The sequence below is a fragment of the Myodes glareolus genome, chromosome 10 (assembly GCF_982192425.1).
Source record: "Myodes glareolus chromosome 10, mMyoGla1.1, whole genome shotgun sequence".
Taxonomy (NCBI): domain Eukaryota; kingdom Metazoa; phylum Chordata; class Mammalia; order Rodentia; family Cricetidae; genus Myodes; species Myodes glareolus.
The window spans coordinates 12,371,556-12,659,913 of record NC_142035.1 but is presented as its reverse complement, the minus strand read 5'-3'; the positions used below and the strand labels follow the sequence as shown (position 1 = coordinate 12,659,913).

Below are 288,358 nucleotides of genomic sequence, written 5' to 3'. Positions count from 1 at the left end.
AGAAAACCTGTCTCAAAAAACAAACAAACAAAAAACCATTAACAAAACCTTATAATTCTTAATAAATGCCTGCCAGGCTCTCAGAGATCAAGGTCAAGTTATTCGGACCAGCAACCTAAATGCCTTTGTGGGACCCATGTTGTCTGGTAGTTTGTGCACACAACGCCCCATCCATTTGAAAAAGGGTTTGGTGCTGCCTTAAAGATACACACAGCACTGCTGGCGATGTGGATCAGCTGGTAAAGGCACTTATTGGCAAACCTGGCACTCACGTGGTGGGAGGGGAGAGCCAACTCGTTCAAGTTATTCTCTGACCTCTACATACACATATGAGAAAAGCATAAATACAAATGCTGTGAATAAAACGTATAACATGCACACACGTTAGCATGCACACACACACACACACACACACACACACACACCACATATATACATGGCTTCTACCATGGTGGTCCAGCTGCTGTTAGGACACTGAAGACAGTATCACTTGTCTCCTGGGATTGACACCAGCCTCCACCCTGGGCCCTCTCCCAGTCTAAACAAATGATCCGAGTGTCCCTTTTGAGATAAATTAGGTCTTGTCATTCCCTCTGCCTCCCACACAGAAAGCTCAGAGCAGCTGCGCAGTCCAGCCTTGCCACCTCTCCGTCCTTCTCTCTCCCCTCCTTCTCTCTCCCCTCCTTCTCTCTCCCCTCCTTCTCTCTCCCCTCCTCTTTACGATGCTCTTCCACCGGTGGCCAAACCAAGACCTACCTCAGGGCCTTTACACTGCTGTTCCCCGTCTGGAGCATTTCCCACAGAGTCTCCCACTTTCCCATCCTGCAGGGTTTACCCCAGTCTCTCCTGTAGCCCCTCGTGCCCCAAACCGACCCTTCACTTTCTCATCCAGCATCTGCCACTTTCTGAGTCACATGAGTCCTGTCCTGTCTGATGAGTGTCTCTGGCCGGAACTCAAGCCTAGGAAAACGCCTGCACATAGTGGGCACTCAGTACCTTCTAGAAGGAATCACTGAGGGCTTCATTGTGACACCAAACACAGCCGCTCTCCTTGGAGTCCTAAAGGGCAAAGGAAATACAAACAATAAAATTTACATGTTCAAATACAGGAATGCACACAGTTTTTAAAGTGTGCTTTCGGCACCTCCCAGTTGCCATGTATTTTGAACAAAGCAATTAAGCTTGGAGCTCCAGCCACCGTGGCTGCTGTTTTCAGTTCCTGTGTTTTCAGTTCAGACCTTGCCTGTCCAGCCATGCATCTCCCAGGTGCCCATCTTGTCCCTGAGTCATTTGTATTTTGGAGAAGACAGGACTTGACATGAGAAGCCACTGCCCCTGTCAGTCAAGGCTGAGACCCACAGCACCAAGTGTCAGTAGACATGGGACCCCGTCCTGGGAGCTGCAGGACATTTTGCATAATTGGAAGGCGAAGTTAAAAGCAATAAAGAAGATTGACTTGGTTGTCCAACGGTTTATGAAGCAGATCCTGAAAAATAAATAGAACAGAGGTGACCAGTGAGCTCAGACTGTCACTTTTATAAAAGTGACAGAGGAACCTGCCTGGGGAGGGTGCATGTGTGGTTAAACCAAGGGCTGTGGGTCAGGGCCAGGACGAGACTCTCCATGTCCCCTTCCAGCTGTGCCCCCTGGACAAAGTAAGAAGCATTGCTCTTAGGAGAGTCCACGGCACAGGCGCAGAGGGGACCTGGGACCGCTGGACACACAGGTGGGGAGCTTTGACACCTTAGCGCTCTGTGGAAGTGTCTTGTGGAAGCCGCTCAACAGCCCCAGGGCTGAAGAAGAAGATTGTCACTCTCCTACTTCCTGTGTGTCACATCAGGGCAGAAGAGTAAGAGTCACCTGTGCTCCTGTGGGACTAGGAAGAAAAATCACCTTAACCTGTGCCCCTGAGTGGGAGTGAGCGGGGAAGGGAGGAGATAGGGAGGGGATAGCGAGAGACCCTCTTCCTGGGGAAGCCCCTGTTTGTTCCCGCAGCCTGTTCTTTTCTGATTTGCTTTTTGTTGTGACCAGCTTTGCCAGGGCTCAGAGAGAAGGTGAGTAAGAGATGCCCTTCCTGGAGATGCTGTGATGCATGGTGTTAGGGGCAATATAGCAGTTTTTCCTGTCCCAGTGACTACCAGTGTCCCAGTGGGGTAAACAGTACACTGCTTAACATCTCCGCTACTCCTTCATGTGGGCAGCACTGGTCAAAGGCAGGTTCTTAGTATTTTGTGTAGTTCTTAGAATTTTGTGTAGTCCACAAAATTCATGTTTCTTTTTTAAGTGTTACGAAAGCTTTCTGCTCAGTGAGATTGCCCTGGAAACATCTGGGGTGTCTGAGCTCCGCTGCCATGGCTTTAATCCGCCATCTCTCCTTTGCTGTAAATCTCCAGGCTAATTTCCACCTGCCATGTTTAGTGTAACCCGTTCTTCCAGTTCCTGTATTTATCACATGGTATCCAGAGAGCGGCTCTGTTTTGGGAGATTTTGGAGCCCTTCTGAGGTGGGGGTATAGTTAGAGGAAGTGGGTCACTTGTGTGGGGGCCTCTATTAACTCCACCCCTGTTATAGTAGGCTTGGCTGTTTCCCGAGTCTCTATGACAGCGGCTCTCAGCCGTCCTAACATTGCAACCCTTTAATGTCTTTCCTCATTGCAACCCTTTAATGTTGTTCCTCATGTTATGGTGACCCCCAACCATAAAATTATTTTTGTTGCTGCTTCGTAACTGTGATTTTGCTAGTTATGAATCACAATGTAAATATCTGATATGCAGGAAATATGATATGTGACCCCTGTGAAGGGGTCCTTCAATCCCCAAATGAGCAGTTACTCAAAGATTGAGAACTGCTGAACTAGATATTCATGGTCTGTGACTGGCCTGGGGGTCTAAAGTTTGGGGTTCTTTGGCCTGAAAGAGACAGAGACATTGTAGCTGAGAAGAGGGTAATTTAGCCTTACCTCTGCTTCTCATCCATATTTACTTGTCCTGAGCCTAAATGTGTGCCCACTGCTGCCCTGACTCTCAGAACCTCTCCGTCACTTTATCTTTACCACAAGAGAGGAGGTTCAGGAAAGTCACAGCCTCCAGAGGCAGCACATAGCCCTTGGCCTTCCCAGGTTTTCCCAGGGTCTGCCAGACACTCTCTACTTACATTCTTAAGGTTCCCTTCTTTTTCTGATGATATTGTTCCTCACCGGGAACCCTGAGAAGGAGCGGCCTTGTGCTGGAGGAACCCTGAGTAGAAGCAGCCTCATGCTGGAGAATTCTGACAGCTGCCTTTCCTTTCAGGAATGAGCCTGTCTATCTGTGGGCCACAGAGGTGCGCTGAGCCCCATCTGCACTTCAGTTAATCACTAACAAATGAGGGTGAGTTTTCACCCAGCACAGACCACAGGCTGCATCACGGACACTCTGCCAAGCCATTTTGGAGCTGTAAGCATCTGGCCTGGTTCCAAGCTGAGTCTGTTCTGGCACACAGTGACCATCCATGGGCCTTCGCAAGGCTCCGACTCCGAAGTTGAGAATGAGTTCATGGGGATCCTAAGCCATGAGGAGATGGTCTCCGGTTAGCACGTCAGGAATGGACTAGGGCTCCGGATGAAGAACACGAGCTGTCGCTCTCTTCACAAGGACCTCTGCACCTCCAGAGGCGGGAAGTAGGGTTTTCAAAATGCCTACTTTGTTTGCTGGGCATTTTGCTTGGCCAGAATGACAGTGGTCATTTTGTCTGCCTTCGTTTCCAAGTGGGTAGTCATAGGCACGGCAGGGTAGGAGGCAACAACCAAAGAAGACAAGCAACAGCTCACTTCCAAGTCCTTTCATGGTTCGCTGACAAGGGGGTGTGAAGATGGCAAAGCAACCCATGCCCAGCAGTGGCAGGAGCAGCCTGTGCCTAGCAGTGGCAAGAGCAGCGGCAGGAGCTCACCTGCAGACACTGACATGAATTGATGTGACAGCATCATGTCGGCACCTTCTGGTTCCCACACTCAGGTAAGTGTTAGTCCCTGTGGTGAGAATAAGACCACTACAATTGGAGCCAAATTTGAAGCAAGCTTGACTTTTTTTTAATTGGGGTGCAACCAAGAGCTGACCAGCAACTTTCCTGTTAAAGAGAGCAGCCCCGAATCCATCACTTGGGCCCCTTTTAAGGGGTAAAATCATGAGGAGCTGCAAAGCAGGTTTACAGAAGAGAGACAATGGGGCAACAAGGTGATACAGAAAAAAAAATCTCAAAAAAAATCATGTGGTCACCATGTGACCAAGGAAGGTCAGGGAGGGTTAAAAAGGTGAAGGGTCTTCTAAAAAAACAAGTCAAGGTCATGGGTTGGGGAAGGTCAGATTCCAAGAAACAGAGAGCAAAATCAGCTCTTGAAGGAAATAGAAACTTATTTTTAACAACACAACATAATGGCATAATGGCTCCTGCCTGCAAAATGGAGTCAGGCAGGCTCCTCATAAGCACTCACTCACCTTCCCCCACTATTTGTGAAGGATGAGTCACGTGCCAGGGTAAGGGTAGAACATGTGATCACTCTAGCCAATCACCTGGGAAAGCCCCCTGACCTGGAAGTAGATTAGATGTTGGTTCAAGCAGGTGACTCCAAAACTGGAGCAGGGAGGATTTGATCTGGACCTCCCTTGGCTGAGGGACAGATTCCCTGCTTCCTGTCCTTTACAGTGAGCTGTAGCACAAATAATAAAATCCCAGCGACAGACATTGGGGTTCATTCTGAAGATCAGAAAAGAAAGGCAGTCAACCACTAGAGAGACCTTTTACCTCTACCAAATCTTCAGACTGAAGGGGTGAGATCCTGACTCCATAAATCCTCAGGCTCCATTCTCCACTGAGTTCCTGTCTCCTCCCAGCCATATCACTCCTGTCTCCACTTCCTAGCGCTGGGATTAAAGGCATGGGATCCCAAGTGTTGGGATCACTTTTGTGTGAGCTCTGTTTCTCTTATAGACAGATTCAATCTTGTGTAGCCCAGGGTGGCCTTGAACTCACAGGGTTCTGCTTCGGTCTCCGGAGTCCTGGGATTAAAGGTATGTGCCACCACTCCCTGGCCTATGTGGCTGCTTTGCCCTCTGATCTTCAGGCAAGCTTTATTTATGAAAACACTATAGTGAGCTCATTCCAGTCAGGAGATCCAGAGGAGCATCTGCTGAAGCATGAGGAAATCTGGGACGATAGGAAGTGTGCCTGGCCAGTTGCCTTTCCTGGTTGCTTTCATGTGCCCTGTGTTCCCTGTATGTTGTCATGTGTTCTGTGTTCCCAGGATGATGTCATGTGCCCTGTGTTCCCTGTATGTTGTCATGTGTTCTGTGTTCCCAGGATGCTGTCATGTGCCCTATGCTCCCTGTATGCTGTCATGATCATAGGAGGCAGTCATTTTTCATAAGCAAGAAGCCTCCTCAGAGTGTGACCTTTAAGTTACTAAATCACTCTCCGAGCCAACTATCCTCACACTCCTGTGTGGAGAAAAAATACAGTTTCATGATCACTCTACTTTTTGACAAGATTTGTTAGTTACATGCAGCCTTGTAGAGTCACTGGGAACCTTGCTGCCACCCCAGAGTGATACCCTCATAAAGATGAACAGAGCCCAGACAGTGCCCTGGTGGCTTTGTGAACACCCTAAATGCGCCTGCCCATGACACCTTGTCTCTGGCCTGTTCAGCCCCACGATTAGGTAGGAGGTTAGCATGGGACAGACTGACCAGTGGACCCCCAAAAACAGGACATAAAGAACCAGAGGTGGTGGCGGGCTCTCTAACAGGACCAACTCAGAGACCCACAAACCAGGATATAAAGAGTAATAGGAGGCAGTGGTCAACTCCAGCTGCGTCCAGCTTTAGGGACTTTCCTCCCCGGGGGTGCATTCGCTGTTACCTTTCCTAGTAAACTGTGCAAATTTGGGGACACTTGGTTCCTACATATTCTTGCACCTGATACATTTATTTACAACAAACTGGATTCTGGACTAAATGGAACTTCATGGAAGTATGCCTCTGTCCTGGAAGTGCCTCCCCCACCCAGGGAGGGACAGGAGAGGACAGAAGGAACAGGGGAAACTGTCCAGTGCCTGACAGGTTCAGGGTCACTGCTGCTGGCCCTGGCCACTCTTTAAAAATGTCTAAGTTGTTCCTGCTTCCCAGCTCGCTCTAATTGATTTTTTGACTGCTCGCTCTACTCCTGCATCCCATCTGATTCTCTTTGGAAAGCAGAAGAATGGAGCCAGCTGTTGGGGTCAAGACCAGAGGAACCTGGAGACCTCCCCACAGCACCGCAGTCTGGGACACTGCCTCCCACTGGTTCTTTGGGGGTTAGCTTTCTTTCTTACATCAAAACTTCTAAATTCTGCCTGACAAAGGACACTACCCACGAGGAGAAGGTAGGACTGACTGGATAGTTCCAGCCTAACAAAGAAACCATTTTAGCATCTATCAATCCATAGAAAGCTGGATAAGGAAGATGAATGGGTAGTCTACAAATAAGAAATGCAAACAACCAATAAGCATCAGAAAAGATGAAAATGTGGTTTTTAATTAGACAAGTGAAAACAGCTATTAGATTCGCTTATCAGATTGGCAAGGCGAAGCGAGCCAGGCTGAGAGTAAACAGGCGTTCCCGGGGGTCCTAGCTAAACAGGTACAGACGTTCCTACAGGCACTTGGCAGTAGCTACCAAACTATAACGAGAATGCCCTGGCTTTCGTGTAAATCAGCATCCAGGCAGGAACATGAAAACTGTTCTACTATGACAAAGACACAGCCAAACTCAAGTCCACCCTGACACTGACAGAAAGACCGGGGCCAGGAGCAGGTGCGGAGGTGAAGGGGGGGGGAGGTGGCAGAGGGATGACGCCAGTGACTCTGGTGACCGGGAGACAACAACACAGAGTGAGAAAGAGGTAGGAGTTCTGGGCCCTGGGTGGCTCTGCCTTCCCTGGGTAACCCCAGCGGTCAAGGAAAAGGACAAAGACAGTGTTCTGATGTCACATCCAGAAAGAGGAAACAGACACACATTCTGTGCCCTTGCTATAAACACAGGGTGGTAGATAATGTTGGTTGTGAGGGATTATCTAGAGTAGATTAACTGAGAGTAGATCAGGGAAGCTGATCGACGTCGGCTGTGGGTGGCACCATCCCATGATCTGGGCCTCTGACTGAATGGGGGGAGAAAATGAGCCAAGCACCGGCATGCTTCTCTCTGCTTCCTGACGGCAGAAGCGGTGTGCGCAGCCGATGTGGGATGCTGTTCTGTACGCTGCGAATATGTGTTGCTTTTATTGGTTGATGAATAAAACTGCTTGGACCTATGGCAGGGCAGAATATAGCAAGGTGGGAAATCCAAGCAGAGATACAGGTGAAGAAGGGTGGGGCCAAGAGAGAAGCCAGTAAGCTGCTGGAGCAGCAGGATGGACCTGAGACCAGGTAACACCACTGTCCACTGAAATGCCTGCTCTTCGCGCTATGCGCTACGGTACAATATGGTACAATATGGTTCGCAGTTGGCCAAGGGCCTGGAGTTTGAAACAGAGGGGACTCCCACATCACACTGACAGACAGCCAAGAATGTCCCAAGAATGTTCTCCTTATTGTGTTCCGGGGCAGCTTATCTTGACTAATGGCCACACCCTAACTCTCAGCTGCATGCCCACCAGAAACCACTCCTCTGCCATCAGGAACTCCTGAGGGTCTCGTGCTCAGTAGCTGCAAAACAAGTTGTTTCCTCAGAGCAGCTGCAAGCACAGGAAAACAAATGGTTTACTCCGGTGTTGGCAGAGGTTTCTGTCCCACCAGGTCCCACAGCCATTTAGTCCCAAATAAACACACAGAGGTCTACATTAATTATAAACTGATTGGTCTAGTAGCTCAGGCTTCTTATTAATTAATCCTTACATCTTAAATTGGCCCATTATTCTTGTCTATGTCAAGCCACGTAGCTTGGTACCTTTTTCGGTGAGGCAGTCACACCTTGCTTCCTCTGTGGCTGGGTCATGACTGCAGACTGAGCTTTCCTCTCCCAGAATTCTCCTGTTCTCATTGCACCGCCTCTACTTCCTGCCTGGCTACTGGCCGATCAGCATTTTATTAAACAAGTACAAGAAACAAATCTTTACAGGGTAAAACGATTGTGTAATAGCAGTCCAGCAGTCAGGGGTGTCACAGGAAGTTCAGGGTCTGGAGGTCCACAGTCCCCAACATGCCACAAGGCCACATAGCAATGTACAGATTATTAGATATGTAAGGGCAAGCCAGTAATAGCCTTAACCATCAGTCAAGCAATTATAATTAATATTAAACTTCTGAATGATTATTTTATAAGTGACTGTGGGGGCCTGCAGGCAGGAGAGAAACCTGTCTAGTGGAACCGGGCAGGACACAGAAAAGCATCGGGCTGCAATCAGCTGCCTCACACTCCAGCCACCGTGACTCCGCCACCAGGACAGATGGTGCTCTCAAACCACAAGCCAAACAAACCTTTCTTTCTTCCTTCCTTTCTTTCTTCCTGTCTTTCTTTTTTTCTTCCTTCCTTCCTTTTTCTTTTCATTTCATTTTTCTTTCCTTCTTGTTTGGTTGGTTGGTTTTTGACTGGTTTTGTTTTGTTTTTTTGAGACAGGGTTTCACTGTGTAGCCTTGGTCATTCTGGAACTTGTTCTATAGACCAGGCGGGCCTCAAACTCAAGTATTGGAATTTAAGGCACGCACCACCATGCCTGGCTAAAGCTATTTCTTAAGTTACTTTAGTCAGGGTGTTACAGCAACAAGAAAATAAAGTAATACAATCTAATGAAAATGAGGCCTTGTGTTTGGGGGGTGAGGAACAAGACTGAGAAAGTGAGAAGACGGCAGACTAGCAGGGTCTCAGGTAGGAGCCCATACCCAAGCAAGGCCTAAAACTACTGGATAATGCCACGTGCTTATGGTCAACACACAGAAGGTCACAGTCCTGTGTAGCTACTCCAACAGAGCCCAAGGGAGGAATCTGTACTTTTCTCTCTACCTTGTGGCAACAGAGCACCCAAGAAGCCACCAGGATGATGGCAGGGAGGCCAGGTGGAGAGCCAGATAGGCATCCTGGCTGCATATCAGCTAAGGCCAGGAACAGAGTCCTAAGGAGGCACACCTGACCCTCCAGACATAGCTAACCACAGAGACACAGGAGAAACTGAGTCCCCAGCTCTGCTCCACAGCCCTCAGGGACTCCTGGCCCTCAGTGGAGCCAGAGGGGAAACCAGGGACTCATCCTGGCAATGACTGGGCCTTGTCACCCTTCCCCACAGCATGCCACTGAAGGAGGGACAACCCTAGAGGTCGTAAATCCCAGACCCCACCCCCCAGCAAAACGTCTAACACATAAAAGACTGCATTGAAAATTGGTCACCTTTCCAAGAGCCAAGGAAATGGTAACATGAACTGGAAACAGCCACCCAAAGAAGCCAACACAAGTGACACAGGTGTCACCTGTTCTCACTAGTCCTTCAGTGAGCAGCTGCCACCCTGGAATCAAATGACAGAGGAGGCTCATCAAGGAAATGGGAAGTTCACCAAGAAATAGAAAACACAGTGCTAGGGAGATAGCTGGGTCGATAAAGTACCTGTACACAAGCCCCAGGACCTGAGTTGGGGTCCCACCACCCATGTAAAGCTGAATGTGTGGTGATGGGCACCTGTAATCCCAACATTAGGGGAGACAGAACCATATAGATCCTTGAAGCTTGCCAGTCAGCCGGTCTGGCTGAACGGATGGGCCTGGGGTTCAGTGAGAGACCTGTATGGTGGTTTGAGTGGAAGTGGCCTCCATAGGCCCACAGGCAGTGGCATCATGGGAGGTGGGGCCTTGTTGGAGGAAGTGTGTCATTGGGAGCAGGCTCTGAGATTTCAGAAACTCAAGCCAGACCCAGCATCTCTCCCTCTTCCTGCTGCCTGTGGATACAGATGCAGAACTCTTGGCTCCTTCTTCAGCACCGTGTCTGCCTGTGTGCCTCCATATCTCCCACCATGAAGACAATGAACTAAACCTCTGAACCTGTAAGCCAGCTTCAAGTAAATGCTTTCTTTTCTAAGAGTTGCTGTCATGACTTCCGTCTTAGTTAGGGCTTCTATTGCTGTGAAGAGAGACCATGACCACAGCGACTCTTATAAAGAAAACATTTAATTAGGGTGACTCACTTACAGTTTCAGGGGTTATCATCATAACGGAGAGCACAGAAGCATGCAGGCAGAATAAGAGCTGAGAATCCTACCTCTTGCAGGCAATAGGAAACCAACTGAGACACCGGGTGGTATCCCAAGCATAGGAAATCTCAAAGCCCTCCCCCACCGCACAGTGACACATTTCCTCCAACAAAGCCACACCTCCTAAAAGTGCCCTCCCTATAAGATTATGGGGGCCAATGACATTCAAGCCACCGCAGCATCTCTTCATAGCAATGGAACACTGACTAAGACACCCTGTCTCAAAATATAAGGTGCTAAGTGATAGAGGAAGACCCTTTATGTTGACCTCTGACCTCCACAGGCACATTCAGTCACCCATGCAATTGCACACATGAACATTCACATACACCACACACACACACACACACACACACACACACACACATAGAAAACACACAGAAGGAACCAACTAGAAATTTTAGAACCAAACAAAAATGCAGTCACTAAACTTGGACAAATATTGGGTAGTTGAGCTCAAGGGTAGAACGGAAGAAACAGAAAAACATCAACTACACCACTGCCTTGTGACAAGACCGTAGACATGACCTGCTCCAAACAAGAGGGCAGAGATTATGCTCACGGAAACGGCAGAGCCCAGCACCCACCATTCCTACCACTTCCTTCCTACCTCGAGGCTGCCTTCCCCTCGAGACTGTTGCTCTGTCTCTATAGATGGAAACAGTGTGCATCTTATCACTTCTGTAGTTCTGTTAAACTTTCCCTGTCACCTGACTTGTGTGTCATGGTGGCAATCAACTTCCTGAGTAGCAGTGTCCACCTGCCACCTACTTTTCACACTGTTAGAACCACATAGACTCCAGGCTAGGCTCCTGTAACCGGGTGCTTCCAAGTGGCCCGGGCAGTGTAGACAACATTACCCCACTTCTGCAGCCTTCACAGTCCCCTAGAAACACAGATATCCCCTCTGCTTAGTTTCCGCCATTCCCATCACCAAGTTCTCACCCTGCCTGTAACCCACCTCTCAACACCCCCACTCGGCAAGAGGATGGTTTCCTGTCTCCCTTGGCAACACCCTGGGGATGGCTGCTCCCCTCTATGCCTCAGAGCGGCACCTGGAGATTTCCCACAGGCTCTGTGTCTGTCCTGGGCTCTGTGCCAAGTCTGGGGTCCCACAGTGTCCCCTTCTCTGTCTCATTTAAGACAACTTCTCCTCCCAGGGCTTTCTGAGAAAGGCCTCTGCCACCCTTCAGGTCTACAGTGACCTTGCCCTGATTTCACCCTTGACCTCTAGCAGGCTCTGCAGTCACTAGGAAGCTGAGCCCTGCTTACTTCCGGCTTCGGGCCTGTCCTGTCAGCCCTGATGCTGGTTTGAGCTCAGTTCCTTCCCTCTGGAGCTACCAGCATCTTCCGATTCCCCCAGATCCTTATGAGATTGGGGTGACATTCCCAGAGCTGCGGCTTTCAATTTTAATTATTTTAAGGATTGTGGAGGCCTGGAAAGTATATCCCCTATTAATGATATCATAACAATTTGTTGCAAAATTCCAAAAAAAAAAAAAAATTGGCAGGAAGAGAAAGCGACTCATGTCATTCCATTGTTTGTTCTTTCTGTCAGGTGAAGTAGCGTTGACCCAGCAGGTTCACCGTCACCAGCAGAGACTCCTCAAAGCTTCTCCAGCCCCAGTAGGTTCCCAGGAGACTCACAGAACCCTGACCCTGTCACCTGCACAGTGTGAGGCAGGCCAGGCCAGCACGACCCAGGCTCTGAAGTTTCTGCCTGGGGTGACCTCACTGGAGCAGCCCTGGGGACCTGGAATCAGAACCAGCTCCTCAGTTGTCACAGAAGGACCTTGCAGCCACCACATGCCTTTGTATGCCTTTTGCCTTGAAACATTCATGTTTTCCCTTCACCACAGAGGGCAGGGAGCCCTCCAGCAACCTGGAGCCAGGACCAACCCACAGCTGCCATCTCTGAAACCACAGCCTCCTGGGACACACAGTCATATACCTTCTGTGTCCAGTAAGACTTGACCTTGGCACAAGCAGGGATTCGGGAGCCAGGTATCCTAGGCAATCTGGAGTCCCCAGATCCACAGGCTGTGTCGGCTCCTTCTTCTGCTGCCTCAGCCCTGTCTTGAACTTTCTTTGCTTGAGCCGCAGAACCAAATAAACACATAATGTGTGGATGGATCCCTGACTCCAGCTGGTCTGAGCCCTGTTTGCCAAGATCTACAGAGTTAAGATGCAGGACAGCCAGGACCTCTCTCAGGATGACTGGAGAAAACATAGGTCGCTCACTGAAGGCATTTACTTCACAATTTCTTACACTGTATTAACCACCTACTTGCTGAGCTCTGGGCTCCATAGGATCATTTTCACCTTCTGGTTCACTCCCTTTGCACTCTCTCAAAGGCAGGTCTGGAGCTTCCCAAAGATGCAGATTTCCAGGACTGGGGAGATGGCTCAGTTGGTTGAGTACCTGCTATGCATGCACCAGGACATGACTTTGAGCCCCAGCACACACGTAAAAGCCAGGTGGAGCGGTGCATGCCATGACCCCACTGAGACGGTGGAAGCAAGAAGACCCAGGGCCTCTCCGTTCAGGCAGTCTAGTCGATCCGTGAGCTCTGGTTTCAGCGAGAGACCCTGTCTCAAAAATAAGGAAGAAAGAGATGGGAGAATATGCTTGATGTCGATCTCTGACCTATGCATACACATCTGAAAAAAAACGTGATTACCACTTTCACAATCAAAGGGTTTTTTAAATCCTTAAAATTATTTAGCCTGGTTATTATATTATTTGTGCCAAATAATTTAACTCTCTTCTGTAATAGAACTATGGCCAAAGCTAATTCTTTTTGCTGATTCATGCATTCATGTTTAAATTTCCCATGTGCACATGACACATATATGCACAAGCACATACACCAAACATGCAAACACATACATACGCCACACACACCATACATATACACACAGAATGCATATACACCAAACACACAGAGAGAACACATACCTGCACACCAGTACATACACACATACATACTCAGACACACACCCTTTCTAGTCACATGTCACGTGTCATCTCATTGACAGCCATTTTTCCTCCTGCCAAAAACTCCATTTACTGCTTATTTACGCAAATCTGCTGGCTACGAACATTCTAGTTTTGCTTATATGAAAGCATTTATTTCTCATTCGCCCTCCGATGAGATTGGAGGAGAGTTGGGGGGGGGCTGTGCTTATAGAGCCGGAAGGTCAGCCACAGGTGTCGTTCCTCAAAGTGTCTCAGGCTGTCTGGGATCTCGGTCAGCAAGTCCTGGCAGCCTAAGTCACCCTCCACTGCTTTCAAATGGGGTCCTCTCTCCCCCACCCCGGCGTAGTTGTAATTATTCTGTCAGTCTTCCTTGGAGATGTGACTCTTTTTAAAAGCTGCCATCATGCCTAGTTAACAAACACTAAATCCCTCATTATTAGAATCTTCTGGAAGTGCACAATGGGACCTCCCACGAAGCAATCCTTAGTATGATGGTTCTCAACCTTCCTAACGTTGCAACCCTTTAATGCAGTTTCTCATGTTGTGGAAATCACATCCCCCAACATAAAATTGTTTTCATTGCTACTTCATAACTATAATTCAGCCACTGTTATAAATCATAATGTAAATATCTGTGTTTTCTAATGGTCTTAGGTGACCCCTATGAAAGGGACTTTGGCCTCCCCACCCCCGAAAGGTTGAGAACCACTGCCCTAGATCTTTGTTGAGCCTCCAGGTTTTTAGCATGCAAGCTATATATTTGCAGAGTGTCTTAAACTCAGGCACCTCATTATTGTTGAAATGATGCTTGAAAAGTACAGAAGAATGCTAGTGTGTCGCTCAGGTGGTAGAATGCTCACCTAATGCGCAGGTCCTGGGTTCCACCAAAAAGGAAAATCAGCTCACGGTCATATTAGGTCATAAAGTAAGTTTGAGGTCAGTCTATGCTAGAGACCTGTCTCAAAAAGAAAGGGAGAGAGGGAGGGAGGAAGAAAGAGTGGATAGAGGGAGGGAGGAGTAGTGGGAGGAAGGAAAGGAGAGAGAAAAAAAAGAAAGCAGAATTATTAAGAAATATTCCATAGATGTTAAAGCATACATTCTAAATCAGACATGCTGAATCCAAATCCTACCACTGCTCCCAACCAGCAGGCAACCCTTTGTAGGCTATCTAGCAAGCCTTGGTCAGAGTTTCCTCATTTGTAAAGTGGGAATGATGAGGCAGGTATGTACACATGAGACACAGACTCTGTTCTCACATTTGGAAAAGCATTTGTTAAACACAACCAGCTTGCAACACAACATCCTCCTTTAACCCGATTCAGTCCACAGTCACTGTGTCCAAATGTTCATCTGGTCAACCTGCCTTATGCTACTTGTGAGGTGCAGAAGTGGGTGGGACCTGCTCAGACACACAGGCAACCTGGTGGATGTGAGGTGGGTGGAGGACTGGACTCCTCTTGCGTCCTGCAGCCAGGCAGCTCCTCTCCACTGCAGGCAGAAGGTGGAAGCTCCCTCGGACCACAGAGGATGCTGGAATTGGCTCCCAGCCCCGACTCCCTTGTAGTCATTAGCAAAGCCCCTCATGCTCTGCCCACGATGGGGGAGGACATCCTGACACACCATCCCTCATCTAAATGTTTAATAATGCCCCATCCTCAGCTCACAAGGTAACCCAAGCCAGCGGATCCCCAAAGCCACAGACTAACGAGGCCATGAAAGGGAAGATGTTTCTGTAATGAAAATTTCATCAATGCAGATTTCACACTGAATATCAGGGTCTCAGCGTGAAGACGGCACCAGAGTGGACGCTGCTGTGACATTGACCTTCCTCCCTGGAGACAAGAGCAGAGCCGGCAGCTTCGATCTTTGTGACAACATAGTCACAAGGAAGGAGGCTCTGGGATGGGGGAGTCAGCGAGGCCCCACCCCATTCCTTCTGAAGGGTGTCTCTGCTGGTGCGACTTGGCACCTCCCTTTGCCATGCCCACTCCTCCTGGGTGCCCCCACCCTCCATGAAGAGACCTGGCTTCTTGCAGCTGATCAAATGCCTGACATCCTCCCTGCTTCGTTCATGTTCTTCCTCCTACCTGAATTAATAATAATTAATAATTAATAAAATTAATAATTTTTCTCATTGCCATGACAAAGTACCTGAGGAGAAGCTGTTAAGGATGGAGAAGGTTTTGTTTTGGCGGCTGGAAGGGTGCGGTGGGGAAGGCATGGCAGAAGTGTGAAGCTGCTGGTCCCGTTGTGTCGCTCAGTCCCTATCTTAGGGCATTTCCCCCTGTCTGGGAAAGGGGGCAGTTCTCTCTGTTCTCACACTCAAGGCTCCCACGGCTTTCCCAGTGAAGAGTGTAATGCGTGCAGTCTGTCTCTTTCCTGTGATCTGCTCCCTCAAGGGCCTGTTTGTTCCTCCAAGGAGAAAAGGTGTTTGCAAACTGGTGACAGGCCTGTTGTTTATATATTCCAAGGTCACTGGGAGAAGGAGAGACGAGCGATTTTTCTCTTGAAGCATACTTTTAGTTCCTGGCAGCCAGTCGTGAGGCATTATAACTGTGGAGCAGAAGGGAAATCACCCCCTTTTATGAAAGTATGTAAACAATAGGGAACACAGAGAGTGTGTTTATGGATTCTGCATCCCACCGACTGGAAACGACGCTAGAGGAGCATTTTCAAGTGGCACTGAGCCCGTGAGGCGTCTTGTTCAGCTACTCTAGATGACAGACCCCTGGAGTTAAAACCAGTCCTTCAAAAAGACAAAAAAAGCTGAACTAGACTTAACTTTGGATCTCATAGTAAAGGAGAAAGGGTTTAGGGGCTGCTCACTCCCTTGTTTGTTGGTTAAGACTGAGTCTGGCTGGCCGTGGTGGTGCACATGTATCTGCCATCCCAGTCCAGAAGAGCCTGAAGCAGCAGGATTGGGAGTTCAATGCCAGACTCTGCTGCGCATGGAGTCTTTGTCTCAAAAAACCCCAAACCATGGAGTCTAGACAAAACAATATCCATGTCGAAGTTTCAAACAATGAAGATTTTCATCTGTGTCTTTTGCCAACTAGTAATAACTAAACACATAATATTTATTATATACATATTATATTAATAACCATGTGCGCAGCATCTATTTTTGTCTTCTAGGGCAAGATGAATGAGGATGAGACTAATAACTTCCAGGTGTGGCCCAGCTTCTGGGGTCTCCATAGTCACAGTGGGGCATTGGTAGAGACATCTGCAAAGTCAGATGACTGTCTAGCTCCCCGTCACCCCACCACAGTCCACCAAGACAAGGCACTCTCAGTCCCAGTTAGACGGTGTTCTGTTCTGACCGGAGCAGGTGTTCTCTGTGGGGACCTTCTTGCCGGACTCTCTCCCCAGGAAGTTAGCGTCAGGGGACCATCTCAGACCTTTAATGAAGTGACCATTGTGTGAACCACTCTGTCCTGAATGTAATCGGCAGACAAAATAGAAATTGCTATGAAGAAAGGATGATGGGAAGAGCTGGTATCTTGTGTGGTTAAGAAGTTCAAAGGTAAGGCACAGAAGGACTCAGGCATTCAAATCCAGAGTCAGGAAGCAAACTTTCCCCATTTCCCTCCTCCTCCCACCCCACCCCTATCCACCACCCCCACCCCCACCCCACCCCTGCCAGCTCTGCCCTCAGTGGTCCCCCCCACATGTCAGTTCTTCTGTTCTTGTACCTGTTTGCATTTTCAGGAGTCCTGGGAGAAAGGCATTTTTTGTTTTGTTTTGTTTTGTTTTCTACTCCATAGTTTAAACCTGAGTTCCAAATATGAGTCTTACATGTTTGTCCCTAACCCAGCCTCTGAAACCAAGGGCACGGTTATCTACCAAGGTCTCTAGCTGTCTGCTCTTGTCGAGAGAAAACCCAAATCCAAACTCCTCCAACACACAGTCTACAAGGAGGAAGGAGGAGCAACAGCTAGCCAGGTTCTATGTGCCCTCTGATGGCCTAGCCTTGGCAGTGACGTGGGCCACACAAATTTACAGAAAGAAGGCACACGCCCCTTCCATGGGAGACATATCTAAAGCCATTCCCTAAAGTCCCAGTCCGTGGCAATCAACTCAAAGCACACCCTGTTCAGTCCTTCTGTTTGCTCCCTTTCACGCTGGATTTGTTTCGGTTCGTGATCTCTGCAGTTCAACCTGGAAGGGAGGGCATGATGGAACCGTCCTTCTGTAGTGGGACCCTCCAGCCTCCGCACACACAGCTGGTTTAGATGGAGGCGACTTCTAGGCTGAGCCAGCTTCTGCTTTGTGATTTGGGAAGCAAAGGAAACCCGCATGGGCCAAGCTCCGGCAACCACGTGCCCTCTGCTTTCCTTCCCACCCATTGTACCTCACTCTCAATCATTAGGGGCTGCAGCCTCCTCGGGACCCTGTGCCATTTGGAAGAGCTTTTTAATTACTTTTAACTCTCTCTCTCAATTTTCTGATCCAACGGCACGTGTGAAAGGAAAACGAAAATGGCTCCCGCTTTTAACTTGGCTCCATAATCCTCTCATTCCCACCCGGCTGGCTCTGGTTTCACTCAAATCCTCCAGCATCTGAGCAGGCCCCATTAAAAGAAAGTCCCCTGGGTACTGGATTGGCTGTCTGGGCTGTGAGTCACTCTATCTCTACCCACCTCAATCATGTGACATCTGCCCCAGAGGTCAAACTGCACACTGGTTTCTTTCAAAGTACTGGCAGGTGACAGGGGTCATTCCGGGGCCCTGGTTTTTCTCTCTTTTCCGAAAGATTCAGTCAGTGACGGTTTCACCCTTAGGGACTTTGAGCTCACTTGAAATCTAGTGCCTTAGAAATGACTTTTAAAAAACACCCTCTGGTGGATCTAGCATGTTTTATTCAGAAGAAATGCTTTTTGATAAGTTAATGATATCACCACCCCACCCACCCCACCCGCCCCACCCCCATCACAAAGACCCCCGAGAACTCCCAAATGGACTGCTAAGGCACAAACATATGGTCACCATGCTGGCTAGACTATCACACAGCCTCTGAGTGGCCTCTGGGTTGAGAGGGTTCAGTAGTCTTTATGTCAACAAGATGAAGTGTGAGCCATGTGAAGGAAAAGGAAGTTCTGAGTCCAGAGACCCTCTGAGTGAGCGTGGTATCTTCACCCATTTAACGCTCCTCATCCTCATTTCCTCCAAAGCAGGCCCTGTTCTTATCTGCCACAAGCACCAACAGGGAATCTGAGTCCCAGAAATCTTGTGTCACTGACTAGAGTGTAACCTCACCTTGAGCGCCAGCCAGCTGTGCAGCTCAGAACAGTACTGGACGGAATGAAATGGACACCAGCCCCCCCCCCTGCTTTCTTGACTACAGATGGAAGGGGACCAGCCACCTCACACCGCTGCCACCATGCCCTTCCCACAGTAACGGCCGCATCTCAAGCCCTTCCTCCCTTAAGTTGTTTCTTGTTGAGTGTCTTGTCATAGCGATGAGAAAATTAGCCAGTCCCACATGTATCTGACATGGCCACCCTGAAACCAAGCAAGACCAAGGACAGAAGAACCCGCTTGGAACACATGACCACTGCTGGGAGGAAAACGGTGGCCATAACCCTGTGAGGAAGGTTCTGGACACTCACTCCATGCCACATTTTCCTAGAGTTCAGGAAGGAGATTCAAAAACAGCCTCAAAACTTTTGCCTTATGCATGCTTTTTGTGTGCTAATTTACTTAAATTTTTTTCTTTGGGTTTTTTTTTAATATAAAAAAAGGTCTTCAAACAGAAAACTCGACTCCCATCTGTGCAAGTTAAAACTAATATGTCACAGTGGACGGGCAATGCGCTTCAGAGAATGTTTATTAAAAAAAGATGTTAGGTAAAGCAATCCATGCTAACGGTTATAAAATATGCTTTCTACATTTTAATATCATCTGGCTGTAATTTTAACTTCTGAGTTATTTTTAAGTACTCACTTCAAGTCTTGGTGCTGGAGGTGGCATCCAGGGGACGGTACCAGGAGAAGGCACCCAGCGGGTGGCACCCAGGATCTTAGATACTGCTAGGCAAGATCACCTAAGCTACACCCCTACCCTTAGGGATTTTTGAAACAGAGACTTACTATGTGGCCCAGGCAGCCCCAAATTCATGGTCCTGTGCCTCTGTCTCCCCAATGCTGGTAGTACAATCATGTACTTTTGATATGGGATTCCCCTCTGTATGCTGTGAAATATTGTGGGACAATGGTCTTGCACTTTGTAAAGATTTGTCACTTGTATTTTAATAAATTGCTGACTGGCCAGTAGCCAGGCAGGAAGTATAGATGGGGCGACCAGGCAGGAAGTAGAGGCAGGGCAACGAGAACAGGAGAATTCTGGGAAGAGGAAAGTCTGAAGTCTGCAGTCATCACCCAGAACAGAGGAAGCAAGAAGAGAAGGCCTCGCTGATAAAGGTATCAAGCCACATGGCTAACACAGACAAGAATTATGGGCTAATTTAAGATGTAAGAATTAGTTAATAAGAAGCCTGAGATAATAGGTTCATCAGTTTATTATTAAAGTAGACCTCTGTGTGCTTCTTTGGGACTGACGACTGCGGGACTGGGCAGGACAGAAACCTCAGTCAACAGACCCTCATGCTCATCTACCTAAAACTTTAAGAGACTTAACCAGCTGGAAACACCCAAATACAGACAAACCAATATGGTGCTTGCATCTCTGTTGGATTCTCATTGACAGGTGCCTTAGGCATGGTGCCACAGAGTGTCTAGGACAGCATGCTGTTTTCTGAGATGTCACTACAGACGTAACTCTTTTATGATTATATTTGGTAGAATCACTTCCTGGTTGAAGACATGGGCGTGGGGGCCTGTGATCCACCAGATCATTGGTACCAATCTTGCATTCTATGATATATTTGTAGGCTGGCCCCCTTCTGCCTATAACCTTCTGCCCCCCCCCCAGGGCAAATGGACATCTGACCCCCTCACTTTGAGGTTGCTTTGACCAATGAGAAGACTCAGGACCACAGAGCTGAGGGTCGATACCGTAGCCCTTGTGATCAGGCCTGCACATACTACATCCTGGCCCTTGCCACTCTTCCAGGCAGGACCTCAGCATAGCTGACACGGAGAGCCCACCCCACTGCTGGAGCTGACCCCAGCTGCCCTCCGCCCCAAGCCACAGATTGGCAGACCACGCCAGTCAGGATCTGCTGGCCTACCGTGAGCGCTAAAGTCCCTTGAGTGTGACAGTAAGTGCTTGTTGTTCAAGTCTTTTCGGGCTGGCCTCTGAGACATCACTATAGAGATAAAACCAAACGAAAGCTCCCTACTCGGAATCCCACCCTGTTCTTGTCTGTCTTAATGGAAGACTGGCTCCCAGGAGCCCCCAGTCAGGCCACGAACAGAAAAATGCTGAGTCAGGGGTATGCTGCAAAGATTTCCTCTGGCTATTAAAAGAGAAATCAGTGCCGGAGAGATGGCTCACGGGTTAAGGGCTTGTGGGCAAGCCTGGTGACCCAAGTCCAATCCCCAGAACATGCACAGGGGGAAGGGACTGGCTCCCAAAAGTTGTCCTCTAAGCTTTGGGTTATGGCTTTGGCACACACATGCACACACATGCAGGTACGAAATAAAATTTTCTGTCTTTCTTTTTCCCACTTTGGATTTTTAAGACAGGCTTTCTCTGTGTAACATTGTCTGTGTAACAGCCCTGCTGTTCTGGAACTATCCCGTTCCAGACTGTCCTCGAGTTCACAGACTGCCTCTGCCTCCCTGGGATTAAAGGCGTGTGCCCCCACCACCTGGTGGAGGGTGGAAAAAAGAAATACTAAGAAACAAAAACACAAAAAAGAGAAAGCACGGGTGTGTCCGTTATGCTTGCTGCTGTGGCCGGACAAGCAGCCCCTTCAGGATAGAAACATTATTTTCATTCACAGTCTGAGCCTGAGCCGGTGCCATCTACAATGGAGGGGAAGACCTGATGGTGGGATCGCAAGGCAGCCGCTGAGTTGCTTATACAGTTAGGAAACAGGAAGTGAGGCCAAGGGATAATCTTCAGGCCCGCCCTAACACAACCCACTTCCTCCAGCTAGGCTCTGAATCCTGAGTATTCCTCCCTGGCCCCAAACAGTGCCTCCAACTGAAGACCAAATGTTCAGACATCCAAGCTATTCATATTGCAGCAACAAGTCTTTCTGGTTTTCTTATTTATTTGGGTCTACATCAAAGCCAGCCACTCCAGTTCCCAGACCGCATCCCTGGAGGCAGACAGTGTCCAGCAGCCTGCCCCTAGGTGGACAACCCACATCAGAGAAGATGGAGGAAGGGCAGGGTCCCCCACTCACTCCTTCCTCCCATCTCCCTGCTCTTAGATTTCGGAATAAATAACTCATGAACACTTTCATCTGGGTTGCCTGAGACAAGGCGGAGAGGAGGGTGGAAGAGGAAAATATCGACCAGGCACTGTAAGTCCGCGCTGTTTCTCTTCTGCGGGAGGCCGCGAGGAGGGCTGTGACCGTGAACTCAGTGGAATACTAAATACAATTGCATCCGCTGGCATCAGAATGATTTCCCAAATAACCCCCAAGGAAATGGTTCTTTGATGACACATTTTCTGATTGGCAGCTCCTACCTCTAGTTTCTAGCTAATTTCCATTTTAGAATTCTCTCTCTCTCTCTCTCTCTCTCTCTCTCTCTCTTTCTCTCTCTCTCTTTCTTCCCTGTGGCAAGGTGTGCTTGCTGCTCGCCTTCCCCCATGCTGAGCTGTCTCTTTTGCATTCGGCAGTTAATTTTAAAGCCAGAATCGATGAGTTCTTCAGTGCTGAGTCACTGCAATGGGACCAGCTATATTTTCAGCTTAACGGGGACAGAGATTGGTGGCTGTAGCTAGGAGAAAGGCGCTCAGCACACCCCCGTGAGGCTGACAGCCCCCAGACTAGTGACTCAGTGGTCTCAGGGCAACTTTCCTGTGCAGCTTTTTCTGCGAGCAGAGGCTGAGCGTCTCTGGCCACCTTTCAAAATCTAGAGGAGCCAAAAACCACTTAACACGTGTCCCAGGAACATTTCAGGGCTTCAGGAAGAAACACAAGGAAAGAGCTCTCTCCTCGGGGCGTTTGTGTGATTTAGACACAGACAAGATTTTGAAACCAGTGAAAGATGTGGTATCCTGGGCCAGGCAAACACAACAAAGTTTCAGATTCCTCTGTAAGCGCTCCAATCGTAAATTATGCATAAATATCCTACCTGAGGCCATGAATCCATCTCATCCATGGTAGTCTCAGCAGCATCTGCTGACGGGGGATAAGAGCCCTGGAGAACTTCTAACTGACAACTTCATGACTCTAGGAAGCCAGGGAAGGAAGATGGAGAGTTAGAGAGAAGGAAACCTAGGCTGGAGAGATGGCTCAGGGTTACACAGCACTTGTCGCTAATGCGGAGGACCTGGGTTCAGTTTCCAGTATCTGTCTGTGACTCCAGTCCCCAGATAACCTAAAGCCATCTTCTGACTTCCTCGGGCCCCAGGTACACACGCGGTGCTCACATACACATGCAGGCAAAATACTCGTACACATAAAACAATGAAGATAAATCTAAAAAGAGAGAGAAGAAAGGAAAACCATCACTCTGTGGAAATCGCCATGTTCTGTTCACAGCACCACACTGAACAACATCAAGAAGGCTGGTGGCACCGCGTGAAAGAGTTTCCTAAAGTCACCAACAGAGGAAGGGAGAATGTATTGAGACACACAGCAAGGAGCAGCAGGTGAGTCCCAGAGAGGGGAGCGTGCATCTAGAGAACTGGCCCTCTAACATTCTTCAAAGGGAAGAGTGCTTGGTCCTAGAGGCTCATTCAAGGAGAATGTCAGTTTCCCCTCCCTCCGTAAGAATGTTAAGGAAGCATCTCCTTTTTACACCAGCCTCCAGAGGGACATCCTTACACGCCCATCGACATAAAACTTGTTCGTGAAACTGAACAAGGCCATGGAAGCGTAGGCCCAAATGTATGTTCTTTCTTTTAAGGCTCCTCACACGAGGACCATGTTTCCTCAGACAGTCATGTTCTCTGTGAGCCAACGAGTGAAATGTGACAAATATCTGGTGTCGATGACGTGAATACAAACTTGAACTCAGCTTCCAGTCTGCTCCTGGCCACCAGGAGCTGCCTGGAGCTGCCCAGTTCCTAATCGTCTGACGTGATATGTGATCCCACAGAAGGAAGCCGGTGGGGATATGCCGGTGCTGATCTGCGGATTCTCCACACTGAATGAATCAGAGCAGAGATCCCTATCACAATGTGGAAATCAATAAATAAATTCTCCACAGTTGGCTGGGCAGCACACAAGCACCCCAGGCATTTGGTACAAACAGAACCAAGAATCAAAGCTGATTTCCTAAAAATCTAGATCTAAGCCAGGGGTGGTGGTGCATGCCTTTAATCTCAGCATTTAGGAGGCAGAAGCAAGTGGATCTCTGTGAGTTTTGAGGCCAGCTTAAGTTCTGGTCTACAAAGAGAGTTCCAGGACAGCCACAGCTGTTAAACCAAGAAACCCTGTCTCAAAAAACAAACAAGCAAACAAAAAATGAACAAAAAAAATCAGATTTAAAAAATAAGATTATTAAAAAGAATAGGCCATGTTCACACTTCATGGTACCAGTCCAGTATCTCCAAGTCACGCGCCCCTTCCCATCCCCACTCACAGCCCCCCAGACACGACATTTGCCCCCTACCTACTCCTCCAGGCATTTTCTCCCCATACTCCTAAAGCTTGGGCCAGGCAGGGAGGAAAAGCTGTTTCTAGGCACAGGGTGAGGAAGAAGGCGCAGGGCATTCTTCACTAAGGTTCCTTCTCTCCTGGTCTCTACCCAGGACGTGGCCCCATGCCCTGAGAACAGACTCCTGGCCTCCAGCAGGCTTCAGTCCTGGAGAGGGACAGGGGAGGAAGAGAGACCGCAGTGCCTCAGCCCCCTCCCTCTGCCTGTGGTCCTACAGCCTACATTCTGAAGGAACTGCTGGGCTCTCTAAAGGCTCCCTCCCACCTAACCACTCAGCCCTGAAGCTACAGCACCTCCCTGCTCTTGCTGGCCCCCTGATGCTGCCATCTTTTTTGTTCCTTTTATGTTCAAAGTCCACACGGACCTTGCTTCAGCCTCCTGCTAGGGCTGCCATCTGATAGACTAGGCTCAATTCTGAGGGCCGGAAACTATTTACCGTGATTACGAACAGCAAAAGCCAGCAGATTTCTAAACTCACAATTTTGCAAGCAAAAGAACAAAGTTGAAAATTATAGCCAGGGAGGGTGTGATTGCTAAAGAGATTAGCATCCCTTAAGAAGTCAAGAGCCTTGCACGGGGACAATGGGAAAGAAGACTTGAAGGCACTTCAGGAATTGGCCAATTCATGCAACTCTTCCCAGGCTCAAAGGCATAAGAGTGTAAATCCCTTTCAAAGAGTGATTTGGAAAGAGGCTCAGGATGCCCTGCTGGCTCGGGGCTCATTTCCCTGGCGTTTATTTGACTGTGTTCAAACGTCCAGACACTCAGAGGTCATGGTAGCCATTGTTCAAACACCTCTGGCTACTGCCGCAACTGATGGGAACCCTGGGGTCACTCCCCTACTGACTGTCTTTGCAGGGAAAGGATGCTCAGAGTCCTGGAGTCATGGAGGCTTCCACCAAGGTTTCCAAGGAGGTCAGGCAGTTTGTGATAGGGCCAAGCAAGTGCCCTTTGGGCAGCCCCTGAGACAGCGATGGGTGAAGCTGTAAGGGTGAGGTCTAAGATGAAACAGAGACCCTGGAATGCTGGAGGTGCCAGGAAAGCCAGAGTGGCAAGGAGACCCAGTCTAAGGGAGACACCGTGTGGCCTGCAGCCATCAGGGCACCCGAACACAGAGCCACAAAACTCAGATGTCAGACATGGAGCTGTAAAACTTAAAATCCACCTGTTGGGTTTTGGTTTTACTCTGTAAGCTCTTATGCCTCCGTATTTGAATGGAAACATCTGCCCCATGTCTGTCTATCCATGGAGGATGGAAGTGTGTAATTGGTTCTTTATTTGAGTTGCCTTGACTCCCCACGGAGATTTAGACTTGAACTTTCACATTGTAGGAACTGTTAAGGGAGGGATCTTGGTGATGGGCTAAGTACATTTCCATGATGAGATACGCCCTGGGACATGGAGGTTAAAGGCAGGATATTATGACCTGGATATAAGCTGTTTCCCCAAAGACTTGTGTGCTGAAGCTTTGTTCCCCAAGGTAGACTGTGCAGAGGTAAGGCTTTGAAAGTCTGGATCTTAGGGGTGCTAATTTCATCAAAGAATTAATCCATTAATGAGTTCATAGCTAAATAGATTATTGGAAAATACACACATGCACGCATGCATGCATGTTGGCACCCACGCTCACACACACACATGCTGAGTTTCCCATGCGTTTGTCATTTTATTGAGCTGAGAAAACTCTTACAAGAAGTGAGTGTAGGTTAATCCTATAGAAGGATTTCCCCCTCAAGATGCAGGTAACCCCTCATGTGCCCTCTTTGACCCCACTAGGGAGAAGGAGGATGTTGCTTAGAACAGGCAGGGTTGCCAGCAGCAACACAAAAGTCAGGCTGAACTCAACAGTAAAGGGAGTGTATTAGTTTTGGGATCTGGGTAGACGGACTCTGGGCGTGTATTCAATCAACAGTGTATTTTATACTCCTTTGTCACCTTTTTGTCCCTGACACTGGACCTTTCATTTCTGTTGACTTTCCTCGTGGTCTCATGGTCTCAGTTGCCCCACAATGTTGTCTGTACCCTCCACTCTCTTAAAGAAAGAAAGTATTTCCATTCCCCAACTGAATCCAGGGTCAGGGCCCTCTAGAGTAACAGAACTTATAGAATGAAGATATATAGACAGACAGACAGACAGATAGATTATAGATAGATAGATAGATAGATAGATAGATAGATAGATAGATAGATAGATAGATAGAGATTATAATGGTTGTTCTGTCTCTTTAAGAGACAAGCCACACTCACTCCCTCCCCCATCCGCTGAGGCAGGCTGATCTTCAGCTTCCAGCCTGAGCTCTCTCTCTTTTCTGTCTTCCTCTCAGAGAGGCAGCTTCACTTCTGCCTCTCTCCCCACTTCTCTGCTTCCTCCCTTCTCTGTCTCTCCCCCCCCACCTCTCTCTCTCTCTCTGTGCCTCACCTTCTCCCATCCTCCTTCATAACCCCCTGAATAAATATTCAACCTCACTCTGCATGTCATGTCTATTCATGTCTCTGTCTCCTTCCCACCCTGCCTGGGACCAGCCACTGCTTGGGGACTGGCAGCCATCTCTGCCTGGGACTGGCTGCTCCCAGAGCCCGCTGCCTGCTGCCACATGGCCCGCCACCACTGCTCAGGCCACCGCTCTGGGACTGGCAGCCGTCTTTGCCTGGGACTGGCTGCTCCCAGGGCCCGCTGCCTGCCGCCACATGGCCCACTACCACCATTTGGGACCTACAGCATTTCTGCTGCCTACTACCGCCAGGGATCTTGCAGCATTTAAAAAAAAATCATAAAAGAGATGATAGATAGATAAAAGGGGGTTATTAGAAAGACTTACAGACTGCTGTCTAGACAATCCAACAATGACTGGCTATGAACAGAAAGCCCAAGAATCCAGTAGTTTCTCGGGCAACAAGGCTGTGTATCTCAGCTGGTCTTCAGTATATGCTGTGATGCCAAATAAGTAGGCTCTAATGTGAAGAAATAGACTTGCTAGCAAGGCAAGAACAAGCAGGCAAAAGAGAGACTGTCTTCCATGTCACTATATATAGGCTTCCAGCAACAGGTGTGGCCCAGGTTAGAGGTGGGCTTTCGTAGCTCAAAAGATCTGGATTAAAAGTGTGTCTTCCCACTGGGCAGTGGTGGCACAGGCCTTTTATCCCAGCACTCAGGAGGCAGAGACAGGCAGATCTCAGTGAGTTTCAGTATAGCCATGACTATTGCACAAAGAAACCCTGTCTCAAAAAAAAATTAAAATTAAAAATTAAAAAAAAGATTCTTCCCAATACAATATCCATATTAAAGGCACACCTACCTACCTCAAAGATCTGGATTAGAAATAATCCAGTGATTATTTCTAATAATCTATAATATTATTATAATTAATAATATTATAATAATATTAATACATTATATATAATATATTATAATAATATAATAATTATTATATTATAATTAATATAATAATCTATAATAAAGTGACTTCCCACTTCAAATTAAGCAAAAACCCCTCATAGGTGCATCCTCCATTTTTGGGTTTTAGTTAATTCCAGTTGTGGTCAATAACAGCCATCCCACGTGCCAACTGTCTTCTGTGACCAGCATCTCAGGTGTGACAGAGGGTGAGCACGTAAGATACAATCCTCTTCAGTGACACAAATCCCTGGCCCCTCTTCCTGGGACCCAAGAAGGCCACCAGACTCTGAAAGACGCACTGAGACACAAGTCTCCCCTCCACATGGGCGACTGAGTCAAGCTGGAGAGATCCAGAGCTCTGGGCAGCTGTAAAAGGCAGGCAGGCCTGAGCATCCAGCAACTTATGCGCCACCTGGAGAGGTAGTGTCCTGTGGGAATGGGCTAGGCATTGCCCTTGACTACAGTCCCTCAAGACAAAACCAGGTCTGCCTCTTACTTTCTGTGAATGAGCACAGTCTATGTCTCAGTTCCTGAGCTGTATAGATAACCCTGACACCTGATGTTAGACCGTCTTAGCTGTCTCTTTGTCTCTCTCCCAGAGATCAAGTCCCACGCCCCACTGCAGTCTCTCCCCCTTAGAGATGGTAAGAAAGCCTGCCAAGCTGTTGCCTTGCGGCTCTCCTCCTCCCCCTTGCAGCTTCAGGATAAGTTTGTGGGCCTGCCTAACACCTGTTAACCATGATCCCTGGCAAACAGGTTAGGTCACACTAGGTCACGTGCTGTGGAAACCGCCACCTGAAAGCCCGTAAGCCCAGGAAGTCACGTGGTCCTACTGAACCGAAGGCTTGCTCGCTCCGCTCCAAACCTCATGGCCTCTGCTATGATGTCATTTCTCTTCTAAGCCACTGCCCCCTTTGAGCCACAGTCATGGCTGCCCTTGCTTGTAAGGCTCATCTAAAGGGTAGTTTTGTCTTTTTTCCTTTATAAATGATAATGTCTATTATGGGGGTTAGATGGTATGGATGAAGGGCTCCTGAGATGGCCGTTAAGGACTCAGAGGGTGCCAAGGGAGACGGCTGTCACAGAGTTCCTGGGATATAGGAGTTAAGGACTCAGAGGGTGCCAGGAGAGACAGGTGTCACAGAAAGCTCTGCTCCCTGTAGCTTCTGCTGAGATTCTCTTGAACCCAGCAGCCACCAAGCACATGAGTGTCTCCAAAGAACTAAGCTCGCAACTGGCTGATCTGAGGAGCAAACATCCCTGCAGCAGGCCTCCCTGGGACAGAGGGAACGCTCTGAACATGCCACCAGGCCATGCAAGCACAGCCCACGCCAGAGCTGTAACCTGCAGAGTGTGGACAGAGGTAGAGACACCGCCCGATGCCTGATTGGTTGTACCTGGGCCCTGCTTCTTTTAGGCATTGTGTACTGAGGTGACTGCCTGAGATTGGCTGAGAGTCAGCTCTGTGTTACAAAAACCACACTCCTGAGCTAGGTTTCGGTTTATTTACTACATTAGGCCGTGGGTTGTTGCTTAGCAACCACTCGGCAAGAGGTTCAATCTCATCCTGCTCTGGGGATGTGGGCTCCACATGCAGACACCACCCAAGTGTGAGGTGCGTGGCTTCTATGAAGGACTCTCCATGTGGAGCGGAGCCAATGTAGCCGCTCTCCCAGCGGGCTCCTGTTAGTCCGTGAAAGGAGTTCGTGCTGAAAGAAGCAGGAATGAAAAGTCAAATGTTACAATGCAGTTCCATTGCTATGGTGATAGACCACGGTGATCGCGGCACAAAAGAGGAGTGACCTCAACCTGAGGCAAGTTTCCTAGCCAGGGGACGCTGGCTATTATCTATGGACATTCTGGTTGTCACAGCTGGAGGTGAGTGTCCCCAGTATTAACTAGGTAAAACCTAAAAGTGCTGTGACTATCCAGCAAAGCACCGCTGCCCCACTAGGTAGGGGCCATTCTCTGAACCAGCTCCCATAACAGAGGTGGAGGTGACAGACCGTGACACCGGTGCTCATAGAGAGGTGGGTGAAAGTTGTTTGCATTCTGAAGAAGCAGAATGGAGTCTTTGGGGAAGCAGTCACCTCATGTAAAGAGTAATGAGGGAGAGGAGGCTACATGCCAGCAGCCATGTGATAATTATTCTGGTGGCCTTGCGCCTTCCTCTGCTTCTCAGAGACTCAGACTCACAGACAGGCTCCACTCTATCCTGTGGTCATCCCAGGACTTGCAGCCGAACTTTGGCCCCTGCCCCCAGCCCAGAGTTTACACACCAGCAGCACAGGCAGATCCCAACCCAAATCACAGATAGCAACACAAGGGCCCAGAGGCAGAAGTGTCAGTTCTGTTCCGGCTGCCCTACGCTTCTAACCCCCGGAAGCAGCGCTAGACCCCAGTGAGACTCTCCTGAATGAATGCTCTTTCATTGTTAGTTGTGGTCTTAATTGCAGAACACATAGCCAATCTAGGAACACGAAGAGCAGACAAAACCCTGGCTTCCAGCCCCATGATCCACCAGCAGCAACCAGAATATAGCAGGAAAGTGACCTCCAAGGCCATAAACACTTAAGATTCCCTGAGCTCGCAAGCCTTCAGGTCACTCAACATCTAGGAGGCAGCTGAGGACTTCCAGAGAGTAGCCAGGAGCAAGGACTGAGGAGATGTCTGTGAAGGGCCACAACACACTATTCTCTGGAAGTTCTAGAAGCATCTTCAAGTCCATATCTTCTGCCTCTTGCTGACTAATGCAGGCTCCTTGACTTCTAATACATTGGAAAGATTTCTGTTCTCCTAACGACATAAATGCTCATGATAATGGTGAATATGATAATGATAAAACGTTGATGGTGATGATGACAGTGATGTTAATTGTGATGATGAGGGTGACAATGCTGCAGCTGATGGTGATGACAATGTTGGTGGTGATGATGATGGTGACAGTGTTGGTGGTAGTGATAATAGTGATAATATTGATGGTGATAATAATGATGGTGATGATGATAATGATGTTAATGATGGTGATGGTTATGATTATGGTGATAATGTTGATGGTGATGGTGGTTAATTAGTGATAAGCCCCACAGCAAAGTCATTGGCAGGGGACACATCTGGGTGGTCTCCAGAAAAGATGCTGTAAATAGGATCAGCTTGCTCTTTTTTGTCTTAATTTGGCAAATGAACAACTAAGAAATGGAGGGCAAGCCAACATGCCAACATCCAATGGGCTTTCTCTATAGCAGAGACCACAGTGGGCGCTTCACTGTCTGACAGAAACACAAAACAAAAACACATAGAAACTCTACCCATGCACCACAGGTTGGCCCCTGAGCCCAGACCGGAGGCTTTTGGCCTAAACCCATGGGAACCCGTGCCCAAGGGAACCGTTGCCAGGGTGAGCGAGCAAAGTGTGGGAACAGAGTCCTGGTGAGCTGAACCATAGTTCTCAGGGAGAGAAAAGAGGAAATAGTCCCTGGCCTTGGTTAACTAACTTGGAGGCTTTTGTGTGTTCTTTTTTGCCTGACTCCACCAAGCAAAGCCACGCTGACTTTGGTGCTGAAATCCCACCCATGTAGCCAATACCTCGACCTCTCTGGTCAGTGTTCCCCAGTGCTGAGGGGAGCTGGCTGTGCAGTCTGCCCCGTAACAGACGACATCTTGTGCCAGGGCGCTGGAAATAACCTCTAACGTCAGTTGCAGACTCTGTTGTGACTTCGGTCACATCTTGGCCAATCAGTTGTCACCACAGCATCTATGGACACTATTTCAGAACATGATAATCTCCAATGCTGGTGCTGAACGGGAAATGGTGGAGGAGCAGAGAACCTGCTCAGTCCTGGGAGCCAGAATCTCAATTCTTGCCGCATTTCTGCAGGCCTGTTGGAGAATCCCTGCTGTAAATCTGTGTTTACAGACACAAGAGGAAGCAGGAGTGTGATGTCCCCAGCAGAGGTGGCCCAGGAAGGACAGAAAGTGCCCATGTGCTCCCAGTTCTTTGTTCCCCCCAGGACTCCAATCTATTGGGTGATGCTGCCAATACTCAGGACAGACTCTTCCCCCTCTGTCACTGCCCCACATGTCAGTTTGCTCTGGAAACCCCTCCACAGATACACTCTAAACGTCTCTCAGTCCATTGGGTCGATAGGCAAGCCCACTTTCACAGGCCCCCAAGGTGCTGACCTTGGCTTTGACTGAGGTCTGACATTCCCATAACCTTCAGGTTGTCACAGGCTAAAATCAACTTTATGTCTACTTGCTCATGTGACCTCAGAACTTCCCAGGCTTGACTTCTTCGTCTGGAAAGTGGGAACACTGACCTAAAGGGTCTCTTGAGTCCATCAGAGTCACATGAGGCATCCCAGGGAGACCTATCGAGCACAGGGGAGCCCCAGCCAGAGCCCCAATGATACCACTGCAGCCACTCCAGGGAGGAAGCCCTACTAACTCTAGACAAGAGGGAATCATGAGGGTCCATCTGTGCAGAGGGAGATAAGACAAGCCCGTGGGCAGACAGAGTCTCCCGGGCTGAGTCCCAGGACACACAGACCGTCACCACCAAAACAGCCACGTTGCATGAAGCAGGGTCTACAGAAGTCCGGGGACACTGACTGCTAAAGCAGAGAGACCGAACCACTCAACAGGCAGAATACCCAGAACTTTTGATAACGTATCAGGCAGATGCCAGAGTCCTGAGTTTTTAAAACTAGTTTCTAAGGTGTAGCCTCCTGCTAGATGTCCCTCCCTGTCCTCTCCTGTCCCATTCTTCAGCAAATGTAAATGCTCCAAGTCATCTCCCAATACACACACAGGCACACATACACACACACACACCCCTGGAAGCCCTGAACAGGTCTCTGCTTATCCCCAGTGTGTCATGGATGGGCTACAACAGAAACGCAGATGGACACACACCTTTCCATGATGTCCAAGTTAGGTTGAATATTAGTAAATTCTGAGCTGTGGCCATTTGTTGTCTGCAGTTCACCAAGCCTCCCCCTCCCCTTGGTGGACCTGGCCTGGCCAGCTTCAGTGACTATATGAACTCTGAGCTCACATACAGGCTTTTCACACGGGCATCTACATGGCTTACCCATGCGGGAAGGTTAGGGAGGCTGCAGAGTTCAGAACGCTGTCCTACAATCAGAGACAGGGAGCTGAAACAGAAGAAAGTGTCTTCAGGACACCTGGTAAAGTCTTACCGTGGGCACAGAGTTCTCAGGCTCACTGTTGTCAATAGCGGGAAGAAGCGTCATTCTGAGTGTTCCTTTAAGTGTCATTAGCATGGAAAACTGTACTTGAGCTAAAGCCTGGGGCAGATGTGGAAGTCCCTTCCCAAGACAATTTTCCCAGACTAAAAGTGACCAAGTGATGGCTTAGTGATGGCTTAGCCATGGCCTAGTAGGCCTACCTTGTCTCAGTGTTGGGGCGTTCCCAGTGAGCGTTTACATTTGGTATGACTAAACACACAGACTCAGTGTTTGTGATGTGGTTCCAATATGCCCAAAAGTCTGAGTGCTCCTGATTTAACTTGGTGATCTCAGAGGTGGTAAAATTTTATCTGTGTAAATAAATTATATGCCATTCAGTACTTCATGTTTTGTGCTGAGCAGATGGCAGCTACTGGTCTTCAGTTTTTATATTACATTTTTATTTATTGATTGATTCAGTGTGTGTGTGTGTGTGTGTGTGTGTGTGTGTGTGTGTGTGTATGTGTTGGGGTAGAGAATGTGGAAGTCAGAGAACAATTTAAGGGAGATCAGGAGTCAGTACTTTCCTTCCAACCCCGGAGATCAAACTCTGTCATCAGGATTGGCAGCAAGCGCCCTTAACCGATGAGCCTTCTTGCTGGCCCTGATGGTGGTTGTTGACTTGTTATTCTGTCTCAGAATTTACACTCAGAATGAAGCAAGCTACTTTACAAAATGGAGTCACTTAAGGCAGGGCCCAAACTGATCTCCACCAAGGGCAATGCCTGTCCGCTGTGCTCCTATTGGCTAGTGATGGTGCCACCATCGTAATGCTTCTCATGGGACACACCCAGAAGACATGGGTTAGGTTCCTGACCCACTCAAATAATATTCTAGAAGTCCTGGCCCCAGTTCTGAAGCCCACATCCACCTCAGTGCTCAGTCCTCATCTCAGAAACTGGTGGCTAGGGTGGTTGAAGGAGTCTGGGGGAAGTGTAGGACCCCAGAACTGCAGTGGTTCTATGCTCCAGGGGCCTGAGACTTGCCTGTGGTGGCCCAGTGAGATTCTAGCACATTAAACCAGCAGCCTCGGTGACATTAAAGAAGCTTCTGGTAGGGCTATGATGTTTGGTAAAGGGATCATTAGCTGCTGGCAAACACCATGTGCTGAGGAAGGGCCTCAGGCTCTGACAAATGATAAATGAGAAAATTAGAGGCTGGGAGAAAATGTAAATATCATCCTTTGTAAGTCTGTCCCTTGGCAGGGAGAGAGAAGATGTTTCCTCAGAGCGCTGAGCCGGATCTTCTATTCTTTCCTCCAGCGGGAAGAAACGTGGCTGTTTAACCATCTTACACACTGAGATCTGTCTTCCCCATCCCAGCAAAGCCTTCTCACTACACGGAGAAACGGGACATCATTTCAACCAATTTCCCTTTCACTTAGTGTTTCTCAGCCTTTATTTAAAGATTACCCCCAGGGGTTTCACCAGTCTACACCCAGCCTAGTTTAAGCCAGCCTGGGGTGCATGTTTCAGCTAAGGTCAAGCTGGTCAAATCTTCTAAAGTAGTCTAAAAGCCTTGCGTGTCACTCTTGCTGTACAGATGGGACCTGTCCAGGCAGAGAGTGATTTCAGCTGAAAGGCCATCTTTGCCGAAGCCCCGGACGCCAGTCCTGGTGTATTTACTACCTGGGACATGTGGCCTCTTTCTTACTCTGGTTTCAGGAACCAGTGCCCAGGCTTCAACTCTCTGTGTAAGCGTCTTCACCACTCTGCCCAGATGCCCCTCCCCACTGTAGCAACTCGGCCTTCATCGTAGCATAGCGCCTCACGGCACAGGGTAGAGAGCAAGTGAGATGCAGAGCACATTTGCCCTGCTAGCCCTGCCAGCCCTGCCCCCGCCCCCACCCCGTGCCGTGTGAGGAGGATACATCCCTTCTCCACCAGCTCAAGCCTCACCGCTGGAGCCTAGGGGCCCTCTCAGGGTCAACTTGGCCTAGCCCATTCCTGACAAAATTTGGAACTGATGGGATGCTTGTTAGTTTCCTTCCATTGATGAACACTCCAGAGAGAGCAATCGAAAGTCAAATGTCCCTTTCTGGAGAGAATTTGTCAGAATCCAGAGAGGTTTCAAAGGGCCCATCCCACATCCTCCACCCTTGTCTACAATGAGGGACAGCCCTCTGGCAATTTGGAATATCAGGGGTTGGAATCTACCCAGATCTCCTGAGACAAGAAGGAGCAGGAACCAGAAAGCATTCTCCTGAAGAATACAAGCCTGGGGGAGGAGGCAGTTCTGTGTGCACAGACATGTACAGGGTATGGCCAAGTGCACACACGGACGGTGTAAGGCCCACACTAGAGGCCATGCTGCCAGTCTTAGACATAGTCCATACACCTGTACACACACAAGTGCCCAGTGTCTCTCCAATCTGCTTGGACCCAGCAGGTACTGACATGCCAGCTCTTCTCTGACCCTCAGTATTCCTGTGTGTCCCACACACCCACTGTCAATACATGCTGTGAGTTGGGGACTTGAAATCATCCTTTGGGTACTTGTTTTGCTTCAGAGGGATATACTTGTATAATGGAAAAATAATTTTAATTAAAAATTCAATTTCGTGCAATACTGGTTTCACAATATTAAAAGGGAGTAGTTTGGCTTGTTTAATTGAGATACTGGGCACCAGGTGCTCCGTCATCCTGAAAGAACCAACTTCACATTAATAACTTTTGGGGGGTTGAACCATGACAGCAATTATCACACTGTCCCTCTACCTACAGCCATCAGCTTTGTGGATCTCAGAACACTGAACCCTCTGCCTCCTCTGACCCTCAGGACAACACAGCAGAACTGTGGGAAGCGGCATGATATCACTTCCCATTTGGTCAAGTGTGGTCCCCCACTGTGGGCACCTGACCCTTCTCCACTTCCCACCCAGCAATCCCTGGGGCTGACCCCACCTCCAGCCTAAGAAGCAGGCTGTGATTGGCCTGATCCAGTGAGCAAACCCCATTCCCCGCTGTTATTGGTTCCTAGTGTTGAGACCGGACCGTGTGGGCTTCACATTCTCACAGTAAACTTCCAGATGAGCAGGTTTTCCTCACCACTCTGTGAGGAGAATCCCTTTTCCTAGCAGCAGGGCCAGATCACAAACCCAGCTCAAGTTCTGGGCACCTGGAGTTACGGCTTTTCTCCACTGAAGGAGAGGGCTTTGGGGAAATTCTATTTATTTGGTCCCACTGCCTTCAAAGAGAGTGGTCACACACGCCCTTCTTGACAGGATCAGGCATGGAGCTGAGCTCATCAACACACATCTGACCGTCCTCACTGTCCTATCCCCCAGAGTCCTGCTCTGGGTTTCTCTGTGGTCCTCTCTCCCACCTCTAACACAAGGAGATGTGGGCACTGATGTCATCGTCCTGGCCCAAAAGTCTGACCTTGAGAGATGCAGCCACAGTGGAATTTCGCAGTGTGTTGCCAGTTCAAGGCTGAGCTGGCCTGGCTCGGGGTCTGCATACAAGGGGACATTCCATCTTCAGTGGCACCTGGTAGCCTCCCTTCTCAGGTGACAGCAAACACTTCAGGCCTGTGACACTCTCAGGCAAAGGCAATGCTGGAACCAAGAAAATAACTGCAGTTTGAGGCCGTGTAAAGTGCTTTCTGGTTTCCGCTGGGCTATTAGCGGTAAGAGCTCGCATGATGGACGCTCGGCATCCACTCTTTCAATAGCCGTGGTTGCAGCGACAGTGTCTCACACCTGCTCACTCAGGACAGGCTAACACAAGCTGGAGTCCTTGCAGAAGAATTCATCCAAACCTGGTTTCTCTTAATGAGACAGTGATGAAAAACGGCCCCCAAGGAAAACCGTGAGAACGACCACCAGGCCGCTGCAGGCAAAGTCGAGGAGCTTTCAAATCCCTAAGATCTGCATTTAAATTTGGTTCTGCCTTGTGCCTTTCATGAGGCCCTGCAGAAGGCACTCTGTAAAAAGTTTTCTCTCCTGACCACCTGTTCCCAAATACCTGGCAGCTGCTTCCCAAATAATTGACTTGGAGGCTTAATATTACATATAAATGATCGGTCGATAGCTCAGGCTTGTTACTAGCTAACTCTTACACTTAAATTAACCCATAATTCTTATTTATGTTTAGCTATGTGGCTTGAAACTTTTTCTCAGTATGTCATTTTCATCTTGCCTCTCTGCATTTGCTGGTGACTCTGACTCCACACCCTTCTCCTTCCCATCATCCTTAGTTTGGTCTATTAAACCAATTCGAGAAACAAATCCTCTTGTACAAAAGAATTATTCCTCAGCAACACTCAGCTGAGGACATCTCAAACCTGACAATGTCACACACCTGAAAGCCACATAGTTAGAGGTCATTCACCCCACCCCACCCAGGGGATTCTCTTATCTGAAGGGTCCCTTGGGAAGAGCAAATCATTTCAGGGACCTCACCACTCCCAGAGGGAGAACCTGGAGCCAAACCCTTCTAGAGTCATCTGCCTGAGGCACCTGCAGGATTATTCTCATCTTACAGGAGTCCACCCTTAGGAGCTCCCAGGAGTCCCAGCTTCTGTCTCAGAGGAGCAACTGGAAGCCAGCTGAGAGGCCAGGATGACTGACAGCCCTCCCCCTGGACTACCAGTGCTCCATTTCCTCTCGGGACATTCTCTCCCTCCTGAGACAAGCTGCTTAGAGATGGAAAGATCTGGAACTCCTCGAGGCTCAGTAAAGAAAGGCAATGGGGAGTTGGCTCAGAGGTGGAGCAGGAAGACCAGGCCATTTTGATCAGGCTAAGAGGCATCCACGGAAGGACAGAAGAAGCCTGAGCCTGGATCTGTTCCATCTCTGAAAGGCATCGTCAGCAAATCTACCGTCTCGAGCCCTGGTGTCCCCAGCTGTGAAGGAGGGACTCACGTGACACACTAGGGGGCTCTGAGATTTTAATAAGAGACAGCGCATTATGGAGCTCAACATTCGGGCCACTATCCTTCTGGAATCAGACCAGTGGCTCACCTTCACAGCTCATGCCCAGGGGTCAGCAAGGCCACAATGCCCACCCCTTACATCAGCTTATAGGGCCTGTGTGGTCACAACTCCTCCCTTTCCTCTTCCTGCCACCTGAACTGGGGGTTTCTTCACACAGTGACTATGGCAGGGAATGGGAACTGCCCAGGACAGGCCAGTGAGCTGACTGAAGAGACACAACCTGCAATAGCAGTTAGCACTGAGGGGTGGGCAGTGCTCCCAGCAGTGACCCAGGACACCTCACGACGTGCCCTGTCACCTGCCAAAGCCAATTTAAAAGAGCTGGTCTTTGAGTGTCAACATGCCCATCTACTTTAATTGAAACTGTCACCTCTTTCCTGGGTCGCTCAATGTCACCTGTCCTATTGAGTGGGAGCAATTAAAAGGTGACAGACACCATGACACGGCAGAGGAATGATTCCAGATGTGGCTTTCCCATACAGACTTAAGGTGGAGCAGCCCTTGCCAAACTTCAGGCAGGGCAGCCAGTGAAAGGCATTTGGCAGCTGTCGGGAGCTCTCTGAGCATCAGAGGCCACCAGGATCTTGCAGAGGTCTCAGAAGACAATGCTAGATCACTGGGATCCACTTTCAAACAAGTCCTCAGGGACTAGAGAGAGAGCAGCGGGCCGATCCTGGTGGCCGCTGAATCCAGATCGTGACTGCGTGTGGGTCACATGTTCTTCTACAGTGGTTCCCAGGCTCTGTTGCTGTCGGTTTGTCCTCAGCTTATTTTCTGAGACTGCATTTTACTTGAGGAAGTGTCTCTGGACACTGTAACACAGCATGGACTGCACACCCCGCCTACCTAACTGTCTGCATCATAACCAGCAGGTCAGGCCCTTTCAGGAGGTCGCAACTGTCAATGAGACCACACCTTGTGTGTCCAAGACTCTCCTGACTCTCGGGCCTAGGCTTCATGGAGGTCGGGGATTTTATGTGCACCCGTCCAAAGCTGCAACTCGCTCATTACGACAGTCACCAGTTGATATGCGTGGCTGAGCGAAGGCAGCGGAGCCTGTCACCAGCCTCACATCAAGAACCCAGGGCTGTTTTTAAGCGGAGATAATGGCCACTGTGTTTCCTATAAGTTGGTGATTTATTTCTTCCTGGGGTGGCCTCCAAACCGCTGGAGATGGTGGTGAACTCCACAGCCAACATAGGGCTTGTGGCACCTCAGCAAGTCTGCATATGGTGGCTGCTGAGCCTACACAGGGTGAGGTTCTTGGAGTTGGGGTGATGGCGATGTACCCCAAATGAGCTAACTCGGGTGTTCTTAGGAGGCTGTGTACAGAGGGTGGAGATTCGGGGGATTTCAGAGGGAGATGCTGGCTGCTTGGCGTAACCCAAGCCCAGATGAAATCAGGATGGGAGCTTGTGATGAAGTGACCTCTGTCACTCAGAAGCACAGCTGTCTGGGGAGATGGACACCATGGTCCTCTGCTAACTACTATACACAGGCTTGTCAGCCAGATCATTAGACTGTGGCAGATACTGCCATGCTCTGATCCATGTGCCCTTGTTCCTTATCAACAGGACCATGATGGCCACGGCTCTGTGTGTAATGTCCAGGCTCCTGGCTCTGCTGAGTCATGTGTCACAGTTCTAGCCAATGGTGGAAGCGTATGGCTGCTTCTGGAAAGATAGACTTCCCTCCTCAGCCTCTTCCTCTTCTCTTGCCTCCCCCTTTCTTCTTGATGGAGGCTGACAAGAGGCCAAGGGCCTCAGAGGTGGAGATTACAGGCAACACCAAGAAGCAGCAGCTTGGGATGGGGTAGAATGTGAGAAGGCCCTGGGCCTGACTGGCGTCACAGGTCTCCCCCGTCGCTGCCATTCCTGTCTCGGTCTCCAGCTTCCTTCACCCTGTCTGCCTGCACTTGGCCTGTCCAGACTCCTACTTCTCATCCTGTCGCCCGTGTGGAATGAGCCCAGGTCTCAATTTAACTAGAACACCCATGGCGGCCTTAGTGTGCTTGGAAGTCAGAGATATCCCAAGACCACAGAAGCAGTCTGAGCTTCCGGTTCAGCCTCTCACACTTGCAGATGACCCCTTCCTAGACCAAGGTCGTGGAACTCAGGATGGCAAAGCTAGGAGAGTGGCTTCAACTGCTTCACTGACTCCCAGGCCACAAGTTGCATGCTGATCCCTCTCCAGGGATGGTGGATAGTTCAGAGGGCAGGTGAATCAGGGAGTTTGGGGTTTTCAAGCATAGATGGACAAAATAACTCAGGTCTTGTGGGCAAAGAAGACAGAGACCAAGCCTACAATTATTCGCTGTGTGCCCCATTCACCCATAGCAAAACTGCAGCTCCAAGAGTCTGAGGACAGGCCTTGCCTGAGGCTCCACCCTCCTGGAATGCTGATCTCACCCAGGTGGCACAAGGTGGGCTCCCTGGCAGAGTCACACTCCACCAGCAGGAAGATGACAGGCAGAGGAAGACTCTCTTGTTGGAGGGCACAACCTGGAAATCAGACTAACCCTTTCCTTCCTACTGATGTGAATGCAGTTGTATGCATAGGGCATAGTGATCAGTTATAAGTCTGTCTGTCTCTGTCTCTCTCTGAATCTCTGTCTCTATCTCTCTCTGAATATCTCTCTCTCTCTCTCTCTCTCTCTCTCTCTCTCTCTCTCTCTCTCGTGTGTGTGTGTGTGTGTGTGTGTGTGTGTGTGTGTGTACCCACATGTGCATGCAAGTGCGCATGCCTGCCTGCCTGCATGTCTATCTGTCTGTCTGTCTACGTGTCTCCAGTCTCATTCCCCGGGTTACAACAGGATAGCACAGGTTCTCTGGCCCCCTGGTGTGTGTCTAGACAATGTTTGACTTTGCATCACAAAAGGCGCCCTGTGATGTCAGAGGCGCCATGAATAACAATGACAGCTCCCCCAGTATCCAAGAGACCTCCCCTGGCTGCTAAGTCACCATCCCCAATCCCCCTGTGAGAACCAGTCACTGTATTGAACATCAGCTGAAGGGCCTGGATTCCACAAGGAATGACCCACTTTGTGTCCCGCTAAGGACCAGTCAGCCTCTGGCTAATTTCCTGCCTCCCTGTGCCCTGGGAACCTGTGCTGTTTGCTCCTGTCTGGAGCCTCTGTGGCTATGCTGAGCACTGGCTGCTCTGGCCAGGGTTTCCATAGCTGCCTCCAGGCTCTGGGACCAGGCTGCTGTAGATCGCGAATGCGGTCTCTCCTCTGTCCTCTGTGCTCCTGCTATCGGCACGACTAAGCTCCCCTGCCCTGCCCTTTCATGTTGCTGTTGCTCTGTCTCCTATGGAGGGACAAATTTGCCCACTGACGGGGGCCTAAATTTGACAGCAGCCTCAGCAGCATCTGTAACAAAGTGGAGCCAGGTCACCACACTTGATGGGGACAATTCCAGGGGTGTTCCGACAACCTGAGGACGTAAGGATAAAAATAACACCAGCCTCCAGCAGTGGCCGTAAGAGGAGTCTTGGCAGAGGAGGAATTGCCAGATAAGAAGAAATTCAAGCAGCTCGTCTATGAAAACCTGACTCGATTCAGCAAAAGCCCTCGAAAAGCTCCTTCTAATGGGGTCTCGGCTCCCTGGGGACAGAGCTGCCGCTCCGACGACTGCATCTTAGGGAGGCATTCTCTGCCAACAACCCCCGGGCCGCGTTTTAGAAACAATTTCAAAAATTCATTTTTCACTTTAGTCGAAATTTAAAATGAAAGTCATAGATAGAATAATCTATATACTTAAGATTTATTATTCTGTGTGTGTCTGCCTGCCAGCAGGGGACATCAGATCTTCTGGAGATGTAGTTCCAGACCTTTGTGAGCCACCCAATATGGGTGCTGGGATCCGATTCCAGTCCTCTAATTCATCTGGCCCCATACTTGATTTGTTTGGTTTTGTTTTTTAATTTGATAATATATAGTCCAAACTATAATATAAAAATAGGAAAAATGATAAAGGCCTAGGAATTTGCAGCATGGCAGCGCCTCTACGCATGTGGAAATGCTCAGGCACAGGTGCCCGTGAAGAGCAAATCAACTTCCTACCCACGACTGGCGACCAATGTGTTGAATGGGTATCCCAAATGCCACAGGATGTCACCACTAGCAAAGTTTTGAGCAAACCAAATAGGAATCCCCCTTGACCGGTGCCATTGGGGATCCCCGAAAGGCAGCTGTCCCTGCAGAGACCGAACGGCTGATTAGCCATGGGAAGACATGGAGAGGGTGGAACACGACAGATTCAGGAGCTATTATCTTTTCTTGGGCTAGGCCTCCCCCTCTGTAACAGCCATTCCTTGCCCACCTCTGTGTGTGAACTGACAGCCGATGACTAACAGATAAAAACTTCGGGAATCTATTATTTAGTGGACTACTAGCTTCCACCAACCCAAAAGCGAAGACGGGCCATCAGACAGCATCTGAGGCCGACAGGAAAGCGTCCCTCATGTCTCCGCAGCCACAGCCACCACCGCTGTCTGCTTCTTGGTCCCCTGTCACGTGAGTGGCCCCCATACCACACCACGGCTGCCTTACTCAGGGCTGCTCTCCCAGCCACCACCCCACCCGGCGCCTTAGCGCTGCAAGGGACTGAAATTCTCCGAGATCATAAGGCAGAGATTCTTTCCTCTCCCAAGTTTCTCCACCAGGCTTCTTGGGTGCAGGGATTCTGAAGTCACCAACACACCAGGAGAAGGAGGAACTGTCTAATGGGCCGTCACTGGTTCCACGTAGAGTGGAGCTTCCCCTGGGGCTGAGGATATAATACAGCATTCTGCTTTGAAGAAATAAGGAGATCGTTTGTTTTAAGCTACAGAGGAGCAGCCCTGAGCTAGAACACTGATCCAACTGAACCTGATTGCTATGGCAGCTTTATAGCCATAGGTAAGAGAAAGTTATGGAGAAGTCAAGGTGTTTGTCAGTACATTGGAGAGGAGCAGCATAACAAGGCGGGAGAAACCCCTCCCTCTGGAATCCTGTTGACGCCTTCACCAGCAGCAAAGCGGGCATTCCAGCACCACAGTGACCAACGACTTCGGGGCCTTCTCCCTTCCCACCACGCACCTGCAAACTTCCAGGGGTCTCTAGAAACCCCATTTGCAGAGTGAGAAGAGGTGAGACATAGTGCTCCGAGCAACTTTTGAGATGTAACTTGAGAACCTCTCTCTTTTGAAAAAGCCCATCCCCACCTGGGGCAGCTCTTATTTCCCCTTCTCCTCTTGGGGAGCCCATTCCCCTTCTTGTGTATGTCTTCCTCTCTTCTGAACACCTCCTTCTTCTCCTAACCCCCACACGTAAGGCCATGTTAAATGCCTCTGATAAAATCTCCATCTCTATTTCCTTCACTACACTGGTGAGTTCCTAATTCTCTTCTGCGCAGAAGCTGCGAAGCCTCATCCGGCCTGGACTGAGGTCCCTAGAAGTCTAAGGGAATACCTCAGGCAGCCGACAGTGACAATGCGGAGCTGTGTCTCTGTCCTCTTGCTGCCAACCACGGGACAGCAGGCAGACAGCTACTGTGATGGAGGAAGCCATCTTTTACAGGATTGAGAGGTTGTCTTTTCTCACCATAGCCTTAGGGCTGCCGGAAGCTGGAGATGCCTCGGGCTCAAAGGCACATCCCAGGGTCTTCATTTTTAGTCACAAGGAGACCAGGTTGGATGCAGAGGCTGGCAGCAGTGGCTGCTGGGAACATTCCCCCACAGGCTCATGTGTCGAGTTGGTAGAGCTAATTGGGAAGATTCCAGAAATGCGAGGAGGTGGGGTCTAGCTGGTGAAGAAGCTCCCTGTGGGTGGATCCTCGGGATCATCTGCTCCTTGGTCCCCTCCACCCTGTGCTTCCTGTGAGTGAAGACGCCCTCTACTGCACATGCCCAGTACCGTTGTTCCCCCAGGCCTGCAGAGCCAAGTGACCCCTGACTGAATTCTCTGAAGCCATGAGCCAAAATAGTAACGTTTTAATGATGAAATACTTAATGGAGGAATGATTTGTTTTAGCTTGTGGCTTAAGACAGTTCAAGATAACTTTAGCTCTCGGTCAGCAAATTCCATCTCTCCACAATCTGATGTTTTATTTAGCCAAGGTCAAACGGTCTGCAAAATCTTCAGTATAGTCGTGGCTTCTTCAGAGAACTTCAATTCATTGCAAGTGAGGTTTGCTGACTGCCAGAAGCAGTTGGTGGGCCACCCCAAACTAGAGCCGAACGCAAGACTGCCTGTTGTAGACGGTCCCATGCCCTGTCTGTCACCCAGCAACACCAGCTCTCTCCCACTGACTGCAGACAGCACCCCTATCCATCACTGCACCTCTCAAGAGGCAACGCCTCGCTACTCCCTCTGCCCACACATGGCTGTGTAGTTCCAGCAGTGGAGGCCTTCTGATGTCTGCCTGCTCACCTGGGCTCCTCTTGCCCTTGCCTTTCCCTGGCTAGTTCTCCACCCTGCCCAGGATGAAGTGAGAAACCTGGGAAACAAAGGCTTCCTGGGGCTTTCTACTCCTTGCTCGGGTGAAGAGGGACAGGATCTTCATCCCGAGTGAGCCAGCCTCTCCGTATCTGAAGGCTACACATATGTGTGCACACACACACCACCTTCACACATGCACACCACACTCATATACCGTACTCTTGCACACATTCACACTGTACACACACAGATGCACATCACATACTACACACATATGCGTGAACACACATACAAGTACACCACACACATATACATGCATACCACACTGAACACACTTGCATGGACAAACACACACATGCACACACATGCATGAACCCACACATGCACTCATGTTCATGCTGGGTGATTCCTGATTCTATTCCCCTTTTCCAGAAACCCCCTCAGAGCTGATGGAAGTCAGTCTCCAGGGTCTTGAGGTTCTCCACTTCCTCAATATTTAACTATATGTCTTAGTGTGTTGATCTGTGTACATGTTCATGTTCACATGCATGTAGATGGCTCATGTGTTATCTGTTACTAAAATACATCATGACAACAATATCACTCAAGATAAACAGAATTGGCAGCCCAACCTCATCTCACCGACCCAGAGCATTCTTATGTCATTCAATGGTGTGCACATGCGCCAGGGTGGTCCCTAAAGATGGCATTGCCTAGTGGCACAGCAGCATAAATACACTCTGAACTAATGACATTGCCGATGCTGGTGCAGAGCTCCGAAATATTTTCAGGTTCTATGATCAACTATAATCAACCATGATCAGCATCGGAATAAATACCTTTGAATATTTATTTTCCGTGGCATATGTATGCATATATATGCGCATATATATGAGCCTTGGTTTCTATGGGACACTTTCCTAAAATAGGACTACTTTGGTGGAAGAATATGCATAGGTTTAAGTTAGAGGTTGATGGCTTCTGCCTGGGGCGAGACAAGACAGGGTTCTAGGTGAAGGAGCCATCTTTGAAAGAATGAGAAGAGCCCGCAGGCTGAGGCAGGGCCCCAGGAGTTATCTGCCGAGGGGACAGGTTAGAAGGAAAAGTTGCAAAGGTCCAGCAGGATCAGGGGACCATACTGGCCATAACTTTCCATAATGAATCTAATCGTATAATAGCAACAAGAATAACAGCAGCTGGGACTGCGGAATTAGCGCAACTGGTAAAGTGCTTGCCTTGAGAGTATGAGGACCTGAGTTCAATTCCCAAAGCCCATGAAAAGAAAAGAACAAAAACAAAAAAAAAGTGGGTGGTCCACACTTGTAACCCAGAGTTGGGGTGACAGGTGGCAGCATGCAGAGCAGAAACAAGAGGAAATGTGGGGTGGGGTTGGAGGCTTGCTTCATTTTGAGGTATGCAGTAGCCCAGCCTATCTGGTGAGCTCCAGGCTACTGAGACCCTGTCTCAAAATAGCCAAGGGGACAGCCTTTCTGAGGACAACATCTGAGTTTGTCTCTGGTCTCTGTGTGTACATGTGTGCACATATGAGCTTGCACACACACAAATGCATGTGCACTGACATACAGTCAAACGTGTACACACGCCAACAAACAGAGAGAGAGAGAGATCTGCTGATGCCCTGTGGCACTGACTTGGTCCTGGCAGGCTCCTAAACTCTAGAGCAAAGCCGATCTCAGCAGCCTCATGGGAAAAGTAGATGACCCCCCCTCCCCCGCCATTTCCAGAGGAGGAAGATGAGACATGGAAAGGGGGCACACAGACCAGATCGAGGTTACTCAGTCAGCCTGGTGTCAGGCCCCTCCCTCCTTCTGCCCTAGGTGAGGACCTCTGAGGCAAGGAGGTTCACCTCTAAGTCACCCCAGACCCCAACATGGAGCTGTGCCTGCAGGACACACAGATCAAGAATAGTACAGCAGGAATGTGTCCAGTGCCTAACAATATGTCCCTGCTCATGTGTGCTGGCATGTGTGCACACATACAAACATGCATGTGCATTGGTCACTTATGTGCAGGCACTCAGAGAGAAGGAGATTTGAATTTAAAACATGGGCTTAAGAATATGATGTTTTGGGAGAGAGGTTCTGTTTTCGTCTCCACGGAGGATGGGAGCCTAAGTATATGCTTGAGATCCACATGGTTTGAATCACCGAGACCTCCTAAAATGTTGTAATGTATACCCCTAAGAATGCAGCGGCCCAATAACAGCAGGAAGCAGCCAAAGAGACTAAACGACGCCCAAATTCCCTAAAAGATTAAATGAGGTCCTTGCAGAGCAGCAAGCCTGCTTCTCTGAATTCTGCTTTGCTCCATACACCGGTTTGGGCGCGGAATGGGTGCAGCTGGGGCTGGAGGGCGGCTGGAGCGGAGCTTTGCTCTATGACTATGGTGGGGAGCACATTGCGCCGGCTCAATTGGTGCGGCTCGGTTGGTGCCTGGCCTGGAGGATGTCACGGCGGTGCCACAGGCAGCCGGGCCAGAAGGCTTACAATGTACCAAAAACTGTGCTGGTCTCTGAGGCTAAAATGGCTCTGGTTCCATTTGGCTACGCTAAACGATGCTGACTTCAGGCAGGGCTGGTCGTATTTATCATAATAAAAGCACAATTAAGGTTTAAATGCAGTAAACAGGCAGTACCGTATTACATCTACATAATGCGACTTAAGTTTTTAAGAACTGCTTAGCATTTTAAAAACTCAAGTCCTCCTAAAAGATTGCTATGTGTACACTTGGCTTGTCTGGTGTTTCAGGATCCGCAGGGAGATGGATGCAAAGGGCCCTTGGATTTTGGGGTGATTGGGTCGTTGGCTGGATCTATGAGAGTTTACAGCCGCTTTTGCTATGACACAGGTGTTGAGAGTTTGCTAATAGGAAAGCGGCCCTGGTCGCCGCCTCTCCCATCGGCCCCTTGAGCCGCAGCGGCTCTGGCGCGGACCTTGAGATATTGCCGCCTGTGCCGCCTCGGTCTGAATGTCGGCTCCCGCCACACTCCGCCACCAACACAGCCGCGGGGAAGGCAGGGGCGCCTGGGGATGGAGCCACCACTTCCTGGCCTGGGACACGCGGAGCCGCGCAGGGAGCAGGCCCAGGGCCGCACACAACCCTTGGATGGCAGGCGGGCTCTGGAACCCAAGGCCACCGTACCGGCAAGGAATACGGGAGCCAATAAATCTTAAATCTAATATCAACAAACAGAGACCTATAGGTCTCTAAGTTCAAGACCAGCCTACTTCCAATACTGACTATGCTAAATTTTTACACTGAGTTTTTTAATACTCTTAAATGTTATTTTGGGAAAAGAGTTTGTTTATGTTTTTTTTTTTCTAGGAATGCTACTACTCATGCTGTAGATTCATCTGTCCAGAGGCCTGAGGACAAAGCCTCTGCTATGGAGCTGTCTGGCCTAATTGCTGCGGAGCTGGCAGGTTCCTGAGGGATGGTCCAGCTCCTGCCCTTGGTCTGTCAGTTATTGCTATGCTGTTGTTGCTGTACATTGCAATGTTATTGTTGCTATGCCATTGCTGTGCTGCTGGATTTCCCCTTGATTTGTCAGTTGTTACTTGCTATCAGTTTCCCTTATCCTGTCAATTATTTCTGCTAAACACTATGGGTATCTTCAAGACAGGTTACAAAATGCCATGGTTATTTAAATTAAAAATTGGATAAATATCTATTTAAATAAAAGGGGGGGAATAATAAAAAACTGCCCCCGATGCTCTGTTCATTATACATTTTTTAAATGGCAGCACGGCCTATACCATGAAAAACAGAGACCCTCAATCAGTTATCTACCACAGTGGCTACAGCCCTGGATCAGCAGGCTACCATAGATACATCTATTAGAGGTAAAATAAAAAACAGGTGGATATCTTATGACAGCTTGCCCAATTGGGCTATGAATGAAAAACTCCAGCCTTATATATGACCAATGTACCATATGAGAACTTTATAAAAATGGCTAACTTGTCCCGAGAATTGTCTTTGTATCTTGCAGGAGAATTTTGATGATTTGCTGTCCTCCTTGAGACGGTCCATCATGACAATCAACTCCACGCGAATGGACATAAGCCTGGCCAAAGGATTCCAGTCCTGGATTATGTCCTTCATCTCCTACTTCAAAGAATGGGTGGGGGTTGGAATGTTTGGAACAGTCCTATGCTATGGATTAATGTTTCTCCTCTGGATGGTCTGCTGACTCAAATCCCAAAGCCATAGGGATAAAATGGTTTTTGCTCAGCGCTGGCTGCCCTGGAACAGGGGGCCTCTACTGATGTATGGTTATCTATATTAAAGCAAAAAGGTTTAAGCCAACCAACTCCTGCACCCCTAGGACTATGGTCCATTACACAGGGTGGAATGCTTGGCTTAGCTAGCCCTAAAGGTTGTCGAGCTGAAGAGCATCGCACAGAGAATGGCCCTCTCTGAGAGATAAGTCGCTCTGCTTAAGGGTTTCCTGCCATATATTCCCTTTCCCAGAAAATTGGCAGAGGGCAGGCCGGATAGGTTCCAGATGTCATGAGCCTAGGGGCAGATTCCATGTAAGCCCATTTTAATGTTTTCATTTTGGGAAGTGCGACCTCTATCTTTACCTTCCTAGGGAGTTGCCTTTCTGCAAAGAAGTAAAATTAGGGGGAGATGTAGAAGGCCGCAACCACACTCTCCACCATAGATGGCGCTGCACCGCCAGGTGAGCTAGAAAGCTCACACATGTTGGTATTTTTCCACTACTCCCAAGGTATCACCTGGGACTGGGAGCAGTTGACCAATCAAAGAATGACACATCCAAAGCAGGGTCTGTTTCCTATATAAGGGATGGGTTCCATCTTATCTGGGTCTCCGCCATGTTGGCTGATGCCCGCTCTCCCAAGGGGCATTAAAACTTTACTACAGAAATATCCTATGTGTACCACATGGTTCTTGCTGGCGAGACGGTAGCACGGGACACCTAGGGTGTGCGGTGGGATATTTGTACACTGTGTGAGATGTGATTGGTGTAATAAAAAGCTGAACAGCCAATAGCTAGGCATGAGGTAAAGGCGGGACTTCCAGGGAGCGAAAGGAAGAGAAGGGGGAATCTAGGCACAAGAGAGAAACCCGGAGACACATAGAGAATACACAGGTGCAAGACGGAAGAGTGGTAATACCACATGACAATGTAAATTAATTTAAATGGATTAATCTAAGTTAAAAGAACTAGTTAAGAACAAGCCTAAGCTATAGGCTGAACTTTTGAAGTTAATAGGTTTCCATGTCATTATTTGGGAGCTGGCTGGTGGGACACAGAAAGGCTCCTTACCAAGGTGTGCTTTAGGAGCGAGCAAGGATTGTACAGCTGGGCTGTCGCCCAGCTTCCCAGGTGGAGCTGATGAACTCCACTAACCGAGTGTTCAGACGGCAGAGCTCAGGATCCCATGCCGCTCAGGAGCTACATTCAGTGCTGCCCACACCAACATTGTGACCCCTCTGCATGGCTGTGGAGGACACAGTGAGGTGGCACCCGTTAGGCACTGCGAGCCGTGCCAGGTACACAGTAAATGGTCAGTAAGCGCAGAATTAGTAAATTCCCATGGATTTTCTCCCAGCACCAGGCAGATCCTATGGACCTTCGTTCATTGCCCGCCACTGCCCCCTCATTTCCAAGTCGCATGGATCCAGGCATCCAATGAAAGGCTAGAAAACTGCCTGCCTTTGCCTTTGTTATTTCCCCGTGCAGGCTGATTCTATCGGAGGGCTTGTAATTATTTCCTTTGTCCCTCCTGTTCCTTTTCTGTGGGCATTGACACAGGATGGCAGCTGCACCTGGGCTTGTTTTTAATCACCTCAGAAGTGCACAGGAAATTGTATGGCTTTGGTGTCAGAGGGGCAAGGAGTTCATAAGGACAGGCCAAGAGGAAGGCCAAAGAGCAGGCGAGAGATACAAAGGGTGGGATCGTCCAAAAGACGTCCACAGTCGAAGTGAAGTTAAATGTGCTGAGGGTCTTTGCTCCTGTGGGATGTTGCCAGAAAGAGAGGCCGATGAGAGATGGAGACCATTGTGTCTCTAGACAGAATTAAGCCCGCCCACCGGGACCTTCCAGACACCGAGTCTCCAGTTCCACCTTCCCCTCGCACAGGACTGACTCCCTGCTCCCATGCCACCCCGGCCTGGCTGCTTCTAAAGCCCGTGAGGACATCTCCCTACAGCCACACACTGGCCGCACCCTGCCCTGCCCTGCCGTGGTCTCCTCGTCCTCTCTCTCCACACACTCCTCACTTCTGTGAGCCCAATCCAGGGGTCAGAGGGCTTTCTCCTGGGCCAATGTGTCAAGAGGGTCTGTGGTCATCCATTTTCTATGACTGACTCAGAAGTGACAGGCAGACACCCAGAGCTGCGCCTCCCAGAAGGTTTACCTGAGGAGGGAAACCCCTTCCTCTGCCTCCTGAATGTGACCGGTCATGCCACGTTCCTACTTCCATGCCTTTCCACGACGATAGACTGCACCTCTTCTTAACCCCTGGGATAAAATAAAGCTCTGTTTCCTTGAGTTGTTTGTCAGTGTTTTTCTGCCAGCGCCAGGAGAAGGAACTATTTGGTGCTGAGGCGTGGGATTGTGGGGTCATTGCTGTGGTAAACGAGCCATCTTGTTTATAGCCTTTTGATGTGGGAGTCCCCTCTGTGTGCTGTGATTACCGTTAATGAATAAAGAACTGCTTTGAGCCTAGAGCAGGGCGGGGCAGGACAGGGCAGAGCAGAGCCAGGTGGAGAGGACTGGACTGAATGCTGGGAGAAAGAAGGGCGGAGTCAGGGAGAAGCCATGGAGCCACTGCCAGAGACAGACGCTGGGAACTTTACCTGGTAAGCCACATCCACGTGGCGATACACAGATTAATGGAGATGGGTTAAATTAATATGTAAGAGTTAGTCAATAAGAGCTAGAGCTAAGCTAGAGTGATTTAATTAATATGGTTTCTGTGTGCTTATTTTGGGGCTAAGCAGCCGGGAACTAACTAGCGGCCTCCTTTCTACAGCCTCTGGGGCTGGTTTATGGAGGAACGTGAGGTGGAGAAACCCAGAGATGCGAGAACCTAAATTCAGAATGTGGCAGACCAGGGTTCTGACTGGCTCACAAGGCTTCATAGGGGAACAAGGACGCCATCAAGAACTGGGCTAGAAGCCATGCATGGCTTCCTGAAAGTGTGAGTGAGGCTGAGCTCAAAAGCAGTAAACTAACTTCACGGAGGAAATTTCAGGGCGGCACAGTGCCCAGATCGCAGCGTGGCCACTGTGGCGTGGTGACCGCTCACTGCTCTCAGTCAGAGCAAGAGTGGCTGACAGCAGCACGCTGAGCAGAAACATGAGAGGATGTGCATTGAGGTGGGGAAAGGACTGGGGTGGCCTGGTCAGCCGACCGTTTCATTCTGAGGGCTACAGATGCAAAGTGTGTTGTTTATAAATGGCATTTTAGAACAGTCATCAAAGCCTGGGACTGAGTGCTAGGGTTGAGACCATGTGCCCACAGAGCCCTCTCATGGGCTTTCACAATAAACCCAGCACCAAGCTTGTCGGCATCTAGCTTTGGGAGCAGAAGACACCTTACCTTTAACAGGTAGCCACGAATAAATGTGATGTTTGGTTTCCCCCAGCCGGATGCAAGGACGGGGCAGAATGCAGAATGCAGCAGAACAAGTATGGTTTGTTGTTATGGGATATTATTTTAAGATATGTTGCATTTGTTTATGCTGTGAGACATTTGCTTTAATGATGCAAAGATGTACTGCTTTTGTTTCTGTTGCATTTGTTTAACTCTGTGAAGCTGTGAGTCTTTGCCTGTCTAAGACACCTGATGGTCTAATAAAGAGCTAAGCGGCCGATAGTGAGGCAGGAGAAAGGATAGGTGGGCCTGGCAGGCAGAGAGAATAAATAGGAGGAGAAATCTGGGAAGAGAGGAAGAAGGAGCAAGATAGAACGAGGAGAGGAGGGCGTCAGGGGCCAGCCTCCCAGTTACACAGCAAGCCACAGAGAAAGAAGTAAAGAAAGGTCTACAGAAATAGAGAAAGAGAAAAGCCCATAGGAAAAAGATAGATGGGATAATTTAAGATAAGAAAAGCTGGCTAGAAACAAGCCAAGCTAAGGCCAGGCATTCATAAGAAAAAAATAAGACTCCACATGTGATTTATTTGGAAGCTGAGTGGCGATCCCCCCCAAACCCCAAAAGAGTAAAACAACCAGCAACAGTTTGTAATTGGAGTCATGGTGGAATTTACTTTAAAACAAAACAAAACAAACCTATTGCCCTTATTCCATTACGCCATTTGACTTCTTCTCTTCCTAGTTCCTGCTGGCTGGGGCCCAGGTGTCGGAGCTGAGGCTACTATTTTGTACCATGAGGAACCCAAAAGATAGAAGCCACCCATGTCAGGGGACCCATCATGAAAAAAATGTTTGAACACATCCCTCTTCTCAGCACGCGACTGCTCAGCCCAGCCAATCACTGGGCACAGGGTAAACTCACACACTCTACTCCAGCCCGTTTTCTGAGCCTGGGTCACTCATAGCAGGATACAGTCCCACTGATACTTGAACCTTAATCTGTTTTTCATAAATCATAGGAGGCGTCAAGCGTGGGAAGAGGCCCAAAATGAGAAAGCAGCCTGTGTCTACGGGGCTTTGCTGCCCTTCTTGGTCCTCAGTGAGGCTGGGACAGCTGATGGAGGAGGGGTATCTGTCTATTGTGTTATTTTCATTGGTTAATAAAGAGACTGCCTTGGCCCTTGATAGGACAGAAAATTAGGTAGGCAGAGTAAACAGAACAGAATGCTGGGAAGAGGGCAATGAGGCAGACGCCATGCAGCCAGCCACCAGGTCAGACATGCTGAATCTCTTCCGGTAAGCCACCACCTCGTGGTGCTACACAGATTATTAGAAATGGGTTAATCAAGATGTGAGAGTTAGCCAGTAACTAACTCTTTAGAGATAATGGGCTAGGCAGTGTTTAAATGAATACAGTTTTCGTGTTATTATTTCTGGGGCTAAGCTAGCTGTGCGGGAGCCGGGTGGGATGAAAAGTAGGCCTGCCCACAGCTTCCACTACAGACAGTCCCCTGCTCATCCCAACACGGGTCTCAGTTGCTTTTTGCCTTCTAAAAAAAAAAAAAAAAAAAACTTTTTAAATGTCACAATCTCTGATGTAGGAAGATGAAAGTGGAGTCACAAAGCCATGTTGGGTGGGGATGGCAGTCCAGGTGGGAGTCCTCTGTGACCTCTTTGACCCCATCCCAGCCTCTTTCCAGCTGCCTTGGTCTCCCAAGAGTCTTACCCTTTACTGCCCAAGGTTCCCTATTAGGAGGCCCATGTCGGCAACATCTCGGCGGACATTCTGTGTCTGTCAATCCCTCCATGCAGTTTTCTCACCCTTATTCAGAGAGGGTTTGGTGGGTTTTGATTTGTTTTCTTGTGTGGGGTGTGTGGGTGTGTGGGTGTGGGTGTGTGGGTGTGTGTTTTGGTTTGGTTTTACTTTGTTTTGCTTTCTTCCAAGCCAGGGATTGAATCCAGGGTATCATGCATGCTAGGCAAGTGCTCTACCAACTGAGCCACACTCCCTCACGGGTGCTTAGGAAGCTTCTATGATGCACGAGGGGACTCCAGATGCCTGCTGAGGCATGCTCATGAACCCCAAGGGAGCTTCCTCCTCCGAGGCCCCTCTGCCCTTCTGGAAAGTATGTTACGTGGGTCAGTGAAACCAGCAGGTTTATTACTCCTAAGAGGGAAAGAAAACAGAGTATTGAGTCACTAATCATTTGGGGTAATCAGCATCAGGCACAGACTGGACCCAGAAACTGAAGTCACATCTTTAGGAATCCGTTGCTTGGCACCGTGTTTCTCTACTGGGTGGCTCAGTTTCACAGCTCCACTGTAGCAGGTCCTGCTTCTTTTCCTCTGGCTTGTTCTGCCCTGATTTGGGTCGCACGACTACCAGTGAATTACTGTGCTGTAGAGAAGGGGGACTAGGAGATACTGGTGGGTATCCGAGCCCATATCCAGGCTACAGTACCAGATAACACAAGCCCAAGTCTAGAACTGGAGGTTAGGGCGGCCAGTTCTTCCACGTGCAGAACAGGAAAGAACAAAAATGCCATCGGAACGGGGCTTCCCAAGAGCCACAGTTGACCACAACTTAAGCCTGGGTGAAGGAGTGAGGGAGGCAGGCAGGAAGCCCACATGGTGTCCCTTGCATCAAGGACAGCTCCGGGCAGAGTCAGGGAGGAGGATGCGTTTGTGAGAAAGCCAGGAGCGCTGGTATTTGTGGGCATTTTGTTGCTGTTATTTTGTCATGGAGAGAGCTAGAGAGAGGCATGACAGGCAAGTGCACTGGATGGAAGGAAAGGTTCTGGGAAGAGTGAGGTATTGCACAAACAAACAACTAGAAATCATACCGGAGGTGGCAGGCGGCCAGTCCTGGCTGCTAAGGATCCTGCTTCCTATAGCAAAAGCAGGTTTCATTTACCTGCTTCTAAATATTAAACTTGCAACTCAGTGACTTACCTCTTTTAAAAAGAAAGATTTATTTTTATTCTGTGTGTATGGTGGTTTTGCCTGCATTCATGTCTGTGTACCTTCTGTGAGCCTGGTGCCTGAGGAGGCCCGAAGGGGGTGCCGGATCACCAGAACTGGGATTACACAGTGGTGAGCTGCCACGTGAGTGCTGGGAACCGGATCCCAATCCTTTGGAAGAGCAGCCAGTGCTCTAAACCTCTGAGCTTTGATGGCTTGCCTCTTTAGCACGGAGAAGGAACATGTGTTTTGTGTAACACGCTTGATCAGCCGCATTTTATCTGATGCTAACACGCTCGTTAAACCTTCCCTCTGATTTGGGAGCTGGCTGCTAACGCCCCAACGTGTCTGTAACTGGCCACGGAGGCCAAGACTCGACAAGGGTGGAAAGTGGAGAGAATTAGGATTTCAAACTGATGCTCTTCCTTCTCCTGCCATGAATGTGGCTTGTGCTGCAAATCCCTTTCTCACTGTGAACCCAGACAAAATAAAAGCTTACAAACACAGAGTAATGGGCTACGGTTAAGGGGCCCCTGGACAATAACTGATGTTGTAAAAGCGTGAACATGAGCCAGGAACTGGAACAGATTGTTGCTATAATTTGTGGACTTGAAGCAGCCACACACCCCAGTACAGCTCAGTCTAACTGAGTGCCCCCAGGAACAGGACAAGATGGCGTTTTCTGATCACAGGGACAAGGACAGTGAGGACGGCAGAGCTGGACTCTCTGAGATCATGCCTGGGCTCCTGACTGCAGCCAGCCTCCAACCGCACAGGGTCCTGCCACTGTAGCTGCTGCCAGCAGTGAGCCTGACCAGCCGTCGCTGTCACCATCACCAGCCTGTGACATGGAGTCACCACCTACCTCTCCAAACATGTCTGCAATCCAGGCAGCACAGAGGCTAGGGGGTCCACTAGGCCACAGTGAGCAGCCAGCTGATGAAGGTCAGTGGTTGATAAATGTGTCTCGTGGTCAGCTATTATCCAGGATCTGTAGGAGGCTGGGGCAGGAGTCCAGGAAAAGAAGTTGCTTTAATCCTAGGAATGCAGAACCTAGAGCCTGCCACCTGGCTCTGGTTTCCACAGCCTGGTCACCCCATCACTGTTTCTCCTGGGTGACCACAGTGGCCCCTCACCTCTTCAAGGAAAGTCTGACATCTCTTTGCCAGGCAAAAGACTGGACTGATGCAGTTCCTTCTGCTAATTCATGTAGATCAGCTATATGTGCGCACGTGCACGTGTGTGTGTGTGTACAACAGTTTGTGTATGTGTGCGTGTATGAGTGTGTGAATGTGTGATTGTGAGCATATGAGCATTGTGTGCATAACTGTATGTGTGCACATTGTTGTGTGTGTATAAGTGACTGTGTTAGTGTGTGTGTGAGTATCTGAGAGTGTATTGAGTATGTGACTGTATGTGAGTGTGTGCTTCTCACTGTGTGTATGAATACATGTGTGTCTGTGTGTATATGTGCATGTGTGTATACTACATTCTCCTCTCCTACACATACACACAGCATGAAAAACATGAAAGATCATATTAACTCAGGACTTTTAAACCAACAAACAGGAGTCAGGTTTGTTGCCATGGAGAAGTGAGGGACCACTAGGGTTACTCAGACTCCTTCTTATGATAGGCAGGTCCCATGAGGCTTTGTGAGGAAGTTAACAGGCATTCTAACGGTGGCTGACATACCTGCCCTGAGGAAGGATGAGTGTGTGGTGGTGTGTGTATGTATAGGTAAGGGTCTATGTTGTAGAAAAGTGTGTGTGTGTGTGTGTGTGTTAATCTCGGTTGTCAAGTTGACCATCTGGGAGACCTGTTGCTGGGCATATCTTTGGGGATTATCTTGACTGCATATATTGAGGTGGGAAGACTGGGGAAAGGGAAGGAGATGGAGGTGGATGGCAGGTTAAGGGTAGATGTAGTGAGGGGCTGCAGGCAGGCCTGCTTTTCGCCTCACCCAGCTCCCGCACGGCTAGCTTAGTCCCAGAAATAATAACACACAAATTGTATTCATTTAAGCACTGCCTGGCCCATTATCTCTAGAGAGTTAGTTACTGACTAACTCTCATATCTTGATATTAACCCATTTCTAATAATCTGTGTAGCACCACGAGGTGGTGGCTTACCGGAAAAGATTCAGCATGTCTGACCTGGTGGCTGGCTCCATGGCTTCTGCCTCATTGCCCTCTTCCCAGCATTCTGTTCTGTTTACTCTGCCTACCTAATTTTCTGTCCTATCAGAGGGCCAAGGCAGTCTCTTCATTGACCAATGAAAATAACACAATAGACAGATAACCCTCCTCCATCAGGTAGAGGCACGGGAGAAGGGTAATGGGAAAACCAGAGAACACTGCCCTCTTCCCTTGGCTGCAGAACGGGGAGCAGGGAGTAAGGCTGCCAGAGAGAAGGAGCTTGGGCCAGGACCTGTGTTACACACATGTGATCGGTGCTTATGAAGAGCACTGCTGAGTTCCCACTGGGCTTTTAAAATAGCTGCATGTTGTCTGTAACAGGGTCTTATCAAAATGCATTTGAAAACAGTGACTTACTCTGCTGAAATAAAAGTTTTAAGGGAAATCTGATGATCTTGTTCTGCAAATGAAGAAAAAAAAATCAATATTACTTGCCATAAATAGAAGCCGCCAAAACAAAGAAGCCACGGAAGTTGCTTCACCAGCAGGAGCCATTGACAGCCCCAGCTGAGGCCGCACCCAATCTCTTCTGCCAAGGACTGAAAATCTGAGCGGGCAGATCAAGCCAGCCCTCAGCAGAGTCTCTCTGCCCAAAGTCAAAGACAGAGACTCATGAGGTTTCTGCTGGCTCAGGAGCACCCCAGAGTCATCTCACGCTCCTTAGAGGCACCCCGGCTACTCTCTCATCAATGAGTTTTGAGACACGTTGCTTTACATGTCAAGGTGCACAGAGGTCTCAGCACCAGGCAACGAATGCCCCATAGTTCTTGTTGCTTTGGAAGCTGGTTGGGTAGTATACATGGGTGTTTTCTAAACTGGGCTGAGTTTGGGTTTTCTGTTTATACACTTGCTCAACAAATGACTGTGTAGAAAAGGAGACGGACAGCCTGGCTGTCAGGGCCTCCGCACATGGGAGGCTGAGGCAGGGGGATCAAATGTTCTGAGACTAGCCTAGGTACAGATATGATAAGTTTAAGTCAGCCTGAGCTTTGATGCCCTGTCTCAAAGAAGAAGAAGAAGAAGAGGAAGAAGGAGAAGAAGAAGAGGGAGGAGGAGGAGAAGGAGGAAGAGGAAGGAGAAGAAGGAAGAGGGAGGAGGAGGAAGAGAAAGGAGAAGAAGGAAGAGGAGGAGAAGGAAGAGGAGAGGAGGAAGAGGAGGAGAAGAAGAAGAAGAATGAATGAATGAGTGAATGAATGAAAATAGAGTGTGCCTGGCCTCATGTCTCCTCCTGATCACTTGCCCATTATAATGTCTGTTGTGAATGCTGTTGCCCAAGGTCACTGTCGAGAGAGACGAGATGGGAGTGACATCTATCCTGTGGCCACAGTAATGGAGGAAACAGATGGCATAGAACTCAAAGGACCAGGCGGGCCACCAGTGTGATTTTCTAGGGGTACCCCTCTTGGCTGCTTGGGTCTCAGGACTTCATCTGCTTCTTTTTAGGACCCCATAAGACAGACATCAGAGGCACAGGTGTTGATCTGCTAAACAAAACTTTAGGATTATCTGTTTTCATCCTCCCAACAGGGAAACCAAGGCCCAGATAGGAAGTTATCAGCCCGTGACCTCAGGACAAGGCAAGTTCCCTGAATAGTCTCCTTGGTCAGTGTGGCCCAAACTGCTTTGTTCATCTTTCAAGACTCAGACCAGTTATTCATTCATACATCAATCCATTCATTCATACATGCATACATACATGTATCCATACATGTATCCATCCACCCAGCTACCTACCATTCATACAAGCATATATGCATCTATCCATCCATCCACCTACCCCCCTAGCCCTCAGCCCCTGTGAGACTGGCGTCCGTGTTTCCTCTTCACAGAGGAACTAGGAGGATGTTGAAGCTAAGGGGAGAAGACCCTCGGGGCCCAGGTACTAGGCTGAGGCATAGCTCTGGGCCCACAGCCTGCAGGGCCCCTGCTGGACAGCAGTCTCACCCTCCCTGGCTGAGGAGGTCCCTGGTGGGAGACTTGTTATGACTGGGATATAAAATGTCCCCCGCCGCTCATGTGTCAGGTGTGGTGCTGTTCTGAGGTGCTGTGGAAACTTCAGGAGTGGGGCACCACCGGAGGGAGTGGGCTGCTTGGGGCAGATCTCGAGGGTTACAGTCCCGGGTGGTTTGAATGAGAATAGTCCCCAGAGGTTCCTAAGTTTGAATGCCAGTTTGGTCCCCAGTTAGTGGAACTGTTTGGGAAGGATTAGGAGGTATGGCCTTGTTGGACGTGTCTCTGGGGGTGGGCTTTGAGGTTTCAAAAGTCCACCCTAGCCCTAGGCTCTTTTCTCAACCAACAGCTTGCAGACATGTGAACTCTCAGCTACTGCTCTGAGGCCAAGCCTGCCTGCCACCAAACTCCCTCCCCTTGCTCCCCACCATGATCACAGATCCTGAAACCATAAACAAGCCCCCCAAATTAAATGCTTTAAGTTGCCTTGGTTGTGGTGTCTCTTCAGAACAATGAGCAGTGGCTAAGACAGACCCTATCCTAGGTTGTTTTGTGCTTTTTAATTTTGTTCTGCTTTGTTTTGTTTTTCCTATGGCTGTGATAAGTACTCTAACAAAAGCAGCTTAACAGAAGACAGCTTCTTCTGGATCTAGGCTACTGGGCAGCGAAGGTGATGGCAGAAGCATCCACACTCAGCATCAGAAAGTGAGCATGCAGTTGGGTGGGACTGAAAAGCCTCAAGGCCCAGTCCCAGTGACCCACTTCCTGCTGAGAGGCTCCACCTTTGAAAGGTTCCACAACCTTCTCAAACATTACCAGCAGCTGGAGACCGTGTGCCTGAACACGTGAGCCTATGGAGGACACTTCGCATTCAAGCCACAATAAGCCCAGTCGGCTTCCTGATCTGAGATGTGAAGCCTTGAACCCCAGATCGCGCCCTCTCCACCGCCATGGACCACACCCTCTTATACTGTGAGCCAGAGTAAAGCCTGCTTCATCAAGACAAGAAAAACAAACTAAACAGGACCAAGACAACAGATTTCCTTGGAAGGCTCTGTCTTTACATAGACCAGGGAAACCTAGTGACACCCCCTTTCTTGAAGCCCCCCTGTGCCCTCCCTCTGAAGCTGCCGCACAACCAAGCAGCATGTTCTCACAGAGCATTTACTGAGAATTCAGTAAACATCCCATTGGCTCTGTCCTCTGGGGAGCATGGACTCTGGCACCACGTTTCTATCTCTCCATGGTATTCCCTGAGTAAAGGTGGCTCCAGAGGCCCTCACCTCTGACTGTAACCAGCTCTGTGAAAGACTCAGTTCTTTTCCACCTGCTGGCATTCCCTGTCGGAAAAGGCCATTTGACAGATTGAAGCTGCCACCCCATCCCCATTCCCATCCCCATCCCCGCCCAGCTCACACATCTGTCTTTCTCTGATGTGGATTTATGTTTATTTTAGGGTCCTGGGTAGGAGAGGGAATATATGGCAAAGCTGGTGTTTAGGCATAAAGAGCTGGTTTTCATTTGGGATGAGTGGTGTGCATGAGTGTGTGTGTGTGTGTGTGTGTGTGTGTGTGTGTGTGTGTGGTGTGAGAGTATGTGTGTGAATGTGTGTGAGTATGTGAATTGTGTGTGAGTGTATGTGTGTGAGTGTGTGAATGTGTGTGTGAGAGGGTGGTGTGTGAGTATGTATGTGAGTGTATGTATGTGTGAGTGTGTAGGTGTGAATGTGTGTGTGAGAGAGTGGTGTGTGAGTATGTGTGTGAATGTGTGAGTGTATGCGTGAGTGTGTGTGAATATGTGTATGAGAGAGAGTGGTATGTGAGTGTGTGTGTGTGTGTGTGTGTGAGAGAGAGAGAGAGAGAGAGAGAGAGAGAGAGAGAGAGAGAGATGTAGAGGTCAACAGGCAGCTTCACATCTTTTTCAGTTGCTTGTCTCTTTATTTTTTTGAGATATTGTCTCTCATTAAATCATAGTCTAGCTCATGGTCTGTGAGCTTCAGGATCAGGCTGTCTCTACCACCATCACCCCCAACCGAATTCTGTTCTTACCGACACGGGTCACTGTGCCCAGCTTTGGCATAGGTTTTGTGGATCCAAATGTTAGTATTCAGGCATCTGTACGGCCTGCCCTTAGAGTCCTGACAGGATGCGTTCTCAGCTGCAGCCACTAAGAGCAACCCCTGTGCACATTCGCTACGTTCCCTTTTTAAAAGCGGGCACTGCCCTTCTCCCCCGCCCCTTTCTCTTCCACCACTCTTGTCCCAGGGACCGGTTTCTACCTCCTTTTTGCCCCCCTCTCTGTCCCCTTCTCTGTCCCCTTTTCTGCCTCTTCTCTCCTCTTCCAATAACCTCCCATGTGATCTCTGTTGTACGGCGTTCCTCCTTCTGGGCGTTTTTAGTTTGTAACACCAAACTCTGGTCTTGATGCTTCACAGCATATCCCCAACTTCAACACGACCTTTGAGAGACGGAGAGAGGTTGGTTCCTGACAGAGCTGTGTGTAAGAGGGACCAGCAACAGATTCTGAAAGGGGACATTGGTCTGGCTATGGCTCCTGCTGGGACACGGCGGTCCATTTCCTCTGGCATCTGAATCCCCCTGGAGCACCTGAGTCCCTAGACTGATGATCCCAGGCAAGCCCTCCTGCTCCCACCGCCTCAAAGGCCTGGCTGCTGCCTCTATAACCAGGGAGACCCGGGGCTTCTGCTCCTGATCTCCGCTCACACTGCCTTGCTCTGCCTCAGGACTGAATGTGGATTCTGTCACTGGCCACAACGCAAGCAACACCCCTAGACTTGTGATTCACAACGTCTTGTGTCCTAGAAGGCTTCTTATAGGACATCATGGGGTAACAGCATGACTCCAGAAACTGTAGGACTTTGGGGCTACAGAAACATCAAGATTGTCATGAGAACCCCTCGGGGACAAGAAATGGAGAGTCACAGGGACATGGAGCAGGTGGGGGGCAGTCACTTGGACTCTGACCCTGGCATCTTGACTCGGGTTCTCAGCTGAGATTCCACCTCCCAACATCTCCCCACAACGGTCATGTCACCAGCTGCCCTCTCTTGCCCTGGGCCTCCTACCCACTGTGACCTGAGGGCTCATGGGTTCTGCCCTCCTGGAGCAGGGAGTATTGGCAGTTGGGCTGATTTGCATATCTGCCAGGAAGGCCTCTGGGGCTGACAAATGGGCTGCAGAGAACATCCCTCCCAACCCAGGTCACACAGACCCTTGGCTCTGTCCCTTCGGTAAAGCTGTCTCAGAGGAGGTTAGATTCCCCACACCTGCAGGGTCACAGGGACACTCAGGCCCCTGCCTTCATGAGCAATCACTAGGATCCCACTGTTGCCTAGGGGCGGGGATGAGGAGGAGATGAACGGGCTATGATCAGAATGCTAAATTGCAGTCAATACAGAACCCAGCCAATAAGCTTGGGACACTCCGGGAAACCATGGTGGGGCGGGGGGGGGGGGGGAGGCTGCAAAGCTGGTGATGAGCTAGAAACAAAGTAGGGGCCTCAAAGAGATAATGCTGTAAACATGTCTGGACCTGCAGCACCCTACACTCAGGAGGCTGTCAGGGTGAGTCTACAACAGCCAGGAGCCAGATCTCCTGCCAACTTGATCTCCATCCCAGAATTGCTGAGAACCAAAGACTAACTCCAGAGTCCCTGAGCATGGCCATCCTTGGGTTTGGCAGAGCAGTTGTGGCCACCATGTCTAGAATGCACTGCTGGTGCTGCCTGGCATGCCCTTTATTTTGGTGGCCTCAAGACAAGACTGGTCCCTATCTGGTCCTGAGGTGAGACAGGGGCTGCTCCCTTCAATAGACTCTGAAGCCGAGCTACAAAACATGTCACAATAGATTTGCTTAGATCTTTTCAGCAACATATACTGTCTGTGTCCTGAGGATTTGATGGCCGATATGCAGGATGCCCACCAGTGAGGTCACAAGACCCAGTGTCTCCAAAAGCCATTTGGAAAATGACATGGACACACTTGCTCCCTAAAGCACTGGCTGAGCACACAAGAACTGTCTCAGGGAAGCATCTATGAGCACAAAGGTGGCAGCATGCTCAACGAAGCATGAGGTGTGATCTGGACCAGCAGGTTGTCCTTGGGTGACAGGGTCCTAAGAGGCAAGGCCATGAGACGAGAATATAAAGAAGATAGGAAAGCTGGGGTCAGGAGACCATGCACAAGCTGATGGCTTATACCAAGCAAGCTTATTAAGAGATACAATATATTTTATGCTACCTGTGGGGGAAGTGGGACAGAATCAGAGGCAAGGTAATCAAGCAATGTGGAACAGAATGTCTCAAGAGTACCACAAAGCAAGCACATAGCAACCTTGGGACTGATAACCACAGACCCCTACAGTGGGAAGTGTAAGTGTCTCAGGGCCCAAAGTCGTAGTCCTCTCAAGGTCCTGGCTTCAGGCCATTACTCTGCCAAGCGTATTCCTGGCTTTAGAGACTGAGCTGTGTTACTTCTCCCTGCAGCAAGGCCTCAGGGGAAGCCTCGGGTCACTCTGCCGTCAACAAGTTGGCAACCAAAACACTGACACTCTGCAGGCTGCAGATAAACAGGACCAAAGCGCAAGACAGGGACGCTTCAGACAAAGGGATGTGGGAAGAAAGACTGACAGGAAATTGTCGACATCACAGAAAATGCTGGAATTATAAGACGTGGAAAACATAGCGAGAGACAGCAGCAGGGGTAATGCCCTCCCGTCGTAGACCGGAGAGAGCTGAGTGAACTGGAGCAGCATTCCAAGAGAGCTGAGCATCCTAGAGGACACTGTAATGTAATGACACGTGGAAGGCAGGATGACGAAAAGATCAAGGTGAGTCCAGACTCCACAGTGAGACTAAAACCCCGACAGCAATCACGCACAGCGGAGCCGTCACACATGGTCTTCATTTTCTTTCTTATAACTTTTGGCATGCCTCCCAACCATACAAATATGATGGACTCTTCCCAAATCAGGAGAAAAGAGTTGCTCAAAGTTACCAACAGCCACCTGTCATGGCTAGTCTTGGTTGTTGGCTTGACTACATCTGGAATGAACTAAAACCCACGCACCTGGGTACACCTGCGAGGGATTTTGCTCTTTGCTGCCCGTTCTCACTCTCCCTGGCAAGTCCATTCCCTCCCCAGCATTAGAGCCCACTTCTTTGAGAATCCGGTGTATACTGAAGACCAGCTGGGACATGTAGCCTCGAAGACTGGACAACTACCAGGTTCTTGGACCTTCCATTGGTAGACAGCCATTGCTGGACTAGCTGGACCATACAGCCTGTAAGCCATTCTGATAAATCCCCTCCATATACACACAGAGCAGGGTGGGTATTCATTCTATCTGTTCCTCTAGAGAACCCTGATTAATACGCCAGTCCCATAAAGAGCATGGTAGTTTCCAGCAATTTCTGCAAAATGGAGGAGACTTCATAAAAGAGACAGGCCTTTTCTTGAATAATGAATGTTTTATTTTCAATAAAAATTCTGACGTTGAGGCTTATAAGACAAGTTAAGGGAAGGAACACTTCAAGAATTTGTTGCTGTGTGAAAATCAGCTCTTTACTCTTAATTCAGTGTCTCTCTTACTTCGAGATGCTTGGGCAGGTTTTCTGCTTTCTGCCCACCTTAAAATTCATCAACTTCACAACTCTGAGAAGGAAGTTTATTGTTCTGAAAAGTTATCCTTTTAAAAAGCAGTGTTGAGTACTTGGCGATTTTAGAACAGGATGATTGGATTCTGTCCCTGAGTTCCCAACTGAGTCTACTCGGAGTCCCTAGGTCTCTGTTGACCTCCAGTTGTTGGTCCCCTCCCAGCAACCGACGATGCCCTCACCTCTCACCCACTGTGTTCTTGTCTTGTTGCTGTGATGTTCGGAGGTCATTGACCTGTGATGCTAGAAGGACCTCTGAGAGGATTAAAAGGAAACCATTTATCCAGCCTGGGTATGGTGGGCACATGCCTGTAATCTGGGCACTTGGGAGGTGGAGGCAGGAGAGTCAGGAGGATCCGAAGTTCAAAGGTCATTCTCAGTTACAAATTGAGTGCAAAACCAGCCTGGATTACATGAGAACATCAAAAATGAAAAAGAAAGAAAGGAAGAGGTGGAGGGGGAGTGAAGAAGGAGAAAACTAAAAGGAAGGGGAAGGAAGAAAAACATAAAAGAATATATATATTTCACCTCTCTGTATTCCTAACACTGGTGCCTGGGATGGAGCAACGGCACGGTCTTTTTCAGAGAGGCTGATCACTTCAGGCTAAACTTCTGCCCTTTGAAAGGGATGTCAGTCCTAACCACTGAGGAACGCGTGCACTCAGACTGTGGACCTCCAGTGGGTATCCCGTGCTGTCCAACATGCCAACCCGGCCCATCCTCCGTACAGTGGTCACAGCACTTTCCTATGAAGACTCTGAGACACTGCTGAGCAAATCAACCACAGTCGGAGCAGCAAATGGCAGGGCTGGGAACAGAGCCGGCATGGTCTGACTCAGGAGCCAGTGTGTTCACCTCTGCAGCCTTAGTCACCCTCCCTTGTATGCTCATGGACCACTGTGTGTTTTTCCCACCAGCCCAGGGGCTACACCTGAATCTATGACTGCTTTATCCATTAATTGTGGCTCCCTGGTAACCGGCCCACTTCTCAGGCAGCAGCCTGGCAGAACTTCTACATTCCACCAGATCTGCCTCCTGCTGCTGCCACCCAATGCAGTTTTTAACAAAATCTCTATTATTCTATTTATCAGTAAGACTTGGGAGTCAGAGACTGGGGGTGAAACCCTGCTAGCTCAGAGAGACTGAGGAGCAACGAGCTGATGTTCTCTCTTCACAGGTGTCTCCAAAGAGAGTGTACTTCCACTCTGCCCAACCAAAAATGACCACCACATTCAAAGTCCCTCCCTACTACTTCCTGTGCACCTCTCAATACCTCTTCCAGACTCCCTCTGACTCTGTGATTGCTTTCTGCCAACTAGTTGCTGGCTCTGCTTCCTGGCCCAAGGTTTATTTTATTTAACAACATAAATGCAAACTCGGGATTCACAGTGTGATAGAATATCCCACAATACCACAGCTGCGTGGGGTCAGCCCACCCCCTCACCCTAAAATGTTCTTTGTTTTTTTTTTATTTTTTTAAAGATTTATTTATTTATTATGTATAGAGTATTCTGCCTGAATATATGCCTGCAGGCCAGAAGAGAACACCAGATCTCATTATAGATGATTGTGAGTCACCATGTGGGTGCTGGGAATTGAACTCAGGACCTCTGGAAGAGCAGCCAGTGCTCTTAACCTCTGAGCCATCTCTCCATCCCCTCTTTGTTTTTTTTTAAAGAGGCTAGGGGAGAATGACTTCCATCATACTTTTAAAAGTCTCTCTTCCCCTCCCAGGAATGGTAAGAAAGAAAAGTCTGGGTCAAGGAAGGAGGGAGCTGCTGTGGGAGCTCCTTCAGCTCCTTCAGCCAATAGTCTCTAAGACACCATGCCCAAGTGGGCTGTATCTTAAAGGCTATTGGCTGAGTTGGGGGAGATGCCCAGGTCCCCAGTCTTAAACCCTGGAGAAGGGTTTTCCAGAATCAACTTCCCAGCCACTGCATTGAGTCCTCCAGAACAGAGGGGACGCCAGAGAAAGAAAGCCAGCCTGAAAGCAGGCCAATGGTGTAAAGGAAGAGCCTGGTGAGAGACAGACACACCCACTCTGTCCCAGTGATGGTATCTGAGCCCCTGGATTCCAGTTTCCTTTGAACTCTTCAGTTAGGTGAAGCCTTTGTAGTAGTCTTCCTTGCTTGTTTTGTGTTTTCTCTCAAGCCAGTTGTAATTGAGGTTCTTCCTGTCATCACGAGAACTCTGGCTAAGACAGGCTGAGAAACTCATGAATTTAATCATGCAATTTCTTTTTTAAGTCATGAAAATCTGCTCGGAGTGTAAGAACTCTACAGTTCACTGGCAGATGATGCTCTGGAGGGTGAGGAACAAAAGACAAGTGAAGCCACCAGCAAATGGCCTCCCCCAACTTGCCCTCTGTGAATCTACCTGAGACACCATGTCCCCGAGTGCCCAGCCAGGTCCTTGTGAGACAATCCAGCCTCAACCCTTCCCACCTTTCCTTTCTCTGTGACCCCTGGGTGGTACCTTCACAGAAGCATCCTGTACCCTCAGCCTCTGCTGAGGTTTGGGGGAAAGACACTCTGTCTTCCTCACACAGTAACACAGGTGGCTATAAGGAGACCCTGGGCACCACACCCAGGCAGGTCCAGGGCTGATCATCCCAGTGTGTGCTCCTGGTCGAACCTTCTTTCTCTTTTCCATTCTGTAGGATGCCTTTGTTGCTTTACCACTCTATGTCACCCCCTCTCCGAACCATGAAGACAATGAAATATATTAATAGTTCCTCCCACCCAACCCCCTCTCTCTGAAATAGGATCTACCTATGTAGCCCTGATTGGCCTGGAACTTGCAGAGATCCACCTGCCTCTGAGTTCCTAGTGCTAGAATTAAAAGTATATGCTATCTCCCACCCGTCTTTAAATGAGGACCAAAAACACCCATCAAGAATTTCTCATACTGTATCTCATCGACTCAATCTAACTTGCTTGCCCACAAATTAGTCACTCCAGTGGCAGGTGAGAAAGTTGGGTTTGGCATGAACCGGTTACTCCCCATTTGCTGGTGTGGGACAGCTGGGTTCTTCCAAAATCTGAGCAAAGCTGGGATCAGTTAGGGAGGAAGGAAAGAAGGAAGGAAGGAAGGAAGGGAGGAAGGAAGGAAGGAAGGAAGGAAGGAAAGAAGGAAGGAAGGAAGGCTGAAATCTGCACCAGCCTTTAAACCCATGACCCATGGGGCCCCACTCAAGTCTCAACATAAAAGAGAATCTATGGGATCATGACCTATTGCAGCAATGGAATACCCAGATTAACATTCTTGCAATCTCAGAAATGGAACATAAACCAACTCGTGTTCCTGGGAAGGATATTATAAGCTACTATTAAAAAAAAAAAAACAGTCACCAACCACTCAAACTGTACAAAAACACAGAACAACTAGCAAACTCTCAGAGGTACCAACAGCCCTACCTTAAAATGGTTAACTAAGAAACCTATGCAGGTTGAACAATGGCCTTTAACAATAGAGAAACTGCAGGCTTTAGAACAGCTGGTACAAGAGCAGCTAGATGCTCAGCATATTGAAGAATCACCCAGCCCTTGGAATTCTTCTGTATTTGTTGTTAAAAAGAAATCTGGAAAATGGAGAATGGTAACAGATCTAAGAGCTGTTAATAAGGTGATTCAACCAATGGGCCCTCTACAATCTGGAATTCCTTTGCCTTCCCTATAGCCTAAAGGATGGCTTCTTACAGTTATTTGTAGTCAGAGGCCCAAAGTAGCTTCTTTATTAACCAATGGTAACAAAGCACATTCACAGTGTACAGAGGGAAGTCATCTTGCCTTTTTTGTCTAAATAAAAAGGAAGGTTTTAACTTTAACATAGTAAAATTACAAATAACAAAACAGGTATCATGCAAGAATTACAGTTACAATATTTATATCTACTTTATCTTTTATTACAATTAAGAAAAACTGTAATTATAACTATTCTTCAACTCCATCAAAGACTCCAGAATACATTACCTAAGTTAACAGGAAGTATACTGCAGGCAACTTCCAAAATGTTAGAATTAGCAGAGACATCTCACTGCCTGGACAGTCACCCAAAGTTCTTCTATAACATTGGAGCATCCATCTTCAGCCTACAGGCCATAGTATCTGGCAGACTTCTCCATGAAGCAGGAAATTTCAAAGACAGTTCTACCTATATTGAGAGTTTGTCAATCACTTTCTTCTGTGTCATGCAGAATGCCTGACAGACTCTTTCATGAAACAGGGACCCTGAAGGACTGTCTCACCTTCTTTAGGCAACTTCAGCAGCCATTTTTCTGTGGGTCCTGCATGTCCAGTTCATACAGCATAACATCAAACTGTCCAGGCAAATCAGTTTTTTGCCCAAATGGCTAACAAACTCCATAAGGAGCCTCTTTGATGTCCATCATTCTCTTGAAGTAGATTGGTGCTTCCAGGAGCAGATATGTCTCTTTGTTGAGAAAAGTTTAAGTTCTTAAAACATTTTAAATGCCATATTTTGAAAGGTTTGAAGAATACCTATCCATCTGAAATATATCTCTGTACATCTAGAAGACCTAACTAACATGACTACAAATTTGACTATTATAGATGACTATATATTAATCTGTATTTCTTAATTATACATTATATTTTTAAATGAGCTGCACAAACACAGTACCTTAATCAAGAGCAGAAATATATATATATATATATATATATATATATATATATATATATAATAAAATTGACCTTAAATTTGTATCAATAGACCAAGATCCATGCCAATATAAAGTATTCACCTCTATAGCATATACCTCTTTAAATGTAAACAAACATTTATAAACAATATTTGGGAATTTGGGCAGAGTTCTCTCCAAACTGTTTACTGTTTTTTGTTTGGTGATGTAATTTTAGGGGTTTACAGAGATCTTTCAGGGGATCTTGTTCCATTGAACCACATTAGTCTGGAAAAAGATCCACAGGTTCTCATCCTCTGTGGAAACAAAATCATATGTTTGATATTGTTCATGTTGGTTGTAATTCTAATTTTTATGTGTGTTTTTGCCTCTTCTTTTCCCTGGACAATACTTGGTATTTGTTCTTATTATATACAGTTTTGTATTAGGCTTAGAACTCTCTTATTTAAACAAAAGGGGGAGGTGTTGTGGAAACTCCTTCAGTCAATAGCCTTTAAGATACCATCCCACTTTGGGCATGGTCTCATGTATTATAAGTGCAGACTAAAAGTGTGTGTGGCCCCTTTTTATGCTGGATTCAGTTCCAGTTCCCAGGGCATGCAGAGGACTGTGATTTACTACCCTTTCGGTGAGTTTATCTACAGATAAATAAACCTCTGTTTTACTCCATTCCAGGCTATTGTGGAACTCTTTGATACAACTACATAAAAGAGAAATTGTCAGAGTCTGTGGAATATACAGCATACAGCAATTGATAATTCAGATGTCAACCCACTAAAGGAGTGACTCTTATGGAGATTAACTCTGTTCAGGAAAGGCCTGCAGAACCACTGACTCTGGAAACTGCTGCTCACTTTTGCTAAAGCACTTGATGTCTCCCCAATACCTGCATTGTAATGTGTAATCTCGTATGATGTGTATATGTAATCTCATCATTGTATATCACTCTCATGGGCACATACATCTGTGGATGGTCAGGAAGATGACTTTTCATTTAGCTATATAATTTTGTATATACTGGGACAAGCATCATAACTAGATTAATTTGTCCCATGAGGACTGCAGACACTTGAAACTCTGCTTTGTTCTTTTGCTCAGACTAACTGCACACAATCAGCTCACTTTCACCTCAGAGCAAGTTCAAACTAGACTAAAGTCCTTTTGTAAATGGATCATAATTTTAAAACCTTACCGCTGTGCACAAGGTCAGAGTTGTAAATGTCTAACTAGTTTGCTACACAAAGCACCCTAAGGAAAGCATGCCAACTCTTTCCTTGCCAGTCTGCTGATAATAGACCTGTGTCTCCAAGTTTGTCACTGGGCACTGGGTCTCACCCCAGTCTGGTCACAGTCTTACTCCTGTAACCTTGGAACCTTGTGTTGCCATGGCAATGACTCAGCTCCCTATCGCTTACCCTAGGAATGTGCTTTTGACCAATGAGAGGTAACTCATATATATATGAGTTTCTAGGTTAGAGGAGAAGAAGCTAGGAGGAATTAAAGTTAGAACAGGAGAATTAGAATAGAAACAGAACAATAAGGAGACTGATCCAAAAAACAAGATGTGAGAGAGTTTGCTCTCCCTTAGATACCCAGGTCCTCTTCACTTGCTGTTGCATCCAATCTGAACCCTGAAGAAAGTCTTGGGCTGGACTCCAAAGGTTCTAGTTAAGCAATGAAACTGAGTGTGGTGCACACACCTTTAATTCCAGCATTTGGGAGGCAGAGGCAGGTGGATCTCTGAGTTTGAGGCCAGGCTGCTCTACAGAGCAAGTCAGGGTGACACAGAGAAACTCTGTCATGAAAAAACAAAACAAAATAAAATAAAATAAAATAAAATAAATGAGCAATGGGCTTGAAAATGACAAGGGAGAGCTCAGCATTTCTGAGCCCCTCACCTGGGGTTGATTGCTGCTAACCAAGAGACTTGGTTCTCTCCAGCATCCATCCCAGATACCCTGGAATAAGGGTCTCCTCCAGGGACACCGGGTTCACCCTCCATCTCTTTTGTCTTGTGCTGGTGGACACCAAGGACTGTCACCAGGACTACATATTTATCAATGAGTAAACATAGGCACAGAGAGAGTGGGGGTTAGTCCAGCACTTGGACATGTGGCAGATGAGGAGAGGTCTCTCAGTGATATGTTGGTCACCATTTTCACTAATGTCTACATGCCTGAAGTTCATTCCCTGGGACTAGAGTAGATTGTGGGGCAGAATCAGTAAGCTGTGTCTGAGTGATATTCATCTTATGGTAGAAGTCTCTGACTCAAATTCCCAGGCCCTCACCCAGCTCTCTTGATTAACTCTGGTCTCATGAGTCCCCGGGCAGGACTCACATTTGCAACACAGAATGCTGGTGTGGGAAGTCCTTCTGCATCTGTGTTGCTTTTATTGGTTAATGAATAGAGTTGTTTCGGGCAAGTGGCTTAGCAGACTAGAACAAGGTGGGAATTCCAAATAGACAGAGGAGGAGAGAGTAGGTGGAGTCAAGGAGAAGCCATGGAGCCGCCACAGGAGACAGACACCAGATGGAACCTTACCAGTAGGCCACAGCCACATGGCCATACACAGAAATGGTTTAATTTAAGATATAAGAGCTAGCTAGAAAGACACTTAAGCTATTGGCCAAACAGTATTGTAAGTAATACGGTTTCTGTGTGATTATTTCAGGTCTGGGCAGCTGGGAACGAACGAGCAGCCTCTGACAACAGACTGCCCCGTTGGGGAGCAGGGGCTGCACTTTTGACAGTATCCTACACCCTGCCTCTGTGGTGCTGATCTAATGACATGGGCTCTGCCATGTTACCACCACAAAGACTCCACAAAAGCCGAGTCAAAGTTAGAGGCAGGAGGAGGGCCAGGCCCCGCTTGCCTGATACTCTTAAGTGGCTTCTTATTCACAGGGACACAGATCAGGACCTGGCACCCGCAGACAGATTCATACATCACCTGTTCCTTCCCAAGTGGCACCAAGCTCTGATTTTCCTGGTGGGCAGTTGATGCGGGAGGAGGGGACGTCTGTGAACCTGAAACTGTGCTGTTTACCTGCCAGGGACCTTGACCTTGACAGCGTCCTTCCCCACAGCTTGGCAGGATGCAGTCAAGATACACACACGGGTGTAGAGAGAGTGAGCTGGGGAAGGAAGGCAGGGAGACCATGCCAAGCCGAGAGGGCTTCAGGGACAGGGAGAGAGAAGGTGTCATGGTGCAGCTCCAGAGGTGACAGGAAGGAAGGGCCACCTGGGGACAGAGGTCGTTAGCACGGGCAATGGGCAGGCTCCAGACTGCAGGAGGGAAGCTCGTCCTGCCAGGGCACAGCTTGTTTTCTTCTGTCTCAGGAGCCATAGTTTTCTCCTTCAAGGACGACGGATGACTTGAGGAGCCTCAGGTGACGGTTGTTCCTAGGGCAGAAGAGGGAAGGCGGGGACGATCCTGCTCTTCCGCACAGGACAGCATTGTTCAGAGACAACATCACCCAGTTTGTAAGAATGAAGGCCGGGGATAGCTGTGGCTCATCTTCACAAATAAAATTTAATTAAGGGAATCTTCAGCAGGTCTTGTCGTGCAGCCCAGGGAAGGTGACAGGCTGAGGAATGAGCCTCCTTGAAATGTGGCCACCATGCATTGCCCTTAATTATTCATGGGCATCCTTGATGTAGCTTCACTTTCAGCTAACTCATCAAAAAGGCAAAAAATGGATTCAGCTAATGTGTCCATTTATTTTATTTTTACATTTTTAATGTGTGTGTGTGTGTGTGTGTGTGTGTGTGTGTGTGTGTACACATACGAGCACATACTCACACGAACTCACACACATATACAGGTCAGAGGACAGCTTTCAGGAGTCAGGTCTCTCATTCCACCATATAGTCCCAGAATTCAAACTCAAGTCACCAGGGCTGATAGCAAGCACCCTGCCCACCGAGCAATCTTGCCAGCCCTGACTAGTCCGTTGCCTCCACCTGCTGCTTGTATTACTTAACGATGTAGTTAACAGTGTACTTCCATCATATGCAAAGACCTCTTAAGAGAAAGGGAACCGAAGCCAGGATAGAGAAGACCCTCAGAAGAGTGCACTCAAGCTCCCATGCTGGAGATCCATCCCCTGGACAGAGAGCACACAAGTTCAAAGACGCAGTGTGCAGTTGTTCCTACCAGAACAGACACGGTGTGCAGTTATTCCCACCAGAACAGACGCAGTGTGCAGCTGTTCCCACCAGAACAGACGCAGTGTGCAGCTGTTCCCACCAGAGCAGACGCAGTGTGCAGCTGTTCCCACCAGAACAGATGCAGTGTGCAGCTGTTCCCAACAGAGCAGATGCAGTGTGCAGCTGTTCCCACCAGAGCAGACGCAGTGTGCAGCTGTTCCCACCAGAACAGACGCAGTGTGCAGCTGTTCCTACCAGAGCAGATGCAGTGTGCAGCTGTTCCTACCAGAACAAGAAACAAAAGTTACTCTCGTTCTCTCTGCTCTTAAGACAGGGTCTCACGCAGCTCAGGCTGGCCTTGAATTCCCTTTATACATGCAAACGCACACATACGTGCACAGATGTGCACACATACCCATGTAGATGGATGCCTTAGATGAGTCATGGCAATCCTCCAGAAAGGATTCATGACACTCACCTGCACTGCTCTGAACACATGTACCAAGAATTTGTTAACAACCAAATTGAGCCAGGTGGTGGTGGTGCACACCCTTAATGGCAGTGGCAGGAGGATCTATGTGAGTTTGAGGCCAGTCTGGTCTACAGAGCGAGTTCCAGGACAGCCAGGGATACACAGTGAAACCCTGTCTCAAAATTGAAAACAGAGCTGAGCCATGCAGAAGAGACAGAACTGCCTTTTGCCTAACCTGAGAAAAGTCAGCCGGTTACTGCAGCTGGTGCTGACAGGCAGAACTGGTCTTCGGTTTCTTGTTTGTTTGTTTCAAAGCTCCAGAGATTAATATCTAGATAGAAGTGAAGAATGGTGGGGGAGGGAGGAGCTTGTTCTTAATCAAATGGGAAGATACGAGAAAAAGTAGGGAGGGGAGGCTATGAGTGGGGAAACAGAAATCCAAAGGAAGCTCACCACTGCTCCGAGGTGTGTGGAGAAGAAGGTTTATTTATTAAAGGAGAGAGCATAGTCCGAGGCAGGGACATCTGGGGGAGTCCAGAGTGAACCTGACCCTGGAAGGGAAAGGGGAAGGGAGAGAGGAGGACCAGGAGAGACTAGGGCAGACAAAGAAGAACAGGTAACCAAAATGGCTGGGTTACACAGGGAAGGGCAGCTGGGGGAAAGGCAACCCAATCCTGGAGCTGGAGAAGTTTTAGGGTAGAGGATGGGGTAGGCCAGCTAGAAGGTATGGACTGAGGGATGCTGGGAGAAACTGGCAACCAGGTTTGCTTTGATATGTTAAATAGGCACCTCAGGTAGCCCTGTGTCCCGGGCTTGAGACCTAACCCTAGTTCTTAATCCTTTAGCTGATGAAGGAATTGTTTTGTCTCAAGGTTTCAGAGGTTTTTTTTTTTTTGTACATTTTATTAAATTATAAAAGTTTCCATTTCCGCCCCCCCTCCCAACACCCTCCCACTCCCCCTACTCCCCCTCCTCCTCCCTCTTCGTCCCCCAGGGCAGTCAGGGTTTCCTGCCCTGTGGGAAGTTCCAGTTCCTTCCCCCTCCCTCCAGGTCCAGGAAGGTGAGTGTCCAAACAAACTGGATCCCCAAAATCCATTATATGTAGAGGAAACAGGTCCCAATGTCATAGTCAATGGCTTTTCAGAAAGACTTCGGGTCAGCCACAGTCAGAGAATCCGGCCAAATTCGGAGAGTCTGGTTAGATCACATCCTCGTTCAGTCCCGGTCCAACTGGCCTTGGTAAACTCTCATCAGATCCGTTCCCTTGTATCAGTGGGTGATAGCATCCCTCGCAGTACTGATTTCGTTTTTCATGTTCTTCCTCCATCTGCTCCTCATTTGGACCTCGGGGGGCTCAGTCCGGTGTTGCAATGTGGATCTCCGACTGTATCGCCGTCCTTCGTCAGATGAAGGATCCCCTCCACAGGATCAGAGCCCCTCGCTGTCCAGAAGTTTGAGTTCCTAGGTGGAAAGGGAAAGGGCACAAGAGAGAGAGAGAGAGAGAGAGAGAGAGAGAGAGAGAGAGAGAGAGAGAGAGAACGAGAAACAGAGAAAGAGAGAGAGAGAAGACAAGACAGCGACAGCTCAGGGTAGCCAGGGAGGACAGAGAGGGGTAAAGGGTAGGAGAGACCAGGAGAAGCAAAGGGGGAGGGGGAAGAAAAAAATAAGCCCGAGTTCTCAGACATCCTTTGGTTATTCCTTTCATTCCCACCAAGCCCCCCCCCCATAGATGTTGGTGGACACATTCAGAGTACATCATTCCCCTCCATTAACCGTCTCTGGAAAAACCCTCATAAATGTACCTTTCTAGTGTCCAGGCTTTTAAAAAAAGAAAACATAACTCTCTATAGAAATCAACAAAATAAAAGATAGTCAAGAAAAATGAGACTGTATTTGAGTGTTCGCTATGAAAATAATCATGAATTGAAAACATGTCTCTTGCACACCTGCCCCTTGGCCTCTGCAGAGCCTCGAAGCAGGACCTGGCTCCTGCTACCCCTGGGGCAGCCTCCTCGCCCCAGCTCCCCGCAGCCCGAACAGGGTTCCTGTGGCCCCTCCATTCACAGAGCCGTCCAGCTCACGTTTTCCAAATGACATCAGCCCTGCGGGAGCCAAGTCTCTATTTGAAGCTATTTTCTTTGGCTCTTTGTTTTCCTCTTCTTAGACCCAGGAAGCAAGGAAGCAATGTTTGTTTCCCACCATGTTAACACCGAGCAGCCCCTTTCTGAGCAGAGACGCACGCGCTGCCTTAATTACGCGGTTGCTATTGAAACACTGAGTGAGAGACAAAGCCCTTCATTTGGGAGGAAAATTAATTGTACACAAACAAGAACACATTTCATCGTGAATTAGATTCTTCAGCACTCCCCCGGCGGAGAACTTTCTGGCTGCTTCTTTTCTGTCTGACGTTCAGCTTTCTCCCCTTCTTCTCTGGGAGATTTTCTTGGCAAATGGACCAGCGTGGAGGTCCCTAAGGGCTGCGCTGGCCGCTTCCCTTCACAACCCTTACGCGGAGGCTGCCATTGCTCCAGCCCACCTGGAGCCTGACCCTGTCTGCAGACAGTCCCTTCTCCTCAGCCTCTGAGGAGTGACAGCCCCTCAGTCCCCAGGCCTCTGCCCCTCCCCAGCCCCCAGCTTCAGGGGTAAAGGAAAGATTAACCGTGATGAATCACAGGACGGGAGGTGGCACGGGAGAGAGCTCGCTTCCACCGCAACTGCGAGATTTATTGCTGAGTGCGGCAAGTAATGAAACCATCCATCTCCCACGGGCTGGAAAGGGAACGGGCGCAAGTCTGAAAAGGGCAGTGAGGAATTCGGCCTTGTCGGAACAGTTGGTGGCCAGGATACTCTGTGATCTCGCTGCCCTGGGGGGAAAGAGGGGGAACGTGTCCCGGAAGTGCCCTACAGAGTGGACTCCCCAGACCTCTTACTAAGGTCCGCTACAGAATCACTGATATCCTGACCTGCAGAGACTCCTGTACTCTGGCCTCCAACGCTTCACAGGGGCCAGGGTGGGGTGGGGGTGTCAGTCTCCTCCTCTCCAGGGACACACCTTCTTACCTGTTACTCATCCAGAAACAATACAATTGTCCTCACATCTTGAGGACAGCTCAGTAACTCTCTCTGGAACTCACAAATCAGGGATGAAAGCACACCTGAGGATCATCAGTATCTAAGACACCCTTCCAGAAGTTTCCATCGTTCTAATGATCTGCCCAGCTGTTAGCGGTAAAACTCAAAACTTGCATTGGTCAGAGTCACAGCAGCAGGAGGAGGAGCTCTCCTCACTGCTTCCTTTCAGAAGAACCTGGAAATTGCAGATTCCAGGTTTGGGCCTCTGTGGCCCCTGAACCAGCAGAAAGGAACAGCTGCTCCCGTGTCCACACATCATCACCCTACAGCTCTATGTAGGCCCAGTTCCACGGACACACTGCATACAGATCACAGCCCCTGGTGTATGTGTGCACTTCACTCAGCAGCAGCATCCCCAAAGGGGTACATCCTGGTTCCTGCACCCAAGTTCTGCATCCCAGCAAAGCCCTCCATTCTGAGTAAACTATCACCTGTATGATCCATCGCTGCAGTCTGTCGCCATAGACGGCAGAATGGTGACCTCATTTGCCCCTGCAGATGCAGGCCCTGCCCTCCTCAACCCTGCTATGGACCCTGGAAACTTGATCTCAGTAGTGGCCTCACAGGCTTCCTAGCCTCTGGCTTCCACTGGGAATCTGACTAAAGTTTGGAAAGACGCATTGCAGATGGGTGAGGCTGGAATGTCAACCTCCTGGCCTCCTGGCCTCCTGGCCTCCTGGCCTCCTGGCCTCCTGGCCTCCTCTCCGCAGCTTCCACAGCGGCTGCATCTCTCTGCTATCCTCAGCCTCCGCCAGGTGTCCCTCAGCTGAAGTTTCAATACTGTTGTATCCCAGTCCCTATAGTTCCAGTCTGCTGGGTCTTGTCCTGGGCACAGCTGACTCTTATGACCCTGTCCTTCCTGCATTAATTGTCGCTTCATTAACCTCCCTTCAACCCTCCTTCCTGGCTGAGTTGCATGTTTCCTGACATTTATCCCCTGTCTGGTATGCCTGACTGTGTCAACCCTCTCTTACCCACAGCTTCCCTTTCCAGTGTTCTGAAAACTACAGCATGGAAAATTCCAGAAAAAAAAAAAAGTAACTCCTAAGTTTTAAGTTTTGTCTCACTAGAAGTAGTGCTGCGGTGTATCTGCCCCACTGGAACCTGGTAGCCGTCTGGGATATCAGACCCATCAAATGCCACCAGAGCCATGACGGCTCATCTTGAGTACTAGTTTGACAGAATTTAAAACCACCACAAGAGCACACCCCCAGGAATGTCTGTGAGGACATTTTCAGAACTATTTCATTAAGAGTGAAGACCTACCCTAACTAAGGGCTGAAATTCCAGCCTGGATAGAAGGAGAAAGCAAGTCGATCACCCGCATCCATCTCTCCCTGCTTCCTGACTGGGCAATGTGACCAGGACCTTAACGCTATGTTCATGAGACCCTTCCTTTGTCTAATAACAAGCCCCACAGTGACACACTGTCAAATTATTCATTGTGGTTATGGTGTAGGAGTTCCTTCTGTTTCTGTGTTGTTTTCATTGGTTAATGAATAAAGAAACTGCCTTGGCCTTTTGATAGGGCAAAACTTAGGTTGGCAGGAAAACAGAACTGAATTCTGGGAGGAAGAAAGCAGAGTCAGGGAAAAGCCATGGATCCTCTGCCTGAGACTGAGACTGGACACTGTCAGTTAGAATCTTTCCTGATAAGCCACTGCCACATGGCGATATACAGATTAATAGAAGTGGGTTAAATTAAGATGTAAGAGTTAGCCAATAAGAAGTTAGAGCTAATGGACCAGGCAGTGTTTTAATCAATACAGTTTCTGTGTGATTATTTCGGGTGTAAGCTAGCCCGGGCAGCTGGGACGAACAAGCGGGTCCTCCTATAACAGTTGTTAGCCCCTCGCAGGCCTAATCTGTAAAACAGACCTTGCTGTAAACATGGGGAAAGACATAGCATATTTACAGGGTTTGGCTTTCGAAGCCATTGGTGATCCTGGGATAGAAGTCCCACGGATAAGGGAACTCATGCGCTTTCTCTTCTCTTGACGGCATTATTCCCCCCCAGAGAGATAAGAGAATTCCGTGAACACTAAGTGCCATTGGCTAGGACAAAGCCTTCTCAAATGAGTCTGGAACCTCCCTGCCTGCGATTGTAGATCTGAACGCGGAGCTGGTGAAAACTTTGTAATAAAAGGTTTTATGTGCAATAACCAAAAATGAATCCAAAATCAAGCATGTGTCAAGTCGCACCAGCTTCTGATGGCGCTAGCTAGTGTCGCCTCTCGTGCCATGTGTGTAGCCAGCAGGTTGGCCGCACGTGTGCATTTTGCATAAAGCTTGTGCCACCAGATGGAAGCCAACGCTGCCCCAAGCAACCCTGTTCAAATCTGAGGCCATTGTACATTAGCAATTGTAGTGCTTTTATTTAATGTACAAAGCTCTTTGCTCTTACTGAGACATACTCATTTAATTACCCAAAACAAGAACTTTGATATTTTCCCAGCAGCATTCCTCGGCATGTAAGTATCAAATTAGCACATCTTAGGATTGCACGGTGTTAAACAGGCAAGCATATCCGTCTCATTGGTATGGAAATTTCCCTGCGCCTTTAATAAATAATAAAACCACATGTACATCAAAGGATTGCCCTAAAATGAATTTCCACACTCTTTTATAAGAAGCAAAGGTATCATCTGTGTACCTATAAAAATAGACATAAAAAATTGTGTACACATAAAATTTTCTCAGGCAAAAAGGCGGTTCTATGTGTAATTTACTGAAGAAGCCCTGAGCCTCAAGACCAGCTTCTCACAAATTACTAAGAATCACACCGACAATGAACCCCAGCACATCACCATGGAGATGCATTCTGACTTCCGATATTAGAATATGAAAACAAATGTGGTTTGTTCTGAATTGCGTTCCTAAATCAACCGAACACGTTGTGACGGTGCTCTTTGTGCCCACCTCCCCCGCCAGCTCCCTACGCAGCCCTTCATCTATTCTTTGCTGTTGCTTCTCCAGGCTGGGGTCACGGCAAGAGCAAAGCCTCCATCAGCAGTCCTGTTTATTGGGGTGCATGCACCCCCTTCCAAGCATGTCCCACCCTCTCCCCAGCCTAAGACCTAGGCAGAATGGAAGGGGACTGACCAACGCACGACCTTTGTGTCTCTGCAGCCTCTGCCTGCTCCAGCCCAGTGTCCCATCTGGCTGATGTTCCTGCAGGTCCTAGGACTCAGGCAAGCAGATGGAAGTGGACATCAGAGTACACGGCTCAGGGAAGCAGGTCAGAGGGTGTGTGCCAGCCTAGCACACACGAAGCCCTGGATCAAGCCCCAGCATCTGTAAACCGAGCATTGCAGCACACACCTGTAATGTCAACACTCAAGAGGCGGGAGTAGGAGGTTCAGAAGATCAAGGTCATCTTTGGCTTCATCGTTTGAGACTAGCCTGGGCTACATGAGACCCTCTAAGACCGAGAAAGAAAAGGGGAAACACGATGACTGTGAACAGCGCCCTTTCCAAGACCCGCTGGTGTGCAAACGCCCAGCATCTTCCAGCTTGCTGCAAACGGATTTTAAGACCTTTCCTGGCGTCCTATTTGCCAAGAGGCTGAAGGCCCAGTGTAATCCCCGTCTTCCCGTCACACTTCATCGAGAGCCGGCACTCAAGAGATAACTTCCTCTCTTCCACATTCGCCTCTGTGAATTAAATGGCCGTCTCCGTTTCGCCAGCTGTGCAGGGGTCTCCAGTGCTGCTGGCTGCCTGGGCCCCATGGAAACCTCCAGCAATGGCGTCCGTAGAACACAGGGATCATTGTCTCTTTCCAGTATAAAATGCAATCCTGGGTGAAATAGGTTTTTCATTAGAACTGGGCGGGGGGGGGGGGGCGGGAAATGGGCAATGTCAACCAAGAGGGACAGACAGAAGAGGGGCCACAGCCAGGGGTGAGGACTGTGAGTAGAGGTGGGGATTGTGGGATTGAATTCAGAGTGTGGAGGAAGATAAGGAAGCCTAAAGCTGCCAGCAGAATGGAGACCGAGCCAGAGGCATGCCACACATTTTTTTAAAGGATGTAAAGAGCGAGATCATTAAACCAGTCACCAGGGCTTCCGAGAGATAGTGGCAGTCATTTAATAAGAGGCCCGTGTCGCACAAATCTAAATTAATTCTTTGCTTGGCTGTTCCCGGGGAAGGATGGGGAAGTGTTTGCCAAAGTAAAAGATAACCAAAATATATTTTTTAGCAGAAGCAAAGTGTGTGTGTGTGTATAAAGAAGAGAACTGGAGAGAGTAAGAGACATGGTGGGAGGTGGGAAAAAGACAAAGGCAGATGGGTGTGACCTCCTGTTTTTTGGGTTGGCATGGTTTGTTTGAGATAGGGTCTCATGTCGCTCAGACCGACCTCAAACTCCCTTTGGGCTCAAGAAAGATACTGAAATCCTGATTCTCCTGCCTCCACCTCTACAGTTCTGGAATCAGGGTGGTGTGCTACCTCACCCGGTTTACCCTGGATGGCAGGGCTTCTCCCACTCCGCCCACTGAGCAACCTTCCCAATGTCATTCACCGCGTGGCATCAGGTGGAGTTTCTCTGGCAAGGGCTTTAGGCTTTAGGCAGCCTCTGCAGCCAGCCCAGGGCCTCCAGGGTTCCTCTCGCTCTCTTTGGTCCCGAGTCCTACACTCAGACTGGCAGTATGAGACCCCCACTCTCTACTCCCAAGTTCAGGGCTCTCCCACACCCTTCGCTGCTCACGTTTTCCCATTTAAAGCTGAAAATCCCAGGGTTGAAATGGGACCTTGGGATGAACGCATGAGAAGGGCACTCGCTACACTCTCCAAGGATCCTTCCCTGGTTCTTCCAACATCTAAGAAAACATGTTAATTTGGTGCTAATATGTTTTTAGCAGTTTCTAAGCCTGGTTTATTTTATCATCATGGTGAGCAAAGACAGCAGGCTGGGTCAAAGGCAGGATGCAGCCCTGTGTGTCAACGGATTGTGCTTTCCTCAAGGCAATGTTTCTTGACCTGTGTGAGTCTCGACCCCCTTGGGGTTGAATGACCCTTTCACAGGGGTCACCCAAGACCATCAGAAAACACATATATTTACATTATAATTCATAACAGTGGGAAAATTATAGTTATGAAATAGCAATGAAATTAATTGTATGGTTGGGGGTCCCTGCAACATGAGCGTTAGGAAGGTTGAGCACCACTGCTCTATGTGACTTTCTTTCATGGCAGGAGACATCGCTGGCTCCTCCATTCTCACCCTCCAGCATCCCCCTTCACCTTCCCACCCTCCCATCTCCACCCTCCCCTACACCTCCACCCCTTCACCTTCCCACACTCCCATCTCCACCATCCCCTACACCCCACCCCCTTCACCTTCCCACCCTCTCATCTCCACCCTCCCCTACACCTCCACCCCTTCACCTTCCCACCCTCCCCTACACCCCCACCCCTTCACCTTCCCACACTCCCATCTCCACCATCCCCTACACCCCACCCCCTTCACCTTCCCACCCTCCCATCTCCACCCTCCCCTACACCTCCACCCCTTCACCTTCCCACCCTCCCCTACACCCCCACCCCTTCACCTTCCCACCCTCCCATCTCCACCATCCCCTACATCCCCATTCCATTGTGCTCTGAGGACAGTTTTCCTTTTGAATGAAAGTTGCTTAAGGTTTGTTTATTTAAGGAAAATTTAAGTCAGGGGTATTGCAGTCAGCTTCAGTTGTCTCATGCATTTATCTAAGTTATTTTAATATCAATAAAAACTCAGAAGTCAGACATAAGAGTAAAAACTTAATAGATTCAAAGAGCTGATCCTTACTCTCCACCCTTCCAGATCAAAAGGCCTTGAATCTTTCTAAGCCCCTCCCTATATCTCCCTGTGCCCCTCTATCTGGGTCCTCCTAAACCTCTATAGCTACGTCCAGTCAACCAATCACTGACTCCACCCTCTGATCACAGTAAACTTTATTATCAGTCTCAGGGTGTCAGTCCAAACAAATATCCTGCAACTTTTGTCACCTACACAAACCTAGAGTCATCTGGGAAGAGACAACTTCAACTGAAGAATTGCCCAGCTCAAATCAGCATGAAGCCACTTCCATAAGACATTTTCTTAATTGATAGTTGATGTAGGACGCGGCCCACTGTGGGCAGTGACACTCCTAGGCAGGTAGATCTAAGCTATCTAAGAAGGGTATCTGAGCAAGCCAGTAAGCAGTGTTCCTCCATGACCTCTGCTTCAGTTCCTGCCTCCCTGCTCCTGCCCTGCTTGAGTTCCTGCCCCAACTTCCCTCAGTGATGGTCTGTTACTGGGAAATATAAGATGAGACAAATCCTTCCCTCCCCATGTTTCTTTTAGCTATGGTGTTTATCATATAGAGAAGCAACATGCAAGGGGTCAGAGAACAAGCCAGCAAATGTGCCTGAGATGAGACCACCACCCTGTCTGTTCATGGCCTGAAACAGAGACCATGCACATCTACAAAAGCCTAGAAAATTTCCTCTTTAGGCTTTCCAGAAAGGTTTGCCTATACTGGGAGGAAAAGAGCATCTGGGAAGGGCAGACATGAGGAAGGAGGCCAAATTTAAATTGTCAGAGTGAGCGGTGGGGGGAAGTGTGAGGCCTAGCCACTTCACTGACAACCAAGTCTCATCTCCTGATGGAACTTCAGTGGCCTCGGCTGTAAAATGGGAAGGGAGACCCCTGGCGTGAGCCCCAGGAAGCACAAGACGGTGGAGTCTGGAAGGCTCAGCTCAGTCCCAGCGCAGAGCCCCCAGCCAGGAAGGTTACAATACAGATAGAAACCCCACCTTTACCACTGGATGCAGACTTCTCAGAGGACAGGAATGTTTCCAACCCAGAAAAAAATATGACCCCCAGAAGTCATTGGCCTTAAACAAGTGACCCAAAATTGAAAAAGGCTCAGGAAATCGTGACTGCCCTTAGGGCTGGGATGGGAAGGTGAGGTCTGGAAGGTGCAGGGAGAAGAGATGAGGTTGCTAAGCAACACATCCTTATACTGGAGTTGGCAGACATGGCCCAGGAACCAGGACATCTCTCACTCCTGAGCGCTCCAAGGTCACCTTCAAGGCAGGTCCATCACGGCCACCTTGGGGGAGCAATCTGGGAAAGCAGAAATAACAGAAGGAGCCTTGCCCAGTGGGTGAGATAGACTCTGAATGACTTCCCTACAGGCCAGCCCCTCACTTACTGGGGCCTGGGTCCTTTTACGCCAGAACTGTGTGTGACCTCAATGGTTGGACGGGGCAAACCCCAGACTCAACCAAGTGAGACTGGTCCGAAGCTATGGATAAACAGATAGGGGATGTTCCCTGCATCCTATGAGCTTTTGAGTTAGACTCTAATCATGACTACCACCCTTACCACCACCTGCGTGTCCCTGAACTTCACCGAAGTCAGACCTCCATCTGTCAACGTTTCCCACAAACAAAAAGTAGCACAAAGCAAGACACAATTGTGTGTAGTCTCGATATGGAGTAAATATTTACCTTGTGTAAGACAGTTCTGAGGTCTCAGAAAATGACCGCAGAACCCAGAGTATTGGCAAGACAAAAAGATTTACTTCCATAGAAGGATTTGTAGTCCGCTACAGCAAGCAAGCAAATATCCAAACACAAAAGGGTCCCATGCCTCACTCTGAGTAGTCCCAGCTCAGCTTACATTCCCATGCGATTGGCTAACAGAGCAGTGCAGTCTCTGGGAAGACTCAAAGAAGGGCTGACCATGCAGGAATTTGAATTTCTGCCCAGTGGCTTCTGGACATTTTTTAGGGAGTTTTGTCTTGTTTAGCCCTTCGATGAGAAAGGCAGCACAATTTGTTCACATTTCCCACACTTTAAAATAAGCTTTCCCCATGGCAGCTGGCTTCTCCCTGAGTCCTGTGCGGAACCAGCCCCTTGCGCGGACCAAAAAATCTCTTTTAGCCTTGGCCCCTAAAGTCGAGTTTTTCTGCAGTTTATCCAAGGAAAGAGTCAGCTGAAACAAACAGAGTTACCCTTCCAAAAGAATAAAAAAAAAGCTGAGACTCTCCCCAGGTTATCAATCTGCCTGACCTTTCCAGCCAATTAACACAGCAGAAGGTCAATGACCATGCCTCATTGGTCACATTTGGGCCACAAGGCATTCTGGGAAATGTAGTCTTTATTCCAGGCTACTAGGTCACTACTATGGGGGCAGAAGCAGACTCTGAAGAGCCCTCAACCTTGTGGCAGAGAATCAACAAGGGTGATGTCCTATATGTAATGGTCTGTCCTGTCCCTTTAAGAGACAAGCCCCACCCACTCCCTCCCCCATCTATTGAGGCAAGAAGATCTTCTTCCTTCTGCTTCCAGCTTCCAGCCTGAGTTCCTTCCTGAAGAGGCAGATTCTGCCTCTCTCCCTTCCCCCCAACCCTGCAATGCCTGCCTAATAGGTCTCTGTTTCTCTTCTACCTTGCGACTTTTTGCCTGGGACCAGCTGCCTTCGTGGCCCGCCGTGGTCTCATGCCTGCTGCCCACTGCTGCCACTCAGGGACCTGCGGCATTTTATTTTTACCGTAACATTTGGAGGCTCTCTCTACGTTTCCAGAACCCTGGGCTCGGGAACCAGGTTTTTTCACAACAGCTCTGCGTTTTATCTGCTTAAACACTAATCTCTACGCACATCAGCAGCTTCGGTAGTGAGTTTTCCCCTTCCGGTCAGCCAACCACAGCCTTCAGGCTACGGTTGAGTCCTTCGCTGACTTCATTTCATCTCTGGTTGCTTCCCATAGCTAAAAATGTGATTGGACAGCCCAGGGCTTGTCCACCCGCGCTAACACTGCACACTGTGTGGTGCATTCAATTTGGAGCCCAGGGTTCCTCAGATTGTTCTTTCTCCTTTCTTTTTCTTTTCTTTTCTTTTGGACCACTTGTAAGTGGTCCCTGCCGTGAGAGACCGCTTGGAGCGGCCTCTCGCCTCTTCGGCTTCTGAGTCGCCCGGACCAGAGCCAGTCAGGCTTTAATACCCTGCCTGCGAGAAAAGATGTCTTCCTGTAGGCTTTGTAGTGTCGCTGTTTCATCCACAACCCGCCTATAGAGAGAAGACGTCCTCCTATAGGCCCTGTGGTGTTTTTGCGTTGTCAGCTATGGTATAAACCCTCAAACTATCAGCCACCCACCTGTGAACGCTCCGCCAGTGTCCTGCCAGCTCCACTTTTCCTCACACTATCCCTACCACCACTACCACGGATTCCACAGAAACCAACAAGATTAGTCGAACCCGTGAGGCAGCTGTTTTCAATTCCAGCCTTCCTGCCATGGCCTGTGGTACAGCAGCTTGGCAATAGGGCAGATCACGCCTCTAGTTCTCTCTTGTTATTATGTTTAAAACTCCAATGGCTCAAAACAATGTGGTGTCTCCATACTACATGTGACCACTGCCATTTTAACTGAGGTCAGGTGACCTCACCGCCATCTTAACTGATGGCCAAGTCAGGTAACCAAGTCCTGCCATCTTTACTGAGGTATTCTCTGCCTGGTTCCCCAGTGCTGACTCTGTTGCATGTGTGTTTTGTGCAGTGGCATGCCTTTGGTAGGGCCCACGAAGCATCCACTTCACCCAGTTCCTGTTCACTCTGTGTGTATGTGCACATACATGTAACTTGAATGCACCTATGTTTACTGTTAAATGTTATAATTGCCTGTTCATTGTATCTAATTTCAGACTACAAAGCAATAAGTCTCAGTTTTTAAATTGGTATGTACTTTTAAGTCTCTTAATCCAACACTGCTTTACCTGTTGACAGCCAGTACAGCCACGCTCAGACTCAGCTCTCCAGGCAGACTCTATATTTTAGTTATAAGTCATCTATATCCAGTAAACAGCCCTCAGCTGCTCAGAGATCTGGGGAATATGGCATTTAAATATTTAATTATTTAAAAAAAACTTTTCATAACAGAAGGAGACAGGTTGGCTCCTAGCAGCAGCACTCTATTTCCTCCAAAGAAGACAGAAGACAAATGGGCACAAAACAATGGCCATCTGCAATTTGTTTCAACTGCCAAGCACCGACCACTGGTCAAAACTGCCTTTTTCTAAACTGAAGATCTCCAGACAGTGGAGAGAATTACCGGAATTGACAGCCTAGTTGCTCAGGTCAAGGTAGGCTTGTCTTCCTACAGATTTCTTAGCCCACAGAATCTTCTGGAGCCTGGCAGTCCCCGTGCTAAACAGCAAAAGGCAAATATGACCCTCGGGAACCATGGAGGACCCAAGAAGTAGCTCTAGGTGTCAACCAAGTAAGTTCTCTGTCGCTTTTTAATCAATAACTCAAGTAAAATTTTATTCTTCTTAAAGATCTCTGATTCAGTTTGACAGCTGAGAGGTTTTGTCAGTTTAAAAAGACAATCTCACCAATCAAATTTCAGCAAAACACAAATACAAGTTATTAAGGCATGTACCTGCAAGTTATAAAGGTGTGAGGACGGGTGCATGCTATCAGATTTTCCTCTCACGTTGCCTTCCATAGTCTTAAAGATACTTTTCATTATCAAAAACATCTGTCACAGTCATTCTGCTGCTGTTTAAAACTTATGTTTTCACAAACTCAAAAAATTCTTGTGAGTTCCAGGGAGCTGAATTAAAGGATCTACCTTAAACAGGTAAGATACACCCCTCTCAATTCCCTGCTCCTAAATTTTTTTTTCCTAAACTTAATTTTGTCGTCTGTTCTGCCAATACCTTAAACAGGTGTAAGAGACACCAGACATTTTCATACCCCAAACACTGGATAGGAGCAAAGAGACTAGTACCCCAAGATGTGACCAGCACCCAGCTTTCTCAGGTCCCCCCGCCACCAAGATGATGCCCACAATTAAGCAGGAAGCAGTCTTGAGAATTCACTATCCCAATTTCTTTAACCTGTTGTGCCTAACCTCCTGCCTTTTTATTATTTAAAAAAAGAGATGGAAATGTAATGGTCTGTCCTGTCCCTTTAAGAGACAAACCCCACCCACTTCCTCACCTGTCCAGTAGGCAAGCAGATCTTCCTTCTGCTTCCAGCCTGAGCTCCTTCTTTTCTGTCTCTTTCCTGAAGATGCAGCTTCTGCCTCTCTCCCTTCCCTTCTCCCCTTCCCCCCTTTCCATTTCCCCTCCATAAACCCACTAAATAAATACCCACTTTCTCTGCATGGAGTGCCTAATAGGTCTTTGTCTCTTACCCACCATGTGGCTCCCTGCCTGGGACTGGCTGCCTTCAGGACCTGCCATGGTCTCGTGGCCCGCTGCCCACTGCCACCACTCGGGGACCTGCAGCATTTTCCCATAATACTATGCTCCATGATTGATGAGTGGCCCATAGCGCTTGTAGTCACACATCTCTAAATTAACTATCTATGAGGGTGGGGAAGGAAAAACCTAGAAAAAAAATATTTACTGTAGTTCTGGAAATCATATTACTGTAGCTTCAGGGGTTGTCACAGTTCAGACGAAATGGGAGAGTTTTACAAAATGACATAGCCCTGACTAACAGCCAATAGGCCCCACACAACTGTGAATGAGCTGGCCATACAGCCTGACCAGGTCCTCCAGCTGGAGGCCAACAGCTGGCTCTGGTGGATTCAAGCACTCTGTAGATGGAAAAGTGAAGGGGTTGAGGCCCCTACAGCCATGGGGTCAACATCCTGGGACACCCAGGGAACTTGGGTCTTCTGCTATCATGCTGGGGCCTCCTACCCCAGGCATCTGCAATACTGCTGAGCTGAAGGGATCCTGGATCACCGCTCAGTGTAATGAGACTCCAACCTCTGCAGAAAGTGCTGACTGGAGCCGCGGGGTACCATCTGCCACCTGCTAAAAATACACCTCTCCTCCACCTGCAGGTGCAGCCATCAGGGGCCCGGGCTGTTTTTTAGCACTGGGTAAGCAGGAGACAACTGACTCCCAGATTATCAACCTATCTAGATGTATGGGAACTTGTCTCCAGGAGGGTCACACGTGGACCGCATATCATCCCCAAAACTCCTTCCTCAGTCTCCTGTCACAGGGCACAGTGACCTCCACTTTCTGGAATTCAGCCTCCCGTGATTGTTCAGGATGTAGCCATTGTTCACTAGAATATAACACATGGCCTCTACCGTCCTTGTCCTCCCTGAAGCTTCACAGGCACGGTCCTCACGGTCCTCACGGTCCTCACGGTACTCACGGTACTCACGGTACTCACGGTACTCAGGGTCCTCAGCACTTTCAGGTCCACGCTCTCACCAGAACGGCCCATTACGCTCTGCTTACGGCACCCTAACCGTTCTCTGGCCTGTGTCCCTCCTGAAAACCACTTCCAAAGGCCTACAAATGGCATGAGCATGTTTATCACATCAGTGGCCCCACTTCTTAGTATACTGTGTGTGTGTGTGTGTGTGTGTGTGTGTGTGTGTGTGTGTGTGTGTGTGTGTGTGTAGGTTAGAGAACGGACCTTTGGAGTCGGCTGTCTCCTTCCACCATGTGGATCCTGAGGATGAGACTCGGGTCATCAGGGTTGAGGGCAGGTTCTCCCACGTCATCTTGCTGGCCCAATAGTTTTGTTTACTATCTTGATCGACAAGGTCACAGTTTCAGGACTGCATATGTGTGAAATGACTTACCAGATTAGGGTCATTGGCGTGGCTCAGTGGGTGAAGGTGCTCTCTGCCAATGCTGACGGCTGAGTTTAACCAGTGACTCACACACGGTGGGAGAAGAGAACCAACTCTATCAGCTGCCCTCTGACTTCCTCAAGGTCACTGTGGTTTACATACACACAATAAACAAACAAGTAAGTAAATAAATATGCTTTTGAAAACTTATCAATCTACACGTTTTGCAAATGTGTGGTCTACCAATTTTAGTACCATGAAGTTAGAGCAGAAAGCCACCTGCCACACCTTAGAAACAACCTTTCCAAGTTTCACGCTGACTGCCGTGTAGGCGGCTCAGGCTAGGAAATGAAACAGTCTTTTCTTAGAGTAAGTTAAAAGTAAGAAAAGATTACCATATACGGGCAAAACTAGGATTTGAATCTTCACGATGTGTACCTTGCGTTAGTCAGGATGATGCTGAGGAAATGTCCTAACCGGAGCTAAGTATGGAGGCTCTGGGCTTTCTACCCAGCTATGCCCTCCTCTCTACTCTCCTTCTGAGTGAGCCTTTTACCAAGCCTGGAAGCCCCACCCATGAGATGGTGCCCCCCGCCTCAGCCACACACGATCAGGACGTGTCTTCCTTCTTCAGCTAAGCCTCTATAGAAATGTCCTCACAGATTTACCAGATGTGTGTCTCCTAAGTGATTCCAAAAACCAGTCAAGCTGATCATGAAGAATAACCATTACCATCTGCCCCTCATCAACACCACACCCAAGCTTTACCATGATATCCCACTCCTGGTCAGTAAAGGTTCATGGCCATCTCAACGCAAAGTTTACTCAGTTCATCTGTAAGAGGCCCCAGAATCTTAACAGTTCTAAAATTATTTAAAAGCCCAGAGTCCGTTCTTAACAGTGAGGCTCCGTAAACTCAGAAGGTAAGTTATGTTACCACAGGACAACGGCACTGAATAAATGTCCCCATTTCAGAAGGAAGAATGGAAGAACCTCTCCAGCATGCTGGGTCCCTCACCATGACTTAGGTGTCACCCTCACAGCCTTATGAAACATCCTCCCAGAATCTCTGTGTAGACGCCGCCATCAGGCCTCAAGCTGCCTGACCTCGGCAGCCTGCTCAAATCTCGTCACAACCCTCTATGACTCTGTAGATTTTCTCCATTCTTCTTGCCCACAAGCCCAGCAGCATGTAGACCACACTACCAAGCTTTAATGCTAGTTCAAGGCACAGTCTGACCACCTGCTACCACGCTGCCAGATTCCGTATCTTGGCAACCAACTCTGGAAAAACACCTCCTCAGGCGGTTGTTTCCCGGCACAGGACCCCTTCAGCAGCAATCTCAATTTCGCCCCTGTCTTTCCAAAACATTTGAATTTTCACAGACTGGAGCCTTCAGCAGGCTGCTTCTTCCCTATTGTCCCCTTTATTGCCCCTGATCCCCTTGATAACTAAAGATCCTTTGTGCCCCAACCTAGTGAGGATCCGTAAGTGTGAGTGCGCTCTGTTCCACACCAAAATAAACACTCTTTCCCACGTCTCTCTTGTTTTCTCACTGCGGAGCTGACCGAAAGCAGGGAGCAGTAACCATGCCACCACCTGGATGTTGTGTTGATCTAAAAGGCCCTCCCTTCAGAACTCAGCTTCCTTAGAATTTCCAGGAAAGAATGCAGCTCTTGTTCACCAGTACATAACATTCATGCCCCCCCCATCCCTCGAGTCCTTGCTGCCCTCGAAGTCTCCTGAGCATGCTCATTACTGCCCTCACTCTTCTCAACACTCCCGCAGAAAGGCTATGTTAACTATGTCCTGCTGACAGCTGGGAGATTCTCCAGTTCACGGCAATAATTCTTCCACCTCCCTCCCAAGAACCACTTCCAAAACCCCGCAATCCACATGACCATGTTTACCACAGCAACAACCCCACTCCTTGCCACACACTCCGTGTGGTGTTGAGGAGGGTGGCAGTGTATGCGTCCTACGTGCACATGGGCATAAGAAGTCTACAGAAGTGTACCCGTGTGGATGGCATGTGCCTTTTCTTCATGCCCTGCATACTCAGACCCTTCCTAGACCTCAGTTTCATGGCGGTGGTTCCTGGAGTCCCTTTCAGTCACAGCTTTGCCATGACTTCTTTGTGACGGCCACAGCTACATCTGCTTCAGTATCCAACCTTAACTCAGTGATTCTCAGCCAAGAGTGGATATGTCCCCCAGGGACATTTGGCAATGTCGAGGGAAACTTCTATCATTCTAGACTCATGGTGTTTCAGCAAAAGATGGCCCGATCCCCAATACATAGATGGCTGTAGCTGATCCTCTGAAGTGGGGCAGAGTAGCCAGATGTCACTTGTCTCCACTTCACAAGTGTGTCAGAGGAAGGCGTACATGAACGATCCTCCTCTTGGGGAAAAGACGACAGGTATGATGGTGTCCCTGCTCTGCTCACTCCTACGGGACATCTTCCCCCAGCTCTTGACCCCAGGACAGGGCTCAGCAACAGTAGCTCCCCTCAAAACAGCTGAATGCCACACCCTCAACCCATTCTTAAGGTGAAGAAGCTGAGGCTTCTGAGGCCCAGGAGGCCACGTTCTGATAGTCTGAAGTTAGAGCTCTTTCCAGGACCCCTCTGTAGGATCTTCCTCTTAGCATGTTCTCCCTGGGACATGATGCTCTGAAGAGACCCAAGGGAGCCCTAGAATCTGGGCTATTCACTCAGATTCTCCTTCATTTCACATATGTGATAGTCCAGAGTGTCTTTGATACCATCCCATTCTTAAGACAAGGAAGCTGAGCCCACCTTTATCCCAACACTCGGGACACAGAGGCAGGAGGCTCTCTGAGTACTGTGAGATGTCTTTCTGTATGTGGTGAATTTGTGTTGCTCTCATTGGTTGATAAATGAAGTGGCTTTGGCAAGATAGAATAGAGCCAGGCGGGAAATCCAAGAAGAGATACAGAGGGAAAGGGCAGAGTTTGAGAGAGGTGCCATCTAGACACTCAGAAAGCAAGACATGTAGAAAATGAGATAACAAGGGGCTGGAGAGATGGCTCGGCGGTTAAGAGCATTGCCTGCCCTTCCAAAATCCTGAGTTCAATTCCCAGCAACCACATGGTGGCTCACAACCATCTGTAATGAGGTCTGGTGCCCTCTTCTGGCCTGCAGGCATACACGCAGGAAGAATATTGTATACATAATAAATAAATAAATAAATAAGAAAATGAGATAACAAGTCACAAACCATGTGGCAAAGCATAGGTAAGAAATATGGGTTCATTTAAATGTAAGAACTATTAAGCCTTTGAGGGGTTACTCAGGAACTGGCAGGTGGGAGAGAAACCTCTGATTACTTCTGAGTTCCAGGCCAGCCTGGTCTACAGAGTATGTTCCAGGCTAGCCTGGTCTATAGAATGAATTTCAGGACAGTCAAGGCTACAACACTGAGACCCTGTCTCAGAAACAAATGAACAGACAAAAAGACGAGGAAACTACAGCCCAGAAGGGCAGCTAAAGAGGCTCTAGCTTCTGGAAGCAGAGCCCAGGGGACAACCTGGTACTGCCAGGGTGCTTCTGTATGCTCTTGTTTAATCACCGTAGCTCAACACATGCATATCTTTTGGATTTTTTTAATCAGTTGTTTACTTATTGAGGATAATCTCAAACTCTCTCTGTAGCCAAGGATGGCTTTGAAATTCTGACCCTCCTGCCTCCACCTCTCTAGTGCTGGAATTGCAGGCTTGCAGCACCATGCCCAGTTTCTGAGATGCTGGGGAACGCGAGCAGGGGCACACGCTCTTGGCAAGTACCCTGCCCCAGGTGTTCGTAATGAGCTTGCATTTGTGACTCAGTGGGCCCTGAGTCTCCCCCTTGCTCTCAGATCCACAGAGAACCACACACAGCATGTACCCACTCCTCACCACACTGTCCACATGCACGTCTGTGCTGGGCCTCCTCCCTCCCTCACGCCTGAGAAGGATGAGTGAATAGCCCTCTATTCTGAGGTGGAGGGGGCATCTTACTGTCTCTGCTCAGGATTCTAACAGCATCGGTCCCTGAGTTGACCACGATGCCTGTCTGTAGCTCCCCACCTCCCATCCTTATCCTTTATTCTCGAACATGCTTTTCTGGGCTCCGTGCACCAGTGTAAATCATTCTGTACAATTATTTGTAATTAAGGGAGAATATGTGTTCTGGGCTTCAAGATTAGCTATATTTTGCCGAAATAAATCCGCATCAGTACACTGGCCCAGGAGGCAGCACGGAACACAATTAACTTTCTTCTAACTTAACAGGGGTTTATGTAGCTGTTTTCATAATCGTAATATCTCAAGACGTATAAACATTTTTCCCCTAATGTAATTGTGTTCCACCAACAAGACAGCTTGGGTTTAAATGAAGGCTCAGGCAGTATTGGCTTTGGGGCTGTATTAAACAGAGGATCCTGGAATTCTGCTTTCAAGCCTGTGGATAGCCATCCTCACACAGGTGCTTCCCCTTCACCCTCGAGGGGGCCTTCAGAAACCCCAGCAAGCTGGGAGAGACACGTGTACCCCAACTTGGCCACCCCACCCCTGGGCCTCAGAGCATCCTGGCTTCTCCCAGACCTTCCTCATTATTTTCCTTGTTTTTTAACCCGTCTCCTTCCCACGGCGATTTGATAGAAACCCATCCAAAGCTTGAGTTTTACAGTCTCATGAAATCATGTCTGTTTTACGTTTCAGCTCAAATCCGGCCAGAAAGGGGCCATACCAAAACCACTCGGAGGAGAAAACGCAGGAAGACAGCTGAGTGAGCTTCTCCGCGGACGGCTACTGAGGAGGACGCAGAAGGAAGAACGCTGCTGTGTGTGCCAAAAGAGAGGTTCTTGTGTGTTCACACCCACCACGGGAGGGAGTTGGGGCTGCCTGCCGGGCATGACAGGCTGACTGCCCAGCTCGACGGTCATGGTAGGACATGTCACAAAGCATGCAGGATACAGGAGAAAAGATGTCCTATATGGAACCATTGGAAGCGGCAGGGACTGGAGATGAAGGTCCTGGGGACCAGACCGGAGTCAAGTGACCTCCCAAGCTGAGGACAGCTAAGCTGCAAGGACTCTCCTGTCTCCAGCAGGCACTGAGACTCCGAATGGGGCCGCCAGTCCCCAGTTGCCTGGTGTTCTGGTTTCATTTCTGTTCCTGTGATAAAACACTCTAATAAAAAACAAATTAGGGGGAGGGGGCTTATTTCTGTTTAAAATTCCAGGTTATAGCCATCACTGTGGCAAAGCCTAGTAAGGAACTCCAGTTAACCCTATCACATCTGCAGTCAAGAGCAGAGAGAAGGACCATGTATGTGATCGCTTGCCAGCCTGCTAGCCCCTTTGTGCTCAGCTCGAATTCTCCATTCATCTACAGATGAGGACCCCTGCCTAGGAAATGGCACCTCCCACAGTGGGCTGGGTCTTCACACATCATTAACTTAATTAAAATATTCCCCCATAGGCCAACCCAATACAGACAATGCCTCATTGAGAGTCTCTTCCTGGGTCATTCAAGTTGTTTGAAGTTGACAGTAAAGCTAACCCTATCCAGGAGCATGAGGCCCTTGGGGCTCGCTGGAAATAATGGTAAAACATAGCCAAAAGGTACTACAGATTCTCAGGTCCCTCGGGTCCCTGGGATAGGCCCTGCCTGCAGTGACTGCAGAGGCGCGCGCGCGCACGCACACACACACACACACACACACACACACACACACACGCACGCACGCACTGGCACTCCCAGGCTACACTTGCCCCTCTTTTTGAGGGAAAGATTGTACATACTCTGCCATCCCCACATCTGGTCTTCCAACAACAACAAACAAGAGGCAGCCAAATGACCAAACAACAGCATCCCAGCTCGGTTCCCCTTCCCTCATGAACACAGCTGACTCCCCCATGATTGGATTGTGCTTCCTTCATGGAGACAGAAGAATGGTCTAGAATCTTATTTTGCAGGCCTCACTTTGGGAAAGCAGGGCCTCCCACAGTTAAGGCCTGAAGGAGTATGGCATATGGTAACAGATTCATTTTTAAATCCTTTTTTGCCCTTAAACACACACATAGCAAATTCTCCTGGAATTAGAAAAAAATTGAATTTCAGATCAACAAAAAATAAAATTTTTATATAAATATGTACCGAACATTGCTTGGGACAGAGTTATACTAAAATAAATTAATTCGTTATTTATCTGAAATTCAAATTTAACTGAAAATTTTGAATTTAAATTTATCTATCAGTTCTACATACACACACACACATTTTTCTCTGGATGAAATTTTATCTAGGGGAATGGAAAGGACAGAAAACCACCCAACCTTTAGGACCCTGAGGCCCCTCCACAGACTCTGAAAGTGAAGTTAGAAAAAGAATCACTGGTGCCATGGACGGGGTGTTTTTGTCAGCCGGTCTGGTCTGTGACCTTGGATTCCACCTGTTCCAAACCCGGCTGTTGGTCAATTTTCTCATATGCTTGAGTCTGGGTTTCGGCTTGTGTCTGTCACACCCACTCTCCCCCCCACAGTGTGCCCTTTGAACCCCCTCCCCCCCACGGGCTGCTCTGGAGCTCAGTCCGATGGTGACAGGGCACCAGCAACACTGGCTTTTCATGGCCTCCACTGGAGTCATTTACCTTGTAACTCATGATGAAGGGATCCTCTCTGGGACTCCAGCTCCTTCCCCAGGGGGTGGGCATAAGCTATAGCAAAGCCTCTTCGAGACAATAGAAAGGGGCCAGGCACGTGCAGAGAGGTCCTAGCACTATGGCAGCACCATGGAGGAGAGAGAGCCAATCACGATAGCTGCCATGGCATGGAACTTAGAGCTGTGAGATGGTGGACTGGCCCGAGGACATGCTGGACACTTGCATATGACAAATGCTCCCTCCCCGCCTTCCCAGGCCAGCCTCGTATTTCCTAGGGCAGGGGATGCGGGCTTGAGGCTGATACTCAGATAGATCTGCTATTTTGTTTTATCCCTTTTGTTTTTTTCCACACTAACTTAAGACTTCTACAATGCTAATTACACATTCTGTTTCTAAACTTACCCATTGAGTGACGAGTTAGCTATAAAAATCCTGAGTGGGAGAGCAGCCCCGAGCCACAGTGTGAAGACAGAGGACTGGGTGTGCATAAGTGTGCCTGTGCCCACACTGTGACTCACAAACTGTGCTCTAGGTGGCCTGGTTAGTGTCCCTGCACACCACCAGGAGACCACCGCCATGTGTTACATTTCTTTCTTGTGCTTTGGATGGAGGAGCTCCATGCCCACCAAAGTCACAGAACTAGGTGCCAGGGTGACGCTGCCCATGGTCCATGGCAGTGGGAAGGTTGACTCATGGCAAGAACTGGGTATGGTTTTCTCTGTAGCTCCTCAAGCTGATGTTGGAGAAAACAAGTTTTGTTATTGAGTAACTTGGGGTTCTGTCTTTGAGGTTCTTAGTCTCATTGATAAAAGAATTAGAAATAGACTTGGCAGAAAATTCAAGGACAATTTGTTAGAGTTTAAAGGAAAAATTCCCAGCTGGCCTAGCTGTAAATCTTGGCAGTTTCCTCCGGGAGGGAGACAGAGAAGAGAGAGAGAAAGCCAACCACATGTCGGATGAGCAGCTTCCTTGTAGACAAGCAAGCACATGGCAGAGCTGAATGGCTTCAGAGAAAAGGAATGAGAAGGCCCAGAGTATCCAGAAAACTGTGCCCAGGCTTTGGCCAGCTTCCAAAAGACAAAGAGAGAAAAATAGAGGAGGGAAAGCCGAACTTTCTGGGAGGCTCTGCAGCACTACAGGGTGGATACTCTACCAGCCTCGCCAGAGGGAGGGGCTCCTGAGAAGGCAAGGTCAGGTCTCATTAAGGGGTTAATTAGTCCTCCCCTCTCCCTGTTGGAGAATTGACAGGCTCCACTGGGTTAACTCTTAAAGGGAAGAGACAGCCTTATGCCATGTTCAAGGCTTAGAATATCGGGTCTCCACCCCGGTTCAGACATAGAATTTAGGTTCTTTTAACTTGGAGGAGGTAGCTTTGCCTGAACTGAGCTCAACCACAAACTCCCAGGTGCTTCCATCTTCTCGTGAGGTAATTTTAATCCTGAGGAGTGGCCACGCTGGCAGTTGACTGTCTAGTGTTATCAGGGAAGTGGGATGTAGGATCCTAATAGACCTTCAAGATTGCTAGGGCTACTACACAGTTTGGTGGTTCAGCTCAGTTTGCTTTAACTATTTGAACCTGGCTTCTTCTGCACAGCCTTTATCTTTGAACTCACATAAGTCGGTCATCTGCTTGGGGAGGGGTTGCTGAGGCTCAGATCCTGTTCTATAGATGTGGCGAAGGAATCTCTTTAAGAGCTGTTTGAACAATGTGGGTGACTGTCCCTCAGGGAGCTTCCCATTTAGTGCTTCAATGCTGCTGGGTTTTTGGTGGTGATGGTGATGGTGGTGATGGTGGTGATGGTGGTGACAGGGGTGATGGTGGTGGCGGTGGTGATGGTGGTGATGGTGATGATGGTGGTCATGGTAGTGATGGTGGTGGTGGTGGTGGTGGTGGTGGTGGTGGTGGTGGTGATGGTGATGGTGGTGATGATGGTGGTGGTGGTGGTGATGATGATGGTGGTGACAGGGGTGATGGTGGTAGTGGTGGTGATGGTGGTGGTGGTGGTGATGGTGGTAGTGATGGTGGTGATGGTGATGATGATGATGGTGGTGGTGGCGGTGGTGGTGATGGTGGTGGTGATGGTGGTGATGGTGGTGGTGGTGGTGATGGTGGTGACAGGGGTGATGGTGGTGGTTGTGGTGGTGGTGATGGTGGTGACAGGGGTGATGGTGGTGCTGGTGGTGATGGTGGTGGTGGTGGTGATGATGATGGTGGTGATGATGATGGTGGTGATGATGGTGGTGATGGTGGTGATGGTGGTGGTGGTGGTGGTGATGGTGGTGATGGTGGCGCTGGCGGTGGTGGTGGCGGTAGTAGTGGTAGCTGGCTCCCCTTTTCTTTTTGCCCACCAGCCCCACCTAGCCCTCCTCTAACTAGCTATTGGCCATTCAGTTTTTTATTAGACTAATCAGGTGCCTTAGGCAAGCAAGGAAAAACTATGACTTTACATAGTTAAACAAATGTAGGGTAAAGAAATGTAACACATCTTTACATAGTTAAACAATTATTCTGCCACACACAAAAAATTGTAACACATCTTTATTTTTAGTTAAACAAATAGTCTATTCCACAACATATATCCCTACTAAGCATCTTCTTAGCAATAAGTAAGTCCTAAGTCCATGGGGGGGCAAAGAATCAAGGGGTCAAAATCTAGCCAATCAGAGTGCCTCATTTCTCTGACTCTGCTGATTGGGTCAGGGTTGTACCTGTGACTTGCTGGGGTGGTTTGAATAGGAATGACCTGCATAGACTCCTGAGTAAGAATGTCCACAAGGAGGGACACTAGCAAGGGGTGTCGCCTTGTTGGAGGAAGTGCATCACTGTGGAGGCAGGCTTTGAGGTCTCAAGAGAGGTCTTATGTGACAGTCTCTATCTGCTTCCTGTCAGATCAGATGTAAAACTCTCGGCTTCTTCTCCAGCACCATATCTGCCTGCACACTGCCATGATCCCTGCCATGACAATAATGGACTAATGGTCCGGAACTGTAAGACAGCCCCGGTGAGGTGTCTTCCTCTAGAAGAGTTGTGTGGTCATGCTGTCTCCTAACTTTAAATCCTAACTAAAAGAGCTGAGTCTAGTCACTCCAGACCTAGGACTCACAGCTTTTCATCTGTGTGGGGATGGAGGTGGCTGTCATCTGCAGGGGTGGCTGAGACAGGAGGCTCTTATTCCCAGGTGCTTAGGGTCCTTCCTACTGCTCCAGAGGGAGGTCGGTGTCCTGGTTAGTTTTCACTATCAACTTAACACAATCTAGAGTCACCTGGGAAGAGGGAACCTCAACTGAGGGATTATCAAGGTCAGCTTCACCATCAGCCACGTCTGAGAGGCATTGTCTTGGTTGCTAAGTGATGCAGGAGAGCCCGGCCCACTGTAGGCGTCACCATTCCCAGGCAGGTGATCTTGGGCTTCGAAAGAAAGTTCACTGAGCATAAGGGTATCGAGTGGTTCAATAAACAGCCCTCCTCCTCCTCCATGTTTGCTGCTTCGTTCCTGTTTCAGTATCTGCCCTGACTTCCTTCAGTGATGGACAGACTCTTATCTGGAAGTCTAAGCCAAATAAAGTCTTTCCTCCTCTAGGTTGTTTTGGGTCAGAGTGTTGCATCAGAGCGACAGAAAACAATCTAGAACAGTCAGCCTATGGGTAAAGTCACCTCAGAGACCCGAAGACAGTCAGGAGATAGCCACAGCTTCCAAGGAGCCCAAACATCTCTCCTGGATGAAGCTGGTCTACACTGCTTTCTGTAGTTTGCGAGACACCATGCAAGCACCCCATTTGACAGCTGAGAAAAACTGAGGCTCCAAGCAGAAAACAGAAAAACAGGCAGAACCCGTCTTCATCACCTCCATTGGTCATTCCTTCTACATCACTCAACCTGTCTGTCCCCTTTCGGGTGAACACACGTCTCTGGGAGAGTGGTACATGCTCCAGGCACTGGCAGGTGCATGCATGTTGGTGGGCAGATGTGCATGCCTATGTGGAAGGGAGTGTGTGTCCACAAAGTCATGGGGCTGCATGATCGTGGCTCATGCGTGTTCAGAACTACTCAATGCTCGGCCCTCTTCTGAGCCCTTCTCACGTAATTCTTAGACAGTTCTAGCTGAGACAGGACCTCGGTTTGGGATACCAAGGGTCAGATGAGTTGAGTCACACTGATCCTCATCTTGGCCACCCCATGCAGACCAACTGGCTGAATGAGGAGCAGCCAGGAAGTAGAGACAGCAACAATTTCATGGTTGGCACCTCTGCATCCAGCTGAGGCTAAAGCCCTTACAGCGGAGCTTGAGTTACGCAGACAAGGACACCTCCTCTCCACGTATCCATGAAAACTGATTTTCTACCACTTCAGGGCAAGCCGACCAACTAAGCTGAGCTCATCCCTGGTCTTCTGGGTGGCCAGTCAGGGGGAGCTATGGGAAGACATCTTCTTTGTGGGTGCTGTGTCCTCTGCACCATGAAGGACTTTGTCTCCCTGAGGCAAAAATCAGTCCTGTTTCTCTTGAGTTGCTTCTGCCAAGGGTTTTGTCATAGAAATTGAAATTGAAAAAAAAATTACCCTCTCAGGCTAGAACATAGCTATCAGAGCACACGGACCAGGCCACTGTCTGCTCTGCACCCAAGGAGCCTTTACTAGTATGATAGGTGGCCCATACTTTTCTCTCCCTTTCTCTCTGGACACTGTGCACTGATAATCCTTGGGAAGCCCCAACCTTCACATTTGGGTCATAAGGTATGGAATAGGAGACAGTGGACCAGTTGGGCTCCCCACTTGAGCTGAGTGAGCCCCATCCAGGGGCTTCATGAAAGCATGCAGTTCTATCTCTTGTTCTAAGGCCCCAGGGGGCTGTCCCTGGCCCTGAGAAAATCCCACCACCTTGACCCACTTCCCATTTGAGGACTATACATCAACAAGTGAGTTCAATCAGGTGAACCCTGATAACCACAGCGTAGCAATACCAGGGAGAGGCTGGGGTGGCAGCTCTGAAGGGGTCCCCTCTCCAACAAGGAAGGAGAAAGAGCAGCGTCCAGGATGAGAGAAGCTGGCTGGGTTCTGGGTGCTGCCTGATGGGTGGACAGCTCCACCACGGTAGGACTTGGCAGAGTGGGTGGTACACTCCCTTTGGTTTCAGACTGAAGACTGGCCTTCCAGTCCTTGTGACTTTAGGTCTGTCTGACTCAGGGGTCAAGGAACAGTGCCTATGCCTGACTGGGGGTCAGGGAGAGATGCCCACAGGGGCAGCCATGAGCTGGACTGAGCCCCACCAGATGGGCATAAACCCACGTTCACCAAAAGGGCTGTCAGGCTGCCCCCAGGAGTCTGGTTCCCTCACCAGGGAGCCTCTATAGCCTCCCCTAAGAGGCTCTACTGCTCACCCCCGCCTCCCCCTTCTCTCAATACTCCACTTCCACATTTCTCATCTTGAACGATGGCAAACTAAAGCACTTAATTTTTGTCTTCCAGCCCAATTAATATGAAAGTGTGCTGAGCTGACGCGACAGTGAGAGGCAGGTCATTTATATCAATTAGCAGCCAGCTCTGAGCAGACTCCAGGGATCAACAGCCCTGGGAAGGGGAACTGAGGAATTGAGGCCCTAGGGGCAAAGAAGCAGGAGCTGGGGTGCCACTAGGGGCCCCCTCTGCTTCTCATTGTGTCTGTCTCTTCCTCCCTCCCTTCCTTCCTTCTTTCCTCCCTTTCTTCCTCTTCCCTTCCTTCCCTTCTCTTCCCTCCCCCTCCATTTCCTCTCCTCTCTTATCTCTTTTCCTCCCTCCCTCCCTCCCATCTTTCCTCTCTCCCTTCCTTCCTCCTAACCCCCTTCTTCCTCATTAGGCTGTAAAACCATTGTGATTTTTCTCTGTTATTCACTGGCGTACCTGGAGACAGGGCTCGTGCAGCACACCATAAATATTCACCGAGTGGGAGGTGCCTGTGCCCTTCCGGTCCTGCTGGTCTGTAAAGCCATTGTCAGGGTCAATCTCAGAGGAGCCTGGTGCAAAGCTACAGAAATGCAGGTCACCCCACGGGTAGGGCTCACGTGTAAAGTGCAGTCCAATTCCCAAGCCCGAGAGAGCGGAATTCTAAAGCACTGTGTGAAGATGCCTTGTTGCTCTGGGCCTGGCATCTAATCAATGTGCTTTAATCTCCGAGCAGGCCCTCGTCATCTGAAGTATTGACGGACATGCAGCCCGGAGTCTCTGCCCGGGGACTGTGCAGAGCCTGGGGCCTTGAGGGCAAAGGTGGACAACTGTACAACCAGGCCACAGTGCAACCTGCTGAATTAATGACTCCTGAGCCAGCCAGTTACATTTGCAAGTCCATGGTGGTTTGAATGAGAATGGCCCCCAGAGACTCCTGCCTTTGAACGCTTGGTCCAGTTGGTAGAACTATTTGGGAAGAATTGAGAAGTGTGGCCTTGTTGGAAGAGGTGTGTCACTGAGGGTGGGCAGGTGGTTTCAAAAGTCCATTCCAAGCTGAGTGTGGTGGCACACGTCTTTAATTCCAGCACTCGGGAGGCAGAGGCAGGTGGATGTTTGTGAGTTCGAGGCCAGCCTGGTCTACAGAGTGGGTTTCAGCACAGCCAGGGCTACACAGAGAAATCCCACTCCATTCCAGTTAGTTTTCTCTCTGCCTCCTGCTTGTAGAGCAAGTATGAGCACTCAGCTACTGTTCCAGGGCCACACCTGCCTGCCTGCTGCCTGTACCCTCTGTGATGGTCATGGACTCTAAATCTCTGCAGCTGTAAGCTCCCAATAAACTCTTTCTTTTATAAGCTGTCTTGATCATGGTGTCCCGTCACAGCAGCAGAAAAGTGACAAGACAGGGTCCCTGGATTCCCACAGGGTCAAGTCCTAGTATTCCATTATGCAGATGAAGAACAGAGAGGTTTCCATTTTTTTCCAAGGCCACACAGCTCTGACACAGGACTGACTTTAACCCAGTATGTCTAGGACCGCCCCAGACTGCAAACCCCACTGTGGGAAACTACAGGATTGTTGGTCACATGGTCCATGATGTGCAACGGGAACAGTCCTGGGGACTTGTGACACTTTCAGGAGTCCAGAAAAATATTGCGATTGTTTTGAAAACCAGAGGGGAATGGTCTGGATATGTGGGAGACCCTGCAAACGCTATGGCCAGCAGAGAAACCCTCTCCACAGGGCAGGAAGGAAGGCCAGTTCAGCACGACCTTAGTTAGCAGGTGTTGGTTCAAACTCTAGAATCTGACATTCTACAGTTTATTTTAGACCTGTTTAAGCACAGCACAATTGTGGAAAATAGGTTCCTGGTAAGAATCATTTCTATCCCATGTGCACAGTAAAGTTTAAGGTACTACATCAGAACTCTTTTGCAAAGAACATGTGACCTACACCCTGAAGCTGGGTTCTATAGATTAAGGACCTATGATTTGGTGTAGTCTTGACCATGCAGATATGTAGAGGTCAGCAGGCTCTATAGTACATGTGTGTATAGTACATGTGTGTATAGTACATCCCTCTCAGGATGGGTTCCGTTGCCTGAGAAACAGAACTCAAGATAAAGGTCAAGAGAGGGAGAGTCTGGAATAAACACAGTATTCCGGGGATTTGGGTGTGACCTGGCCTACAGATAACTTTGACCTTTAGGCTATTAACAGCATCCACTCAGAGCTGTCTGGGTGAAAAACAGGTTTAAATCCCTCTCACCGAAGAGACAAGCCTACATACTTAACATTCCTGGTCTCCCTGGTGCTTACTGGTGAGCACAACAACCTCGTGCCCTCTGCAAGGATAGAACTGCTTCCACCAGGCAGTTCCAGGAGCCTGTGGACGTGGAGAAAGTGGGACTAGCCATCATCAGCCTGGGACAAAGGAACACAGCCAGGAAGATCCCAGGGCTCTAATTCTAGCCATCACAGGGAGAGGGGACCACAGGAAATTAGTCACCATCACCCAAGGCCCTAAAGCAAAGCAGGGTCTTAGTCTGTGTTTCTGCTCAAGGACTTCAAGACAACACAGGACAAGGCCCTCTGTCCCCAGTTTCCGCCTCACTCCAGGACTTGGCTGTGCAGCTTGAATCTTGTCTGGGTTGCAATAGAGATTCAATAAGCTACTTAGCAAAGTATTCCATATACAGTAAGTGTGAAGTTAATGGGGTCCTGGTCTTAGAGTTTAGAGACCCAGGAGCAGACTGTAAGAACAATTTCAGGGCAAGAAATGAGGCTGTGAGCGAAGGGGACTGTGCACAAGATCAACGAGGCAGAGAGCTTGGGAGACAGAGCCTGGGACGCCCAACTTTAGGGCCAGTGAGGAAGAGACAGCAGAATCCAGGCAGCGGGACCTTGTCAACCAGAGAGGGAAGGGAAAGGGAAAGCTGGGGGTCAGCACCAGGCTCATCCAATTAGGCGGCCTAATCGGTAACTCAGAGCTGCCTACCGTGAGTCGTGAGTCGGTAAGTGTGGCTGGAACTCTCCAGTGGAGAAGGAACCTCTCCATTGGGTTTGCCTGCTGCCTTTCCCCTCCCCTCCCTCCTCTCCCCTCCCCTTTCCTCTTCTCCCCTTCCCTCCCTCCTCTTTCCCTTCTTCCTCTTCCCCCTCACCTCCCTCCAGTCCCAGGCTGGCTGAGCTACAGGTTAATGCTCCCTCAAGAGAAGCTGAACTGTTGTTTTTGAAATTAAACTTCCAAGATGAAGAACGGAAGAGCCCTGAGCTCACTAGCATCACCCCCTCCTGTCAGCTCCAGATCACAGTCTGGGACACCCCCACCCATTCCAATGTTACAGAACAGAACCCCTAAATCCTCAGACCAACAGAGATAGACCTACCGGAATGTTTGATGCCTCCCACAGTGTATGTGTTAGCTTCATTTCTGATTTATGGGCCAGGCTGAGAATTTCTAATGTCCAATGTGTGTGTTTTTACTGTGTTGGATGGCAGACCCTCGTGACCAGGAGCCCTGGGATTTTCTACCATCTTAGGAGTGTCAGAATTCAATTTCATTACTTTTAAATATTTACAAAGCTTTAAAGTTCTATCTTGGCTTTTATGGCCTGTGGTTACACTGTATGTTCTATCTGTGACTGTCTGACGCCAAGTCTTCGGGAAGGGCAGGGGGAGCCCCCAAAGGCAGCCCTAGCCCATGGGGGTGTGAGCAGCATGCTGCTAGCCTTGGAGATACTGCGTCCAACAGAGTCCCAGTGACCCAGAGGAACCAAATGGGATGGGACTGGGAGAAGGAGTGAAGCCTCCATGGCAGAGGCAGGGTGGCGCCTTCCAGAGAAGCCTGTGACATCACTCCCCGGAGGGCAGGCTCCACTCGAAAGGGGCTTCACTGTATGTATAGTCTTCTCCCTGTCTCTACCGACTTAGGCACAGTGAAGAGGTGAGGATGGAGGCTGGGAGACAACGTGAAGGCCTCTGCAAAGGGCAAGGGAAGAGGGAGAGGAGAAGAGGGGGGAGGGGGAAGGGCTCCTTTCGACAAGCAGCAGGTCCTGATTCTGCAGAGCCAGCTGGCAGCCAACAGATACCTTTGAAGCAATCCCCTGGGTCCTGTGCTGTCAGCGGAGACCCTCTTCCTGCAAGGACCAGGTGCATGCATATTCAGGCATGTGGGAGCCGACAGATGTGGCAGGCTGCATGCTGATGGTTTATTCAGGCAGTCAGGATTTACCGGACACTTGTCAGGCAGACGCTGAGCTAGCCAGACATCGTGCGCTGGAATGATGGCTTTAGGAGTGGATGGAGGAAACCTACCAGCCACAAGGTGTTGAGCAGTCAGCAGGGAAGGCAGGGCACCACGCTGACAGGAAGGTATGAAGGGTTCTGAGAGACTGACAGTGAAGGACATAACTGCCTAGTTACCTCCAGACATCTCAGTTCCCCTCCTCAGAGCAGCAGCCACCAACCTGGCCTCTCCTCCGGGGGTTCATCTGCCCAGTTCTGGTTCTCTTGCCCCAATCTGCCTTCAGCTGCCTTGGTCCTTTTTGGCTACACACCATCTACCTCAAGGTCGGCAGAGCTCACAGGGGAGGAACTGGGGAGAGAGCTGTCTGCAGATGGAGCTCTCTGAGGCAGGTACAGAGACTCCAGGACAGGACAGAGTTTTGTTAATGGTGTTGTGAACACTGTCTCTAAGCATGGCTGTCATTACCATCTTCGTCAGGAGGACTAGGACTGTATACAAGGGACCCTCAAGACCCAGGCCTCTCAACAAACAAAGGGTTCAGGAGCATCATCCAACCCTCGCCTGAGATTCCAGCTATGCCCTCCTGGACTTACCTGCACTTGCCTGTTAGCTGTACACAGCTCTGCCCCCAGAAGCCCATGGTCTTATAGTCTCAGGAGATGATGTATAGATAGTATGGACAATTAGGAGGGGACTTCATCTATGACATTATGGGGAAGCTATGGGGAAGATGCATCCAGGCTGGGGTGAGATTTTTTTTGGTGCTGTGCTGTTTTGGGGTACCCCATCCTCCCATAACCTCTCATCGATCGATATTTATGTAAGTAAATCCAGCAAACTCATTGGTCCTCCAAGTCGGATTTTGGTTCAGTCGTTACTTTGCTTGGCCAGGCAGCATGAGTGGACATTTGTTTGTGTCTCCCCAGGAAAAGTTCCCAGGAGGGCAGAAAGGCCACAGCATGGTCAGCTCCAGATGACCTCAAAAGGAAGGAGACTTGTGAACTGTCACCCCAACAACTATACCTATGACCGACTTCAGGCGTCTCCACTGGGTGCACAATGCCAGAAGCAAGGAGTCCATGGTGTGGGTCACTCAGGCAACACTGACAGCCACAAAACAAGGCAGGTATAAGAAGACTGAGGAAGACATGTGACTCAAACTACAGCCAAGGCTATGGTGTCACCTCAGAGACGAGGAAGCAATAGATAGCGAGGTGACAAGACCTAACAAATGTACTCAGAGTCCTTTGCCCTGGGGACAACGGACACAGCCTCACAAGCTCTGATTTGGTGGCAGGAGATGTGTAGTATGCCTGACTTGGAGTCAAACTGCAGAAACCACTCCTGGCTATGCAGGTGATAGAAGCAACAAGGGAGCCTCCCATGTCTGCCTTGAACAGGTACTAGCCCAGAGCAGCTGTGCATCTGTGTGTGGCACGGTAGGGAAGCCAGGCATCTGGGCTCTCTCATATAAACCAGTAAGGCAAAAGCTGCGCTCTGGCTAGCAAGGCTCCCCACCAGAGCCACAGACACAACAAAACCTCTAACACCAGGTGTGAGGCGCCCTCTTTTAAGTTCTCAGTCAGAGTTATCCAAGAGACTCCCTAAGCATTATAGGCTGCTGATATTGCCCTTGGTTGCCGCCTAGAGGAGAAAGGTAGGTCCCTATTGCTGAAGACATCATATAATTCAGACACAGAAGGACCAGGCAGGATCTGCTCTGTAATGCCTCCTCCCTGAGGATTAGCTTTCATGGTACCAGAAGGTGTCATGAAAGGTTACAGAGGAGAGGTAAACCAACAGTTCTACCCAGCTGTGATGTAGCTCATAGGAGCTACAACAACAGCCAGCACAGCACAATAGCCCAAAGGGTGTAGTAGTGGCACACACACCATGGCGGTCACCAACAGCTCTGTGATTGGACTTAAGACCCACTCACCAAGTGGAAAACCATGCTTGGTGCTGGAAACCTAGACAGCTAGCCAGGGCTAGCAAAATCCTGGATCTGTTTGGCCAAAATTATCTCAGGGCCTGTACCTCGAGGCCTGTAGGACAGAGAAAAACCTGGTTTGAGTTTGAAAGATAGTCTCAAACTACCGAGTAAGGATGAGACAGCAAAATCTAGGTAGATGCCTCTGCAGCCAGAGGGAAGGCTTGGCTGTCTCTCATTGGCTGGAGGAACCCCCGTACCACATGCTATCACTTAAGCTATATAAGCTGACTTTCACAGTAATAAAATGAGTTCCTGCTTTGACTTGACTCCCTGTTGCATCTGATTGTCCTGTTTGTAGGGCTGTGGAATGGGGAATAAGGCTAAGGAGGCCTGGCACTGGATGCTGGGGGGAACCTACAACCACCACTTTGCTAAACCAGCAAAGTCACTAACTACATTCCAAGTGTTTATTGTTGTACCCACTGTGGTGGTTTGAATGACCCCCACAGGCTCATATACTTGATTGTTGGATCCCCAATTAGTAGAACTGTTTGGAAAGGATTAGGAAGTGTGGCCTTATTGGAGAAGATGTGTCAGTGGGAGTGAACTTGGAGGTTAAACCCACTCCCTTCCCAATTAACTCTTTCTCTGCCTTGTGCCTGTGGATCAGCTGTATGTTCTCAGCCCCTTCTTCAGCACCGAGCCCGCCTGTGGCCATGCCCCTACCATGATGACCATGAACTCCAACCCTCTGGAACTGTAAGCCCCACCCCCACAAATGTCTTCTTTTATACATTGCCTCGGTCTCTTCACAACAACAGAAAAGTAACTAAAACCTCCATGGATGAGTGCAGTCCTCACCCCTCATCAAGGGAACTACAGAAAAATGACGCAGAATTGTGAAACCCAGACCCAGCTGATCCATCTACAAGGTAACTCCTGCACCTTAGGCTCTGAACATTGTGGAAGAGGGGGTGATAAGCATGTCAGGGTCAGAGGGACAGGGAGTTTGCTGTGAGCCTGTGTCTGCTCGAAGCATTAGAGAAGATCCACCCACAAAGTCTCACTAACATGACTGACTAAATGTGTCCTGGACAAGGACGACACATTAGGATGACATTCTAGGCCTCAACCCTACAGAAAAAACTACAGAAAACCGGGAATGCAGAGGGTGGGAGAAACAGTCTTCCCCAAGGAAGAGCACACCACTGATTATTCAATACCAAATGGTCAGCCCTAAAAACATACATACAGCTAACACTGTACCGATTGAGCAGGGTGCATTTATGTATTTAGGAATATACTATATATATATGTCTATGTAACAACAACTAAGAAAAAGAGGTTGTGAATTTGGAGGGAGGGAGGAAAGTGTGTGTGTGTGTGTGTGTGTGTGTGTGTGTGTGAGAGAGAGAGAGAGAGAGAGAGAGAGAGAGAGAGAGAGAGAGAAATCGTGCATCCACTGTGACCTTGAGCCTCTTTAGGTCTGGTCAGCCCCAGGAAAGACCCACCAAGCCCCTGAGCGGGAGAGAGCAAGCAGGGTACCCGTGCACTCCCCGTTCTCACTCTGGGCTACAGAAACTGCAGGAGCTACTTCCTCCCTGCGCACCCTGAACCTAGCCTGGTCCAGTCGCTCTAAGTGGCACACAACAGGTGAAGGCTCTAGATGTCACATCCTCTCCCAAGACTGGGCTGGAAAATTCCCCATCACTGTGTCCTGTCAGGGAGAGAATCAGGGCAAAGTGACGGAGTAGAAGCAGTAGCCCACGAACCCTCCCGCTCTTCAGTTGCCAGGCCTATGGTGCACAGGATGGGGCCTCACTAGGCTCACTGCTGCCAATGCAGCAAGGTTCTTGGGCAGAGGTTACACTGGAGCATCCCAGTCCAGCTACAAGCGAGCAGTCAGGACAAGAAGCAGCCTGAAACCAGTGCGCTTCCAACAGCTGACAGCAAAGAGGACCAATTCTCCCCTCCAGGATCCGCCTGTCACAGTAGGAGCCAGACAAGGGTCAAGAGAGAAAACACCTGCTTTGCTGAATGGTAAAGTGACAGAAAGAGAAGGCGGTGGGTGTGGGGTAGTGTGTGGGACACTGCCCGGACCCATCTCTTTTCTGCATGGATACACAAGTCCACAACAGTTCTGAGAGGCCAGTGTCCATGTCTATTCTCAGGGTTCTTGGTTCTGAGATGTGCTGAGCTCAGAGCCCCCTGGGAGGGGCTGTGTACAGATGGAGACAGAGACCCCAGACCACCCTCAGAGTCCCTGCCAGCCGCCTTCTCTGTGGCTGTGCCTCCCTGGGGTGGGATGCATGGCTCACACGTAGCTCTCAGCACAAAGCACTCCAGAGCAGATGGTGCCCCAGACCTCGTCAGGTCCCGCCTGCCTTTCACGTGACAATGGGGATCTGGCCAGGCAGATGCCCATCACATCGCTTCCCCGGGTACTGTGACCTGAGGTCATATCCACACCTGGCAGCTGGAGAAGTTGTGGTCAAACAGCCTTTGCTGTCACCTCCCACTCCGTGCCTCTGTTCCCAGCCTGCCATCCTCCCAGGGCGGCAAGAGGAAAGACAGCATATGGGTGTCCATTATGCATTCCATATTCATAGGACACCCAGCAACATGGGGGAGCAGGGTGGGGAGGGGTGCCAGACTCAGAAGAAATAGTTCACAGGTCCTGTTCCTTTGGGCCTCACCTGTCTCAGTGTCTCACACGCCCAAGAGCTCTTGGCTCCTCCACGTAGCCAGTCACTGCACAGACGCCTGCGGGTTCTCCCCACTGAGAAGGGGCAGCATCATTGAAGCTTCCTGGAAGGCCCTGGCTCTGGGCATGGGCACCCCTGTGTCCTCCCAGGCATCAGCTTTCTCTGAGGGCAGGGGAGGCCCTAAGAGGTTCTCAGCAGGATGAGTAAGAATGGCTCAAGGTCCCAAAGAAGTTCCTATGACCATGTGGAGACAGGATGACCATAGGTGACCAGGGAAGGTCAGGAGCCCAGAGGCTCTACAGGTGATGAGCTACTGTCCCAGCCTAGAGTAAATCTGAGCTCAGAGAGGGCAGAAGATCCAGAAGACACCAGGCCCTACCCCTCTGCAGTCTCAGTACCAGCTTAGCACAGTCCAACCACTTACATCAACCCTGAGTTCTGGCAAAGTTCCAGTCAGCCAATTGGCCCAGATGAAGCCCATTCTCGGGTCCCCAGAGAGTTCTCAGGCTCTCAGCACACAGGGACTGCCATGGATGGGGGGTCCTCCCAGCTGGAAATTCCCCATTCCCCGAATCTTCCATGTGTGACCATCATAGACCTTTATCTTAGACCCTCCCACAGCCTCACACTGGCCTCAGAAGGAGAAGGACATTCTCCTTCCCAGTTCCCAGACTACAGAAACCCCAGGAGCAGAAACCAGGACCCGTGGGCCAAGGAGCCTCTGTCTTCTTAGCTGATAAATGGGTGTAGGGGAGAGAGAAGCGTTGCTCAAAAGTCAATGGTGACTATTTCACTGGGCTTGTTAGGCCAGAGGCTAGGGGTTCTCATGACCCTGCCCACCTCCCTTACCATTGCCCACCCTGTGAAGAGGTCCTGATGGCTCCCTGGCTCCTCCCCCAACTCATTGCTCTGCTCTCTGCGTCTCCATGATGCTGGGGGAAATCTCCTTCCTTCCTGGAGTGTTTCTTAATTTCCATGATCTCAGCAGAACATGAGCCTCAAGGATCAGAGCTCCTGCTGGACCCCCATAGTTGTTACTGTGAAGCCTGGTTCACTGGTTAGCTAGGAACATACATGTTCAGTGAATGAACGGTTGGGAAGTGGGTGGATGGTAGATGCATGCATGTATGTGTGGGAGGATGGATGCATGCATGCATGGATGCTTGGGTGGCTGCATGGGTGCATGGGCTGTACACAACCGTAGCCCTGCACATTGGTACCCAGCTCTCACCTCCCTACTCACTCACTCTGGCCACTCCTGGTATGGCCATTGTTTCTCTGAAATGGGGATCTCTCCAGTTGCCGTACTGGCTCCCTGTGCCTGCGTTAGGCCTCCAGAGGTGCCTCACATCTGTCCACACCTCCATGAGGATCCAGTGTAGTCCCCAGCTACTCTGTCTAAAGCTACAAGCCACCCCGCCCCCGTCCTTTTCACTCACTGTCACGGGCTTTTGTCCTCCACACCTATCACCTCCTAATATAACACCGCCCATCCCTCACTAGAAACACTTCAACTCCAGCAAGAAGTCAAGGGCATCCGCTCTGCCCCACCCTCCTAGTGCGTCTAGGTGCTGGCTCGCAGAAGAGATGGTCTGTCAATGTTTACTGCACCATTGCGTGACTTAGAAACAAAGGGGCTAGGGCAGGGAGGCTGGGATATACAAATGGAACTTCCAGGGAAAAAAAAGGTTGAGACTTAAGGTCCTGAAGGGGCCAAAGCTGGGTGGAAGAAAATTCCAGGAGCATACAGGATTCCATAGCCAAGGCCCAGAACACACCTAAAGTGCCGTCTTGACTTTTGAGCCCAGCAAATGCTCAGATCTTAGGCCATTTGACAACAGCCTTTTGAAAATTAACTCGATGTTTTATTCATCCTTAAATTCTTTAAAGTTGCAAATCAAACAGTCACTGGTGCTTGGCTGGCTTCAGCTCGGGCTCTTGTGCTGCAAATAACTGTGCTCTCCTGCATACCAAGAAGACCTTTCTGCGTCCCAGGAAAATGAATCTCTTTTGGTGTTCATTGTGCTAATTGCATCCACAGCGGAGGCAGAGCAAACATCTTTCCCTCCTGATTTGCATTATGCAAAACCTTAATCTCCCCAAGTTTCCTAAAGCCTTGTGAATGATTCACAGCCTTCCAATGCTTGGAACAGCACAGCTCGATCTGCTCGTCCATATAAATTAGATTTACCGGGGAAATAAAGGCGGCTCGATACTATAAACTACTGGGAATGATGACCCCCCAAGTGTGGATGCCCCATAAATTTATGTCTTAGGGGGGACAATGAGACTGCTGATCACACACATATTGCTAGATTTATCTCTTTGGGGCTATTATCGACAGGAAGAGGATAGTAGATTGCCATTGGGAGCCACTGTGCTGTCTGGGAGAGGGGCTGGCCCTCCCTGAACTGGCAAAAAGTGGCTTAAAGAAAGCCACCTCGAGACAAGAGTTCACAAGCACAGGGCTACGGGTTGAAGCAAGAGCATGTGTCAGACTGATTTTGAAACCAACAGAATTCAGTCTGTGACACTGAGTAGGTGATCTCCCCTTCCCCCACTTTTGTTCCCTCAAGTCCTGTTGGGGATAACAAAATCTCGGAAAGGCTGGGAGCTAAAGGCAGCCCTAGAATGGGATCTTTATTGGGCGTCTCCAGTGTGTCAGGTCCCTGCCTCATTCTAGAAACCAGTGAGAATCAAGCTTTATTGGGCCCAGGCTTCCAGGTGCCCAGAAAGCTGACTGGATTGGCTCTGACTGTGACAGCTTCCATGGTGGTGGCTGGGGCGGGGGATAGTAACATTAGCCAAGGCTGTGACAGTGTGCAGGTGCACAGGCCCATTTAACAAGTCATCCCAGATGCTCGAGCCTGTTAGTGCCCTAAGCATGTTGCCCTGGTGACCAGAAGCTCTGTGCTAGATTCAGATGTTGGGCATCAGATCATGACCTTTGTTATTATTGTTGTATGACCATTGCACAGATGTGAAAGCTGAGTCCTATCCTAGATTCTAATTCTGCAAGACACCCCTAACAGACATTCAGTCCTTGTCTCTGATCCCCTAGAGTAGGACTGAGTAGGGAAAAGGTGGTTGCTGCATTTATTGTGTTTAAGCTAACACCTCTCAGCCAGAACCTTCCACAATGAACTACCTTACAGTAAAGGTCTCTGCTATCACAGTATACTGCCACAGAGACCCCTTATTGGGCTATGCCAGGGACTTCTTGCTAGGCTTCATCTGTGACTTCCTGCTGGGTGTCACCATGAGACTTCCTGCTGGGTGTCACCATGACTTCCTGCTGGGTGTCACCATGAGACTTCTTCCTGCAGCCTGACTTGACTGAGTGGGCCACCAACCAAGTGGACAGAGACACTTTCCCCCGCACAATCTCACCATTAAATTCAGAATATCTGGGTCAACCAGATGACTTGGCAGGTAAAGGGACTTGAGGCCAAGCCTGATGACCTGAGTCTGATGTCTGACACCCACGTGGTGGGAGGAGAGAACTGACTTCCACATCCGGGCAATGGTGTGTACATCCACAAACACACACACATAATTAAATGTGATGTTTACAAACCAAAATCAGAATCCCTAGCAAGTGCCCCAGATAAACACATTCCTCCGTTCCCACGGAATGCAATGGCCTTCGGCATTCCCACAAGCTCCTCAGGCTCCCCACTCCTGACTGCAAACTGTTGCAACTATTTCATTGTATCGTCTCTGTCACCCAATCCCCCCAAAGTCAGATACCGTTCCTGCCCTTGGTGCATGTGACCGTAGCTGGTGACAGGTAGGTGGGGCTGGAAGAAAGGACAGGGTTCCTTACAAGGAAGTCTTGCCATTACCTTGTAGGGAGACAGGAGTAGGCTGCTTCCGCTTGGCTCCTGGTTCCTTTCCTATGTTCACACGATTTCTAGTGGGGTGTGTACTTCATAAATATTCTTTGTATGAATAAACATACTGTAAGGTTGAGGGACGGACATATGATGAATTCCCTTGTGTTTTTTTTTTCCATTGTGTTTTATCATATGTGTTGGTGTTTTTCATGTATGTTTGTCTGTGTGCCATGTGCATGCTTGGTGCACGCCACAACCAGGCATTGGATCTCCTGAGACTATGTCTGCTTTAGGGCTCCTGTTGCCATAAAGAGACATCTGACCATAGCAACTCATATTCAGTAAAACAAGCCATTGGGGCTGGCTTACAGTTTCAGAGGTTTGGTCCATTATAATCATGCAGCACATGGCAGTGTGCAGGCAGACATGGTGCTGGAAAAGGAGTTGAGAGTTCTACATCTTCATTCACCAGACTTAAGATTTCAAGACCTTAAAGTCTGCCTCCACAGTGACACACTTCCTCCAATAAGACCCCACCTACTCTAACAAGGCCACACCTCCTAATAGTGCCACTCCCTATGGGCCAAGCATAAGCACATGAGTCTATGGGGGCCATTCCTATTCAAATCACTGCAGACTGGGAGTTACAGACCGTTGTGAGCTGCATTGTTAATGCTGGGAGAATTGAACCCAGGTCCTCTGGAAGAGCAGCCGGTGATCTTAACCACTGAGCCATTTTTCCGGCCCCTGTTTTAAGATTTATTCATTCATTTATTTTACTTATGTGTATATGTGCCTTCTTGAGTTTTGTGTACAACACATGCAATGTAGTACCTGCAGAGGCCAGAAGAGGGCATCAGGTTCCCCAGAACTGGAGCTATAGGCGGTTGTGAGATACTGTGTGTGTACAGAGAATCAATACTGGGTCCTCTGTACAAGAAGTAAGAGCTCTCATTGCGGAGCCATCTTTCCAGTCCCTCCTTTTTATTTAATTGGTGTCTCTTCACAGATCCAGAAGCTTAGGAATGGTGGCTCGATGATGGTGTGAATGCAGGTAGCCATTGCTTCTAGAGGGCTCTTCCAGAACCATCCGCCTATGTTGTCACTGGCCACAAGTGCCCTCCCTCTGTCTCCTCTACATTGTACTCAAAGTTAAGCTGCCTGTCACACTCCACACCAGAAGATTCCTGCTGGTAAATCAGTACAGTCATGGAAATCAAGTCAGCAGCCATGAGTGTGGGGATTCCGGCCATCCAGTCCAGGCCTGAATGCAAGCTCAACCCTCCCCTGCTGGCCTACCCACGGAGGCAGCTTCTTCCCTGACACCCACTATGGCTCAGTGGCAGCACGGATACCCGGTAGAGGGCTGTGCTTGGACAGCACAGTGGACACCAACACTAGTCCAGTAGCTACACTCACCCTTCAGTTGCAGCTCAACTCCCAAGCGGCCCTGCCTGCAGCTGAGAGCCACGGCAGCTGAGAGCCACGGCAGCTGAGAGCCACAGCGGAGAGCCCAGGCTCCCTGGCCCCAGGACATGATTCCTAGTGGACTCGAGCCAGGGACTCTTCACCTTGTCTGACTCCCAGAGAAGTGTACTTAACAACTCTCCACTGCCCTAAATTGAAAGCCTTAAATAATTAACCTGCAGCGTGGCACACCCACTTAAAAGCTCATTAAGGCGCCCTAAGTGGATCGCGAGAAGGAAATAAAAGGACGATCATTTGCAATGAAATACATCATCTTTCAATATGCAAATGAACAGTAACAGACCCGGGGTCCTTAGGCCCTGCTGTCCCCGGTAGTAAATTCCACAGGAAGAGAAGTCAGAAAGTCAGGTGTGGCTTGACACCGAAGGAAGGAAAACGAAGGTGGCCTTTGCGTATAAAATAGCATTCTCAGGGCTAGAAAGATGGCTCAGCAGATAGAAGCACCTGCTGCCAAGCCTGACAACGTAAAGTTTGAGCTTGGGACCCTCACGGTGGAATGAAAGAACCAACTCCTCCAAGTTGTCCTTTGAATTCCACATGGCAGGCACGTACATGCGTGCACGCACACGCGTGCACGCGCGCGCGCACACACACACACACACACACACACACACACACCATGCACATAGTTCTAACTCATCTCCAAGAGCTGACAGATTCTATTTTCTCTGCAAACCCTAGGAAAGGCACCTGTGTGGCAGTCAGCCCTCTGAGAGGTATCCTGGCTTGCACACAGAGGTTATTGGAGAGGGAGCAAGGCGGCTGGAGCAATCCCCGCTGGGGAACAATCCCACTGGGGTTTGCACTCTTCTGTGAATCTGAAAACCACCTGACCTGGACCAGCCAGCTCTCCCGGATGAGCCGCAAGCACTTCTGTGTGTGAAGTCCAATGTCCTTCTGACTTAGCTACTCATTCTAGAATTCTCTTTTCCAAGAATATCCCCTCCATGACAGGTAGGCCCTTTGCTCATTTCCATAATCCACACAGTTTACTGGGCCAAGCCCTGGCACTCACAAAGTAACAGACCTGGGACCATCGCAGGTCTGTGCGTGTGTGATGTGTAACAGTCTCAACTACAGAGGTGACTTGTCCAATGGCAGACTCAGGGGAGGCGACTGAGCAGATGTCACCAACCTTGTGCTGCCCCCAGGAATATTAAGAGGGTCTTTTGGTTCTTGTCTTCTTGAAGGAAAGAATTTAGTCAAGAGACAGATACAATTGGAACAGAAGTCTATGTATCAAAGCAAAGCTACAAAGAGACTGGAGGGGGCTGCCCCAGGGTTCAGTGTTGCAGAGGCTAATGATGGTTTCATGAATATTTATGAAGTCGGTGGCATATTCATGGGGTAACGTGACCCTTGGATAGCCATTTTAGGGTATTTCTTTCTGTGATCCTCTAGAAGAGCCCACAGGGAGGTGTCAAATCCACAACCAGAGTGAAGACGTCAGATTTTTGAGGGACACAGACCCTTCGCCCAAACACACTGCACACATGTGGGTTAAGGCCCCAGAGATTCGGCTTCTCACATCACAGCCACCTAACGGCTGCTTCGTGGATATTTATCCACAAAGAAGAAGACATGTCTAACTCCTTACCAACCCAGGATCAAGTACACCCTCCCCTGGATCTAGGGAGACCTAGCTGTCCTGTGATCCCATGCCTCCCCAGGGGTCCCTGTGCCCTAACTATCCCCACCACCCTCATCACCACTTTATAGTCTTATTATTGGGGTGATGTCCCTGGATTTAAACATTGTTTCCCTAGACAGTCTTTATTAAAACCTGCATATCTTGTCTGGGAAGAAGTAATACATATTCATCAGAATAAAGAAATTCTCCCTCAGCTCTCAGATGCAGGAGGCTTTGAGAGAGAAGGGATGCGGGTAAGCAAGTTTGAGCTGAGTCTGCTCATGGGGCCAGAGCGAGCTTTCTATTTGTGTGTGTGTGGTGTGTGCATCTGTTTATATGGGGGTATGTGCATATGTATGTATGAGTGTAGTAAACACACGTGTTTATGAGTACTTGTTACATGTATGCGATGCAGATGCGTGTGTGCGTGTGTGTGACTGTGTGTGTGTGGAGGCCAGACATCAGTGCAAAGCATCTAGCTTTAGCAATTTCTACCTTACTTTTTGAGACACGAGGCTAGGTCGCTGAACCTGGAGCTCATCAGTTCAGTCAGGCTGGGACCAGTAAGTTGAGGGGATCCACCAGTCTTCTCTGGCTAAAGCACATGTGGCTTGTTTTGTATTGTTTGTTTTTTTTGGGGGGGGGGGTCGTCTTTTTGCTGTTGTTGTTTCTACAGCGGTGCTGGGGGTTCACATGGAGTCCTTGTGCTTGTATGGCCAGCTGGGTCATCTCCCCACCCATCATTCATCCCCTCAGTGGGCTGGACACTGCTTTGTTCTGGCCCTGGTGGAGTTGACCTTTGTTCGAGCTTCATTTTTCTGTTGTTCTGATCAAATGTCCTGCCTGTAAGTAACTTAGGGGAGAGAGGGTTTATTTCAGCTCACAATCCCAGGGGATCCTCTCCATCACTGTGGGGACATCAGGATGGCGGGAGCTTGAGGCAGCAGTCATACCACATCCAGAATCAGAAACCCCACACCTCCGAGGGCCAAGGTTTTACTGAGGAGCTGGAGTGAGCTGTGAAGGCAGTGCAGACAGGAACATGCACAGATGCCCAGGATGCAGCCATGAGTGTACATGTGCACACACATGAGCACACACACGTCCCCACTGAAGCCATTATTCACTAACTGCCGTGATGAGCAAGAGCTCCCCTCTTCCTGCAGCAGACAGAATCTTCTGGAGTTGCTGTACAGACAGAGCACAATTTCTGCTAGTCACGAGAGACCAGTTTTCTCTCCTTCTCTCAACGGAAAGGCCCTTGATGTCTCCCCTGGCTCAGGAGATCTGGAAGAAGCATCTGGAAGGCATGGGGCTCCCAAGCTGTCCTGGGGATCCCATGCTCTAGAAAGGAGGGCAAAGTGACCAGTGCCACCCTGTGCATGATAGAGCAAAACCCAGTTGCCATGTGTCACCCTGTGCATGATAGAGCAGTAACCAGCCTCTGCGTGCCACCCTGGGTATGAGAGAGCAGAAACCAGCTGTCACCCTGGGCATGACAGAGCAGAAGCCAACTGTGGCAGAAGCATGTTGAACCTGTGACACTGTCAGTCCTCGACTGGGTCTCGGCCTGCTGAAAGTCAGAGCTCCTCTCAGACTCCACCTCCTTTCTCAGTTGGCCAACTCCTTGCCTTCCATGCAGCCAGTCAAGATCAAGGGTGGAATTTGAACCCAGGGCCTTCTACTTCATGTCAGTCTCAAAACCAGGTCATCACATTCAGCATGAGGGTGCCACATAGGGAGGGTAGCAGCATGCCATGACTGTGATCCTGAGTGCCCATGCTGAGGGAAGGTGATACCCTCTGACCCTGGTTCTTTGTGGTCCAGGATGTTCCAGCTCCTGTGTTCCCAGCCTGACCTCCTCCATACTCTATCTTTGGCCTAAGTGCAGCAGACCCTAGGGGAAGCAAACCCACGGATCCACCTCCACCAGGGTCAGCGGCCTTGCTGTGCTTTCCTGGGGGCTCCGGGGAGGAGCAGATAATCGGGTCTACTTATAAATACCTGGAAGACCTTCCCAGGGCCAGGCCTGCCCACAGGGGCCTCCTTCTCCCACGTTAGTCACCTCCGACCGATCCCTGGAGCAACAGGATGCACCTCCAGCCCGGATGAAGGACCATCAGTCACAGCATCCCCACAGCAGTCACCCAAGCCGTGCCTGTAACATGACTCCTCCTCCAGCCTGCACCAGCCCCAAAGGAGAGCACTGCAGGGAGAACCGAGGCCCACAGAAGTCAAGCAGCTGGCCCGAAACCTGGGCCTGGAAGTTCAACGTGGAGCTCATGGGCTTCAGACAGAGGTCAGCCCTCTGTCGCCCCTCCCTTTAGTCTCCACAGCTGGGCTCTGCACTGCTTCAGGTTTAAATATGAGGTGTCGTGGGTCACCGTGTACAGTCCAGCCTGCTCTGCTTGGCAGACCTGGGATAGGATCAAGGCTCTGGATCCAGATACCAGGGACTCAGCTCTCAATTCCGAGGCTTCTTAACCATGTAGGCCTGGGCTGAGTCCTGTCGCTGTGCCCGTCTTCCTCCCAACGGGGCTCCTCTGGAAGAATCATGAGCATTTGTTGAGGGGGATGTCCCCCCAATGAGTGCCATGCTCAGTAGTGTTCAGCTAAAGCTCACATCCAGTGGTTCCTCGGCCCCAGCAGGACCCTGGATCTATCTCATCTGCTCACTGGGAATAGAGGGTCCCCTTGGGGTCTTCATCATCTTCCCGGGCCTCAGCTGCGGGGGACGGAAGAGCTGGAGCAGGAGCAGCGGTGATGGCTGTCCTAGAACGCATTCCGTAGACCAGGCTGACCTCAAATTTAGATATCCGCCTGCCTCTGCCTCCTAAGAGTTGGGATTAAAGGCATGCGCCAGCACACCCAGCAACAAAGACACTTTCTTTTGCAAAGAGACCCACTCAATTCTTTCTTCCCCCACTTTCCTGTCCACTGGTTCTGGTTCAAGAACTAAAGTCAGAGTCCCCCATAGCACACCTGGAAGACAGCGGCGTGGGTGCATCCCACCTGCCGTAGGCAATGCCCTCTGACTTGGAGCACACAGGTACTTATTATGAACGTGCCATTTGAGCTCACGTGACCATCTGTTCCTTAAACCAGCTGAGCCCATTTTTCTCCTCTGTAGGGTGGGGCTTCCCAGGGGTGGCAGGTGTCCTTTAAGCCACTGAGCAGCAGGCCTGACACAGTGTCTCTGTATGGTTCCGAACGTCACAACTGGTCTTTCAAAGAAACTGGGCCAGGTGGGCTGACTAGAGAGTGAGAAATTCCCTCTGAGGGACTGGCTGGGTCTCTCTGCACAGGTGGAGGACAAGAGCAGAGAGAGGCAGGGACATACTGAGTCACATGCCACATGGGGAATCTCTACCTTCAAGTCACTCCTGAACACTCCCCCACCACTACCCCAATGCCTGCCTCTAACGCTGGAGCTGTCTGGGAACTCCTCTGAAGACAGCCTGGCCCACACCGCCACCTGGTGGCCACAGTTCTGAGTTCGGGAGGGGGCGGTTGAGAAAGACAGTAAACATGGGTTAGCTGTATCCCTCACAAGCACCTCTATAGTGTACAAAGGTCTTTCTGTTCTCATAGATACAAATGGAAGAAAGACGAAAGGCAAGGAGAGAAGAAAAGAACAGGAAAACAGAATCGTATCAAAGACCCCCCCCCCCCCCACAGGACAAAGAAAACCAGAAAAGGAGAGAGAGAGAGAGAGAGAGAGAGAGAGAGAGAGAGAGAGAGAGAGAGAGAAACCAGTGAAAAAAAATGTTTCTATGAAGTTAGCCAGGTAGCAGGTCTCCTTGTCCAAACATCAGCTACACCCGCACCTTCAGGCAGGCGCTGTGCCCAGTGTGGGCGTCCAGGGTCAGGCTCTGTGTCCCTAGGAAAGACCTTCACCAGGCAACCGCAACCTCTGGGCATTGCACGGTCCCTGGTGCCCCCTGCTGGACAGGCAGGGCTCTACAGGCCTTCAGAAAGTTACTTCAGGGCCAGTCCTGAGTTACTGTCCTGAGGGCATTAAAATTAACTTAAGTCCACTGCCTTAAAAAAATAAAAATAAAAAACAAAAATCTGAGAGAGGTGGTGACATCCCTCCCGGTAAGCATAGTGGCTGAAAGGTCAGAGGGCCAGGTGAGAGAGTTGATCTTACAAGTCACAAGACAGACCCCCCAGCCTGATGACAGCCCCACCAGACCAAATCCCAGACCGCTGCTGCACCCAGTCATGTCAGCTGTGCAACTGATATTCCCGGCTCTTCCCACCAGACACAGAAATGAACGTGACGGGCTTAGAGTCACAGACGCTCTGCTTCTGGTCTCGTCTCACTTCTGGGGACCTTCTGTCTGCAGATCCCCAGGCTGGGTTCCTGGGTACACATCAGACTCCCTGGCAACTCCAACTGCACACAAGTGACAGCTCTTAGTAACTTTCCTGAAACCCAGGTGCTGGCTTCAGACGGTCCAGAAGATGCTATCCCATGGCCTGCAACCCTTGCAGAAGCCTTCAGAGAGTTCAACAGCATGGGGTCATTTGAAACTGGAACTGAAAAGCAAGGTCACCTCTCAGCAGGACCCAGCAGTCTCCAGAGTAGACCAGGGACAGGTGGAGACCACGAGGGACCTTAAGTGAGAAACAGACAGCGGAAAACACTTTCCCCAGTGTGAGGAAAGGGAGGTGAATAGAAGAGAAGGAAGAGGGACGAAAAAGAGAAAAGGGGAAGGGGGCATCCAGGGCTGGTCAAGACCTGAGGCTAAATTCAGTTCAAGAAGTGACTGGCTTGGTTGGGCCTACAAAACATGGCAACCCGTGAAGACCTCTTCGGCCTAAGGAGATAAAACATCCACGAACAGCGTGGGACCCACCTGGGGCCCAGGTCTGTGTGCAGAAATGATGTTCTGGATGGCTTATGTGGACTCTGTTCTGATTGGCATGTTTGTGGCTAACTTGGATTCCAACTGTCTCAATTTTTTTTTTAAAAAAAGATTTATGTGCATGAGTGTCTTGTCTGCAATGTACATCTGTGTACCACGTGTGTCTGGTGTCCACAGAGGCCAGAAGAGGGTGTCGGATTGCCTGGAACTGGAGCTACAGATGGTTGTGAGCTGTCGTGTGGCTCCTCTGGAAGAGCAGTGTTCTTGTTGCTGGGCTGTCTCTCCAGGCCGTAAGTGAGGGTGTTAAACTTTTGCTCAGATCCAATGTCTCAGACAATGGGACAGAAAATAGTTCTTTGGTACTCTGTGGACTTGCTCTGACTCATGAAAATTCCCAGGACAGGGAAGGAAACTTCTAGAAAAATGCCAATCACATTTCTCTCCTGTCAACAATGAATTTAAAAGCTTAGAATCAAAAGGAAGGTTGGAATTCAATATAAAACCCATCATTTGCTGCACGGAGCTACCTTCGTTCCTTAGGAGGGACCTGGGGCACAGTGTTCCCCTTGTTGGCTCAGGGCCACTGACCTCCAGAATCTAATTGTCTTCAGTTAGTTGTCTGAGCTGGAACCCATCCCATGCCACTGACCACCACACAGGCAGACCACACCTTATTTGTATTATATACTGACTTTTAATAATAATAAAAAAATCTATCATGAATTTAACGAATAGAATCTGTACATTTAAGATAAGCCAGGCTTGATGCCCTGGCCCTGGGAACCCGTCCCCGTCCCCTCAACAGGGATAACACGGGGCCCCGAATCTCTGGACAAACAAAACATATCAACAAAAGTTGACCTCATAGCAAGAGAAAGGTGGCCCCTGAGAACCGAGGAGACCATACTCCCCCAACCCAGCCTTACAGCCAGGCAGGGGTGACAGGATCCCCGACGCCCTCCGCCATGCTACCAATATCCCTCTGGATGTTTAGAAGTCGGAGAGCAGACAAAGAGCCAAGGGGTGGTCAGGTGGAGCCCCTACCCAGAAGGTAGACAATAGGTTCCTAACTCTTATTCTCCAAGAAGTCCCATAATGCCCTGCTCTGAGACAGCAACATGAAAACAAATGACACACAGTCCAGCCCTAAGCCACAACCAGGTCTGGCCACCTCTCAACCCTGATCCAGTCATTCAACAACAGAGTCCAATGGGCCAGATGCTGGGGTACGGAGGCAGGGGGAGAGGCAGCAGACCCTGTGAACCACACCTCACAACCTTAAGATTTTAAAATGGAAATAATGACCTCTTAAACTTTTCCAATAATTTAGTTCCTTCTGCTTTTTGTTTTTTGTTTTTTTTTTTTAGTAGAACTGAATAAAGTTGCTGATACTACTTTATGTTGGTCCCATTAGGCAATATACTTTTCTCTGAAATTTAAAGTGTCAAAGACATAATGAGAAAACTTAGGAAAGAGAAACTCTTGGTAACACTAACAATAACAATAAGAAAGAAATACAAAATATCAACCACAGAGATGTTGCGCCATATAAATTAACATCAGAGCCAATCTGGTGCCCAGAGCTGGCAGCTCAAATTCCGATGGCGGTGGGTCATGTTGAAAGCCAGCAAGGCTCTCAAGTGTCCACGAGGAGATGGCTGCTCAGCCCAGTGTCCTCTCCTGGTAGAGGCCTGGCTGTCCCGAGTTTGCTGAGCTGGTTAGTAAGGGGCCGGGGGCATATGCGGAAGCTTCAGCCAGGACAGGAAACAGGCACGGTCTCCAGGAATGTGGACCCGGGAGGAATCCCAGGCTCAAAGTGCAGCTTTGCCATCTGAGGAGCTGGGTCTGCAGGCCTCCAGCTACCGGACCCTATGACTTTTCCTTGTGTAGAGGACTTGGGTGAGAGCAGGCATCCAGGCCCTAGCTACATTCATGAGCTCTGGGGGCCCTAGCAGCCCTCAGGCCTTAGGTAGAAGTATAGAGAACCTGCCAGCCCAGGGGTGATCAGCCAGTCTGGAGAGACTTGTCCTGGACGGTGACAGCAAGGTCCGCTGGGTAGATCTCGACACAGCTGTTGCAGAAGCCTCAGGACACCTTGTGGTCCCTCCGTGTCCTCCCACATCGCAGCTGCAGAGGCAGTGGTCTAGCAGGGGGCATGTTGGTGTTCAGAGGTCTCCATCCACTGGAGGCTGGCAGAGGCGGTAGAGGCTGGCAAGTGAAGGCAGAGAGCATGAGCAGGGGCCGAGTGGCCGCCACAAGTATCTACTTCCCCTTTTATCTATCAGAACAAATAATTCGCGCCCAGAAAGATAGAGAGAGTGAGAAGTACTGAAGCTGCCTTCTCAAAGGCAGATCCTGTCCTTCTAGAGCAGTGGTTCCCAGCCTGGGGATCGTGACCCCCTTTGGGGTTGCATATCAGACATTTACATTATGATTTGGAATAGTAACAAAATCATAGTTATGAAGCATCAATGAAGATAATTTACAGTTGGGGGTCACCACAACATGAGGGTGCAGCATTAGGAAGGTTGAGAACCACTGCTCTAGAGGCAGGCAAGGCATTTCCAAATGGCATGTGCATTTGGATGCTTATAGGGACAGACACCGGGCAATAGCTCTAAGTTCCTTCCATCTCACAGAGTTTTTATCTGTCTGCTTGTAGCCAGGATGGCGCCTTGGTTTGGGAAGGGCTGCAGGGGCGGGGGGGGGGGGGGGACACTGATGTATGTAAGCCTTCCGTGAAGGAGTGTGCTGGGCTCCGAGGAGAGGCAGCCATGCAGAGGGATGACTTCAGGGCAGGAGACCAGACAGGAGGTCACCGTGGTGAACTGGAGTGAGCAATGGCACAGGGGTGAGGGTTAAAGGTCTAGGCCTAGACTGTCCTGGGTCAGCATTCCAGCTCTGTCCGCTACTAGCTGTGTGACCTCCAACAAGACGCTGAACATCTCTGGGCCTCTGTGTGCTCGCCTGCTGATGGGATCTCAGCAGGACCTTGCCTGCAGGGCTGCTGCGGGGTCAACTGGGTTCATAAGAGGGTGGGTGGTACCATTCCTGAACAGGCCAGGCGCTATAAGAGCATGAAGATGAATTGAAACAGGAAAACATGGCAGACAAGGGAGGTGAACAGGCTTCAGGGGAGTGGTAACAGCACAGCCAGGCACTGGCCAGGGACACGCTGGGGTTCTGCGGGGGCTCTGTCACTTCAAGAGACATTGCCTGATGCCACTATTTCTCAACAAAGAGTTATTCAGAACTCCTGGGCAGCCACTGGTAGCAGAGTCATGCATGACCCCGCGAGGGGAGCCGGCTGCTGAAGATGACAGGAGACTGTTGCCACAGGACTGGCAGAGTCACCATGAGGGACGGGGGAGGGAGCCTAGCAGCTGCTCAGACGCTGGGTAGCAGGTTAAGCAATGGTTGAGGCCTTTCGAGTTACCATAGCGAGAGGTGGCCTCAAGGAACACTGGGGCTCTGTTTGGGGTGAGACCCAGAGTCTTATGCCAAGCAGGCCTTGGCGTTCCTGGGATGATGATGGGAGCTGGAGGGGATGGGTGGTCACTCACCGTGGTGCACCTTGGGGCATGGGGTCCTTGATTCGAAGGTTTTTGGCCAAAATCTCCACTCGGGGACCCTAGAAGGAAAACTGCTGTCAGGCCTGGGCCCTGTGGAGCTCAGGGCAGAGGGGGAAACAGGGAGCTGGGTGGGGTAAGACATGTGAACAGCCGAGACTGAGCAAGGTATCTGGGGCCACGGAAGACCAGGCCCAAGATGAACCACATCCCACAGGGTTGACCAGAATCCCTGGCCACTGTGGGTGTCCTTACCTGCTTGCGCATGATGTCTGTGGCCTGCATGACACACTTGGGCAGCAGCCCGTGACTTCGTGCCAGGATGGCTGCCTGTTCCAGGGACACACTCAGGGTGCTCCTGCAGTGGGTGAAGGAAGAGGGAAGATAAGGACCACTTCCTGTCCACCACTTCCTGTCCATCACTGGCTCCCTTCTTCCTACTATCCCCAGGTGTCCGCTGCCTCTCAGGAAGGTTCCTGGATCCTCCACTCAGTCCTCCTGTAACCATCACCTTCCATCCCCTCAGTGCATGATACCCACACCCCCTAAGGCAGTACCATGAACCAGGGACTTTCTGGAGCTTTCTGCAAGAACCCATACCCCAGGCAGAGGATATGGTTGCAAACACCTGGATGAGGGATGGTCTTTGGAGGCTCTCTTAGGGGGTCAGAGAGGGGACAGAAGTGTGTGCCTTAAGTCTGCTCCTGAGACCAGGCTAGGAGACAGACCTTTTGGATTCTTAATCTACTCCTCTATCCTGTCTCCCTGTGCCCTGCACCTCAGTTTCCCTAACTGTAACACACCAGGCCATCTCTGAGATGGTGTGTCATCCCCTGCACTGGAAGGCACTCAGGAGTTTCTCTAGTCTCCACCTGCTGTTTATCCCCCCTCCCTCCCTCCCCAGAAAGACCACAAAAGTCTCTAGGCATGGCTGGGTATCCCCAAAAGAGCAAAATCACCCCCAGGTGGGAACTCTGGGATCACTTCACACTGGCTTGACAGTTATAAGGAAGCAGCATGGGTGGTTCATCTTGCCATGTCCTGGGTGGACAATGGCAAGATGAACCGCTCACGGTGTCTCCCTTCTGAATGAGCTAGAACCAGAAGGGTGCACTGACCTCCCAGACTCACTGACCTCGGCAACTGCAGTTCACCAGCAGGTAAGCCGGGGCCCAGAACATGGGCACTGCAGCTCCCGGATTTGAACCCAACCTTCCCACTTCTGTGCGTGAGCCCCTAAATACCCAGAGCCTACCCAGCCCCCCTATGTCCCATCTGGCCTTGGCGCAGGCTCACCGCTGCATGCCGGTGCCGCACATGGTGATCTGGCACGCCCCTAGGCGGTAACAGAGCTCAGAGGAGATGGGGATGAGACCGGCACCCAGGCTCCCAGCAGCACCAGCTTTGGGGTGCACGAAGGACTTCATGAGACGATAGAGCTCATCCAGGGCATTGATAGGACGGATCAGCTGCAAGAGATGTGACAGGTGTCCAGGAGAGGCCCGCAGCCCTGAGACCTTCACCACCTTCTCTGTCATCCTTCTAATTACACAGCTGTCTCCCTCACGTCCCTTTCGGAGCTCAAGAACCATCTGTAGCTCCCACTGCCCTGTAAGTCGCTGTTTAGCATTTACTGTTCCTCCCGAGCTGGCTCTTCTCCTGCCAAGTGCAGTCCCACCTAAACCTACATGGGTAACCTCTTCTATCCTCTCTGAACCTGTCACGGCTAGCTTGAGAGCCCTCTCCAGAGGATAAGCCGCTCCTTACACTGTCTTCCTCAGCCATGCGTCATTGGGACACTCCAATTTGTAGACAACAGACAACAAAATCCCCAAAGGTGGTGCTCACACTCCTCAGAGCTCACAGCCTCTGAGTACCAAGGCCAGTTCCTCACAACCTGTTCCAAGTTCAAGGCCTGCCTGGGCCTGGGGAAACCAGGCTAGAGAGATGCATTGTAGGTACAAGGCAGAAACCACTCAGGCCCATCACGATGCAATGGAACTGGCCCTGCAGTTAGATCTCAGACCGTTCCATTTCTCTATTGGCTTCTCTGTATGGAAGTCACTATTTTATTGTTATCCTTAGACAGAGGACCAACAAGGCTCTAAACCAGTAAGAACAGACATGACACTTGCTCTTGCCAAAAGGCCAAGAAATGGCAAAGCCTCTAGGTTTAATGGAGGATTTTTTATTTCTAAATGTCCGGCAATAACCTGAAGCAGAAGGAATACTGTGTGGATCTACACAGGGCGTGACAGCTAATACTCTGACCCTTACGGGTCTCAGCTCAAGAAACGTGACAAAGAAGCCAGGCAGTGGTGTCGTACACCTTTAATCCCAGCACTTGGGAGGCAGAGGCAGGTGGAGCTCAGTGATTTCGAGGCCTGCCTGGTCTACAGAGTGAGTTCTAGGACAGCCAAGGATACACAGAAAAACCCTGTCTCGGGGAAAAAAAAAAAAAAAAAAAAAAAAAACCTAAGATTTTGCCAGGCAGTGGTACCCAAATGGTGGTGGTGCATGACTTTAATCCCAGCACTTGGAAGGCAGAGGCAAGCGATCTCAGTGAGTTCAAGACCAGCCTGGTCTACAAAGTAAGCTCCAGGACAGCCAGGACTGTTACACAGAGAAACCCTGTCTCAAAAAACCAAAAAGAAGAAGGGAGAAGGGAGAGGAGGGGGGGGAGGGGGGGGGAGGGGAAGGGGAGGGAGAGGGGGAGGGGGAGGGGGAGGGGGAGGGGAGGAGGAGGAGGAGGAGGAGGAGGAGAAGGAGAAGGAGAAGGAGAAGGAGAAGGAGAAGGAGAAGAAGAAGAAGAAGAAGAAGAAGAAGAAGAAGAAGAAGAAGAAGAAGAAGAAGAAGAAGAAGAAGAAGAAGAAGAAGAAGAAGAAGGAAGAAGTTCCTCATGTTGCAGTGACCCCCAACCATAAAATTATTTTTATTCCTACCTCACAACAATAATTTTGCTACTGTTATGAACTATAATGTAAATACCTACTTTCTGATGGTCTTAAGTGACCCCTGAGAAAGGGTCATTTGACCCCAAAGGGGTCACAACCCACAGGTTGAGAACTTTTGTCCTGGGAAAAGAAAGCAAGCTGGCAGAGGCTGTGGGAGCTTTGGGGGCTTCTAGGTCTGATTCTGGTTAGGGCTGTAAACCTACTACTCAGCCTGGAGTGGCCACAGCCCAAGTGTCCCCACCCTGCCCAAGCTTCCAGAGACAGCAGCACACCTGGTCGATCTTCACAGCCGTGGTGCCGGCATCCGTAGGGAGGTTGGACCGTTCCAGGTAGAATGCCCTGAATGAAACAGACCGGGCTAAGGATCCTGCCAACACACGGCGCACACACATGCGCTCTGGCCACACCCCTGCCCTGGGCCTCTGCCCTACAGCTACAGTCCTGCATTCTCCCTGGACTCTCAGGAGGAAGTAACTGAGTGGCTCTCTGGGGCTGCATGTGCCAACTGTCACCTGGTCCTTCAGTAGCCCTAGGGAAGCAAGAAAGGGTCTCTGGCTTCCTCTGCCTGATGGTTCTAGACATCTCCCCCATCCCATCCCTGCTTCTCTCTTCTGAAAATCCCTCGCAATTGGCACAAAACTGTTCCGGGTTTACAAGCCTGTCTTTATTCTCTTCCTCTAAATCCTTCCAGATGGATCAACCAGAAAGCACTGGCCCTTTTAACCAGAGTCTTTGTCTTCTGCCAAACCCAGCAAAAAAAAGTCACAAAGGGTGCAGGAAGAAACTGTCTTGGTAGTATGTGAATAAAACTTTATTTATAAACAAGGGATGGGCTGGATTTAGCAGCCCAGCCTTGACAGAACAAATGTTCATGAAAAACAGGACAGCTTTCTGAGTGCCAGGTCAGCATAGGGCCTACAGAAAGTCTCCATGAACACTCTGAGCAAAGGAAAAAAAACAGGGGGCTAATCAGATAGACACAGGACCGACAGATGACAGCAACAATTAAATTGTAAATTGTGCCCTGGGTCTTATTGTCTAGCAAATGTATGGAAGCTTCATTTTCCAATTTCCAAATGGTCAGAGGGGCCCTGGGAAGAGAGTGCCCCTCTCCAGGGAAACCCAGCCTCCACCCAACCCCAATTCTTTGCGATGAGACAGGACTCAAGAAGAGCCATAGTTGGGAGCCCGGTCTGGGTCTGGTGAAGGTGAGACTGTGGGTGTACTAGAGGGGTGTGGTTGTGGGTGTGGCTGCAGATGGCTGTAGTGAGACCATCAGAACTTAGCTGTTTTCCCAGCCCAAGCTGTACTTCCCCTGGACAAAGTTCTGTCTCCTGCTCTCTCCACCTCTCTCTGGAAGTTCTCCTCAGAACAGGACCCAGTGCTAGGAGCCCAAAGATCCCAGCAGCAACCTCCCTGCACAGGGAGGAATAAGCCGAAGAGATTGTGCTCATCTGGCTGTGTGACCTAGGGCAGGCCACATGGGCCTCAGTATAGCCAGCTGTACAATGGGTTTGCAGTGGCCTCTGTGCCCAGTGTTGTATTAGCTCCAGAGGGTTCACGGCTTTGCAGGATGTGTCCTCACCCCGCAGGCTCCCTCCCCACCCCTACCCCACCCCTGCCAACCCGCAGCAGCTACCTGAGCTTTCTGTAATACTGCTGCACCTTCTCCAGCGACTGGGCATTGATCTCCTGCTGCAGGTCTTCCACAGCCTGACTGCCTGGGGGCAGTGGGCCCTCCATATTCTCCAGAGCTATGAGGGAAGGCAAGCGAGGGGAGGCGCTGGGCATTAGGGTGCTCAGTGGTCTGGTCCGCCTTCCTCACCAGGGCCCCCAGCCGGGCTGCTCACCTTTTGTGAAGAGTACAGTGTGCAGCCTGAGGCTAGCCCCACCCTCCAGGCGGGAGGGCAGCCTGGAGAAGTGGAAGCCGTCCAGGTAGAAGACGACCTTCAGTGCCTGCCTGCTGCCCTCAATGTGGTAGAAGACGTTGGTGTCTGTGGAGGGGGAGGCAAAGCAGGGGGCTCACTAAGAGGCCAGAGGGGAGCCCAGGCATATCTGCACCAGTGCAGCACAGAGCCTCCTTCCTTAGAGGCTAAGGTGGCACTCAAGAGGGCTAACCTTATACTTCCAACCCTCTTGACTCACAGGGGTAGCCTCAGACCCTCTTATCTTCCCAGCCTCAGGGTAGCATGCTGGGACCTCTATGTTTCTGACTATCTGAGGCCTCTGAGGCCTCCTCGCTCCAGCATCCCAGAAGGGCAGCCCCACTGCCCATCAAACTAAACTTTGAACAGCCCACATGTCCTCCAGACCAGCCTGTGATGGCCATGCCCTGTTCCCACGGCCCATGGTCCCCCACTGCTTTCCTCTTGACCCGGAACACTGACTGCCCCAGGTAGAGGGGCAGCTCTCCCTGGCCAAAACAAAAAACAAAAAAACAAAACAAAACAACAACAAAACTGTTCATAAACAGGCCCTATATCTTATCTGCACCCATAAGGAAGATAAAACGTGACTCAGAACCTGTACCTGCACCATGCAGGTATCACTAATCAATCACCGTTTCTCCCCCGAGCCCAACCCAGTCTCCAGGCACTCCTTTCCCATGTGCTCCCCAAGGCCAATTCTGAGACTCATCCTGGGATGTGAAGTTTGAAGCACTGGAAACTGGTCGGCTTAGGCTGTTAGCCTGGCAGCAGGGGAAAGTCAGGGTGGCTCCGAGCAGCCTGACTCTCAGGGCAGGAAGGGAGGGCATCGACTCACTGGCGACAGAAGTCTCATCCAGCTGCTTAAAGGAGAAGGTGACATTGTCCAGCTCCGACAGGGTCACCCAGATGTCCTCAAGCATGGTTCGTTCCTCCTTCTGCAGGGAGAAGGTACGATGAGGACTCAGATGCCAGCCTGACCTGGGCCTCCCTAGAGATGCCACAAGGCTGGCCAGGCTGTGGGTGTCCTGAGTGTGGCCCTGCATGAGTGACATCCATCCCACTGCCTGGCCAGTGCCCCATCTGGGGCAGAACTTATTTATCGGCCCTCCCCAGGGTCACATGCTTCCTTTTAAAACTTAGCCCCGGCTACATGAGTCTCTAGGCTGCAGCTTCTGAGTCGCCTTTTACCTGCAGACCACCCAACCAAGCTTGCTTTCCCGACTCCTGCCTGCTCCCCTCAGGCCACACGTGCCTCTGCTCAGGCTGTGCACATGCCCTTCCTTCTGGGTTCTCTTCCTCTGACCATCATTGTGGCTGGCAGAGGCCTCAGCTCAAAAGCTGCCTCCTCACCCCACTCCCTGCTTGATGCCCCCTCCCTCCTCTCAGTCCCCTCTCCTGCTAGGAAGTGAGCTGCAGATGCAGGGCCAGCTCAGTGCTAGTGACATCAGCGAATGAGCTGGGTCTAATGTTCCATCCTGAGAAGAGTTCAGTGAGGGCTGGCATGTGTGTGTATGTGTGTGTGTGTGTGTGTGTGTGTGTGTGTGTGTGTGTATGTATGTATGTGTGTGTTAGGAGGGGTACTTTCCTGGAGACCAGAAGCAGTGCACATCAGTGGCCAGCAGGGGGTGAACTGAGGCTGCACTGCACATGCGGGGCACGGAGGTGGGAAGGGGTGGGGTCCTCTGGAGCCACTTTTACTGAAGCTGCTGTGGGATGCTGAGCCAACACCTCTGCCTGCTACACGTGTACTAGATGCAAGTAATATCCCCCCCCCCTGCCCACACCCGACTCCTCAATTGTCACAAGGCGCCTGCTTGTGACTCAGAACCACAGCTTTATGTATTTCTTTTCCCAGGACACCACAGAGCTAATGCTGCTGTGACCCTTTAATACGCCATTTTGTGGTGATCCCAACCAAAAACTTATTTTCATTGCTACTTCACAACTGTAATTTTGCTACTGCTATGAATCATAATGTAAATATTTTTGGAGACAGAAGTTTATTGGAGGAGCAGTCGCAACCCACAGGTTGAGAACCACTGCCACAGAGCCCAGGAACTACAGTTCAGTTCATCCACAACTCCCGACTCTAACAGTAAAAGCGCAGCAAATCACTGCGACAAGAACCCCTGGGTAAACAGGAGCTGAGAGGCCCGCCATCGTGTGTCACCCACCCCGGCCACTTACCACGGTGGCTGGTGTCAGAAGAGACTGCCAATGCAGCAGGACGCCCGTGGCCGCCACCTGCTCCAGCCACTTGCGGCTGGCATCACGGCTACTCTCCTCATACTCGCCGTTATTGTTGTAGCGGTAGTCAAGGGCGGCCAGCAGTTGCTCTGAGAAGGTGCACACCGCGGCCACCAGGGCCTGACAGAAGACAGCGTCCCGGCGCAGCTGCAGCTCCGTGTCTGTGGGAGGTGCAGGAGCCTCTGGGTGAGCTGCTCTGGGCCACCGGCACCTCCAACCTCAACACCTACACCCGGGACCAGCCACACCCACAGGGGGCCAGTGGACAACTTTGAACGCACAATTCAGACACCAAAAGTCAGTTCCTCAAAGACAGATTCTTCAAAAGCTCACTACCCCACTGCCCAATTATCTGATCTCTTTAGAAACAAGTGTGTGGTCCTTCCCGAGGCCGTGTCCAAACCCTGCCCCACCTGTCCTGCCACGAGCCACGGGCCCTCACAGCCTCGGCCACATGAATACTAGCAGTGCTAAGTTGCACATTCAAGACCAGTCCTAACAATGCTCTCCCCATGCCTCACCTTCTCATGCCCTGCCCCCAACTAGTACGATGGATAAAGGACCTGGGCAATGCCAAGCAGATGGTCACTTGGGTGAGAAAAGGCACATATGGAACATGGGGAGACACACACACACACACACACACACACACACACACACACACACACACACACGCATGCACGCACACTTGCATGCACGCAAGCACGCCCTGGCCTCTGGCAGCCCCATCCTCCACTCTTCCAAGGCTAGGTTCGGCCTACCTTTCTCACCCTCCATCTTTTGCTCAGTATCCCTGTCAACACCCACCAGGCCTAGTATGTAGCACTGAACAGTCCCAGAGCCTGAGGCTCGCCTCCTGCCTAGCCCCAGAGAAAGAGGTGAGGTTCAAGTCGTTCTTGGTAAGGCTGGCAGCAAAGGCTGCCACCCAGCGCAAGTGCTGAGGGGCTCCAGTGAGACACCGCTGGCCAGCAGACGGATGTTTCCCCAGCCTGTGTCCTTAGCACCCACTGCGACTCCCAGGGTCCCCTTCAGAACCTGTTCTCACCTGTGCACTTCAGCAGAGCCAGGAGCAGCTGGTTCTTTCCATCTGGAAAGAGAAAGGAGAGAGGAGAAGGCTGAGCAGGACTAGCAGAGGCCACAGTGGCACGCCAATACCCCTCACAGATGCCCTGGTGCTTAAGCTATGCTCAGGAGTAACAATGCATGCTGGGTAAATTCCAGAGCCCCTGGATATCAGAGATGGAGCCTCTACTGCCAGCTTTATCTGTCTGTGCATCCCCATCACAGAGGCTAAAGCCAACAGTGTTGTCTCTTGAGTCAGGGATTCTGCCCTACAATGTGCCCACATGCTGCAGAGGTGCAGGCACACATGTGGTCTCCCTGATAGACAGTCAAGGGCACAGTCACATGTACTTGTGCAAAACCCAGGCGCAGCTCTGCCCTGTGTGGAGAAGGCTCACTTCTGCCTGGTTGATGTCGAGCATCTGGTCACAACCCATCAGAGACTCTCTTGGGTCTAAAAATCCCCCAAGAAAATCTGAATGACCTTCAGACCTAGCTACCGAAATACTCTTCCCCAGTGAGATGCAGGGAAGGTGCTCTAGCAGGGTATGGGGACAAGATGAGTGGGAATAAGCCACTCAATGAGGACATGGCTATATCAGGTGGTGTCCCATGTCCCTGATACAATGGACTCATTTGACCTCATGGCAACATGTGACAGAGGGAGTGTTGTGAGCCTGTAGAATTCACTGAGAAATGAAGGCTCAGAGAAGTCAAGGAAGGTGTAGAGGTCACATGACCAAAAGTGGGCTAACAAAGGATTCCTTGCTGACAGGCAGATCCCAGATTCATTCATGCTAGTAACCTACCTCTGTTTAGAAACGAGAATGGCTTGGCTTGAGACAGCCATGCCTTTGCAATTCATTTCTTGTTCCAATTGGCCCTGGCCTGTGTCCTTCTGGGAGTCCCTGACTCAGGTGCCCAAAGGCTCAAATGGGTAGACGAGGTATGAGGCATCAATACGAGTAATTATGTCCTCACTCAAGTGTGGCCAAGGGCAGCTGGCCGCTAAGGCGTCAGGAAATGGCAGTTCCCTGTATCACTGACAGCTCAGACCAGTGAGCTCCAGTCTGTGACCTCACTGACAAATAAGGAACCAAATGGAATCCAGTTTTGGAAGCTGAGAAGGAATGAGTCCCCCTGACCGCAAGAAGCCTTGGTAGGAACGGCCCCATTTCCAGGGCTCCTCCAGCCACACAGGCAGCCTGGAGCCTTACTGAGTCAGAACACTCACTAGACATGAAGACAGAGCCACACGGATAAGCCCACTTCCAGATGACATCACAGTCTACATCAGCACCAAAAGACCACTAACGTGCGTGACATCCCCCTACCCACTGACCTTCCACATATCGCTGGATGTTGTCCACCAGGGTCCTGATGGAGCTGGGCAGGTTCCAAGGGTCCTCCTGGATGCTGATCTGGATCAAGTTTCGTCCACGGACCGTGCATTCTTCTTTTTGCTTGAACTCTGAGACAACACAGTGGCATGAAGGTGTGAGATCAGAAGAGGAATGGAGTCAAAAAGGTCTGTGTCCCGTCACCAGGTTGCAAGACTCACTAGCCTAGATCAAGGAAACTAACAGGACTCATGGGTTGTGGAGGGCAAAATTATGGTAAGCTTCACAAACCACATCCACAACAGACGCTGTTAATCAGTCTCAGCACCCCCTCCTTCTAGTCCCCCCACCGTTGTAACCAACCCAGCACAGACATTACAAATCAATCATTGCTGGTTCTCCTAGAACTGGCAGGCTTCTCAGGTATTACCCCCTCATAGCCACAATCAACTGGGCTGGCAGATGAGTGGTAGCCAATAAATAGCCTTTCCCTACACAGAAGGAGCAACCCAGGCATGGAGTGGAAAAGATGAACATTATCTAAGGTCAGGCAGCAGGCTGTGAAGCTACTGGACCTTGAATCTGCCCTCAGCAGGCCCAGGCAAAGGTCAGGCAGGCACCCGACCCTGTTCAGGTTTCTGAGACCCCTGTGGTTGTTTCCCCCACCTCTGACTTCAGAGGCCCATCACTAGGAAAGTGCTCCTGGGAGGGAGCAGAAGGGACAAGTCTGAGGTTCCCCTATTCTTTGTCACTTCTACCCTATGATGGCCACCTATCCGCATCCAGTTTCCCATACACAACAAGTAACCCCAGCGGTCAGGAAGGCACTGAGTCATCAGAGGCAGTGTCCAGAGAAGGCCTGGAACAAGCTGGAATCAGTTACCAGTGCCTAGACGAAGGAATCGGCAAGTGGAGAAGTAGATGTGGGTTCACGGGTAGATGGTTAATGTGGGCGGATGGGTGGATGGACTGCAGATGGGTAGGTGGATGTGGGTGGTTGAGAACGAGTAGGCAGGAGGATGGACGTAGGTGGGTGAGGGTGGAGATGCATGCACGGATGAAGGGTGGATGATGATGGAGAGATGATGGACCAAAGGTAGGTAAATGTGTATAGATGGATGGAAGGTGGGTGGGTGGGTAGATGTGTGGGTAGGCAGATGGATGGAGGGTAGGGATGGATGGATGGATGGATGGATGGATGGATGGATGGGTGGGTGGGTCTGTGGGTGGGTGGATGGGTGGGTGGGTGGGTAGGCAGATGGATGGAGGGTAGGGATGGATGGATGGATGGGTGGGTGGGTGGGTCTGTGGGTGGGTGGGTGGGTGGATGTGTGGGTAGGCAGATGGATGGAGGGTAGGGATGGATGGATGGATGGATGGGTGGGTGGGTGGGTGGATGTGTGGGTAGGCAGATGGATGGAGGGTAGGGATGGATGGATGGATGGATGGGTGGGTGGGTGGATGGGTGGGTGGGTGGGTGGGTAGGCAGATGGATGGAGGGTAGATGATGATGGACGGATGTGAATGTGTACAGACAAATGGATGGGTGGACATGGGTGAATGTATGGGTAGGTGGATGGAGGGTAGGAATGGACGGATGTACGGACAGATGGACGGATAGATGGATGGATGGATGGTACGCTAATGTGTACAGGCTGATGGATAGAAGGAAGATGGTGGTGGGTGGATGGAGGGGATGGATGGTGAGTAGGGAGATGTGTATAGATTGATGGAGGTGGGCATACGGATGCAGGGTAAACAGGTAGGGAGAGAAATGGCTGCATGGCTTGAATATGTGTGTGGATGGACCTGGGATGCTCATCTCTCCCCCTTCCCATCCTTTGATGCCAAGGAGGCCCTTGGGACTTCTTTTCCTCAGGAATCCCTCTCAGTAAGCTCTGAGCAGGCACAGGACCAGCGTGTAGAGAGGACATTTTTGTTATTGTTTCCACTAGATTTGTGGCTTTGGTTTATCGCTAATTAGTGGCACGTTATATTGGTTTTTCAACTATATGGAGCTTAATACGGTACTTGTGAAACTAAATTTCTAAATAGGAAGAGTTTTGTTTAGTGTTAAAAAGTTACATCAGCGATAAAACAGACCACAGATGAACATGACTGCCACTTGGTACGCAGACTCTGTAAGTGTGAGGATGGCACAGGGACTGAGCTCACGCTCCAGGCTGTCCCCATCCTCAGCCCAGGAAAAAAGATAAAAAAATCTCAGTTCAGTTTGAACAAACACAGCAGTGATCTGGTTCTGTACCACAGGATGGAACTGACAGAACCAAGGCCCTTCCAGAGCTATGACGCAGATGCGGGACAGATCCCAGCATGTGGCCGTGTCCTTGGACGTCCCCTCACCTTGCCAGCTGTGCTCCATGGGGAAATGCTTGGTCTCTTCAAATGCCCTGTTCATCACAGGACCCTTGAGCAGAGCATGGATGGAATCCACCTAGGGACAAGAAGCTCCCATGAGTGCAGTAAAGACCTGCCACCCACGGCACGCCCCCCTAGTCCCAGGGAGATGAGCAGTCCAAAGCACAGGTGGGGCAATGGTCCTACCTGGTTAAAGAGATGCTCCAGGCAGCCGTGAAGTTTGTCCTGCTTGTCGGATGGGATGCGCATGTCACAGGGCAACTCATCCCCTGGCACGAAGCAAGCACCATAGACATCAGCCACGGCTGTCCCACCTCCCACCTTCCCAACTGTTTTCCTGATGAGTTACCATGGCTACAGAGCTGCAGGCCCACAGGGAATGTGAATCTGATAAGCCCAGGCCCCAGCCAACCCCTGGACAGAGCCTTCACACCTGTGAGCCTCAGTTTTATCAACTGAGTCCGGCCATGGACATTGAAGCCTTGCAGGGTTAGCAGTTAGGTGGTAGTTTCTATTCTGAAAGCTGAGAGAGACTGGTGTGGGCTCCCCAACCATCACTCAGTTAGTCCTTCCTTCCCCAGAATGCCTTTCTTTTCCAAAATATACTTAGTTACATTTATTTCTGTTGTTGGGGGTGGCTGTGGGGCTCACATGGAGGTCAGAGGACAACTTGTGGGCCCAGGAAATCAAACTTGGGTTACCAGACTGGACAGCCACACACCTTCACCCACAGAGACACCTCACTTCCCTTTCTTGACTTTCAAGTTGGCCTCACTCTGTATACCCAGGCTGGCCTCTTAACTCACTATGCAGCCCAGGCTATCCTCAAATTTCCAGCAATCCTTCTACCTCAGTCTCCTGAGTGGTAGGATTACAGGCACACGTCACCAAGCCTATCTTACCAGCCCTCACGCGAGCACCCTCGGCAGTGCTCCCAGCCTATCTTACCAGCCCTCACGCAAGCACCCTCGGCAGCGCTCCCAGCCTATCTGAGCAGCCGTCACACGAGCACCCTCAGCAGTGCTCCCAGCCTATCTGAGCAGCCCTCACACGAGCACCCTTGGCAGTGCTCCCAGCCTATCTGAGCAGCCCTCACACGAGCACCCTTGGCAGTGCTCCCAGCCTATCTGAGCAGCCCTCACACGAGCACCCTTGGCAGTGCTCCCAGCCTATCTGAGCAGCCCTCACATGAGCACCCTCGGCAGCGCTCCCAGCCTATCTGAGCAGCCCTCATGTGAGCACCCTCAGCAGTGCTCCCAGCCTATCTGAGCAGCCCTCACACAAGCACCCTCAGCAGTGCTCTCTAGACAGCCTTCCCATCCATCACACAGCTCATGTGCTACCCAAGTGTATAAAGTCTACTCTCACCTCGACTTCCTTCCACTAAATTCTACTGCTATAGAACTGAGATGCTATCCTCAGGGACAGACTTCACTGGATGCATGGAAAGGGTAGACACCTCAAGGGGAACAGGTAGCCTCGAACACTCAAGGGAGTATTCAATAATGAAATGTGTGGAGATGAAACCGGTCAGGAGATGAATTTTTCCTTTCTTTTTCTTTTTTTTTAAAATTAATTAATTAATTTGTCTGTTTTTTGCAGAGCTGGGGACAGAACCAGGACCCACATAAGTGGGCAACTGCTCCACCACTAAGCGATAACCATGTATACAATGATTCTTTTTTTTTTTTTTAAGTCTAAAGCAGACAGACAACTAAAATGAAAAACTAGACCGGCAAGTGTCTGGCTCTGGATAAACGCCCCCAGCACAGCACTATCCAGGTCATCAGGCGAGGCTAATATTGGTCCAGCCACCTACCTTCATGCCCACCTTCTGAAGACCACTAGACAGTAGCCCTCACAGCAGTAAAGGCCACTGATGGGACAAAGAAAAACCAGCTTTTCACACAGTTCTTTGAACTTTCTGTGCTGTTTGGATGATTTTGTGCAGAATGGGGGTCATGTTTAGGGAATCCCTCAGCTTGCATGGTTTGAATGAGATCAGTGGTCTCTCACAGGCACACAGCACATACGGCAATGTCACTTGGGGTGGGTGGGTAGGAGGGTGCGTGCGTGCATGTGTGCGTGCGAGAGTGCGAGCATGTGTGCATGTGTGTGTTCACTTGTTTCATGTCTCCGACACTGGTTCTTTTCTTCATTTCACTGACTGCTGTGTCCCCAGGACCCCTAGCTGATCTTGAGCATATAGTAAATATTTTCTGAAAAACTTGTCCCATCCCATGATGCCAAGGAGCATGATAAAATGCGGCGGAACAGCCCCCAGGTCCCCACTGCGACCCTGCCATCACGGACTTCCCAGCAAAGCCCCTTTATCCAAGGCTATGCTCTCATGGTCACCGCCTGCTCACCTGAGCCCATTTCATCACTGCCCAGGTAGGAACTGTTGCTTCTCACACTGGTGTAGGACAGGACAGAGTCACGATTGCTGTTACATTCACTGCAACGGGACAAGAGACACCTGTGTCACCCTCATCACAGCCCCTGGAGCCTACCTTCTAGGGTGCAGACAAAACTCCTCGCCATGGACGGATGCCCAGCTAGAGGCAGCATAAGGTTAGGCCAGCTGGGCTGGTATCCCATGTCTGAGGTGAGCAAGCTCACTCAGGTCCAGCTCAGAAACACAGGTGGGACTCTTGTCACTCAGGTGTCTTAGCGTCACCCAGGTTTCTGAACACTTTGCTGTTCTCATGAGCCCTGGACACACCTGCCCACACCACACCTGACCAAAAAGAACTCAGCAGGACGAGGGAGCAAGAAGCCACCCTGCCGACACTGATCCCACAAGAAAAGAGGTGTGTGTGTGGGGGGGGGGGGATCTGGGACAGTGCCCCGAGGACACAGAATGCCAAAGCAGTCAGGACATCCTGCTGCAGAGACACGGTGAAAGGTGGCCATGGGGACCAGGTAGACCTTGTGAGCACAGGAAGGGGACTGACACCAGGCAAGCTGGCTTCCCCTAATCCAGGGCCTTCAGACTTTGTCCACATACTGAAGGCTGAGACAGACTCTGACCCCGAGTCAGACACCATGTCATTTCCCACTGGGCTCCCCTCTCTGTAGTAATGAGGGTCACCTGTCGCATCCCAGCAAGTTCTGGTTTTTCTCTGGTCAATAATTAATACCCTGCTGGTATTTTCAGAATAAATTTAACAATTGCAGAAGTACCACTCCCGTCCTCATAGGCAGAAAAATCAAGAAAATGTCTGACTCCTTGGGTCTACAGAGGCCCCCCACATCACAGAACCCTGACTCTCCTACACCTGTGAACATATGGAGTACCCAGAATGAACGGTGTCCACATAACAGGCTCGGAGACTTCAGCTCAGGGCAAGGGAGCCAAGGAGGCATTCTGGAACATTCTCTGAGAGGTTCAGATTCTCCTGACCCACCAACACACACTGTTACCCCAGAGACTGATCCCCTGTATCTTGAGAAACATCACAGTCTTGACTTTCCAACAGGCCTCGATTGTCCAAGGGCCTCCTTCAGGTCACACGCACCTGTAGGAGTCACGGTAGCTCATGGTGTCGTGGCCCGAGTCTTCCTGCTCGTCCTCTGAGACCTTGAAGCACACCTTCTTGATGCCTCCATGGTCAGTCCTGTCCACTTCACTCTCCTCGCTGACCAGCGGGGAAGATGAGGTCTCCTCCGCCGAGGGTGGGTCACAGAGTACAGCCGAGGTCGGCTCTGTGATGGTAGACAGTAGCCTGCCAGGACAAGGCAAAGGCACTGAAGGTGAGGATATAGGCCAGCGGCACTGCCACACCAGGGATCAGCTTCACCTTGTCTCTGACTCCATGGAGGGGTGATGGAAACCCAGCAGCAGCTCTCCCTCCCTTGAAGTCCTACCAGCAACTTCATGGGTGGTCAGTGCTGCCTCCTGCTGGACCTGACTATAAATACCTCACATAGGCTGGGAAGCTCACACCTATAGTCCCTAGCACTCTGGAGACTGGAATATATATATGTGTGTATGTCAAGAGTTCAAGGTCAGTCTCAGCTACATAGCAAGCTCTATGTCAGTCTCAGCTCCATGAGACTTTGTCTCAAAAGAAAAAAGGAAAAGTAAACAAGAAACCCAGGGTCTGCAGGTCAAAGAACCTGGGTTACAGCCAACAACTCCACATCTGCAGCAGGTCAGAACACCCTGGTTACAGTCACCAACTCCGTCGCTGCAGCAGAACAGAGCACCACAGTATGGACACCAACTCTGCCACCGCAGCAGCACACCACTGGCAGGTATGTTCACCGTAAAACTTCATTTAAAAAGCAGAGTGTGTGGTGGACAGACTCTGGCCTCTGGCAGGCAGCCACAGTGAATATCAGCTAACAGTATGGACTCTGCAGCTAGACGGCCCTGCTGGCCCTCTCACACAGGCATTTCCTAGGCTCTGTTTCCTTCTCCAGAAAACAGGGTGACAGCAGGACCCACAGAGCAGGCTGCTGATAGTGTTGAAGCATATAAAGACACTGGGCATCACCTAGTACCCGTAAGTGATGGTAAATCAGTAAGAATTTTACATAATGTGCCCACCAGGGGCTATTGGGCAGTGTGTGGAGACAGTCTGGGCTGTCAACTGGAGGAGGATATCATGACCCTGAGTGAGCAGTAGCCAGATACCCTACATGCCCAGAGACCCCACAATGCAGACCAAGGAAGGAAGGAGCTTGCCCCTTTTTTCTTTTCTTTTTATATTTATTTACTTATTTGCTTGTTTAGTTTTTGCCTGAGGGTACGTCTATAAGGTTGTCAGACCCCTGGAACTGGAGTTACAAACTCATTAAACTCATGGAGTTACAAACACATGAGCTGCCATGTGGGTGCTGGGAATTGAACTTGGGTTCTTTAGGAAGAGCAGCCAGTACTCCTAACTGCTGAGCCGTCTCTCTAGCCCCGGTTGGAGGTTTTCTTACCTTTCTTAAACTTGACTGCACAGCTTTCGCTGCGTCACACAAAATTAATTCCTCTCAGCATTACCTGGCACCTGGTCTCATACAAATGGCCCTGGCTGGGTCCACACGCTCCCTCCAGGTAGTGTACAGGAAGCAGGTCCCTACACCGGCCCAGACACTGTTCCTGGCTAATGCATTTCTCGGGTCTCCTGATATAAAATGGCACATGCTCCTCCTCCTGCCCGTCTTCCTCCACCTCCTCCCTCTATCCCTCCTCCATCCCCTCTTCTACCTCCTCCTTCTGCCCTTCCTCCTGCTGCTGCTCCTTCTCCACCTCCTCCTTTCCCTAATCTACCACCACGTCCTTCTCTTGTCCTTCCTTCTCCTCTTCCTCTTCTTTCCTGCATCAACAGCCTGGACACTTATTTGTTACGTGCTACACAGAACTGCCTGCTCCTGGCTTTAGCAGAAGCAACCTTGGGTACTGTTTAACCAACCTCTGTCCACCTCCTGAGTAGTGAGCGTGGAGCTATCACTGCCCAGAGCTGGCAGCGGTTTTGTGCACCACAGTATCCTACAGTAACAGACACCTTGTCAATGGCCTGATTTGCTGCAATGTTAAATCAGAGACTCTCATAGACAGGCACTTTAGCCTCAGGAGGACACTGCCTATGCCCCTCACTTCTCTAGAGAAGGCTCTCCTTGCAAAGAAGGGATTTGGTTGTCACAGATGCTCAAGGCAGCAGGTGGGTAGAGCCAGGCATGCTGCACCTGAGGTGCTCAGAGTGGCTGCTACGAACAAAGATGCCTGCAGAGAGGGTTGGGCTGAGAAGCCCCAACTGCCCCGGGGCCAGGCCTCACCTATTGATCTGGGTGACATACTGCTTCATCTCCTTGAGAGCCACGTCCAGCTTGGTGAACAGCTGCAGGTACGCATCCTGGATCTCGCGGTCTTCCTGTTTGAGCAGAAAGCTCAGGCCCCGGTCTTGCTGGTTGGAACCACTACTGGCTGACCCGAAGCTGCTGTCATCGAGACCCTGGCCTTGGGAGTCCCCATCTACTGCAGATGTGCATTTCCAGGCGGGGGCAGCCATGGTGGTAATACAGTGCTGTGTGTAGGCCATGGGGTTCAGGTGGCCTGCAGTGAAGGTGGGGGAGCTTACTGAGAAACAGGTCCCAGCTCACACAGAGGGAACCCTGCCTGAACCTCTCTGCACAGAGGAATACAAAGAGCAACTATGGCCTGTCTGACACTTTTAGAACACTAGGTCACCCTGAGAAAAAGAGTTGCCATTTGTTGATAATACACTCTAACTACTGAGATCTTCTCTCCCACCTAGAGTGCAGACGTGATGGCCGGTACTCTGACAGCCATATTCTACCATGACAGGCATCGTGAAGACAAAAGACTCAAACAAAAGATGGCACACAGAAATAGAGGAGCCTGGGTCCCTGGTGACTGTGGAGTCACTGACAGTGGCCTCTGGACCTTCTTCTGTTTCCTCATCTGTAAGGTGAGATCTAATACATTATCTAAGAGACGCACGCAAGTACCTTGTTCTGGGTCAAGGCCGATGAGGGAGGGTTTGCGTCCGAAGCGGATGCTGAAGGACCTGCCCACCGAAGGGGTGGTCTTAGGGTAGGACACTTCCATGAGGTTGACGTGACAGTTGGTGGGGCAGAAGTCCAGGCCACACAGCGGGTGGGGCTCCAGGGGTGCCTGCTTGAAGGGGGGGCTGACCCTGCTCTTCAGCTGGACTGCAAACTGAGAGGTGGGGACAAGGGAGTGTGAGGTGGCGTCAGGGGGTCCTTGAATACCCCTGGAGCCACTTTATCCTGGCCTCTAGACCCGACATTCCCGCTTGGAGAAAACAGGAGCGCCGTGGACGAAGGAGGTCCCCCGAGTGTCTCTCACAGGGATAGCCTCGCAGGACCTGTGACTCTGAGCACTGACGGGTTTTCTTCTCTAGTTCAGCTGCTGTAATGTCTTAGGAACCATGTCTCTGACCCTCAGTTATGAGGTTCAGGCACGGTCACCTCCTCATGCTACAATGCTGGGGCCAGGGAAAGGCAAGAGACACACGTAGAGTCAGGAGCACCCTGAGAGGTCGTTTGGTCAGGGGATGCTGCAGCTAGAGCCACGGGCCATCTGATCACCAGGAATGAAGGCCCAGCCTCAGAGTGAAGCCGATGTGGGCAAACAGATTCCCACAGGAACTGCTCAGGCACCCGGATATGACCATGCCTGAAGGTTCATCTACAGTCTGTCCACGACTGAGCCCATGAAGCTTAGTCTCACTAGGGTGAACATGGCAGAAAAGCTGGAGGCGGAGTGTGGGCAGCAAGTACCTCCTGGTAGCAGTTGATCCTCTGGCTGATGCTGCCCAGCTTGGTGTCACAGATGTTGTGGAACTCGTAGTGGGACATGGTGATAATGGCGCTACTCATGGCCATGAGCCGCCCACAGTTCTGCACGAAGACACTGTCGTCGGCAGCAAAGGCCTCAAGGATCTGTGGGAGGGAGGACAGCTTCTGAGCATGCCTGTGTACCATGGGGGCAGAGTGTCCTTACCTGTGGGGACCCTTTCTGCACCATGACACCATAGGAGTCTGGGGCTGTGACACACCCATTTTAGAGAAAGGAAAAGTGAGGCTAAAAGGACAGTAACCATCTTCTCCAGTTCCGCAGCTGGTGAGCACTGGGGAACTAACTAGATGCCAGGGCTGCAGGGCAAAGGGATCAGCTACCCTGACCTGAGGCTGGAACACAGCCAGTCGGGGCCTGAGGGGGCATGGAGCAGGGTGGAGTGGGATGGCTGGGGTAGGACTCAGGAACAAGGTGAGACCTTGGCGGCCAGGCGGAAGCAGCCGCGGGGCTCCACGATCTTCTCCAGCACGTGGCATTTGGCTCCGGCTGTGCTCACATACTCGTAGACCACACCGTGCTCCAAGTGCACATTGTCCACCGTCAGGCTGACCACGGCGCTGTCCTCACGCAGGCTCAGCTGGGGACCCAGGGACAGCAGGGGCAGGGCTGGAAGCCAGAGGGGCAAACTACATTGAGACTAGCACTGCGCCCCGGGAGCGAAACTGCCACCCTGAGCAGGCTGTGGTGGGGACACACCAACAAGCACACGGTAGCTTCACCCGCTCGCTGGTCCACTAACCCACCCACCCTCCCAAGCGCTGACCCAAGTGCCACATTCCCAGTGGAGACTGACCCCACCTGCCCACTTTGGTTCCACAGACAACAGGGAACTGCCATCTGGATCCCCACTGTATCCATAGAAAGGAGGAGACATTCTCTATCTCAAGTGGACTCCAAGTTGCCAGGGCCACCATGTAAAAAGCCATCTGAGCGGCTGAGAGGTGAGAAGTGATGAATTGAGCCAGTGCTGAAGCTTGCTGACTTGGCTCAGCCCACACCTTCCTGTGATCCAGCTCCAGGAAGGACTTATGTGTTTAGGGCACAGGGGGTGACCTCTGAGGAGGTGATATCTGAGCAGACATCGGAGTGAAGGGAGGGCAGTGGCCCAGGCATTGCACACAAGTGTGAAGCTGGGGCAGAAGTATATTCAGCTAGATGCAGAACAGAGGGTAAGAAAGAAGGAGAAGGGAGGCGACACCAGGAACCAGGCTGGCACGTGCGCATGTGTACACACACACACGTACACACACACACAAACACACACACACACACACACACACACACACACACACACCAGGCTTTGGGAGCTGCGGTCAGGATTTCATCTTGCCCCTGAGCAGGGAGAAGGCCACCAGAAGGCTCTGTTCTCACTTTGTGAGGACACTGTGTGTGTGACACGTGGCGGAGGTCGACCAGGGGAGGACAGTGTGCAAGCCGCTGCAATAATCCTGGTAAAAACCAGACCGAACCAGTCCCAGCGCAGGCAGTGGGAACTGGTCAGACCCTGGGTGTGGAAGGAAAGAAGGGCAGAGAGCGTGGACAGAGTGCCACAGGAACCAGGGAGGGAGAACAAAAAGAGGCTCAAGAATCCAAAAGGATAAAGATGGACCAGGCACAGGTTTGGGGGAAGTCGGTGTCAATCTGGCCTCAGTAAGTTTGTGGTGCCTGTCAACAGCCAGCAGAGGAAGTGAACTGACTACTGAGGACCAAAAGGCACTCTAGAGGAGACACGGCAGGTCAAGACAGGACAGTGGCCCACAGAAGACACACACTTCTGGTCCCATAACCCATGGATCTGCCATACTGTCAGCGAGTGGGCTGTTAAGCAAGCAACCAACGAGTCAGTGAGGAGTAAACAGGAAGAGTGTCGTAAGGGTCCTTCGTGAGCAGATGGAGAGAGATACGGAAAAAGAGAGTTGGCAGGACTTGGGCCAACTGTGCTGGGCCATCAGCCAGCAGGAGAATCAGGAGCTGAGGCAGGTGAGAAGTTTCTAGAAGCTAAAACAGACAAGTCAGTGAACTCCCAAGAGTCCCAGACAGAAACAGGACCCGGAGAGACTCTTCTGGGCTGCGAGACTTCAGAGTGAGCGACTAAAGATGGGGGCCCACACTGAGTTGTCACAGAGCCAAGGGGACTGGCACAGGCTGCACTTCTGAGGACCAAATGGGATGGACCTGGGGACACAGAGGATCAGCCATTATGGTAGCCCCAGACTGAAGCTCCTCCCACTCCCAGTCCCTTACCTGAGTCAGGCTGGTCCTCTTCCTGGGTGTCTTCATCACCCTGACTGGCCCGCGCCTGCTGAGCATCCTCATGGCTATGGTAGACCCACTGGTACAGACCCTGCAAAGAGCCACTATCAGTGGGCCAGGCCCCTGTGCTCAGAGGGGGAGAAGGGACAGGCCAAGACGGGTCTGATTCCCATCCATGAGGCCACCTCTGAAGAGACCTCTAAAATGTTACTCTGGAACACTGGCCACACTCAGTCCTCAGTTTGGAATATGGGCTCCATATAGGAGCTCAGGAGTACGGCTTTGAAAACACTAGGGGCACAGCCAAAGTGTCCCCATCTCTCCTGCATCCCCAAGGCCAAGAAGCACAACTGGCACATGACAGGCACTCAGTAAACACTTGCTGAGAGTGAGTGTGGACATCAGAGCGACTGTCAACATCCACCAGAACCCCGGCCCCATCCACACAAGAGCGGTTTCTACAGTCAGTGTGGCTCGTGGCACACAGCACATGTTCCACTCTACAGTTACAGTGCCCCGTTTGTAAAGGGCCCTTCCTACTCAGCTCAGCAAGGAAAACCTAGGCTGTCAGGGCTCATGTCCCAGCCCAGAGTTCCCCAGGCTCCCATCTCTTGCTGAGTGCTCACCAGGGCCTCCTCCCGGCGGTTGCGAAAAGCTTGGAAGTGCTCCAGGACCTCGAGGGCGCCATCATTGGCCACGTTGTTGCCACTGACCTTCAGGATACACTGGCCTGCACAGAGCCCAGCAGCCACAGCCTCGGAGCCTGGGGAACAGGGGCACTTAAGGCCAGAGTCAGGCAGAGGAGCCATGTTCAGGCTGCCCCTGCCAACAGCTGCATCTAGAAGCTGTGGCTTCTCCCACCTGCCAACCAGAGAGCTGCCACTGACACCCGCAATAGGCAGGGCAGAGCTGGTGTCCCCATTTAGTGACAACTGTCTTTCAGAACCCTGCATGACCTCATAGCGAAAGACCAAAGCCAAGTGACAGAAAGAGACACCAAAGTTACCTTAGGGCACCTTAGAAAAGCTAGGCCACAATACAGCTGCCTGACTCAAGCCCATCCCTCTCAACTCTACCACAAAGCCCAAACAGTGGCTCTTGACCCAGGCTTTTGTGGGTTAACTGACAAGTCTAGAAACAGATAGAAATGGTTGGCTGCCTCCACTTAGGAGAAGTGCAGGCCTGGAGGACCTTGGTCAGTGCAGGCCGCAGTCTCGGGCTCCCAACTGCGCCGCTGCCCTGCAGCCTACAACGCGCTACCTCACTTATCTGGGCCTCAGTGACCTCATCTGTGGCATTCATACACAGCACATCTTGTTACAGGACTCTGAGAGACTCAGAAAGTCTGGGAATGGGAAACTGCTGGTACTCACTACATGCCAGCCCTTTCTTAGTTCCAGCCAAGGTCTAACACACTGACGGCTGGACCCTGGCTGATGCTGCTGGGAGGCTACGGAAGGTTGAAGAAACGGGAGAGGGAGGTCACTGGTGGCACGCCTTTGACGGGGACTGGGAGTCCCTGCCCTCTTAAGTCGTCACTCTGGTTGTGTGTGAAGGGCTTCACTCTGCCAGACCCGTCTGCTGTGAGACTCTCTCCAAAGGCCAGAGCAATGGTGCCCATCAACTCCAACCCTGAGCCACACTGAACCTTTCCTCTAAATCTACCAACTCAGGCACTTTCCTTCAGCTGAGAACCACCAAGTGACACAGCCACACACACTGTGAACTACAGACGCCTCAACAGCTACTCGGGCAGAACCCCCCTTAACTATCTCTCTGACACCTGATGTGGGACCCCTGGTGTTCTGTGAGGCTGCCCTGGAACCTACAGGATGCCAGCAACATCCACATCTGTCCACTAGATGCTATAACACACCTTCCCTCATGGTGACAACCAAAAACTGCCTACAGACAAGGCCAGGGACCTCCTGGAGAGGGAACAAACTGGCACGGTAAGAAATGACCTTTTAAAGACACAGGTGATACAGCCCACTGTAAAATACTGTCAGATCCTAGCTGCCTTCACTGCTGTGTGTTCTGTTAATTGGCAGATACACAGCAGCCCCAGGGCCTGGAGAGATGGGTCAGTGGTTAAGAACACTGGCTGCTTCTCCAGAGGGCCAGAGTTCAACTCCTAGCACCTACAAAGTGGGTCACAATTGTCTCTAGCTCCAGTTTCAGGAGATGCAACACCCTCTTTCTGACCTCCACAGACACTGCGCACATGTATATACGCAAGCAAAAATACTAACAGATAAAATAATAAAACTAAAAAATAATCAATGCAAGTAGAACCCTAAGCAGAAAGGAGAAAATACAAATGTTAAAGGGAGTCACTGGGAGACTATCAGGAAACCAGCATCAGATATCTCCTGGGCCTCACAGACAACAGAACAGCACCTTCAACAGTCTCCAAAGAAAACCAGCACAGGTCATGGGGGCTTTAGATTGGTCCCCCATGGGTTCAATGTGGGCACAGAAGTGATTTTGTGGAGCCTCCAAATTCAGAGTTCTGATACCTTTTGAATTCTGTGCCTGCCTGCCTGCCTGGGGGACTTCCAGCCCATCTAGATGGCATGCCTCCCTTCCCCCATCGCAGCCCCAGCACTTCCCATGTCTTCAAGTTGCTCCTTCTCCCCTCCTGTGCAGGTCCCTGCTAAAGCAGTAGATGCTGGAGTACAGGAGCACCAGGCCCATGTCTCCCCATGCGCAGAATGCAGCCCCAAGAGGTTCCGCATACCAGGCTCCAGCTCACCTCTGCCCACAGCAAAGACATATGGCGGGGCTGCTCCTCGGATCTGGAAGGACAGGGCCTCTGGGTGGTCAGGGACTTTGATGGTCCTAGCAGGCACAGGGGCAGGGACAGGCCATGAGAAAAAGGAGTGTGGCTCCCGCTCCCTTAAAGTCCCTTTCTACCACTACCCTACCCTGTCCCCAAGGCCTCTTGGAAATCAGTCCTGAAAGGAATGGCACCCAGAAACACAGTCAACCAGATACCCAAAGCTCATGGCAAAGAGTCAAAAGGCCATCAACCAAAGCAGAGAGGGACGCCAGCTGAGAAGGCAACACATACCAAGGGGAGGCACCAGCTGTGGGTGAATATCTAGGGGACGCACTAACTGGGGAAGGGGATATCGAGGGTAGGCACTAGCCGGGGAAGCAGCTATCAAGAAGAGGCACCAGCTTGGGGGGGTGAATATCAAGGGGAGACACTAGCTGGGGAAGGGGATATCAAGGGGAGACACTAGCTGGGGAAGGGGATATCAAGGGGAGGCACTAGCTGGGGAAGGGGATATCAAGGGGAGGCACTAGCTGGGGAAGGGGATATCAAGGGGAGGCACTAGATGGGGAAGCAGATATCATGAAGAGGCACCAGCTGTGGGGCACAGATATCAAGGGAGGCACCAGCTGGAGAGCAGATATCAAGGGGAGGCGCCAGCTGGGGGGGGGGGCGGATATCAAGGGGAGGGAGCAGCAGGGGTCTGGATATCATGGAGACACAGCTGGAGTAGCAGGTGTCAAGGGGAGGCACCAGCTAAGGGGAGCAGCAGGTGCCACTTATCTTAAACTGCCATGCAGATTTCTGTCGCCCTGCCTCAGCCATGTCCCTACCACACAGTATGGTTCCTTCTATGCCTACCAGGCAGGAAGAATCGCCCTGAGAGCCTGTTCTCAGAACTTTAAACCCTGGGGACTTCCATCTCTGGCACCTAGCAGACAAGCCTTACCTGTCACCTTTCCCCTACATCATCTCTTCTTACAGAAATAGTCCAAACCAGTGGTCCTCAACCTTCCTAACGTTGAGACCCTTTAGTATAGTTCCTCATGCGGTGGTGACCCCCAACCATGAAATCATTTTCATTGCTACTTCTTAACTGTAATATTGTTATGGTTATGAATTGTAATGCAAATCTCTGTTTTCCAATGGTCTTAGATGACCCCTGAGAAAGGGTCGTTTAACTCCCCCCTTCCCCCGTCGGTTCACTGAAAACTCTCCACAGCTCACAGCCAACATTTGGATCAATTACACCAAATACATAATCTTAAAATAGAAGTATGCCCTCTGCACCTACATGTAGATGTGGTCCACCCTGACCTGCAAGCTGTGCAGCTGTCAGCTTGCCACCTGTTTCTACCTGCAGCCCCGGGGAAGCTTCCATCTCCAGTGGCCATCCATGGGACCTTGCCACGGGCATAAGGAGCCACTGGGCCTGGCCCCTTGGTTGTATCCACCTCTCCTGTCTCCCACTCCACTCCAACCCCTCACTGCCTCTGTCCCTCCACCATGCTGTGAACAAGGTGACCCGAGGGTCTTTGTGCCAGATTCTTCATCCTTCCAGAGCCCTCAGCCCCAGGATCCCCCCCCCCCTCGACTCTCTGTAATCTCTGAGTGCCACCACTGTCCCCAGTGGCATCTCTCTGGCCCCTGTGCCCCTGTTCTCTGCACACTCTGTCTTCTTCAACCATACACATCCACCTCCATCTGACTCATCACCTCACTCCTGTCCTGTGTACATCTGTTCCCTGTCCACACCCCAACTCCACCTGAATCTACGGAAGGCAGGAACTGTATCTATACTGACGGGCCTGTGTCCTCAAGTCTGAGCTACCACTCACACACACGTGCACTTGGGACACCTGCAGTTAGATCAGGAAGACTTGGGGTCACACTCACTCTTTGGCCTTGGTGGCTACCAGGAGGCGTAGCGGGCGGCGGGAACAGAAAGACTGGTTAAGGATCGTCTCCACCTCAGAGAAGGGCCGCAGGAACACCAAGTCCTCATTGATGGAGTAGATCTTCCTCCCCACCTGCAGGCCAGCCATCTAGAGAGAAGCACCAGGAAGCTCATTCATTCCCTCTGGACGAGTGGTAAGTGGTGTGTGAGCCCAGGCTCTGAGCTCTGAGCTGTAAATAAAAGATCAAGGAGGCAAGGGTGGGTGGCAATTCCCTCAGGAGGAAATGGTCAGGGCCAGCCATTGCTTGTCACGGCACCAAGGTCAGTGGGGTGACCACTTTGTGTTCATGAGAATGTAACCAATAATATGGAATGAACATCAACACGAACCAAACGTCTAGCCCCCACCCCCCACCTCCTGCTAACCCAGTGGGCCATGAGGTGCCACGAGAGAGTTAAGAAAGAAATCCTTCAAGGGAGACTTCCACTTTCCCTGTACATTCCCGGGAGTACAGCAGGTGGCGCTGGTGGAACATGCCAGAACCGCAGTCCCCTTTCCCAGCTACCCTGCATCTCAGACAAGTTCCAGACTGAAGTTTCCCCACAGAAGCAAAAATAAAAAAGGCATCAGCCGGCATCCCAGAACCTGCTGAGATGTGCCACCTCCAAAAGACATAAAGACATACCGGGCTGGGACACTGCCCCACTGAGTGGACCCTGGGGTCTCACCTCTGCCAGCTGGGACACTGCCCCATTGAGTAAGTGGCCACCCTAGGTTCTCACCTCTGCCAGCAGATATGCTCAGATGGGATACTGCCCCACTGAGTGGATCCTGGGGGGTCTCACCTCTGCCAGTTGGGACACTGCCCCACTGAGTGGATCCTGGGGGGTCTCACCTCTGCCAGCCAGGAGGACACTGCCCCACTGAGTGGCCACCCTGGGGTCTCACCTCTGCCAGTGAGCCCCTCTGCACAGACTTCACCACCACAGCCTTGTTCTTCTCCTCGAGATCGAAGCCGTAGTCGTCCTCCTGCGGCGGGATCTGAAAGCCCGAGGCCAAGATGCAATTGAGGCAGCGAGGTGGGAGCAATACCACCCTGCTCACACCATGGACTACGATCCAGCAGCTGGGGCCCCAAGTCTGCAGGGTAAGGGTGCAGACTGGACTGCAGGGCCAGGCCAGTGGACTGGAGTGACATCAGAATGTCGTGGGACAGAGTAGGTGCCAAACACAACTATGTCGAATGAGGGGATGCCACCCTCTCCTCCCAGAGGCTGGTACTGATCACCTGCCAGCTTGCTTCTCTCACCCTCCCACCCCTCCAGCCCAGACAGAGTCTCTGCTGTCCTCACAGCAAGGGCTCAGTAGCCCTTTAACACGAAGGGAAGAGATCCTATCTGCCAGAAGAATAGGTAAAAGGGAACTGGGGGGACACATTCCCCAGGGCAGGATGGCCAGGAAATGAGCTGGGATCCTGGGAGTTGGCGTGTGGGTACACACGCACCCACAGTGAGTCAGCAGGAGCTCCGTGGGCACTGGGAACTCTACTGAACCTGCCCCACTTGTGCCTCTGATCGTGTGTGGAGGGGACAGTCTACCATGTGATGGGGAATGTGCTCTGGCTGGAGTAGAAGAACACAAGAGGAACGCCAGGGGGAGCAAGACCGGATAATCTCAGAGATGGGAGAAGCATGCCAGACAGCAGGCACAGCACCCAGGTGAGCTAAGATACCAGCATTTCTGACCTAACGGAGAAATGTTCCCAACTGCAAACCCTCAAGGCTCCTGAATGCAGGCAGGACACAGACTCCTGAAGCCTACAGTGTCATAGGTGACTAGGGAGACACCAGGAAGCTATGGGTGTGGGGTAGATGAAGGGCACGAGCACCTGCAACCCCAGTGCTTTGGGAGGAGTGCGATTCAGTGACCTGGCTTCCTGAGCCCGAGATTCGTGCTTAGAGCTGCATGCCCTGCTCTGGCCACTGGCTGAAGCTGCTCCGGAGCCACAGGAGACTCGGGAAGAAAGGTATGGTAGTCCTACTGTGCTCCTACCAGTAACCGCTTGGCCAGGATGTTCTCCACCAGCTTGAAGTCATTACGAAGCTGTTTGTTCTTGCTGCTGGTCCCCTCCATCTCCTCGTCAGCGTGGAAGCGGAAGTATTGGGACTCATCCTTGAATTCACTCTTCTCGAGAACTGTAAGCCACAGACACACAGTACATAGTCAGATGGCAGTGGCTCGGCAGCCTTTGCCAACCGGCAGCCACAGGCTAGAAGCAAGTCCTGGACAAATGTGGCTTGGCAGAGAGAGTGTACCAAAATTGCGTACCAAAGTGTAAACTCCACATGAAGGGCAAGCTATCTGATTCTTTAAAAATCTGACATGGCTCAAGCTGTGTGCAAGCATCAAGACCCAAGTTCAGGTTCGCAGTAGCCATATAAATGCCAGGTGCAGCCCAAGTCTACCCCAGCTCTGGGTTCAGAGACAGACCCTGTCTCAAAAACCAAAATGAAAAGTGACTGAGAAAAGACGTCTAATGTCCACCTCTGGCCTCACATGCACATGAATGCAGCCACACACATACACACCCAGGCTGGTTCCCCAGCACCCACACTGGGTAGCTCACAACCACCTGCAAGCCTAGCTCCAGGGGATGTGATGCACTTGCACACACACACACAAATTTAAAACAAGAAATCATATTTTAAACAAGCAAACAAACAAACAAAGGACCAGGAATAGTGGTGCACACCTCTAATCCCAACATTGGGAGCCAGAGGCAGATGGATCTCCTAGTTAGAGGCCAGCCTGGTCTACTATGTGAGTTTCAGGACAGCCTAGGCTACACAGAGAAACCCTGTCTTGAAAAACAAAAAAGAGGATACAGCAAGGCCCAGAGTTAGCAGCTGCCGAAGGCCCATGAGGTTCTGGGGTAAGGCAGCCTGAGCACAGACACCTCCAGACCCCACTTCTTCAAGGTGGTGGTTCCTCCTCCAAGGAAACTACCTGTGTGTGAGTGTTCCTGGGTTATGTGAGTGTGTTCCTGGGTCACCCTGATTACCTCTTCAGAACAAACAGACACACAAATTGCTACTTGCATCCGAGCAGGGCAGCCAGGCTCCAAGCAGCCTGCTTATTTAGTCTCCATTGTAAACATGGGGTTAGAGGATTCCAGAGCTGGAGGAAGAGTCAGTGCTGCATTTGAGCAGTGAAGTCCCAGCAGACACGGCAGTATTAAGACTTCTGAGTCACCAGCACAGCCAAGGGAGGCCCTGCTCCCTTTTCCCAGCTTTGAGCACACAGACCTGGGTTCAAATCCCTCCATCTAATACTTTAACCTCTCTGTGCTTCAGTTTTCTCCTCTAGCAGAATAAGAAGACCAAGTCCCTGGGACGGCTCTAAGGCTGCTACGGTGAGCCTCACCTTCCCTCTCTGCTTAAATCCCTCCCTGAAGACTCCCGCGGTTCTGAGGCTCAGTTCAGACGTGGCGGGAGATGCCGTCCCTTCCTCCACTCTGTGCTAACCCTGCCCTTTTGCCACAGCCACACCCTAACTTTCAGCCCTTTCCTATTTTAGCACATATTTGAGTTCGTGGCAGGGTGCGGGGGAGCTGCAGAGCCTGCCATCTCCCTCCCTGAAGGGCCCCGAGGGCTTCAGGGCTGCCCAAGTGCCCCTCCTTGTACAGCATCCCCAGACAGCTGCCTTCCGGGAACAAGGCTGAGTGGACCACAATTATCCTCTGCCACAAATGAGAGGCTCCTGCAGAGGGCAGGCGGCAGGGCCAGCGCTATCGGAGGGTACAAACGGTTTCTGGGAAGGAAACAGTCCCAATGGGTGGCCAAGCCTGGTCCCTTCCGCTGAGGCAATGGGCAGCAGAGGGGACAAAACTGTAAGGCTCCTGGAGAGACTAGAGAAACTGAGGCCACCGGGGAGCTAAGCCTGGTGGGGGAGTGAGCTAAGGTGAGCCTAGAACTGGGCCATGAGCACAGGCAGACAAATGGCCTACAGAAAGCTATGACCCCCAGCCTATTTTCCTAAATAAAGTTTTATTAGCACCTAGCCAAACCCCTTTTGTTCCAGTGTTGTGGCCTCCTGCCTGGCCCTTTGCAGAGCAAGTTCACTAACTCTGAGTTACAGCAAAGCACCTGGGGGCAGGGAGATGACCTGAGGCCTGCCAAGACCAGTCTCCTGTCACCAACTCACACTTCTACAGCCTGTATCTGTGTCCAAGCCAGAGCACCTGCTCATCAGCATGCACAAGACAGGCTGGGTTGTCTGATACACAAAGCGGGGCACACATGTACATACGCCAGATTCTGAGCCCCTCCACGGCACAACCCGGCACCATGCTGGGCACACAGAGCCTAGAAGGAGAGAACACAGTTTCTCCAAGACGGACCAGCAACAGTGATGGGAGGCACCTGGGGGCAGGGGAGGCCAAAGCACAGCATTTGATGCTGAGACACCACATACGCAAAGCTGGCTCTCGAGGCCCCAAGCAGAGTTCTAGGTCCTGCACTTACCATGGTGCATGAAACCGTTGTTGCACAGACCCACGCCAAGCGCCACTGCCTCCTCCCGTGTCTGGCAGTCCCCCTGCAATGAACAGAAGGGGATGCCATGAGCGGAGTCAGCACTGAGTCCTCTAAGGGCAACCCATGGCAGGCTGCCACCCGGGAGACACAGGCTGCATGAGGGCAGAGATTTGTCACACTGAGTACCAAGGTCGCCAAACATGTTTGGAACCTACTCCTAATAAACTCCTAACAAGGGAGTCAAGCTGTTAGATGTTTCTGGTTGCCTAACAACGGCCCTTTCCTGATCCCTCCCTAGTAAGGAAACTCTCGCCCCCTTCTACAACAACCTGGGTAGTTAGGGTGGGTAATGAGACACAGCAAGGGCAGTGTGGTAAGTCCCCTGTGCCCACAGACTCCTGCCCTGAACAAAGGAGTAACACCTGGTGCTTCTGCAATCATTCTGGATCAAAATGTGACCGCAAGGTAAACTACAGCAATGGTGGCAGAGCAGAAGGACACAGACAGTGGTTCCCAAAGACCTCATGTACACATTAATGTGCCGGGCCACCAACCTCTGTGCTGCTCTCATGAGAGGCACAAATCCCGGTCTGCTCTGTTCTCTACGTCTGTAGACGTGTCCCTGGTGGCAGAAATGAAGTCTATGGTGCCTGAAAAGCCTGCAGGGGCTTCTGCAAACCTCTGGAAAGGGGACACTAGGGACAAAGCCATGTGAGGATGGTGGCATGACGGGCAGAAGTCCGACTCATGCGGATGCTACTGAGAAAACTATCTGTCCCCAAAGTCACCCGGCTGCACATTTCTAGATAGGTGGCCTCCGACAGTCGCCTTTCATTTAGGCTTTCTGTCTTTAGAACATGTCAGCAGAACTTGGGAGACTTGGCTGATCTCAAAGGATGGGGAGCAGGGACCTGACTCCTGGTGCCTGCTCTTAGTTCCCACCCCTCCCCAAACCAATATGTTTGTGTAGCTTGCAGCTCAGGCAAGCTTTAAATTTGGATCCTCGCCGCCCCCCAACCTCCCGCCCCAACTTCAGCCTCCCAAATGCTTGAAGCACAGGTGTATCCCAATACAACAGATTTAGAACTCAAAAAAAAAACCAAAAACAAAAAAAGAATCTCACTGCTAACCAGGTAGAGAGAGGCTAGAACCTCAGCATGGAGGTAAGGCAGGCAGGCTCAGGCACAGCTGCCAACTGAATCAAGGACTGTGATTGGGAGCACCTTGACAGCTAGGGGCCAGGTTCAGAGGCTGCCAGACACACAGGCAGCCAGCCCTGCATGCAACTGCTACAGTACACAGAAGGGAAGGGCTGCCAGACACCTAGCCAAGCAGGCCTGACCTTCCTCCTAGAGGGTGGAGGAGGGTACTCCCAGCCAAAGAGACCTGATTGCTTTTCCAGCGGCTGTGAGGCCAGTCATGGGGACCAGGTGCAGGGACTCCAGAAGGAGTTGTGGGGGCCGACTGGGGACCCTGGGGAGGGGCTGAGAGACTTGGCCTCAGTGCTCACTGTATTACTAGCTGAGGATCACAGAGAAGACAAACAGCTCCTAAGGGATCCTAGCCCAGTGGCAGGGGAATGGCAAAATTGGAGTTAGGACAGAGGAGGCAACGGGGAGGAACAGTCCACAGCAACTGTCCTGACCCATAGGTCTAGAGGGGACTGACTGCCAATCCAGGTAGCCTTGGCTGGGTGCTCGGTTCAAGAGGACTAGTCGGCCTCTGGAGTCCACTCGGCTTGCAAAGGGCTCAGAACCAGCCTCGCCTGTCTGTCCTATCAACAGAGGAGCCAGAGCCCAAGGAGGTTCCTCAGGACACAGGGTAAGCCATAGTGACAGACATGGGTGCCCCAGTGAGGACAAGTTGGAGGGGGAGGACAACTTGGGCAGTGTTCTCTAACTCATCTCTAGTTGCTGCTATGTCTAAATTGAGAGTCATGGGGTTTCCCCGACGCTCCTGGGAGCAAAATGTGCATATCCCTGCCTGGCACACAGGAACACAGGAGAGCCACCACCATCTCGTCACCTGACTCTTCAAGGGATCAGTGGAAGCAAAACAGGGTTGGATGCACACAGAGAGGGTATGAGTAACAGACTACCACAGACACATGTGGAATACCTCTGCCCACCATGCCTACCACACTCCATCTTTCCACTGACCGACTCCTTGATGGCTGGGGAAACTAAGGCACAAGTGGGAGGGCTGATTCAGGTTGCCCGATGACAAGGAGGATTTCTGAGTTGGGTTTCGTGAGCTATCACGTCACAGACAGGGAATCTGAGATTCCACAGGGCAATCACTGTCCCCAAGGTTGTGACTCTGCCACAATGCATTTATATGTGCCCACTCCCTGCATGACCCATGTGGTCCCTCCTGTGACTAAGATGTCCAGGCCATTAGCAACACCATCTGCTGGGCCCTGGTGATGAATGCAAGGGGTGCTCAGGGGACACAACTGTCCACTTTCTCTGCCCTGGCGCTGGCCCTTGGGTCCAGAAGGCACAGAGGAGGAAGGCTGGCATGTGCTGCCCCGGTCACCATCAGCCCACAGCTGGTTATTATCAAGGTGGTGTGTCCCCACACAGCACTCCCTATCTGGCTGTGCACTCAGAACAAGTCACATGACCTAAGTCTCAGGCTCCCCATTTGTAACACTGGAACGGTTACCACACCACCCCAATGCATCCTGAGGGTCAAAGAAGATGACACTCTGTGATCTGAGGTCACACATAGCATGGCTGGTTTCTCTGGGCTAGGTACTCCTGACTTTTAGGGTCTTAACTCTAACTCAAACCCAAGCATGTGAACCTGTCCCCGAGCACCCCAGGCTGGATCCTGAAACATCCGGACCCTTCAACACTCCTGGTCTCTTTCGCATGGACTGGATTAAGCATTTAAAAGTGGGGCTCATCCAACCAGTGACACCTGGTTGTCCTGAGGGGACAAGCCATTTGGACAGCGAGAACTTGAGGCATTTCCTCCCTTAACATTACGTGAAATGAAAAGGCCCAACTCTCCCTGCTGCTTGCCTTTTGACTGCAGTTCTGTGCGGGTGTAATGCCTGGAGCTGTGGCTGCCACAGTGTGATGGCGCAGCAACCACCCAGAAGACTGCACATTCTGATGGCAGAAAGGTATAAGGCTGGGCGTGAACACCATCACTGAGCACCAGGACACTACATGAAAGGAAGCTGCTGCCCAGGGACAGAGTCCCTTTCTGTGAGGCTCCCTGTGTGGTCACACTGTAGACACAGAGGGCAGAAAGGAGCTGGGCCTGTCCCCAGCTACATGGCTAATTCCAAACCACACAGTCAGGGGCCGCTCATACTCACTTGCGCCAACAGCCAGTCCACCAGCTTGCTCCCGGGGACCACGGACTTGTAAGTCTTCAGGTGGTAATCACGGTCCCTGGGGAGGAGGAGGACAAATGAGTGGGGCTTGTGAGGGGAGGCATGTTAGACGATGACTGGCTGTATGGAGGGGGGCATGTTGGTTTCTGGAGTCTGCTCCAGCTGGAAGATCTTCAACAGACAGGGGAAGAGGTCGACCCACTCCTGACTTAGGGGCCAGCTGCCCCATCAGAAACTGAAGAGGAGGCCTCGGACTGCAGCCAGGGGACCTCTTTGTGCAGTCATGGCTCTTGAGGCAGCTTTGCCGGCATGGACAGGTTTGCCCTAGGGTGGAGTGCCACACTGGGGACCATGAGCATCGTACAGTGCCAGATGTCTCTACAGCAAGGACTTCTCCTGGCCAAATGTCCACAGTCCATGGCTGAGGAACCCTGAGTATCTAAGGAGGGGTAAGGGAGGCTCCCCTGTTTCTCTGTCTTGTTTTGGTGCTGACACACACGTGTTCAAAGACACATGGTTAAGTTCAGGTTGGGCTCTAAGCACAGAGCAGAGCCTAAACCTGGGGGGTACAGGAGTGTCCTGGTGAAGTATGCACTCTACCTGGCTAGTCTTTGGGGCTATGGGACCTGAACAGTCAAACAGTGACAAACTCAGCCTTAAGCTGACGAACACAGAGTTCTACAGCTCTGGCTGGAGCCGCTGAAGGATGTTCAGGATTAGGCATAGTCAGCTGTGACACTAAGCAAGGATCCTAGTACGTCCCCACCACAATCTAAAAAAAGAAAAAGGAAGTCAGGCCAGCAGGTTGGAAGACCCAGGGAAAGCCAGTAGGGAATGAACAGGCAGAGGTCACAGAGCCAAGAAGGCCGCTGGGCATCTGTAGAGGCCACAGGGGCCCAGGAGGCTGCTGGACACAGGCAGAGGCCACAGGGACCCAGGAAGCTGCTGGACATAGGCAGAGGCCACAGGGACCCAGGAGGCCACTGGACACAGGCAGAGGCCACAGGGACCCAGGAGGCCGCTGGACACAGGCAGAGTCCATGGGGCCCAGGAGGCCGCTGGACACAGGCAGAGGTCACTGGAATCCAGAAAGAGGCTGGGCCCCTCAGCCACTACCTCTTAGGACTAGAACAGAGCAGCAGAAGGGGTGAGTGAGGAGGCAGGGCTGTGGGGGAAGCGTTTGCAGGGCCTGACCTCACAGACCACGAACAGGATGGATGAAGTCCCTGGGACAACAGTCATGTCGCCCTGTCCTTGTCTCTCCACCCACAACCACAGGCTTCCTAACAGAGCCTGACCCGCTCGTTTCTGATGCCAGGAGCCTAGGAGCATACTTTCCGTGACTCCAGCACTGTAACTTTAAGCTGCTGGCGGGCCCGTTTGGCTGGAATAGAAACAGTCACTCAACAAACACCAGTGCAGGATTGCGCCACTCGAGGTCAATGCCCTGCCACATAGCCATTTGAATTCAGGCTCAAGCAGCCCAGAAAATCAAAATAAAAGTTTCATTAAATTAAAAATAAATCTGCCAGGTGGTGCTGGCACACACCTTTAATCCCAGCACTTGGGAGGCAGAAAGAGGCGAATTTCTGTGAGTTCAAGGCCAGCCTGGTCTACAAAAGACAGCCAGGACTACCCAGAGGGACCTCATCTCAGAAAAAAAAAAGTCTAGACTCCGTATCCTGGAGCATTTGCAAACCTCATGGGAACAGGGGTCCCTGGGAGTGACAAACACAGGCACAGAGCACCAGAAAGCATGACTCTAACAGGAAGCATGGGGAGTTCCTGGGTGGGACACGAGGGAGGGGGCCAGACAGGTTCAAGATGGAACTCAGTGGTGGAGCATGTGTCCCACACTTGGGTCTCTTCCCTGGGCCCATCCCAGGAAAAATAAAATGTAAAGGCAGCCAGGGAAGCCGACCTGACAAGGAGGCTCTGGGAGAGCCAAGGCTATGGGGGAGAGAGCACCTCACAGCAACAGCGAGCACAGAGGCCCTGCAGTGCATCCCGCTTCATACCCTGCCTCAGACAGGAATGGTGAGGCACAGGAAGGTGGAGGACTGTCCGGGGTCCCGCAGCTGGGAGCCAGTACGTAGATCCAGTTACTGTCAACCCTTACTATCACTGCAGCACATCCCACAAATCCACTCACTTCATCCTGATGGCCTGACAGAGGAGCTCAGTGATTAACCCTGTCTGATGGAGGAGCCTGAATCTCAGAGAGGTCCCGATACTGGTGGGGCCACGCAGATACTGGCAGAAGGTACGCCGTGGGGACTTACTTGATCACGGGGGTGTAGAGGCTATGCAGACGGCAGTAGAGTCTCACGCCCTATGAGCAAGAGCAAGGTCTGAATGAGCTACATCCTCTAGACTGCTGGGAAACTCAGGGTGGGCAGGGGCAGGCTACGGGGGACATGGGCTCACTCTGCAGGGACCTCCAGCTGGATCGGGGCCACAGGCTGAAGGACATCTCACCTTGGACATGACATCCTCCAGGCTGAAGGACATCTTACCTTGGACATGATGTCCTCCAGCTCGCTGCGAGCCTTGTAGGTGCCATCATCGTAGCGGAAGCGATACATCACCTGCTCGTTCTTGAACTGGTGCTTGTCAGAGACTGGAAAGACCCAGGGACTGGTGAGGCTAGGAACATCCTCCACCTCCACCCTCTGGTCCCCCAGTACGTTGAGAGACCTGGGACACGCAGCCTGGGCAGGCCTGGCAGAGACCAGCAATCTGGCTGACACCTGTGGACACCTCTGATTTGCCCTGTCCTTTAAATGGGAACCAAGCACTCCAGGGGAGAGCCCACACAGCTGGGATCTGCACAGCTATCCTTCCATTCTGCTGGGGACTCAGACCCAGATGCAGATTCTGTATATAGCCAGAAGTCCAAATCTCTTAAGAACGAAGACACTTCACTCCCACCTGGACACTCAGTGGCTTCTGGTTGGCTCAGTGGGCCCACACAGCCGCCAGGGTTGGGCCAGGGCTTAGTGTGGCAGGTCCGTCCTCTCCACAGCACCAGCCATGGCTGGAGTCATTCTACAGTGACCGCCATGAGCTCTCAGACCTCACAGCTGAGTCTTTCCCCAGTTCCGAGTCACCTGGTCTCACTTCCTACCATGCCCCTGTCCACTCAGGAGGAGGCCTCACTGCCTTCCTTGCTGCTCCCTGTAGACCACTCAGCATCCCCCTGGGCACTAGATGATGACCATAAAGAGCCCTAGAGCCCACTTGCCTCTCTCATTTCTAGGGGAGGTATCCCCAAGCTCCTGTTCAGAACTGAGCGCCCACAACCACACTGACCTCTCTGCTCTCCCAGCATCAACCATGCCACAACGATACCCTTCCAAGCAGAAGGTCAGCTCTGTGAGGACGGAATGCTCCATCTGTCCCGTTCACAGGCATGCAAGCAGTGTCTGCTGCAAGGGACATGCAACAGACACCTACAAGTTAGCTAAAACATAAACAGAGGGCTCGTTCTTTCTGGAGAGGCAAATAGAAAGTTCTACTCCCTGGCCAACTGTTCTAAGGCATCCTTCCTTGCTGGTGCCCAAGAGAATACTCATTCTGCCACCCTAGAGAAATGTCATGAGGCAGCCGTGGTCCTGGGTCAGCAACTTGAAGTATGGGAGCAGACTTCTGGGTAAAGGACCACTTCCCCGCCATCAAGCCTACCGTGCCACACCTCTTCCACTCACCATGGTGAATGATACCATTCTCCAGCAGGGCTTGGCCCAAGTTGATTCCTTCTTCTGTTTTGCTGATCTCGCCAATTTCCAGGAGCCAGGCGACAAACTCGCTGCCAGGAACAAAAGATATGATGAGATGGTCCCCGGCCCTGGAACCAGAACCAAGCTGGCCTGGCCCCATCCACCCCAGGAATGATAGGCAGATCTTCCTGCAGGCACACAAAACCAGGAGCCATGGCCCAAGAGACAGTGGTTTATCTGTGCCTTTTCAGGTGACTAAGACCAGTCACACACAGGTCTGCCACACCCTGGTGTGGTGGGGGGAGATGACTGAAGGGATGGGTGGCAGGCACATGAATGGATGAGCAGATAGGTGCATGGTTGGAAGGATGGTGGATGTTTGGTAAATGGAGGAATGGTAGAGGAATAGATGTGTGAAGGATTGACAGATACACAACAGGAGGTCGGATGGGTGGGTGATGGGCTAGTGGGAAGGGAGACGTATAGATAGAAGGGTGAAAGGAGAGATGGATGGCTGACGGTTAGTAGATGAATAAATGATGGGTGGGTGGGTAGATGAACAGATGGATGGGTACATGGAAGGATAGGTGGGGTGGTTTATGAGAGTGTGAATGAATAGATGGGTAGGTGGGTGGATGGATAGATGGGTGGTGTGTAGATTATGAATAATGGATAAAAGGAGGACAGGGAAGAGGAAGGTGGGTAGGGTATGGATGGATGGATAGATGATGAGTGATGGATGGGTGTGGGTAGACAGAGGAGTAGGAGGGTGAAGGGATGATGGACAGATAGAGGACAGATGTTGGATGGCTAGATAAGACTCGATGGTAGATTTGTGGATGGAGGCATGAGCAAGGGACAGACACCAGGCCACGTGATGTGAAGGCAAGTGACAAGAATGGATGACAAACGAACCATCCAAGAGATCAACGCCGATGGATGAGTAGATATAGAGTCGGGGGAGGGGCTGGCCGAGTGGACAGGAAATGCTGGGTGGATGGTGGGAGTACACACGGATAGCTGGAGGAGGGTATGGCTAGATGGGGGTGAGCAGATACTAGATGGGTATGTATGTATGTATGTATGTATGTATGTAAGTAGTATGTAGATGAAACACACAAAATCAGCAGGAGGCAATGCCAAGCCCAGAAAGCTGACTGGAGAGATGGCTCAAATCACATGTTCCCTGTCCTCACAGTAATCCAATAGCTTCCCCTTTCATCAGAAGGGACTTCAGTCCTGCCTCAGCTGTCCCACACATCTGCCTAGATATATGTGCACCTTCATCAGCCACCCACAATTCACATCCAGAAAAAAATCCAACCAGGGGGTGGTGGCTCAGAAGGCAGAAGCAGGTGAATTTCTGTGAATTCAAGGCCAGCCTGGCTACAGAGTGAGTTCCAGGACAGCCTGGGCTATATAGAGAAACCCTGTCTCAAAAAACAAGCCAAACAAACAAACAAACAACAAAGTTCCTAGACTCCATCCCATCATGCCTCAGGGCCTTTGCAATTACTGCTCGTCTACCCAGAAATGCCCTTCCCTGGCTCTTCTTTCCATACCACCCCCAGGGCCTGACCCAGCAGCCCACCTATCCTGATGCCCTTCCATTCTGTGCCAAGAAGTCTCTGCAGTATGACTTAACAGATGTCTGTGTGTGTTCATTAGTTTCCTTTCCTGCCCACACAGACAACCAGAATGCAACCCCTGGATGATGGAGTTGATCTTATTTGTGGCTCTTTCCCTGACATACTCTGGATCTCAAGAGTCTTCTATGAAGCAAATGAGGAATGAGCAAGAAGGAATGTTCTAGGGTCCGCAGAAAGGTTGGGGCATGGATGAGACAGGTGAGCTTTTCTGGCTCCGGGTGACAGTCCAGGGGTCAGACTCAGCCAGGCCTCTGAGGTCCCAGCCCCCGTGGCCACGTGGGCTCAGCAGATTTCAGCCCACTGGAGTTAGCGGAAGAGGGTGAGCCCAGAGCAGGCAGGACCCACGAGTGTGGGCAGCAGTGCCTGGTCCCCTCTTTATGAAAACCAGCTGTCCCACCTCCGGTTACAGCAGGGGGCGCTATTTTTAGCTTTCTGTGCTGGCAGAGGAAGGACCTGCCCTCATGCAGGTAGCAACACTGTGAGGCATTCAGAAAGCCTACAGGACACCGGAGAGATGGTAAAGAAATAGGTACATTTCTGGCACCCTAGGTGGGAACTTTCCAGGTTCTGCATCCCCCTACGCAACACCCCTGCCCCCACCTCTGATTCTGTTCTCAAACTCTCAACTCTGGGGTAAGGCAAGGACTACCAGCAACCCCAGAAGGCAAACAGATGTTGGTGTGCCCACTCTCAGAGGCTGGAGGCCGGAGACTCAGTCAAGGGCTGTTTACCAGCTGTCCTAGCCAGGGCCACCCCTAACAAGGGGTCTGTAGCCAGAGTGGGGACAGGAAGTATCCCAAAATGGCTGCAGGGGCAGAAGACAGATGGAGGACAAAGCAGAGCAATTGACCGGTGACTGCCCACGCTGGGTCCTGCTACCCTTTGGGAAACCAAGCTGGATCTTTAGCTTATTGGGCAGAACCGAAGCAAAGCTGCCCCTTTCTGGGGAACAAGATGCAGCTGGACGCAGCTCAACAGGATGCAGCTCAAACAACTGGCTTGCTTGAGGACATCTGGAATTAGTGGGTGGACTTTTTAATCCTGTGAAACTTTAAACTGGGACCCAGGGGGTAAGGAGATAAAGTTAATCTCTTCTTCCGCAGGAACCTCGAACTCTGAACGGGGGTGCTGGCCGGGGGAGGGGGAGACTGTGCCAAACCAGTCAAAGCTGAAGCTATTGCTCCAAGAGCCCATGGCAACCCTGTGGGTTCAACTCTCCGAAAGAGGAACACTCGATAGTTCCTACAAAGCTCCCAGTTGTTAAATGCAGCTGTCTAACCCAGGATTTTCCGAACCCCCTCTCCAGGCTTCCATTTGTACCAGGCCAGCAGGGTCTCAGGGTGGAGGAGAGGTGTTCCAAATTAGACATCAGAATGTACAGCAGCTCCGAGCAGGGAACTGGGATCTGACGGTAGCTCTGGGTTGGGTTATGAAGGGAAACAGGCCCAGGCTTCCAGAAAGACATTCCCTCAGCTGTGGGAGGCACTGAGACGAGGTGGGGTGCCCAACGGTGCAATGGGACTGAGGTGGGATGTGGAGCCCACGCACAGCTAGGATGCTTCCATTCTCCCTTTCCCTGCCCAGTGGACATGGCTCAGCCTGCTGCAGGTCAAGGCCAAGGCTGGGCACAGGGAACACCTGGGCACACCTCTGCCATTCTTTCCTGAGAGCCACCTGACCAGTGGCCCCTGTGCCACGCACTCCCAAGAACCGAACATCCTTTCGCCTGTCTCCTGCACAGGCCTGGAGCCTGGGTTTGACATGCGCACCTGTGAGTCCCAGGAACAGAGTCCCTGCCGATGTCCATGGCGATGCCTGTTCAAGCTCTGCGTGTGCGTGCGAGGCCAAAGGTCAGTGCTGGGCCATCTTCCTCTATCATTTTCTACCTTATCTTTTGAGACAGGGTCTCCACTGCAGTTACACTGGCTGCTCAGCCAGCCCCATGGATTCCACCTGTCTGCACCTGCTCCCCAGCACTAGGTATCTGAGTTCAGGCCCTCATGTCTGCACAGCAAGCATTTTTACCACGGAGCAAGCACTTTACGGAGTCCCTGACAAGTCTTTTTGGATCTTCTGTGGTTGGCTGGTTAGTTCCTGAGACGGGCTCTTGCTAGTCACCCAGGCCTACCTGCCTTGCTCACTGCTCGAACTTCAGCCTCACGAGTGCCAGGACTGAAGTGCTCCGTTTGTCTCAGTATGTGCCACAGTGCTCAGTCTGGTCTCTGTTGTACACAGCTGTGCACACAGTTGCTCCAGCAAAGTCTCCCACCTCGGAACTTCCAATGACATCTAACTACTGTCGAAGTTTGCAGCAAATTCTTTCACCTTCAAGAAACCTCCCTGACTGAACCGTCTGACTGGCACACCTTGTTCCAAGTGGTCCGGAGCCTGACAACCCATCTCTCTCAACCGTTGAGCCCCCTGAGCACCTGAACAAAACCTGACCCATGACCCAGTGCTACCAAATGCAGTCCTGCTAATTCTTGGGTCTCATGCCATCCCTTGCCATTCCAGTGCCACAGCTCAAACAAGCCATCGGACTCTTGCACCTGTGATGCCCAACCCAAGCATGCTGTTCCTCAAGGTCTTCTCGTGGCTGATTCTTGTCACTCAGACCTTGGTTAAAACGCAACCTTCCTAAGAGGCCCATCTTGGCTGGCTGAATCAGCTCCGCAATTCTCCCCTTGACATTATTCTACAACTGCCTTGCAGCATTCGCTGAGCCAATGGCTTCCTTCTTTAATTTGGCCATTTGTCTACTGACCTATTCCCGTAGGGATGGTCATCCCTGTCAGCAAGATGTTTGTCTATTCCCTGCTGCCTGCTGGCAACCAGTAAGGGATGGAGGGAGGGAGCAATTTTGTCTCTCAAGCTAACCTGAGGATGCTGGAAGGCAGATATATACGCACACACGCACACACACATGCACACACACGCATATGCGCAAGCATGCTTCCCACAGCACACAGATTTTTATCACTGAAATGTGAAGTTTGCTACTTTCTGCATGGAGCACAAACTGGCCACTTCTTCCCACCGGTCCCTATACCATGACACGTGCATGGCCCAGCGTGTGTTCTCAGTGCCCTGGCCAGCACCATGCTGAGCTCTACTGCATTTCCACTGGGTCCTCCAGCCCTTCTTCCTTGTCATTGATTGAGACTGAGAGACATTAACCCAGTGCCCAAAGTCATCCAGCAGGAAGATGGGGGAGTAAGACACGGCCCCAGTCTGACTCAAAGCCCTGCCCTAAAAGGTTATGAAGATAAATCAGACACAGCACAACCAGGGAGTCCTGTCCAGCAGCAGACAGACATGGAGACAGATTGGGGGAAGTAATAAATGCGGAAGAGAGATTAAAGAGAAGCAAGCATGGAGGCAGTGAGAAAGAACACCAGTTCTGGAGTCACCCTGTCCTGAGTGCGAATCCCATCTCCACACATGGCAGTGACTTCAAACAGAACCTTTTCCCTCTATATGCCTCAGTTTCTTCACCTTTAAAATAGGGACTTGCCTCACGGTATTGTGTGAGATTAAAGCGATTGATTGAGTGAGGGAGAGACCTGTATCCCAGCCACCTATCAGTCTTATAGAGGGGACCAGGGCTCCTGGAGATTTCATGAGCTACACACTGGCAGGGAAGGAGCATTGGAAGCCCAGACAGATGCAGAAGGAAGTTAAGCCTGAAGAAGCATGTTCTCTTAACGGGAAGTCAGATCCTCTGGGCCCCGTGGTTACATGAGCCGCGATGCTGGCTGGGGTTCAAATGGGCAGCGAGAGAAATCTCCTCTAATCCCAAGGATAGCCGGGCCTCAGAAGCCTTAATCACAGACAGGTTATCCCATCCGGCTGGGCTGGCAGGAAGGCTCTCCAGTACTCCCCCAGGCAGAAGTGGGGAGCTGCTAGAGAAAAGCCTTCTATGAAGTGGAATCAGGAATTAGCAAAGGAGACAGCCAGGTGCCCCTCTAACCTTTCAAGCTCCTGAACCCAGGTCTCTCCTTTTCACAAAGCTTCAGAGAGCCAGGACTGCTGACCCCCAAGGACAACGGATGGAGCAATCCAAAACTCCTGGTTTTCCCAACTCCCACCCCCACCCCTAGCCTGTTTAACCGGCCTCAGGTTGACCCTGGGTTCTCTCTCCTAACTCCACAGGCTCCGGTGGACACGAACACTCAGCCGGGCTCTGTATTTTCATATTTCTAAAACCAGGTTCCTGTCTGGCTCCTTCCTTCACTGTCTCCGCCCATGTCATCACCTAGTGTACAGGAACTGACCCCTACCCAGGGGCCCCCACCTCTCTGACCACTGTCCACAGAGGTCTCTGCTTGTCCCTCCCCCAACGCTGCTGGCCCAGACTCCTCTGAGTACATGGTAGCCTACAAAGCAGATCTCCTGACTCAGAGGCCGTCTAAATGCCTGCTCCACACACTGGTCTCCAATCTAGTCTTCCTACCAGGACAATTGACACTATCTCCAGTCTTCTCTGTACCATGCCGGCCACCAGGCTCCAGCCTGCCCCAGACCCTCCGAATTCCATCTCCAGCTTCTAATCACAGCCCAGCCTCCTCTGTCTTGGCCATGGCAGAACAGACAGAGATAGGCAGAGTGTGGCCAGCCTGCTGAGTTGGGAAGATCTCAGCTTTTATCATGGACTCCATTACAGGAAGCAGATTACACAGGAGCAAACACAGCAGGCAGAACTACGGCAGAACCCGCCAGCCCTGACCCTCATCTGAGTCTGCTCTACAGGTCTGAGGGGGCATAAGGTGGCTGTGCAGGGAGATCCCAGGCAAGAGAAAGGGCGTATGGGACAGGGCAGGGCAAGGCAGATGTAGGGTGGGAAAGGAAGATGGCCAGCTGGGATCAGATGCCACTCACTTGCCAAGGAAGCACTTGGGCACAGTGCTCAGCTTCCGTCGGCGGTCTTTGATCAAGTTCACCTTCTTGCTCATCATCAAGTGGTACAGCTTCTCCCCCTTCTCCGCGATCATGACGTATGCATCACGCTCCATGCCCAGCTTCAGGCCTGCGTGGGGACATGATTGCCAGGGGGTTACAGGAGGCAGTCTGGGGTTCTGGTATTCATGCCTGCTAACTTCACACTGGCATAGCCATAGAGCACTTCCTGACCCCTGGTCAATGTCACACACCTACCAGGGACTGCTCAGAAGGACTGGGAAGGGACCCAGGTTAAGTCTGAGGGTAACTGGTAGTCCTTCAACTCAGAGCCAAGCTCCAAAGCCTTAACCTACCCCTCTACACTGCACACACGGTCCTGCCCCTCCACACCATCTACACGGGGCCCCATCCTTAACTTTACTCATGGTCTCTTTCTGAACCCCACCCCATCCAGACAATAAAAGCAACAGCAAATGAGTGTTTCATGGCCTCAGATACATGCCCCGTGCTCCTCACAAAAAGAGCCACAACTATCCCCATTTTACAAACGAAAAGCTGAGACCCAGGGAACTTATGTTGTCAGAATAGGTGGCATCAAGATTTTATCCCAAGATGTTTGGTTCCATATCCTGACCTGGGCTATGACTACAGACCACAGTATGAGCCCATCCCTGTGTGCCCAGCCCTGAGGTTGGACTTAAGACAACACTCACATCTAAGGACAAGGTCCCCTTGGACCACACACACCTCTTAATGACATATACCCAGTGCTAACCACAGCTCTTGATTCTAACCACAAAAGTGCAGATCAACCCCACCCAGCTGGGCCAACTCCCTGCCCCAGTACCGACCCCACCCCAGCCCTGAACAGTTTCAGACGTTGAGCCCTTGTCCATCCAAAGGCCAAAGACAGGAGTTTATCTGGCTTCCTGGTATTCTAATACATTCAGGCTTGATATTTAAGATGGGGAAGCGCTACCAAAAGGCCCCGCTTTCTCTAGGAAACGGGTGAAGACACTGAATGAGGACAGTGACTTGGGTGGTGTGAGGAGGGGAGAGAGGCCAGTGGTCTGGGCCGTGCATGCAAAGGGCAGGCTTGCAGGATCACGATGACCTCCTGAATGAAGAAGGACAGAGGGACGATGAGGGGTCCGGGTGGCACTGAGGGTTTGTTTCAGCACTGGGTGAGTGGAAAGCCCATCTACTGCTACAAAGGGCTGGGAAGCAGACTGAGCAGGCTCCGAGGGTGATGGAACTGCGGCAAATGTGAGGTGCCTATGGTGCATATACCAGCTAGGGTTTCAGGTCAGCAGGATGTACATGGGGGAAACTGAGGCTCAATGTGATCAAATGAGGAGATAATGTTGAGTTTGCAATGATGGTCAAATCTAAGGCCTTGGGCAGCAGGGCCACAGCCTCTGCAGCAGGAGAGTGAGTCCGCTCAGGCTCAGGTCACCCCAGACCCCTCAAGTTTCCAGTCTGGTGGGCTCCACAGTAGTTCAAGGCAGAGATACGGGTCAGAGCCCACCCATCCCTGGTCTGTCACCTCAAACCCTGTGCTGTCTTTCAGTGAACCACTTTGGTTACTGTCCTGAGGTGCTCTCTACCATGCCTAAGGGGCACCCTGAGGACCATCCCCCGGACTCTCACTCAGGGACCAACAAACAAAGGTTTGGGCAAACATCTTAGCTGCAGGGGAAAGAAGATGCTGTTTCCAGATGCTCTGGGTGACCAGTAAGCCACATGGGGACTGTGGTCCAACTGACTGACCCACCAGGTCCCAACATAGTCACAGATGTCCCCACCCATCAAAACACCTGCTATGTGTAGCTTCAACACTTCTGCAAGGGACCAAGATCCGTGCTCTAGGCACAGTCCTCACCCTATAAGAACCCCATCAACCTCCTAGGCAGTCCAGGACCCGCCCAGGCACCCACTCTCTCGCTGTTCCCGCTCTCGGATCAGGGCATCCAACCACTTCTGCTTCTCCTCCGCAGTCTTGGCCATACACACAAACCACTTGTTCTTGGCCGTGTTGTGGATTTTCCAGCCATTGGTGACAGTGTAGCCATTGCTGTGGTAATCAGCTGATGGGGACGAGAGGCAAACATGGATCAGTACACAGATAGCTATGTAACTTCCAATAGTCCGCAAAATGATGGCCACCACCAGGGCCAGGCTTGAGGAGCTAAACCTTCCCCCCAACCACTGTTTCCCCCTGGCTTCTCTCTCATAGGCAAAGATCTGCACAGTCCCTTCCAACACGACAGTGACAGTGACACAGGTGTCGTGACCTCTCATGTGGGCACAAACGTAATAGTGGAAGAGATGCTTGCCCAGAACTTAGGGGAGTAACCCTCTCTGAAAACATGACAGCGAAACAGCTGTGGGCCTGCATGTGCCACAGCTCAAAACCACACTGGAACCTTCCCCAGACAGGCTCACAGAACATCTCCTGAGATGCAGCATCCCTGGTCCCAGGGAATGGCGAAACTACCCTAAGCTTTGGTCACCTGCCTGTGGATTTTCAGACAATAGATGATATACAGCCACAGGAAGCAGGCCCCGCCCAGACCTACATGAGACAAGGATGCATCCCAGGGTCAGCACACTGAATGCAAGATCCATGTAGAATGCAGACAGGGCACTATGACTACCTTACTATACACACAGAAAAGGATGTACACGGTCACATGCATCTAAAGCCATTTTATATGCATGAGTTTGAAAACCAGAGACATTTAAAGTGAAATACTGGGCAATGGAAACTAAAGAGGTGATATTTTGTTTTTAGACAGTATCTCACTACATAGCCCTGGCCAGCCTGGAACTCACTATGCAAACTAGACTGGTCTCAAATTCATAGACATCTGCCTGCCTCTGCCTCTCAAGTGCTGGGGTTAAAGGTACGCACCACCACACCCAATATGGTGAAAGAAAGTATTTTAGGCAGAAAAAAAAAGGATTGCATTATAAAATGCCTAAAGTAAGGGGCTGGAGAGATAGCTTGGTAGCTAAGAGCACTGGCTGCTCTTCTAGAGGACTGGGGTTCAGTTCCTAACACCCACATGGCAGCTCACAACTGTTTGTCACTCCAGATCCAGATCATCCAAGGCCCTCCTCTGGCCTCCATGAGCATTGCACACACATGGTACACACAAACATAGTGAGAATGCCAGGGCAGGCAGGGAGGGGAGGGGTTTAGCGGAGAGGGGCGGGGCCCACCTGTCCCATCCTCCACATTCTCCACTTCCATGACTTCAGTGTTGATCCGACCCCTGAAGATGTACAGGGAGCCATTGATGGACTTGGTCCTCTTGGTAGATTTCTTGCTGCCAGTGACCCTGAAAGACAGAAAGGAGTCAGCATCCCCTACAAGGGGCAGCAACACAGAGAGGCATCCAGGGACAGAGAAGAGCTCTGGACTAGGGTGAGGAACATGGGGTGGCTGCTGGTGGGCAGGAAACTGAGTAAGTTTCTTCTCTACTATCATGGCTTCCCATCTGAAACATACATTAAACGCTTTGTTGATCTCACAGATCAACTCTTCAGTTAATGGAGACTCATGGGAGACCAACAACAGAAATTCAGCACACTGGACTAGCTGACGCTCTCTCTCTCTCTCTCTCTCTCTCTCTCTCTCTCCCTCCCTCCCTCCTTCCCTCTCTCTCTCTCTCTCTCTCTCACACACACACACACACACATACACACACACACACACACACACACCTACCCATTGTCCATCCAGCCATCTATAACCAACCATTTATTAACTATCTATCTATAATCTACCCATCCATCCAAATACTATTCATCCATCTATCTACCCACAAACTCGTTCATTCATCCAGTCACCTCATATACTCACTCTCCCAAGAGTCCATGCACCCATTCATTCATCTGCCTACCTTCCAATGCAACTACCCACCTACCTTATCCACCTATTCACACATTCATCACCCCCTATCCCGACACACGCTTTCCCTTGGGAGATTTCTGTTGTCCATCCACTCAGTCACTGCTGCAGTCTGAACATGGGACCTTTCACATTCATCTGCTGCCTTCCAAACCCTGATGCAAGAGTTGGGTGTGGGAGTGAGGCCAGGAGAGGTGGTTAGAGCACAGAGGTTGGTGGTATCTCATGAATGGGATTTTACAAAAAGGCCTTAGAGAGATACCTTCCCCTTTCCACTATACACACAACAGAAAGCAGAAGGAAGCCGGACTGTGCATGTCTCCTGGTGCCTTGCCCTTGGACTTCCTAGGTTGGACAAGTTGAAAAAAATTATATCCTTTAAGATACCCAGTTATGTCATTTTGTTAGATTCCAAATAAATTAGGCTATCAATCAATAAACAACAACAAAAAACACCTGGCAGGGCTTCCTATAGGCAGGGAATCAAGTAAAACGCAATACACTCAGTAAGTCCTTGGAAATGGCTGCTAGGTGCCCAGCACTCTGCCAAATGCTGGGCCACAGGGAAGCACAGGAAATCACGGGGAACTTGTCTTGTGTGGGAGAGGGGATGGAGCACACAAAGAAACACTGATCACAGCAAAGGTCCTCTGCATCTCCTTGATCCACGGGGTGGACCTATCCTTACAGAGCCTGCTAGGACTATGGTCAGGCGTCTCTACCTGAGACAAACTTACTACAGCTGGGTAAATTCAGCAGTATGGACCCTGGACCGCAGGCTGGCCAGACCTCCCTGAGAATGCAGCTGTATGAGGGGAGACCTGAGCTCCTACTCCATGTAGGAGTTGAGCGGCAAGGACTGAAGCAGCAGGGTACTGAGCATGTTTGCCAGACTCTGGCTCCCTGGGCCTGTAACGAGGGACAGACTGTGTGAGAGTTAAGAGGAACCATGTGCTTCCTCAAGCACTGGCTGGCTGGACTCTGCTTTCTTTTAAATTTTAAATGCACAAATGCAAGCATGTGTGCATTTGTATAATACACCAAAGTTCACCCTCCTGCTTCCATGTACACATGGGTATGCATGTGTGTATTCCTGTGTGCACACCCGTGTATGCAGGTACACTGATGTGTGGCAATACATGTGTATACATGTATGTATGAGCATGTGCATGTTGTATATGCCTGTGCATGTATGTATATGTATGCAGGTACAAAACTCCATGAGAATGCATTGGTGTACACGTGTATGGATATGCATCAGTTTGTACACGGTTATCTGCCTGTGTGCATGAGTGTGTGTTTCTGTCTGTGAACATGCAGGTGCATTATGAACATACATACCAGGTCTGTGTCTCAGAGAACCCTAACTGACAGAGATTTTGGCATTCCTTCTCGGAATAAGGAAGAACTGAGGAGAAAAGGGTTTGGGACAGGAGTGTGGACAAAAAGACACGTCCAGTTCAGACACAGGTGACCTATGTGCAAAATACCCAAAGAAAGTCAAACAGGAACTGTCTCCTATTTTTCACTCATAAGCCTGGCACTGTCCCAGCCACTTCACAGTGAGTCCTAGATGGGGTCACCCGCTCTGTAAAGCGCTAGATGGGGTCGCCCGCTCCGTAAAGCGCTAGATGGGGTCGCCCGCTCCGTAAAGCGCTAGATGGGGCACTAGATGGGGTCGCCCACTCTGTAAAGCACTAGATGGGGTCGCCTGCTCTGCAAAGCGCTAGTGGGGCGCTAGATGGGTCACCTGCTTTGCAAAGCATACCCCATAGGACATCTGGGCTTCAGTTCACATAACAGACACGAAAACGACATTTGCCTAAAGTCGTGCAGCAGCAGCAGCAGGACCTGAGGGCTTTCAGCCACTATGACTCTGGCCTCTCAGAACACAGCAGGCAGCTACACGGTGTAAGGCTTAGCTCTTGTGGGCCTCAGTTTCCCCTTCTGTAACTGAGAGGGCTGACTTTTAGAATGTCCTCTTCCTCCTTTGGTGGCCAAAAGGAGCTCTCTGTGTCACAGACTGTTCCACCACATCCCAGACAGGGACCAAGAGAGCCAGCAGCTGCCTAGCCGCATCAGGTACTTCCTGCAGCCACCATCCCAGTCAGCCAGGCTCCAGCCACCAGCACCTGACCCTGCCCTTAGGCACTCGGCCTTCTGGCTGCTAATCTAGAAGCTGGACAGTGGCCTGGTTCCTGGTCCTCCCAGGAGACAGGTGTGCCCTTTTCCACAGGCCAGATCCCTGTGTCACTAAGGAAGGAGCAGCCTTCAGAGAGCTTAGGATGGACACAGGAAGGCCAATGATAGTCCCCAAAGAAACCAAGATGGTAGCAATAGCTACTGTTCCTCCTAGGGCAGGCGACACAGAGGAAGAAGGGCATGGCAAAGAAGCCAGGGCTGGGACAGCACAGCCAGCAGTTGGGAGTTATTCACAGGGTTCTGAAGGGACATTCTGTTTCCAAACCCTAGTGCTCTGGGAAAAGTGCCTGCTTCTAACAGCCAGGGCAGGGAAGGACTGGGGGTGACATTTCACAGCAGCCTTAGGATGGTCAAAGGAGGCCTCTGGGGGTGACACCAGCAGGACAGGTGACATGAGACAGCAACAGAGATCATTACAGAGCAAAAGCGGGAGAACACCTGGAGAGAAGGCAGGCTGAACATGTCTACACTGGGAGATGACACAATGGGAGGCTGAGACCTGAGGCAAGAAAGACCAGCTTCCAAAACAGAAAGGATGGCCAATACATGTGGCTCTGTGCCCTGGGGCTGCCAAGGTGGCACCAAGAACCCCAGGATGAGTGTGAGGTCCATGGGGACAGCACCAGCAGCCAGCCCCAACTTCGTGCGCCAGACCCTTAACTATCTTCACCTCCACAATGACCCTGTGAGGTGCATTCAGTAGAGCCTACTGTTTTACAAACAAGGAAACTGAGGCACAATCAGGAGAGGTCGTGGAGCTAGAGAAGTGGTCAAACTCTGAGCCAAACATGCAGAGGACGGATGTGGCCCACTGTAGAAGAGGAAACTGAGGCTTCACAATACATATGAAATAGCCACCCATCCCCTGTGGCCAGCTTCCCCACACGGGCTCAGGAGCTGGGAAACTGAAAACTGATGCTCTGAGACAATGGGCTTTACGGCCAGAAAGCAACAGTGCTCTGAGACCGCTGCAGTCTCAGCCAGATAAGGCTGGGAGAAGCCTCTGAAGGTTACTGTTTCACTCTCAGGACAACTCACAGGAAACAGAATGGAAGCAGGGGACATCGTCTGCTAAGATGACCCAAGGGACTCTCAGTGAGGGATGTGAAGATGCTGGTGAACCGTTCTCTTCTTCCCCAGCCCAACAGTGAGAGCTTTCTCCCCTCCAACTCTGTACTCTGGGAACCTTAGGATCCCAGACGCTGGTGAGCCTCTACAATCGTCTAGAGCTATGCTGTATGACACAAGGTCACAAGGAAAATATGACTGGGACCCACTGCGGTGTAAAGCTAATACATAAACCACTTCAAAGTCTGAACGTTAAAACATATGGCAAAACACCTCCTTATTACTTTTCAAAACTTGTTTACAGTTACATATAATTATAATTAGATATAACATGTGAACATTTTGAGTTGAATTCACTATTAAACCCCAGTTCACCTGTTTCTTTTTATATTTATTTAATATTGTTACTAGAAAATTAAAATTAACATATTCAACTTATACTATAAATTCATTTAGAATAACTCCCTAAATACTCAGAAGAAAAAGCCCAGGGAGGGATGTGGCAAGCCCGAGGTGTCACCTGGAGAAAGGGGCATTTAGTACTGGCCGGCCCCAGCAGATCACCTGGGCAGCCTGGCCCTGCCCTAGCAACATACCTGGATTTCCGCTTACAGTAGACAAGCAGGTTGTCAAAGAGGAAGAAGGCTCTCTCCTGGATGTTGCCTGCAGAGATCTTCAGCAGAGTGCCCTGAAGGAGGAGCTGGGTGCAGATGTCTGTGAGGTTAGAGCCCTGGGGAGAGGATGGAGGGCAGGAATGAGCAGCCAAGAACACACCTGTCTTAGCACCTTCCGTGTTGCACAGGAAAGCACCCTGGCAAAGGCAACCCAAGGGAGGAAGGGCTGCTTTCTGTTCTGCAGTCCATCATGGCAGGGTGCTCATGACAGCAGGAGCTTGAGGCAGCTGTTGCATCACAGCCACAACCAGGAAGCAGAGATGTTGTGGAATGTTAGCTGAAGATGTGCTACGTTCGTTTATGCTGTGGAACACTTGTTTAATGATGCAAGGATGTGTTGCATACTTTTATGTTGCATTTGTTTAACTCTGTGAAGCTGTGTTACTTTGCCTGCCTAAAACACCTGATTGGGCTAAGAAAAAGCTGAACGGCCAATAGCCAGGCAGGAGAAAGGATAGGCAGAGATGGCAGACAGAGAGAATAAACAGAAGGAGAAAAAGAGAAGAGGGAGGAGCGAGAAAAGGAGGAGAGGGGGATGCCAGGGCCAGCCACCCAGCTACACAATCACCCAGTCACCCAGCCACCCAGCCAGACATGGAATAAGAAAAGACATACAAAAATAGAGAAAGGTAAAATCCCAGAGGCAAAAGGTAGATGGATAATTTAAGTTAAGAAAAGCTGGCTAGAAACAAGCCAAACTAAGGCCGGGCATTCATAAGAGAAATGAATTCACGTATTTGGGAGCAGGGTGGCAGACCCCAAAGAGTTTAAAAAAAAAAAACCCTACACAGAGAATCATGAATCCATGCTGCTGTTTAAGTCTTTCTCCATCTGGATAGTCCAGTAGTCCAGCCAGGGAACGGCCCTGCCACAGCTAAGGTAGACCTTCCCACACCTACTAATCTAACCCTGGTAACCCTTAGAGGCATGTGCAGAGGCTAAGCACTCCCTCACAGATCTACCTGGAGGCTTGTCTCCTAGGTGACTCCAGATCCTGTCAAATTGACAGCACTAGCTATCGAACACCCCTTCCTCCATACCCCTAAATCCCTATCGGCCTCCCAGGCAAATCTCTCAGCACACAGGAAGACAACACAATCTGTCGGGTGGCTGTGTGGGCACAGCACCATCAGTGAACTGCAGGTTCTACTACAGCAGACACTCAGGGGTGCAGGGAGTGGACACACCAATTCACATGGCTAATGACAGACCCAGGGGGTCAGCATCTGGTCCTGCAGGGGTTGGGTTTGTCTGAGTGTCCGGTGTCTGTCTTTCCCTGTGATCTATCTGCAGTCTGGCTTGTTAAGTCTCCCCTACAAGATCAGCACTTCTGTAAGGACAGGGCCACCACCAAGTGTGTATGGTGAGATCTCCAGCACCTAGCAACCTTCCCTGGGCTGCAGTAGGGGCTCAACAGTCACATGGGAACCAGCAGGGCAGAACTCTGGGAGTGCTAGGTTCACTGAAGGCCTCTGGCAGCAATAAGAGCTGTCGGATAAGCACCCCATGTCAGTGCAGCTAACACATAGGGTGTGCATGAGGTTGACTGAGCACCGTAAGACTTGGGGCAGAGAATTAGGAAGGTGCTAAGGAGGGGCAAAGACAGGGACGAGGAAAGTGTCACTCTGAATCCTCAGGAGCCAGCACCTAGCCTATGAAGAGTCCTGGCAGGGCAGGGTCAGGTTACACAGATCCTAAGAGCTGAGGAGAGGGAGCTGGACAGAAATACACAAGTACAGAACACCCACTGAGGCAACCAACATCCTTGCTCCCCTGCATTCATCTTGGGGAGGGAATTTTGCAGGCACTGGCTGTTTGACCAATGAACTGTATTTCCCAGCTTCTTGAGCATCAAGTATGGTCAAGAGACCTAATCACACCAAGAAGCAGGTGACATATCACTCACTACCTTCCAACCTCTCTCATACCTTCCTTATCTCTTTCCACAGGGAAAGGGCAGCCATCAGGTTTAGGAAAGGACACTGGTGGTAGACATGCCCAAGGCATAAGAAAAACACAGTCCTGTTGGATCAGAGCCACCTACCCAACCTGGCTAGCCACTGGCCACACATCCACCTCTGCACTGCTCACAAGCTGCAATGTGAGCCCCTTGGAGCTGCCCCCACCCCCAACCCACGGCAGCCAGTCCATGCCCATGTGTACCTAGATGCTGCAGGGAGCTCAGGACAGTGGCCTGTGACACAGCAGAAAGACTGGTCATGAGGCCTGTGCTTTAGGGCAAAGCCATGTGCAGCTCTCACAGCCAAAGGAGCCAGACGCCAGGTCGGCTGCTTTACTTTGACTGCTGAACACACCAACCGACCAACTCAGGCTGGTGACTGGAACCTCCCTGCCCAGGAAGCTGGGGGAAGGGAAGCACTCTGCTGATGCCACAGAAAACAAGACCCTCCTGGGGCAGCGCCTCTCCCACACAAGCGGGAACCTTTTCTCTCCCACCTTCCAACTTGATCGAGGCCAAACCTTAATGCCCATTCCAAAGTCCATCTGCAAAGGAGTCTGGGAGCTGGGGCTCTCACAGAGGAGATGACCAGTGAAGGAAAGAGCAGGGGACATGTCACCCGTATTCTCTGAACAAAGCCCCAGTCTTCTCTGCAGCTGGGCCCTCAACCCAGGGTGGGGGAGTACAAGAAAAGAATACTAAATCCCAGACGTCCAGGGCCACCCAGGCCTGGCGGGTGAGGGGAGGGGGGTGTCCAGACAGCAGCGTCTGACCCAGAACCTTTCATCTCAGCCCCTAATCTCTCACTCCAGCTGAGCTGCCCTTTCAGATTTAGCTGTATTTTTCCATTGTCCTTCTATAGACACACAGGAAACGTTCAATAATGGAAGCAAGAAGTGAGGGTTAAGAACGTCATTTGGTTATTGGCTGAAGGGACAGTATGGTGGGTAAAGGGGCTTGCTGCCAAGCCTGATGACCCTGAGTTCAATGCCCAGGTCCCACACGGTGGAAGCAAATGAGTCGACTCCCACAAACTATCCTCTGACCTCTCCACATGTGCGAGGCACACCGTGTACACACCCACAAATAAGTGTGATTTAAAGAAGGTCATACACTCTGGGGTGGTCCCTCCCACTAACAACCCTGGGAACAGGGAAACAACACCTGCAACAGATGCAGGTAAGAAACAGGGTACCAGGGTCAGAGAAGTTAAAAGCAGGTGCCAAAAGTCACTCAGCTAGCCAGGACATATGAAACCAGAGTACTGACCTGGGGTGGTGTGGAAGGCTGACACTGCCATCCTGACAGCGTTCAGAACCCCCTTCTAGACTTGTGGCATTTCTCTGAGTGAGTTTCCAGATTATGTTTACTAAGGTGTGAAGATCCACCTAAAATGTGGGTGGTGTTACCTCACCTCCTGAGCTGGTGGTGTCCCAGACTGCGTACAAGAGAGCAGGGAGCTATCTTACCTCTGCTTGCTTCCTGTGGGTTTGCTGTGCCCATCTGTGTGAAGTGCCTGCCCATGACTTCTCTACCATGATGGACTGTACCCGCCAACTCTGAGCCACAATAAACCTCCCTCCCTCCCGTGGTTTCCGCCAGGTATTTGCCACAGTCACAGGAAAAGAGATGGATTCAGATATGGAAGTGCTGCCCTTGATGCTGGGAACAGAAGCGCCAAGGCCTGTAGGCAGCAGGTAGGCCAGGCACCACAGCACACTTGGTGAGGAAGTGTGGCCCGCAGGGGCAGTGGCAGCTGCAGGGAAATGCAACAGTGCTACCAATCTGTCTATGAAAATTTGAAATCTGCAATTTTATGTTTCACTGAAAATCAGCTAAGTCACTTGTAAGCAAACACAGGGCAGGCCAAACATAGGTACCAGGCTGTGGTCTGCACTGAAGTGGGGGCCCAGCCCCCTCAGCCCAAGGTTCTCCCGTCTGACCACGTACCTCCCAGCCCTCTATGTGAGACTGCAGCTGCTCCAGTGCCTCCAGCTTCTCCATCTGCCTCTTGGTCTCATTGATGTTGGAGCAAACCGTCTTCATGGCCTGCAGGGCACTCTGCACCGCGGGGTGGTCAGGGTGCTTGCCAGGGGTCCTTTTGGCCAGCTCCTAGTGTGGGAGAGTGCCGAAAAGAGGGAAATCAGTCCAGGTACGTTCCGGTCAGAGGTGGAGCCATGTCGAACCAGTGTGCTGAGGTGAGCTAAGTTCGCACGCACATGCTTGCGCATTCACGCGAGTGTTAGTCTTCATAGTGAACACAACTGGACTTGGGTCACCTAGAATATACATCTCTGGGTGTCTAGGAAGGTGTTTCAGAGAGGTTTAAAGGGTGGCCCAGCCTAGGAGGCAGGGGGTGCCATCCCACAAGCTGGGCTTTCCAGACTGAACCCAAAGAAGAATGGGAGCTGAGTGCTAGCGTTCGTTTTTGTCTCCTTCCTGACTACAGACACAGGAGACCAGCCACCCCACTGCTCCTGATGGACTGTACCCTAAAACAGACACAGGAGACCAGCCACCCCACTGCTCCTAAAGCCATGAACCATAATAAGTCCTTCTCCCTTGAGCTGATTTCATCAGGTCTGTCATTCCATGGACAAAAAAGACATCCATTTTTTCACTCATTCACTCACTCATTCATTAACTCATTCTGTGGGCATCACCTGAGTGTCCTGGAAGTCAGAATCTAAATACACAAGAAAATAGAAATAAGACCACCCTAGCCCAATACAGAAGAGAGAGACAGAAAAGCGAAGACAGATCAAGTGTCTGTCACGATGGCCAGCAGTGAGAAATTCTGTGAGGAGCTGGAATAGACATCAGGAAATGAGTTTCCGACTGGGAAGTCGGATACACTTAGGGAACAACGTGGCAGACAGCAGACAGAACAGCTGCAAAGGGAATGAGGTCGGAAAGACACTGGGCAAGACAAGGAACAGTAGGTGACTGGGGGCGGGGTGAGGGAACCACAAGACAGAACAGGAAGATGGGCAGGTGACAGAGGTGGCCACAGACACAATTGTTGTCCCAGCTTTCTTGGTGAAATGGGTAGGGGGGAAAATGCCTCTTGGGGTACAAGTGTGGCTGAGTGGTAACCATTTGCCTAATGCACTCAAGGCTCACCCTGGGTTCAATCCCCGGGATGTGAGAGAAAAACAAATAGGCCTCTCCTTCAGAGTACAGAGTACAAAAAGCATCCAGCCATTTCCCTCGACCCAGGACGCAGCTGCCATCAGTTTGGCCCCTTCCCCCTCACTCCCATCTCAGACATAGACAGGGGCCAGGCCGTGTTTTCTAGAAACATGGCCTCATGTCACCTAGGCTGAGGAATCTTAAACTCCGGATCCTCCTGCCTCTGCATCCTGAGAGCTGGGATTTAAAGGCATGCACCACCATGCTCAATTTATACAGTGCTGAGGGCGGAAAGCCGGGCTTCCTGCATGTTAGGCCAGCACTCTGCCAACTGACCTCCAGCTGGTCTCAAACAAAAGGTTCCAGCCACTCACTAGGTGTGGTATGTGAGACACGGAGGAGACTTATGGGCCAGCAGTGGTGGGGACGATGCTGAGGTGGCGGTGCCTATGCCAGATCACAGCCTTTCTCAGTCAGTGCATTAGGACATCAGAGAAATTTCCTAAACCAGACATTACCAGATGGCCCAGGCTCTGCCACCATGCAGGTCTCGATTCCCTGTATTCACCAGCAATGTCCCCTGGCTCTCCTGCACTGGATTCCTGAGTGGTTTTGCACACTAACTAGAAAGACTTATGCTTCCTTGAGCATCACCCACTACGAACCTGTCACTAGAAAGCCAGTGATGATGAAAATGACACAGAACACCCCAAGAGTCCCCTGGTTGAGCTTGAAAGACAGGTCCCAGACTGTCTAACAGAGGAGACTGTGGTAGCCCCAGCCATGGGGAGGAAGGGCTGGGATCTGAATTTGGACCACCAGCTTCCTCATGGATAGGACAGCAAGGGATAAAGCAGGTACCAGCTGCACTCTGGTCAAGCCGGCAAAGAGTCGGGAGGCCAGAATGGCCAGCAGCTTGTTCACAGACAACAGCTGTCTCCTGCTTGTTAAAGTTCAGCCCCTCCTCAGAGGGGTCCTCTACAGGGCAGTCAAGGCCCAGTCAAAAGGAGAAAAGGGTCAGTTCCCGTTCCCAGCTGACTGCCCTCACCTCTATTTCTGCCTGAGGTCAGCAATGAGGGTGGGAACAGAAACCAAGCACAAAGGCCAGACTGGTAACTGGCCCAAGCTGCAGGGGAAGTGCAGACTTTGGTGTCTAGAGTCACAGGGGAGTGTTGGCTACACTCCAAGAAGCTCCAAGAACCAAGAGCCATCCCAGTCCCGAGCCTCTGCACAGGCTGCTTCCTTAGGCCATCTAGCCGGGCTCTTAGGGGGCAACACCACACTGTGAAGGGCAGGCGGAGCGCAGTGAGAGAGAGCTGAGTGGCAGGATAGAAACCCGCAAGAGCAGCCTGTTCACTTTCAGCCCCACTGTGCACTCCTGGGGGCAGCCTTCTGAACAACGGTGCAGGACAGTTGGACATCCCTGTGCAAATCAAATCAGGCCACTTCCTCTACTGCACCAGAAACTAACCCAGAATGTACTGAACCCCAAATGGAAGAACAGAGACCATACAACCGAGAGGAAAGGATGCAGAAAGGAGCCCTGGTCACCTCAGGTCAGCCAATGTGTTCCCTGACACACTCACATGTAAATCAGCCTCACAAATGTGACACTCAGCTTCATCAGGTTCAAAGCCATCGTGTACCAAGGACACCATCCAAGAGCAGGGAAGAAGAGTCAGTGGAGCCATTTCCAAACTAGACAGATACCACAACCAAATGGCAAAAAGACAATCTAGGGCTTGGAAGAGGGCTCAGAAGAGTGCTGGGGGTGGGGGGAGTTAAAGCATTTGCAAGCTTGGATCCCCAGAGCCCACCTAAAAAGCCAGGTGTGGTGGTGTGCACCTGTAAGCCCAGAGATGGTGAGATGGGAAGTGGAGACAGGTAGACCACGGAAGCCTGCGAGTCAGCTAGCCCAGCCTACACAATGAAGACCAGTGAGAGAGTCTATCTCACAAGATGGAAGGTACCCAATGACAGACACCCAAGGTCATCTTTGACCTCCACATACAACCTTGCATGCACGGGTATGCACATGTGCATGCATGCATTCACATCTCTCTCTCTCTCTCTCTCTCTCTCTCTCTCTCTCTCTCTTTCTCTCACACACACATAAATGATAAAGTAATTTTAAAAGAAGTGATGCATGTGAGGGACAGGGAGCTGGCTGAGCAGTTAAGAACACTTGTTGGTTTGCCAAAGGACGATGATTCCGTTCCCAGCACGCATATTAGGTGACTCAAGGACCTGTAACTCCAGCTCCCAGGAATCTGGCCCCTCTGACAACCGTACTCACACAAGTAAAAATAAAAAAGGTGAAGAGAGCCACCGAGATAGCTCAACAGACAAAGGAGGTTGCTCCCACACCCAATCACCTGTGTTTACCCTGGGAACCACCTCCCCCTCCCCCCAAGTGGTAAAAGGTGAGGATTTCCTGCCCAATTCAGAACTCAGCTGGATTCAGGTTGCTCGGAGTCAGAACAGAACCAGGCTCCAAGGAGACAGGCTCCCATTTGAAAACCCAGGGACACACATCCAAAGTGAGATAGCTGTGAGAACTTCCAGGGCCCAAAGAGGTACTCAGCTATTTGCCAAGCAATTTTGTGGGGGAGGGGCTATGACAAAGAAGTCACTGGGCTTTTCTGGAGTTCAGAAGGTCAAAGGGTGCAGATGCAGACTGCAGCTGGGTGGAGCAATCACACCCTTGGGTTTGCCAGAGTTTTCCAGGAGAAAGAGGTCTGCCTGATAAGGGTATGAGCACCCCATCTTAGAGGCATCAATAGGAGAGATTCAGGCCACTGCATCTCGCTACTCCAACAGCATCCCAGGCGCTGCTGCCAAAAGATGGACACCAGACAGCTCACCTCCACCTCCACCCTTCTCTGCCATGTAACCTTGACAAGTGAACTGAACTCTCGGAGACAGAGTGTGCTCACAGTGAAATTGGGTCACATCCCCTGCTGACCCACCAACAGATGCAAAAGTGAATGTAAGCATCTTCTCAGACCAAGCGAGCAAAATGTTTATCATCGTTACCATCATTTCCATGACAACAGTAACGCATTTACTGCTGTCTCTACACAGTGAGAACAACACCAGGGCTGTTCAGGTTCAGATCATATAAGTGGCAGATAAGAACCCGGGCTATGCACCCAGCACTGTTACCAACGTCACCAAGCATCCATCCCAATGAAGAAACTGAGGCATGATCAGCAGAGCCTGTGAAGGTCACAGACAGGAAGTGGGGCCTGGTAGATGCTAGCTATGGTTACAGGTCTCCTCCTGTTATGCTCTCACAAAGTGTTTAGAAGGGGCTGGCCCTGGGGGGAGGGGAGCAGAGAGCCACAGCACAAGCCAGGCTGTGGCCCTCCCCAGCATCCGCTCCAGCCCGTGTGGTTTCATGAGTGGCCTGGGGTTCCTGGAAGGGAGGAAATAGGGCAAAGGGCCTGGGTTTCTGCAAGCCACCTCATGCCTCTGCCCCCTGCAATCACAAGTACCAAGATGGTGCCCACAGGTAGGACCCTGAACAACTCCATTTTGCCCCCAAAGCAGGGGTGGTCCTGCCAAGGCATGACCACGAGGGTACAACCCAGAACATGAGCTTCCAACCCCAGACCCAGCTGGGTGACAAGCAAAGGTGGTGGGATAAGCAAGTGCTTGCTTGTTCAGTCTTCCTGGGGCCCAACTGAGGTTTACGGGAAAGCGTGAAGAAGAATGGGGAGCCAGTGTGCCATGCAGCCCACAATTCCTGGCCCTCTCCTGGGCTATGAGTCCCAGAGAAGCTGCTACCATCAGGCTCCCAGTGGGGGTTCAAGTCAGAGTCTAAGTCTTCCAGCCTCTACCTCAGGAAGAGACCCACCCAACAAGGGCTTTGGCTGAGACTCTGGTTGGGAGGGTCAGAGGGTAATTCCTCTGCTCCCTGAGGATGTGAGCTGAGGTTGTGGTGCCTGAGCAGGAGCCACCTGAGCAAAGGGTCCACTGAGCCAGAAACTTCAGGGAGGAACAGCTGGAGACACTGGCCTGGGGATACCTTGCCAAAGCCCCAAATAACGTTGCGACTGAAGCCAGCCCTGCCAGGAGTCCTGGTTGTTCTCCATTCTTTTCTGAAAAAGCAAGTTTGAGTTAGGTTTTCACAGTGTGGAGGTGGCTAATGACATGAAATGATAAATCGGGTTTTCCGTCACTAGTGGGATGAAGTAAAGACAAGGCCGGGTTTGTCGCTGGGAAATACACTAAAACCATCACTGCCCTTGTTGGCAGATGCCTGAAAGCTGAAACAAGTCAAGGACATCGCGCTAGCATCTCCACAGAGAAAGGGGGGCCTAGCAAGAAAGGTGTGTCAACCACAGGCTAGACCAAACAGAACAACACCCCCACTTCCTGGGGCTGAATATAGATGGGGCTGAACACAAGCTCTGCTCACAAAGGCCTCTGCACTAGGCTTTTCAACCTAGCTCAGAGGACACAGCCCATTCTAAGTGCAGTTCTGGGGTCCCTCCAGTAATACTGAGGGAAACAGTGGGATGCTAGCAGAGAGCATCTTAGGGGGTAGAGGTTGGAATGAGAACGGCCCCCACTGGCTCAGAGGTTTGAAGGCTTAGACACCAGGGAATAGAACTGTCTGGGAAGAATCAGGAGGTGTGTGGCCTTGGAGGAGGTATGTGCTGGGAGGTGGGCTGAGATTCAAAAGCCCGTTCATTGCAGGTGTGTGCTGCTCTCCTCCCCACCCCCACCCCCGGTGTTCCGTCCCACCCCGTCCCCGGCTCTCTCTGCTACCCTAGATCAGGATGAAAAGCTCTCTGCTATTTCCCCATGCCTTCACCACACTCCACCTGGATGATAATGAACTTGCCCACAGAAGCTGGGAGCAAACCCCCAGTTAAACTTTTATTAGTTGCCTTGGTCATGGTGTCCGTTCACATCAATAGAATGGTGACTCCTCAAAGAAAAGGTGTGGCTGCAGAGATGACTCAGTCACAAACCTGAGGATCTGAGTCTGGATCCTCGGCACTTAAATTATATTAAAAAAAAAAAATCAGAGCCAGCGAAGCGATGCATGCTTTTATTTCCAGCACTCAAGAGGCAGAGGTAGGAAGTTTGAGGTCAGCTGGGTCTACAAAATAAGGTGGAGATCAATAGAAGACATTTGACATTGACCTCTGACCTCCAAACAAATGCATATGAACACACACACACAAAAACAAGTACATAACACATACACACACATACCACACACACACCAAAAAAAGAAAAGCGGGAAAGGAAAACAAGAAGTGAAAATTTCTAGAACTTGAAAAGCTGCCCACCACAGCAGAGAAAGCCTTGACACAGGCAAACTATATGAAAACTCGATGCAAATATCTTGAACGATTCTGCCCCGTGAGATCCAGGAACCCAAGTCTCCAAGATGAGCAGAGAGGGAAACTGATGTCGGCAGACCCCTGCTCCTAGATCCACCCACGCAGCAGCAAGGGCGCTGGCTGTACAGGTCCAGCGACGGCAGTCTCACCCCAGAGTCCTCCAAGCCGTCCCCCAGCTGACAGTGGCCGGTGGGCTGCAAGGTGGCTTCCTCTAACAGGACCACATGCCACAGCCCTGACCAGCTGTGCCAAGGCCACGATGCCCAACTCATTTTGGGGGCTGTGTATGTGCCTGTGTGTGGTGAATGCTCAGGGGATCAGCACAACCCTCTAGATTCCACCAGCTGGGGATGGAGGGCCAGCCTCCCAAGGAAGCCATTGCCAAGGTGTCAGCTCCAGGCACTATGGAGATGGTGTTCCAAGACAACATGAAGACCGGCGACACTGGTGACACTTCCTCAGACAGCTGCAGCAGGAGAAGGGGGGGACTGACCCCCAACCTCAGCATGAAAACCATCCTAGAGAGAGATGGGAAGAAATGACAGCAGGGGGGTGAAGAGAAGACAGAGAAATACAGGCCACACCAGGCCCCAGCTACTGGGGAGGCTGAGAAAGGAGGGGAGACCATTCAAGGCCAACCTGGGCAACTTACTGAGGCCCGGTCTCAAAATAAAAGAGGGTGGGGTATAGTTCAATGATCAGGTGCTTACCTAGCATATGGAAGCCCTGGGTTCAGTCCCCAGGAAAGACAGAGAGAAATATACACAGACAGACAGACAATTCCTACCAATACACACAATAAACAGAAAGCAACTGAGCTAGGGTCATATAATCAGATCAGATTGCAAACATAGCCTTTCCAGTGTTTCCAGACCCTTCTTAAACCTAAGGACCAGAAAGCTCAACTGTAAGAGGCTAAAACAAACACAGGCCAAAGTAAGTGGGGCTAATCAGGGTGGAAGCAGACCTGGTGTCAATCAAAATAGCTCGTGTTTACTGAAGAGCCTCAGAGGTCCCTCCACTCCTTCATCCGCCCTCTTTACAATAACTATAACTACACTACTGACACTAGGAAACCGAAGCCCAGTCACATCTCAGACATCTAGCAAGAGCTGACAGCATCAGAGACTACATCCCGGGTGTGACACACTCAGGGTGCCAACACAAGTCTCCCACACACTGTCCAATCCACACAGAAAACCAGAATTGTAAGCACCATCTCCACGGGGGAAGCGAAAACAGAGAGGTCCAGCAAACTCCCCGGTCACACAGCTAAAAGGTGTCAGAGAGAAAGTGGAGCAGGACCCTGGAAAGGTGATCTGGGCACACCCCAGGGAAGATCCAATATGAGAGCAGTAAGGGTGGAGGTAAAGGCAGGGAGGCCCGCTGGTGTTGGGGTAGCCTCAGGAGAGGCAGAGTGCAGGAGTCAGCAAGCTGCCAGCCCTGGGCAAACTCCATAGTGCAGGCAACAGGGCTTCTTCACCAGCTGGAGTGGAGTGAGGGAGAGTGGGGGCCAAAGATGACCCAAAGTTTGTCCTGAGAAGCCTCCAGGATGAAGTGGCTGATTCCTGGGATGGAGACCGGAGGTAGACTGGGAGGGAAGCCATGCTGGGGAGGATGAGAGTCAGCATGTGGAGAACAGGGACGTGTGTGCTGAGAGCTGTGGATGGTCATGGCAGTGTCCTAAATGTCCACCAGCCAATGAATGGACAGTAAGGCGTGGCCCAGCTTACAGGGGAGTGCTACTCAGTCATGAAAAGGGAATGAACTATGAACCCATGCCACAGTGTGAAGTACATGATACCAAATGAAAAAAGCCAGACACACAAGGATAAGATTTATGACTCCTTTTGTATAAAGCATCTAGAAAAGTAAATTCAGAGACAGAGGAGGAGGTGGAAGGAGGCAGAAGGAGATGGGTACACATTGTTCAGAGGGCGGGGCCTACTTCTAGGGTGATAGAAACACTGCAGGCTTACTGTAAGTTTTGGTGGCTCAATCTGTGAATATACTTGCAATTATCTTTGTAAGTCACAATGGATGAAGACAACTCACTAGTGAGACAGGGCAAAGAGCCCATGATGGAGCCAGTGGCACCTATATCAGAGGTCAGGGACATAAGGAGCAAAGGAGACCAGGAACTAGTGGCCAAGGTCCCTCTCGGTCACCTAGGACCTCCTGCTCATCCCAGGATACTCCAAAATCCTTGTAGACCCACCAAGATCTGGAAGCCTCAAGGTCAGGTTAGAGTCTGTTGTTCCAGGTGTGGACCCAGGGCCATGTCAGCAGCCAGGACAAGCAGGGTCACAGCAAAGGCCAGGTGCCATCAAAAGGGCCAATATCAGCTGGCTTCCCCCGGGGGACCTGCTCACCACACATCAAGACGTCACTGGGCTCTGAATCATCTCCCTGGAAACATTGATGGAAAACTCAATAAAGGCTGAAAACGCCAACAGTCTATCCAGAGCGCGGGTTCAGGAGCCAAAATAGAATGTTCTGGCTATTCTTAGGCAATGTTCAAGTTCAGCTTTTGGGGCTGTTCCCAAAAGGCTTTCACTATTCATCCCCCACCCCAGGCTCCCCAAGCCTGCAGCCTGCACCATTGGGAGTTCAGTGAGAACAAGGAGGCTCAGAGAACTGAGGACATCTGTGGGTGCATGTTTGCATGACTGAGGGAGCAGGCTGGGGTTGGAGTCAGCTGCTGCGTGAACAGGGTCATCTTTTAGAATGGCCTGGAAACTGTGAGCAAAGGAGCCCCCGCCCCGGGAGGGTGTAAAAGGCCCTCAGCCCCTGCTGCTCGCTGATACAAATGTTCCAGCGGTGGACGCTAAGGCGGGGACACCGAACGGTTGTCTGGTCAGAGAGCATGCATGTCCCCATAGGAATCTCAGGCCCTGCTGGCTGGTCCCCAGCAGCCTTCAGGCTCCCAATACACACAGCTGGAGAGAGAGAAGACAGCAGCAGTGTGCACAGCTGTCAAAAGGGCACGACCAGGCCTCCACCACTTCCTGTGGGTGCTTCCTGCAGAGGCAGCCAGCGGTTTGCCCCAGCTGCCTCCATCTTCCTGGGACAGGAGTCCTTTGGGACTAAACCCCAGGCCCTAGAGAAAAAGGGAACAGGCCTCAGGTCCACCAGGCTTCGAGGCCACACGGGTCTTTCCTCATGAGTTGACATGTATCACAGCATCTGCTTCTGTACAAACTCCTATGACCCCAGACTTGGTCAAGACTTAGAAACCAAGGGGTTAACAATTCAACTCAGCTCTGGGGCTGCAGGTGAGAGTTTTCCCTCAAAGGTCAGATGTTCAAGGCTTAAAACCCAGAAAAGCAGACTCGCCACTGAGCCATGAAGCCATCAATGTTCTCAGGCCCCATTTAGGGAAGTGACAAGTACTGCAGGCTTCACCCTCAAGCACCGTGGTGACTTAGCTCCCAGGCATGCTTCTTTGACAGATGTGCCACTTTGGAGACGGGGCTAAGACTCTAAAATGAGACTGGTCAGTATTGGCTCCTGTGGTCTGGGACAGCCATTTCCCTTTCTCTGTGTCCCGATGGCCTCATCTGCCCTCCCGACCAAGCTGCACGGCACTTTATAACAAATCCAGAATCACAAAGAGGAAACTGAGGCACAAGAAGTGGCCAGATTTCCTCAAGAACCGGGGCTAATAAACCACACAGCTGAAACTCAGACACAGGCAGCCATGGCTATAGAGCCCAGCACTTAAGCAGGAGCAGCAAGGAGCCAGATAGGGACACAGAGCACACAGCTAGGCTCAGCCAGCAGCACCAGATCCTCTAGCACACACTGGTTGGTCTGGGGTTCTTTGGTAGTGGTTTTGCTCTGGTTGAAAGCTTTGCAAAAGCGCAAGTCCCATTCTTAGCTCACAAGTCGCATGAACAAACTTTTCTGGCTGGATCTGGTCACCAAGCCCTGGTCTCACCAATCCTCTCTCTAAAGCTCACAGTGTATGTCTGCCTGAGCACTAGAATCAGTGGGAATGCAAAAGAGAGGGTGTCTTTTCTTGGAGTCCGGTTCCACTTGCAGCTTCTGAGTCCAGACTGTCCACTGCCTGTGTGATCATTGGAGCCACAGGAGGACACGGCTGAGCTTCCACTGGACTCCCTCAGAGGTACAAGCAGCTGAGAGCTGGAGGAGGCACAGGGATTGCTGAGTCCACTGCCACGGCTTCCTACGTTAGAGCATAGTGTCTGGGCTGGGGAGATGGCTCAGTCCTGCTGTGTAAGCACTAGGTCCTGAGTTTGATCCTCAGCACTCACATAGAAGCTAGGCGCGGCGACACGATTGTAATCACATCACTGGGAAAGCGGAGACAGGCAGACAGGTTTCTGGGGCTCAACAGTCAGTCATTTTAGCCCAATAGTGCACCTCAGAAAGACACTGTATCTCAAAAACAGGTAGATGGCTCCCCATAAATATATCCAAGGTTGGGTCTTTGGCACCCACTCATTACATATCCCCCAGAACACATACAAGAATTATGACCCCAGCACTGCTGACAGACCCAGAATCTTGTCAGTTCAGATGTTTCAGGTCACCCACCTTCTCCAGCACAAAGTGATGACTAAGATTTCCGGAGCACCTTCCTTACCCTCCCAATTCACAGAACAAGGACACGGACGATCCCTATGAGCAGGTTCATGAACGAGACACAAGCAGTGTATTAACTTGCCAGCAGGGAGCCCAAGAACCACTATCAGACAGGCCTCAGGACAGAGCCAAGGTTGGCACTAGCCAACAGCCATCATCATTTGTAAGGCCTGGGACAGCAGGACTGAGCAGCAGATGGGAATAAAGTCAGCCACATAGCTTGGGACCTGCCCAACTGCTGATTTTGAAGCTGAGACTGGAGTGGTCTAGGGTCAGGTCTACCCTGAACTGCTCAGCCAAGGGCAGACCGAGGAGGCTAGCAGGGAATGTGACAGCAGATGCATGGATGATTGTGCCAAGTCATTCTATGCCCTCCAGGAAGAGCCCAGGTTTTGGTGCCAGCCTGTCTGTCCCTCCTTGGGTCTGTGGCATAAGGGTTCTAGTAACTGGCTTAAGGTTCAAGTCTGAGCACCTGATCCAAATCTCAGCCAATCAGAACACAGTCCAACTCTGCACACTGTCCCTGGAGCAGAGCAGAATGTGGGTGCCTGTAGTGACTGGTTTTGTGTGTCCGCTTGACACAAGCTAGAGTCATAAAAGAGGAGCCTCAGCTGAGGAAATGCCTCCATGAGATCCAGCTGTAATACATTTTCTCAATTAGTGATCAGTGGGGAAGGGCTCAGCCCAGCCCCATGGCGGGTGGTGCCATCCCTAGGATGGTGGTCCTGGGTTCTGTAAGAAGGCTGAGCAGATCACGGGAAGCAAGTCAATAAGCAGCTCCCCTCCATGACCTCTGCACCAACTCCTGCCTTGTTCCTGTTCTGACTTCCTTCAGTGACAAACAGCAATGTGGAAATGTAAGCCAAATAAACCCTTTCCTCCCCAACTTGCTTTCTGGTTATGGTGTTTCATCAAGCAATAGAAACCCTAAGACAGGGCCCATCTCAGCCAACCAGAGCACAGCACTACCCAGTGGCTAGAGACCGGTTCAAAGGAAAAGCGAGGGTCTAAGCAGGTTGGAAGATGATCAGTGGTCCAAGCCAAAGTTTCCTGTAATTGGTTCATGTCAAACCACATGACTCAAATCCAAACCATTTGGAATATACCGTTCCCTTAGCCACAGATGGCTGGCCACAGCCAGAGTGACTCTCAGGCTGTCCATCAGAACTCCAAGAGAGAAGCTCAGGGCCTCCAACTGACTTTAAATCTGACAGGGTGTGAGTCCAGATGCCAACAGCCATCTGCTGCCTCAACAGAGATGACGAGAGGCATGGAAGCCCAGAGAACTGCAGAGAAAGAGGCAGGGGCCGGCATGGGTCCGGCCTGGCCCAGGGCCAACTCTGCCACAGCTCCTGAAGTTTGTCGGTGGGCCTGGCACGGCCTGCCGGTTTTGCCTGGGGACAGGACCAAGGAGTCTCACCTTGAGCAGGAGTGGGTACTTGCAGATTCTCTGGATGGGGGACAGCAGGTAACCCTCCAGAGGGATGTCCGTGGTCTTCCGGCCTCCCAGCAGCATGCAGCTCTATAAAGGGACACGAGACCGTCATTAATAGGGGCCAAGGACAACATGGGAGTATGGGAACTCTCTAAACATACTGAAGATAGGTAGGTAGGTATTCAGGAGGCAGTTCAGCAACCTAGCAGAGGGGCCAACTCTAGAACCCTGCAGGAGTCTTGTTTGCTTGTTTGTTCTTCCAGACAGGGTTTCTCTGTGTAGCCCTGGCTGTCCTAGAATTCACTTTGTAGACCAGGCTGGCCTCTAGCTCACAGAGATCCATTTGTCTCTGTCTCCTGAGTGCTAGGATTAAAGGTGTGCACCACCTCGCCAGGCTTCCCTGTAGGAGTCTTTATAGAGGTCGAATAGTGTGGCCTAGGGCCTGATTTCACTCATAAAGCATTCAGCATTCAGGTGCTGCTTTATAAGGTCACACCACACACAGTCCCTCAGGAGTTAAGAAGAACCACAGAACTGCAAGTCCAAAACCCCTGGCTCTGGAGCCTTTTATAGAAAAATTTGTCATTCTGGTCTAGAGAAATTTAACACACACATACATGCACAGACACATGTATGCATACATGCACGCACGCACACACACCAAGAGACAGGAAGATGGGACAGTCACACTACCTTATTTAGGTTGGCCAACCACAAGAATCACCCTAAATAGTCCTCTCCTAGAGAAATAAAGCATATGTATTTTTGTTTAAATTGATGTGTAGCAGATTCATACAAGAGCATCCCAAACATCAGGGAACATGGGAGAACCAGGGCTGACATAGCAGCACACATAAACCCCAAAACCTACTGGAGCAAGACAGAAGAACAGAAGGTCATGGACAGCACAACCCCATTTATAAGTTGTTTAGAGGCATGGAAAAGAAACCCAACTGCTGTCTGCTTTCTGCTGGTTTCTGTTTTCACTTGTACATGTGTGTCTGAGTGACTAGATGCCGCATGGGTGCAGGTGCCGGTACAGGCCAGAAGAGAGTCTTAGGTCCCCTGTCCCTTGAATTATAGAGGGTTGTGAGACCCGAACTCTGGTCCTCTGGAAGACTAATATGAACTCTTGGCCTTTGTACCATGTCTCCAGGCCCCAAATGGCTATTCATGAAGAACAAAGAAAGATGAAGCAGCAGGCTGTGAACTGGGGACTTACCAGTGAAATGGGGAGACGTGAATGCTTCTCAACAGGCAGAGTTCAAAACCAGGATTCTACAAGGGTTACCAGAACTCCTGCCACCACCTCCAGCACAGCCCTGCCTCCATGTGCCACCTTGACTCTCTGCTCATGCTGGGCCCGGCCCACAAAGCCTTCTCCTGCCCCAACAATGATTTCTTTTTTTTAAATCACGATCTGTGTATGTGACAACAATCCGAAGCCTGACCTCCAACTAGCCAAGAACTGGAGACTGTAACTCTGTCAGGTCACAGCTCAGACACTGGAGTCTGGGGTGTCCAGCCCTTAACTCCTGGACTAGTATGTCACAGATGGAGGTTACAGCTGTGCACGCTACTAGAAGTGTGTATTGAGGCCAGAGGTCAACGCCAAGTTGTCATTTTCTATTATATTTATTTACTGATTTATTTTTGAGATAAGGTCTCACTACGTATCCCTGACTCCTCTGGAACTCTGGCCAGATCAGGCTGGCCTTGAACTCACAGAGATCTACCTGCCACTGGCCATGCCCCTGCCTCTGGCTCCCAAGTACTGGGATTAAAGGTGTGTGCTGTCACATGTGGATTACACCTTTTTTGAGACAGGGTCTCTCACTGAACCTGGAACTCACACTGATTTGGCTAGGCTGGCTTCACAATGAGCCCCAGGGGTCCTTCTGTCTCCACCTCCCCAACGCTAGGATCACAGATGTCCCGCCACACCTGGCTTCTTGCAAGTGCAGGGTCCAGTGCAGGCTCTGACTTACTTTACCATCTCCCCAGTCCCTGTCAAGACTCCTCCACCTAGTACTAACACAGTAGGCCATTCATTCCGTGTCACAGGCAGTGTCCCCCATTTGAGGGGTTCTGACAAGAGAACTCACGTTGCAGATGCTGGAAGCATGAATTTCATATCTGAGGTGGACAGTCTTAGTACCTTAGGCTCACAGTGTGTAGTGTATACACACATAGCTAAGTCAGCAAACTAAGGAAAGATGGCATCACCAACACCTCAGCCTTCTTCTTCTGCAGAGAGAAATGAACCCAGACTCTCAGGAACCAGAACTCCCATCTATGGTTCCCTGTGTTCTCAGCATATTCTAGAGATGCACACACGCAGCAGCCTCAGGAACAAGTGTGCTGGCCGTCTCCATTTTCCATGGGAAGCCGTGGCACCCTCAGTTGGCCTGAGTACCGGGGATGCCCAACTGCCCTCTGGGCATCATCACAGACTCTCTTCTCTGAGAAGCGCAATTCTGTACCCTGGGACCCGGCTGTGGCTGCCTATATGGCCTCAGCCTCTGCATCTGTCCCTGGCACAGACAAGGGGCCCTGGCTGAGGCAGCTGGGTGATGCCAGACCCCACACTGTGCACACTTGGGCCTTTGTCCTCTAAGCCAGCGCTCACCCCAAGCTGCCTGGGTGATGTCAGCTCCAGGCAAAGAACAGAGAGTTGAGGAGGAGAGAGAAGTCTCCAGAAGCCCAGGAGACTGGCAGGGAATGGTCAAAAGCCCTTCAGACTCAAACAGTATGGCCACAGCTACCACCTTTCCCAAAGTTCCAAAATCTTTTTTGAGACAGGGTCTCATGTGTCCCAGACTAGCTGTGGACTCACTGTGTAGGAAAAGACAACCTTGAATTTCTAATCTTTCTGCCTCCATCTCCTGAGTCCTGGGATTACAGGCATGCGACACTATGCCCTGTTTACGTGGTGCTAGGTATGGAACTCAGGGTTTAATGCACGTGGGGCAAGCACTCCAACTGAGCTACATCCAATCCTCTTTTGACTTTCATTTGAAAGAAAAGCAAGCAAATGTACGGGCTGTGTTCGCTGCTCTCCTGCCTCTCCGGGGCCTGGAGACAGAATTCCTCAAAACCCATACATGTCTATGACCCTCAGATTAGTGTCACCCTGTGGCCATCCTGGCCCTCTGTGCCAGCCACATTAACTTCCCAGGTGTAGACCACACTGAGACCCATGGCTTTAGAGCAGCCTTGACTGAAGAATGTCCAGCTCCCTCCTCCAGCCTAGCCCCTTCCCTGCACTCCAGGCTTCAGGCTCCCCTACATGCCTTGCCTCTCAACTAAAAGGGTAATCCTGCTCCCCTGTTCCCAGTGCAGCCCTCACCATCTGAGGGCAAAGCTACTCTAGTCGACCAAATGTTAGGGTTCTGCGATGCTTACTTTTAATTGTCAGCTTGGCACAGCCTAGGCTCACCTGGGAAAACAGTCTCAATGAGCAACTGTCTAGATCAGATTGGCCTGTAGTCATGCCTGTGGGGAATTGTCTCAACTATACTAACTGATGTGGAGTGACCCAACCCAGTGAGGGCAGTACTATTCCCTAGGTTGTGGCCTAGACTGTTTAGGAGTGGAGGGTGAGAGTTGGGTGCTAAGCACCACATGCATTTGTTCCCTCTCTAATCTTGACTGGGAATGTGATGTGACCAGCTGGCCAGCTACTTTAAGTTTCAGCCTTGACTTCGCCACAGTGACAAACTGGACCCAGGAACTGTGAGTTTATGCTAGGTCTGTAGGCCCTATCGTTGCAGAGGAACTTTGAGTGACTGCCCAGGCAGCCAGCTGTTTCTGTCACTACTCACATTTTTTTTTTTTTAATGGAAGTAGCTTGCTAGTACTTTCAGCTTACTCGGTTAATATTATGTCCTTCTTGGGTCTCTGTGGGAGTTGAAGACTAAATAGCTTTCCTTGTTTACCAGATATAGAAAGCAAGTTGTGACAGAAAGTAAATTAAGTATAAGACTTTATCTCGCCAAAATAGGATAGATAGGAAATATTTTCTCTGAATTTGTCAAGTGCAAATGGATTACACATTGTTGATGCGTTTATTGTCTCTATGTATTGTATATAGCCATTGTACTTATTATACATAGTTTTCTTATATTAGTTATAGCCATCTTTTTATTTTAGACAGAAGGGAAATACAGCGGTATTTCACTTGTATTTTAATAAACAAAGCTTGCTGCTGCCTCTGCCACAGCATTTTGCCCTGATAGAAAGGAAAACCAGAGTAGACCTTGTCCTGGCGTCATCTTGGGGCCTTCTGCTTCATGGACATCCCAAAACCAGTTCTCAGAGAGACTATCAACTGGGTTTTCATTCTCTATAGACACTGGCCCAACTCCTGCCCCTGGACAGCATGCCTTTGCCCAGACTGTCGCAGTAGTGCTAAATGATGTTACCCCCAAATGCCACCCCCACCCAGACACAATATCTGGAAACAGGATCTCCACAGATGTGATTGGCTGGAATGAAGTCATGGGCCAAGGAGAGGACATGAAGTTATGTAAGAGGAGAAGATGCAGGGAGGCCATGGAAGTAGGAGATAGGAATGGTGTGAGGGGTTCAAGACAGGACCACTTGGGGCTGGAGGAGGGAGGACGGCTTTCCTGGAGGGATCCAAGGGAGCGGGGCCTGAGACCCCTCGATTTTGAGCCTCTAATTTCCTACACTAAGTGGGGCACATGGTCTCATTTAAAGCTGCTAATATATGGTAAATATTCATTCAGTGACCTGAAGAGATGTGCCTAACCTTGCTCCGACCTCACAAAGCCAAGGGACCTTTCTTTCCCACACAAATTCATTTGAGCCATCCTCTACGTAACTCCACGACATCCCACTCCACCCACAGTGACACTGCTAGTCTCTGGAATCCCACCATGCTCTCCCTGGGGATGGAGCTTGCTGATCATGGGTCAGACCCCACATGGAGGGCACTCAGTGCACAGATGATCCAACTCCCTGAGGCTTTTCTGGGTCCTGCACTCTTTGTGGAGATGAAATCCTTCAGTGCTACTGTTCTCTTCTCACCTCTGGCCTTTTCTCTTCTTCCTTTTCCCCTCAGGCTCACCCCTCTGTCCTCCAGCCTTCCTGCCATCTCCCCAAACACCTACCACAAGGCCTTTGCACTGCATTTCTCCCACCTGGAAATCTCTCCCTGGTAATGACCCCTGCTTCTCTCCCACCATATCCACAGTCCTGCTTCACTGTCACCTTAGATACCATTATCCCAAAGACCAAATTAAAACAGCAGCCATTCCTTCTTTCCCTCACACATCCCGCGATCCTCAGCACCAGATCTCCTTCAGAGAACTTAAGGCCACATAATACATCATTTAGGATTCTGTAGCTGGACTGTCCCCATGAGGGCAGAGACATCTGCCTTGTCCACCTCGGTACCTGTCAGACACCGATCCAGCCCCTCAAGCTGACAAACTCTCAACACAAAGCCACTGACTGAATTCATGAATCAACTACTTAATAGATACAAAAACAGGGACATAGAAAGTCAGAGTTCCCGAGTCCCTCAGCAAGTGTACAGTCCATCTCAGCCAATTTGTCTGTTCCCAACACAGTCACCTCCCATAACATCCATGACAGTTCTTTTGCAGGTGGCCAGAAGCTGTGAGATGCCAGCAAGGAGGGAAACAGATGGCACATGGCAACACCCCACACTCCTCCCTGTCTACACAGCCCCCGGGCAGCTGCTGCCAGAATGGGGCAGCCTGGCCCACCAGGAAGGCAGCATGAGAAGGAAGAGAAGGGGGCCTCTTCCTTTACAATGCCCTGCTCACCTTCCTGCCTTCTTCCTGCCTCCCAGAACCCCTCATGTGGCCGGGGACATCCTCCACAGGTAGAGTCTAGGCAGCAGGGACTGAGGTAGGACAGAGGTGGTGAAAGGCACAGACGGGGGCAGAGTGACCTCCTGAGCAAAGTTCAAAGGTGCAGAGGGCTGGAGTAGGGTAGGACCGGCCACAAAAGCTTGATGAATTGAAGACAAAAATGGAAGAGAGTTGGCCAGTTTGCCTCCTCAGATGCTCACTGGCCCTGGGCCAGGCAGTAGGAACTCACCAGTGAAGGAAACACATGCCATGTTTGCATCAAAGGCCTGGGGATGCTTGACCGGAGGCTGTGCACAGAGATGATGGGGGGCGGGGTGCCGTGGTGCAGGTTGGATCCCTGTGAGCTCAAGTTCCCAGCTACACCATCAAACCATTCCACGCCATAAGCCAAGTTCCACATTCCCACGGAAAATGGCAACATGGAATGGGGTGTCTCTGACCGAATATACCGGGACTCAGAGCAGGACTGGAGCCCTTTTCAGACTCAGACCGAGAGGTGCTTGACATCATGAAGTTCCCAAACCTACTGTTGGCAAAGACTGGGGGGGGGAGGGTGTTTGTCCTAATGTCTTCTTAGAAATTTTTGCTGGTCACAGGGCTGACCAACATTAAACCCTACATTTTACCAAGTATTGTGGCGCATGCTTGTTACCTCAGGAATCCTAACAGTGTGAACTTCAGAGTAAGAGCCTGCTTCAAAAGGTGGAAGGCGGGGCAAGCAAGACAGATCAGCAGGTGACAGCACTGGTGCCCAAGCCTGCCCCTGAGTTTGATCCCCAGAACCCACTTTGATCCCTTACTATTACTTTAGACCAGAAGTTGGCAGTTGACTCTAATCTGGCCACTGCCTGTTTTTGTAAATAGCCCAGGGAATTCTCAAATGGGAGCAGTGGGCAGTTCAGGCAGGCAGGGGATGGATGGAGAGATGGGGGGGCACTTACCAGGAGGAAGGCGCGCACAGCGGGGACCTTGTTGAGCTCCACCAACAGCCGCAGGGCCTTCTCGTGGTTGCTACAGTACTCCTCGTACACACAGAACTTGTCCTTCTGTAAGACAAGGCAGAGCTGTGAGAGGCAGGACACAGGCAGGAGGAGGGGACTCCCTGGGGCCTTGGGCAGGCTACAGGCTCAGGCTTCCAGATAAAGCTTAAGGGCTGGGTTCAGTTGTCTCACTCTCTAGCAGCCTGGGTGACCTTCTGGGGATGGGAGGCAGGAAGTACATCATGAGGGTCCAGGTCAAGGACTAAGCAAAGGGATCTGGGCCTGAACACCAATAGCTGTGAACCTAAGGTCCCACCTCCACCCTGGGTCTTGGTGTCCTCAAGAGCAAGGTGATGCTAATAAATGTCAGGAAGTTGTTACAGCAGCAGGAGGTTACCTCTGTTGACCTCTAGATGACCCTGAGCCCAAAGATGGTCTCATTCCAGCCCAGAAGTCACCTAAGGGTCACCAGGTCCTTATCCACCAGTCACGGTTTCAGAACTGAACAGAACAGAACCTTCTCAGGAGGAAACTTTCGGCTACACATTCCTCACTCCAAAAGGGTTCTAGAATTAGCCAAGCCCCAAACAAGGATGTCCTGGGGAGGCCCCTTGGGGGATGAAGGCCTGCAGATCCTGGATCGGAGGTAAAGGATGGACCAGAGACCCCGAGAAGCTAAGGAAGGAAGAGGTGGGTCTGCAGGGCAAGTGGCTCATCCTGTTTCTAAAGGGGCCGCAGCAGCCCATGCTTCCTACAGAGGGTACAGGAAAGAGGAAGCCCAAGGAGGAAGATGGGGGAGGGAGACAGAAGAAAGAGCAAGACAGGGACCAACTCCTCCACAAAAGCCTGGGAGGGAGACAGAAGAGGGAAATGCAGGAAGAACGGGGGTTTCCAAACTAACAGGAGTCTCAGCCTGCCACAAGTGCACTGCACTCCATAGACCTGAGTGTCCGTCCTGAGAAACAGCCTTATAGCTAGAGGCAACAGCCACATCAAGTAGGGGCTAAGCACTGGGTCAAGGCCACTCTGCAGTCTCAGTGACTGTGGACAGTCACTCTTCGCCACAACCTCATGAGGTTAGTACTGACCCATCCACCCAAAGAGCAAGGAGAAAACTTTCCTGTCACCTCACAGCTCCTGATGGGACAGAACCGGGATCTAAAACCTCATAGATCCTAGACCTACACACACACACACACACACACACACACACACACAACCAATGGCTTCTCAAGGTCACAGCATGGGACAGGCATGGCAGCTGGGGGCAATGCCCAGGATAGAAACCTCAAGCCACAAATCAACAGGCTCTGAGGGATCTCTGAAGCATTGTGAGGAGGGACACCCAGTATCACACTGCCTAAGCGGCAGTGACCCTGCCCAGGGAGCTCCACACCCCCCCCCCAAACCTCCTTGGTTTCTATGAATAACATGTTCCTGACATCTGGGCTGCTGGAGGATTAACTGATATGTGTGAGCTGAGGGAAAAGGCTGGCACGTGGTAAACCCTGCAGGGCACTCCAGGTACCCTCCAAGAAGTGGCTACAAAGAGCATAAGCAACAAATACAAACTGTTGGAAAAGGACCAACATAAGAAACTCCACCATTACCCAGCATGCACACATACACACACCGTGGGGTGAATCTAACCATCTGGGCATTACAACACTCAAGCTACATACTCAAAACACTATAATCAGCATTTATTGTGCACAGAATCACACTGATTTGAGGAGACCCCACCTTTACCTGCAACCTGTGCAGCCCACAGAGATACTGACAGACAAAAGCAAGGGTCAGGAAGGTTTAACGTCCCCCCGCGGGATCAACTTTAAGCACTTGGTCTCCAGCGGGCAAGAGTGTTTGGAGAGACTGCAGAACCTCTAAAGGTTCTAAAGGTAGGGCCTGGCCAGGGGAATTGAGAGGCAAGGGATGGGCCTTGAGGGATGTAGCCAGGCCCTGCTTTTAGTCAGAGCTCTCGGCTTCCTGATCCACCATGCTTGTCCCACCAAAAGTAGATGTCATCCTCTGAACCGTGAACCAAAATCAAAGTTTCTCCTTAAATCGTTTTCATCTGGTACTCTCTCAGTGATGTGAAGAGTGATCGATAGGCAGCCAATCAGAGAGTTCCCTGTCCTGGCAAGGGTGACCAACAGAGGCCCTTAAAGAAGCATGGTGTTCTGGAAGAGACATACGGGCTACCTCAGCCATCATAAGAGATGCCCCTATATACCACCACTACCCTCTAAGAATAAAACCAATACATGGGAAACAGACCAAGGACAGAGAAAAATGATCCTAAAAATGTCATAGGGTACCTGGATCTTGTGATGCCTGAAACTAAGTCACACCCCAAAAGATTTATTTTGCTGACATGCGCCAAAAATAGACCTTTATTCAATGAAGCCTAAGTTACTGCTTTTGTCAAAGATAATAAAGATCCTCTTGACCAGTCTTTGTGTGTGTGTGTGTGTGTGTGTGTGTGTGTGTGTGCGTGTGTGTGCTTCTCTTGTGACTCACATACATGAACACTGAACCCAGAGAGACCAGAAGAGAGCATCAGGCCCCTGAAGCTGGAATGACAGGTGAGCTGCTGACTGGGTGCAAAATCATCTTCTAAGAAGAAAATGCAAAGCTCAAGGCTCAAACATAACAAAGTGACATCTCCCTGCTGCCTCCATCTACACCATGAGCCATGCCAGAAGACAAGGAAAGGTCTGGCTCTTCCTATATGGCAACCCCAGTCAATGGCAATGAAGCTGGAGATGGTGGCACTCTGGGAACCCCTAAGAACTCAGAGACAGAACATTGTGATTGATTGGGTAATGTCTGCTATGGGTGCAGAGAGGGAAGTAAGGGAAAAGACAGTCTCTAAGATCATCCCTTCCTTAAGCTTTCCCAAAGGGCAGGGCCCAAACTTGCTGCCTGGAGCAGCTAGGAGTAGCAAGTAGCACCATGGTGGCTTGAATAAGAATGTCCACCACAGGCTCGCAAGACTTGAACACTTAGACTCCGGGGAGTGGCACTACTTGAAAGAATTAAGAGGTGTGGCCTTGTTGGAGGAAATGTGCCACTGGGGATGGGCTCTGGGATTTGAAAAACCCAAGTCAGGCCCTGTGTCACTCTCTTCCTGGTGTCTGCAGATCTGGATGTAGGTGTCAGGTACCTCTCCAGCACCATGTCTGCCTGTGTGCCGCCATGCTTCCTGTCATAATGAAGATGGATTAAACCTCTGAAACTGTAAGCCGGCCCCAATTAAATGCTTTCTTTTATAAGAGTTGCTGTGGTCAGGGTGTCTCTTCAAAGCAATGGAACACTGACTAAGTAACCCCCCCCGCTTCCTCAGATCTAGTTCAGCCACCCACTGCCCTCACAGCAAGTTGCCCAGCCACAGCTCAGGCCTTGGTCTGTGGATATAGACCCTGCTCTGACACCATCAAGTCCCTGTGTGTAAGGTTTGCCTCTCCTGGGGGCAGAGGAGCTAAGTGTTCTTCTAGGAAGGCAGACAGACACATGGCTAGACACACAGATGTGGTGGGTAAGGGCATACAGCTGTGGACTAAGAGTACCCAGCTACCAGGGGAGCCATGTGGGTTGTCACAGCTGTGAAAATACCCAGGAGAAGATGTTATCAGCTCCAAACCATAGTAAGACCTGGGCCCAGAGAAGGGCACACACAAGCCATTGTATAAGGCACATCCCTAATACTGCATGTGGGGCTAACATATACCTGAAAAGCATCCTGTGTTCCTGTTTGCTGCATCCAGTAATCCTGACCCTGAGTGGTCCCCAGAAGCATCTAGTCACACCACGAACCCTGCACCTCATATCTGTCACCATCTGTGTGGTTATCTAAAGAGATCTGTGTTACTTTTCATGTCACCTGCCTAGCAGGATGTCAGCAGAAGGAAGCAGGTCTGCCTTGCCTAGTGCCACAAGCTCACGCCACTGTGCCTGGCACTGAGATTTCTACATGTATTTTAGAAGCCAGTGTCACAACTGTGACAGATTCCAGTGTCAGAATGTCTCAGGCTTAATCCCAGTTCTGACACTGACTACTTACCCAAACTCAAACTAGAACTTAGTCTCTCTGGGCCTCAGTTTCCCCATCTGTAAAATAGGTAGTGACAGTAACCATCTTCAAAAAGCTACTGAAGTTTGGAGACACAGAGTTTCACTCTTTAGCCCAGGCTGGCCTTAAACTCACTACATAGTCCAGGCTGGCTACACATTTGAGGCAATCCACCTGTCTCAGTTTTCCCAGGACTGGGAATACAGTTGTGTGCCACCTCCCTAATAATGATGCAGTCTTAGCAAGCTGGTAAGCATGGGGCTCTTAGAACAGCACCCTACACAGAGAAAAGGGCCAGTGGGTGCTTGTCTATGCAAACTCAATACACAGTGGTTGCAGCTGGGGGTGCAGGTTCTTTCTAAGGACTGCGTGGGTAGCAGAGGGTCTGTAGCCTGGCCAATTCCTACTCCCACAGCCTAGATGCTGCTTGGGGTTCCCAGGGAGGTAACAATGAAGAGTAAAGCCAAGTGACCTTTGGGGCTAGAGAGGACACCATACTGTCCCTGTGGGTCCACTAATAATAGCATGGTACTGTTTGCTGGCAATGGCCACTAAATCCCTGCTAAGAGCCCCAGGTCTAAGAAAATGACTGCCTTACCCAAAGTGGGGCCCCTTCACTGCCACTGTGCACAGCTCCTAAGGCCACCCCAACTCTGGCACTCTCCCAGATGGTACCCAGCTTAGGTCTAGACAAGTGTGGCACTTGATTGACCTCATCAGCTACTCCCAGAAAGCCACCTGCACACCTGCCTCCAGCTACTGGAAAAATCCCAAGCCATCATGACTCACCCCCCAGCATGGGGGCAGAGAAAGTAAGGGTGCTACATTTTAAATTAAAACATGATTTGAAATTAAAAACACTGACTCATGCTGAGCAGCCTGGAGGCTGCTTTCTCGACTGCAGAACTGCCGCAAGGAGGGGTTCAGCCAGGTGTGCAGGCAAAGTCAGTGTCTCCTCCATCCAGCTGCCTCTATTTTTTTCCCCAGTTTTTGAGACACAGTCTAAGTAGCCCAGGTTGGTCCAGAACTCCTGCCCCCCCCACCTCAGCTAAGTATGTTTATTCACAGTTTTTAAATGAACTGATTTTAAAGGATTTCACAGTAATCCCAGCAGGCAGATGCGGTGGAGACCTCAACCTCAGAGCGTGAATAAGTAACCTGAAGAGATCTAGTTCACCATTTCTACATCCAGTTCTGTTGTCACACATGTGGAGACAACCTCAGGCTTGTCCTTTCTGTTTGCTGGCCCGTGGAGCAGGCAGATGAACTTAAGCTAGACTCTTATTTCTTTCCTTCTCTCTTTTTTTAAAATTTAATTTCTAGTGGGTGTGGTGGCCCACACCTTTAAAGGTATTAATACCAGCACTCAAGGCAGAGGTGGACAAATCTCTGAGTTCAAAGCCAGCCCTATCTAAATAGCAAGTTCCAGCAAGCCAGAGTTAGATGGTCCCAAAAAATAAAATAATATAAAACAGATTATCTGTCGAGGCACAAGAGTGGCATGTCACGTATGCAGAGATCAGAAAACAATTTACTGGAGGCAGAGCTTTCCTTCCAACACGCAGGTCCTGGAGATCAAATGCTGGTCACCAGCTTCGGTAGCAAGTGTCCTTACCTGCTGAGCCATCTCGCCTGCCCTATAAGGGACAGACCATCAAGGTCTCTTATCCCTGTATTACCAGTACTCTAAAAGGACCTGCCAAGGGGACAGTTTAGAATGTTCTAGACTAACAAAGAGTCTGTATGGCTGGGTGAGGGGTTAGGTTCCAGGAAGTGGCAGGCCTGCAGAGATGTGGGGAATTTATTCTGACAAAGTGGGGCAAATGAAAGTTCTAGAAGAGGGGAGAAGCGACCAGATTTGTGTTTCCAGAGGATTTTGAGCAGCTCAGAGGAGAGCCTGTTTCCAAACTCTTGACCCAGGGCTCTAGGCCTGGGGAGGTCAGAAGAGCAAGACCTACTGAGGCCCAGGGGCTCACAGAAGCTCACCAAGAGCCTAGCATGAGACCCAGCAGGCCAAGGTCTGATGACTGTGCACAAGTCATGCCCCATAGACTCTTGGGAGGTGGCTGGGAGAGCCAGACCATAGAAATAGGCACACAAACACCATAACAGAGCCAATGCAGACTGAAAGCTCAAACTCGGGTCCACAAGCTTACACAAGCATTCGCACCCACTGACCCTTCCTCCCAGCCCCTATACTCACAAATTTCAAGAAAACATTTCCAAGTTCATGCTGAGACTGAGGCTCAGGCTGTAAGCAGTACTCCAGGGCAGCCAAAAAGTCCTTATGGACCTCCAAGATGTCCTCGATGTTGGAGAAAAGGATCTAGGAGGGACAGAGAGGTCAAAGTCAATCAGGGTTCAGAGAAAGCAGGGCCAATCCCAGAAAAGCCCGCACCCCAGAGTACATTAACAGGCAACAGTGGGTGAGGTTCTCCTGAGCCAGGCAGCTGCTGTGGGCTGTGACCCCACCAGCAGCAGCTGTACAGGCAAGTGGCAGACCTGGTCTGGATTGGCAAACTCACTGGTAACACCCCAGTCTCCACAGGGAAGAAGCCATTCCTGGCCCCAATTTATCCTTGAGAACTGGAAGCTCAGAGAGCAAGCACCGACATCCCAGCCAGCCAGCTGTGGAGGTATCGGGGCACCGCTCCCTGCAGGCCACACTTGTAATCTTCAGACCTATCTGGCCACAGGACCACGTGCACCAGCAAGTGCATTCCCATGGCCCTGCTCCATCCGGGTGGGGACTGCTTATCACAGAAAGGTGGCCAGGGGAATCGTCTGGCCACTGCTCACTTTCCCTTCAGCCTAATTCAGCTCCCATGGTTGAACCTGGTTCTGCTGGAGGTGACATTCTAGACCTTGATGTCACACTTACTTTGTGAAAGGACTGCATAAGTGTCTGTCCCTTGACCCAAAAGAAATGAGAAATACCCACTCAAAAGACAAACTGAGAAATGGTCAGAACAGCCCCTAGTGGAAACAGCACAGGAGACTAGACTGTGGAACGGGCGCAGTGTGGATATTACAGAACAAGGGAAAGCATGGGCCAGAGCTGCACACTGCAACACAAATGAATTCCACAGATGTATGACGAAAGGCACCAGGCACAAACGAGTTTCTTGTCATAAAGTTTAAGAATAGGCAAAAACAGGGCTGCACATGGCAGCACACCCCTCTGATCCCTGAACTCGGGAAGCAGAGGCAGGGTGAGTTTGAGGCCAGCCTGAACTGCAGCGCGAGTTCCAGGACAGCCAAGACTACACAGAGAAACCCTGTCTTTTAAAAAGACAAAAATAATCAATGGCAGTGGAAGCCTCATCAGTTGGGAGAGGGCTGGCTAGGAGGGGAAGTGACCCGCTCGACATGGACACTCCCCTTGCCTTCACTGGACAAACCCGGGTATGGTACGGCTAATCCCTCAGGACTTACATCCCTTGTTGAATGGTGGTTAAGACCTGACAGAAAGGCAATTTCTTAAAAACTAACAATGTGCGATTTTAAGATATAGCAACGGCTTTCAAGCTCTAACATAAGTACATAATAAATCAGTTAATAAAATGGAAGAGCTCAGTGAATATCTGTTGAGTTGATGGATAGACGGATGGATGGATGGATGGATGGACGAATGGACGGATGGACGGACAGAAAGATAGATGAAGCAATAGGTCCCAGAAAATAGGCATCCCTTTACCATCCCCACCAGCCCATCCCTCGGGACCAGCTGTGCAATGGCAATGCCTTCCAGCACAGTAAAAGAACGGGTTAGAATTCTTAACATGTATGTAATTGACAAGAGTCAGGACATTAGGCAGGAGTCATCTCTGACCACATAGATGGTGAATCCTGGGTACTTCAGATACACATAGCCCCTCATATCCATTTCTTCCTGGTCCAGGCCTTTCAGAGCACAAAATAAAAGGTTTCTAGAAATCGAGGTCAGAGCGCTGGCCAGCACAGACCTCAGAGGCACACAGACGGCCCATTGATACTGCCCAGACTCCCCAGCGCCACAGCCAGAATGAAGCCGGCCCAATGACTCATGGGCCTGCCTTGATAGCCTGTGCCCACTGCAGGGGTAGGAGGGCATCATGATGCACCAGGCTCCCAGGACACTTGGGGAGAGATTTTTCAGAGACACCACAATGGACAGGAGGAGGTGAGAAGGCAGAATGGCCACGCTGAGTCTGCACTGAGAATGGGGGCTAGGGTGCAGTCTCCCTCCCAGGGGAGGCCTTCCAGGGCTTCGGAGAGCAGGCTGGGGGTAGGAGGCAGGCAGTGCCCAGGAGCGAGGCCTCTGAACTACTAGAGTTCAGAGTCACCCGGAAGGAGCAGGGCCAGCAGCAGCAGGAGCAGCAACAGCAGCAACACACGAGCCCTCACCTTGACATTCTCCTCTGTGAGGCCCTTCTCCACGGAGTCGGCCACATTCTGCCTGATGCGCTGCAGGAAGGCCTGTGAAGACAAGAGCAAGCAGAGATAAGTGACCACACCCCATCCTGGACACCTCTGCCAGAAGAACGCGGGTTCAGATGCTGACCAGGACCTGAGAGGTTATACGGTCCAGGTACACGGGTAAGGACTTAGAAGAGGCACCCACTACTGACAGCTGACTTTCCTGGGCAGCCCCACCCCCACCCCCTGCTACTCAGTAAAAACCTTACTGAGCATCTACAAGGTCCCACCTGTGAGGAGCTAACAACACAGAGCCCCACCCCCAAATCTACAGCCTAGAGAAACACACTCATACCTGCATCCTCACACAAATACCTCACAGACCACTCAACAATGACCCTCCTTCTGTAGTGTTTTCCCTTTTATGCTTTAAGACATTTATATGACTCAAACAAAAAATAAAATAAAATGTCAAAAACAGGATGCATCTCTTTTATACCCCAGCCCTACCCACTGAGGCCCTCACTGTCCCCATGGGAACCTCACTCACGGTGTCACGGATGGCCACACGCACAAGCATGTGTTCATGTGCACACACATCTATAGCCACTGTCTTTTCTCTTCACACTAAAACAGCAGCACACCAGACACTCTAAACCGACTGAGTGCTCACACAAGGCAGAGCCACAGCCCTTCCCCTCACATGGGGCCGGCGAGAAGACGGCTACCCAGTGTCGCCAGATGGGATGATGGGGGAGGGGGGCTGGGATGAAACTCCACGCCCTTCTGCATGTTGGACAGGCACTCTCATACTGGGCTGCATCTCTAGCCCACAGTCCTCCTTTGTTTGAGAAAACGAAATTAGGAATTTTTGTTGTTTTGTCTGTTTTTTGTTTGGTTGGTTGGTTGGTTTTGGTTTTTCAAGACAGGGTTTCTCTGTAGCTTTGGAGCCTGTCCTAGAACTAGCTCTTGTAGACCAGGCTGCCTCAGACTCCCAGAGATCTACCTTCTTCTTTCTCCTGAGTGCTGAAACTAAAGGCATATGCCACCACTGCCTGGCTTTTGAAATTAGGAGTTTTTACATGTCTCCTAATTCACTTTCCCTTCCTCCCTCCCTGTACCCTCCTATCCTCCCTTATATTTTGGCTGGCCTAAAATTCCATCCTCCGGCCTCCATATCCTGGTGCTGGGGTTACAAATGTGGCTTCTGGAGTGCTAGGGAAAGACCTGTCACTGGGAAGAAGTAGACGTCATGGGTTCAGGGTAAGAGTGGAGGAAGCAGAGTGTACCAAGGAGAGATGGTGGAGTGTACCAAGATGATGGGAGTGTACCAAGATGATGGAGTGTAATGAGAGGAGATGATGGAATGTAGGAAGAGAGGTGATGAAGTGTACCGAGGAGAGAGGGTGAAGTGTACCGAGGAGGGAGGGTGGAGTGTACCGAGGAGGGAGGGTGGAGTGTACCGAGGAGGGAGGGTGGAGTGTACCAAGGAGGGAGGGTGGAGTGTACCGAGGAGAGATGGTGGAGTGTACCGAGGAGAGATGGTGGAGTGTACCGAGGAGAGGTGACGGCGGTTGCGGAGCTTGGGTGGGACAGGCAGCAGAGGAGGAGCTACTGTGGAGGCTACAGGGATAGCTAAGAACGGAAAGGAGATGGAGGAAAAGAGAGAGACCCAAGTCAGAACCTAAGGGAAACTGAGGCGAGCTTCCCACAGAGACTTCAGGCTCAGTATATGAGGGCTGGCCCAGGTTAAGTGGGCAGTGGTCACATAGAGACCCCTGGGAAAATGAGTTCATAGACTTGTCCCAGCCCAGGGGACCCATCGGCTATCAACCTGTCACATCTGGTTACAGTGTAGGCCCAAGGGAACTGAGTCAGGCCAGCGTTGTGGTCTCCCTGTCTTGGGTTAATTAAGAGCATCTCCCATCCTACCACGCTTGTCTAAGGAGATTCCCCACATGCCAGGGAGACGGCAGGGACTGCGCTGGTACTGGGGAGGCAGAAGCAGGTGACAAAGGGGCGGCTGGCACTTCAACTCTGCTGTCGGATCCTTTTCATCACCCGGACTGACACCCATGATGGCCTCATAAACAGAGCCATCATGTAGCTACATGGGCTGGTATACACGGGCTGGTATTCACGAGCAGGCCACAAGTGGAAGGTGGCCTTGTTTGCACCCACAAGCCAAAGGGTTGTAGATCATGGTTCTGAACTAGACGCCATCACTTTACTAATGAGCTTGAGTCTATAGGTCCACCTGATTCCCAGAAGCACAGACATCAAGAACCCAATCTACAGCACCCAAGCACACCTGACCACGGCCTTCCCAGTCCTAACTCCCCATGGAACCTCAGAGTCCACAGCCCATGCCGCACCCAGCCCACCTGGTCAGTGACACCTCTGCCTCCAGGGGGTTCCAGTCTCCTCACCCCTCAGGATCCCTTAAAAAGCCAGTCAATGTTGAGTGCAACTCTCCGTGACTCCCTGATATGAAGCTGAAGGCCCTGACTTAGAATCACCAAGGAGCCACATTCACAACCCTCAGTGTGGCTGACACCACCCACGGGCTGGGGTGCCAGACGGAATTACAAGCAGCAAGTAAGCCGAGCACCAGTGTTCCTCTCTCTCTGCTTCCTCACACTTCAGCCACCACACCACGCACACCCCACCCCCACCATGATGGCTGTACCCTTGAACTGTGAGCCACAGCAAACTCCTACTGTCCTAAATTACTCTGGCCAAGTCAGTGCCTGTGCAATGAGAAAAGCAATTAATACTCCTGCCTTCTGTTCTGTTTGTTTGTTTGTGTAAGTTCAGATCTTCCGTGAACTCCATCCTCCCACAAGAGTCGCACTCTCACACCTATCCTTGCCCCGGGACCTGGGCACGTGTTCTGCTGACACGCTTCCCCTCCAATTCTGCCCTGAGCCAGCTCTATCTTATCATCTCCTCCAACAGGTCCTCCCTACCCTCTGCAGTCATTACCTCCCTACGTTGAATTATTTAAAAATTGAGCTCAAACAACCTTTTAAGAATCAAACTGGTCATGAAAAAAAAAAAACCAAAAACAAGAGTGGGGCTGGTTTGGAATCTTAACCTCTACAGATCAGGTTCAAAACCACTGGGTTTTGGGTTAAACCACAGATCTTCCTCCATCCTGCTGTGTGACCTCAGGAAAGTGAACCAGCTTCTCTGAATCTTAGTTTACTCTCCCTAGGAAGTGTGTGTGTGTGTGTGTGTGTGTGTGTGTGTGTGTGTGTGTGTATACATGTGTATGTCTGTATGTGTTTGTGTATATGGTGTGTGTATATATGTGTGATGTGTATGTATGTGTGTGTCAGTGTGTATGTATGTGTGTCAGTGTATGTCTGTGTATACTTGTGTGTTAGTGCATATCTGTTTTGAGTATATGGGGTGTGTTGTGTTATATGTGTGTGTGGTGTATATATATGTATGTCAGTGTGTATGTTGGTATGTATGCATGTGTGTCAGTGTGTATGTATGTGTATGTCTATGTATACATGTGTGTTAGTGCCTATGTGTGTGGGGTGTGTGTGGTGTGTGTGTGGTGTATATGTATGTATCAGTGTATATATATGTGTGTATATATGCATGTGGGTTGTATACATATGGTATGTATATATGTATGTGTGTGGTGTGTGTGTGTGTCAGTGTCTATGTATGTGTATACATGTGTTAGTGTATATGTGCTTGTGCGTATGGTGTGTGTATATATGTGTGTGTGTCAGTGTGTATGTGTGCGTATATATGTGTGGGTTGTTTGTTATGCTATGTGTATATACGTGTTTGGTGTGTGTTGTAAATGAAACAACATAAAGTAACGTAGGTCAGAAAGGCAGGGACTTCACATCTCCTCTTACATTGGACTCTTGCAGCCAAGCGCAGTGTCTGGTCCACAGCAAACACTCAGAAACCAACAGAAGGCAAGGGTACGGGGGAGAGGCTTCTAGAGGGTGCAGCAGCCAGGCCTGGGGTGCCATGGGAAGCTGTCTCCAGCCACCCAGACAGGGAGACAAAGGTAGCCCCGCCCAGCACAGGCGCCTGGCAGGAAGCATAAACGGCACTGGGCTGACCTAGATGGAGCTTCCTGTCCGCTTTCTTCACGGGAGCTGGACCTACCACTATTGTGCTGGGACAATAGACGGCTCGGGCCACCCACGGAGGACGTGCACAAAAGCCAACAAGACAGGCACTGGGCACCAAAAACAGCTCGTGACATGGAAAGAATGGGCCAGCGGGGGCCCTGGGCCTGGTCACAGCAGCCTCAGCACCACACCAGCCTACAGGCACTGTCGGCATCCTCTGTACTGGTGGGGCTGCTGAGGGACCCAAGGCATGACGGCAGAGGAACACTCAGATGAAGGCAGTTCACATCTCAGGGACCTCCCTGAAGCAAGACACCATCCTGAGATGCTCCCTACAGCTCCCCCAGGGCCCTGTCCACCCCTGGACCACCCAGTCTCTCAGCATCCATCCAGCCCCCTCATCCCAAAACAACAGCAATTATGACATATATCAAGGATACAGTAAATGGTAGACTCATCACACAGATTAAGCAAGCTCTAGCGAGGCGAGGGCTCCTCAAAGGCCAACCATGAGACCAGGAGAGGCGAAACAGGCTGGCCAGGTGTGTTTAGGGACCTGGGGCACTGGGAACAATCCACATCCTGATCTGTGCTGCAGTCACAGATGACTGAGGACACAGGGTCCCAGCAGCATGGCAGATGTGAGCCTGTGTTAGTACCTGCCACATGGACACCAGGCTCAATTCTACACAGGCTTCTACCCTGCCTGTGTTCATATGCACCTATAAGCAATGTCAGGTGACACCTCTGGGTCCAGAGGCCTCCTCCACGTGCAGGGCAGGGTTAACAGGTCTCAGCCATGCCTGGCAGGAACTGGCCCACAAACAGATAAAGAACCCAAACAGGATAACACTCCAGGCTAGTGGGAGGTGGTGGGCTAGAAGAAGCCTGCTGGAGACAGCAAGCCCACAGTCTACCTCCTCCCCGCTTTAGCTGTGGCAGACATCACCAATCAATCACACCTACTTTCCTGCTCAACCATAGTTCTGGGAACCTTGAATACTTCTGCATCAAAAGTCTCACTTCCGAGAGTCTCCACCTCTGGTCTTAGTAACCAGAAGGCAAGATGCCATCTTCCCACATGGCATGAGGCTTGAGTGGCCACTAGGTACTTGCTCCACAATGCAAACATATGTCTCTTGTTATGGAATAATTTTTGTGTACACTATGAAGATGTACCTTTGCCAAGGAACCTTCTGATTGGTGTAATAAAAGAGCTGACTGGTCGACAGTTAGGTGGGAAGAGATTAGGTGGGAGTCAAACCGAGAGGATGCTGGGGAGAAGGGTGGAGTCACAGGAGTCAGGAATCTCGAGGAGACCCCATGAGACACAGGGCAAGCAGGATGGGAAGTACATACACGAGATAAATGAGCCTCGGAGCAGCACATAGATTAATAGAAATATGTTAATTTAAGTTATAAGAGCTAGTTAAAAACAAGTTTAAGCAATCAGCCAAGCATTTATAATTAATATTAAGTCTCTGTGTGGTTATTTGGGAGAGCAGCTGGCAGGACAGTAAAGTTTGCATACAGTCTCTGCCCGTACTGTAGTAGGAGGCTGCTTGGCCGCTTGTTCGTTTCCGTGCCGCCCAGACTCCCGAAATAGTCACACAGAAACTGTATTAATTAAATCATTGCTTGGTCCATAGCTAAGCATATTTCTGGCTAACTCATATCTTACATTAACCCATCTCCATTAATCTGTGTATTGCCACGAGGCTGTGGCTTATCAGGTAAAGTTCCAGAATCTGTCTCTGGTGGGGCTACATGGCTTCTCTATGACTCCGCCTCCTTTCTCCCAGCATTCATTTAGCTTTTCCTGCCTACCTCTATTCTGCTCTACGCAGGCCCAAGACAGTTTCTTCATTAACCACTGGTATTCATAGCATACAGAGGGAAATCCCACATCACTGTACTACCATGCTTTCTAGTGTGCCTACTCCTAGGCAGGTCACTTCTCTGAATCCATGTGTGACTGTTGGGGACCCCAGCTGTCCCTTCCCCTATATAATCACAAACATGAGTGACTGTCATAGCACCAGTGTCAAGTGTCCCCTGTCAACAAGGCTCCCTGAACACATCCCCAAGGTGCAGGGTGAGTTCTGGGATGGTGACTACATCTGCCAGGTTCGGATATGTGAGTCCCCTTTGGGGACAGAGAGGCTGCCTGGCTCAGGTGTGCAAGTTGCTCCAGGGTGAAATGGCTGGATAAAGATTAGGGACCCAGACTCCTGGCAATGAGCATCAAGCAGATCGACAGCCTGACTGAGCCAAGGTGGGCGAGAGCTTCCCTGACCCCACACCCAGAAGGAGACGCACAGGCTCTCAATGGTTCTACACCAAGGTCTCAGATCACCAGGGAGGTCTTCCTGTCTGATGATTCTATGAGGCAGACTGAGTTCTGGGGATGAAGAGACAGCACCTGTCACCCAAACCAAAACCTGAACACGGACAGTGGCTCCCACAGACTGTTGGGGCACACAATGCATGCGTCTTTACGGTCCCCAGCGCTAGGGCCCAGCAGGAAGACAGGCATAATTGACTAGGGATGTCTGCCGCAGTTGCAGGGCCAAAGAGCCTTTCTCAGGAGTTACCCATCACAACTCAGACCAAAACCTGCCCTGGCCATGTGACCCTGGGAGAATGGGCATCTCCTGCCCCGTGCCAGCCACTCAGTCCCAGCCTCACAGCCTCCTTGACACCTGTCTCCATCTAGGCCCTGACGCTCACTGTCGGGTGTGCTCTGCACACACACACACCCCAGAAGAGGACTGTTAGTTCCTGAGGCTGTGCACAGAGCCCTGACCTCCAAGGCCTCTCCCTCACTGTCTGCTGCCAGGCACAGAGCACAGGTCCACTCACGACAGTCTCTGCCTGCACTGCACATGGCCCATGATGTGACCTCAGAAAACCCTAGGCAGGGAGGAAGGCTGGGAGGGAGAGTGGGAAATGAGAGGGAGAAGCTGGGACCTGACAGACTATCATGCCTGGAGTCCTGCTATTTTGATTTTCACTTTGAAACCAGGCCTTGGGTCTCTATGTCACACAGGTTGACTTCAAACTCCTGGGCTCAAGGGATCTTCCTGCCTCAGTCTCCTAAGCAGTTGGGACTGCAGGTGTATGCTCTCACTGCCAGCCACTCTCCAAACTTTGCAGCACCAGGAGGGAGGTGCTGTCCCGTGTGCCCATTTTTCAGAGCAGGAGAACTGAAGGTGCCAAGCTGTGAAGCATTCACTCAGAGCCACAGGCTGGGATGCCGGGGTCTGGCCTCAAGGTGAGAACCCAGCCCAAACGCTCATCTCCAGTGAGTAACTGCGAGCCACAGATGGCCCTGGCTCTCATAGCAGCTGGCAGTTGCCTGGGGACCCACACCATCTGTCTGGAACCACTATCACAGCCTGGTGAGGATACAGGTCTCCCTGGAGATGCAGAACAGAGCAGAGCCCTGCGCTCATTCCTGGAGACAGACAATGGCAACTTGAGCTGCTGAGGGACAGGGGCCTCTGTCCCCAAGGACACCCACACCTCAGCTGGGGTGACCTCACTCGACATATGGTGAAACTTGAGAGCGCTGGTGGGGGTACCCCTCGATCACACCAAGGACAAAGGAAGTGAGGTGCCTGTGGGACTCAGCCCCCACTGTGATCCACTGACCAAGGGCCCAGGAAAGCATAAGATCGTGAACCAATAGCATCCTGGCAGCAAATTCAGAATAAACCATCCCTTTAACAGTAATAGACCAGCCTTATAAGACAGCAGACGGGCTGCTACAGCCCGCTCCCAACAGACCCCCATAGCCAGATGTGGGGAGGTCCCCCAAAACACCCCGTGAGCCCTGCAAAAGCCCCAGTCCTATGCACCACCCACTCATAATCCTGGTTTGGATCCTAGAAATATCATGAACCTCGTGCAGGCACAAAGACCTCATTTCCATGAATGACATGCTCTCCCGTCATTCAGGGGATAGTGACACCTTCCACCCCAGTCCAGGACAGTCACACAATGACAATTTCACGACACAGTAGTCCATTTAATGACCCGGAGAAAAGCCATTGAGGATCCCTTAGCCAGGACAATAACCAGGGACAGAGGTGCTCACCAGGTCTCATCTCATTCTCAACTCAATAAATTGTCTGGGCCTCACAAAGGCATGCATGGGCCCCAATCCTGAGCAATGCAGAGTGAGCACAAAGGTCTAGCTTTGCCAGTGACACAAGAGTGGGCGTGAACACGGTGGGCGTGAGCAGGTCATTCACTCCCCACTCCAGGCCTTAGTTTCCACCTCTATAAAACATGGAAGGAGTGGGTACCTCAGCTGCAGCAAGCATTTCAGAGGCCACCACATGACACACAGGAGTGGCACAGGCACACAATGTCCTCGACAGTGGGAGGGCTCTGAGCCCACCACAGCACTATCTGCAGATTACAGGGGTCTCCAGAGAGCAGAGGCTGGGTGTGAACAGCTCCACACACAGTTTCCTAAGAAAGCTCTGGACACCACTAAGGAGTCAGACACCCAGCGTGGCCACATGCTCCCCACCTCGGCTGTCCTGTGTGAGCTTAGGCTTGTTTGTGGCACTGGAGGCTGAGCGCAGGACCTCGTTACTCTAGGCAAGCACTCGACCACTGAGTTGCACCCCCAGCTCTGCGGCCAGTTTTTATTTTACGACAGAGTGATGGCTGCTATGCAACTGTCACCTTGACAGAATCTAGAACCACTGAGAATCCTTACGCATGCCCGGTGAGGGACTATCTAGATTAGGTTGAGGCAACCTCCATTCCATCGGCTGGGGTCCTGTACTACACGAAAAGGAGAAAGTGAACCAGGGACAGCATTGCTCTCCAGGCATCCTGAAGCAGATGCAATGTGACAAGCTGCCTTGTGCTTCTACCGCCAGGCCCTCTCCGCCAGGATGGACTGCGCCCTGGAACTGTGAGCCAGAATAAACCTTCCAGTCCTCAGGCTGCTGCTGTCAAGGTGTTCATTCTGTCATAGCAACAGTTAAGTAACTGATATAGTAAGGTTCTATCAGGTTGTCCAGGCTAGCCTTGAACTCACTCTGTTGCCAAGAGGCATGAGACTTGAAATTCTTCTGCCTCAGCCTCTTAAATAGCAGAGAGATCAGGCCCACACTACCAGGCCTGGATTATTAGTACCTTTTGGAGTCTGTTTTCCAACCTGAACTTACTGTCTCACCAAGTCTCCTGCAGTGACAGAAGAACAGTGTGGTCTGTCAGCAGCAACAAAGCCACCTGCCACGCCCTGGACACCCTGCCCGTGCCCAGCAGACTGCCCCTCCCCCAGCCTGGGGAAGCACCCAGCACTTCTGAGTCAATTCTGACTCTTTAGAAAAGGTGACCCACTCACTGCCAGGACTTCCTGGAACCAGCGGGCTATCTGTGGGAGTAAGTAGACAGACAGTTGCTCAGCAGAGGGACTAACGGAGAGGCTGAGACAAGCTGTCTGAGAGGCTAGTGTCTGAGCCCAACCCCATGAAGGGATGGGGGGCTCTGCAAACATCTGGGGGAAAGGGCATTGCAGACAGAGGGGATGACCTGTGGAGAGGACCTGGGACTTCCTAGACTACCCTGTCTGAAGCACCTGACCCTCCACTCTTTCACTTCCTCCACTGTCACGCTGGTGCACAAATCCCACACCAGAGACGCTACTTCTGTTCACCTGTCAACCTGTTGGTTTGTTCAGCCTAGGGTGAAGCTCTCAGTACACGTGTCTGACCCATCAGTACCTCAGCACATGCTGGATGTGATGATTTACACATCCGTCAGTCACCCATCCCATATACCTTCCACCCCATCTCCCTTCCAGGTCCTGATGAGAGGCACCCACCCTGCTCCCCATCAAAGAGGAACTTGAAGCAAAACCCAAGTTGCTACAACCTGCTGTGAGCCATGCAACAATGGGGGAGGAGAGGCCCACAGAGGGGAAGCAGCCTCTCCCCATATAGCCCTACCCATTCCTCCCGAGTCAGTCCTCACCCAAGGCCAGCTCAGAGCCGGCTCTACAACATGCAGCCATCCTACTGCAACCCACACCATGTTTAGGTGGCTTTTGAATATCAGATATCCCATTAATGCTACAACCCCGATCTCCAAGTGCCCATAAGGCTGCAGATAGCTGGCGTCCAGGCAGCTACCACCTTCCCCCAGGGCAAGCTCCTTTAGTTTTCCCATGCAACACACTCACTGCTGCCTTCCTTCCTGCAGCAGCGGGCACAAGGGTGAGACCCTGTACTACACAGACAGCTAAAGGAAACCCAAGGTGGCTTCCCAAACCCATGCCTGGGGCAGACATCACTAATGGAGCACAGACCTTTTCCTGCTGAGTCTCCTCATTGTTATCCCCTAGATCCACAATCTACCTTTGAATCCCTCTTTACTCAGACCCCAGCTCCTCCCCTTTCCTGTGAGCCCTTCCATCTCTTTTTCCTGTGAACAATGGGGTCACCACAGTTTAACTAAGACAAGGGTTCTCCACCACAATTCCTTGACATTTGATTGCTTGGAGTTTCTGCAGGAATGGTTGGAAGCCATGCTCCCCTGATATGAGAGTAAGTAGATCTCTGCTATGGGAACCATCTGGCAGATTCCCTGGCTCCTTCCTGTAGTCAGACAACCAAACCTGCCTCCAGATATTGTCTGGGTGCGAGTCACAGCCAGCTGACCCAGCTAACAAAACTGTCACTAGAATGTGTGTCAGGGGTTCAAGTACTGGCTGTGCCCCAGTCTGCTGTGAACCACAAAAGCCTCCCTGGGCCTTGCCTCCCTTCTCTGAGGAATAGGAACAATGAACCCTATGTCTCAGCTCCATTCTCTGGAGAGTAGAGACACAGAGTGGCTCTAGTGACTTCTTTTCAGGTGATGAAAGAAATATCATTGCATCTGGCAGCAGCAATGGTGACACGACCCTGACTGATCAAATCCACTAGTAGCACACTTCCTCGAGTCCAGGGGACTGCTATATGCAGAATGTAGTGATACACTTTAAAAAAAAAATACAAAGACCCCCTGCCTGCCCTGCCTGGACAGAAGAAGTGGACAAAAGCACCCTGTAAGCCTCAGTCTCCAGTCTCGGTCACAGAAGCTTGCATAGCAGGTGGCTGGGAGCAAAAGTGACAAGCCCACAAGCCGGCAATGTCTGGGAACAGGCCTAATTTAGGTGGTATTTCCTACCGGAATGCGAGGACAAAGGAAAGCCAGTCACTCAAGGGTCCCAGAGCGCAGGGCGAGGCAGCTGGTCATCCTAGGGTCCCACTGCTCCTGCACTTTGGGACAATGGATGGGATGTGCTGTTCTCAGAAGGTCTGACACTTGACATCTGAGACAATTGTTCTGGGATCCTCCCCACACCCAGGTCCAAGGGTTAAGTCCCCCCCCCATCTCCCTAAACAACTGTCCCTGGGCAGGCTTTAGTCAGCCCCTCTGTCTACCAGGCACTGTGGAGAAACAGGAGACAATGCACAGGCGAGAGGGTGAAGTAGTGGTGCTCCTAGCCTTGGGGGGGGGGTGGCTGGAGGTTTTATTGTTTGCTCTTTGTTGGGGCAGCTGTGGCCCTGGGGAGGGGAGTCCAGGGTATCTGAAGCTCCCAGGTGAAGCGCAGGTCTCACCAACAGGGTTGCTCGGCTGTAGCTCGGGTGTGAGTAAAGTTCCCACAGCTTCCCCGGCATAGCCTCCTTCCACCAGCCTCACCCCACTGAACAGAAGATATGAGTTCAAGGCCAGCCTGGTCTACAAGAGCTAGTTCCAGGACAGGCTCCAAAGCTACAGTAAAACCCTGGTGGGGGGGGGGGGGACGGACAAACAAACAAAACACACACACACAAAGAAAACACACCCAAGGTTCCCCAATGGCTGAAGCAACAGTTCTAGAACATTTTACCAAGTGAACCGTGCTGAGCTCCAACCTCTGGGCTATCCAGCATCAAAGCAGTGACCTTCCGCAGTGTCCACTCTGCCCCAGTCTCATGTCCCAACTGTCACTCACTTCCCACTCCTGACGGTAACGACATAAAAGTCATTCCCCCAGGCTCCGCAACAGGTTCTTTGTACCTGGGGTCTAGCACCAGCCCAACCTGTGACCAGATGAAGAGAAGGACATCTTCTGGGGGAGTACCAAAGCCAAGGATTCCAGAGACAGCAAGCAGCACGGGGCTCTCAGGAAGGCCCCACAGGCCTCGGACCACTGGGGCTGGCTGTTGGTGACCTCCCGAGCTATGGGATGGAGGAAATGACCCAGAAATGGAGAGTGCACCTGGACTGTCTGTGGGCCCAAGGTCATCTAAGGACCCGAAGGAGATGAAGGGTCAGATGCAGAGCCCTAGCCCACAGACATGACTGTGCAGCTTCTAGGAGCTCCTACCCCAGAAGCTCCAGGGGAAGCAGGCCACTGACAACTTGACTTTAGCTCCTCAGGGCACAGCTCAGACTGCTGACCCCTAGAACTGTGTTATAAGTGTCTGCTGTTTGAAGCATGAACTCTGGGATGACTTGGTGCAGTCATGGGGAAGAAAAAGCATGGAGGTCCCTGGGAAAGCAGCTGGTGTGGTGGCACACACCTCTAATCCCAGGATTTGGGTGGAAGAGGCAGGCTGATCTCTGTGCATCGGAGGTCAGCCTGGTCGACAGAGTGAGTTCCAGGACAGTCAGGGCTACACAGAGAAACCCTGTCTCAAAAACAAACAAACAAACAAAGTGAATGGGGAGGAAGGGAGGGAAAGAAGGCCAGAAGCCCCTTTCCCTGGGTTTGCCTCCAATCAATTCCAAGGCCCACTGATACAGGATACAGGAAACACCATCTGCCAACTGGTGATTTGGGGTGATCCACCCTTTCTAAGACTTGTGTTTCCTCATCTATTCAATGTGAACAGTTCTGTAGTCACAACTTGAGACTTGCTGCCTTGGGTTCTGAATGTGGGGTCGGCCACTGGCTCTCCATGGGCCTAGGAAGCAGCTCCTGGCCTCTGATTGCTGGAGACGTCCTTGGTCCTCACTGTAATACACCAGTACCCATGTAGCACTAAACACCTAAGCCTGAGCATTCACCTGTATAAAGAAGTCTTTTTGCTTTGTTTTGTTTGTTTTTTGAGATAGAGTTTCCTGTAACTCATTCTGTAGACTAGCTGACCTCGAACTCACAGAGATCCATCTGCCTCTGCCTCCTGAGTGCCAGGATTAAAGGCATGTGCCCCCATGGCCCAGTTAAAGAGGCTTTAAGAGAAAGGATTGGTCCCTGAGTCACTGACCCACCCCTGCACAGTGGCTCAGGCTGGGGCCCTGCCTGGAGGAGGAAATGAACCCAGAGCCCAGCAGGAGCCCAGCAGGCAGCACCCTGTGGACCAACAAAGGGTCTCTGACTTTCCGCTGAGTAAGGCAGGAGTCACAGAGCGTTGTAGGCAGGAGGGGGACCAGGCTGAGCTGGAGGAGGAGGGACTGGGAGGAGACAATGGCAGACTGAAAACTAGGTTCTGGTATTCTCAAGGCAGAGCCCGTGTGATTTATAAGGTGGAACGTAGGAGAGGAGAGGGACATGGAGGCTGGCTCCCTGGTCTCTGGCCTCCAACATGGCTAGGCCAGAGTCACTTTTACAGAAACAGGGCAGGCTGTGGTCTGGAGGGTGTGGGGTAGAAAGAGTCCAATCTGAGGCATTTTAGGCCTGGTGGTAGAGATGGGCCCCCTGTTAGCAACAAGATTGAGTTGGCTACAAGCATGCTTGGAAGAGGTCTGAGCAAGGCGACCTCAGCAGGCACCATCAGGGAAGGTTGTGTGGAGGAGCCGGCTGGGAGCTGAAGCCAAGAGCCCAAGAGGTAGGCTGGGCAAGCAGGGACGGGGTTGTGAAAGCTGCCACTTGCGGTGTCCTCTGCCTTCCCCAATGTGCCACTCCCCATGCCCTATGGATGGGGCCCAGAAATAAGGACAAGGTGGCTTCCGGGGTTCAGAGCTTTGATTCAGAGGTTCAAATCCCAGAGCTGTCTCTTCTATGCTGAGGGACCCTGAGCTGCTATCTTGTCTCCACGCCTTAGCGCCGGAACAAGACGGCGGATATTTGGGACAGTGTCACATCTCCTCAGGCCCAGTTTCACACAGAAGCTAGAGAGCCAGGAGGGGTTTAGCCAATGGGCTAAAACAACAGGCCAGTCCAGGTCTGGTGTGCAGGCTGCCCTGCTGGGATTTTCCATGAGGTCAGAGTTGGACTCAAAGGAAGTTGTGCAGCCTTCTGCCACCACCCCAAAGGTTGGTGCTGTGGTCTCAGCCCTGGGGAAAGAACTTAAGCAAGATGCAAAACCTCCACCTTGGGGACAGGTACAAAGTAGGAGAGGGGCAGGAAGGCAAGGAAGGGCTGCTTTCCATGCTATAGCTAGGAAGGACTCCAGACAAAGAGACAAAAGAAGGGAAGAAACCCCAGGGCAACCGTGGGGAGCCCAGGCCAGGCAGCAGGAGAGCAGGTGCAGGGGCTCTGTAGCGAAGGCCTGCTTGATGTGTGAGCAAGGCAGGACCGAGGAGCAGCCAAGGGCATCAGGGATGCAGGTCTGGGATGAGAAGAGACACCAAACCACGAGGGAAGGAAACAAAAGTCTGTTCTAAGCAGGACAGGGTAACCCTAAGGAAGAAGGACTATGTACCAAATGGCATGGAAAGCTCCTCCCAAAGCCCTCAGAGTCCTCAGCGTGCAAGGCAGAGTACATCCTCCACCTTGTGCAGTGCCAATGGTCCCATGGTGGCAGTAACTAGGGACCCCGTCTTCCCTCCCTCACATCATGAGTCTTGTCTCCATGTATGAAATAAAGACCTGAGGCCTGTCCAGCCTTGGGGGTGGGGGTGTCTAATGAGTGATGCTAGAGCTGAACCATCCAGACCCCAAGTTAAGGACTGCTCAGACAGCGCCACCCAAAAGCTTCCCTGGCTACAGCATCTACTAAGAGAACTACGTGGGCCCCATGTGGGCCCCACTCCGAAGAAGTCCCATACAGGCTCTCTGGCAGCCAAGGGGTCCAAGGAGGTAGCACCCGGCAACCAGACACCTGCCTAGCAACAGTGTGATGGGATGACAACTGGACTCCATGGCAACTGCAGCTGTGGCCCCAGAGGCCACATATGGCTTTTGGAGGGCGCGGGAAGGGGCTCACAGTCTCAGCTCTAAGGCAACATGAGTCACAGGGCCTCACAAGTCCAGGAGATTCTGAATTGCAGGGCACAGAGCACGGGACCAGCCTGAGCTGCACGCCTCATCTCGGAGCTCTGCAGCATAGCGCCTGCATGGTCCACGGGGCATCTCTAATCACCCAGCCTCCCCTGAAGAATGTGGATCAATACCTCCAACACACGTGCCATCTCCATAGCAGTACATAAAAAACAAAAATAACATCAGCAAACACAGGCTGTGGAGTCTAAGAGTCAATGTTTCATTTAATTTCCCCAACAACCTCCTGTGGTAGCAGCTACAAGTCCTCTCCTACAGACTCGGTAACATTAGTTCTCTGCGCCAGAGACCTTCGGAGAGGCCATTCACCAGGAGCTAAGCCACACCACAGATGGGTCCTGACTGACGCCGGCAGCTCCCATCATCGTCCCTCTTCCTCTTCCTCTTGGCTGTCAGCATTCCAGATCCCACAGTCAAAGACACTCAGAGTCCCCAGGACTAAGACACCAACGCATCTGGGGGAGGAAGGAGGCAAGCCCCGCTAAGGACAAAAAGGAGAGGAAGTAGAGAGGGCAGACACTGGTCTGAAAGGGTGTCCACTACTCTCCAATCTGCGCCCAGGCAAAAGTGGAGACAGGCAGTTCAGCTTTCACTGGAGAAATCAAACATGCAGGTTCTTATAGCACTTTCCAGCATCAAAACCCTTGCTAGTTTGCATTATAAAAATGTCTAAGAAAAAGCAAAGAAACAAGAAAAGTCGAAATGATTTTGAGAAAGAACATTGGGACTCCCACGACTCAATCTTCAGAATGACTGTGAAGTCATAATAATTATGATGGTACACAGTATTAGGGGAAGGGCGTGGGTCCATGGAAATGAGCAGACATGTAAGCAGGCTCTCACGAAGGCAGGATGCAGCTAATCAAAGATGTGAGAGGAAGCCAACAGAGAAAGGTGGTCTTCAACAAACAGACACAAAGTACAGACTAATGAATTTCCTCCAACGGCACGCTTCACACAAAAGAAAATTGAAAATGGCTCACAAAGGCTTGAGGCGTGACTCTGTGGGTAAAGTGCTTGCTGCATAGGCATGAGGACTCGAGTTCAGATCCACAGCATGCAGGTAGAAAGGCAGTCCTGGCAGCACACACCTAAAACCCCAGTACTGTGGTGCATAAACAGGGAGTTCCCGGGGTCTCACTGACTGAGCCAGCTAGCCAAAACAGCAAAGCTCACGTTCAATGTGAGATTCTCCCAAAAATAAGGTAGAGAGAAATAAACTAAGTTAGCTAAAGTTTACCTCTGGCCTCCACAGGTAATGCACAGGCCCGCATATCCACACATATGTACACATACCACATGTGCATACATCACACACATGTACACACACATAAACCCAGTCACCACACACATATACACCCACACAGCACATGCACATACACCACACATACACATTCACATTTAAATGCAAATTTTAAAAGTAGGAAGCTTAAAGAAGAAAACAAAGGGAAAATATTTTTGCGGCTTGAGGTAAAGCAAAGTGACATCAAATCACTTTTAAGTGACATTCAGAAGCACAAAGAAGAAAGTACTAAGTCAGCATAGAAACTGGTTTTTTGCTATGCAGAAGGCACGGGCTAAGACAACGGAAAACAAGCTAGGGCTAGTGGTGGAAATGCATAAATGACATCGCAGCAAGGGACTGGAGTTCAGACCATACCCCTAACCTCAACGAAGAAACCAAATGACCTAACTTTAAAACTAGTGTCTTATGTGATTTCACCTGGGGATTCACACAGAAATGTCTAACTCCAGACAGGCAGCCAGAGACCAAAGAAACACCTCCCAATCCACGCCCAGCTTGGTGAACCAATGAGTTCATTAGGGTACCTTCTAAGAGCAAGGGTGACCCCCAAACAGCCACATGATGCAAAAACCCATCACAGACTGCATGATGACTCACAGAAAAAAGTCGTGCCCCAGGCGTCCCCATCCCAGCCACCCTTCCACCTCTGTGCAGTGCAGTACCTGGAGATCATGCGCAGAGGTAGGAGGCGGGAGGGAGCTGTGGCTAGAATCCCGGGGCGGAGGAGAGCCTGATGCTCTCATGACAGCCTTGTGTGATAGCTACTGTGACTTAGTCAACTTTTTTATTTCATTGATGTTTATTTGGTGGGAGCATGCAAGCAATGGTGCACCTGTGGAGGTCAGAGGACAGCTTGGAGGAGTGGGGGCTGAAACTCAAGTCACCAGGCTTGGAGACAAGCTCCTTTGCCCACTAAGCCAGCTCACTAGTCCCAGCTACTCTGATGCCAAGACGGCACCAGCCATGCAAGTCAGGCCTGGAGGTCAAGGTTCTACTACATAAGCAGAAACATAAAAACTGAAATAAAAAATCAGTCTTGAATGCACAGCTATGCAAAAACGATATGTGAGCAGAAGACTGGCACCTGAAAAGCTACTCAACACTATTGGTGAGGAAGAGAGAAAAAAAAAACCCCACAACTTGATACTTCTACATGTCTATCGGAAACGGCTTAAAAGGCAAACTGACAATACCAAGTGCTGTCAAGAACGTGAAAGCACCAATCTCTCAGATCCTGCTAGTGGGAGACGAGTGCCCCAGCGGGCTAGCTGTGTGTACACACTTACCAGCAGACATCCACATCACCCAATGACGGAGAAAGCCTCTGTGGCCCTGGATGAGTCAAGAGGCTGTGACACATTGAACCATGGGATGCTGCAGCTCTAAAAGGAACATGCTGACACACGGAGACCCTGGCTGAACCCCAAGTGTCTCATGCTGAGCCTCAAAAGGCTGCATATCAAATGAGTCCCATTGTAGGGAGAGCATAGGGACTATTTTTTTCACGACACTGTCTACAGTGAAATATATATGTTCTAGAAAAAAAAACAAAACTATAGGGCCTAAGAAACAGATGAGTGGCTGCTGGGGTGAGAACAGACCCGAGGGGGTGGGGTCTCAGAGGAAACAGAAGGTTTGTGGATGACAGAGTAGTTCTGTACTTGCTGTGTGGGACAATGGTTTTACCCTGTAAAGATTTGTTTCTTGTTCTTGTTTAATAAAATGCTGATTGGCCAGTAGCCAGGCAGGAAGTAGAGGCGGTGCAATAAGAACAGGAGAATTCTGGGAGAGGAAAGCTCAGTCTGCAGTTGTCACCCAGAGAGAGAGGAAGCAAGATGTGATTGCCCCAACGAAAAAGGTACCAAACCACATGGCTAACACAGACAAGAATTATGAGCTAATATAAGTTATAAGAGTTAATAAGAAGCCTGAGCTACTAGACCAATCAGTTTATGATTAATGTAGATCTTTGTGTGTTTATTTGGGACTAAACGGATGTGGGACCTGGTGGGACAGAAAACTTGGTCAACATGTACTTGGGTTGCTGTGGGAAGTAACTCCACACATGTGATGTAACTAACACAAACACACACACACACACACACACACACACTTTAATCCCAAAAAAAAAGCCATTCTAAATGTTATATCTGTTTAATATATCTCACTCTGGCTTTTCTGAATACAGAGATACCGTAGGAAGTGTTAAGTGTATGGGTCCCTCTATGTACACATTTCCAGGGGCATCCAATAAGTCACAAGCACACACAGGCATCGTGACCTTGGTTGCTAAGTACCTGGGTGATAAACTGGATGTAGCACTGGGGCAGGGAAAGCTCAAGGTGTGCCTAAGGAAGAAACAGAAAAGGGAAATGAGAGGAGAAACCGTGAGGGCAAGCCCAAAGAGCCCTGGGGCCAGGACAAACATTCCTGAGGCTGAAGTCAGGAAAACAGGACAGCTAGGGGATGGTTGGGAGATGGCTTGGGAGGAAGGAGTTGCCAGAGGCAAAGAAGTGCACACGAGGTTGGTGTGAGCAATAAACTGTATACTTGTGAAACAAGGGCCAGGTGCAATGCTGGAGAGAGGCTCCAGAGTGACTCCAAACTCCTGGGCTGAGCAACGGTGAGGAAGGATTTACCTGTGCAGAGAGAAACAGGCAGGGAGGAAGGGGTGCTGAGGGCGAGCCGAGGAGCTCGGTATAGCACGTGTTCCATCTGGGACGTCATCAGATGCCAGGTGATGCAATATTAAGGAAGCAGGACATGGGTCTGAAATCCAGAGAGCTGGGTGCAAGAGACACCAGCAAATGGAGTAGAGGCACAGAGGGGAGGCGAGGAGCCCTTAGTTCTTTGTCTGGGGGTAAAAGTAGTCTCAGGGGCTCTGTATAGTGCTCCAGAACAGAGGCATCCCAAAACACCTCTGTGCCAGCCCCATTACCAACCTCACCCTCGGGTGAAAACATCCAAAATGCCCCAAACAAGTAAATCGCTCCTAGGCCATCCTGCTCACTTACCCTTCCTGACTTCAGAACCAACTGCCACCATTTCCAAACACATGACCCCAAGGTCAATAGCATCTCTAATACCAAAAGCTGGAAAGAACCAAATTCCCCCATGCCTTCCCGCAAAAATCATAATACCTGAAGTCTATAATCCCAGATGCTGAAAACCTGCTGTCAATGCCCCCAAACAACAATTCCCATGGAATAAGAACAGCACGTATCTATAATCCCAGCACTTGGGTGAGACAGGAGGATTGGCTATGAGGTAAGTTTGAGGCCATCCTGGGATACACCCAAGATCTTGTCTCAAAACAAGACTGAGAGGTGGGAGGGAGGGAGGGAGGTAGAAGGGAGGGAGAGGGGATAATCAAGCCCCTCACCATGTTCTGCATGTTGTAACACGGCTGCCATGTTGTTCTTCCATGGACCTGTCCATCCCTTCCCACACTGCCTCACTTGCCTTTGAATGAAGCACCGTTCATCCAAGAATAAATGGAACTCCAGAAGCTCAGGCCCTCTCCGAACCAAAGGCTGACTCAGATCTTCCTCCAGACTGAAAACCTCATTTCTGTGAGCCCTATGGGGCTGAAATTCAGCACTAAATACAACACCCAGGCACCAGCTGGAGCTCCACAAGACCCCGGGGCAGCGCTGTTGAAAACTGCCCACACTTTACCAAACAGAAGTTAAATCCTACCCTGGTGGCTCTTCAAAATTCCAGGACTTATCAGCTGTGTTAATAAGGTGGGGGTCAAGGGTGCCGTATAAACACTTCAAGATTCAATGGCTCTGCAACAGACAAGCTGAATTCACAGACCCTAGGGTGGAGAAGCTGAAGATCAAGTTTCAGCAAGGTGCTGCCAGGAAAGGCGCATCTTTCCACTTTCCCAGCAGGTCTGGCGAAAACATCGCATGAATGGGCTGTCCGTGAGGGGTGATGAGGAAAACTCCAGCTTGAGAATGCGTCACTGGCTTGCCCCAGCATTCCTTCCAGCTGACAGAATTTCAGGAGCTTTCAGTGTGGAGAAGCCAGCTGAGCCAGGCTACCTTGAAGACAGTCACAATCAGAAAGGGAGCAATGCCACTAGCCATTGCAGCGCTGTTTGTAAACCTGTGTCCTCCGACAATGAGCGCAGAATTTGGGTCTGTGTGTGACACTGGTGGAACGGACATAGAACAAAGGTGGCACAGGACTGAGGAGTGGGGTGCCATGATGGGCCCAGTCAAATACTTCTACTCCACGTTCAGAATCTGGTTTTCCAACCTTCTCTAGAGTGTTTCCAAAAGGATTTGGGGGAGAGGGGCTAGAGAGATACTTCATCAGTTAAGGATTTGGGGGACTAGAGAGATAGTTCATCAGTTAAGAGCAGTTGTTGCTCTTGCCAGTGAAAGGTCAAGGAAAAAAATGACATAACAAAGTCCTTGAGGAGGTGACCTCGAGGCCCTCACTAGGGGCCAGTGAGGCGGCCCACAGGGCTAAGGAGCTTACAGCCAAAACCAACAACCTGAGTTTGAAACTTGGACCCAATGATGGAAGCTGCTCTCTGACCTCCACGCACAAGCCAATGATGTGCACGCGTGTGTGTGTGTGCGCACACACACACACACACACAATAAATAAGTATAAATAAATAAATGTAATGAAATGAAAAGGCTTCCTGAAATGACTCTTATCAAGGCTCTTCAAGGGCAATTCCCCATAATTGGTGCTGCCTGAGCCCTCCTGCCATGTTATCAGAGAGATCCACATCCTCAGGGACACTAATCAGCATTGATTCTCTGCTAATTCTATGCAAAATTGCTTCCACTCCTAGAGACCATTAATGACAGCAAGAGAACCAGCTGTTCTTAGGACTTCAGCTTTCTTCAAGGTGAAGGCCTCCTTGGGCCCTCTCCTCCCACTTGCTGAGCCTCACCCAGACCTCAAGCCCGCCCTTCCTTCACAGGAGACAAAATTCTGACCTCTCCTCAGGTACTGGGGAACCACCAGAAGAGTCTGGCATGTGGACTATGGCCATGAAGCATCCCCTCTTGACACTACCTGGCCCCACAGGCCCTTCCCAGGCTTGACTGGGTGGGGTCAGCCCTCAGCTCCCTGCCTGCAGCCGCCAGAGTGCTGGCAAAGCCATTAGATGGACACTTGAATGTTGTGATACATAAGTCCAGCTCGGTAGAGTTCATACCTTTAAAAAGTAATGTCTGCTTTGACTGTCAATCAACTCTCTGCCCAGGGTCTCCTGCAACCAGCCAGCTGAAGATGACAGGCAACAGCAGCCTGGCCCTGTCTCTACTTGTGTCCGGTGACAAGAAAAGGGAGAACTCCACTGAGATTCATTCATTAAAAAAACTGCCCTGCGGTCTACTCTGCCCAAGAACCTGGCTTCAAGTTGTCCCACTTGGTGGTGCAAGGCTTGGTTCCAGCCAGCATGCTCATCCACCACCCAGTCTTTCAGGGAACACCAGCCAGATCATTCAGCTTAGGCTTCGGAGCCTCCCACCTTGCTGTGAACGTGACCTTCAGCCAAAAATTCACTCCCCTGGCTGGCTTCTCTGAACTTTTATTGCTGACCTTCAAGTTCACCCAGCAACCCCTTCTCGCTGGGGATGAATGAACCGTGCTTGGGAGCAAGCCACCAAGTTTCAGTCCTCACTCTCCACTCTTTGAGATGTGCCTCTTTGCCGGTTTGCTGTCTGGTTTGCTGTCGTGTGTGCCAGGTTAGCTGCCCCTCCCTTCCCCGCAGCTTCCAGGGAGTCTCCTGTCGCTGCCTCCCATCTCCCTATGGGGGTGCTGGGATTACATACACTGCGCTACAGCATCTGGTGTTTACTCCCATCCTTGGGGTTTGAATGCAGGTCCTCAGGCTGGCACAACCACGCATTCACCTACCCTGCCACCTCCCCAGCATGACCTTAGACTTTTCAGATCTAAAACATCAACAGCACAAAGTCCTTTTCGAGGTGCAGGGCTCTTCAAGTCCCTGCCTCAGGGATGGGTCTGGGGGTCAGAACAGGAAGGGCCAAGCTTTCCGCGGACAGAGAGGCTGAGGATAGAGGAAGGCTGAGAAGGCAGGTGGCAGGGGCTATACAGCAGCTGGGACTAAGGGGCCCTGGGGATAGGGCTGCTCCAGGCAGAGAAAGGAGCAGGAGGGAGGGACAGGTGGGACCCAGGAACAGAGGTTAGCAGGTAAGTCCCTGAGGAAGGGGCCCAGGGCCACACTGGAGGTAGCAGGGTCAGAAGTTGGACCCTTTGCAATGACCAATGAGCAATGACCACCCAAAGCTATACTCTAGGTGCCCTGGAAGCAGATTCCTCTGCAGGGCCCTCGGTATCTGGTGGAGTGGAGAGGGCAGAAAGAAGAGGAGGGAGGTCTGAGGATGAAGAGAGGGGAAAAATAAGGGCAGGGAGACAGACAGGTAAGGGAAGGAAAGGTAGGTCACTGTGAGTGAGGACTGGAGGTCTCTGGCTGATGGCCCTAGTCCTTCCTGCCCTTCCCCCACAGCACTTTTAAGGCCTCAGGAGCTACTGAGCACTGGAATGGCCCTCGAGGTCACACTCCCTGGGTCTCACTGGGGTTCAGAAATGCCCAGCAAAGGCTGCGCAGGGCTGGCAGGAGGCCATTCCCATGGCCTCCTCTCTCACCATGGTGATGGATATTAGTGCCACCATGTCAATCCCAGGCCCTCCCTGCGTCTGAGCACATTCTTCCTTCCCGTTCACCCTGGAGACAGACCCCGACGCGCCTGTCCGCTTCTAAGCCCCACCCCCTGCTATTTGTAATCTCAACGTTATCAGGCTCCCATTCCAGCGAAAACTGGTTCTGTGTGTCCAGGGATTCGGCCCACACATTGTAATGATTTTTATTGCACAAGTTTTTGAAGGGCTGGTGAGATGGCTCAGCAGACACAGGCACCTGCTACCAAGTCTGACAGCCTGGGTTCAAGGCCCTGTCCCACGGACGGAAGAAAAGAACTGACTCCTGCAAGTTTTTGACATGCACACACCTGTGTACACACACACCCCTGTGTACACACACACACACACACACACCCCTACGTGTACACACACACACACACACACACACACACAAAGAACTTTAAAAAGGGGGGGCACTCATGCTGCGGTGATAGTTCAGGTGGTGAAGTGCCAGGCAAGCATCAGGACATGAGCTCAGATCCTGAGAACCACGTACAAAAGGCAAGCACGGTATAGATCTGTAATCCCATCTCTGAGAAGAGACACAAGGATCCCTGGGCCCCACGGGTCAGCCAGCCTAGCTGAGCTGCTGAGCTCAAGTGGCCACCCTGTCTCCAAAAAGTAAAATGGAAGGTAACTGAGGGAGACACGAACTTCACCCTGTGACCTCCATGTGCATGCACATATAAATGAAAACGCGTGAAAATTAAGCAGTTGACGCAAAGCACTGCGGATGCCTGGGGGCAGTTGGCAGCCATCACTGATCTACAGGCCCTGGACTTGCTAGCCACTTCCGCTTCTTGCTGCTCCAGATTGCAGATTTATACAAGAGAACAAACCTTCTTATAAATGGGTTGAGGACTTGGGTCAGTGCAGAGTGCGCCTGCCTAGAATGCAAGAGACCCCGGATTTGATCCCCAGAACTGCAGAAACCAAGCAGGTAGAGAAGGGCTATCAGGTGTTCAAGGTCATCCTCAGCAAGTTTGAGGCCAGCCTGGGCTACAGACTACCTCAAAGGGAGGAATATGTTCTAAAATTGTAAGGAATTTTATGGACAGATCTGGAAGCTGGGGGAAGACCTGCAAAGGCCCCTGGGGAGGTCTGCTTGCAAAATGTTTTCAAGAGAAAAAAGGCCCAGGGCAGCACCCAATGGTACATTTCTACAGTCCACTTCTGAATGATGAACACATCTTTTCTCCAAACGTCACAGATGACAAGTGGCCACCAGATGCTGGGGACAGGAAACACAGCTATGGTTTATTTTCTGTTTTCAAGAGACCCAAAAATTAACAATGCCATTTAAAAAAAATATTCAGGCAAAGAAAAACAGTGATTCTTTTTGCTTTTTGGTGTGTGTGTGTGTGTGTGTGTGTGTGTGTGTGTGTGTGTGTGTTGAGGGGCAGGTTCCTTCCCTTACAGACTGCCTCAGGGTTGATGCTAGACACACCTAAAGCCAAACTTCTCCAAAGGAGAACCCCAAACACAACCTGTAATCAATTTCATGTATGTGAACGGCCGTGAGAAAGTTTCTGGGAGCCAAGAAGCCAACACCTGAATCCAAAGAGCTTTCTTCAAGGCACAGAACACGGACACATATCAGGCTGTGACGCAAGTTCACCTAAGGAAACATCACAAAAACTACCCTCAAGTGTTCTTTGGAATCTCAGCTGCTACCCCACCCAGGGCTTGGACCCAAAGCTCTCCTAGGTCCCAGAAGTTGCAGTCTGGCTATGACAAGAGGCACCCTGCCCTTCATCACCCACTTCTAGTCTTCCTTGGGGGTGAGGCATGCTGGGGAGTATTCTTTTCAGGTGTGTGACTTTTGTTTACACTGCATTTGTTTAACTCTGTGAAGCTGTGATTCTTTGCCTGTCTGAAACACCTGATGGTCCTAATAAAGAGCTGAATGGCCAATAGTGAGGCAGGAGCAAGGATAGGCGGGCCTGGCAGGCAGAGAGAATAAATAGAAGGAGATTGAGGCGCAAGAGGAGGACATCAGGAGCCAGCCAGCCAGCCAGCCAGCCAGCCAGCCAGCCAGCCAGTCAGCCAGCCATGGAGTAAGAAGGAGAGTAAGATATACAGATGTAAGATCAGGATAATTTAAGATAAGAAAAGCTGGCTAGAAACAAGTCAAGCTAAGGCCGGGCATTCATAACTAAGAATAAGGCTCTGTGTGTGATTTATTTGGGAGCTGGATGGCAGACCCCCCCCCCCAAAAAAAATTCAAAAGAATAAAACATCACACAACAGAGGTACCTGACGCTAGGCTACTGGAACTACCCAGCACCCCAGATCAGACATACCTGAACTTCATGTTCTACCTTCAGAGACACCAAGTCTCTGTGTCAGTGGGTTTGGTCTAGATTGTCATCAGTATCTCACACAGAAAGCCACCAGCCAAGGACTTAATGGGGTCCCGACTCTAGGGACTGAGGTCCAGCTGTGACCACCCTTAAATCACCCATCTGTTCAGCAAGAGTGAGGGTCTACTACCTACAAGTCTCGTGGGACTGTCCAGCATCTGCTCCCTCAGCCCTCCACCACTCTGGGACAGTACGTTCTGAGCCCACTCTGCTCTACCCAGCAGGGCTGGTAAGGATGATTCTGTGACTCAGACTGATGGAGATGCTGCTGCTGCTGCTGCTGATAACAGGGATGCTAATGTTGACAATGGTGATGCTGCTGATGATGATGTAATCCTGCCTATAATCACAGCGCCATCAAGACCTTCCTGGGCTCTCAGAAGAAGTACCAGTCACAGCCCAAGTGTCTTCATGAAGCATCTCATTTAACAGACCATCCCCTGAGGTGGGCATCATTACCTTCATGCTACAGATAGGGAAGCATGAAGAAACTGAAAAGTGGCCAGGCTCGGATCACACCTATCTCGGCCCTCCCCAGCCACCTACAACACTGATCAAGCTGACACTTTTGAGGCCTCACATCAGTGCATCCCTTTCCTTCACATCCCATGTTCAACCTGCTCCGACCTAAGGAAGCCCAGGCTCCTCGGCTCTTGTTCATCGACTGCTCCTCTGCTATCCAGCTGTGGACAGGACTGTAGAGGCAAAGTCTGGGCTCCAGCAGCCCTAGGAAGCTAGGCTCAGTCGCTTGTCCCAGTAGAAACAGGTAAAAGTGGAAGGACGAGAACAAATTTACTCAGTTAGGGCTAAAGGACAAGAGGCCTACATACCTAAACAGGGTTGGTACAGGTGTGGCCCTGCCCATCACTGACCCATCTTCGTCTTGGCTTTGAAATGCCCTCCGGAAAGGCAGGTTTTCTCTCTGGCTGTCACCAGGGCTTCAGCCTGTCCCTCCTCATAGCGTGAAATTCCTAGAGAGATTTTAATTCTTCGGGGTCTGTGTTTAAATATCCTGGTATCAGAAGTGCCTCAGCTTAGAATGTCACCTCTGCTGCCAGAATGGTGACACAGCCAAATTCAGGCTTAGTCTCTGTCACACCGTATCAGCCTCTACTCCATCTACTCCAGAGGCATCGATCCCCACCCTCAGACTTCACCTCCTGCCCCGGCTCTTGCCACGCAGCACCAGCCTCCCCACTGCCCCAGTTACACAGCGGGACCAGCACCAGGGTCTCCACACTTGCTCTGCTCACCACCTGAATCTTTGCTCCTCACACATCAGCTTGCACCAGCCCCAACTTTCTTCCAAACTATTCCAACATCACTCTCTATCTCCACACAACTCAGCCAGAGAACAACTCACAGCGCTCTACGCTCCTGTTCTCGTCCCCACCAACCGGCATTCTCTGTATTTTATTTGTCCATTGTCCTCACACCAGACCTTCAAGCTTGTTCAGCGCCATAGCACCTAGTGGCCATACCACCTGAAGGCACATGCTTAAAACACATAACATATTCATGAATGAATACAGAAGCAAATGCATGAATTAGTGTGTGAATGAATGAGTGAGAAAATGAATGAGTAGGTAAATGAATGAAAAGTGGGTAGGTGAATGAACAAATGTGCACGAGGGCATGAATGAATGAGTAAATGCATGGATGAATGAACAGGAGAATGAACGACTGAACAAGTAGAAGAGGGGGTAGATTTGAGTGATAATGAATGAATGAATGAATGGATGAATGAATGAATGAATAAATAGTGAGTGAATGAGGAGGGGGGGGAAAGTGCTGTGGTCTCTCAATCTATCCCAAAGCTCCTCTAAACTCAACCTCCTTGACATGGATCTGTCTCAGTAGACAACTCTGGTCTCTGAGAGAAACAGAACTGGAACAAGCTCACATTCAGAAGCAGTGGGTCTGTTGACCTACCATGACCCACAGTGCACAGCTCCAAGAAGGCAGGTGGCAGGGTCACCTGGGGAAGCCTCCTGCCTGGAGCTGGAGATGCAGAAGCCTGGCTCTACCTTGGAGTCACAGCCCAGGGCTCAGATCATAGAGCCTGGGGGTGGGGGACTCCTCCCTAGAGCGGGCCAAGGGTAGCAGGCCACGGAAGTGAGTCCCTGAACTCCTGTCCCTCCCTGACAGACCCCCGAGGAACAGCCAGGCTTACTATCTCCTCCCCGCTAGTGTCTCCTAGCTGGCTTTGAGCAGCGCCTCCTCACAGCCAACTTGCCCATCTACACAGCACCAGAAGACTTTTCAAAATAAACTCCCCTCGTGCGCCTTCTCTGCTTCAAACCTCCCGTCCCCCCAGGGCCTGGCTTCCCACATAGCTAGGAAAAAAGCCACAGTTCACACGTCACCACATATCCCCACTTGACTCTGCCACATGCTTCTGCCTGACAGGCCCTGCGGCCTCCCCACTCTCACCCACCTTGTACCCCAGGACCTCTGCACTTGACAAACTCCCTATACCAGCACCACATGGCTGCTCTCTCCCATCACTCACTGACAAAGCTAACCCTTGTGAGGCCTACCCTGACCACACAGGCTAGGGCAGTTCAGATGCATCCACTTCTGACGCCATAACCCATACTGACTGCTTGGGGTATTGCTAGCCCTCATCACTATCTGAAGTGATCCCTGCCTCTTTTCCTCTGTTTCTATCTGCCTCCCACCCAAACTTCCTCTGACATAAGCACATCAAAGGCAGGGATGAGAACTCTGTTTCCCCAGACAGCCAGTACCCACCCCCTCCAGGAGCATGAGAAACATTTGGCAAGTCAAAAAGCAAAACCCTATCTGGGATTCCAGCTCATTATCATCCTCAGGCAGAGAGGTCTGGGTACCCTCTCAGGGTTCTGTAGCAAGAGCTGTGCACAAGGCACAGGGCCACCCCAGCCATCTATGCTCTCACACACAGGAGAAACAGCTGGCAGAAACCCACACTGAGGGAAAACAGGGCACCAGGACCTGGCGCAGGCCTGGCAGCTTGCACCCTTAGCAATGTATATCCCCACATAGACCCTGCAAGGCTGGGAAGGGACAAACTGGCAGCAACGCTAGCAAATGTGTCAACTTTGACATCAGTAACAATGGCTGTCACACTGGATCCAGGAGCTCACGAGTATCGTTAAAGATGGGAGAAAGGCTGTAAAGCAGGAGCTCAGAATCAGTAAAAATAGCACAGTAAATATTACGGTAGCTGCTAAGTGGAAAACAAGGCTGATACTACGGTGAGTGAACTCAGAAAACACTGATTGGATGGGCACATGACAGATGGACAGTGGATGGGTCGATTGATGAAGGGTGGATAGGTAGTAAGTGGATGCGTGTCAGGATGGTGGATGGATGGATGGATGGATGGACGGATGGTGGATGGGAGGGAGGAAGGGGAGAGAGGGAGGGAGGGAGGGACGGAGGGAGGGAGGGATATGTGGAAGGATATGTGAACGTGTGGGTGGGTGGACATACAGGTGGATGGGAGGTATGGGGGACGGGTGGATGGATGAATAAACATTCAAGTGGTTAGGTGAGTGGGTAAATATACAAGCAGATAGATGGGTGGGAGGGTGGGTGGATAGATGGATACAAAAGCAGATAGATGGGTGAGTGGGTGGTGGACATACAAGTGGAAGAATGGGTAGGTGGGTAGATGGATGGGTGAGTGGAAGTATGGATAGATGGGTGGGTGAGTGGGTGGAAGGACATACAGGTAGAGAAATGGATGGGTGGGTAGGTGGATGGGTAAATGAATGGATGGGTGGGTGGGTATCTAGATGGTGGATATAGAGGAGGAAAATGGGCCCAGCACACAGTTGCACTCAGCAAGCATAATGAATGAGCCCACCAGCAAAGGGGGCAGCACAGGACTGTGGTCAGGAGCATAGGCCCTGAGACCTGAATCTCCACCTAGCTCGGCCTTCTGCTCACTGAGGGACCCTGTGTATATGACAGAGTCTATGTGTCTCAGGCTCCCTGACAGCAAGGCAGCAGGGGAAAATAAAAGCATTGCTTTGATGTCTGTTTGCTTGTTTCAAAACAGGGTTTCTATAGCTTTGGAGCCTGTCCTGGAACTAAAGGCGTGAGTCATCGCCACCCGGCAAAATAAAAGCATTGAAGTGCACAAGGCTCAGGACACATGGGACACTGCCCTCACACTCCACACATGTCAGCTGATGATCTAATGACCCAATGGCTAAAGCCATCCTGGGACAAGGACAGGAAAAAGCCCCAGCTCGACACACCTCCTCAGAAGCAACATGAAGTCAGGCCCATTGGCTGGGGACTGTCATCCCAGCTACTCCAGAGACTGAGGCAGCCTAAGAATGCTAACAAGTTCAGGCTCCAGAGTGAGTTCAGGGCCAACGTGGGCATGATAGTGGGATCCTATCTCAGAGTAAAGAGTGTAAATGAGACTAAAGCGTCTCACGGTGAGCAAGAGTGAAGCACTAGATTCAGCCCTCCAGCCCTGCAACCAAAAATGAAGCGGGGGAGTAACACCCAGTTGATGTCCCCAGAGAGTTCTGCAGGAAGAGGGAGAAAGTGGGGAACAAAAGGCTCTGTGTCTACAAATGCTCAGGAAAAGAGGGGAGTGAGCGGCAAGGTGACATAAGAAGCCTGGGAAGGAGGAAGGGAATCTGGTGGTCAAGTGGGAAAGGTAGCCGGGTCTCTTCTACACTGACTCTGTCCTCTTTGGTTTGTCTCAGACTCCAAGAAGCCTGGGCCTAAAAGAGTGCCTGCCATATGCTGCGAGAAGAAACAGAAGGTGTGGGTGGATACAGAGAAAGGCTCCAGGGATTGATGGGCAGGACTGGGGAAACTGAGTTCCCTCTATCCATCCAGAGTCCAGTGTCAAGACAGTGAACAGAGGACCCAGGACCTTTCCCTCAGCCACTCCACCAGCTGGGGTCACAGACAAACCCTGGGGTCACACAATAGTACCCACCAACCTAGCTCAGGGACCCAGTCCCTCCTCCCACCACATCCCCGCTCCCCTCACCACTAGCTGAAATAATCCTGAATGCCCAGAGATGTGTTTTCCGGGCCCAAGAACCCCAGGGTGCATTTATTTCCAGAGATGTAGGAAAGCAAGCTAGGGGGAGTGGGTGTAGGTACAGGAGTATGCACACGAATAATGACACGCTCATCCGCAGGAGACACACGTGCAGCAAACAGCCCCCGTCTAGCAGGTTCGAGCTGTGCTGCGCCACGTGCACACATGAACCCCACTTCTGCAGAAAACACAAAGACAGTGCATGTGGGAGACGCCCCTCTGCCTGATGGTAGAGTGTGGCCTAGTCACGTGCAGGCAATAGCCAGGACCAGTGCCCTTGAGCTCTGCATGCCAGACGCTCCGGGGGGGGGGGGGGGCACCACTCAGCAGGTGGGAACACTGAGCTCAACTCAGCAGCCCAGGATCATACACACTGCTGATGAGAGTCAGACAGGTAGCATTCATGACTTTACAACCCAAAGAGGTGATGAGGGATCCCAAAATGACCGTTAACCTCTCCCTCACTCAGTGAGGGGTCACGTTAGAACAGAAGAGGAACAAGCTTGAGCCAGTATCAGGCTGCACCCCCAAAAGAAGAGTCCCTGGTTCAGTCAAGGCCTTTGTCCAGCAGATCTCCTCCCTCCTGCCAGCAAGTGACCAGAGGGCAGAGTGGGGGCTGGCAGCCAGTGTGGACCACAGATGTGTTGTGTTTGGCTCCTGAATTGTTTGGTGCAAATGTGACTGACTTGCCAGCTTTGAAAAAGCAAATGATTTCATACCAAAAAGTCCGCATTTCCGGCTGTTGGAAATCTCTTGCAATGCTGGACTCATGAGCTGTGGCCAGGAACCGGGGCTCTGTCCTTGGAAGCAGTTGCTCATTCCCTTACATGGAACTCACGGTCACTGGTTCTCCAGAAACCCCAGATGCGTGTGGATCAGGGGCCTGGGCTCTGCAACAAAGCTGCCAGGCCTCACTTGGGCCTACTACGCTCTGTTGTCTCCTGTGTGACTTTTGGCAACTTCATGCTTCTACACCTCAGTTTTCTCATCTACAAAACAGCCAGACCACAGGAACCCTGGCTGCACCCAGGGAGCCCTTGGAGTCAAAGGGACCCCTAGTCTCCCCAGTGTCCAGGCTCGATTCCTCTGTAATATCAAGAATACACACAGCTAGTACCTATCCCATTTAACAGACACACTGTTCAAACTCAGTCCGTCCAAGAAAGCCCAAACCATATCTGGGTGTGTACTCAGAACAATGAAAACACACGTGTATGAAATGCCACACACGAACACTCGCAGTCATGAGCACTCCTCACAACAGCCCAGCAGTGGAAACCCAAATAACAGCTGACCGCACTAACGAAATGTGGTACATCCATACACTAGAATATGACTGGGGCATGAAAAGGAATGGAATTCTGACACTTGCTGCCCTGCCCTCTGAACACACTAAGCCAAAGAAGCCAGGCACAAAGGACCACAGCTTGTGTGATACGATTAGCATGAGATGTTCAAACCAGATAAAGAGTAGGTCTGTGGTTTCCACAGGTGAGGAGGAGAAGGATGGAAGTGACCGCTAATGGGCTTTAGGAATACTTCCAAAGTAATTAAAATGCTCTAGGATTATCAGTCTTCAAGATGGTTCAGCGGGTAAAGGTGCTCGCCACCAGGCCCGACCACCTGAGTCTGATCCCCGTTATCCACATGACAGAGAAAATGACAAGCCTTCAAACTGTCCTCTAATCTCCACACAGGTACGGTGGCATGCATGCACCCACATAAACAAACAAACAAAATAAATAAAAGTAAACTTTAAAGTTCTCAGATTAAAACCTAGGGGTGGCTGGCTGTGGCACTCTGTGAACTATGAAAAGGAGAACCCACTAAAGCGGGCTACAAAGAAAGGGTCCATTTCATGCTATGTGGATTCTATTCTCAATAAAAATAGGGGCTGGGAAGGTGGCTCAGTGGGTGATGTAGTTGCCAGCCAAGTGTGAGGGTGTGGGTTCGAATCCCTGGAACACTCATAAAGCCAGACATACCCATAATCGTGACACTCTAATAGGGAGATAGAAGAGGGAGACAAGAGCAAGAAACCCTGTCACAAACAAGATGAAGACCCACACATGAGGTTGACCTCTAACTTCCACAGGTACACCTGAGAGACAGGTGTCTTGTGACCCCCATTTTACACATAAGGAAACCAAGGCTCAGAGAGCTGAAGGAGAGATGAGCATTTGCCTATCCACTCCGACAGCGGAGGTGGAGCGAAGGCCAGAGGACAGGGTCACACACCTGGCTACCTGACATGCCCAGCTTTGCTCAGGCAGGCCACTGTCTCTCAAGCTTAGGTCAAAGGCCACACTGGGACACCTCTTAACCCCGACCCCACCAAGGTCTCCAAGGACCCTCCAAGTGTAGCACTCTGGGTGGAAGCATCACTTATTCGTAGCTTCAGAACAGCTGCGACCGTTCATAAACGGTGACCTTAACGACCCACAGGGGGACTGTCCTTGTCATGGAGGATGGGAAGAAAACACGGAGGCTTTCCTAAGAGATTAAGTTCTTCACGTGACTGGGTCAGGGTCAGAACATGGGATCTGTAGCCCACCTCCCCGACATGGGTGTGACCAGGGATTTCCCATGAAGTGATCCTTCTTCTCCTTCTGGATAGAGGGTCCTCTCAAAGTCCAGAAAGTACCTCACTCTCCAGGAGTCTCCATGGAGCAAGAGGCCTCCTGAGACACCCTTCTCCTTCTTAAGGACAGCTAGGTCCCTGCACTGTGGTAAGGGTACAGATGAGCCCCTCTACAGCAAGGTACTGCTTCTGGGCTGAGAAAGGACCTGGAGGTCCTGCAGTCAAGGCTCTGAGCCAGCCCATTCTGAGATTCGGGAATCATGGGTAAAGTCCTGGCATCCAGCCAGAGATGGGGAGACAGAGGGAGGGGTGGTGGGTAAGGAAGACTAGCGTTGGCTGGCAGTGCCCCAGAGCACAGGAGGCAATGCAATGGACAGGAACAAAAAGGGCAAAGCCAGACACTAAAATCAAGAAGCAACTCCCAGGAAAGGAAGAGGTCAGGAGGCTGGAAACCCAAAAGTCGTCTTCCCTGCAGGCCCTACCCAGAAGCCTCCAGCAGTGAGGGTAGGAGGTGATTCCCAGGACAGTGGGAAGAGGAAGCTGCTCCAGGCTGGGAGCTGGGACTAGGACTGGAAGTGCCAAGCGGCCAGTCAGGTTGCCATGGCCACAGAGACAAAGAAAGTGGCTGAGGAGTGGCTAGGAACGGGGAACCCCAAGAGGGGCCCCAGTAGCTGGTGGGCCCTATGGAAGCCCAGGCTCTCTCTACTGGACAGGAGCTCGGGATTGTGGGCGAACAGGCAGTCTTTCAGGAGGGTCTACAGGGTCAGTTCTACTCAGGTGCCAGGCCTGTTCCAAGTGTCGGGACTCTAGGTCCTGTCCACCTGCCTGAGCCTCAACTTCGCCATTGGTTTCTTCATCTGCTCAGTAGCTGGAGCCCCTCAACTGTCCTAGCTCCCGAGGGACAACAGGGAGAAGAGCACAACCAACCTTCAGACCAACATGAGCCACCCAGGGAACAGCTTTCTCCCTCCTTAACACCCAATCCATTTGAGACTGATACTTTTGTAAAATGCAATAAAATGAATTACGAGAAACACGCAGTCCAAAGACAGACTACACGCCTAATGTCTTTTAAGCCTGGGAAGCAAATGGCACAAAAGCTTAAACTCTCGCTCTGGCTTCCTCACTGCCTGAGCGGCCTCTCTCGGGCCTCCCCAGGACAGGGCAATCGGCCTAGAGGCAGCATGACAGAGGGACCAGGGACTCTCGAACCTGAGCTCCGCACTTCCTGGCCAGAGACGTCACATCTTCACTCCTCGACCGTGCCGGAAGACTGACCTGAGCAGCCGTTATCTCCCAGGCGTTTCCGCGGCAAGTCTCTGAGTTAGTCATGGGGACTCTAGCGCCACACCTGACGAACAGAAACCCTCCCACGCCCACTGTCATCATAAAATGTCACTAAATGTCAGGTGGCACCGCAGCAGTGACGTTCTCAGTTCTCATCTCCCGACCCCGTCACCATCTGACACATCATGTGGGCGTCCGACGTCTGGCTTCCGACCCCAACGCTACCTAGAATGTCAGCCTATGCCAGTAGGGGTGAGAGCCGATCCCACCACCCCCAAACGCCCGGCTCACCCTACAACCAGGTCTGGTTCTGGGTGAGTGTCCAACAAGTGCGAAGGAGTGGGAGTCGGGATCCCAGTTCAGCCACATGCTTGCTGTGTGACCTCAAGAAAGTGAGTCAACCTTCCCAAGCCTCCATCTCCTTATCTGTGGAACACAAATACCATTGTGCCAGATTTACCTGTGTGCGGAGGGCCTGAGACAAGGCGGTTGGCTCCCTACAGCACAGCCTCACTACAGGCCTGAGATATCCACATGGTCACCATTGGGCATCCCCAACCTGGGAGGGAGCTGGCCTCAGCTAGTAGGTAGAATTGAGGACAGATCAGTCCCCTGACAAAAGGGTATCCAGGGAGATGGGGACAAGCTGGTGAACTCCAGCAGCCACACTGAGAAACAGCAGGCAGGAGACAGGAGTAGGCCAGCGCCACACAAAGCAACAAAAAACCATACCACGGACACCTGCTCCTCAAAGCCAGCATCTGCCAGCACAGATGCTGGGCCTCTGCCCTGAGAGACTCAGATCCAACTGAAGAGTGAGGCTCTGGGGTCCGACGACACCACTGGGCTGTGGCCTCAACTCACAGACTCCTACACACAAAAGTCATCTGTCACTGCAGTGGGCTCGGTTTTAACCATCAGTGACATGAACTCACAGCAAAGGGTCTGGAAGGCCAGGGTATTACTTGCCTGCAGCACATTTTCTATCAGAACACATCCATGTCTGTCAGATAGTTAAAGCAATAAAAAGTGTCCAGACACAGTAGTGCACACCTTTAATCCCAGCACTCAGGAGGCAGAGGCAGGTGGATCTCTGTGAGTTCAAGGCCAGCCTGGTCTACATAATTGAGTTCAGGACAGCTGGAGCTACATAGTGAGATTCTGTCTCAAACAAACAAAAAAAGAAATGCATGAATTACTAACAAATAGAAATCCCGACCCTGGAAAAGTATCAGCCCAGAGATGAGGCCTGATCTATGCCTGCCAGACCATTGTTTTAAACAATGTCCAACAACAGGGGTTAGTGTAAGCACACGCATAGTACATCCACCTGATGGAGACCCAAGCAGATACTACTGGTTAGATGAAGCCACCATGTGACATCTTCCATAGCAAAGTGGCAAGACCTGTGTCACTTTAAGTCACATATTCTACACTGTACACATGGATACATGGCTACCTCTGGCACATATGTAAATGTTACACATGGGTCATGTTTCATATACATACTACACAGGGTTGATTGTATTTGGTTGGTTTTTTTAGCGGGTATGTGTATGTGTATATGTGTGTGTGTGTGTGTTTCTTTGTCTGTGTGTGTCTGTGTGTGTGTGTGTGTGTATTTCTTTGTCCATGCAGGCCTGAGAAATTGAGCTCAGATCTTCAGGCTTATGCCTGTTAATTTTCTTGGTCATCTCCCAGATTGGCTAGATTTTTTTAAGGCAGGGTTTCACTGTGTATACCAAGCTGACCTGAAACCCATGGCAATCCCCCTGCTTCAGTCTACCAAGTGATAGGATTGCCACTATGCCCAGCTGTGCTATCTAGTTTTACATAAGCATATCTAAAGTAACTATAATATTGTTAAGTTAATTTAAAAGACACAAAAGGGATGTGAGGGTAATGTGATTACGGCATCTGTCACTCCGCTGGTCACCAGGGTTGATCTGGCTGACACAGCTAGCCAGGCAGGCGTCCCTCCTTCCTCGCCATGCCATGTGCATCCCTCCCCAGGCTGCATGCTTGTGAAAGACGAACTTCCCAGACAGGGGCACACAAGTGACTGTGTCACACACACACACAGAGGGCACACAGGTAGCTGTGCTCCCCAGACAGAGAGCACACAGGTAGCTGTGCTCCCCAGACAGAGAACACAGGTAGCTGTGCCCCCACACACAGAGGGCACACAAGTAACTGTGCCTCCCCAGATAGAGGGCACACAGGTAACTGTGCCCCCCCCAGAGAGAGAGCACACAGGTAGCTGTGCCTCCCCAGGCAGAGGACACACAGGTAGCTGCTGTCCCCCACCAGAACCTATAAACAAGCTCTCAAGAAACAAAAGGTCACACGCAATGGTATTCTAGCTTAAAGTCCAAAACCAGGCAACGTTAACACTCAGTGACAGAAATCAGGGCTGGGATGTGGCTCAGTTGGCAGGACCCTCACCTAACATCCAGGAGGTCCCCAGCATCCTATAAAGCAGGTGTTACAGTGCATAACCTATAATATATAATCTACAACCTGTAATCCAGCAGGAGGATCAGGTGTTCAACATCATCCTTGGCCAGTCTGGGACACACAAGATGCTTTCTTGAAACAACAAATCAGAATTGTGGGTACTGGAGGGAACACCTTATGGGCCAGAGAAGGGAACAGAGAAGGGCCAGCCTTATGGGTGCTGGTGACCCTCCCTCCCTGAACTGGAAACCCATCGCGCAGACATCACATCACAAGTCCACAAGCCTCACTTAACATTGAGCATTCTGCACATAAGACTTTCCTAAAAGAGTCAAACACGTAAATGCCATGGGAAAAATGGAGCTAGCCAGCGGATCATAGTGGACAGCATATATGGCAGAGCCCCCAAATTCCATTACTACCCCTTCCCAAACAGAGTACTCTGCTGGGGGCAAAGCCCCCTACTGCTCCCCAAGAAAGCAGCAAGTGAGAATCAAGCTGGCCTTTGTGGCTGGGTTCAATACAGCAGGACAAAGAGCCAAATGACAGGCAGAGGGGGGGACTGCAGCCCCCCAGGACACTGAAGCTCATTCATGTTGGAGACTGGCCATTTCCCCAGGGAGCTGGGAACAATATTCCCTTTTACCTCCCTTCTTGTGTCCTACTTCCGCATTTAATTGCAAGTTCATGGGTATTAAAGCTCACACAGCTGACCTAGCTCTCTCCCCCAGCCCCATCCCCCCAAAAAGACGGGCACAGCATGGTCTCTGTTCCCAGCCCCTCTGTGTGTCTTCCCAGTGATCTTTGCCCAGGGAAGAGAAAACAACCATCCCAACACCCCACTCTGTCCCCACTTTTCTCACCTAGCCAGCCAGGCTGCCCCTGTCCTCTGCACCCCTACTCAAAGGGGCCTCCATAATGGCCTCCACTCTGACCTTCCATGCCTTGCAAGCCCCTTCTCCTCTCACTGTAACTCCATCTTACTCCTGGGAAACTACAGCCTGTCAGGCAACCAGAGCCAGAGCCAAGAGCAAGCTTTCTCATCCAGGTTTGAGTGCTAAACCACCGCCTGGCCCCTACCTCAGCAGATGCCCAACACCCTGGATCTTTCACCTCTTCAGCACAGCAGGCCTTAGGGCAGGGCCTGGTGGCCAAGGAAGGTTGGGAGAACTTCACAAGCCACCCTCCTGCCCTTCACAAGTGCTTCTCCACCTGCACTCCTAAGATTCCCACCTCCAGAATGTCACCAAGCCTGAGGCACACATCCTGGAAGACTCCATCTTCTTTCGAAAGTCTCCCAGATGACTCTCCTCCACTGAGGCGCCTCACCTACACCCTTCCTCTTCCAATCCCAGGTCTCTGCTTGGTCTCCTGGTCACTAAGACATGGTCCAAGCTGCCACAGACCCATGCCAGATACTGCCATACACAGCACCCCAATAGTCTTGTTGCTTGTCTAGTTCAGTCTCCTCACTTGACCCAAGGGACCCCAGAGAAGCACACGGTAGACCTCCTCTTCTGTCTGCTTAAAGCCCTTACAGCATCTGCCCTCATCCCTATCCCCTACCCCCATACCTCCAGAAGTCCTGTTCTGCCCTCTCTGCGGGGCAGGCCCTGAGCTGATGGCCAAATCACTTGCCTCATCTCAGACTCAAGCCCTGTGCCCCCTGAGAAGGGGTCTAAGCATAGGGTGTCTACAGAGAGTGGGGGTCAGAGCAGACTCCCAGACTACCAGCCCCCAGAGCACACCCGGGGACAGCAGAGACAGAAGCACTTATGCTCCCAGCAGGTAATGGACATTTGCCAGAATTAGGGACCTGGAAACATCTAGTCTTGGTTCTCGGGCTGTCAGGGAATCTCACCTCAAGGCAGGATCCTGACTTTCAACAGAAACAAGTAGGCGTGTCACTGAGAAAGCAATCACTGCCCCATATATGTCTCACTCCACGTATTTCTCAAGACCCCACACCCAGGTTAGGGGCCCAGGGGCTGGCTGCATGGAGATCTCTCCCATCACGCTCACCTGACAACAGAGAGATGTGTGAATTCCTTTGACTTGTACCCCGGAGCCAGGGCAACTCCTGGAAGACACTCGGAGCTGCAGGTGTCAGGCTCTGGGGTCTGCACACAGAGGTGTCACCTGCTTCAAACCGGAAGCTTTCGGTCTAAAGACCACACTTTCCCCAACATGTACCCACATACAAAGGAGGCCCTGGTACCCACGTAACCATGGGTAGAGCTCTCCCAAATGACATCAGAGAGGAAAGGGGTGGGGAGGGGTGGCCTGTCCTACACTGTACCTTGCTGGACACCTCCATCCAGACAGCACTTCCCTCTAATAGGCCTCTGGGCCTGGGGCCAAGTGCCACAAAACGGGGGGGGGGGGAGAGTGGGGAGGGGGCTTTGATGTGGTGGTGGAGGAGGAGCCAGCCTGACACAGGAATCTAGCCAACAGTGGAATGAAGGTGAGGACCAAAGCAAGTCTCACCAGGGCAACTAGCATAAAACTATCCCGCCAAGCCCCCACGTCATCATTTCCCGTGAACCACACGATGCTCCCTGGAGCTAAGCTTTCCTGTCACTCCCTATTTATGGGTGGAAAAAGCAAGGCACAGAGAGGCTAAATAATCTGCTTTGGGTCACACAGCTTCCCAGAATTGGACTCGAATCCAAACTTGGCAAACCTTCATCTCTCGCTGAACCTGAAGTCAGGCTGGCAGCCGACGAGTTCCAGCAACCCTGTCTCTACCCCCACAGCACTGGGGTGGCATGAACATATGCAGCCATGCCTGGCTTTTTATGTGAGGGGTGGGGGAGTCAAAACTCAGGTCCCCATGCTAGTGTGACCAACACTTTTACCCACCGAGCATCTCCTCTGCCCCAAATGTGGAACTTTAGAGCTGTAAAATCAAGTCAGAGAAACCAAGACGGCTGCAGCTAAAACACATAAGATTGGTATAGGAATCCCCAGGACCTCTGTGACTGGGTTTTGACAGGCATCCTGAGCGGGTGTTGCTGAGGAAGGAAGAAAGAACTGAGGAGGGCTTCCCCAAGAACAGGACTGTGACCAGTGGCATCTTGTCCAGCCTCGTCTCCTAAAGCCTGTGAGATACTCAGGGGGCCCCACATTAGTACAGAGAGTAAAATTGAAGTGTCTCAGCTTGGACCTCAGGTTAAGAAGGACAGGCATGACTGGTTCAGGGCATTCCTGGGAACCAAGAGTCCCAGCAAGCTAAAGAGACTACACTTTCACTTCCAGAAAGAGTAAGGATCAGTCAGGACCCCCTGAGCATCCTCTCTCAGCCCCGAAATAAGATCCAAAAGGCCCAGAGGCGACATATGCAGAAGAAGGGAGAGGGGGACACACGCCAACAGTTATAAAGCGACAGACTCCCCATGAGCCAAGCCATCTGGAGTCCCCTTGTGATAAAGGGAGGGGACCCAACAAGACTGGGATGTTTATAAGACATGAGGTAGCGGTGAGGGACAAGCAAAGCTGCCTGTCATCAAAGCCCACAGGCCCCCATTTCCACGAGCAAACTCCACAGACCCATTCCAAACCCCTTCTACAGCTCCTGGTTCCCAGTTTCAGAAAGTTGATCCTTAAGCACTTATCCTGGTATAAGCAGTCTGGGAGGCATTTGGGGAGGAGGTATGTCAGTCGGGCCAGTCAAAGCAGTGCTCTTCTACACAATGGAAGGACACAGGGAGAAGGCCAAGGAGCTCCTGGATCGAGCTGTGCCTGACGTCCAAGTGTGAGTCAATTGAATACATGGAGACGTCTTTTATTGAAGACGGAGTTGGGATCTCTGCAAACATCCTGGGTGGTACACCCACTTCAAGCATTTACTGCCCCAAAGTGTTATAACCTGTGTGTCCACTGTATCTCCTCTAGACACACACACCATAGGTCACCTCTGATCATGGAAAGAGACAGGTGACAATGACCAGGAGGCTCTTCCCTCAGCAGGAAACAAAAAAGACAAAAATCTCTCAACTCCAGGAGTTTTGGTTCCACTGACACAAGAACCAGAAGTGACAGAGCAGAGAGAGGACACAGAAGGTAACTCATCAGACATGTCAGGGAGCGGGGTATCCACAGGTCAGGGAGCGGGGTACCCACAGGTCAGGGAGTGGGGTACCCACAGGTCAGGGAGCGGGGTACCCACAGGTCAGGGAGCGAGGTACCCACAGGTCAGGGGGCAGGGTATCCAGAGGTCAGGGGGTGGGGAACCCACAGGTCAGGGAGCGGGGTACCCAGAGGTCAGGGAGCGGGGTATCCACAGGTCAGGGAGCGGGGCATCCACAGGTCAGGGAGCAGGGCATCCACAGGTCAGGGAGTGGGGTATCCACAGGTCAAGGAGCGGGGCATCCAGAGGAAAGATGCCTGGACAGAGACCTGAAGGTAAAGAATGTGAAGATACTCCAGGAGCATTTTAGACCAAGCACGTGTTAAGGCCCTGAGGCAGGAGGTGTCAGGTCTGTGTGCAGACACAGTCAGAGAAGTGGAAACAGTGGAGGTGACACTGTGAGGCTGCTGGGGCTACACCAGAGCAGAAAGGAGCAAGGCCTGATTTACACAAGGTCCCAGGGGGGAGCCAAGTGCTAGGATCAGGATTGGAAGCAGGAAGCCAGGAGAAGGTCGAGACAGAGGAGGCTGAGACCATCACCATAAGGTGTGGCTGACAGAAGAAGGAAAGAGGAGAGGCATGGCCAGACTCTGGCTACTGCCTAGATGAAAGGGCAGGAGATATCCTGGTGGCTGGAGCAGGTTCGAGAGGAAGAACAGACAGGAGGTTAAGCAGTGACATGCCGAGGCTAAAAGGCTACAAAGCCAGTGGAAAGGCAGTAGGCTCTCGGTGTCTGCCAGACACTCAAGCAGATGTCTGGTACCAGAGTCACCCAGGTTGGCACAGAAGTCAGTGAGAGAAGATGTGAATTTGGGCGAAGGTCAACCAGCAGATAACCTTGACAGTGACAGAACATGACATCAGTCACAGAATGCAAAAGTGGTGAAGACCTGAAGGATAGGGTCACCTGGGTTCCTTGTCACTGGACCTCCACAACCCCAGGCTCCTGGTGGGGGGGGGTACCAAGAACCCTGATCCCCACAGGGTGACTTTATACAGACACGGGATTTGCAACCACCACCACTCTGCTCCCAAGAGAGGAGGGTGAACATCGGCTCTCTCCCAGTCCCAGCCTACTGCTCAGATGAGAAACTGAGACTCGGGAGAACAACACCATGTGCTGTCTGCCTGGAGCAGCAGAGATCCTTCCTGCCGCCTTCCCGGGGTTTGAAAGTCCTGACATACAGCGTGGGGTGGACCGGTGTCTTGGTAGGGGCACTATGGTGACTGGCAGGCAGCTATGCAGCCAGGACAGACAGCCACCAACAAACACAGGCAGGGGCTTCCAAGTCCTCCTAATCCTGTTCCCTCCCTCTGGACTTACAGGACAGCATGGAGAGCCGCCAGCGATCTCTGTGCACCCTCCACACACCACAAGCCCCTGGCTGCTGCACGCTGGTTCAAATCCCAGTTCTAGCTCAACTGACAGAAACTTTGCACAGGCTATGAGATCTCCACAGGTCCCGATCACCTCATCTGTAGGAAGGTGCCCCACATGGAAGCACCCTAATCAACTGTCACCTTAGCAAGTGACATCTGTCAGCTCTGACCACACGCACTGCTAAGAGCACAGCGGCACACACCTTTAATCCTAGTACTCTTAGCAGTAACGGGCAGATCTCTGTGAGTTCAAGGTCAGCCTGATCTACACAGTGAATTCCAGGCCAACCAAGACTATAGAGCATAACTGTCTTACTTAGGGTTTCTACTGCTGTGAAGAGACACTGCAACCCATAGAAAGGAAACATTTCATTGGGTGGTTTACAGTTTGGAGGTTTAGTCCATTATCATCATGGTACATAATGCAGTGGGCAGGCAGCTGAGAGTTTTACATCTTGATATGCAGGCAACAGGAAGTGAACTGTCTTACTGAGCATGGCTTGAGCATATATGAGACCTCAAAGGCTACCTCCACAGTGACACACTTCCTCCAACAAAACCACACCTACTCCAAAAGCGCCGTTCCTTTGGGGGGGGGGTGGCATTTTCTTTCAATCCACAACAACCTTCCTTCAAACAAACAGAAAGAGCCAGCCTTGCTGACCAGACCTTTCTCTGCAGGACCATCAGTTGGTTGTCTGTTCCCTTTTCTATGTGTATGTGTGTGCATGCCTGCCTGTGCATATGCATACTCACATGTGGGATGAACATGTATACATGTGCACATACATATTATCTTAGTTTGATTTCTATTGCTGTGATAAATCCATGACCAAAAGTAATTTGAAGAAGAAAGTTTATGTGGCTTACACTTCCACATTAAAATCCGTCACTGAGAGAAGTTGGGCAGGAACGGAAGCCAGGAATTTGGAGGCAGGAGCTGAAGCAGAGGCCGTAGAGGAATGCTGCTTACCGACTTGTTCCCCATGGCTTGTTCAGCCTGTTTTCTAATATCTCCCAGGACACCCAGGATGGCACCATTCTCAGTGAGTTTGGCCTCCCCACATCAATCCTTAATCAAGAAAATGCCCCGAAGGCCAATCTTTTGGAGACATTTTCTCAATTGAAAGTCCCTGACCTTAGATGATTCTAGCTTGTGTCAGGCTAACACAAAACTAACCAACACAAAGTCAGAAGCTGATATTAGCTCTCCTCCTCCATTGCTCCACTTTATTCATCAAGGCAAGGTCTCATTGAACCCAGAGCCCAGTGACCAGCTAGTCTGGCTAGCCCACTTATCCCAAGATCTGGTCTCTGCATTACAGGTGGCCATCGTACCTGCCTGAGTTTTTCGTGGGTTCTAGGGATCTGAATTCTGGCCTTCATGCCTATTCGGCAAGCGTTTTACCTGCTGAGCCACCTGCCCAGCCCCAGACACCTCACAACATTCCTGTGCTACCCACCGAAAGTAGTCTTCCTTCCCCGTCCTGACAGTCCGGTGACACCACATCTCTGCATGTTTCCCGGTAGGCAAAACAAGCCTCATTCTACAGCCAAGATTGAATACCCATTACACTGGTTACAGAGGCCCATCACTGGGTTTAAGGGATCCAGGGCTATATCCTAGGTGTTCTCCAAAGGGTCTCTCTTTTTTTTTTTCCTGTTTTTCTGACTTGTTTGTCCTGTTTATTCTGAAATCCAGGCTTGGCTGGCTCCCCTGCACAACACCTACAATGAGTCACCTAGCACATGCCCAGCATGCACAGCAGCACAATACACAGCTTCTCCAATCCTGCCCTGACTCAGGCGGAACGTGGACAAGGATTGGAGGCAGGGGAGGGGGGACAAGGGGGAGGGGCCCCATTTTACAAAGAATAAAGCTAAGGCTCAAAATGATAAACAGGGGTCGGAGAGATGGTTCAATCAGAAATTACCATGAGAACCTGAAAGAAAAGTGACTGACAGATAGATACACAGACACATACAGGCAGATGATAGATAGATAGATAGATAGATAGATAGATAGATAGATAGATAGATAGATAGATAGATAGATAGATAGATAGATACAGGCAGATGATAGATAGATAGATAGATAGATAGATAGATAGATAGATAGATAGATAGATAGATAGATAGATAGATAGATAGATAGATAGATACAGGCAGATGATAGATAGATAGATAGATAGATAGATAGATAGATAGATAGATAGATAGATAGATAGATAGAGATAGGCAGGCAGGCAGGCAGACAGACAGACAGACACATACAGGCAGATGATAGATAGATAGATAGATAGATAGATAGATAGATAGATAGATAGATAGACGGACGGACGGACAGATGGATGATTGATGGATGGATGGATGATGGACGGATGGATGGACGGACGGACGGACGGATGATGGATGATGGATGGATGAATGGATGGAGGGATGGATGGAGGGATGGATGGATGGATGGACGGACGGACGGGCGGACGGATACTTGTAGCTCAATGCCTACTCTACATGCTGTGCACTATGTGTGCTATGGTACAGTTTGTAAGTCGGGCAAGAGGCTGGAGACCGAAACACACATATAGACAGAGACACGAGTCACCCTTGAAACAAGAATGCCAAGAATGCTCCCTTAAATCAAGAAGGCCAACCTTATTGTGTTCTAAGGCAGCTTATATAAGGCCTCCTTGACCAATGGCTACTCCCTAACTCTTAGCTACAAGCCCGCCAGAAACCATTCCCCTGTCTCACTCCCCTGCTCAGAGAAGCTGCAACCACAGGAAAACAAGCTGTTTACTCAGAGCGGCTGCAGGAAAATAAGTTATTTACCCCCAGCAGGCAGGGGGTCACAGGAAATTCAGGGTCTGGGGGTCCACAGTCCCCAACAGATACACACACACACACACACACACACACACACACACACACATACAGGCAGATGAGAAAGACAGATAAACAACCTTGCCCCAAGTCACATAGCTGGACATGAGAAAGATAAACAGGCTTCCATACTCTGGGCCTTTAGACTGGGAAGTTCTCTGACAAGGGAGCAAGGAGCTTCACCTTCACACCCACTATGAACCAGGCCATGGGCCTAGCATCTCCAGTGCCAAAGTCAGGCTGTACCAGTCAAAAAGTCCCATAAGGATTGGAGTGATGGAGCAGGGGACAAGGAGGACCACATTCAGGGTGTGGGACCAGCTACTCAGAAGTACTCAGTGGATGAGAAACCAGTGGACCCAACCCCTATCTAAACATGGATGGGACAGTCAGGGAAGGGATCTTCCTGAGCAGTAACATCCCAGCAGAGTGGGGCTGAAGATGGAGCTGAGCTGTTCTGAGGTCTGGCAGGGCCAGAAGAATAAAGGGCCACATTAGGTACACTGAAGGGATGGGCGAGGGCGACAGACGGCACCCAGCAGAGCCGGCAAGAGGGCAAGGACAGTCTCAGTCTTGGTGAACAACAGATTACAATGCAACTGTCTTTTATGTCCCTGACCCAGCAGGACTACGGGCTCACAGAGTGCCCAGACAGGGTCCTGCACACTACCATCACCTGCCAAGGTGCATGTGTGCCAAACAGCAGTGCAGGAAATCCAGGTCTGCCTCAAGCCTCAGCACAGCTTGCAGTGGCTTTCTCCAAGCTACTGTGTGCTGATACGGTTTGAATTACTATTAATGTATTCTACACCCATTTGAAAATGTGTTCATTATAACCAAGGCAGCAACGCACAAAAGTAGACAGAGATGAAGATGCATCTCCCCCCACTCTCAGGCTGAGGCCCCCGACACTGGAGTCCTGGTGCCCACCCACAGCTTAGGGTGTCCTTGAGTTCACACACCTGCTGCTCCGTCTTCTGACCAGCACATGCCATCACAGACAGTGGGCTGGATCTCGAGTACCCCTGCTAAAGCCTCAGTCACCAGTCTGGGTGCTACCTTTAGGAGGCATGGCCTAGCAAAAGACTCTCAGCTCGCTGGAGACAGATCACTGCAGGGGATATGGGGGGCCCAAGCCCCTCTCTCTCCTCCCCCTCAGCTTCTTAGCCACCCTGAGGTGAGCAAGCTTCCTCCAACTGTTCCCACTGCCACAGCTTTATCACAGGCCCAAAGGCAACTGAACCAACCAAGGCTGTGACCTCAGAAACTGTGAGCCAAAATGTATCTTCCATTCTTTCAAACCATTTTCCTTTGATAATTGTCTCAGCAACAGGAATCTGACTGACACACCACCCAGAAAGCTTTTGGCTGTTTTTTGTTTTTCTCCTATTTCCTCTTCTTTTAAGATAAAATCCCAAGTAGCCCGGGCTAGCCTGTATAGCCAAGGATGACCTTCAATGCACATCCCAATCCTCCTGCCTCCACCTCCCCTCCTGGAATTAGACAAAGCCCAGTTTCTGTGCTCTTTTTGTATCTTTGTTGATTTTCTTCCCTTAACATTGGGACTGCCCCATATCCAGACAGAGGTCAGCAGTTAGATCGTTCTTTGAAAAGCCTGCTTGATAGGCCTAACAATTCAATGAACAACCATAGTCCGATATCTGCTAATGACCACTTCTGTGGTTTTTACTGTGTTATTATAAACACAGCTGGGAAAAGAAAAAACACAGCTTTACGTCTTTCACATGCTCGTATGTGTGTGCGTGCGTGTGTGTGTGTGTGTGTGTGTGTGTGTGTGTGTGTACAGCCATGACAATGACTGTGCATGCAGAAGACAGAAGAGGGCCTCTGGTATCTTCCTTTATCATTCTCCTTACCTTAGTGTTCTGAGGCAGGGTCTGTCACTGAACCAGAAACTCATCATTGGGCTGGGCGGGCTGGCCAGCAAGCTCCTGGGATGTGCCTATCTTTGCCCCCACCCCCTGTGCTGAGTTTAGAGGCACACGCAGCCTGTACAGCTTTTTGCATGCATGTAGGGATTCTAACTCAAAGCAAGGGCTCTCACCCACTGAGCCTTCTCCACGGCCCCACCTGCTTTTCCCCCCTTGATTTTATTTGAGAGATTCCCCAGGGAACCGAGCCAAGCTGCTGAGTTGTTCTAAAGACACCGCCAAGCTAGTTTAACACCCGTGCTGCTCCGCCTGTCCCCTGCAGCCATGCCAGCCTGGCATCACAGCTGCCATGCTCACATGCAGTAGAAAGGACAGAAGGTTGACGCAGACACGTGGCTTCTCAACAGAACCAGTTCTGCGCAGTTCTCATTCCACAAGATAAGAGGAGCCTACAGCGTGCTGGCTGAGCACAGACACACCTGCAATCCCTAGTCCACGAAGCTAAGGCAGTGGGACTGCTTGCTCCCTGAGGCCAGCCTGGGCTACACAGCCAGATTCTCTCAAAAAAATAAAGAAAACAGGGCACTGTCGGGAGGGGTAGCTCAGTGAGTGAGCACTTGTCTAGCATGTCTGAAGACTTGGGTTCTAACCCCCACCTCCCTACACCCCCGGAGAAGGGGCAAAAAAATCATTCTGGCCCAAATGAAAGCAGGGGTAAATGGGGAAAAGGCTTCCCCATTACACAGTCCTGTAGGGATGAGGGCACCTCAGCCCAGTCCCCCTCCCACACACACACACACACAGCAAGCTGACTCCAGAGCCTACACTGTCTCCCCCTCTGGAATGATTTCACACCCGAACAGGACAAAGATGCCTTTGTCGCTCGGAGAGCGAGCCAGCACTGCCGGAACATTCTGGGTTCTGTTCATTCAGATCTCTGTGTGTGGAGAGGGGAGGGCAGAGCAGAACAGGATGCTTCCCACTGGGGCTGACCTCAGCCTGGACTGCTCAGCAGGCCTGGAGCAGGCCCCAAGCCCCTGCTGAGTTAGTTGGTTCACTCCACAAACACTCGCTGTGAACTCAGGCTGGGCCAGGCACTGGAAGCCATCTTCCCATTTTATCCCCCAACCCAAGAATGTAACACCACTGACAGGCCATTCACAGATACAAACAGGCTGGATGGGTCCCAGGTCACACAGCGTTCACTAACACTTAGTTCCTGGGAAGCCACTGTGCTTGGAGCAAACACTTCAGACCTGTGACCACGGGTGCTAATAGGAGATCCATGGAACGAGCCCCAACAGACAGGGAGGAGGCAGTGGGACCATGGCTTTGAAAGCAAGCAGAGGTGGCAAGATGGCTTAGGAGAGAAAGGATTTCCAATCCTGGATAGAGGTCCCAACAAAGAGAAAAAACACCCCACATCCCGACCCTCTCCAGTCCAAATACTCTACACTCTACAGTCTTCTTTCAAGGAACACGCATGCATGCATACACACACACACACACACACACACACACACACACACACACACACACAAACATCCCTCCATGGCACAGGGAGGTTCTCACCTGAGTCTCAATGAAGGCTTAAACACAGTCACAGGATCTGTGATAGCCAATCAGAGCCCACCCAGGACATGACCCTTCTGTAAATCAGGCCTCTCAACTGCTGGTTTTTATTGTTGTAGCTGCTACTTGGTTTTTTGTTTTTGAGACAGGTTCTCACTATGCAACCCTGACTCTCCTGGAACGCATTGCAGACCAGACTTCCAGAATGTCACAGGTGCACACCACTGCACCTCATTTAATATTTTTAATTTTATATACATATATACATATATACATACATACATGCATATGTGAGTGTATATGTATATCTAGAGAGAAAGAATATACATGTGCACGCACTTGCACGAGTCAATTCTTTCCTACCAATACATAGGTCCCAGAGATCAAACTCCAACCATCAGGCTTGGCACAAGCACCTTTACCTGCTAAGCCATCTTGCTAGCCTCCAGTTCTTGCTCTTATTGAAGCCAGTGGGATTTGTTTGTTTTTGGTTTTTATTTTTCGAGACAGGGTTTCTCTGTGTAGCCATCCTGAAACTTACTCTGTAGACCAGGCTGGCCAAGACATCTTCCTGCCTCTGCCTCCCGAGTTTCGGGGTTAAAGGTGTATGTTCTCACTGCCCAGCTGAGATGGGCTTTTCTGTCACTTGCCACCAAAGAATCCTGATAGCCAGCTAACTCTTGCTGGTGGCTATTGTTTCAAAAAACACTTGGTTCTTTTAGGGAGAACCAAGAGCAATGGAGCCAGTTTAGACGCAAGGGCAGGAAGATCTGATGGCAAATGAGGGGTCGACACACGGTCGCGGGGTGGGGGAACGGGGACACAGACTCCTCGGTTCCTCACAGGAGTCTCTATGGGGCCCTCCCAAAGGAGCACAGAGCAGTAGGTGGACAGATGGATACGAGTACACCCTATGCAATAGCTGACACTGCAAAAGAGACTGCCCACAGGCCACAGGAAGGAAGAAGCTGGGCCACAGAATCAGACCCTCTGGAGACAACTTTCTCCCCTCAGAGAAAGAGGAGGACCACCCAAGAGCTAGCAGACACCTCCAACTCAAATACCCATGGCCCACCACAAACAGACAAAGGGAGGGTCCTTCAAAACAACCTCTCTCTCCTGCAATAGGAGCATGTTAGAAGAAATGCTCCTTTATCCTCTTAGGTAGTCAATTATTAAAAAAAAAAAAAAAAACAGTGTAAATGCAATGGCAGCCAACATAGATGCTGTTTTTGGTGTTGGCAGAGCATTGAAAAAGGTGAAGACTATGGTAAACTAAAGCCTGTGGTCAGGGCTGCCTGCAGGAACCTGAACTAGGTACCCCCCCTCCCACAAGACAGGGTTTCTCTGCATAGCCCTGGCTGTCCTGGAACTTGCTCTGTAAATCAGACTGGCCTCAAACTCAGTGATTCGCCTGCCTCTGTCTCCTAAGGGCTGGGATTAAAGGTGTGCACCTCCACTGACCAGGTTGACAACTAACAAGAAAACTCTTAAAACATGATGCAGGCCAACAACACCCACTTACAGGTCTGATCTGGCCTGAAGAGGCTCAGTTTGCAGCCTGTATTCTAATCATGAAGGACAAGGAAAAGGCTCGATCATAGCAGCTCCTCAGTCACAGCTGAAATCTGACCCCAACCCAACAGTGACTTCCTGCAAGAAACACAGCCCACCCTCCCCATCCTGGTCACTGAAATCAAAGACACTGCACTTCCCAGACACACAGTGCCAGTGAATCCAACTCATCCAGAGAGGCCTCCCCCCTCCCCGCCCCTGTCCCCCCTCCCCGCCCCTGTCCCCCACATCCCCGTCTCCTGCCCCACCCACTTGGTGTTCAAGAGCACCTGGCAGGAGGGTTCAAGCTGTCATCATCTCAGCCATCAACTCGCTGGGTACCTCAGTTTCCCTTCCTGGGAAGGGGAGATCATGGATGTGCTGTCTCTGCCTCAGCCAGCCCCGACCTCATTCTAAGATTCCAGCGTTCCGGGGCCAATTGTATGGCCCGGTGTTCTACAAAACTGTCAAAAAACTGGCATGGGCTGGCGAGCTGGTCCAGCGGGTAATGAGTTTGCCTTGCAAGCACCAGGACCTGAGTTTAACCCCAAAAACCATGTTTCAAAAGCCAGGCGTGAAGCCAGCGAGTGCTTTAATGCCAGCACTCTTAGAGACGGAGGCAGGTGGACCTCTCCGAGTTCTAGGTCAGCCTGGTCTACACACTGAGTTCCAGGACAGCAGAAACTTAGAGAGACCTTGTCTCAAAAAATAAATAAACAAACAAACAAACAAACAAACCTAGGTGTGGGGCCCAAGTCCAAGTCTGCTTCACAGAATGGGGAGAGAGAATGAAGAAGATTCCTAGAGTTAACTGCATCATCAGCCTAGCCTGCAGGGCAAGTTACAGGCCAGGGAGAGAGACTGTCTCTAAAGGAAAAGAAGTGGAAAATACCGGAAAAAGGACACCTAATGTTGCCCTCTGACCGACCTACGCACACACGCATACATGCAGACACTCAAAGACACACATAGCTTCTGTTTTAGTTAGGGTATCTATCGCTGTGAAGAGACACCATGACCATGGCAACTCTTCTAAGGAAAACATTTGATTGGGGTGGCAGCTTACAGTTCAGAGGTTTCAGTCCATTATCATCATGGCAGGGACATGGCGGCATGCAGGCAGACGTGGTGCTGGGGAAGTAGCTAAGAGTCCTACATCTTGCAAGCAACAGGAAGTAGTCTGAGAAACTAGGTGGTATCTTAAGTATATATGAGACCCCAAAGCCCACCTCCACAGTGGCACACTTCCTCCAACACCACACCTACTCCAATAAGGCCACACCTCCTAATGGTGCCAATGAGCTAATGGGGATCAATTACATTCAGACTACTACAGCTTCTAACTCTGAATTACTGAAAATTGCCCACAGGTCCAATGTAAGAGGAATGGTTGAATAATAATGCAAACTTTATTAGACTGGCATTATATATAGCATAATTAGTGTTTTAGTAGTATAACCTGCTCTTATTACTAAGATAATTTATAGCTAATATACACAGAGTGCTTACCATGTGGCAGACACTGCCCTAAGAGACTTGCAGTTCCCCTCCCCCCCATAGGGCACACCCCATCAGTCCAAGGCATCACCACTTTTAGAAAGGGGGGACCAGGTAAAGCAGCAAACACCGGCCACACAGCCAAACCAGGATCTGAACTGGATGGTGAGGATTCAGAGTTCTCTGTCTTTCATCAGGGTGCCATCAAGGGCCCTGGGCACAAAGAGCGCTTCACGGCAGCACACTGCTTTCTGTCTAGGGCAGAAGAGGCAAGGCACGCCAACATACGCTGATGATCAACATAAGAAGGAGAAGCAGAGAGCAAGCAAAGGCAGCATGGGCCTGGCTGTGGGAAGGGGACGATCTGCCTACCCACCTCCATTCCTTGACCATTCTACAACATGCATGCCTATCTCAAGTACAGATAGTCAGTGCAGGATGCGCATGCAGGAAGCAGGGTCCAGGTCTGGTACTTGGCTACTATGCTACTGGCCCCACATCGTCCTCCAGTGCCCGGCGGGAGGGGGAGAACACCACAAGGGAGCCAGATGTTCATCTATCTGTCCTACACTGATGCAGCCAGCGTCCAAGCCATGAACAGGCAAACAGCAGTGCTCAAAAGATGTGTCACTAATATGAAGGACACTAAGAGACAAAATCAGAGGCCCCATTTCACAGCTGAGAAAGCAAAAGCACAAGAGCCTGGGTCCAAAGGTCACAGCGGCAGCTGAGGAAAGCACCAGGGCAAATGTGAGCAGAAGCGCATCGCAGTGGGGACTTCTCATCTCCCAAAGCAGGACTCAGGGGAGAGCACTCATGGCGTGGGTGTGAATGGCTGGTTTCACCCTAGCACTGCAAAGGGGAGAGGAAGAAACAGCAGCCTGGGAGATGGGCTGGGGATGCCAAGGAGAGGCGTCCTAGTTTCATCTCTGGGGGAGCAGGGTTTATCTGACTTACAATTCCAGGTCCCAGTCCATCACTCAAGGAAGTCAGGGCAGGCACTTGAATGCAGACCTGCTTGCTCTTCCACACAGCATCACCTCTAACCAGGGACCTCACTTCATAGCCCAGGAAGCAAGGCAGGAATAGTTGGGGGAGGGGGTGCTGCTAGCAGGCTGGTAGACAGGCTTGCCCTCAGCTAGCTTTCTCTTTCCTTTTTTTTTTTTTTTTTTTTTTTTTTTGTTTTCCGAGGCAAGATTTCTCTATGTAAGTGACTGTTCCTGACTGTCCCAGAACTCGCTCTGTAGGCCAGGCTGTCCTCTAACTCAGAGAGTTCAGAGGCCGGGCTCTGCCTCTGCCTCCGAGTGCGGGGATTAAAGGCATGCACCACCAGACTCTCAGCTAGCTTTCTTACACAGCTCAGGTCCGCCTAGCGAATGGTGGCGCCCACAGTGGGCTGGGCCCTCCTACATCAAGTCTCAATCAAGACATTCCCACACAGACACACCTACAGGCCAGTTTGGGCTAGGCAATTCCTCAACTGGAAGTCTATTTCAAGATAATCCTAGGTTGTGCAGAGCTGACAACTAAAGCTACCAGAACAGGACACTGGGGGAAATAGGGGAGTTTAAGATACTAACTTCAGAGTGGAGAATTCAGTATCAAGATTAAACTTCCTAACTTTGTACACCGAGCTGTGGTTACCTGGCATCGTTCCTGTTTGGGAGACTCCAGTTTACACACTGCAAGTCCACAGTCATTCTCAGAGAGACCCAAGTAGTAATAAGAACGTGTGCAAGTCCACAGTCATTCTCAGAGAGACCCAAGTAGTAACAAGAACGTGTGTGTGCAGGGTGGGGCTAGCAGAAAAGGCAAGGAAGCAGCTCTAAAGGTTAACTGGAGACCCCGTGTGGAGACCCATGAGCAGGCCTACCTGGGCTCCAGTCCTAGCACCTGTGTTATAATGATAGGACATGTACCAGCTGTGCAAGGTTGGGATCCAGGCCTCTGGCATGCATCCCTTCGCTGTGGTACTCCTCCGTGATCCTGTGAGCCTCCCAGACAACAACTGCCACCCTGAGCTGGTAGCCAGGACCGCACAGAGCTCTGACCCTCCGACATCCAGGTGTGGTGATGAGAGACCAAGAAGCCTCATGGGGGTGTACACTCCCAGAGATCACAGGTGCTGAGGCTTCCTTCACATGGTAAAACATTTCCAACCCTTCTTATGCATCCACTCCCTCCTCTAATACCAACGGGTACCTGTTAAATGACAGATCCCAGGGATATGCCAATGGCATGCCAGAACAGACAGGATGTGGCTTCCAGGGCCCTCCTGGAGAGTCTGAGGAGTAAACAGTTGGCTTGTTTGGATGTGTGAATCCCTGGGAATGCAGTGATGTGGAGAAAAAACAAGGGAGGATCAGAAGACGAGACGGGGAGCTTGAGGCCAGGGTGGGGACACTCTTTAGGCAGAGTAGGTGGTGGTGATCCACACAGAAGGAACAGCAAAAGAAAGACTCAGGCTGGGATGGGTGAAGAAAGATCGCAAGCAAAAAGAAAGCTAATGGGGCCAGAGCAGAGCGACTGAAGCGGGAGCGGGAGGGGGCGGGGGGGGGCAGCCACATGGAGGACGTAAGATTCAACCAACCTCCTCGGTCCATTCCTTCCACCTCCAGCAGGGTGGCTAGGAGAGAGGAAGGCTGTCCCTCTGTAATTGTCACTATGCCTAGCAGACAAATCAGAAGGATGTGGCAAGACACTGGATCTAAAACCAACCCTGTCTGTCAATCATAGAAATAAGCATATGTGAGCTAAATTGCCTAATTAAAAAGCAGAGGCTGTCAGAATGGATTTGAAAAAGCAGCCTAACCGTATGGTGCCTGTAAGAGATGTACATGGTGATAAAAAGACACGAAGAGGCCGGGGCAGGAGGTAGAAAGCAAAGAAAAAGGGCAGCTCACAGTAACACACAAAATAGTCTGCAAGACAAGGAGCATGGCGAGGGGACAGAGATGTGCTCCAGGATGACAAAGGGGTCACCACTTCTTCAAGAAGATAGAACTGAAAAGTCACATCACACAGAACAAAATGCACAAAGTAAATAAAAACTGAGACATCTCCATCCTCGCCAAAGACCACAGCCTTCTTGGTGAGCAATAGAGAAGGTGTTGAAACCAGGAAGGCCGCATATACCCAGAAAAGCACCTCAGACCATCAGCCCAGCACAAGAGGACATACATTCTTTTCTGATGCATTCGGAAGGATTGCTCGGCCAGTCAGTCAATGCTAGGCCACAGACCAAATTTCAATCCAGTTTGAAAGGTTGAGAGTCCCCATTACACTCTCTGAGCACTGCAGAATTCAATCAGAAGTCACTATAGCATAAGTTGCCTGGAAAAGCCTCAATATTGAGACACTAACACAGCAGAATGGCTTCCTTGACCCCTGCCAACTCACAGAGAAAGAGCAGATGGTATCTGGGGGCAAGAGGATAATCAGGCAGCCACCCCACACTACCCTCAGGTCTGAGTCCAAAGTTCCCAATGGAAGGGTACCATGAGCAGGGCTCCAGGCTCATCCCTCCAGCCCTATAACCCAATCAGTCAATATTTCAGAAACTACTCACTGTAGCCAGCAGGGAAAGTGGAACCTTGGGGTCTCTAAAACAGCAACATGAATTCTACCCACAGTCTCCCGCAGAGCACAGCCTGGGGGCACGGCAGAGCTAGGTTGGAAATCCCCCCAGTCATCACCTAGGGGTGTGGGTCAGCAGTAGAGCACCCGCCTAAAGACCCTGGGTGAGCAGCTGATGACTGGCTTAGCGGTAGAGTACTTGTTTAGACTTCTACTCCTGGGGGAAGGAGGAAGTAACTCAGTGGTAGAGCACTTGCCTAGACAGAGTCTACCCTACGGTAGGGGGTGTAGCTGAGCGCGGTGATAGAACACTGCTACCACACGCAAAGCCCTGTGTGCACTGCCATCTCCTCACACAGTAAAGTGACAGTAGTAATCAGCTACTGTTGAAACTAAGCCCCTCCCTCCCCACTCTCGGCCGGCACCCCAGCCCTGGCTGACACCTGGACTGCAGTTTCAGCAAGCTACACCCGACCTCTGACCCACAGAAACCCTAGGAAATACACAGGGGTTCTTTTAAGTCACTTAGCTTACTGGAACTCCTTATCAACGACGGACATAGCATCTCTGTGGGACCTGACAAGTGACCTCAGCAGGGAGCACCGCACTGGCTCCGCCCACAACAGCAGCCTCCTTGCCCTTTCATCTTTGTTGTACTTGAGAAACAGACTCCTCTTTTCCGTCTTAAGGTTCCCTTGCAGCAACAATGGGGAACAGCCTCTCATTCACTGGCAGCTATGCTGGTCAGGTACCTGCTCTCAGTGTCCAGCGTGCAGAGCCAAGGAGAGACACCAGCTTAGGGCAGGTCCTGCTGACTTCAAGCTTCTGTCCTTGTGTAAATAGAAGGGACACAGAGGAAACGGGAAACATGATCCAAAGAATAGGACCACAGCAATGCACGGACCAAAGCATCCCAAACTAGTTTTCAGGCAAGGAAACCAAGGCCCAGAGAGGGATGGCTCCTTGCCCTAGTTCACACAGCCCCAGAGGCAGAGATGAGCAGTGACAGTCTATGATGGAATGGCCTGGGATCTTAGCAGAGTGCCATATAGTAGAACATTCTTCCACACCAAATCCCCTCAGCCTGCACACACCCACGTATCTTTGGCTACATTAGAAAACACTAGACTGTCTTAATCTCAGATTCCCAGAGTCTATACAAAAATACTAGCTAGCAGTTACATAATCCAAACCCATCATGTTACGTAACAACAAAGACACGTATATCAAAAGGCAAGGCTCTCCATTCAACAAGTCTTTAGTGTGCGTCTGCTCCACTCCAGGTGGTGTTCTGAAAGCCAGAGAGGAGTGAATGAAACAGAGGGATATCCCCATCCTGGCCCAGCTAACGTCCTGGGGAAAGGGAAAGACATCGCTCATTAAATAAAACACCCCAAGTGTCAGCTCCTGAGGAAATCACACCAGAAAAGCAGATACAGAAAGGCTGAGGTGGGGTGATGAGAGAGGTCAGACAGGACCTAGGGGAGAGGAGGGCTGAGCAAAGGCCTGAAAGCAGTGAAGGAGGTGGGGTCTAGGAGGAGAAGGCCGCGCAGAGGAAATGAAGAGACTCGTGCATTTCAGAAAGGGCAAATGAGACATGGGGGGAGCTAAGATGAGGTTTGCACGACTTCACCAATAAACTCAGAACCACAAGGCTTTAAGCTTGGGAAAGATGAGGGTTATGGCGCATGAATCATATCTCAATTAAAGAGAAGCGCTCGAGAAGGAGGGGCTAAGGCCTGGAGCAGCCCACAGTGCAATCTGCAGTCCGTGCAGGAGGATTACTTGATCCTGAGAAACAGCTGAGGTCCTGACCAAGCCTCCTGCCTCCAGAGTCCCTCCCCCAAAATGGGTCTGAACACCAGCCAGGCAGGGGTGCAGGACCCACACAGAGGACCTGCTATGACGTGGCTGAGTGCAGGGTGGGGCCCGGAGTGCCAACAGACTGTTTTTAATCAGGCAATAACTTCCTGAGCAGAAAACAAAGCTGTCTTCCTCTATCACAGGAAAGCCTGGGCCATCACACACAACACCACAGCCGGGCTTAGAGGCTCAGAGGGCGGCCACCAGCAGACCTCACCGACAGGCTGGTTATAAACAGCCCAAGCTCTATACCTCCTTTATGACCCCTGTGACTGGCCAGACCCAGAGGGGAGCAGGGTCCTTGCCACTCTGGGGAACACAGCAGCCTGCAGGCATTTAAAAGGGGTCTGCCTGGAGGAGGTGAAGTCACCTGCCTCCTAGATAGATACCCAGAGGAAGGAGGAGGCTCCAGAGACTTCCACACAAGCTGCCTTCCCCCACGGCCCTGCTGAACACTGTTATAGGCTCTTCACATCTTCATTGAACCCAGTGTTCAACACGCACACAGACATGCACATATCATTCTCTCTCTCTCTCTCTCTCTCTCTCTCTCTCTCTCTCTCTCTCTCTCTCTCTCACACACACACACACACACACACACACACACAGAGTCTGAGCCACCTGGCCCCAACCCACCACAGCCACTGCACCCCATCTTCTCCCCTCCAACCACACTCCAGCTTCTGACCGTTCAACCAGTCAGGTAGCACCACGCCCTAGGGCCTTTGCGCAAGCAGCTCCCACTGCCTGTAACACACTTCTTGAAGCTCTCTCACCTCCAGAGAGGCCCTTCTTGGCCACTCCACTTGAGCAGGTGTCATCATATCTGTCACCTACATTTGATTTCAGGTGTCATCATCTCAGCTGCAGACCTGAATACCTTCTCAAACCTCTCTGGGCCTTCCTTTCCTCATATGTGCGGCAGCTACGGTGCTATCTACAGGAGCGTGTGCAAAGGGTCAGAGATGACCCTGGAGTGCCTGGCACACAGCGGGGCATCCTGTTGTCACTCTTATAATAACTGGTCACTTTCAAGTGCTCTCTTTCTGTGAGGACTCTGTGAGGTAGGGACCCGTTCATTACATCCTAGTCGTATACCAAGACAAAACACAATACTTGGAACCTAGTAGGTACTTTGTGTCCACTGACCAAATGGGAAGTGAATTCATGAATGAAAGCTCTCGGTGCAACTTAGCAGGTACTTACGTCCACTGACCAAATGGGAATAAAAGCTCTCAGCAGAAGCAGCTTCCTTGTCCTCCATACCGGTCTCCTGAACAGATAGAAGACTGACTACTCAGGCCCCAGAGGCCCACGACCTACACCAGCCTGGCCTCCCCTGGCCCAGAGTCAAGGGATCGTTGTCAGTTCCACATTGGGGAAGGAACTAGGCCACCGAAAGACTCAGATTGAGCACCCGACCACAAGACAAAGGAGGAGCCCAGCCGCTCTTGAAAGAGTAGAGAAAGCACACTAAACTTCCCCAACTTGGGAACAGGGAGGCTTGAGGTCCTTCCTCTCCAACTTCCAGGGCCAACAGTGAGTCTGCAGCCACCAGCGTGAATCCAGAGCACGGGGCACCTTCTCCAGATCAGATCGCTTCATGCAGTGCAAGAAGGAATCCGGAATGGCTCCAAGCAGCCACACTTCACAGACCAGGGGACAGAGGTGTAGGGTTAAGTCCAAGGTCACAGGGCCAGAGTGCTAATATGGTCTCAGCCCCTGAGTCAGCACTCTTACCTGTAAGGAAAGAGAATACAGGGGCCACACCGCTGGTAAAGGCCTCACCTAAACACACACACATATACATGTGCATGTGGGCTCCCATACCGCTGCTAATGTGTGTGAACACCCAAAGGTTGGAACCATAAGCTAGAAGCCAGAAAGGGCCCACCAGTCCAGGGGTTCTTATCAGGAAACTCTGTTTGCTCCACCCTCATGGGACATCTGGCAACTTCTGAGACTTTCCTGATAGTCCTATGGGGTAGAAACTGTTCTGGCATCTAACTGGTGACAGATGACACTGACAATTGTCCCCCAATGTACATGGTAGCCCCACTAAGTGGAACACCAGCACAGAGTGCCCTCTCAGCAGCTGGCTCCTCCAGGACAGTCCCCAGGGATCTGCGGACAGGACCCTGGCTAACTTCAGGAAACTGCCCCTCACAGAGATCATAGCATCTCACCTGTAAACAAAAGACTCAGCCCATGATCCTCAGCTTGCTCTCCACCTGGCAGACTTCTAAAGACCAGGGTGAGGGTCTGCTCTACCCTGGCTCAGTGGCTAGGAGACACTACACACTGGCTTAGGTAAGTACGCTCTGTCAGGATTCTCTCCTGAGAACTATCTTCCAGGAAAACCAAAAGCAATCGACAAATAACTGCTGATGCTTGCTAGGCTCCACCGCTCCAAAGACAGCCTTCTGAGGAAAACACCTGAGTGAGGAAGACAGCCGCCCAGTAGGGCCTGCTCCTTGGCCTGATCAAGGGAGTACTCTCTCTACTCCTGCCTAAGGTCTCCCAGACCAGAAACACCAGCACCATCCACCTCTCCTGACGTGACAGGATCCAGGGCTACCAGGGAGAGTGTAAGGATAATGGTGAATGAGCTTCCTGTATCTGAGCAAAAGCCATTCATTCACAGGTGCAGTTATCCTCCTAGAGACAAGGACCACATGTGCCCTGTTGGCAGCTGCATTCCCAGGGCCTGGCTCATAGTCTGGATGGGATAGCAGGCATCTCATAAATACCTGCATGCTGAGAAATGCAGTCGGTGTCCAGGGCTCTGCTTGCAAAAACATAGAAATGGGGCCACAGAACCTTGACATCTAAGATGTTATCACCACGGGGTTCTCACTGGGGCCAGGAATACAGTTCGGTGGTAGAATGCTTGCTTAGTATATGCAAGGCCTTGGGTTGCATTTCTAATACCACAAGCAATTAAGCAGCTCAGCAGGCAGAGTACTTGCCTGGCATACAAGAAGTCCCGAGTTCAATCCCCAGCAATATATACATGGGTGGTGTATACAGGCACATGCCTGTAACCTCAGCACTTAGAAGGGAAAACAGGAGGATCAAAAATTGTATAAGTGTCTCCCCCAAGATTAAAACCTTTCAGGGGAGCTTCTTAAGCAGAGAATCAGCAAAACAGGATTGAAAAAACTACTTCAAGTAGTCTCTGAAGCTCACCAGATTGACTAGGCTCCATCCTGCCAGAAAAAGTAAAACCAGAAGCAATGAAGACACTGGTCCAGCCCAGCTGCCTGAAAGAGCACCTGGAAAGAGCACTCTCCAACCTGTGGAGCTGCCTGCAGGCTGTGCAGTGTGCTCCATGTTCCCAGGGTCATGAGCCGTCACCCATGCTGGGATGGGCTTTGGTGATACAGCTGTCTTTGAGGCATTCCTGCTCATGTAAGCAACCATCCATATTCCTGCAAGTAACCCCAAAAAAACTCATTGGTTCATCAAGCTGGGCTTTGGTGGTATTCGTGCTTTGGTCTATTTTGAGTTCTCTATGTGCGGTGAGTAGATGAGTGTGTTTTGTCTCCCCAGGAAAACATTTTGTCACACAACATAATCGGCGCCCAAACAGGGACATGCCAGACCCCAAGATGAGTTGGGGAAGGACTGAGTGTATAGTCCTGGCTACGGGTATCAAGGCATACAACTGAGGTTGAGGCAGTCTAAGGGGGAGCATCCACAGAGGAAATTCTGAGAGTTGTCCTTTCCTGTATGATGTGTGAGAGTGTGCCTCTATACTATGACAGCAGTTTGCATGGTTCTTGGGAGTGAGACAGGCAACTAAGGCCAAGTCATCAGGTTAGGAGTGTCTGTGGGAGCCATCCTGGGATGACAGTCTTCATATATGTGGTATGGGATGACATGCCTGCTTGATGAGTGGGGTCCACCATGTGAATATGGAGATGACCTGAACACAGTCTAGAGGAAACCTTGCCATCTTTGGGATTAGCATACAAGAGTTGAGACTGCTGGCAAGAGGTGGCAGAGGTTGTCTGGCCTCTGTTGTGTGGAGTAAGAAATGCATCTGAAGCCGAAAAGGCACCTAGGCAGAAGAGTGTCTGTGTAAAGGAGCAACTGCAACAAGAAAGGGAGATGTGGCTAGCCATGTTAGCCTCTGATTTGACACCTGAATTAGATAAACAAGAGAATGGGAGGTGGTAAGAGTAATAAAACATACCCCTCAAGACCAAGCTTCAGTAGAAAAAGGGAAAATTTGTAATCCAGCAGGCAGATGTGTGCATTAACCATGATCCAATGCAAGCCAGTGCGAACAGAAAAGGGAAAATCTGTAATCCAGCATGCAGATGTGTGCGTTAACCATGATCCAATGCAGCCAGTGCGAACAGAAAAGGGAAAATCTGTAATCCAGCAGGCAGATGTGTGCATTAACCATGATCCAATGCAGCCAGTGTGATCAGAAAAGGGAAAATCTGTAATCCAGGAGGCAGATGTGTGCATCAACCATGACCCAATGCAAGCCAGTGTGAACAGAGAGCACTCAGCACTTAGCTGGCTGGATGGATGGCAGCCTTTTAAACACAGAGAGAGAGTCTGTTTCAGCCTGGCTTGTGAGGCTGTGGGACATGGGAGAGAGCAGGATCAGTCTGGCTGCAGTGGAACTTGTTATCCCTCCTTAAGGCAAAGGCTGCATAACCTAAGACACTATGAGGGAAATCAGTCCGTGACTGAGTGGCTTCTCAGAGCCTTTAGGAACACTTGGTTATCTCCACCTAAGGTCCCCATAAATATCATAAACTACAGAACCATAGAGGAGGGGCATGCTATTGAGGGCATGTAATAAGGGGAATTGTAAGCCGGGATGTGGTGACTCATGCCTTTACTCCCAACACTCTAGAGGCAGAGGCAGGCAGATCTCTGAGTTCAAGGACAGCCTGGATTACAGAGTTCTAGGACAGTCAGGGCTACACAGAGAAACCCTGTCTCTGATTGGGGAGAGAGGCCATGGTTGAACCCCAGCTCACGGGGCCAGAAAGAGCTGTGTTCACAAAGGAGTTAAAGAAAAGACTGATCCAGCAGGGACTGGTGTGGAGCTTTAGTGTCTTTGCTGAGTCCACTGATAGGGCAAGATCTTTATAAAGAAATGCTCTGGCAGATTTCAGTGGCTTATGCCAAGATGAAAATAGAGTTTTTAAACTGAGAGAGCAACATAGTAAAAAGGTAAAGCAGACGGAGGTCTGTCTGGGTTACTGGAAGACAATGTGGCAAGATTCATACTCACCAGAAGACATCTGTGATAGACCAAAACAAGTAAAGACCATCAAGCCTGGCCCAGAAGTGGGTAATCATCCCCCCGCCCCAAACTAAGGAGGGTACAGTCACCTCCAGCAAAAGGTTATGCTAGCGGTGGAGATAGTCTCCCCAGTCAGGAACTCCCCCAACCACCAGGTATGGCTGGATGGAGTAGCAAGATACAACAACATGCACGTTGTCAACTCAGGGCAGCTCTCACCCTGGGAGCCAGCAAGTGCAGCAGCGGAGAGCAGGGCCTCATTCCCTCTTGGTCTTGATTAAGTCTGAGCAAATTAAGTCAGGCCCACTGAGTTTATTGGGTGTGGAGAAATGTGGGCTCTGAGGAAGAACTCCAGGATATGGAAATGTAACAGCTCAGAGAGAATGACTTAAGGATTACAGGGAGCTAATTAGGTTAGTGCCTCCTATCCATGGCCTGTACCCAATCCTGATCTGTGAAGAAAGCAACTGATACAAATGGATAGAACCTTCCCGTGCTGTATTAGACCCTATTTACACTAGGCTTTAGTATCTTCTTAGCTGTGAATCTCTGGGGTCACCTGACCATAAGAACAGGCGGCAGCAGACTTCCAGAGTGCTTCCCCAAGGCTACCTTTGTAACCCTAGTTTGTTATGGGTTGGTGGCTGAGGATGTTGCCTTGTCCTGTCCATCATCTGGAAAAGGGTTTTGTTCTACAGACGACATAATGCTATCCTCTGAGTGTTCTGCGGATTTGGAAAGCCAGTGGTACTTCCACCTATCCTGCAATCCTACTTGGGCTGGGTTAATTAAAAGAAAAATAACTCTAAAGGACACTTTCAGAGGCCATGAAGTGACTAAATGAAAACCCTAGTCCCAGGGGTGGACTACCTCCCTGAGTTCTTGGCCAGGGAAGCTCTTGAGGCCCACAAAACATAAAGGCTATTGCTGCAGTTGTTGGTTGTATGTCAAAACTAGATGTAAGACCCTATGGCTAAAGACTCCCCACGTGCATGCTTTGACTGCAAACGGCTGGTGGAGAACTGTCACCATCATTCCTGCTTGGCTATGGACCCTGCATGCTAAAACACTGACATGTCAGGCAGGATGCACCTGCTTGTGCAATAGTGGTTCAGCTATCATGAGTGAAACCAACCAGAGCTGTCCAATTGGATTTAAGGCTCACTCCACAAGAAAGAGTTCATTCATATCTGGTATTGTAAGCCAAGACAAAAACCTGGGACTTAAGGGCGGTCCTAAGTCTCAATGGGGGAGCAATTTCTATGGTTTTAGTGGTGGATATGATGTGCCTGTTAGACCTGCCTTGTAAATATGGGCGTTTACGTCCACAGATCAAGTATTATCAGTCTCAACTCATAACCACCATTGGAGCTCCTAGGACCAAGGGGCTGTTACTGTGACATGGTGGCCTATTTCTTAGTCATAGATGGACACCCTTCCAAGGCTCAGGGATCATTGGGGGAAAGGGGGTGGGAAGGATGTAAGACAGGGAGAAGGGGCGGAGTGTTGTATCACTGTCTCCAAGATCAAAACATTCCTTCCTGCAGGCTAGCTCCCTAAGCAGGGAGGCAAACAACAACAACAAAAAAGTAGCTTCAAGAAACTCGCTGCTGGACCAGCTGCCTGGAAGATGTAGACCAACAGAGGCACCTGGAAAGGGCGCTCTCCAACCTGTTAATCTGCCTGCAGGCTGTGCAGTGTGCTCCAGGTTCCCAGCTTTGTGAGCTGTCACCCATGCTGGGGTGGGCTTTGGTGATGTGGCTGTCTTTGAGTCATTCCTGCTCCTGTGGGTAGCCCCTCACCCATATTCCTGTAAGTAACCCCAATAAAACTCATTGGTTCACTAAGCTGGGCTTTGGTAGTATCCGTACTTTGGTCTGTCATGGGTTTCCTATCTGGACATGTAAAAGAGAGTGTTTTGTCTCCCTAAGCAAAGTTTTATCATACAACACAAGGTCATTCTCCGCTGCACGTCAGGTCGGCTGCCAGCTTGGGCTACATGAGGTATTACCTCAAAAACAAATAAATAAATTGAAGTTGGGGGGCTGGTAAGATGGTTCAGTGGTCAAAGACAGGCTTCCAGGACTGAAGACCTGAGTTTGATCCCTGGAACTCACATGGTAGGGGAGAAACCTGACCGCCTCACACTATCCTGACCTTCACACATGCACTGTGGCATACACACACACACACACACACACACACACACACACAAGCAAATGTAATGTAATACGTTTCAAAACAAATTTTTGAAGGATTTCATAGGTTTCTGGTTCAGGCTCCCTGTGCTGTGCCTGTACAAATGCATGTTCACATGTGTGCAGGTGCACATATATATGCATGTGTGAGCATGCACATGTATGCATATGACTATGGAGACCCAAAGTTGAAGGCAGTTGTCTTTCTTGGTCACTCTCCCCTTCATATATTGAAGCAGGGTTTTCAGTTAGACCCATGGCTTTCCCACTAGCTAGTCCCGTTGCCCTAAGGGTCCCAGCTCCACCTCCCAAGTGCCAAGATTATGGATGGACAGTCACACCTGCCTACCTTTTATGTGGGTTCTAGAGATCTGAACCCTGGTCCTCACATTTGCAAGGCAAGTGCTTTATCCACTGAGCCATCTCCCCAGACCTGTGATTACTGCTTACATCCCCAAAGCAGACCTGCTCTGCCCACACGTCACAGCTCCCTCCTTTTCCAGACACAAGCACGTGAATATGCCCAAAGCCATGAAGTTAGTCATCCTAACTGGATGACTGCAGACTCTGGTGTGCCCTGCACCCCCAGGCCTTCTCCCTGGGGTAGAGCTAGAAACACAGGAGCTTTTAAAAAACAAAACACAGAGTGACTGTGCAAACCACAATTTCTTGTTTTGGTGAGCAGGCTCCAGAGAGAAAATCTTTGGTCTCCTCCCCCACCTCTTAAAAAGCAGAACCACCAGATGCATTCTGGGAGCTCTGTGCCCATAATCCTTGCTCCTTTCAAAGACCCCAGCTAGGGTGGTTCTGAGAAGATCTTCTGGGTACCAGGAAATGACAGGTCTCCGTCCTCAGCCAAGGGCAGTCCCCAGGGCAAGGCTGACTGGTCCCACTAGGGTTCTCTGTGCATCATGCCAGGACTCTAACCAACAACCAAAAACGGGGTGAAAAACTCACTCAGCCCCTTCCTTTAGGGAAGAGACTCCAAGGACCCTTGCGCCCCCAAACACCATCATCGGGTCTCCAACCACCTACTGTGTGTCACGCACGCAGTAGTTAACTTCAGGCTCATTCAAGTTTAATAACACCCCTGTCAAACAGGCGCTACCATACACCCACAGTACAGATGTGGAAACTGAGGCACAGTACAAGTTCATCTCGCTCTAGAGTTCCACACTCAACCTTTGCACCATCAACAAACCTAGCACAGAGGACATGGGCCACCAGGAAGCTCACTTCAACCTGCCACCTCAGTTTCCTCATCTGTCAGTGGGATACCGACAGCACCTTTCTCCAGGTAGGTTGATTGACTGCCTCTGGCAAAAGGCTGCACAGTAAACAAGGGTCAGCTCAGACAAGACGACACCTGTCATGTTACTGTCCCCACCAGCACTGCCCAAGACAACCCAGGATCTCAAAGGTTCCGAGTCAAGATCCCATTCTGTGCCACAAAGCCTTTGGTCCATCCCTGCATGGTCACTCAACCTCCTGAGACTGCGCCAACATCTCCACGAAATGTCCTGCTTCTTTCTGATTCTCTAGAAAGAACTCCTAGGACCTTGGGGAGGCAAGGAAGGGTACAGTCCACGGCCTAGGTGTCGCCCAAATCTACAGTGGACACACTGAAGAGCCCCAAAGCCCCAGGATGGGAAGGGAACAGAACAGAGCCAGTGGTTTCCTTGGCTAGAGTTCAAAGGTCAAAAGGAAACTCATTGCAAGTCCCCGAGGCTTCAGTAGACTCAGACCTCACTTCCTCCAGGCAGCCTCCTGTGATCCACCTTGTTCTCCAGCAGCTGAGCCTACTACCCGACCCACCTGTAAGAGTAATTACCACATAATTATAACTCATAATTTCAGTTGATATTTGCATAGCTAACTGCCTGCAGGCACTGCTTGGAGGGCTCTAAGTAGTTACACAACTTACCTACCCTAAAAAGCCCACAGAACAAGACCTATTCTCTCCGATTTTACAAGGGAACAAAGGACTGAAGATTTCAATCCAACTTGCCTAAAGCCACCGGTCCAAAGACCTCACACCAAGCAATCTGGTTCCGAAATTGGAGCTCTGGATCTTTTTATATTATATTATCTATTTACTCATTTACATATTGGGGGGAGGATATGTATGTCATGGTGGGGTCTCAGGGATCAAATTCAGGTCCTCAGACTTAGGGGCAAGTGCCTTTAACTCACTGAGCCATCTGGCCAGCTCTTGCTCTAGACTTTTTAAAGTGTCATTTAAAGTCATTTTGCCACTATAGACTAGGTTGGCCCCTCCCAGAGAGCCAGGAGTCCAGGGAACCCCTATGGGGTGTACAAAAGCTAACAAGTTGGGGCTGCCAGCCCCTCTGTGCTACAGTGCATGAAGGAAAGCCAGGAAAGCCGGGGTGACAAGGAGCTTGCAGCTCTCACTCCAGGCTTCCAGGACTAAATGGCCTTGGGTTGCCTGAGGGCCATTCCCCAGAGGCCAGAGGTAGCCTCCTGGGCTCACAGGGCAGGGCAGGCTACTCAGGTTACACAATCAGCCCTCTGCTTTCTGGCACTAGCTTGGGGACTCAAGCAAGGGCAAGGCACAAAAGCAGCCTGGGGTCTCCTACTCCTGTACAGGTTGGGAAACTGAGATCAGCAGAGGTGGCAGGAGCGCTCCAAGAAACACCAGGTCAGTCTCAGAATGCCCCTGTCACACCCATCCACAAACGACAAACAGGTGTCCTGAGGGTGGCACGAAAGCCGGAGAAACTTTTTTGGGTTTCTTTAATTCTAAGAATGTGGACTCCGATCAATTTCCATTATCCTAGCTTCCCCAGACTCTTCATGGGGATAGTTTAAAACCGCAGTTAACCCAGCACAATGGCCAGGGGCGAACATGGGAAGTGTGTATCTCCCCCCCCAACACACCCCCATTAATATAAAAACTGGTTTACATTTCCTGTTTCTTTTTAAGGCTGAGAAGCTAAGCCACTGCTGAGGGGGAAGTGAGGAGTTCCCTAGAATCTGTCACTGCTCAGCAATGCCAGAGTGGCTGCAGCACTCATTTAGAAACTGCCAGCTTCAAGCCGGGGAGCTGTGAGAAAGGAAGAGATGGGAAAGAAAGCCAACCCTGTGTTATTCTCACAGGCCTTTCCAGAAGGATCCTTGGGCCAAACGGCTTTCAATACCTCTACACAGCTCCTCCCCCCCCCCTTGATACTCCCTCCTCCCTAAGTGGGAACCCTCGACCTCACACAGACTCCCCTGCACCCCAGAATGCCCCTCTCAGGGGTCTCCCCCCAGCTTTCTCTCTCTCTCTCTCTCTCTCTCTCTCTCTCTCTCTCTCTCTCTCTCTCTCTCACACACACACACACACACACACACACACACACCGTCCCTTCCTGAAGCAGGGTTAAGACCGAAGTTAAAGCGGTCTCAGCAGGAGGCACGGAGATTAAAGCCCTCAGGTCTCCGAGACCAGCCCATCCCACCCCCCCTCCAGTTTTCTCACTTCCTAGGAGGGTAGGGAAGTGGCCCCTTCCTCATTCTCACTGGAGACACAAGAGCAGCTAAGCACCCGAGTTTAAAGCACCCGAGGGGCTGCCCTAGGTCACCGCCCTGCATCCAACCCCACTTAGTCAAACTGCAATCCAGAGCAAGGGACTCGACCTCTCTGGAGCCGAACTCTTCCCCGGTCTTAAAGATCGGAAAATATATGCGCGGTACTGATGAGCCCGATAACGGCTCAGCCTGCTAAGAACCGTGTAAGGTGCGTGGTACAAGGGCGCACTCGGATGCTGTTTTGCAGTCTAAAGCTGTGGCTGTGTAATTCGAACTGGGGGCACGGCTTCAAAGCCCAGAGGTCCCCGGTACAGCCGAGGGTGCGCGGGGGCCCTGTCCCGGCTTCTCCCCACACCGACCCCCAAAGGGGCCCCGGGCAGCGGCCGCGCGGATGTAACCATTTTCAAACTATGCGCAAGGCGGGGAACCACAGACAAAAGCGCTGCGCGGGCCGGCCGGCCACAGGTGGCGGGAGCTCACCGACTGCAGGAAGCGCAAGGTGCCCACGTAGTCGCGCTCGGTGCCCAGAATCTCGTTGAGCACGCACAGACGGAGGCGCAGCTGCCGCTCCGACTCGCGGGCGGCCGCGCACGGCCCGGAGCCGGGACCGCGGGCGTCGGGCTGCGCACCGTCCCCGCCTGGGTCCCCGCCGCTGTCGCCGCCACCACTGCCGGGCGCCTCCATCGCCTCGCGGCGCCCGAACTTCCCGCGCCGAGGTCGCGCCGCGGCTCAGGCGTCCGGGCTCCGCATCCCGGACAGGCGCCGCTCAGCGGGCCCGGGGCAGGCGGAGCGGGGGCGGGGCCTGGGCGGGGCCCAGGGGCAGGAGGGCGGGGTGGGGCGGGGCCTTGCTGGAGAGGGTGGGCGGGGTCTTTCGTGGGGTGGGCGGGGCCTGGTGAAAATGGACTGACTGGGCAGGGGTGGGACTTTGGGGGGGAACCTGGGCGGGGACTAATGCAGAATGAATGTGGTTGGGGGGGTAATGGGGGGCTGGGCGGGACCTAGTGGGGACTGGGCGGAGCTTCAACCCAGCTGCCAGGGAGCGTCGGACAAGAGCAGGTTCGTGCGCGCGCCGCACAGTCGGAGTTCGGGGCTGTAGACACGTCGCCCTGACTACCCGGAGTCGTAGTTCTGCTGAGTAAAGGCCAAGATCCACTAAGCGGCTCCGAGTTCTCTCGGCACCCACGCATAGGGAACGCCCCTCGGGACCGAACTAGCGACCGACCACCGCGCGCTTCGCGGGACGCCCGGAAGAACCCTTCGACGCCCCGCCGCCCGGCCGCCTGTATCCTGGGCCTGTGGCGACCTTGGAAGAAAAATTCTGACTGCATCTTTTTCTGTTCTTCTGTTTTTCTTTCTGTCGGATCTCTGCGGCCGCTCTCTCGGCTCACCCCATCCCCAGCAAAGGTGCCCACTCAGATGACCGGTGCAGGGTGTAGCCCGTGTCCCACCCGAGATGAGGCCGTGGGAACCCCGCTACCAGCCAGCCGCTCCGTGTGACCTTGATCTTGCAATCTAACGTGAGCTCATCTAACATGCTCACTCCTCTTACAGCAAAGTGTGCACTGTCAAGGTGCACTGGGGCAGCCTCTCACTGGTGACCTTGGTTGGTATCCACCCTCCCACCCGCTTCAGGCTCCTCGGTTTACCTCCATACAATGGGAAGAACAATAACGACCAGCTCTTAGGAACCAGAACAAGGCTGGGCCGTAATCCCTGGGAATTGTTTGTAACCGCCTAGAAAGTCTACCTCCGTTTTTAATTATACCTGCGTGTGTTAACTGCCCTCTTGACCTGGCCCCTGTCTAAACATAGGTTCAGTCCTACCTGGCCGGTCACAAATCACATAATAGCCCCTCTGGACTGTCATCACCTCGGACAGGACCATTATTGCCTTTTTCTCCCCTTCAAGATACCTAGAGATGGAGTAAAACTGCCTTTTGTCCAGGATAGAGGAGAGTGTGGTAGCTGCTACCATCCATGGCCTTGTTCCTTTGGGGCCTTGGGCACTGTGACATTTGATGTGGGCCTTGGGATGAGCAAGGTATCCTGGGTGTGCTGCTGTGAACTGGTAAGCCCATCGGGTATTCATCACGGAGTCGAGTGTCTCTGAAAGGCCATTAGCTTCTTGTCCCGGACCTTCCCTGGCATAGCACTGTTTCTGTCCTTAGGGAGATCCAGCACCTTTCTGAGTTTAGTGGCCCCTGACTTGAAATCATTACTCCTTAGCAGACGACAACATCATGAACCAGCCAAATTCAGCTGGCCAAATCAAAACAAGCCAAATTAAGAAATATCCAGGTTTAATGGGAGTCCTGCACTCTCGGGTGGCCCTGAGGGGGAACCAGGAGGCCTCCACCGGGAGGAAGCAAAAGGGACCATGTGATCCTCTTTTGGGAATTCACTTAAATACTCTGTGGGAGTGGTCCTGACCCCCCCACACACACACACACACAGGGGTCAGGACCTGGCATCCTGGGATTTGGAGTCCAGACCAATACTACTCTCAGACCTGGGGGCGGGGGCTACGCTCCCAACTTAACATTCTAGACTCTTTGGATATAGGGATGATAGAAAATTGAAATGATAATTAACAATTTGGGCTCTCTAGGAACAAGCAAAGAAAATTAGGAACTGGGGAGACAGCACAGAAGGCAATTGTGCTTGCCACCAAGCCTGACTACCTGAGTTTGATCCCCAGAACCCACGGAAAGGTAGAAGGAAGAAAACAAAATTCCATATGGCCTGGCCACTACAGGCACATTTATATTCTTTCTCTCTCTCTCTCTCTCTCTCTCTCTCTCTCTCTCTCTCTCTCTCTCACACACACACACACACACACACACACACACACACACACACAGACAAAATGATAATAAATTTTAAGGAAAAAGCAAAACCAGGGCTGAGCCTTGTACCCCATCCCAAATGGACCAGGAGTGAATCACGGGTTTCTGAACTAGGACTGGTCATTTCCTAAGTGTGATCGTGTGTGGGATAAGTGGAAATCTTTCCTACTCATCTTTAAACAGTTTGTTGCAGAGAGGAGGAGAGTTCTCTCTGCCCTGGGAACTGGAGAGACAGCTGTACCACTCTCAGTTCCATGCTGGTCACGTAGAAGACTCGGCTTTCCTGCTTCAGGCTAAAGCTTGACTCTGTCCCAGAGAGTCATACAGTTAGGCTACTCCCTCTGTCTCGGTAGAAACTGCTCCAGAGAAGCCTCCCTGATGGACACAGGTGTCCCTGGGAAATCTCCCTCAAGATGTAATAGGATCATCACTGTTATATGGGAGCTTCCTCGAGATTGAAACATTCCATCCTGCAAAGAAGTGCTTTAAACGTCATGGTAAACAACTCCAAATAGCTTCAGGAAGTTCCTGAAACCCACCAGATTCACTAGGCCCCTCCCTGCCCCAGAATTAAAAGCTGACAGTCCCTCAAGACAAACTGAAGCTGAGCTGCAAAGAAGACTCTCAGAAGAGAAAACTACAAAGACTGAAACCAAATCTACTGTCTGGAAGAAGCAAAAACCAGCTGAGCTCCAAAGAAGAGGTTTAGACAACCAAGGTGCCTAGAAAAGAAAAGATGCTGTGTAACCTGTGGACTGTCTGCAGGAAATGCAGTGTGCTCCAGGTCCCCAGCTTTGTGAGCTGTCCACCCATGCTGGGGTGGACTTTGGTGATGTGTTTGAGTTGTTTCTGCTTCTGTAAGTGACCCCTGTAAAATTCATTGGTTCACCAAGTTGGACTTTGGTGGTTTCCATACTTTGGTCTGTCATGGGCTCCCTATGGCGTGAGTAGACAAGGCTGTTGCCTCTCTCCAGGGAAAGTTTTGCCACACAACAACCGAGGAATTGGCCCCATGGTCTGTCAAATCGTATTAGTGCAAACACTTGTTGGAGGAAAAAGGGAAATGCCTGCTGCCTCCATTCGTACCTGCCTTCTTTTCTAGCCTTTGGGGGTACTTGATCTGGAGATCAGCTACCTGGGTTCAAGCCCAGCACTACTACTTCTGAGTGACTTTGTGCGAATATCTTAATGTCTTGGAGCTTCAAGGTTCCGATCTGGGCCAATAGGAGTTTCTTACCTCACAGAGCTGTTGCATGGATTAAAGTGCTTGTGATATCCAAAGTGCTTAGATTGCTGCCCAGTCCTACATTGACTATGAACTGTTTTAATTGGGTGAGGGCATGAGGTATGTCAGCCCTCGTGAGATCACGAGGAAGGACATTGCTGAATGTGCAATGTGTCAGAAGTGAGAAGACAGATGGGAAAGAACTTGTTATCTTCAATGTCGCTGACTTCCTGAATTAATGAACTACAGAAGTGCCATCTCTGAGCCTTTTGTATTATAATTTTTTTAAATGTCTTTGTTTCTTAAGTTAATCAAAGGCAGTATCCTTGATCTGTAGCTGCAACACTTTAATTGACTTGCCTTCTCTTCTTCAATTGCTCCCCACTTAGATGAGCTGATTCCTCTATTCCAGGATGAAGACAACAAGCCAGGGTTTGTAGAGTCAACCCCAGGTCAGGCCTGCTGTGTCCGCATGGTTATTAATAACACACCATATGGCCACCCTCATCTTCCAAAGAAGCACCATCATCATCTACCTGCCCCCCCCTCCTTCCTATGAAAGAAGGTCCCATATATCCCAGGCTAGCCTCAAACTCAGTACATACCTCATATCTAAGGATGACCTTCAACTTCTGATCCTACTGCTTCCACTTTCTCAAGTGCTAGGATTACAGACATGCACCACCACACCTGGTTAGTGACACAGTGCTGGGGATGGAACCTGAGGCATTGTGCATGCCAAACAGGCACTCTGCTTACTGAGCCACAGCCCTGCTTCTCTCCTTCTTTTTGAAAACACAGATGATCGTCAGGAGTGCTGATCCCCAGCACACTACTTTCCAAGGGAGAGAAGAATTCTTGAATTTGAACCTTGTGTGTCTTGAATTCTGCAGTGGGCCCACCAGATGGCTTCAGCAGATGTAGGGACACACACATTCACAAGTCTGGCTCCCCTCATTCCAGTGTGCTTCCTGGATCTAGAGATCGAAAACAGGGCTGCCAAGTCCAAAGCCAGATTCCCAGCAGTGCCCCATGGCAACTTTGACAAGGGCCAACAGTTTGTTCCACACAAATTGCCACACCCTCTCCAAGTGCTGCTTGTGCAGCAGCTGGCCCGCAAATTTTGAAGGCAAATCCTGTTTCCCGGAGTCTTTGTCAAAAGAGCAGTTTAGAGACAGTCGTCGTCATTTTCTTCTTCTTTGGGGCTGTGCTGGGACTGTTCCCAGCCCCTCTGTCACACCAGCCCCGTCATCAGTGTTTCTGAGCCTCGCCATGCACCAGGCATCAGATTTGTCCCCTCTTCCCTTGGTGGGGTCATGAACATCCCTGTTTCACAGGTGAGACGGGAGCTCTGAAGAAACCTGAACTGTGTCTCTCTGGCAGTTGGGACATAAACTTACTAATGTTCAATCACAAATAGTAACAATTTTTTTTTTCAAATAGAAGCTTATGCTGGGCGTAATGGCACATGCCCTAAATCCCAGTACTCAAGAGGCTGAGACAAGGGAATTGTCATCCATTCAAGGCCATCTGGGCTGTACAGTAAGACTCTGTCTCAGAGAGAGAGAGAGAGAGAGAGAGAGAGAGAGAGAGAGAGAGAGAGAGAGAGAGAGAAAGCTGGTGCAGGCCTGTGCTTGGGAGGTAGAGGCAAGATGTTCAGGAGTCATCCTCACCACATAGCAAGTGCAAGGCAATGTGAGATCCAGTCTCAAAAAAATAAAATAAATAAAGCTAAACGGGAGCTTATGTTTCTGTCATGTCAGGCAGGCAGAAGACAGGCATAGGGGACCCAGATGTGGGGAACCCAGCTTCTAGTGTAAGTTCAAAGCTAGTCTGGTCTACAGACCAAGTTCCAAGACAGCCAGAGCTATACAGAGAGACACTGTTTTTTTGGGGGGGGGGGGGGGCAACAACAAAATCAGGCTGGAGAGATGACTCAGCAGTTACGAGTTTTGGTTGCTCTTCCAGAGGACCTGGGTTCAATTCCCAGCACCCACACGACAGCTCACAACTGTCTGTAATTCCAGTTCTGGGGGATCTGATGTTCCCACACAGACATGCATGCAAACAATACACCAGTGCACAGAAAATAAAAAACAAAAGCTTTCTCAAAAAGAAAAAAAGAAGATGAAGAAGAGGAGGAGGAGGAGGAAGCAGAGGAAGAGGATGAGAAAGAGAAGGAAGAAGAAGAGGAGGAGGAGGAGAAGACAAAAGAAAAGAGAGCTGATGGTGATGGTGCATTCCTTTAATCCCAGCACTCGGGAGGCAGAGGCAGGCAGAGTTTGAAGCCAGCCTGGCCTACAGGGTGAGTTCCAGGACAGTCAGTGCTACACAGAAAAACCGTGTCTCAAAAAAAAAATTAAAAGAAAGAAATAAAGAGAAAGAAAAGAAAAGAAAATTCTGAGAAAGAGAGTCTGGTACTCAAAGAAGGAATCCAGAAGTCTCTTATGTGCCTACCTCTGTGACCAGAACTTGGCCACCCTAATGTCAGAACCCAAGTCCATACCACATCACCTGTCACTTCCAAGATGCTGCCAGTGGCCTGTGGGAACCTTGTGACCTCTGTGCAGGAACACTACCAGCAAGCGAATGTCAGCCAGATGGGTGAAGGAAGGAAGGAAGGACTGAACGCAGTAAACACTTTGGATTCTAGCTTGAGAGAAACTTCACCCTGAATGTTTGGTGTGTTCTGGGCACAGCGCTGAGAGCAGTGAACATCAGATGAAAGGTACCAGCTAGCACCAACATTTTTATGTCTGAAAAGGCCAGGAAAACGGGAGCCTGAGGCCCGGCAGGAACAGCAAGCAGAGCCTAGAGGCTAGCCCCTCATCTTCAGGAAACTGTAAGGAATCACGATAGGGGGAGCTGTGAAAGGGAGGGGAGTCAGGTGAGTATGATCATAAAGACTTGTTACATCTGGGGTTGGGGAGACGCCTCCTTGGGTGAGATGTTTATGAAGGAAATATGAGGACCTGAGGTCATGTCACGCCAACATCTGTGTAAAAACCAGTCGTGATGGTGCACACCTACAATCCTAGAGTGGGGAAGAGAGAGAGACAGATGGATGCCAGAGCCAGACATGGTGGGGCACACCCGCAGCCGTAGTGTGGGGAGATAGAGACAGATGGATGCCAAGGACTGGCTGGCCAGGCCAACTAGCTGGAACATCAATTCTACATTCAATGAAAGAGGCTTTCTTGAAAGGTAAGGACAAAAAAGACATCCTTATATCTATTTTTGGTCTTCATACATGCCTAAATGGACACTGAACCCACAGACAAGCATACACAACAGACGGGGAGAGACTTTGGCTGTGAAGAGACACCATGACCACAGCAACTCTTATAAAGGAAAGCATTTAATTGGTGCTGGCTTACAGTTCTGAGGTTTAGTCCATTACTATCATGGTGGAAAGCATGCAGGCAGCCAAGGTAGTTAAGAGTTCTGCATCTGGATTTGCAGGCAGCAGGAAGAGAGTGACACTGGACCTGGCTTGAGCGTCTGAAACCTCAAAACCCACCTCCAGTGACACACTTCCTCCAACAAGGCCACCCTTCCTAATTGTGCCACTGTCTATGAGCCTGTGAGGGTTTCCTTTCAAACCGTCACATGATAGCTATTTTCCTCATTGCTGTAACCAAGTGCCTGACCAGAAGCAGCTTAGAGAGGGACAGTTTATTTTTGGCTCCCAGTTTAAAGGGATACGGTTCATCACGGTGGAGGTGGGGAGAAGGCAGACGGCAGAATATAAGGCTGCTTGCTCACATCTGGGCAGATCAGGAGGGTGAGAAAGGAGAGCCTCATGCCCCGCCAGCTTTCTCCTCTTGCCCTGTTTATCTGGTCCAGAACACAATCCATTAGGTGCTGTAGCACACCTTGAGCATGAGAATTCCCTTGTCAGTCAACCCTCTCTGGAAACATTCTTAAAGGTGTATCCAAAGGTATACTTCTCTGGACGTTTTAAAACAATAGGTCATAGCAAAGATCATCTTTCCCAAGTCCTATGAAAACTCCATAGCAACACACATCACTTTTGGGGGGTGTGTGTGTGTGTGTGTGTGTGTGTGTGTGTGTGTGTGTGTGTACACGCGTGCACGCACGCCCAAGCTTGCCACGGTACCAAGCTTGCCACAGTGTACGTGTTGGAGGTTGAAGGACAACTTCCGGGAGTCAGTTCTCTGTTGCCACTAGAGGGTCCAGGAATATCTAATCTAAGTTGTTAAACCTGCATACCAAGTAAAACCCACTGAGTCATCTTACCAGCCTAGCACGTAATTTTCAAACTGCAAGTTTCCACCTCTGATCTCCACAGGGTCATGGCCATCTCGTAATAAAAAAGAAATTCAGTCCAACTTCAGAAGTCCCCATAGACTTTAATAGCCCCAACCTCCTGCAGCCCAAGACAAACTCTTAATCCCTGTAAAATTCAAAGGCAAGCAGCATACTTCCAGTAGACATTGACCGCAAGGTAAACACACCTCTCTTTCAAAATGGAGGACTAGGGGCACAGCCAGAAGAGATCAGATCAAACAAGACTTCTGAAGCCCAGGATGGCAAACACCAAATATCCTGTAGCTCCATGTTTGGCACCTGGGTCTCATGAAGGAATCACTGGGCTCCGAGGGCTTGAGGGCTTGTGTAGCTTTTCCAGTTTTGTCACCTACTGGCTCCACTCTGTGCCTACAGCTGTCCTCTGGGTCTCTAACATTCTTCCACTTGAGCTTCACCTCCACAGCTTCATGAAAAAGCCTCTCAGGGCACCCTTGCAGGAATTCTGGCCTTGCTGTGTATTTCCTGGCCTTGGTGACTTTCCAGAACCTGATGCATTCCTCCCCGACCCTGTCCTCCCTGACCGCGCAGGTCTTGCATTTTGCATGGCTGCACAACCAGCATCACAAGGATGCTGCTGTCACATTTTCTCTTGTCGGCTGAAGATGTAGCATGACCCCCATTTGCACAGCTGCAGCAGCTTTGGCAGCTGAACCTAGGAAAGCATTTCCCTAAATATCTGTTCTCCCCTGGAGTACCCTGAAGGCTGTTTCTTCTCCAGGAGTCTTCTTTTGAACAAATTTGCATTGTTATGCCCTGGAGTTCTAGGTGGTCAAAGTCTCACCCTCAAGGCACCTTTCCCTGTACGAACCTTGAGGTACCCCTGTAACTGCAGTGCTCTCTTAACAATACAGCTGAATTCCGTGTCCTGTTTTCTCAACTTTGTTACTGGTTTTGGCTTTTTTTTAGAATCTCCTTTTAATCTTCACCTTATACTCTTTTTACATTATAAATCTGACCAAAAGCCATGAGTGGTAACCATGCCACTGCCTGACTGCTTTGTTGTCTACAAAAAAAATTTCCTCTACAAAACAAATTGGTCCGTTACTTTTCAAATCAACCTTACTCACAACAAAGCCAGAGTCTTTGTCAGACTATTTCATGTGTGGCCTCTAGCCAGACTCCTGCTGTGTCTGCTTCCCTCTGACGCCACATGAGCACAGTCTGTGCTATCCTCATTCCTATCAGCAGTCTGGTCTTCAGCACTCAGGCCACAAAGGCCCAGCCAGCTGCTTACAGGACTCCAGGGTTTCTCTAGTCCAGGGTTCTAAGTTTTTCCACATTCTTCCCCAAACCAGTTTGAAGGCCTGCGAACCAGTTGGTCAGGTTATTCTGCAGCAGCCCTTTATCTTTTTCTTTCTTTTTTGTTTTGTTTTCGTTTGTTTTTCAAGATAGGGTTTCTCTGTGTAACAGCCCTAGCTGACCAGGCTGGCCTCGAACTCACAGAGATCTGCCTACCCCTGACTTACAAATGCTGGGATTAATGCAGGTGCTACCACAGCCCGGCTGACACAAACTTTCTGTATTAGCTGCTTTTGTGTTGCTTTGACAAAATGCCCAATTAAGAAGGCATTTAGTGGAGGAGGGATTTATTTGTCTCTGGGTTTGAGGAGATTTGGACCTTCACATCAGGGCAGGCATGGCATCTGGTGCATAAGACTGTTTGTCCACGTCGGGGTAGGGACCAGGAAGCAGAGACAGGATTGCTGGTGCAACGCGGATGTTCTTTTCTTCCTTGCCCCACCCCTTTGTACTTGGTCCAGTTTTTCAGCCCATAAGATAGTGACACTCACATTGAGGGCAGATCTTCTCCCTCAGTTCACCCTCTCTGGGGACATTCTCAC

At 50.7% G+C, this 288,358-nt stretch overlaps 1 protein-coding gene across 1 annotated transcript; it reads right to left on the bottom strand.

Annotated features, from left to right (window-relative positions):
• Positions 1–122,797: 122,797 nt before the first annotated feature.
• On the bottom strand, positions 122,798–278,840 carry Prex1 (phosphatidylinositol-3,4,5-trisphosphate dependent Rac exchange factor 1). Its single transcript, XM_087910975.1, has 40 exons — positions 278,595–278,840; positions 209,686–209,757; positions 207,503–207,625; positions 201,189–201,293; positions 194,369–194,470; positions 181,799–181,960; positions 177,811–177,944; positions 173,254–173,372; positions 171,966–172,115; positions 170,008–170,155; positions 163,469–163,569; positions 162,278–162,381; positions 162,044–162,093; positions 159,744–159,819; positions 156,401–156,473; positions 153,930–154,072; positions 152,826–152,918; positions 151,876–152,024; positions 149,956–150,041; positions 147,827–147,963; positions 147,192–147,291; positions 145,366–145,553; positions 144,869–145,030; positions 144,074–144,284; positions 143,381–143,657; positions 141,127–141,333; positions 139,975–140,063; positions 137,792–137,874; positions 137,591–137,681; positions 135,229–135,357; positions 133,870–133,911; positions 132,765–132,985; positions 131,413–131,512; positions 130,500–130,643; positions 130,289–130,403; positions 128,922–128,988; positions 126,992–127,164; positions 125,951–126,053; positions 125,690–125,757; positions 122,798–124,334 (listed from the first exon to the last, which is right to left on the bottom strand). Exons 1-40 carry the CDS (start codon positions 278,796–278,798, stop codon positions 124,292–124,294), a joined length of 4,944 nt encoding a protein of 1,647 aa, XP_087767101.1. The 5' UTR covers positions 278,799–278,840; the 3' UTR covers positions 122,798–124,291.
• Between the last annotated feature and the right edge of the window lie 9,518 nt (positions 278,841–288,358).

Coding starts and splice junctions, on each gene's coding strand:
- Prex1 (XM_087910975.1), bottom strand. CDS start 278,798: ATGGAGGCGCCCGGCAGTGGTGGCGGCGACAGCGGCGGGGACCCAGGC. Junction 143,658..144,073: donor CGGCCTTGACCCAGAACAAG/GTACTTGCGTGC, acceptor CCTTCACTGCAG/GCCACCTGAACCCCATGGCC. Junction 132,986..133,869: donor GGCTCTGCTGAAGTGCACAG/GTGAGAACAGGT, acceptor CACCTCCCACAG/ACACGGAGCTGCAGCTGCGC.